At 40.2% G+C, this 288,358-nt stretch overlaps 5 protein-coding genes and 2 long non-coding RNA genes across 24 annotated transcripts in view; 5 read left to right on the top strand and 2 right to left on the bottom strand.

The window, feature by feature from the left end:
• Positions 1–7,556, top strand: part of LRRC14B (leucine rich repeat containing 14B) — a 12,877-nt gene extending 5,321 nt beyond the window's left edge. The window contains exon 2 of the mRNA XM_049823738.1: positions 1–7,556. This exon is cut by the window's left edge and continues 2,861 nt beyond it. The gene's annotated coding sequence lies outside the window, so the exon portion shown is untranslated.
• Positions 7,557–12,765: 5,209 nt separating this feature from the next.
• SLC12A7 (solute carrier family 12 member 7) lies at positions 12,766–82,322 on the bottom strand. Of its 6 annotated transcripts, none has more exons than XM_049823724.1 (26): positions 82,176–82,322; positions 64,129–64,223; positions 61,759–61,881; positions 59,093–59,239; positions 58,289–58,343; positions 56,079–56,209; positions 52,280–52,521; positions 49,614–49,825; positions 45,974–46,141; positions 44,764–44,862; positions 44,031–44,088; positions 41,339–41,513; positions 37,938–38,056; positions 36,676–36,774; positions 34,323–34,442; positions 32,105–32,209; positions 29,658–29,826; positions 26,606–26,801; positions 26,101–26,270; positions 25,821–25,952; positions 24,019–24,126; positions 20,941–21,057; positions 18,435–18,616; positions 17,205–17,219; positions 14,240–14,373; positions 12,766–13,757 (listed from the first exon to the last, which is right to left on the bottom strand). In XM_049823724.1, the coding sequence occupies exons 1-26, from the start codon at positions 82,306–82,308 to the stop codon at positions 13,666–13,668; spliced, it is 3,396 nt and encodes a 1,131-aa protein (XP_049679681.1). In that variant the 5' UTR covers positions 82,309–82,322; the 3' UTR covers positions 12,766–13,665. The 6 variants fall into 6 exon arrangements, 5 of the variants coding, with proteins under 5 accessions (XP_049679681.1, XP_049679683.1, XP_049679684.1 ...); XM_049823726.1 differs by lacking the exon at positions 82,176–82,322 and adding an exon at positions 71,206–71,395; XM_049823727.1 differs by lacking the exon at positions 20,941–21,057.
• A 252-nt stretch (positions 82,323–82,574) lies between these two features.
• On the top strand, positions 82,575–105,210 carry LOC126048567 (uncharacterized). Its single transcript, XR_007508911.1, has 3 exons — positions 82,575–82,643; positions 95,675–100,627; positions 101,851–105,210. It is a non-coding gene; the product is annotated as an uncharacterized LOC126048567 (long non-coding RNA).
• A 2,125-nt stretch (positions 105,211–107,335) lies between these two features.
• Positions 107,336–176,868, bottom strand: NFX1 (nuclear transcription factor, X-box binding 1). 3 transcript variants are annotated; one of them, XM_049823722.1, is made up of 25 exons: positions 176,794–176,868; positions 167,620–168,669; positions 164,944–165,105; positions 158,639–158,716; positions 156,431–156,536; positions 151,416–151,487; positions 149,679–149,818; positions 148,493–148,592; positions 148,140–148,357; positions 146,923–147,020; positions 145,424–145,454; positions 144,194–144,276; positions 143,558–143,666; positions 138,007–138,126; positions 137,261–137,340; positions 136,702–136,932; positions 136,340–136,413; positions 133,587–133,688; positions 130,419–130,460; positions 129,983–130,081; positions 122,710–122,776; positions 117,748–117,893; positions 110,507–110,608; positions 108,915–109,027; positions 107,336–107,682 (listed from the first exon to the last, which is right to left on the bottom strand). In XM_049823722.1, exons 1-24 carry the CDS (start codon positions 176,816–176,818, stop codon positions 108,952–108,954), a joined length of 3,411 nt encoding a protein of 1,136 aa, XP_049679679.1. In that variant the 5' UTR covers positions 176,819–176,868; the 3' UTR covers positions 107,336–107,682; positions 108,915–108,951. The 3 variants fall into 3 exon arrangements, with proteins under 3 accessions (XP_049679679.1, XP_049679678.1, XP_049679680.1); XM_049823721.1 differs by having other exon boundaries at positions 107,336–109,027; XM_049823723.1 differs by lacking the exons at positions 107,336–107,682; positions 108,915–109,027 and having other exon boundaries at positions 110,525–110,608; positions 117,744–117,893.
• Positions 176,869–203,735: 26,867 nt separating this feature from the next.
• On the top strand, positions 203,736–247,729 carry ICE1 (interactor of little elongation complex ELL subunit 1). 9 transcript variants are annotated; one of them, XR_007508899.1, is made up of 22 exons: positions 203,736–203,838; positions 204,670–204,728; positions 206,301–206,335; positions 206,783–206,801; positions 207,600–207,711; positions 209,303–209,379; positions 214,408–214,445; positions 216,338–216,420; positions 216,695–216,734; positions 216,824–216,880; positions 218,580–218,669; positions 218,752–218,805; positions 222,105–222,457; positions 223,058–227,800; positions 229,501–229,669; positions 232,911–233,071; positions 235,402–235,592; positions 237,018–237,124; positions 237,870–237,968; positions 241,885–242,018; positions 244,020–244,098; positions 247,650–247,729. XR_007508899.1 is itself a non-coding variant. In XM_049823708.1 (21 exons), exons 1-21 carry the CDS (start codon positions 203,749–203,751, stop codon positions 244,044–244,046), a joined length of 6,738 nt encoding a protein of 2,245 aa, XP_049679665.1. In that variant the 5' UTR covers positions 203,736–203,748; the 3' UTR covers positions 244,047–245,242. The 9 variants fall into 9 exon arrangements, 7 of the variants coding, with proteins under 7 accessions (XP_049679665.1, XP_049679666.1, XP_049679664.1 ...); XM_049823708.1 differs by lacking the exon at positions 247,650–247,729 and having other exon boundaries at positions 244,020–245,242; XM_049823709.1 differs by lacking the exons at positions 244,020–244,098; positions 247,650–247,729 and adding an exon at positions 243,540–243,839.
• An 11,513-nt stretch (positions 247,730–259,242) lies between these two features.
• Positions 259,243–267,626, top strand: HUS1 (HUS1 checkpoint clamp component). 3 transcript variants are annotated; one of them, XR_007508904.1, is made up of 9 exons: positions 259,243–259,340; positions 259,646–259,773; positions 260,336–260,512; positions 261,190–261,297; positions 262,223–262,297; positions 264,334–264,433; positions 264,791–264,922; positions 265,736–266,850; positions 267,106–267,626. XR_007508904.1 is itself a non-coding variant. In XM_049823740.1 (8 exons), exons 1-8 carry the CDS (start codon positions 259,289–259,291, stop codon positions 265,816–265,818), a joined length of 855 nt encoding a protein of 284 aa, XP_049679697.1. In that variant the 5' UTR covers positions 259,243–259,288; the 3' UTR covers positions 265,819–267,626. The 3 variants fall into 3 exon arrangements, 1 of the variants encoding a protein (XP_049679697.1); XR_007508905.1 differs by having other exon boundaries at positions 265,736–266,293; XM_049823740.1 differs by having other exon boundaries at positions 265,736–267,626.
• Positions 267,627–283,598: 15,972 nt separating this feature from the next.
• LOC126048568 (uncharacterized) lies at positions 283,599–286,834 on the top strand. Its single transcript, XR_007508912.1, has 3 exons — positions 283,599–283,752; positions 285,768–286,002; positions 286,187–286,834. It is a non-coding gene; the product is annotated as an uncharacterized LOC126048568 (long non-coding RNA).
• Positions 286,835–288,358: the final 1,524 nt, after the last annotated feature.

The following is a 288,358-nucleotide window of genomic DNA, read 5'->3' on the forward strand; positions in this document are numbered from 1 at the left end:
TTTCTCCTCGCCTAAAGCCAGTCGTGGTCCACCCCTTTATTTTATTTCCTCCTTCTTTTGCTGCCCACAAACTCCTGTCTGTCTTCCATTTTCAGTCTTACATCCATATGATGTCTATTTTAGTTTTAGCGCCCAGTGAGGACCAGCACTATGTCTATGTCAAATATTCCCTTTGAGCCTGGAGTATGGCGTGCATTGCATTGTAGAAGTGGTGCGCACACACCCCTTCATGTGGAATAGCTGACAAACAGTTGGAGCACATGGATCCATGTGCAGAAAGGATTTGGATCCTGTTCCTGAGAAGCCAACTGTTCTGCAGAAGCACGCAGACATTTTCAAAGTTTTGTGATCTTCTAAAATGCATTTTGATAGAATTGAAGCAAAAAGTTTATTGTTTACAGTTGCATGTTAAAGTTTTATTGCATGAAATATAGTATTAACTAAAATGCATGACAGGTATATCAGTACTTTGAATAGTATCGAATCTAAAAGGCTGAACTGCGATAAAACACTGCTAGTATAGGACAACAGTTTTTTACTGACACAAAACTATACCTCAGAAATTCTTAGGAGAAAATGTCATATTTTGGGTGTGGAGAGATTTGTACCCTTTTGGAATGGAATCAGGTATTTTTTCTCTTTTAAGTCACCCAATTTCCAGCTTTAGAGCCAACTTGTTCCAAGTTCTATAGAACTTCAGACCAGCTGCATGCAATTACCTTTGCTGTGGTGTGAGGTGCTCCTTTGTGGAAATCCTGTCCTTAGCTCTCAGATATCCCACCTTTGTCTCTTGAGTTTCTGTCTTAATTTTGGTTGTTATTGTTGCTTTTAAATACGGGCCAAGCTGTAGCATTTTGGCGTTGCCCTGGCTTACTGCAAGAAGGGCATGTGCCATCTCTCAGGATTCCTGCATCTCTTCTGCCCCGGCAGTGCTGATGATGGGTTGGGCCTGCTCGCTCTTCCTTTTTCCATGTGTGTGGGATGTGCCATTCTGCTATTAGAGAAGAAGGACTAATGCTACATCTACATAAGCATATAAAGTTACCTTCTACTTTGCAAGCGCAGCCAGATACTGATTTAACCCTGCCTGGTGTTCCCTATCTTTCTAATTTGTATCAGGCTGGAGCTATGCAGTTGATAGTGCCAGCTATGGCTATTTAAAAGCACGGACCAGAATCAAAATGCTCTAAGATTTTGAAGTAAATTTAACTCCATTTTCATCTTTTATTTCCATTCTGTTACTTGCAGTTTTATGTTGTAAGAAATCCTAATTTTTGAGGATTATCATTAAACACAAAGTTCAGTAAGGAAAGAGGATCCTTTTGTTACTTTTGTGGAAGCTAAAATTCTCACGTATTTTCAAAAGCTGAGCTATCTTAGGCAACAAAATAATACAATGCAGAACAAAAAGCGGACCAGCTGACAATACAGCCTCGCTAACAATTCCACTAGTATTTATGCTCAATGATCCCTTTTCTAAGATTTCTCAAGTGGCAGCTACCCAGCAGTTTCAAAAGCTTGTAAACAAATACCAATAAACACTAAGAAAGGAGAGGGAAAAAAATTACACATCTGCCCTCTGACCAGCTTCCACAGTGCAATGGAAACTATGAAGGGCTTCTAAGGTCAGCATGGTCTTCTAGTAGACAGAGGACCTCGCGGGGCTGGGACAGTTGGAAGGGTGACAGCGTGCTGCCTTTCAGAGAAACAGACTTCTTCAGTCTCACGTGGTCCGCAAGGCAGCGTATTGTAGTCAGATTGAGGACACTTTGCAGCGTGGTGTCCTCTAAGGCTTTCTTCTGCCATGTGCTGGCTCTTCAGAGCGTTGATCTTGCTGTCTCTGTGTCCTAGAAGCCTCTGTGTCCTGCAGCTCCTTCTCTGGCCCTGGCATAGTTAAACTTACTGCTCCCCCTGGTTTTAGCATTTCTGCAAACCAGACATCAAATTTGAGATGAGAAAAAAGGTCTTAGCAGTCAGAGGTTTGTCCCTTTAAACAACATTTGAGTTCTATACCCCTCTACCATCATCCTATCATCCTTCCCACTGGGGACTAGCTCATTTGAAAATCCTGTGCAGTTAGGAGTTTCACCCAGCAAGTAAATAATTATTGTCACCAGGACTGCCAAGAGCAGACAACTTACTTCCATGCACAATTTCTACTTTCAGCTCCAGCCAACACGGTCGGTTCTCCTTCCTTCAGGCTGTGTGGCATTCATATTCTTTCTCCTGATTCCTCCTCCCGGCACCTTTCACACCCCTCATTTTTTAATGGAAGTGCAACGGTCGGCCTTTTGCTTTTCTCTTTAAGCCACTGCTGGGTTTTTTTTTCTGAAGTCTCTGTGCTGCCTCCTTTGCCTTCTCGTCCTCCCCTTGCCCAGCCAGGAACCTACTTATAAAAGACTACGGGGAATGTAACCTCCTGCGTGTCAGCCAGGCTGCTGCTGCTGCCCCTCCAAATGTCTGGAGGGGGAATCAGGACATCATGCTCCCCTACTCCCCCCATTCCTTCTCGTTCAGTAAAAAGATCTGCATCCCAGAGCTTGGTTGCACCTGCTTTATTCTCCTTTTTGCTTGCTGACTTAGGATTCTATGGCTCTGAAGCTTCTGGCTCATTCTCTCTAAAGGGGTAGGAAAGTGTTTGCAGTCCTAGTCAGAAGTAGTGCTGCTATGCTCTCTTGGGTTTGTGCAAGGGTTTATCTACTCAGCCCTGAAAGGGTGCTATCAGGGAGCGATGATGCTATAAATGGTCCAACGAGGCGGAGGAAGGATGCTGAGGCTGAACGTGCTGGCTGCAAGGAGTGGCTGGGGACTTGCAAGGGGCAGGCTTTCTGCAAAGACCCCGCAGAACGGAGGCTTGGGCTGGGGAATAACGAACGCGGGAAGGTCAGACGTGAGGGCCAAGCCTAGACCCTTGTTTCTAACAGATGTCATTAGATGGGTTGATCAGCCAGGCAGGAAAAAGAGGGTCTGAAAAATACAGGTTTTCTATTTGTATAATGCTTTTGTCTTCTGTGCTTGTGAAGCAATTGAGAAGACTGAAGTTGTGGTGTCTGATCAGGTTTTGTGTTGCTTCTTCCTTTATGCCTCCCTAGAAATGAGACTAACTTGGCTACCTTGGCTTCCCTGGAAGAGGTCCTTTCCCTGCAAGTTGGAGACTTAAATAGGCAAGGCTGCTCAACCTACTTTTTGTTTGCTTGGAAGCACAATTTGTAACATTTAGGTTACCAACGTACAGCCATATTGAACTATCTGCCAAAGAAAAAGTATTCAAATTGTGTGTATGGCATGCGTACGTGACAAGTATTTATGATATGGCATGTAGAGAGGCAGGAAAAACTGCTTTGTAATTTGTCAGACTCGGTGTCATGAGGATTACCTGGCCTGCAGGGGCATAGAGATTGCAACCCTACGTTCACAGGTTTCCTTAATACACAAGGACATGGAGGCTTCATCCTCTAAATTTCTTTATCACAGATTACCACAAATAACAGAGAAAGCACCACTAGCAAATGTACTACCACAAAGATTACCACTTGCAAGTATGCGTATGATTAATAAAGTGAATATATATTATGTCAAGCTGTTACAAATTAGTATCAGCAATCAATAGTACAGCAAAAAATCGATGTTATAGCAACAACCAAGTAAGAATATACTATTACAGGTTACTACAAACTTATCATTAATGAAGCAAACTTATCAACAATACAACAGCAGCTATGCTTATGATAAATTACTTGTATGGATAAATAATACTGGTATCAAGTGAATTAGACTCCAGAAGGGGCCAAACAACCCCAGAGGGGGACCCAACCATCCCAAAGGTGGGAGGACAAACCAACCCAGCCCCAGAAGTGGGTGCGGAGGGACATCAGTGAAGTGACAGACACAAAGATTATCCATGTCACAGAGTCTGGAGCCAGCCAGGTATCCCCATATCTCATGGAAAGTTCGTGCAGAGAGTTCAACCTGCCTAGGAAAGGGAAAAGTATGCGCAGCATGGAAAGTTCCCAGAGAGAGATGCTCCATTTTGGTTAAAAATTAAGTCATTTTTATATCGCAGAGACAGAAGAGGGCATAGCACTCCGTCACCCTGAGCAGCCAATAGGTGCTGCAGATTCCTATTTTTCACCTGGAATAGCCAATAGGTGACAATGTTTTCTGTTCTTTCAGACCAGCATTCGTTTTTCCAGACTGTTTTCCTGTTCTTGCAGTTAGAACAGCAGTTTTTCTGATTCTTACTTTCTCAGGATATTTTCCCCTTTCTCCAGACTATTTTTCACCTTTTCAGATAATAAGTTGCCAAGGCAGTTCATTGTTTGTTGCGCTTATCGATCTCAGGCTGTCTCCAGTTTCGAGGTACATGACTGTGCTTCAAAGATCCCAGCTACGCTTTTCAAGGATGCTTCTGGTTCACATACCTAGTTCCTAGGCTGGCAGGCAATTTCTTCTCTTCAGTAATTTCCCCTTTCTAATGAGGTCTCTTTTGTGGCTGCTCGTATCACTTGGCCGCTTCCTCTGTGAGACATTTGATGGTGAATGGAAGAGCGTGTTAAAAGGTTGATGAAGTCCACGTCAACAGCTACGTAAGCGAATAGCAGCGTGCTGCTGTTCCTTTGATTTTCATGACCATGCACAGAACAGCATTACATTGCGTACCAGCTGTTTGTACTGTGTGTTGAAAAGATAGAGGAGAGGAGCTAGATAGGCTAGTTAGGTGTCTCTACAATTGCAGATTTAGATGTGGACCTGAAAACATTAGTCTTGCAAAATTCCTTCCTCCTCCCCAAAACAAAACAGAACAAAACAAGAGAAGTGTCACAGCCCTGGGTAACTACTTTGGTAATGTAGTTTTGTGTTTAGCCGGGAATGGTGCTTCTGAAGTACAGAATGCTCAGTTCTCACATCAGCACAGGAATTCAGTATTAACTTTAAATGCTCGTGTTGTCAACCACTACTCAAACAGGAAAAGGAACATTTTTCATAAAGTTATAACCTATTCTGGATATAAACATTCACTTTTGGTTAGCTTTAAGCAGTGCAAGTGTAGAATGGAGAAGTGCAATCGAAAAGCTTGGGATTAGTAAATATTAGAAAGATTTCATAAAGAATGAACAGAAGCTTTTGAGAAAAACCAAGATTTAGCCCAGTCTTGAACAATTTAGTGCCAGCATCACTGGGCACTCAAAGTGCTTGAAAAAGTAGTAATTCTGCAAGAACTAATCTCGGATAACAAGGTGCTAAAAATATCTGTGCTACGTGATGCTAAAGCAGCACATGACCATTAACAAATATACTGTTTAAAGAAGATCACAAGACCAGTGTGTTTGGAGAACTGCTTTGTTCTTAGGGCTAAATTGGACTATGAAGCATTTTGGGTTTTTTTTTCTGAGGGCTATGGGAGTTTATTTTTGGCAGTTCCCTGTCAACTTATGTAAAAGTTAATCAACCTACTTCGGTTGTCTCACATTCACCTACTTGAGGGGTACTGTCCTCGCCAAATAAATTGTCAATAGTTTTGACCTTCTCCAGCCTGTATCTTCTAATGGAGAAGTGCAGGGAAGTAGCAAAAATCCTGTTAAGCTGCATGAGATAAAGCTTCAAAAAATTCTTTAGATCATACTATATATCGTACATTATATTGTGAGGTAGTCGTACTTTTTGTTATATTTCAAACTGTAAAGCTGAGGGTCATAATGAAATTTAACTTTATGAAAATTGGATTCCACCAAAGATAACAGTGATATGAAACTTTAATTTGGCACAATAATGAATAACCTAAAAAAGAGTTTGAAAGTTTTCTGGTAAGTTAATGTTCTTATAAAGATGCAAAGTACTGGACTGCTTGGTAAAAATATTACAAACTAGCCCATGCATCCCTGCTGCAAGAGGAGGATAGATTCCCTCAGTGTTCCTCAACCACCTGACTTTTGGATGGGGAGTCTGCTTTAGCTTATTGCATCTCAGGATGAAGTCACTAAATAAGGCCATTTTTATAATAAAGATGTCATTTGTGTATCATAGGTATAGCACGGGCTTGTGGGATTTTAAAAAATACATATTTAACTTCCTCTTCAAGGAACTTTGAAACTAGATTCTGAAAGCTTGGCATCTCTCTGCCCATAGTCTGGAGTAAGTGTTTGTTATTGGAAACCATGTTTTTGTGAGTTGGAAGAAGAGATAAGATATGAAATTCAAGACATCCCTTCCCTTCTGGATTTTCACCATTAATTCAAGAAACATCACCCGTCTGTCAAAGTGCTTCAGCTTCTATTCCTAAAGCAATATTTTCCCAGAGTCTAGGGTCAGTATCAAAGGAACAAAACCCAAATACCACCAAAACCTTACATTTAATTGAAAATTCATGGACAATACACCCATTTCTCTAAAAACAACTATCCAGTTCATACCTACAATGCTATACTCTCCAGACAGGCCATTAGACCTCAAGAGACTTGCTTTGTGAAAAGATTTCTAACATCCATCTCAGTGAGCTAAGGAAAGCTATTGTGCACCAGATGTTTTCAACCAACTGAACTGCAGTTTTAAAACATCCACCAGAATACAATTACTTCAGGATGAAGATGAAACAAACCCCCCTCACTGCACATATCAGAACCCTACTTGTACAGGAGAGAACCTCATGGGACCATTTCTGTAGGATGTTGCTAGGAATTGTAGCCTATGCTGGATTATTTGCAGTCCTCAAACTCCAAACATTATCTAACCACAAGAAACAGATTCTGCCTAGCGAGTCAAAAATACCACTTTTTGGCTGAGGTTAGAGGTCCCTTCCAATCTCAACCATTCCATGATTCTAAGACACTGAGGATGAATCTAGACTATAAGGAAACGTGAACCTTGCCAAAGGCCATCCTCAAATCCACCTCCTCCTCCCTCTTAGCAGTAACTTATCCATCAATACGGATATCCTTGGATCCTGCACCTGGGATTTTACTTTATGTACTTACATCAGTGCATCACATTTGTAGCTGAAACACAACCACCATTCAACAGAATTTATTGGTATAATCAATGGATAAAAACACCCGCCTATTAAAGTTGTCAGAAAACAAGTGCGCTATCTCTTCTGTCTCCTAATTCTCCAGAAAGGTCTGGAAAACCTCTTTCAAAGATAAACGTGGGAGCTAAAAATCGTTGCTGTACTGGGTATCAGAAATTATAGACATCAGTAGAAATATTGGTGGCATGACACAGCATGCTCCCTTTCCTCATTAACGTTTCCTTTTTGCACAAGCTGTAAATTACTTCTTGTGTCTAATCCTTGCCCCAAGAATCCCCCTCCTCTCAACTTGCACATTCAGTATGTGGGTACCAACTACTTTCACTTTTATCTATTTTAAGAATGATACTTTCCTAAACCCTGAGTGATTTTTTTTTCAAGTTTTGTTGACGTTGAAGGCTGTCGTTCCACTTTCAAAACTAAAGAACCTGCTGTACCTTCTATAACAAAAAAAAGCAAACCAACCCCCTCCCCAAATTGTCTTCCCCACATTTCACTGACTTGCAGATTTTACTGTAGAAGAGAATAAAGTATTGACATTGTGAATTTTGCTATGTGACACATCCTTGCTTGAATGCTATAGCAACCCCAATGAGGAAAAAAAAGTATTTAGGCTATGACTTTTGTCCTCAGGTTTGAAAGTTTCCCTTTTTCTCTTTTGCAAACTGGCATAGGAGCTTAATATATGAACTGGGGATTGTCATGCAATCATTGTAAACTTTAAGGATTCAGAGGTTCATGGTATGTTTTCACTTGCTTTCTCTTCTTTAGGGAATGCAACAAAGGTAGAACAGATTTTCTGCCTATGCTGCACAAGATAACAAGTCCCTATGTTATTTATGCAGTTAAGAGCCTTATTGTAAAGCTAAATTAGTGTACAGATGCACTGCACAGGTAAGATATTTGTCGTGCAAATGCATACTTTTTTGTCTCAGCCATACAATAAAACAGAATAATTCAGCTGGAAAGGACCTACAATGATTATCTAGTCCAACTGTCTTGACTGCTTCAGGGACCAGAAGTCCAAGTGCCTCTGAAACACTGACAGGCTTGGGGCATCGACCACCTCTCGAGGAAGCCTGTTCCAGGGTTTGGGCACCCTTTTGGTACAGAAATGTTTCCTCATGTCAAGTCTGAACCTCTCCTGAGGGATGCAGCTTGGAGCCATTCCCACACGTCCTGGCCCTGGGGACCAGAGAGAAGGGCTCAGCACCTCCCTCTCCCTTCCTCCGTCCTCAGGACGCTGTAGGCAGCAGCAATGAGGTCGCCCCTCAGCCTCCTTCTCTCCAAACTAGACAAACCCCGTGTCCTCAGCCGTCCTCACAGGACATGCCTTCCAGCCCCTTCCCCAGCTTTGGTGCCCTCCTCCGGACGCATTCAAGGACCTTCACATCCTTCCTAAAACGTGGGGCCCAGAACCACACACAATACTCAAGGTGAGGCCGCACCAATGCGGAATGCAGCAGGATAACCACCCCTTTTCACCAGCTAGTTATCCTGTGTCTGATGCACCCCAGGATGGGGTTTGCCCTCTTGGCTGCCAGGTCACACTGCTGACTCCTCTATTGAGCTGCTGTCGACCAGCACCCCCAGATCCCTTTCTGCAGGGCAGCTCTCCAGTCCCTCCTCTCCCAATTTAGACTTGTGTCCAGTATTACTCCATACCAGGTGCAGAATCCAGAATTAGGACTTGTCAAATTTCATGCCATTGATGATTGCCCAATGCTCCAGTCTATTCAGATCCCTCTGTAAGGCCCCTTGTCCCTCAAGACAGTCAACAGCACCTCCCAGTTTGGTACCATCAGCAAACTGGCTAATGGTGCATTCAACTCCTGCATCCAGATCGTTGATAAATATATTGAACAGAACTGGCCCTAGGATTGAGCCCTGAGGAACACCGCTGGTGACTGGTTGCCAGCCAGGTGTAGCCCCCCCATTCCCTACAACCCTTTGAGCCCTAATAACAGTTGTTATCAGTTGCTACAATTTCATTAGTTCATTAACTTGGCATTGGCTTTTTAAGGTAATGAGAACTCAAAACTCTGCAGGAAATGAGAAGGCAAAGACCTGGTTGTTATGTCAAGTGTGTAAACTAGAAAATCTATAATATAGTTAATTTAGTCTTTTGCCTAAATGATTTCAAGCATGTGGAAGTAAAACACTAACATCTGCCACTACATTATAAGGTATTATCCTTAAAGCAGCACTTTTGAGACAATAATGGATTCTAGTTGAACCCTTCTTCTCCATGACATCTCCAAGGATGTAAAAAGCAGTTGTACCTGTAACTGCTGAAATAGCATTTCAAAACTTCATTTTAAATTCTGAACTACACTGTTAAGTATTTTTTTAAGCTACCAACTCAACATATTTGTCTTATGGGGTATACTTTGTAGGCTTTACATCCTGATCATTTGATAAAAACATCTGAACTCTGTATCCTGGCAGTCCTTTTGTTATTTATGCTCCATCAGTACAAGTCTTTGAGTAGTGCTTTATATTTATTTCATGAATAAGGAGAGTATTGTTAAACACAAAATGCTACAAGAACAAATTCTTCACTGAAAATTACTGAAATAAAACTAAATATCAATTTATATTAACACTGCAGTGTTAATAGACTCATTGTAGTTCTCCAGTTTTTGAACTTTCTCCTAGCTTCAGAAGAAAGAAGTCACTATGCTGCTGAATAAAGAACGCTGACTACTGTCAGGAATTAAGCAGAAGCATTAAAAAGGCACAGGGCTGAACAAAGTTTGGTACTATCACATAGCAGCTAACCGTAGCTGTTGGGGGGTGGGGGGCTGGGTGTTGGAATTCCACAAGATTAATGTAACTGTTATTTTGGGTTTAGGCTTTCAAGTACAAGTTTACTCAAAACAGAGCCAGTTCAGAGCCTCCCCCCACCCCCGCTTTATTCCCTTCACCTGAAAGGGGCAATTGAAAATGTCTCAATGGTGTTTTGAAGATGTAAATAGTCTTGTAACAGACATCAAAAATCATTTCATAAGAGCTTGACTGACGCCGCTGCACCTGTCCTTCAACACACCGTGTGTAGTAATGACATGATGTAACTGTTATCCTTCCCATTGCATTCTTGTCCGTCTGTCCCAGGTATTCTACCATGCTCTGCATCATCCTGAAAAAACTCTGTACTACTCTCAAATGGTTCTTTCTGTAGCAAGTTACTTGAGCTATTTATTGCACGAGAATGCCATTAATGATGCCATGACACTACCTAAATATTAATTTTTTCAAGATTAACTGCTAGGTTTAACAATCTTAGCCTAAGATTTTTTTGTGCTATAGAGCTGAGTACAAATCCTACTTAAACACGTATTTGGGAAGGTATTTAAGAAAAAGGTAGATATACTAATTCAGAGATATAATGTGGGAACCGTGAATAGGACGAGAAATAGACAATGATGGCAATGCTTTCAAAATAAAGACCCGCTCTGGATGTGATGACTTGCAGCTTTGTTATTCTAGTGGACAAAGCATGAACACCAAAACCAAAAAAGTTACCTGAAAACAATGTCTATATAATGATAGTGAATCTCAGGTATTGCTATTACTTTCTAAGGATCTGTACAGGATCCTTAGCTGCATCTTATTTTTCCTTCCTTTTCCTGGGCAGACTTCAGATTGTGGCAAATATTGAATTTGGGGACATTTGTCTTAATATGTCTTTTTGCTTTATCTTTTTATGCTTGCAATAACTTACTGAACTATATCTTCCAATTCCCAGCTACTGCTGCTTTTGTATCCTTTGCAAATTCCTCCCCAAGGGATGACGGCTTACTCTGGTGGTGTTTGCAACGGGGCGGCGTAGTCTAACCCTAACAACAGCACAAACCCTAACCCTATACCTCAGCCCAACCCTAACCAAGTAACACCAACCCAAACCATAAATCCTAACAATAACCCTACTCCTAATCTAACCTTAACTTGAACTCTTGGTGTCCCTTGGGGGTTATCTGGGAGCTCTCTGAAGCACGCCAGATGTGGGGCAGGGGCTTTCTGTGGTCACAGGTGCTCTGAGAGTGCTTTCTGACGCACACCAGGGTTTTTGAGTGACTTTTTGTGCACCCCAGGCTCAGAAAAGTGCATTTTGGTATGCTCATGGGACCTTCCATCTGTCTGGACTTGCAAGCAAGGGCCCTTGGAAAGCCTTTGGTGGGCCTCAGGCACCTCTTCGTTCTTATCCCTAATCCTACACAGAAAAATGCCGAGGCCTGCATGGAGGAACAAGTCTCTCCTGGCCAAAGTCAAACACAAACCAGATGTGCATAGAGGGCGCAAGCGAGGATGGGTAAGCTGGGAGGAATCCAGAAACATTGTCCGAGTAGCCTGGGAAGAAGCTAGGAAAGCTGCAGCCCAAATGGAATTGAACCTGGCCAGGCATGCTCTAAGTTCACAGGTGCCAAACAGAAGACTGGGAAAAAGTGCTGATCAAGGCAGGGGACCTGATTACACAGGACATGGAAAAGGCTGGGGCGTGCGCGTGTGCCTATGAGCTTTGAGGGTCTCCTAGGATTGTTGACAACGTGGTTTCCAAGAGTACAGGTGCCTCACTGGTAACCGGCTCTCAGAACACTGCCATGAACAAGAGGCCTCGAGTCCCAGAAGCTTTTGGCAGCCCTCGCCCTCCTTTGGCAGCCCCACCAACGCTGGGGCTCTCCACTTGCTCTACCACCTAATGCTCACCCATGCCCAGACAGTAACTTGGCCGGAGCCAAGGTACAAAGGAGAATCCAACCGCTATGTGCCCTACCAAAAAGTCATCAGGATCAAAATACTTCGGGCAACCTCTTCATGCCCCCCAGGAACACGACGAGTCTGCGCTTGCTCTACCACCTAACACCCCCACCTGCACCCTCACCCTGCCAGAGCACAGCTCCAAGACGCACACCCAAAACCTAGGGCTCCAACGCAGAAAGACTGGGACTGAAAGTGGATGGCGGCTCCCACTTTCCCTTAGCAGCTTCTTCACAGTCCCACCAACGCAGAGGCTCTACACTTGCGCTACCACCAAAAGCTATCCCTCACCTCCTCCCTCACCCTAGCTAGAGCCCTGGCCCAAAAGAGAAGAACGTCCAGCAAGGACTCCGGCACAGAAGTGACCAAGACTGGAAGCTGTTGGTGACCCTAAATGTCCCTGGGAAGCCCTTTGACAGACCTACCAACCCTGCGGCTCTGTGCTTGCTCCACCACCTAAGCCTTACCCGTGGCTAAACACTCACCCTCGACAGAGCCCAGATCCAAAGAGAACCACCACCACATACGAATCCCTCAAAGGAGCGTCCGGGACTTAAAAGTTACTGGTTTTAGCTCTCAGTTTTCCTTGGCACCCCCTTCACAACCCCACTGACACAGGAGCTCTGTGCTCGCTCTACCACTTAACCCTCTGTCACAGTCTTTTCACATCTCTCAAATCGACAGGAGAACTTACTCTACGATTTAAACTTTACTTCATGAGCTCATTAAGAAATGCAACAAAGCAGGCCCACAAAACAGGGGCACAATCCCCTTTTGCCCAGGCCAGTGTAGCACATGAATTAACTTACTCACAGGTCAAGTCGTAGGGTTTCATAGCTTATATCCCATAAGGCTTAATATGGTGCACCTAAGAGAAAAAAAAAAAAAAAAAAAGGCAGAATTCTGACAGAAGCTAAAAGTTTCTATTGAGCACCTAAACTAAATTGTTCAACAATTTCAAATGAAAAACACTTAAGAGATCATTCAGTTCAGAAAAGCAGATTTTTATTTTAGACGGCAGCACATACATACAACATTTTCAAAATATACATATTTGAAAACAAAAGACTGCACTTCATCAACAAACTTGCTGTGGTTTATCAGTTGTTACAGTTATATTTGCAACTAGGTTGAGTTACTGCATCATAGCCTTCCTATGAGTTGGATGCTCTTAGGTTTCACTGGTATAATTGTGCAATATACTGTAACTGCTAGTAGCTCATGAAAAAAGCCCAAACAGAACTTGTCAATTTACTATTGCTGTCACCTGGAGGCTTCAGCTACCTCACTAAGTATTTAAATAGAGAAATGTTTTATTTAAAACAAGTGTGGCAAATCATGAACTTCAGGGAAAAACTTTATGCACATAATATACAAATTTGAGTGGTTGTATATATTTCTGAAGTTTCCTGAACCAGGACTAATCCCAACAGAAGCAACATAGCAGCATTTTGGTAAGAGAGGAAGCCAACTTTTCCTGCAAACTTTCCCTTTTATTTAGATGCAGAACAAATATTAAAATCATCAAAAGTTGCTTACATTTCTATTTGTTTAAACATACCATTGCATTACCATTTCTTTTCTTGTTTCACCACAGTTTAACAAGTGTCGGAATATGCTACACATAAATATCCTAACCCATCCACCATTTATTAATTCACTACAGAAATATTTTCTACATAAATCTATCCTCTTAAAATATAATTTAAATATAACTTTTTAATAGAAAAACCAGAACACATCATCAGAAGATTCAGCCTGCAGGTAATTTTCAACGCACTAGAACTCTTATTGAAGCTGCTCAAATTATGGCAAATAACTTTGTTTTCTTGTTGTAGGGGAGGTGTGTGTGTGGGGAGAAGGTTGAACAATGTGCAAACAGGTTAAGAATAAATGGTGATCACTTCACGTCCACTGCCTCGGACCAGGAGAACTCTATCCAGACCTTCTGTCAGAACTTCCAAAAACTCCATGTCTGAAATATCATTAAGTCAAGGAATTTATCTAGAAAAGAAACAGAATAGCCACTAATCTCTCAAAAAGTCTGACATATAATGCCAAAAATCAAGTTCAACAATTTCATCAAGGAGTTTTCCTGTGTCACCCTTTACTGTCTCATTATTTAAGTCACCTGCTTGCTCAAGTGGAAGCGAGGCCTAATTTGGGGGGAAACTTCTAGTTCTGCCCTACTGAACTACAGAAAAGAAAAAATAGAGATTATTATTTTAAAATAAGTTCAACATTGAGGCATGCTTTACATCAATTCAATAAAAAACCAAACCCACCACTATCAACTTTTCTTAAAACTCTGTTTGTGCAATCAAAAGTCGATTTCTTAAAGGCAAATTTATGCTTACCATGGTTACTAATGGTTATCATGACAAGTAGATGATGGCACAATCCCAAAAATCAAACTCCCAATTTCAAGAAATATGGAAGCAATATAGTAAAGGATACAGTTTTCATCCCCTTTTCTGTTTTTAGGAGGTCCAGGCATATTCAGGAGAACTAGCTGAGCATGCTGTGATTTATTAAGCACTACTCCATTGAGCTTCACAGCGGTGTGCATTCTTCTCACATTTGACTGATTCCTAGCATGCAAACAAACGTTGTTAAGTATTGTCACAATACTTATGTATTTGAGTTATATGCTATGTATTTGAATTTATAAATTTCATCTATATGCACACAGAATAAGCTATTTTAATGGACACCAGTATTTGTACACATGCAAAATAAATGTGAGAAAATGCAATACCTAGGTTTAAAAGATGTTTTCTTCCTTTGAATAGAACATTTAACTTGGAAATTAGATTGCCAAAATGCACAAGTCTTCCAGTTGTCAGTTATCTTTTACAGAGATGAAGCAAAAACTTAATTTCACTAGGAATTAAGTTTAGTCAAAAACACTAAGAATCCAGTTTATTTAAGTATATAAAAAAGTAACTGGATTTGTATAAGAAATAACAAATTTCCAAACAAATAACAGGAATGCAATGGAAAGATTACATTATTTATGTTGTACAGTACAAGATCTCCATCATGCTCCTTTGGAAACATTACAGTATTACTATAAGCCCAGTGAAGGAAATTTAGAAACAGCACAGAATTTATGAAAAAAATTACTAGTTTCTCATGTCATAAGAGTAAGGCAGTAAGCAATGAACTGAAACTGAGCCCCTCCCCTCCCATTATCAATATTAACTAATGCTTTGCTTGTTGCATCCACAAATATAATCGTGGTAAATTTGTGCCCAAGAGGAAGAAATTGCTAGGACTTCAGAGTTTTCCTTCTTTTAGGATCTACCTTGGATGATTTAGTTGCTCTTCAGAACAAAACAAAAGAACAGTTTCCTTATAGTCCCTGAGAAACTGCCATCTGTGTAGAACAAGCCAAGACTGGAAATGAGTCACACGCTCCAGCACAAAAGAAATATCCAGACTCTACCCAAGCCCGTTTATCCAAAAGATCTGCTGCCCAAAAGTAGACTCTTCACGAGTGAAGTGAGTCACTTCAAAGGGAACCTCAGAATCACAGCCTGATGGCATATCTCAGGAACAGAGATACTGATACGCTGACACTTATATCGCTCTATCCTGCTCAATTTTCTTAGCACCATAACTAGTGGTCTCGCAGGAAAAGCACAACTGTACCCTGCTCAGCTGGGCTCACGTTCCGTCCTACGGCAGAGAGAAGACCGGCAGGTCAGTAGCAGCAGGACACAAGACATCCTCTGAAGTGCCGGATCAAGTCTGGCATCTTTTGAATTCCACTAGCAGCAATCAAAATTACAGCACAAACCCCAGCACTGTTTCAGCTCCAGTAAACAATAGAAATTAATGAGATCTCTTTTGCCAAAAGAAAAAGATTTAGGAGGCCAAAATTTACAGAAGGAAACGCACAACTTCGTTCTATTACCAGAGGTCATTTCAGGGGACGACACCAATGCTTAACCCTAGAATCTTCTAGCAACATGAGGCCACCCTCAGATCATATAAACAAGTGTGGGGTTGAGAACAGCACCCAGATACAGGTTCATTCAAACACAGGGGACCAAGAAAGACGGAAAATGCTGGGACCATATGTACTTGTGTTCTACTGAGTCCTGGTTTTTTTTTTTTTTTACTAGGAAGGGAAAAGCTGTTAACAGAATACTATTAGAAGTAGCCTGTTTCATGTTGTATTTTCATCCTTGATTTTGCAGGGGCAATTAGGGGAAGAAAAAAAAAAAAAAAAAAAAAGAGGCAGCATTTGGCCTGAAGTTTAGTAGCCAGTAGAGAACAGCCCCATCAATTTGAATTAATTCTCTTTCCCTCCCCCCCCTTGCCCCCCGCGTTTTTCCCCCAAGACAATAACATTTCCAAAACGGAGTTTATTGGTCCCTCCTGGGGGATTTTCTGTCACAGCAACCATCTGTCCTAAGAACCAACTGTACAAAAACCATATATGGAACAAAAGAATACTTGAAGCTCAGTTTTTCAGAAGCAGAACAGCAGCTTGAGAAGTTCAAAGAACAACTATGAAGAGAGAAGCAAGCGTGTGTAACTGAAGAGGTGCATAAATATTGAAGTAGAAACATTGGTAAACTAAAAAAAAAAATGCAGGGGAAATACGGAGGGTGTAAATTTGTGATGGAGTGGGCAAGACTTCAGCACCGAAACAAAGGCTCAAATTGACTGAAGGTACATTGTGTACAACGTGAACTGAGGCTGACTAACTTCATTTCACCTTCGAGCACTGGTAGAACCAAAATCACACATGATACACAAAGTAAGCTTTCTAAATTTTCATAAGAAGTTCAATTTGTTAAACAGACAAAATGAAGACAACACTGGGCTCTGAAAAAAAAGCAGAGCAGTCACAAGTCAGTTCTACAGAAGAACCAAGAGAAAGTTAGTGTCCCATTTTTGTACGCTGTCATACCCAATGTATATCTGAACTTATGTTATTTCTACACGTGCATATGGGTTGGTAGAAGGGAAGCAAGAACTGGCATTTGATGAAACGTGAAAGTTCCCTTTGTGAACAAATTCACCCTTATCGTCCAAGTAGTTTTATTACAACGGAGGCTATTTTTTCAGAACAAAAATATATTCTCTTTCTAATGTAGTTAATTAGAAAACTAAATACTACACTGGTGCAGAGGAGTACTGTCAAGTTCTACATTCTTACAGAAACTATAATACATGTTCTGTGACTTACCTTGAATGAAAGGTTGATAATATTTAGAAGAAAACACTAACAAGTCACGATGAAGAATATTTTTCAGTGGTAAATGCTAATTCACATTATATAAAACAAGGTACAAAAGAATACATGCACCACAAATCATGATTTAGGAAACACGCATACAATGTACAAGACCACAAGAACCAGGAAACACAGCCTATGTTGCTTAAGTGAAATGAAATATAGACTTACAAGTTTCCCCATTCTCTACAAGAAGGGAAGCAAATGCACAGAAAAAAAAATATTTATGCTATCAGGTACATTTTTAATTCAACAACATTAATAAATTGTACAGGCATACCAAGTTTTAACTGTAATTTCCACCCCCAAACACATATAGTAGTTTTAAAACAATAATATCTGAAGTCTGCATCTTGCATAATTCTAAAGAAATAATAGGAAATATTTCTAAGATATTACCGCCCCACCCCAAGAATTGGAGTATAATGCAGCCCAGAACAAAACCAGTGTTTTGGAGCATGAGCAAGATGATGTTTGGAATTTGCAGAAGGCAAACTGTTTCTAAAGAGCTCGGACCAAATCCACAAAACAACTTAGGACTTTAAGTGTACCTTCTAACTCTACCGCCTACAAGTCCTAGATTTAAGACCTGTTTCCTTTAGATATTAACATTTCCCTTGACATCTACAGTTTTGCTTTAGGCATGTGCAGAAATTAGTCTAGGCCACGCTTATAACTGCATTCTTCCAGAACTCAGAAAAGATACATGTGTGTGCTTGAATCACAATGTGAGGAAGCAAACAAACTGGTATCTTTCTATCATTGGCTTTGTGTCTACTATATCAGCTTGACACAGGCAGTAGCTCTTATCTATTGATAAGTGACTTCTATTTAAAAGATATTAAGGAGTATTTCAATGGGAAGTACTTAATATAACAAGACATACATATAAGCACAAATTTTATATTGCTTTAATTTACAGGATGAGGGCCAAATGTCCCTATCACTGCCCAACCCCCCCCCCCCCCACCACCACAACTAAAAACTCTACCCAAAAAGTTCATCTGCTTCTTTGGTACTCCCTCCACCCCAGCAAAACACAATAAATGAGAAGGGGAAATGATATACAGTAATTTGTTACCCACAGGAAGAAAGAAATACAAAAGTTATCATTAAGCATTTTAACATATAAGCTTTCTGCTACAACACAGAAGTTGACTTTACAGCTTGAATTCTGTCATATTTAAGCTTAAACAGTCATCATTGTTCCACCCAAGTCCACGCTAGTGCCATAAGGATGGCATCTGAGTGAAGTGCATGGAAAGATCATGTTTGTACACGACTTTAAATAAACCAAGAACTCTTAAAAAACCCAAAACCCAGAACAACAACAACCAACCAAACACACACTGAAACACATGCAATCAAAAACAAAACTCCAAACATCACATGCATACTTACGGCTTCATGTTGAAAATATCTTTAAAGCCAGACACATTTGAATCTTTGTTTTTATGCTTTTCAGCTACAAACTTTTCTTTAGTCCAGGTCATTTGCACTTTTTCCGGCACCGCAGCAGCCACACTTGCTTTGACCGCTGGTGCTGAGTGTGAGGCAGTGTTTCTGTCGTGGATCAGCTGAGCCTGGCCACAAAACACACAATCACCCCAAGATTCAGCCAAAAAGAGCACTGGTAGATTACATGTTATTAAAAATTTTGAAAAGGAATTTCACAGCAATGGAACAAAAGAAGATACAGAAAAACGCACTATAGTTAAAATGCACTAGCAGTTATATTTTGTGAACAAATACCAGCCTGTTTCAACTTCAGCATGAAGTGAAACTGCTTGTAAAGACGTAGTTACTTGTTTAGGTTTGCAGGATTACAGCTGGGCTGGGACATTATTTTTGTAATGACCTAAAGTGAGGCTGAATCCAGCCTGAGGGTACTTTATTATCACCAGGGATTTTTTCCAGTGAAAAACTTGAAAGCCAGTGCTCTCATTCTTCATCAGCTACATTGTTATTTTCTCAGGTATTATCATAAACACTGTCCATTTCACATGGCTTTAGCTGAACTACCAGCACAACTCATGATCCCAGTAACGTACCATTGGACTGGCTGAACTGAAGGTTAGCTACGTTCCATTAGATTATTTATGCATGCAAATGCACATTACATAACAAAAGCAAATCAATCTAACCATGAAGGGACCTTCTCTTCCCTTATAATAGCAGAAACTCAAATCACAATTTTAAGTGCACAATATTCTTGTTCCCACATGCGTATGCACTTCTGTGTTCTCCATTTCCCATTCCCCTCGCTCCTCTTGAGGAAAGAAAAAAAGAAATTTTTAACACATTTACTTTGTCCATAGGCTTCTGTAGTTCCATCAAAAGCAACACAAATGCAGTACCTTAGACTCTTATAATGGTAAGTGAATTGGTATGGAGGGAGGATTGGTTTTGTATTTTGGGTTGTTCTGTTTGCAGGGGGAGGCTTGGGGATTTTTTTGGGGGTGTGTTTTGTTTGGTTGGGGGAGGTTGGGTTGGTTTGTTTGTGGGGGTTTTGGGTTTTTTTGCAGGGGGGGTGTTTTTTGTGGTTTTAAGATATTCAGCAGTTATAGAGGTTCTTCAGAGACTTGTTACATCACAAGTTGAAGCTCCTGTTCTATTTGGGAACCTCTATTATTCACGTTAGTGATGGTCATGTCCCTCTGTATACGTGGTGATTCAGAAGAGTCTATTTCATTCAGGTCACAAAAGCAGGAATAAAATAAAAGCAGAGGAGAAAACTTCTATCTCTGAACAGCGATACTCTAGTGGTTTGCAAAGTGTCATCACAGCTAGTTTTAAATGCCCATGAGCTTCTGTGTTCTTCCTAGATTATTTCCGTAGTCCCTATCCTTGAGGATTCCCAAATCCTAGAGTTCAGTTCTGAGGTTCACATAAATATGTATTTGTTTGATGGTATTCATATCTCCCCAGAAGATTAAATTACAAGTCAAGACTATGAATCAGAAGTTAATGCGAATACAGTTCTAGCACGAGAATGGAAAAAAGCTAACAAATACATGCAGATACTATACGTGCTACAGCAGTATCAAAAGAACTAAAATTTTAAACAAACAACTGGAAGATGAGTTCAGTACAACTCTGCTTCAATGGAAGAAAGTTCGCCATTTTTAGAAAGACAGTGAGGCCAAGAGAAATTCTGGACCTATAGCACACAGTTATAAAAACGCAAAGACAACGGGAGCACATTTTTGTTAGTGCTATTGTGATACTAAATTAATTACAAGGAATACAACATGTTCTTCTCATGCTTCATGAAGAAAGGGAAACACAAAGGTATACAGCATTTCTACAAACTAGACTATATGTCTTTAGATACAAGCAACACTTCAAGTGCACACTAAAACCATTGATTACATCAGTCCATTTCCTTTAAAGCTCACCATGCAGAAAATAGTAATGACCTTTATGGGTTAATAATGGCTTATCAATAAGCATAGAAATCTCCTTAAAAAGTCCTAGCATATCTATACGGTCTCTGAGAAGCCTCAGTACTTCGATATAGGAACTATAAAGGAAGGCAATGCTTTGTGAAAGCATGAAATGTACTTATTAATGAAACTCCCACTATTAAGACCTTTTAAGAGATAGAAGACAGAGAAATATCTTTGCTTCTGGCTCTTAAGAAAAACAGGCACTCTCAGAAACACAAGTGTTTCTTCAATGGAAAATGTGAGAAAAATCAGTTGTAGTTCATGTCACAGAAGCATCACCTATAGAAAAATATATAGTGTAAGATAATGAATTTAGAAAAATAGTGAAATTAAAGTTTATGAAGAACTGTTCCATAACAATAAATGATCAAGTTGTTCATTTGTAGTTCAGTCTGCAATAGTGGCACTTCAAGTGTTGCAATGGGAAAGGATATCTAGCCAGTACTATGTCCAACTACCTCCTCCTCTCGATAATCATTAGTCAGCAGTGCCTGTGCATCTTGGCCAAGGGACTGTGGACTGGAGAAGCTTTTTCTTCTGATTGAGCCTCGAGACTCATCAGTGATGCTCTGAATCTGGGATAAAAAGGTTACCAATGACAAAAAAAAAAGTCTACAGAAGAAAGCAGATGATCATATTCAAAATAAAAATTGTTTTCATTTAAATAGCTGAGATTTGGTATCGTAGCTTGTTATAAACTTGGTTTGTTTTCACAAACACGCCATTTGTTTATATATACTACAAGGCTCTTTTTGAAATGTTTAGCAGTTAGTTATGAAGCGCCTTAACAGACGTTTGTGAAAACATCAAGTGAATTGAATCCTTTAGTCTATATAGGAACCTCAAATATTCACTTGTTTGTGAGGGTCACATCCCTTCATATATGTGAGGATTCAGATGAATTGATTTTATCCAGTTACAATCAAAAGTACAAAAGAATTAAGCAGATGAGAAAGCTGCTTTCTGGCTCTAAACATGGATTTATTTCCCAGCGATTCACAAACTATAACTGTGCTCCTCACCTACACGCAGGCACATTTCTGCCAATCTTACCTACCAGCAGCAATCTGCACAACAGAAGTTGCGCTGCACAACCCAACCCAAAGCCATGGTGGGAGGGATGACTGCCTTCTCACGGCTCCGGCAACATGTCTGCCTGGCCCAACAGTCACGAGTCAGGACCAACCGGAGAAGGAAGCCAACAGCTACCAGAAAGGGCAGCAAGGAAGAGAACGAGCCTCTGTATTTTCTTTCATCTTTGCAGCGCTATTGTCAAAGTCAAATAAATTTATGTTTGGCAGTTGCACCTAAATCTTGTGTTTTGCAGGCATGTGTTATATTTACACTTGAATAGAAGCAAATCAACGAAGTTTCTCAAAAAAGGAAACAAAAATCCATTGAGTCTCCATGCCCCAGTTCCACAAGAAAACCCGGGGGCAAGATCAAATAAAGTTCCATTTTAAAAAGTGATAAAAGAGGGGAGGGTAAGGGTGATTCCTCCTCGGGGGTAAGAGCATGCCAACGAGGGAAACAGCAAAAAGACGCTGTACACAACCAAATTATCCTCTTTGCGAATGTTTGAGCCTTGTTTGAAGGGGTACAAGCACAGAAGTGAGGTTAGAATATTCATCTTGGTGGTAACAGGAAACAAAACTGCAAGCACCGTTCAAAGCTGGAATATCAGGGTTATTTTTGAATGCCTACAGAAAGATGGTGAAAACAAAAGCAATGCTAATTTGAACTAGTGATACTAATGAGAGAAATGTTTTGGAAGTCATCATAAAACTGAAGGGGAGGGCTCAGCTCATTTAAGAGAAGATGATCAGATTAATAAAGGGCCTGGCACACAGGGTGCTTGTATTCAACTTGTAGCTCCAGAGGAAGTGAAGGCATAACTAAACACTTTCTGATGAAAAATACCAAAGAACAAGGTATATTAGGATATCCTAATCAGAAAGAACAGATGGATATGGCTTTTATTCTTGGACAAGGAAATAAGTACTAGATGTTCTTGGAATTATCAAGCACTTTACTTCAGACCATGAAATAAATTCATCAGTATTTTGAACATCTCAGATTTTACCCTGTCTGATATGAAATAACAAACTGAAGCTATAATGGCGATGGTTACATTCAGATAAAACTGAGTTAAAAAAAAAAAGTTACATGGGGCAGGGAGAAAAGAAAGGAATTAAAACTTCCAAGCAAACAAACACTCTGAAATAGTGCAGATTCCAACCAGCTCACAGAGCTGAAAAGAAATTCTTTTGTCTCCACTACAATTTATATGCTATAGACTACAGGGTCTTGGGTCCTTGGGCTACTTGTAAAGCATCCGTGAGGAAGTTAAATCCTTAAACGCCTACTGTAGATTGATTAATCACCCAAACTCCACTGGAAAAATACTAGCGTTCAATAAAGAAATGAGAAAAGTTTTAAAACACTGAGTAAGGAGTACAGGAGAGTGTGTTTTTTACTGAAAAGATGTTAGGCAGGCTCAGATCAAAAGAAAACTACCATGACGCAGATGAGAAGGAAGAGAATTTACAGCAGTTCATTGTTGTAGCAATACAAGGCATCTTTAGGAACCTTAAAAATTCCTGCAAAATGGAAAAAAGAATAGATAAGGAGAGATTAAAAAAAAAAAAAAAAGGAACTGCACAGACTTGTAGGATTAACAACAAAAAGGCTTAGGCATAAAATGAGTTACAATTATTACAAAAAAAAAAAGCCACAAGAAAAGATCCTAGTTATTTTATGAATGAGCAGTTAAACACAGTAGAGATCTCTTATTTGGCATGGGAGGGCAATCAGTATAAATGCTTTGGCTTTGCTATCACTTAATACCTTTTACATCACCAAAAAGTGTTGATAATTATGGGATAGTTAACAGAATAAGTGAGGGGGTAGAAGCACAAGTCAAAAGGAAAAAAAAAGAAAGATTTAAAAGTTAAAAAATATTCATGAAAATACAGCTGCATGAAGCTTGTCACTACAACGTGCAAAATACCACCAGGACTAGTATGGGTAGGGGAGCAGCAAACGTAGCATTCCCACCTGGATATCATAGCACTATAGGTTAGTCAGCCTAATTTTCACTCAGAAACAACAATTAGTTGATACATAAAACATTGAAAACAATGCAGAAACTAAAAAATAGGCAGTGTGAATTGAACAAGACCAAGTCACAAACAAAGCTATTCAGCTGAGTTAAATAATTATGAACCTTAGTTACTGATATATGTCAAGTTTGGAAATGCTCTGGATATATTCCACACTGACGCTCAAATGTTTTACTAGTAAATACTTGCACTAATCTTAACAAGAACAGGAAAACTCTAAACATCTGTTCAAATAAAAAAAGGGGTTTTTTTTCCACATTATTTTAACCTTGCAAGTGTAACCTGCTGTAGAGAAACTAACATAGAATGCAGTTATAAAAGCTTTTGACTAATTAGAAACTGATTAGAATCCACAGCCAAGAAATACTACTTTCAGATTTTTCACAAAACATCATGCCAAGCCAAAGTCCCTACCTCTCTTTCCCTTTCGTTCTTTGATAGCTGCATCTGTTTCAGCATCTGAGATCGCTGTTCCATCATAAGTGTCTTCTCATAAGTGAATGCAGAAATATCATTCTCAAACTGCAAAAGAGATGGGCATTAGAAACATCAGAAGAAAAGTACCACTCAGAAGAACCACGCTTAGACAGTGTACCACATTCATTCCGGCGTTCATTCAGTCCTGGATGTATTTATGGCATTAGAGTAATGCCAAGCAAGTAATTGATCAACCATTTCTGTCCTTGTTCTTAAAACTTCATCTTCAAATGGCAATCTCGTACAGTGGGCTACCCTACTGTACCAGTATCAATGTTGAGATTTTTATCTAAATTTGAGGTACTTGGGACAGACTTTTTCCATTGTTCTGTTCCAATGAGGCTGCAGAAATGATAAAGGGTTGAAAGTGCTTGTTTAAACTGGGTCTGCATTCCTGCCTCCTGAGCACATGTGCACAATTGTTTCCTTAAAAACTGTCTTGACCCACAAAACAATACATTGGCCTTCCACCAGTGAGAAATGTTCACAAATAGAAGCATTTATGAATAACCTCTGGCATATGTTCTCACATCAGCTCAAAGCTAAAATACAATGTAAAAAATCTATAGCAGTCATCTGTTTCGTCACTGACTCGTATCTCTTATCTTTTGGACCCACATAAGAATAGAATAAATTGTGCTTCCTATACTATCTTCTGCTCAAAATCTAACCAAGGCTGAGCCTTTTTTATGGCACTCTGTCTTCTTTCACCTGCACATACCACAGCATTTTAGTCTTTTATATTCAGTACTCTAAACACAACAAAACAAGAATAAATAAATACATAAGTAAAAGGATTTATCTCAGTTCCTAGTTCAAAATACTACCCAAATTTTTCATAAGTCTTTTTTTCCCCCCCCATAATTTAAATGATACTTAAAATTTGTTTTATGGCTAATTAGCATAATGAATCTTTTTTATAGGTTTTATTCATTCCAGGAACTGGTGGTGGTAGAAGTTTTGAACCAGTTGACTCATCTTCTTCATCCCACTTCGGAATAAGTTTAAATTTTTTTGGGGTTGGGATTTTATTTTGTTTTTTTTCTCCTTGTCTTACTTTGGATGTTATGCTAGTCACCTTTGAGTGCTGGAAATGAAGTTTTTCCTTAGTTGCCAAAAAAAGCTGGTCCAGACTACAGCTTTAGTCCTTTCTCTTGAGCAGTTTATGACCAGCATTTAAAAAGGGAAAAAGTTACAAAATTCCTTTTGTCACTATTTGACTTATGATTCTGTAGCTATATCGTCTCGCTGTCCAGTGCCAAAGAGGCTGGCAATGCCAGAAACAACTGACATACTCTCACGGGGGCCTATGGGTTCCTTATTCCAGAGATACTCATACAGCAGCTGGAGACACAGACATGTTCATCCTCTCTCATGCTGGATACCATGGATTATTAGATTAAGCATGTTCAGCCTTCCATTTCATTGCCTGCTAGAAATTCAAGCTTTTCCTTCCAGAATGAACAATCTCTATGGACTAGTCCTCATAAATAAAGTAGGCATTAAAACATCAAAATGGCTTAATGCTACTTGACAAAACCATTAAACCCAGTACCACATACACTAGCGTTATAACATGTTAAAAGATAAAGTTGCTTTAAAACACTTCTTGTTCTTGGTGGGACTGCAATCTTTCCCTTTTTATATTTGGGTTAACATCTCTTAGTTTTAAAAATGCTAACCCCATTTTCCCCAAGTTTATTCTCAATTGCTATTAAAAACCCCATGCAGTAACATACCATTTCAACAACTTCCACTTCAGCATTCAGTCTAAGATGATATAAGAACATCTGAAGATCCTTCTTCATTTGAATACTATTATCATCCATCTGAGCGACAGTGAAGATACGCATTTTACATTTTCTCCAAACCTATCAAAAAGATACATTGTAACAATTTGTAACACAGTAATTACAATCACCATGCATAACTATCAAGATGAAAGAGTGTTTCACTAGAAACCTCTAGAACTATTCATTGCTAAAAAATGAAATCCCAGCCATTTTCTGTTGTCCTTGCCTTGTGCTGTCGAAGAAGAAAAGGCAGTAACATCAGCATACCACCATCATGAACAATCCACCACACATCTATGTTTCCCTCTGTAAAACGTTCTTGATTTGTTGGAAATAAGTCAATGTTTTTAGCCACCAACAGTGCTTGCTGAGCTGCTGTTGTTTCTCGTACAGTATCTGCAAGGGAAAACAAGACATTTGGACCAAGAACTTCCAATTTTCATTCACGGCTTTTATTTTTGTTTTAAATTCAAAAGCTTACATCCTCCCAGATTCTGCTGAGGCAAAAGAGGAAGATCCTGGGTTTAGTGACTAACCTGCTTAGGAAAAGAACAAGACAAGCCATGGCTGACGAGACTGACGGATAAGAAAACCCACTCCATGTGAAATCAGATGTGGGGAAATATTCCACTGTCTACTGGATGTTCAGCATCACATTTCCTCCACATAGCAAATACATTAGTTACACAATTGTATTACAAATGCATAGGAAAAAGTCAGTAAACACATACCAACAAAGTTTTTCCATGAGAAACGATTTTCTGTCTGCTTCCATGACTGTGGCCATGCCATCAGGACTGTGTTGTGCTTCATCCCTCCTAGACCAGCTGACTGAATCAAATAGGATATTCCATCTCTAAAATGAGGAGACACCACAATCTGGCAAAATCCTTTAGTCTTTTCCACTCCCATTAAGGCCTTAATGTTCTGCAAAAAGAAGATTACACATGTGGAAATACAGTCATTAACACTGGTAATAAAGACCATAAGGAATAACAGCAGTAAATAAGAGCAAAACATTATCTACAACGTACAACCGACACCAAGAAACTGCTAATTCCAAAAGAGTGAACATGATTCTGTGACAACTAAAACCCAAAATATCTACCTCCCCAAAAGACACCACACAGGTTTTTCATTACTTTAATTATTCAGCCTTTTATTTCCAAAGAATGAACAAGATATGAGTAAAACCACATTGACAAAGATAAATAAAGTAACACTGCTTCAGGTAAAGTAAAAAATGCTGATGGACAAAGCACTGTATGTTTGGAATGACAAGTCCTTTCTTTTGGAATTGGAAGGGTTTGGAAAAACATGATGCCAAGGGCTCTAGAAGAAGAGGCTACCAAAACTCCTTAAACAACTTTGACATTAAAGAAGCCGATTCTTTATTTATCGGCTCCCAACATGGAAAAATAGATGTGCAGGAGACAGTTGGAATCACTGGCTGAATAGTGACAAGGTAAACTGAGGAGATTAAGTCTTCCACATCCCTTTAATTTCAGCATGGCTCCCCTTCATTTAAATACTGACAAACATACAGACACATAACCAAGTAATTTAAAAGTAGCATTCAAAGTGGTATCAAGGTTGACTAGGGAACATCAGCTTTGGCATTTACGATGTTTTGATGGCACGACTTCAAAAATCCCATCATTATCAATGACTTGTGTAGGAGATCAGCATGGTTTCAGAAAGAAGAACCAGCACATCAAAATCTGGAATTTAGGAAGGGCCAAAATACCTATCAAAAACCATCAGGAACAGATTTGATCACAGAATGCCTGGCATTGACTCAGTGTGGCTTCACATCAGAAATTCTGTTTAGTCGAGGAAAAAAACCACTTCAGAGAATTTGGTAGCAAAGCTAAAAAGTCAGTCTATGCAAGACATATCAGTTTAAATAGATGCTTGGAAAAATCTTGATTTCCTACAAATCTTCTAGAAACATTTTTTAGTTGAAGTTTTCCAAAACCAATGAGGCCTCCAGACGCTCAAACTTTTACAATTCATCTTCATTTCCATTTTAAAAGCAATAGTTTCCTCGATCTTAACACCAGGTCTGACTTTCTAGAGAACCTGGGGATTAGGTCTCCCTTAAATTCATTTCTGTTCCATCTCAAAAATGTAGCTGACTTCCAAGTTAAGCAACTATAGGTAACATTGCAAATCCTCATGGGTAAACAGTTTCTGTTTAACGGTTTGCTTTGTTTTATTTCAGAGGCCTGATTGTATTCTTAGTCTTGTTTTCTACTCACACATTGATAATAACAGCTTAATAACAATTACTTTTACAATTTACCATTGCTAGACTCTTTCCACCGTGTTTTGAAGCTAACTGCTCTCTTGGAGCCTTTCTATGCGATATCAGCTAGGCCATCTGGCTTCCTACTTTGTTATTTTAAACACCACTAGGGACAAGTCTGAATACCAACAGGAAGAGAAAAAGCAAGCTGGGAGAAAAAGGGCAGTTAGCTTTAAGTCTGTTTCAACATCTCAACTGCTCATCTATTTTAGAGATTCCAGGTTTGAATAAATCTCAGGCATTTTTACACAGCTTTGAAGATGACTTGGATCAAAATAGTAGACATTTCACCTGATACTCTTTTCAACTAAACTGAAGATATTAACCATTTTTGGAAGATACAATTGCAATCAAAGCCTACTTTTGGAGTACGCTTTATAGTAGTGTTCTAAAGGCAATAGATTTTTCAATAGCATTCAGTAAAATACATGAAACATGGTATTTTCTAAAAATGTTGTTTCCCCACTCTATAAAGTTAGGAGTAGGAGGGTTTGCATAGGTAAGCAAATACAATTATCTATACCAAGTTACCCCAATACTGGATCAAACAAAGAAGTACACAAGCTGTTTAAGACCAAACAGAAAGGGAAACTTGCTTTGCATTGAAAGTCCAAGCTCTACAAACAATGGATCTTCAGAAACTCAGTCAATTAACTTCCCTTTTTCCTTCAGGGGACAATTTAAAATTAAGTTCAGGTATTTTCAAGGGCTTCCCACAATAACATCTATGTATTTCCAATTGGGTAGCACAGTCAAATACTGACAAGTTGTCGGGGATGGGTGGGGAGAGGAAGGGGAGCAGGAAGAGAGAAACATTCAAATTAAAGTCACTTGTGTTTGCAAGCACAGTTAGATGTCATCTTAAATTACATGACAACTTACTGTTTTTTCCTACCTCATCCTACCTTCTCTGGAGATATGGAATAAATAGGAAAGAAAACAAAAAAGAAAAAAGTAAAGGAGCTCAAGGATGCTGTTTACAGTTAAGCAACAGAGTAGGGTTCTGGTGAAGACTGCTCCTAATCCTAGCTGTGCTATGTATTTCAAGGACAATGTAGAAAATAATATCATGTATATATCCAGAGGATGAAATCATGCCAAACACATCCGCACTTGTTAGATAAATGTTCAATTTTTTGTTAAATAGATCTGTTTTCTTTATAAGGTAATTTGTTAAAAATCTATCACTTGGCTTTTTCAATAATGTAATTTGATTGTGAGCCCAGGGCTGTCAATATTAAAGAAAATAAAAAGCATCAGCATTGTCTCCTCCTATTGGGAAATTTTATAAAACATTTTGCTACACACACCAACCTATTCTTTATATATAATCATTGACTGCACTGATAGTAAAAAATGGATTTTTTATTCAGTACTTTACGACAGTCTGTTCTAATTCAAGATACGAGTTATCTGGATTCAACATGTAAATACTAATGGAAGTTACACGTGTGTGTAAGTTGTCTTTTACATACCTCTTCAGCTTTCTGTGCTTCTGTACATTTATCCAAGTAGATTCCCTGAAGCACAGAGCCCACAATAGTCAGTCCTTTACCAGCCTTCAACTGAGAGGTGAAAGAAAGCAATCTAGGATGTTTCACCAACTGCTCACTATCCAAGTTTAACAAGACCAAAAGTTGAGGTCTGCCAAAAAAAAAAAACCCACCAAAACCCAAAAAACCAAAACATTAAATACACATATGTATAGAAAAGCAAGAAAAAATTGGAAAATTAAAATTAACAATTGATAAAATGCAGATTAAGTGCTTCATTCAATGGAAAATAGTCAACTGTCAAGCAAGGAAGTCATAATTTGCAATAGCAACAACACTTCAGGTAGAGAATACCTACATGAACCAGCTGAAAAGCTACCTTAAAGAACAGTTTTACCAAGAAAGTTATTGAATCAAAATTATCACCCTTCCAAGGTCATCCAGAGCAACCTGCTGCTTGAAGTGGTTAAACATTGAAGGCACACCAGATTTACAGCTCCATTCAGCTGGATTTTGAAAAGCTCCAAAGACAGAGATATTATGACCTCTGGGTGATCTCTTCAATGCTTAATTACCATCTTCTCAAGTTTTCTTTTTTTTTTTCTTTCTGCATTTTGTCATGTTCTCTCATTCTCTTACCTTATGCTGCTCTAAGATTTTGACTCCATCTTCTCAGTAACCTTCTTTTAGGCACTGGATGTTTAGTAGTTAGTTATATCAGCTTTTTAGGCTCCCCTTAAGCCTCCTCCAAGCTCAATAAGCATAGCTCCCACAGGATATTAGCTCCTGTGCCCCAACCATCATCTTGGTGGCCCTCTGCTGAACTAACTCCAGCTTATTAACGTCTTTCCTATATTAGGGTGCCTAAAACTGGATTAAATATTCTATATGTATTCTAATGTGTTCTGAGCAAAGAGGAGTTTTATTTCCCAATATAATTACTTCTCAATATACTAGCTATGTTCCCGTTGATGCAGTCCAGCATGTCACTGCCAAGGCACACTGCTGGCTTACTATCTACTGGGAACCACAGGTCCTTTTCACCAGAGCAGGTTCCCAGCCTTGTACCACTGCAGAAGCCTGTCCTAGGTATTAGACTTTGCACTTGTCCTTCTTGATTTTCATGATGTTATTGTCAACCTAGTCCTCTATCTGCACAGGTCCTTCCAAAAGGGCAGTCATACCCTTAACCATACTGATAGCACCCCAAGTTCAGCTTCAACTGCATACTTGATGAGGATGCATTCTGTTTCCTTTAATCAATATCCAATCTGCTTCCTCTTCCCAAATTGTTTTATAATTTTCCTGTCATTACTACAAATTCAGAAGAACGACAAAGAGTTGGAGCATACTTCCCACCTCAAAACCAGCTCTGTTCAAGATGTAACATGAAGGTCCAGTTCTAGCAATTACATTGACACAAAGGAAGGATAACTCATCCCGAACTTAAGCAACATCAGACATTTAACAGGAATGCTCTTAGTCAAAACTACATTACATTGGTGCCTCTGAGATGCCAAGTTCAGACACAGATAAAGGCAGTGGCTCATGTATTTCATAGCAACTGCCTATGTGCATCAGTCCCATGACAAATGATAAAATAATGCCATTACACTGAAGGGCAATGGACCATTGCATGTGCATGCACCCAAGGATACTATCACAGAGCAGTGGCTATAATTAAAGTATCGCATTTAGTGACAATTGCTTTTTTGTGTTCCACCGATCAGAGTTCTTCTGATTTGCATTACGTTCATCAGAAGAGACAATGTGCAAATGACCTTTTGTTTTTAAATGCTAAGTATTTTTTTGTGTCAGCTTTAAGAAAATTGATAGTTTAACAATTAACAAGAATATATTGCAAAAATAGTAGTGGACATCTAACCCCATTACATACAAATGGCCAGCAAATGTGAGATTTTGTTTTAACCATATCTAACCAATTTAGAAAGTGTTATTATTAAATGAAGCTATATAAAAAAGATGGCCACAAAAACTTAAAGAAATAATGGATCCTCTGTATATTTATACAATGTATTTCAGACGGAACATATATAGAAGGAAAAAAACCTTATAGAATTGCAACGTTTCTTCTATAAAGACAGTGGGACTCAATGATAACTGTTCCTTTGAAACTGAAAATCTATAAATAATCAAACATTCTTCTGCACTTTGGAAAACTATGTCAACACCACATGATTTAAGTTTGAGTTAGCTTGCCCATATTCCCAACAAAGTTGATTATGTGCTGACTGTAAGTCACATTCTGCTGTGGTAAAATACTATTTCAATGACATCATTGCCATGCCCAAGTTAAAACATTACTTTAAATAGTGAATTTCACTTTGACCATTCGCTTCACCAGCAGTATTCCCAACAGATTTTACATATTTCAAGAGCCAAGTGACCTTGGAAGGCATAGGACTTACCTCCAGTTCTTGGTGTGAGGAGGACCGTCTTCAACACGAAGCAAAGCATAGCGAGCTGCATTCAGAGACAGTCCTCGGATTCCATCACCCCATTCTTTTTCCGCTCTTCAGGGAGCAGAAGAGATTCAATTAACAGGGTCCCATTTATTTATACAAATTAAGTACATTTTTCTCACATGAGGGATAATGGGCATAAAAAAATGAATATTCTTTTGCATGAAAAAACTCATCTTGCAGATTTAATTCAAGAATGAAGACTAACCAAGGTGAAGCAGTCTCAGGTCCCTTCAAGAGAATTATTTGTAAGTATTTATTATGGTTTATTTTATTCATACTTCAAAAGTTTTTTTGTAATCATGAGAGCTACTTAAGTTGCTTTTAAGCACTAGAATGAGTAAGTGAGGGCTACTTAAAAGGAATTATTTTAAAGCAGCAGAATGAGTAAGTTAAATTTGACTTTGAATGGATTAGTGTATTAGAATCTTTCAATATTGGGTATCTTTCCTTAGAAAGGGAAAGCACACACATTACCTTCTCCCTCCTCACCATGACAGCTTTCTCCACTTCCTTTCCTTCCCAGCTTTTCTCCCAGATGAGCCTAAAGCTTTATCTGCCCTCCTGACCACTTTCAATCTCCTTATATTTTTCACTCCTCCCAATACAAAGCTACGCTATACACCAGGTGGCCAACCAAATAAGAAAGAACTGTTAGGCTAACACATTATTTTCTTTGGTGGGGATTCTACTACAGCAAAGGGTCCATCTCCCTTATTCTCCCTCCCTTTTATTTCCATTGATGAATTCTCACTAAACTGTTATCTGTAACCCTCCTTCAAATTTTAGATTAAATAAGCCGAACTGAATTCAAAAGCTATTAAAGAACAACATGGCATTTAAAACATACCTGACAGACAGCACAATCATGTAAGTGTCTTTTACTTAGTTTATCCACAAATTAAAATAAAAACTGCAGTTTTCTCCAGACAGCAGTTTTTAGAACATTTCGGGGTGAGTTTCTCCCCACCGCCCTGTTTCTGCAAAAAAGAATCTCTTGCTACAGGGTAGATGTGCTGGCTATGTACCAACATTTGTAAAGTCTGTATATGAATTTGGATGTACATATAATTTTATGTATGTGCATACCTGCATACACACACACACAAGCAGAACTGTTATCATCTGATCTGACTTCCTGGCTAAAATAGGCAAATTAATTTCCTTATAATTAACCAAGTAGTTACAATCCAGGAAGCATCTAACCTGGAAATGGAGATATTAAAAGATGCAGAACCCACAAGGTGGAGGCGTTTATACCAGCCGATCCACTTAAGACCTGTGCTTAATCACTCATCAAAACTGGCCTCGCTTCAGCTTCCTGCTCCAAGCTTTTACTATTCTTCTTGACTAGAATCTTTCAGCACTGGGTATCCTTCCTTAGAAAGGGAAAGCACACATATTACTGATCACAATCACCTCTAGTGTTTCAGTATGTTGTTTAGTTGGGGTATTTTGGTTGGGTTTTGGGGGGTTGGGGAGTTTTTTGGGTTTTTTTTTGGGGGGGGGTATGTGTGTGTTTAGTTTGGGTTTTGTATGTTGGGGGTTTTTGGGGGGATGGGGTGGGTTGTTTTTTGGGTTTGATTTTTTTTAAATGAACTCGGCATGTTCCTTAAGTCTCCTACTTGTACCGCCTTTCTTACAGGTATGGTTCTATATAAGTTCCTTGCCAAATGCATTCAATGCAAAGTATGTTGCAATTTAAAGATTATCTAAGCCTTCAGAAAAATAGGTACTTTTCAGTAAGTGCTCTGGATTGTTCAGTATGATTCATTCTAAAAAGTGCTAGACTGCACACAAAAGAGTAGGTTTTGGGCTTTAGCACAAGTTAATAATAAGGTAACAGTTTTGTAATAGTTGCTGCTTGATATTAAAAGGTCATGTTCCTGAAGCACCAAAACTTTACACTATAACCTCTGATTAAATGAAAACTTCCCAGCCTTATTGGTTCTTATTTTGATTAGTCCTGGCTGTCGAGATGTTTGGAACAGAGCTTCCAGGGAAATTAGAACCTGAAAACTTACAGCCCTTAACAGAGACAGGATCTTACCTTGTTTCAAGGAATACTCTTAATTCTATTACTTCAGTTCTATTTTATACAAAAGTGCTTTTTGCTGAATATTAAAGATATTAAATATAGAATAAATAAGATATATGGTCTTACCCTCTATATTCTATGTATTTGTATATACATCCTGCGATTAGCATGGCAATCAAAGCATAGTACCAAGAGCAAATGAACATCAAGGCAAGACATAAACTCATCCCCAGGAATGAGAGAGTCCTAAAAGAAACCATTTTTTTCCATTTTTTTAAATAGGCATGCAAATGTTCTACAAAGTCAATTTCTTATTCAAGTTAACTCCCAGAAAGGCCTTTCTTCTTCAAAGGCCATTTCATAGCTACTATATAAATAAAAATACATTGTCCCAATTTTATTTTATAAAGAGATTACATCCTGAACCTTTGTGCGACAAATACAATTGAACGAGATAATAACAATAGATTTACTACGTTTGTCAGTTCTGAAACTCTATCAGTACCTCCAAGTAAGGTCAGTTTTAAAAACACATTGCTATCACTTATTGTTGATTTGAATTTAAGTTAAAAAAAAAATTGTCAAACAATACTAAACAACATTATGTTACTTCCAGCAAAAACAGTTGATTAGTTTAAATTAAATTTGCCTCATCAATTATATTCTCCACTTCTGTTGTGGCCTGTCTCTTCGGCAAGAACACAGCACAGTAGAAGAGATTACAGAAAACAATCTTTCAAAGGCTATCAAGAGAAAATGTTTGCGAGCTGAAAAAGTTACAGAAGCATTTCCAGATTGAAGCTTATATGCCTGGTCTGCCCACACTATTAATCAAGAAACATGTAAGTCAGCTCAGACCTGGGCAGTTTCGTGAATAGTCACATACAGCACCCCAGATTTCTTTTCACCTGATTTCCAAATTAGAGCTAGCTTTCACTGTATTGACAAAGAGCAGCAGCAGACCCAACTTTGTTTGGTCCCTTTAGTTTGCCTCTTTAGTACCACGCAAGTACTGAGTCCAAATGCATACAGTTTTAAACCAAAGAAATGCTTTCTACCTGTTCTGAGGACATCAATCTAAATCTAGTTTGTCTGATAGAACAAGGGCTGCTCTTTCATGCTTGACTTAGCCAACCTAAGACTCTACTTTTACTCAAAAAATAAAGTTCCATCCCAAGTCTAGCCAAGCATTCCGACACCTGCTTTGGCTAGAAATGATTATGTTGCCACACAGTAAGTCAGTCGGCTCACTGATCTCTCCGAGAACAACGTAAAAAAGAATTGTTGCCAAATGGTTACAAGCTCTGCTGCTGCCGCCATGTCACAACCCTTTGCTTTTAATTCCTCACCATGGTCCATCCTGTACCTCTTGCTACCCTCCATCTTATCCACCTACCTTAGCTTTTAAGCTACTTTGCACCTTCTACTGTACTTCTTCCACAGTCAGGTTATTCAAGGGAGGTGGAACAAAAACCAAAAAGAAAACAAAACAGAAACAAACAAAAAAAAGACAGCAATCCCCCATTTTCCTTCTTGATGTTGCAAATACTACTCGGTGTTTGCCGTGATAGACTGGAAGACAGGCACTGATGTATTTGGCGGTTTAGATGCCAAACTAGTAAGTGTCTACTGAGCATATTCAAAAAGATTTTTCAGGGCTAAACCTGTGACATTTCATTTTCACTCAATTCTTTAAAAGAAAAAATAATAAGCAACTCTTACATCCTAGAATCAGGCCAGCTTATCTCCTAAAGGCTCTAGTCCTCGAGGCATTTCAGCACTAAAATGTCTCAATAGAATTACTGTTAAACAAACATGTATTCTTAACATTCAGTAAAAAAAAAAAATTAATTAAAAAAGTTTCCCACTCTTAGTTTGAAATGTTTGAACTCTTAAGCCATTTAAAAAAACCCCTAAACAAAAAACCCCCACCCACACTTTTTGTATAACTAACCATGACTTTGTCAAGTATCTACTTGTTTACTTCAGTTATCAAATGCAATGTCCAAAGCATGACATATTTTTAAAACAGTGATCATATTGTTAGAGCCAACTGATGTATATTAAATTAGTTTTCCTGTTTTAGTTTTGTGTATTTTTTTCATAACTAAAATGAAAATTGTATCAGCCTTCCTGAACATTTTTACCAGTTCTCCTTACCTATATATAAAATACAGCTTGTTTTTTTCATCGTCATTCTCACATCTTCAGATCTTAGCTTATAAGCAATATCAAAATGCCATCCTGTAGCCCCTTCGCAAATCCTCTACATTAGCCACATGTTTTTGTGATCACAGCTATTACTAGCCTTATTCCAAACATACGAAAACAAATGTTACCCTTCTAAGATTATTCATGCACTGAATACTCTACCTCATTTAAATCAGAAAGGAGATTTTGTTTCATTATTGCAAGAAAATCAACAGTTTAGGGCTGTGTAATTAGCTTTAAGTCTTCTGAATGAAGGAATATTCCCTACCAATGGTAATACTTGAAACGAGGTCTCCAGTTGGGAGTCCGTAAAAGAGTCTGAACTGCACAAGCCAGATTTACAAACATATAGCACATAAGGAAAAACCTGTTAAGAAAAAAAAAAGAGCATTTTCCAATAGGGAATTAACTAGACAGATTTGCATTAAAACACAATCCAGAAAAGGGTAGGAACTTGTACACTGTGCTCACAGTAGCCAGTAGAACACAAGACGTAGATTAAATTAATATTTGTAGAATATTAGGCCTCAAAACACGGTATTAGCATAATATGGAGCCTCAAACAAAGATTTCAGAGAAAACATAGCAAACAACTGACAATCATGGTGTACTGGTTTTGGCTGGCACAGAGTTAATTTTCTTCATAGTAGCTCCTATGGTGCTACATTCTGGATTTGTAACCAATGCAGTGTTGATAACGCAGGGATGTTTTAGCTGTTGCTGAGCAGTGCTCACACAGCATCAAAGCCTTCTCTGGTTTTTTTGCTGTCCCACCAGCAAATAGTCTTGGGGAGGCAACACAGCTGACCACAATGGACCAAAGAGATCTTGACTAATGTATGACATCATGCTCAACAGTAAGAGTTCAGGGAAAGGAAGAAGGGGGGACATTTGGACTTCGTGGTGCTTGTTTTCCCAAGTAACTTGCTTTCCTGGAAATGGTTAAACCCCTGCCTACCAACAGTGAATGAATTCCTTATTCTGCTTTGCTTGTGCACAGAGCTTTTGCTTTACCTATTAACCTGTCTTTACCTCAACCCATGAGTTTTCTCACTTTTACCTTTCCGATTCTCTCCTTTATCACACTGCGGGGAGAGTGAACGAGCGGTTGGGTGAGGCCGAGCTGCCTACTGGGTTCAACCCATAACACATGGGATAAACTTCCAACACAAAGTCAGTAAAACAAAGTTCAGTTCATACCCTAAAACATTAAATTGTTTTCTCTGTCTCTATTAGATGCACTTGAGCTAAAATAGCAGGAATTTTTATTTTAAAATCCAGATTTTTAGAAATTGAACATTTTTACCAGCATTCAACAACTCTGTCATGGAAAAAGTTTTTTGTGCCTAGAAATTAGTTCCAGCCAAAACATTTTGTTGTTTCCTATTATCTCCAGGATCAAAAGGAATTTAACTTGTTAGAAAACAAAGGCCAGCATGTATTGTTTCAAAAAGAAAAATGATTACCTAGTTAATTTAAAAATAAAATACTATTTAACTTAAGAACACAAAACACCACATTCATACTTACATTGAAAGAATTGGTGCTACACTGTCCAATGAGGCTATCAAAATTCCAATTTCACAAATACCAGCAGTGAGGAGCAGAGCCCAAGTTGGTTCTCCATTTGCTTTTCCATGACCAAATACCTAGTTCAATTCAAGTAAACAGTAAGATTAGGGAAAGCTGTTCATTATACAGTTATGAAATATGGTGCAGATCACAAACTAGCTTTAACTGGAATGACAAACAGTCATTAAAAGAAAATGAAGCAATCTATACTACAAAAAGCCACAAAATTGCAAACCCACACATTTCCAATATGAAAAATGTTTACTAAAATAAGCAATGACTACATAATGTTAAAGTACTATTGCAGTTGCTGTTGAAATAGTCTTAAGTAACTTCAAAGCCACATGCATCAGAGATTTATGCTTAGTCTATAAAAAGCTAATATAGTTGAGGGCAGTATTTTTTGTAATGTACAAAAAGGGCATCATCTCAGTACTTATAAATATTTAATGTTTGTCTTTAAAGAGGACTAAGGTAAGCCTATTATCCTGCACAGAGCCCTGCCAAAAATAATTTTGCATGTGGTAATTTCCTTTGGGGATAATTCTATCCAGCTATTCTGGTGATAGATGGCAAAATGCCTCACCTGAAGTTCCAGCCGTATTTATTCTCCTCCACACACTTACAAAGACTAAACCCTCAATCCCATTTTCTGTAACAGCTTCCTTTCCTTCACCTCACTCATTCTCCATACTGTCTCCTTCCCTTAGCTTTCTGTCATCCATCAATCTTCCCTCCCTTATATTAAAATGCCATTTTTTCTGCTTATGCTGTTTTTTTCTTAAATGTCACATTCTTGCCCCTATATTAATCTACTTCCATTAATTTCCTTGATTGTCCATGCAGCAGCTATATCACTCTGAAACTGTAAGCACTTTTCAAGTCTCAAATCCCTCTTCAAACATCCTGCTTCTCCTGCGTTCCCTTTCCCCCACTTCCCAAACCATGTAAATTTTTTCTTTCTGATTCTTCACTCCTTTGAAACCTAGCCCTGATAAGATGGAACCATACTGTCACCCTCTCAGGAAGTACCAAATTTTTACTTCAGATAAAAGTGAAATTTTTTGTTTGTCTCTCTCAATACAATCCAGCGTTTGTAATTTATTGCATTACAACCCCTTCCCACTCAAGTCAAACTCCATCATGATTCTGCTCCCCCAACCCAGGATACTGCGTGTATTTACTTCCAGTTACAGATATAGGTCTTGAAAGTCAGGGAACATGCCGCTGCTCTCAACTGTGAAATAAACCAGCAGCATGTTTGGTATTCTTGTGCACCCTCATCATCTTTCTCCGCCCCAGTAGAAAAGATGCTCCTAACCCAAGGGAATGGCGATACATCTTTCTCAGGGAACAAGCTGCCAACACCGTAGGTGCAGAGCCACCCACGCCAGCAGAACGGGAGACGCGGCAGTTGTGTTTCCTGCTAGCAGCAGCATTGCTGCGAGTGCTGCGGCAGCAGAGGGGCTGCAGAAGCAGCAAACGCTGTCTTTTTAACTTGTTTACTTCTTGATTCATTAACCCTTCTGGCTCCTGCTCCTAGCAGCAATCCATTTCCAGTGACCGTTCACCCCTCCAGCCCAAGAGAAGGAAGGACCCAAGAGAAAATATCAAGGGTACAGCCCTACTGAGACTAGGCACTAGCAGACAGCCCATGGAAGCAGCGGCAGCGCAATGGAACCAAGCGATTAAAGACTGAGAAAATTGTTGGCAACAGCAGTATGATCTGCCTTTAAAAAAAAAAAACCAAAACTAACAAAAACCCCCACAACACACAAAAGACAATCCACCCCCACAAAGCCACTAGCATTACCTCTTCCATTTTGCTTTGCTTCTCAGCTATTCCAACCACCTCCTCCAACCCATTCATTCCCTGTGCACTCCTTCCCCCTCTTCACACAAGTCCTTTCCTCTCATTTTCCCATTCCCACATATTCTGCACATCTCCCTCCTCCTCAGATGTTCCCCCCTCCAACCCCACACAAATTCTCCAGCTAACCCATCATTCATAATAGTCCTAGGCACAGCCTAGCTCAGGAATTTTCTCAAGTCACGTATCAACGTGTTGACTGATTGTAGGCTTCCCTCGAACTCAGGAACCAAACCGAGCTGCTGCCATCCTATACCTAGCACTCACTGAAGATATGGATATCTCTGAATAGGCTCATAAGTTATTCACCAAGAGTAATAATAGCCCATTTTTAACATCACGTACTACACCAACCTCAGATGTGAGACAGTGACCTAGAGCACACATCTGACCGAGACTCCAGAGATAAGTGTAGGTACAGTAAGGAAGACTCAAACATAAGTTTGGTTATATAACTTGGGTAACAAAATAATTATATAAGCCTCTCAAAGAGATATATAAACAAAAACGAGTGCTCCAAATCACCCTCAGGACTCTCTCCATACAGAACAGCCTAGTCTCCTAAACTCAGCCCTAGCTACCTTCAGCGTCAGAGCTATCTGCAGTTTCTTTCTGTGTGCTAACTTTGATGACTGTGCCGTAACTCTGTTCCCAAAATATTCATAGTTACTCAGACATAATCCTGGTTTTTACACTTGAATCTGTTCTTAGTAGGTTAGCCAACAGATGCACAGCACAATGTTATTCTTGGCAATTGGCAATTTTCAAACTCCAAACTTCACCACAGAAATCACAGCTTTGCTCTCTAGACATTATCATCTTTTTGAATTTTATTTATTTATTTTTAACTCAAGTCTAGTTGTCTAGTTTTTGCAGATACACAATAATTATATTAAAGATCTTCCAGCAACAGCTCTTTTTTCTTCTGTTTGCCAGCTCACTCACTTCCTTTGAGAAAAATCTGATTGATTTATTTTTAAAAACATGCACAGGGATGTCGGAACAATCTTAATGTTCCAAGTCATGGGATATAATTCTATTGTTACATCTCTGTTGACTTCATTTAGCTTGCAAAAATGAATAAAAATTAGAATTGTATCTCTATGATACAAGAAGTATCACGCAGTTCCATATTGAGATTAAATCAACTCTGTTCACAAATACAAGTCGTAAGCACAGCCTTGGAATCAAGAAAGTTCAGTTGTTAGTTGCTTCTTAGTTCATTTATTTCCACTTATAGAAGACTTATAGTCTCAGTTTTGAACCACTAACTTTTATGTGTAAGAACAAAAATAATTAAATTGTATTGCACAGAAGTATCCACATTCAAACTTTGTCCTACAATAGCTTGATCTGTTATTGTGCACAATTACAACTGAGCCCCAAATCTTTTCCTCACAGTTCTACAGGAATAGCAGAATTAATGCCTGATTTTTTTGTCAAAATATAAGCCATATTTGAAGTACTGTAAAGAAAAAAAAAATCTCACTTGAAGAAATGGTACAATGCCATCTCTTGCAATGGCCTGCAACAAACGGGGTGCACCAGTGAGACTCTGAAGACCAGCACCGCACGTTGAAAAGAATGAACCGATCACAATAACCCACGGAGAAGGCCAGGCCAGTGTACCGACCACTAGATTTCCATCAACTGCTTCTCCAAACCTTAGGGAATGGGGGCGGGGGGAGGAAAAAAAAAAAAAAAAAAAAAATCAGTAAGCATTAAAGTAACTTTTACTATAGCTTCAACACCCACATTTCAATCTTTTTGGACAACAGCACTTTTCAACAACAAACACCATGTCAGTATGCACTATAGGATTTCCCAACCAATTTCTTTTTATTCTGCTGTTTTAAAGAAAACATATTATAGTTGATTCATTGTAAGTGCTGCCTCTAAGCAGACATGCAGCAATTACCAGGTATCTTGGCAAACTTTACAGAATTAATAGCAATAGAAAAAATATTTACATATGCATCCTTTAGATCCTTGTGACTGCTAGGAACTAGGTTACAGAAGTCTGTTCTACAAGTAATACAGGTATACCCTGGGGCATATGCAGGAGATTCGCAAACCAAAGTATTAGCCTTTCCTTTTAATAGTGTGACACTGACAGGGGCATAAGCAGGAGATTTGCAAAACAAAGTATTAGCCTTTCCTTTTGATAGTGTGACACTGACATGGACAAGTAACTAGAGAAACTACTAGACACAACCATCTCAAGTTATCCACATGCCTTCTGACTATCGTGCCGCCTGATGCATTTTTTAAGTGACTAGGCAAACAAGCGGGTAGAAGTCAGGAAGAGGTTTCATTACAGTCTCAAGTGTCCTATCCAATGCCACTTTTTTTTTTTTAAGATAATTAACTTTATGTTCATTTATGGACATCTTGGGTAAACTACAAAAAGGTTCTTTCTGCCCCATCCCCACCCTCAACCTGATATTTTTGTTTCAAAACTTCTTGTAGTTCATCTTAGTTTTGTTAGTAAGCAGCCAAAATCAACTTTAAGACTATCTACAATGTGATAGTGTAATTTCTTCTCCCCCCCCCCCCAGTGTTTTCTGGTTTTTCAAAACGAACACCAGAAAAAAGGCTACAGACTAAGACAAATTAAATGCTTTATCTTTTTTCAGACCTGGTCTTAAACAGGGTCAAAAAACATAGTAGTCAGGTTAATGTAATAAGACAGTGTTCAAACTCTTGCATATGCCCAAGCTTGGATGCATGGCTACACACTATTTTTGACTGATGGAAAAAGGGGAAACTACACCCTTTAAAAATATAGGAGGAAAAAAACCATATTATGTTTCTATGATGACATTTATAGAGCTGCACATTCATTCTCAATTCAAATTCTAATGCCTAACACAGGGTAGGAACAACTTGAAAAGATGAAAGACAAACACTGAAAGATGTACAACCTACTTTTTCCTCATGGCAGATATGACAATCCATAATGAAAAAAACCCCACGACCCAAAACAGTCTTTAAACCAGACCAAAATCCATACATTTTACTGTTATGCTGACAGCATTGTAAATGAAAGAACATGGATTCAATGCTCTTGCTAAAATGCATCCTACTCTAGTGACAGATCACCTGCACTCACAGCTTGCAAAATTCTACCACCCTGCCCCAGTAAATTTCAAATATGTAACTTTCAAAAATGTGAGTTTATAGATATTGGCTCTGCATTAATTTATAATTCAAAATTCATTTACTGTTTCTTACACGTCTGCTTGATTTAGTTTGTATATTTACTTTGAAGAAAAAGAAAATTGAGAATTTCACTGATGCAGCAATACCATTTTAAAGTAAAAACAATGCCCTGCTACTTCTTGTATTAGTGTTGATTAGAATCCATCTTTTAACTTATGGTTTTCTGTCTAGACTAAAAGCCTGTGTTTTGAAATAAGTTGTCTCAACACTATCTCTATCGCCTTCCTAACAATATCCTAATGCTACCACTTCATCACCAAAAGCAAACTTGGACCTTAGTAGAAAAGAGAACCAGACACCAGCAAGGAAACGAAGGTGAAACCTGCCAACAGATTCATCTTAGTCAACTTCTCCTAAGGGAGAAATTTATCAAAACCTGGAGATTCCATTCATGCTTATCTCCATTACGTTTATTCCCTTCTTGCTTCAGAATGTCCCTCAAATACCCTCAGGTAATAACATGGGTGAAAACTGACACGAGTCCTGATCTACAACTGATCTCTTAAATCGAAAAATAAGTCATACATCCAGTGGAAATTATAGGCCTGATTGTGCATTGCAGTCTCTCTCATTAACTCTCCTTGTCACGTAACTGTCAAAAAATCTTTTTGTCTTTGTTCCTCAGGAGCATATTACTTCTCCCAAAGTAATACCACTCCCCTTACCCCCACAAACACTACCTATGATTTTCTTTCTCAGAAACATCTTACTAGGGACAGTTCTACTTCAAACATTTATTTTAGATTCTGCTTCTACTTCTTGAAGGGATACAGCCAATAACCTGACCATTTTTTGCAGCTATCTCAGGTTAACAGATAGTCTTTCCCTCCAGTTTTAAACTAAGCAAAAGAAAAAATACATGACATAGATATTTCCCAGAAGAGCCATTAATAAGTTCTACTAACATAACGCATAAGCATACATACTTCCTGTAAAATTAGAAGTTGAATACGACTTACTTATCTCTTAATATCACACCTTCTATACAGGCACCGAACAATACTATACAGGAGAGATCTATTGCTAAGACTGAAGGAAGATTACACTATAAATAATCATATACATAGAAAGAGAAAACACACCATTTTTCACCCAGGTATGAAATCAAAGTGCCCACGATAACAAAGTGTGTGTGTGTGTGGCGGGCGTTTTGTTTGTTCTGGTTGTTTTGTAGTTGTTTATTTTTAATTCTTCCCTGCTACAACTTTTTAGTTTACGGTCTCTACAACTGCTTTTGATGCATAGTTGATTTGTGAAGTATTGGAATTAGCCAGGTCATACATCATGCAACAGAACAGATATTTTCTCATACAAATAAGCATCTGTGTCTTCTAGGTATTGAAGGATTGACCATTTCTATTACTCGTAGTTTGCTTTAAGATTTTCACTGGTTATACTGAGTATAACAACAAAGCAATCTGCCAGCTGAAGCATGATGCTAAAACCCTCTACATCACTTTTTGGAACTTGAAGCACTAGTAGAATATGGAATATATATATATATAAATGTATATATACAAATAAAGTTTGAGGTATTTTAATAATAGTTATAAATTATATTGTGAACAATTATAAAATATTTTCAGTTTAGACTTTGTTCATCTTATACTCAGGCAACTTTTCAATGAAAAACCTATACTGTTATACCTACAGAACTCACACTAGAAAAAAAAGTTACAGCATAAAGGATACAAATAAAAGACGTGGTTGAAATAGCCAAAATTGTTCCAGTAGGAATAGATTTCTGAGCATCCTTAAGATCTCCAGATCTGTTTGAACCTGCCATAATACCTTAAAAAGAGACCAAATTTATATGTCAAAAACAATTAATACTAATTCCATGTAAATAACTAATAGAATAGGAACATTTAACTTTAAGCCTGATCTAACACATTATTACCAATGGAGCAGGCTACAGAAATGTATTATAATACTGCACAAATCCTCAATTTATACCATCATTTTATTCAGAAATTTGTGTTACCACACATTGTTGGCTGAACAAATTTCAGAAAGCTCAAGAGACAGATATAAAGATGAAAAAATTATTTTTCAAATATCACTTCAGAATAATTTTTTAAATGGGGAAATATAAGGAGCAGCAAAACGTTGGGATGGATGTTATAAACTAATGAGATCTGGCAATTTTAGCCAGTGTGACCAAATGCACTAACTTTCTACTAAACAGACCATACATAGTAAGATATGCAAGCAAATCAATAAACTAAATAAAAATATAGAAACAAAAAAGAAAGGAGTGGGTAGGAAGTACAAGAAGAATGGCTAGGAAACCACATGTACACATCCTTGTCTGAATCTAACAAGAGAACAAAAATATTTTTCTGGCACATGCTGTGACAGGAGGGAAAAATTACTTCATATTACAATTGCTTGAGCTGTGACTTTTCTTCTAAAGTATCTTTGGTTATTTCAGTCAAATGTGACCTGATGGAAATTATATACAACTAATCTACCTTTAAGCTTGACAAAAAAAGCCTCTACTAGTTGCAGTTGCAAAAAAATAATTGGCTATATAAACAAATCACAGGCGGCTCATGGCTTGGATACTTGAAACAATTTTAATACTTAACTGTTCTCTCACGCATTTGAAGATTATAATATTATAAAGGTATGCATCTTATTTGAATAAGCATTAAGTGACACACGGAACTTTTGTTTTCTTTCCAGACACAGAAAATACCACTTAAAATGATTCCTTGTTTAAGTCCTATAACCCCCTAAAATAACCAGCCGCCAGCTAGGTCTCTCTCGTACTAGGAAGTTTTAGGTACGTAAAACTTGGACACACAGACTAGCAATCTCACGTGTCATCAATAAACATTTACACACAGTTTTCAGCTATAAGTACACATCCTCACTCAAGAAAAATAGTTGTACCTACCTGTCACAGATGGGAAATAAATCCCTACAAGCATTGTGAAGTAGGTCATGATATCTGTAAAAACATAAGGGAGTCCACCCATTTTTGTGTCTTCTGATCCAGCAACTGATGGCTGATCTTTTTTCTCAACTATTGATCCTTTTTCTGAATAGGCACTCCACAAATTATCTACAAGGCGGAGGGGGGGGGGGGGGGGGGGGGGGGGGGGACAAGAGCCAGAGTCATCTCTCTTTTTCAGGATATCAAGTAGTGAGAATGCAATAGTTTTATGAATCAGATGGCTTTTCTTACAAAAAAATCATGACATTTCCCAACGTTTCCTTATAAAGCCAAGAATGCAGCATCAATATGATCAATACCAATTGTAACTTGTGGACATTCCCACTGTATGCCAGTGGAAATGCAGCAGTGTATAGGATGTGTCATACAAGATTTTCTTTTCCATTAAAGAAAGATTTAGTTAAAGAATTAAATTCTAACGTATTTCTAGAATGTCCACTTACATCCATATGTCTGTGCTATGTATTATCAGGATGTATTGTGAAAAAAAATAAGGAAACTATTATCTCCAGGTTCAAGCAATCTTAGCATATATTCATATTTCTTGTTCTTATTTTTTGAGGAGCAGGTCAAAAAAAGAAATGCTACTTAGCAGTAACTTGAGTTCTTTGAAACCTGGTGTACAGGATAACCCTGGACAACAGTTCAGGACTCAGCCTTTCATGGCAAAGGTATTCCACATGGTGACAAAAGCAGAGTAACCAGACTCCAGAAGAGAATTGATAAGCAAAAAAAACCCAAAGCAAGCAAAAACCAGCAGAATGTGGCTCAAATTCCCCCCAAAAGTAAGAATGCTTGTTTGATGAAGATTGGCCAAAGAACCAGTAGCTTTTGAGAGCTTACATTTAGGGAAACACCATTGTGGCCCTTGACAAGATAGTGAGAACATCCAACACTGATTCTTATTTTAAAACGAGAAAAGTTGTCTTATCTTGCATGAGGAAACAAAGTAGATACTCTCCCTCTCTGTCAAAGAGCCAAAGGATTTTACACCACAGAAATAAACAATTCCCATGGACCACCACGATGATGGATCTGATAGCCAATTTTCAGCCACCCAGTACAATTCAGTGAATTAGGTGCAGTATTCTAATCCTTCACAATAGCAAAAGGTTACCTTGAGCACAACAGGAGATTGACTCTGAATCTCCATAAGTGGCCAAAGATAGGGTACTCCTACCCAAATTTATAACAGAAATCTTACAATTGGTAAGCATGTATGGAAGCATGCATGAGAAACATAAGAGACAGAAGAACAAAGATTAAAAGGAAAGTAAGTATTAATTGCTACAGAGTGCTATGTGTCTTAGTTCATTCAAATGAAGAGGAATAACAAACTGATCCAGAGATAAGACTGAAGCCATAAAAAAGACTACTTAAAAAAAAACACGAGAATTTTTAAGTTTCAGGAATTTTAACAAATATTTGATAAGTGACATATAGACAAGATCTCCAAATTAGCATCCACTCCTTACGGAGCATAAAAAGAAAGTCCAAAAATCAGTTTGTCACTGCCAATCAAAAGCACTAAATACTGAATGAGGACTCAACAGCCTATATCCTTTATTCAGTATGACACAGAAGTGACAATGGCCCAAGCACTCCCATGCATACAACTTTTATTGTGGAAGTGTTTATGCCAGCATGAGCGGGTAGAATCAGCTTAGAGATTTTGTAAAACAGAACTCACTTTCTCCTTTCATAAGATGTCACACAGAGCTTTGTTACACTAATTCTCTGTGCTCATTTTTCCCAAAAGTAAGAATCCAAGTGGACTTGAAAGTTAGAGTGAGGAAAGAAAGTCACTTTTCAGAAGCATCCGGACATTTGTGGGGAGGCAGGTTTCCTTTCTAGGACCATTCATGGGCTGCAGAGGCTCCTCTAGGAACATTTGGGGACACATAAGCAAGGTGTGGTACAGTGTATCTAACCCAACAACAGGCTACCATGAAGCAGAACAATGTTGATTAAAGCTATTTCCAGAATTACTTCGCTACTGTGATGTCCACATTCATGGGTGTGTTCGGTTAGAATGATTTATTATTGTTAGGACAGTATTCATGGAAGGTGTGTAAGAAATGCATACGTACTGTATGCAAGCGCCCAGTAAGTGGCGTGAGGACTTAGCACACGTTTCCTGAAACATCCAGGCGTGATAACTGAGCATCCCAGCCACAGCTCGAAAGACTTAAATGTGCAAAGTCTGCAGCTGCAAAGTCTTCACACAAAGCAGAACATACACCACCAGCAGAAGAAAATCCTCCTTGAGAAATCTTTGCCAGTCAAGTTCAAGTTTACATCAGGTATCAGAACCTGAGCTCATGCTCAGCAAGCAGGACAGGCAATCCACTTAATTTGGTCTTAGTATTACATGACACTAGGATAGTGAAAAGCACTTCTATATAGTAGTGCTAGTTCAAAGAAATGTTAATCAGTGAACACAACCAAAGCACATTTTTCCAAAAGAAAAATCGGTATTCAGCCTGAAACCTCCAAAAGCAAACCAGCAGTTTAAAGCTTACTCTGTAGCAAAAAAATGAGAACACAGTTGTCTTCTGAGCTGGGGCAGGAAATGTAAAAATATTCAGGAAAAGTTGTAGATATGCGTGTGGTAAATTATAAAATGCATTGTACAAACCCTAGGTCTCATTTCTTGTAGCAAACATTTCAATTGAAAATAATTTCATTTTTCATTGAGGAAATTGAGTGATTTTTTTTTAAAGATACAAATTTAGATTCAGAGAAGCCTATGCTTCATTTAATATCTTTTTATGTATTTGTACACTTTATATTAGGTATTTTAAACTAAATTACTACAGCAGTAGTGATTGCCTAGTGTCCCTATGTAGAGATGCATATCTATATAAATCAAACTTTATTTTAAGGGGAAGCAGGAGAGAGGTATCAGAACATGCATTTCATCCCTGGAAACATTCTTTGCTTGTATACAATACAATCCATTACATGTCCAAAATGAATCTTATGAGCCAGTGCAATTGGAATCCCAAGCTGCCATAACCACACAGGAATGTAAACAGAAGAAAATCTATACACTTTGTAGAACATCTCCTGTCCAAATACTAGACTGAGAGCTAGAAAGACTGCTTTTCTCCAAACCTATCACTAACTTGATGTATTGCACTGGACAAGCTACAGAACTTCATTCCTCAATGTACCACCTGTAAATTGGAAACAAGATTTCCCTCAGGAGAGCTTGAGAACGTAGTCATGAACAGCTTACTCAAATAAGTGGATTTAGCATACAAAAGAGCCAAACCCTTTAAAAAAGAAAAGTGAGCTGTGATAAACACTTTCCTACTTTTTTTTTTTTGATAGAACAATGGCTTTTGAAAGAGTGCCTATAAAAATCCAATAACCCCCAAATTAAAGCATTTGATACTAAGCTTTTAAAACCAGATGGAAACTTTATCAGAGGAAGCATGCTCCAGAGAGCAATCTTTCACGCAAACAGACTAAAGCTACAGAAGTAGTGACAGGCTAGACCACTACATTACTGAACAGCTACAGGTCAAATTAATAATGTCCAAAAATTTTTAAATCACTGCGTTTTTCAACTTACCAGCTAGAACTCCACTCATTATTCCTGGAATCCCTTGAATTTCTGTTACGTTATTGAGACTAAAGTAGTCATCACATGTAGCATTAAGAAAAGAACTATCACAGAAGAGGCGCCACAAAGCTGTAGTCTTTGTTTCATTATTGCTTTCAGTAAATTTGGCACAGACATCAAAGCTGCGTTTTGACAATGTACGGTTTCCAAGGAGACAGATACTATAAACAAAAAAAATAAAAACAGTGATCCTTCAATATAGTGTTGTGCATTAAACCATTTCTTTGTCCATTAGACTTCTTCAGAAACTTGTTATTTGTAGTACCTATCTTATAGCCTGTACTACATCTACTAAAACAGTACATAGTCTCTGCATATAAAACTATAATCAGTAATCTTTAAACCACCGTTCAAACATTTCTACTTTAAGGTATTAATAGCTATTTTGCCTTGTGATTTATTCTTTGGAAAATACAATCAACTCAAGCAGCTTGGCCACTAAATAACAAAGATCATGACTCATTCAGTCCTACAAGAAAGAAGTGAAATTAACTAATACTTAATGTAACGATGAGCCTGACCAAAAAGATACAGAAGCAAGACTAAGCAAGTATGTCATGCCCTTTTCTAGCAAATAAATATTGTAGATGGCCCTCAAAAATATTAAAATCCAAAATGTAGGTAATAAGCCAGAAGGGTTAAACAGCAAAATTTAAAAACATTGATGGGAGTACAAATTAAAGAATCACATAGCAGGAAGCAATTAAAACACTCAGAAATGAAAGAAAATTAGAAAACTCAGAACAGTTTGCAAAAAGCAAATTCCTAACAGCAAAGAATATTAAGGGTCTAGGAACACTTCTTTGCTAAGCTACACAAAACATGTTCAGGAGATATCTATTCCAGGCTTGCTTAATAATGAACTTGCGTATAGTATCTATGAAGACAAAAGAAGGAACATCAAATAAAACATTCATGTTAAGCAGATATGTCAAAGAACACATAGTACACATCTAATACTTCTAAAGGAGCTCAGTTAAGCAGCTGATAACAAAACAGTAAAACCATATCACTCAGCATTAGAACAAGTATAGTAAGCCAAGCAAAATATTGACCTAGTACAATGTCCTGTTTTCTGACAGCAGTTAAGAGTAGATACCTCGAGAAGAGTACAGGACACCAGAACAGCTTCAGGGTATGGCATCACATGGAAATTGAGCAGATTTAACAGAAAGCTGCTGCTAAAGAGATATTCTTGCCACTTGCCTTGCTCATTTTTCTTTTTAATTGCTATTGATTTGGTGACTCTATAGCAGCAGGGTGAGTCGATTCAACCCATGGAAACTTCTTCCAGTTTGATTCAACTGGGAGATCACGAGGTAAACTATTTTACCATCTATACAATGGCCAAACCTAATGGAGGTTAGTGATGCCAACCTAACTAACCAGCTGAGTGGAAGTTGGTCGTCTTGGTGACCAGCTCACCACCAGATCAGCTTTATTGTAATATAAAACCACACTTGAGTTTCTCATTTTGAGGCAGACTGGCCAAAACGTGAACAATTATATTTATTGGAAGATAACCTATCTTTATTACATTTTTTCCCCCAAACAATAATATATCACAGTAGCAGCCATAGATAGTTTCCAGGAAATTGGTAATAAGACTTACCTAAGTTACATATTCAGATAAATACTCTTTTACCTACACAGGTGACTAAAACAGTTAAGTACTTCCCTACTAGAAGCTACAGTTTCTTAGAAATTCAAGTTTTCTTCAGAAAAAATGTCAGTTTTGAACACGCTTTTATTTTTCTGATAGAAGACATGGTATCATTTTACAGTACAGTCCACAAACACTGCTTTAATACTCGGTTCGTAACACAACCATCAACATTTCAAAGTACTATGGAATCTGTAACGATCATGCAGCAAAGGATAACTTCAGTCCTGCATAACAGATGGCACTTCATAACAAAAGTTACCAGGCTATTCTGCTAATGTGTTGAGCAGTATCATTTTGTCTTCTCTCCAAACAAAACAAGATGCACAAAAATGCATCTAGTAACTGGACAGAAGAAGTAATTCTTAGTGAGCTAAGAGAGGTACAAGCTAATGGTGTTGAGAAGCAATATGCCATGTCTGACAACAATAAGATTTTATTTTATTAACAAGAAAATAGAAAGCCTTCACAAACATAAATGAATTTAACACTGCAATGTCTCCCCTTTTAAGTAGGGAGAAATGGAAGTTTCAAAAGTTTCCTCACGACAAAGCAAATTTGAAAGTATGTTTCTTTCATAACTATCACTCATAGCTACAACATTATCTTGAAGTTTTTACTTTATTCTATATTTTTAGATTAATTCTTTAGCTAAAAACCACCTTCCTGTTCTTTAGGTGCAGATAAAATAATGGCCAGTAACTTTAAGCACGAAAGAACATTTTTCCAGAGTATCATGTCTTACAAAAAATGAGAGAAAGATTCAGATAGGTAACTCAGAATAACAAATGAACACATAGTTGCCTAAAACACGTAAAACCTACCACTGAAGCCAATGTGCTTGTATTTTGAAGGTTAGCTTAAAAAGTGAAATGGTTACAGTAGGTACTCCCTCTCCCCACTTTTTTTTTTGTTTTAAATGTCCCACACTACTTTAAAATATTATACTTACGGAAAGTCAGGTGGGTCAAAAGCAGTCTTAATAACTCCAGCATATATGGCAATAATGGAGAGAATCACACAGGCAAGGAAGACTAGTGCAAGCTTGTTGACATACTTTACTCCCACAAACACTACTATGGCCATCAGAATGATGATACATGTTCCATAAACTCTCATGTTGTTCAGCATAGCCTCTGTTTCTTCACCAACCTCTTCTGCTTTAAATATAGCAGCGCTTGGAGAAATGTAGGTCTGCAAGAGATATGGCAAACTATCATTCATGTAATAAGAAACATTTTATTAAGAAATCATTTACTTCAAAATCTAAACTTCTATTACAGTATCGTTTTTATTCTTTCACAAACCAGTTCAACCAGATGACATGGGCATTTAGAAAGTGTAGAGGTAAAAGGAAGGAGGAGGTGGGGATGAAGAAAAACAAGTTTTGAGAATGAGTTACTGGTTTTGATCCAGCTTCTTCTCTCCCCTTCAAGAGTTTCCACTCCTCAAATTCACATCTCTGCCAGACATGAAAAACTATGAAGGACCCAGGGTGGCAGGGGCAGGGGCGAGGTTACTGACAAAAATTAAAAGGAAAAAAACCAACCCCCGAAACTAGCTCAAACCACATATATCTGAAGCATTTGCCGATTAATAATTCCACTGATTGAAACAAAATATGAAGAGTCAAACAAAACCATAATAAAAAACTAAAGTGTTTTCAGTACTATAGTCCCTGCACTATATTTCATAAAATTCAGAGATACCTTAAGCATTGTACCTTGAACATTTTTTATGGTGAGTTTACATGAATTTTTAATCTGAACTTGCAATAGCACAATTTAAAATTAGTGTCACAAAGTTTAGTCCTGTGCTAAAACAGACAAGTTAAACTACTGTAATTTCAAACAGAATTCTCTTACAGATATCAATTTCATGTAATTTTGTTCTGGGTTCTACCTGAAAAGAAGTTGGAAACACAGCTTATAGGACTTATACTGATAAATGCAAACGAAAAGACAAACTCTGACCTATAGTTCTGAGACATTTGTGTACTACACGATAAAGATGTCTTTATCTTCTCCTAACACCTTTACAAAAAAAAAAATCTCTGCTCAGCTATTAGGGGAGTATTGGGGCTTGAGGCACCTCCACTCCTTTAGAACAACTGCTAAACTGACTATACTTAAATAATCTAACTTCTAAAGGCAGGAAGAAACTTTGAGCAGGAGGCTATCTTGATATGTTCCAAACCAGAATCCCAAAACAGACATAGGCAATTCTTTACTAATTTTTTTAAAAAAATGTAATTAATTTAAATTAAATTAATTAATCTTAAAATAAATTTTAATCTAGTAAATTAATATATACTAGAATGCTAGAAGAGATGAAAATTGTCACATCACCATGGAAGAAAACAAAAAAGTAAAAACTGATTACAGATAAAGTATTTACATATTGTTAGGCAATCCTACATTGTGATGTTGCAGAAATATCAAGCTCTGTATGGAGGTACTCCAGAAGGTTTTCTTGTGCACTTTGTTGCCCTGCTGTTCACCGCCTTTGCTGGGGAAAGCCAAAGGCAGATGTCTGATTTCTGCCCCTCCAAATAATCCATGTCCCAGCGGAGGAAAAAAAATAAAAATCAATACTTGTGCCTTGTGGCTATGATAGGAGTCTGTTCTGAGGTCTTCTGCCAGATATGACATCCTTGGAGTTTTTTAACTTTGAATTCCAGAGCCGAACCCCATACATGTTTACTAGCAATACATAAAACCAGTACAACTCTTGAGTAGGCAGAACAGTGTACCAAATCCAATCCACGTGACACGTGCTAGTGTTGCTAATATAGATCAGATCTCACAACCTAGCAGTAGTGAGTGAGGACTACCTCCAATTTCAAATCCAGGCTTTTTTGAATTTATGACATGGGTCATAGTAAGTAACAAAGAAGAATTCTTGAAGCACCTCCTCTCCATATCTGCACAGCCCCCCGTATGATGACCAGTAAGTGTCTGGTCCCTCCTGGATGAGGCCAAGCCACAGTAGTTGGGCCATTGCCATACAGGCAGTCTTTCACAGCATCTGTACAGGAATATGAAATTTCAAAGCCAGTAGGCTGAAAAGGAGGAAGCGGGGCAGATTCTCAAGTCCTGCCTCATAGGAGATAGGCCCTTCACGTTCTCCATAACCCTTCATTGGGCAGCAGCTTTCCCCAGCGCACATGGCAGTGCCAAGCATTGTAGAAGCTGAAAAGTTTCTGTGAGTTATCCTGGGAATGCTTGTCTGACACCAAGCCCACAGACTTCCATTTGGAAGAAGAAGAGGAGTCCTCCTAGAGCTTAAGAAAACATGGCTTAAAAGGACTTATGCCATACTTACCTAGAGTAAGCAGCTCTTCCTACAGAAATGTAGAGCCACCTAGTTGTGTTGACTGCTTACTATAAAGTAGTTGCCAGATTTAAAAATCTATAGTCATGATCTCAAAACTAGAACAGTAAAATGGAAAATTAATTCTGGTAGATACAGAGTAAGTGGAAGCTCCCCTGAAGAGCTCACTAAAGGATTCAGGGTTCGAAGGCATACAGCCTGGGAAAAATAAAAGAAGATCTATATTGAGAAGTTACAGCAAGACCACCAAAAAAAAAGTTGAAAAGACAAAGGATGGGTAATACCATGAAATCCACATCCTTGTTAAAACTTGTCAAAGTTACAAGGAAAGGAACCAACTTCTTGTGTTAGATGAAAGAAAAAAAAAATGAGTAAGACTTCCATCAGAGTTGAAGAAAAGGGAGACTCCAAAGCAAAAAAAAAAAGATAAACTGACTCTCAAGATGGAATCTTTAGTTTTTCAATTCCTAGTCTAAGGTGAGCTAAAGAAAGTGCTACATGCATCTACGCATTTTTGTTTGGAAAGAGAGGAGGACATACAACACAAAAGCAGCATAATATAGGGATCAAACCTTTTTGTAAGTTTGCTGTGGTGCACCATGAACGTACGCAGACTAACATTTAAAGAAGAAATCAATTCCTTCATATTTGTAAATAAACTATTTTTTAAAACTAAAGTAACTGACTTAGCATCGCTAAATCCCAATGACATTTCAGAAGCCCTGAAAATAGGCATCGTCAACTATGATTTAATCCGCAATCTAACGTGACATTACACTAAGGACTGTGCTATTTCTTATGGCATTTTTTTGTCATTTTTGATACAAAGGCTGCAGTTTTAAGCTGGTACAAGAATCACTGAATTAAATCTTAACATGTCTCCAAAGTCTACCTGTTGATCTGATGTTCTTTTCTGCAAGATCTACTGAAATATTTCCTATTTATTTTTAATATTCAGTATCTATATCTCCGGTTTGGTCCTATGCCTTTAGTTTTGCAGTTTTAGGTATGTCTTACTAAAATTAATATAGTTTTCCTTGCAACTCTGTAGGTGTACAGTAGCACAGGCATAATTTATGGGACATTTGGTATTCAGAACATGTTATAAAAAGGTGACAACAGATATATTTTATCTGGTACAAATTAGTAAATATCAGTTACCAAATTCTGTTTGGTTCCTACTTCAAGTATAACAAACTTACATCAAACAGCCTTTAATTTATTTTTACATTGATGATCAGAATTTTTTTAACTTTTTCAAATAGTCGTAAGTAGAATAAGAGTAAATATTGACACACTGGAAATATAGTATCAAAACATTAAAAATCAAACTAGAATGCATTTTAGGCCAAGTGCCTTCCTCAGCAATTTCCCAAAACAACCCAAGTACATTTAATCTTAAGAGAAACTGTACTTACCAATAAAATTTCAATGGTACCAAGAATGTACATTGCTCCTGCAAAGGTTGTACCCAAGTAGAAACAAAGTCCCACTGCTCCACCAAACTCTGGCCCTAAAGATCTTGAAATCATGTAGTAAGAGCCTCCAGCTGTGAATTTAACAAAAAAAAAAAAAAAAAGACTCCGGCCCTTCAGATTAAGGACAGCAGTAGAGAACAAAAATCTGAATCATGCAATCAACATAATAATGCCTCTCCATTGAAATGTTCATACCAAAACTGTATTCAATGTCTATACCAACGAGGCAGTTAGAAAGTACGTTTCAAAGGGACTATCCCCATGTGCATTTTCTGGGGAACAGAGAGTAAACACAAAGGAAAAAGAGGAAAAAAATCCAGAAGCTAAACAATCTAAAATTGAGAAAAGGGTATAGAGGTATAAAAAGATGTGAATCAACCTTTAGTTTGCAACCTCAAGCTGTTTACAATCAAACAATAAATTTCCAGAATAATTTCTTTAGGAGATAGGGACAAAGTAGAATTTGTCTCACTAATATGCATTGTTTTTCTTTACTGTATGTGAAACCATTACCACTTTCACTACAGGCATTTTTTCAGTACCACTTAAAAGTGTTAGGTAGGGATTGCTTTTTCTTCTCTACTCGCTTGTACTATTCACTTTGCCCCTGAATTTTTCAATTCTTCTCACTCATGTTTCCCATATACATGCATCATCTTTCTGTAAGTCATAAGCTACCCTCTCTCCCCCATTTCCACCATACAGTTTCCCTTTCAGTAAGTCTCTTAAGTTTCAGGCTCTTTATCTAGGCTTCCCCCCAACCCCCTCAAGGCATGCTCCTCTCTGGCTCCCTCTCCCATCTTCTCTTAAATTCATGTTTGTCCCACTCATGACAACTGAGGAAGAAAGAAGAGACAGAGAAAGGAAGCACTTTATTTAAAATAAATATACACCAGCCTTGTATAAAATTAGTCTGCAAACAAGTCTGAAACTGCTTTTCAATACGAACAAATGAGAAACTAACAAAATTTATGATGCATCACCAATCCTTTTACTAAATATAATGCTGTTGCATGTAATGGCAAGAGACAAGATCCTGCTGCTCAGAAGGTCTCTTTCAATCCTAGGTTCCTATCTGTGCTTTCTGCCTCCTCCATATATTCCAGCAGAAGAAGCATTTCTCTAAGAAACTGACATGAACACACACACACACAAAAAAAGGTGAAAATGAAGACCTGTCTAGTGTAAGAACTGCCACCTTCAAAGATTTCTGTGACACTCAGATGTCAAGTAAATCCTTTACAATGAACTTTAAAAATATGAGAAGGAAAAGAGCAGAACATTTTAGTTACCTGGACACAGATTAGAATAACTACATTCCATTATAAAATATAAGTATTTGGAACAAAATTTTCTATTGTATTTGTATTTCATACATGATACTGTATCCATGAAATGAGATTATTTTATACCCTGCAGAAGCTGTAGCATTTACTTTTGCCCAACAACTTATGCATCAGTTCTGGAACCCAGTACTCAGCTGGAGAAGCTCTACAAGTGAGGAATTTTTCTAGCTTCACTAGGTAAACTGTTCAGAGTTCATACCTGTGTCTGAACACCAGTATTATCAATTAATTAGTTGAGAAACTGAAAAGGATAAGAGCTTCAAAGACTAACTGATTTTGCATCTAAAAAAATTGGCTTCATAATTGAAGAGGAACAAGTTCATCTATTTATCCTGAAATTTTAAGGAGATGAGCATAACCTACAGCACTTATACAGAAAAAGATTTCTGCCAGCGGACTGGCTGTTGTTCCTGCAGAAAACAACATAACTAGCTCCAGTGTTTAGAAATGGAGTCTAGGCAAATTCAGGAAGAAAAAAAAAAGCAGCCTTATTTTTAAGTTTGTAAAGAAACCTGCTTTGCATGAAGACAAGTCTACATTAGTTCAAATTATAACATCTTATCTTTCATTCAGAGAGAATCAAATGATTGATGACAAAAATGTGCTACAGTTTGTAACTCCCAGAAGGTCCAGTTAAAAGATTGCATCTCACCTTAAAAAGTAATTTATAAATCAGTTAAAAGGAAATATGCACTTGACACAAGAGAGTTACTTCTGATATCTCAGACCACAGTTAATTTCTTATCACAGCTTTAAACTTCTATCATTTGACCATTCATGGTTTAAGATAAAATTCTTCATTACCTGGAACTACACCATTTGTTGCTATTGCACTCATTGAAATTGCAGTTAGCATAGTCTGTGGAAAGATGAAATAGAGGAAGTTTAAAATACTGAAAGTGTCTTGCCCCATCTTTCAAAAAAAGTGATCAAATAAATAAATTAAAAAAAATCTTTAGTTTCATTTTTTTAATAAAGCAACCATTTTTTTACAAGCAACCATAAATGATTCCTTGGTCAGGGATATCAATGTAAATTAAGTACTAAATTTTTCAATAGAAGATTCAGTTAATTTAGATGTTTGAAATGGTCTTTAAAAAGAACTGGAAGAATACAGACCACTGAATATACTTAAAAGGAGATGTTCATTATTCCAATTAAATAGTGACAAACTGATCAAGTGTCATTGTTATAACAATATCATCTACTAGTTATCTCACATTCCAAAATATTAATTTATGGACCTAATGCTGTGCATTGATTTGTAGTTCATACTTCAGTTTGTTCTGAAGTTGTGTAAAGCAGAACAGTTCAGATGTCAATGTAAACCACGAAATAATTGCTAAAAGTTTATTTAATAAAATCCGTATAATACTTCAAACAAAAGCTTACTGTGATCAACACAAGAGAAGCTCCATACAGGCTAGAATGACATGTGACACTGCACATATATATATATATATACACACACCACCCCCCCCATGTTTCTCAATTGCACTGATATTTTATCACCCTGGAGAAATCTTTCTCTACTGCTCGTATATTAGAAGTCAGCAGTACTCTTGTGACAGAAGATTTGGCCAAAAGTAAAGAAAAGTGTTAACCTACACAAGCACAACACATGAACACAATGATGAAAGACTCAAGAACTCCAGCTGTTCCCACAATCCATGTTAAACGTAGGAAAAGGATGACTCCCAAGATGTTTTGCAAACAGGGCAGGTACACACCAATAAAAGTGCCCATACGTGGAACCTGGAAACGAAGTCAAAACATTAATTCCTTTGCACTAAACAATTTAATTCCATAAGCATTGTCTTCTGCAAAGACTCATCACAAATGCTCCATGAACAAATGCTGAGTGAAACTGAATGATAGCTTCAGAGCATCCAGCTTCGCAAATATTCATAGGCTATTTATACAGAAAGATTCCTGAAAAGACGGAAAACTATTTGCGATAGCAAAACCTCTTGTTCCATAGGAATTAGGATGAAACCTTGATAGGGGTAGGATGCCCCTGCATCTGTTTATTACAAAGCTTTACGAACTTTTTTCTGAAATACCAGTGAACAGACTACTGTTGAAGAGAAGTTACTGCCATAACCAAAATACCAAATATATTCTGAAAAAAGTTGATCACCAATTGCCCTGCAGCCAGTCCATAAAATGATATTCAACAATAAGTGTTTTCAATTTTTTAAAAAAAGACAGACAAGGTATTATGACAAGGCCAGAAAAAATGCAGAGCTCACTACAATTTGTTTTTGTAAAAGTTGTAAAACCTGCCACAACGTAATATATTTCTTTGTACTTTTTATTTTCTGGTGATCATCATGGATCAATAAAGCATTCAGGCTTCATCATTAACGTTCCAACCTTCTACACTTATGAAGAAATCAGGCCTTGAAATACTCAAATTAGAAGCAATAGTTCTACACAGTAGGCTTCCAGATACAGAAGCTCTTCTTAAATCACAACTCAGGCTGTGAAAAAAGGCAATCGATTTAAATAAATAAGCAAATATCGGTGCTTTGTAAGTTAACAAAGTTATTAAGAAAACACTAGAGTTTCCAAGTACTTACAAAGAACCATGCAATGCCATTTAGACTACAACCTTTATTCTTAGCATCTTGGGCAATATCCACGTGCAACATCAATGCTACTGTCTCAGTTATGCCATTAAAAATGCCACCCTGCCAGGCTATTACTTAACCATCGCTTAATTTCAGACATGGAACTGATGACAGACACATGCACAGAAATCATGTTTCCAGGCCACCAGATGGTGCTCACATGAGACAAAGTGCAAGCGAGGACACAGTGTTCATTTGGCTAGGAAGTTCCAGAGGGACTAACGCTGCGCTGTGTTAACAAAAACCTCTGCACAGCAGCTGGACAGAGGACAGGGATCACACTAAGGCAAGTGACAGTCACTCGGTGTTGGTTCTCTCATATCTCAAGCTGCATCTTCACATGAGTAGAAACAAATACAGAACAATCACAATGAGACAAAAAGAAACCCCCCACACAAAGAAATGCAGGATAAGGAAAAAGCTAGAACAGCTGGACTTCATTCCTCGCCCTTGGCCATCGTCCTGGTACCAACCTCCTATAGTAGCCAAGTCCTAATGCAAACATCTACTGCTAATATTTAGCTAACATACCATAAATCTCTCTTCCAGTCAAATGAGCACCAGTTCTAACCTTACTTTCAAGCACCTTTTCCTATCTGTCTCTTCTGCTAGGTGCTCATTTCCTTTTATTCATTCTTATGTGCTTCTCCTCCTTCCTCCATAACTCAGCATACAAACTCAGTAGCAGCACCCCTTCTTCTACACAAGGACAAGTGACTCCCAATACTCTCCTTTTCCCAGTATCTTCCTTAAATTTCTTAAGTTTCAGTCACCATGCTCAACCAGTTCCAGCTCATAAGCCCTCCTTGCCTGAGAGTTTTTGTACTCTGTCAGGTCACATGTTTTTGATCCACTCTTTCTTCCTCTGAAGCAGCTCCCTGCTCACAGAAAGATCAATCCAACTTCTCACTGCAGACTCCAACTGTTCCATATGTTCCATTTCTACAGAGGCCTAGATAGGCACTTTAGGTATCTAGCAGACAGCCCTCGAAGAACTCAGTTGCTGTCTTCTAGCAAGTGTGTTTAGTGATGTGCCACACAGAGCCTTTGCCTTTCCCTCCCACCTCCCCCTGATAAATACCGTATTTTTGAGGCATGCAACAAAATGTTTTCCTGGAATGTGCCCACTGAGTTTTAAAAATACTTACTCTGACACAGAGACACAAGAGAGCTACTCACTGCTACCATGTTAACAGGAGCAAATACGTTTATGGATTTAAAAGAGTGACCTTTTTTCATCTCAATTTTGCCTCAAATTTTAACTTTAGGTAAAAACCCAGCCAATTAAAATGTATTAATAAACCAGCCATACTGTAATCGCACTAGAGGTAGACAAAAGATATTGATGCTCATACAAGGGCAGAAGGAAGAAAAAAAGAAAGGAAGAGGAAACTGGGTGCACTGCATATTTCAGGTCCCAGCTTCGCACATTTTATCTAGGGCTTTTACAGCAAGGTCTTGCTAAAACATGCTAATAAGGACACTGAATTAACACAAGTCCTACTGCAAACACTTCAGTTTTAAATACAGTATTACAAATCTCACTCCTGTTTTTAGGCATCCACATATTTTCTTTTTAGGCTGAAAAACGCTCCTCTTGTGGCTAGCGTTGTCTCAATAACGCGTTAGAAGTTTAAATACCTTGACCTCCTTTCGTTTGCTGTCTTCATCTGCTTCATGTTCCACCACACCTTGAGTTAGGTTAGTGTAGTTTGCTAGTTTATTAAGAAGAGATGACACCATGGGATTACTATCCATTTCTTCCTGTTGGGATTTTAAGAATAATGCATTTATTAAATAGGTTTTTTTAAAAGTCATGATTCTGTGATACTACATCAAACACATTCTCAACCGGTCAGCCCTTATTCACTCAAATCCAAAAATGAGTGTGACAAAATACCAGTCAGCTTTCAACCAACAAGAGATCTAAATCTTTCTGAAAGTTTAACACTACATGGCTACCTTGCAGTATTTCTTTCACTTTCTTACATTATCTTACAATACACAGCTTGTATAGCTGGAACATAAGGGAAATCTAGAGAAGGGCCATTGTTAACTATAAAAATCTATTCCTATCACAATACAGCTTTTAGGGGATTGTACTGGCAGGGTCAAGCCATTAGGCTATTTTTCCAGCATCTTGCTTGTCTAGAGAGTGGCCTTAAAGGACTCCCTCAAGCACCAAGATACTTAAGGATCACTCTCAAGCCTACTGTTGCAGGCTTACATATTTTATCTTAAACCACACATGCTACTTCCAAAGTATTCATTTGCTGAAAATACAGATACATATGCATATCACATGTAATTGCACATATCTAATATTACTTGACACAGAAGTCAACCCATCTTTCTTTAGCCAAATATCTGCTACAAAACAAAAACATGCTAAAACAAATAATAAAATCCAGGAGAAGCATATACAATAAAAGGATTCCAGGAGAAGCAGAACCAGAGAATTCAATCAAGTATGTAAACTCAAATATTGGACAGAAGACAAGAGATCAAGATTGCACATAAAGACAAGAACTAAGGCATCAGGTCATGCTAATCAAGGCTATAATAGCCTTCTTTCTAACAGTTTATACAAAAATTTAAACACAAGTCAGCTGAAAACATGAGAAGAATAAGATTGTGGGAAACATACTATGAAACATACATACTACCAAAAAAGATTCAGCACAACAGCAATGGTGATGAATTTACTAGAAGGCTTTCAAGGCCTTCTAACAGCATGGTCTATAATCCGAGATATGTAAAAGATAGTCATCATTATGCCATCAGTGGAGAATTTAACGTCAGCCACTACTCAAAAGAGCTGATGCAAGCTTATAGTCAAATGAGATTAGGGACAAAAAAGCAGCTATGGCCAATTTATTGACACTGAGGAATACAACGGCTAATCTGAACAACAGGGAGTTTTGAACATTGCTTTATGGAATAGAAGTTGAAGGAGAGAAATTCAGTAACAAAACTCCACTACTATGGTTTCTGTCAAAAAATAGTAACAGATTCCATACATGACAAAGGCAGACAATTAATGACCAACATTACCTTGATCCTTAGCACAATCTGCTCTAAGACTTAGTGACAAATAGTAAGAATACATTATTTGGGTCATGCAGAAAGAGGGAACTGAAAGATCATGTCCTCTGTGCAAAGATATTTGAAAGGAAGAAGTGAGGAGCATAAGAAGATGACAAGAAAACAGTGGGTAGAATGCAACAGCAGGATAGTTAAGCAACAATGTTGGAAGGACCTTGTTTATTGTTAATAGCAAGCAACAAAGCAAGACCAGCTGATGCTGCTAGAGCAGAACAACTTAGGTTAAACTTTACTAAAAGTACCATTTCACTGTAAAAGTAACACTTAAATGTACCATAACAATATACTTTTTTTCTGTAAATGATTGCAATCATTCAGTGAATTAAACAGGTATTAAAACTTGCATTATAAAGTAGATGTTTATACTAGAAAGTAGAAATAGCAATGGTATGCTTTACACTGTAATTGGACACTATAAGTCAGTCATGGCCTATCACAGTTCATTTTATAGATTTGCTGCTTTAAGAGAAGCCTGTATTTTCCCTGTTCAAGATAATATATTTGCTAATCCTTTTAAAACTGGATACTGCTTTGTTAAAACCACTAGATTTAACTTTCAGCAACTTTCTCTAACAACAATTTCTAGGTCCTAGCCCCAAAATTTTAAACGCAAGAAGGCTTATTTCATATCTTCACATCAATGCATACCAAAATTTACTGTTCTTACCTGTACAGATAAACTAAAATATAGAAGGAAAAAAATCGTAGAACTTTTTTTATTACATCATTCAAATCCACTGAAATGGAATGTTAGCAGGAAACAAAGTACTGAAAAGTTATTAAAATTGATTTTTTCCCCCACTAAGTTTCAGAAGAGAAAGAAAACAGGGGTTTGCTTGTTTTCATCTTAGTACCAGAGCCTCAATCAAAGGTGAATGAAATATGGTTTGGGGGTATTTAACTTACCTCAAAGAGAGCCATATTCTTTCCTTCATATATGTTTCCTCTGTCCATCTCTGCACTGTTAATAAATGGACTACTTTCCCTGGCAACCCCATCCCCTGGTAAAAAAGTGCAACAATTAGAAACAAAAGGAAAAAAAAGGCAAGGTATACCATAAACAGAATAGTCAGAAGATGCTGGTTTAAGAACTGGTTTCAGATAACACTGGAGGTGGCTACCAAACACTGTGTCTTTATCCCAGACACATGGACTCAAAGTCCTCATTTAAGGAAATTAAGTTTAACAGTCTGATCTTTGTATAGTGTTCTGCCTCTTAACTATTAGTTATTATTCTTTAATACACTGGTCTCCCCCATTTCCCTTGCCCCATCTTTCTAGTTTACTTAAAAGCACTTGATAATAGAACTTCACATAAACCTTCTGGGCAACAACAATTAAAAAAAGACCCCAACCTACCTTTTCATTACTTTACTGACCCCCTCAAAGGAACTCCAGTAGTTGAGGCAGGAATTTATGAAAAAGCAACGTAAACTGAATTATTTTGCGAAGGTTGTGGGTCATGTTCCATGACATGCTATATTTATTCTATTTGTTATTGAAACATCCACGTCATTAAGCTGTAGCTCCCTGACCTGCTCTGGCACACCTCTCAAAAAACAGAGCATCGCTTTCACTGCCTTCCAGTCCACGCGATACAGTAGTGCTGCTACTGTCACGACATTGGTGTTCCCAAACAGTCTCAAGCTCTTGCCTATGCCAGTTGCCTGTCTGCGCTTTTGCTCTTATATTCACAAGTTAGGGCAATAGCACCTACACAGCCTCTTCACTACAGAATCATGGAACAGCTGGAAAACAGGTTGTTGTCTTTTCCCTGTGTCCTCTACTCCGCCCCCTCCAGGACACTTCTCCTCATATGAAGTCCAAGAACAAAGCTCTTGCAAACACAGACACCAGTCCAGCACAAAGTATTATCTTGGTTGTAATAAAGACAGAAATAGATCTCAGTCCCTCAAGCAGATGAGTTGACAACATTCCTGACAGATTTTCTACCGCTCTCCATAGCTCCCTTGTCCAACAGACTTTCCATAGTATCACTATACTTACTGGTATCATGGCACGGAAGCCACATACTACCATAAGAGACTCAAAAGATGGCTATTGTCCATTAGGGGTCTAGAACTAATCCATGATCCAGAGAACTGTTAATGAATTCATCCACAGCTACTATTCTTATCCAATGTATCTCCTTCTATCCATATCCTCCAGCTTTCATCCTTCTGTTTCTCTACAGTTTATAATTGTTCCCCCACTGCCTCAAGTCCTACAGCCTGGCTAGGTTCCCCTCCTCCAACAACACAACGCAAGGCCAGCAGAAAGAGCACTGTGAACACAAAAGAATCTTCCTCGTGGACCAGCACCCTGAGATGTTTCACAGTGCATGGAACGTGCTGGTTTGGCACAAGATTGTCTGAGAAATTGCCATTTATCCTTCAATTGGCTCCATCGTACTTAGAGAAAGGTTCAGTTAGCTTTTCCACAGACAATGAAAAGCATCTCTGTCCCCAAGCAAATACATGCTGATTCCTCTCATCATCGTGCTAAAGCATACAAGCACTAGAACTTCTTAGTTAAGACATTGCACTTTCTTGCCAGGATTTTTGGAACACTGTTTTTCTTTTAGCTCCATTCCTTGAAATGACTGTTATTTTTGCTAAAGTTTTTACAAAGCGTTCATTAAAAGGCACATTCCCAAGTTAAAATACAACTAAGGCTGCTTGATATTTGCCTTGCTAAGACCACAGTTCTATTGACTTTCTCACCTATTGACAGCTGGTAGCTGTACTTATTAGCTAAATGTCAGTATTCTCTTCAGGGTACTTCAAATCCCTTCAGAAAGGATTACTCTTCAAAAAGTGAGCTGGGGAATTCCAAGTATTGTTTTGCATTCATACAGTGTGCAATATCACTGATGTTACTGCTTCAGTGCGTACCAGTAGACTAATCAATACATCAAAAGGGTAACCAAACAAATAATGTGAATCAGTATTCACAATTCTGAGGTTAAAGAATACAGTTTTGTCTTACCAGTTCTGGAGGTAAAAATCAGCACCTCAGCACTGTACATCGAGTATTTTAAATTGTAGGAAGAGAATAATAAAGTCTTTCTTTATATGCTTGTATATCTGAACAAAGTTATTTGGCTTTGCTCCAATAGGAAAAAGCTCAGAGCACAGTATCTCTAACAAGTCTTGTCAAATGTACCTCACAGACTTCAAATGGAAAAAACATAGAGCTTCAGTTTTCTGTTCTTCAAATCCCTTTTCAGTGTTTCCAACAAATAATCTACCTATTTTAAAGGTTTCTAATGCTAGTCTTCAAAACAGCCTGTCACTACCAGACTCTACAGAAGTCTCCCATTTCTTTAATACAGTTGTCTCATTTTGTGAATGTTTGGTACAACTTTTTTTATAGTATTTGACATGATCAACATTATCTATTTTAGCTCTATTTGAAAGAGGATCAATGCTAGAAAAATGACCACAAAAACATACTGACAAGTACTGTCTCATCTGCAGTTTGTTGACTAATCCAACAATTATGAACACCTTTGAACAAGCTCCTTTGAGTTTTCAGCATTGCTGTCAACAAAATCATATTGACTGTAAATTAAAAACCAACACCTTTGGGAGTATGCTTATTTAATATGCTTAGAAATACTGTGAGCCTCACAAACATGGAACTCAATTTGAGATGTATTACACCATTTCCAGCAGAAAGAACAGTTTTAGGACCTCAACACACAGCCAGCAACTACGGTGAGGTTAATGAAATAAGCTACTATCCCAATCCTTAGCTCATCCCTTCTTGGAAAGAAGGGATTCACTGGAAAACCAGAACTAAGAAAAGACAGGGTTTACACCTTTCACAAATGCTGTAAATATCACCTCCGGTGCAAACAGAAAAAAATATTTCAGTTGCTTCCACTGAGGTAACATGGAATATAGAAATAGGTACTTTGTTCCACTAGTAAGTCTCAAGTCATTTACAGCTTTGTGTTTTAACCCTATTCTCTTGAATTCTGGAAGAAAGCTTAAAGACAATCAGATCATAGAATCCTTTAGGTTGAAAAAGATCCTTAAGATCAGAATCCAACCATTAACCTAACACTACTAAGTCCATCACTAAACTATGTCCCTAAGCACCACACCTACACCTCTTTTAAATACCTCCAGGGACGATGACTCAACCACTTCCCTGGGCAGCCCGTTCCAGCCCTTGACAAGCAAATCACCTTTCCCTCAGGCTTCTTTGAATTTGCAACAATTCAAACTCTTCTCAGTTGTGGAGGGAGTTAAACATACAATAAAAATTATAACTTCCAATGTAGTTCTAGACATTCCTCTAAGCTGCACAGGTCTTCTGGAATCCAATTAAAACTCCTCAACCAAAGCACTCTGAAAATCTATGCTTCCTGTTGCTTGATTTCTGAAAGTAATTCAAGTTATGAGGGTTTACAGGCAAAAATTCTGAAAGTAATTCAAGTTATGAAGGTTTACAGGCAAAAATCTTAAATCTGGACTAGATTAGTAGTCCATCTGAGCCAGTATTTCATCTTGGACCACCACTTGTATTAAAAGATCCATAAGAAAGGCAAAATAAAACAACAACAAAAAAATCTTTTGTGGGCTTGATTATGGTCTAATGTTTCCTCTGTCTTGCAACACACACAAAAAACCCCCACCTGTTAATGTGACACTCCATTCCAGCCAACATAAGGTGATCAAAGCCTAAGCTCTAGAAATAAATGTTTTCCCCTCTCAAAAGATACTTTTAAAATTATTGTTATTATTACTATTTTAACCTGCTATGGAATGTTCACAACTTTGTGCTTACCAGTGGACAAACTAAAGCCATCACTAGCGTACCTTTCCTAGAAGCGTGTCTGGCATTTTCTGTGTTGACAGATCATGCAACAATTCCTAATCTTCATTTCTACAGATACTCAAACACCCGTGATGGGTGTAGCTATATTTACACAGAAATTAGCTGCAACAAATTACATCATCTTTTCTACATGAGATCTACAGCTGCAAGCAGAGAAGGTTGGAGACATCTCCCAAGTTTGGGAGGCAATATTCAGAGCGTTCACGCAGAGGATCACAACGTGCACTCCCACACGCCCTAGCCCTGCAACTGCCAATGCAGTGTAACCCACGCAAGTTATCACAAACCATCCCAGAGTTATGCTAGCTTCGAGTTTAGAGCCGCCGATGTCATCTGATGATTTCTCATTAACATTTCCACACACCAAACAAAACTTACATCAGAAATATGTCTGCATATCACAATTCAAAGTGTTGGTCATAGAGAAGAGACAGCACTTTGTTCAAATTCATATTCCTCAGAAGTTTCCGAGCAGTGGTCCTCACAAATTCTGACAGGTGCAATACTTTAAGGTATGTTACCAGTTAAAAATTTCTAAGCTGATCCAGATTGGTCCATTTTACACCAAGTAAGACAGAACCCAACAGTATAGCTTAAACAGGCAGAGGCCACTTTTGCCACCAAAGAGGTGGCCCTCTCATTCCCCTCTCACACTTAACTACTCACCCATTTGTGTGTCTGTATCATCGCACTGTTCCTCACACAAACAGAACTATTATAAATGCAACAGTAGTGTGCACTTAATGCCGAGTTGGGAGGGGGTTGTTTTGCTTTTGGTTTTATTCTTCCTGCTACCTTTAATCCAGATGAGTTTGCGTGTTCACTACACAAATGCTTGTGCTGTCACTGGAGACACCATCGGTGTAGGAATGAGCAATCAGCATAAGCAACACCACTTCCATAGCACTGATGCCAGCATTACTACAACATAGAACTATAGTGGTTGGTTTTCGCCCTTTCCTGCCCCGCCACCCCAAATCAAATGAGGTAGAGTATGAAAAAAAAACACCGTGTTACAGGTGTCTTGTCTTTGGGAAAGTGGCAGAGCAGGGCTTGGAGTAGAAGGAAATGATCATTTAAGTGATCCTAAATTTGCACTAGGATGCCTGTTCAAGAGATTAAGGACAAAAATATTAGACCATCTAATCTGATTTCCTGTCTTTCCACTGGCTACAGAATTTCATTTCTGCATTAGGCTCCATGACTTTGAAAATGCATACTGAAATTTGACCAGTGTATCTCTTGATGTTTTTTGAATGGAAATAAGAAAAAAGCCTATCAATGTATCTTTATAAAGATTAAATTTTTTTAATTACTGTAAAAATCTCAAATTGTTCCTTATTCCTAGTTAAATTTGGCTTTTTTCAAACTTCTACCTATAACATTCTAGTACACCTTCAAAATTTAACCACTTCCACTTAGTATTTTCTATCTCTGAAGGTAACTATACTTATCAAATCATCTCAAGCTTCCTTTTGAAAAACTGAAACAGTTAAGTTCATAAAACGTTTTCCTAACGTTAATAATTTTTGTGACAACATTCTCTCCAGTTTAAGTTATGCAAAAAAATTTTTTCCAAACTTTAAAAATCAAATACAGCCTTCTAACACCAGTCTCAAGCATGCTATTTACAGAAGTATAATCATCACCTCTCTACTCCAAGGATCAGGCTAGCCCTCTTTACCACAGCATTAAACCAAGCTCATGCTATTCTATTCCAGTCTGACCCCTAAATCCTCTCCAGATTCACTGCTTCCTTGCTGTCCTACACTACGTCTGTCAATATTGTTCACATTCAGGAAATGTTCCTATTTGCTTTTCTCATCAAGCACATTCTGTCTAAAAAAGCAAGCATCTATGTCTCCTGTCACGCTGTAAGAGTTTAACATCTAACTGAAAAATAAATGGCAAAATATATGGCAAAAGAATACAAGTGGTATCCAAAGACATAAGAATGACCTAAAACTTCTGAACCACATGGCCTCAAATAAGATAGCTTGGCTATGATAAGGTATAGCTGTTCTCTAAACAAGTACATGTGTAAAACTAGAAAGTTTTGCTTCCCACTATAAATTTCTAACTTTATATGCTGCTGTCTAAAGCAAAATGCAGTTGAAGAACAATACTTCACAGAAAACTCCTAACCTTTCATAGTTTCCAAAGGGCAACTCTTAATCACAGCCCATGTACCTTGAAGTAGGTTCCAGTTAGCCAGATACAGGTGAAAAATAGGTTTTTAATAAAAAACTATGGTAACATTTTCATTAAGTTATTATTCAGTCACATTAAGAACAAACCATTACAAACTGAGAATATGAAGATAAGATCCTTATCTTTGCCCAAGGGTAAACAAGCATTTACTGTTAATGTAAATAAACTTTTTAAGGTAAAAATACATAAAGTTTAGAAGTCACTAAGACTGACGTACGCAAGTTTCACATCCTAGAAAACTGCTTGTGGCAAAATCTGTAATTCTGTCTTCTCTATCGTGCATATTTATCGTGCATATCGTATGTCCAAATTTTTGATTGACAGGCAACTAAAGAGAACCCAATCTTAAAAATTTAGTTTCTTACCACTCCTAACCCAAAAATATACAGAAGTATTCTTTAAAATTCTAAGAAACTCAAGTTTTCAAAAGACACTACCTTGCTTTAATTCAAATTATGAAAAGGCATCAATAACCTTGCCTGAAGGCGTCTTGCCTCTGAATTTTTACATCAGATTGGTTTAAGAATTCAGTGCAATCTACTTCAAACTTGCAGGTTATTGGTCTTTTTGGTAAAGAAATGTCTAAATATATGTACTACATCACGAATTTCTTGCATTATTTTTATCAATGACTAGAACAATTTAAGTACATTATGTTGAAAAGCAGAACAAGGTGTACTTAAGCTCCTTGTAAACCCCTTTACATAATGAAGGACTCTAGTACTACATCCATCACTTACGTTATCAACATCACTAAATTTTAGTTTTCCCTTGCTTAGGCTACTATTATAATCAAGCACAGTCTACTCCTAATGAAAACACACTGCAAAAGCTCTTTATAATATACCTGGAAGCACAGAACCTGCTATTCCAATAAAAAAGTCATTAGAACAATGAATGGTATTGTCTTTTGAAGAGACTCACTTGGATTTGGCCCGCTTTCTTCATAGTCTTGTTCACTCATGATTAAGTAAAAAAATCAAGTCATTCCCCTCTACTGATTCTTCACGTATCACGAACTGAAACAGGAAACTGACAGTTGCTTCCTCTCAGCTTTGTGTAAGACCTCAAATCCTGTTTCTTACTACTATTGGATTAATCCTGAAACAAGTCATTAAGGCTTCATGCAGTGTGAAGCATGCACATGACACAGCCAAACTACATGACAGTCACAGAACTCTCTAAAGAGAATTAAGCCGAAGGATTTCCGTCAGCAATAAACACCATGCTTAGTGAAATGGGCAGGGTCAAGTCACTAAAACATCCCAGGTCTTGGCCTAATAATAAGTACATTTAAAGTTTTCTTTCCATCAAATAAATTCACTTTAAAATACTCCCACTAAGCAGATCAGTACACATTAGCAACAGGTAGCATTAACCTATTCCAAAGATCAATCTGCTATTAAAAAAGCCAATTTTATGCATCAAGTACGCATTAGCAGATCTTAAGCAAGTTAACCATAAGTATAGTTGCTATTGATTTTTATGTAGAAAAAGCTTGCGTTAATTGTACCTAAGATGTAACAAATAAAAAACACCTTAAAACATAATTCTACTAACTTTGCAAGCACTCTTTTTAAAAAGAAGTATTTTGAAATTATAAAGGGGTCCTCTTTAAGACTGGCTGCATAATTTTTTTACTTCTCTTTCAAATTAGATACATCACTGTTTTCTAGTTTATGCATTAATCTATTTCACACATTCTATACCAGCCTTAAACAACTTCATACAAACTGTTTCAATTCTATTAAAATTGATGTTACTGCTTAGAACAGACTAGGTCCTGACGTCAAATCTTTGAATCACATCCAAAACCTACTTTTCTCTGTGATCCTAATACCTATGCCACAACCATGGTCAACTGTGGAAAGGCTGAAAGGATTGAAGGCTCCTTCCAAGTGCATTTCCCAAAGTTCCTCCTTCCTAGAACCGGCTCTGGTGCTTATCAGAGCCCAAAAGAGCTGCTTTAACCCACTGATGCTGCAAAAAGCCTGCCTCCTGTACCTCCCCATTTTATTTTTTTTTCTCTCTTTCCCCACGCCCCCCCCCCCCCCCAGGTACTGCTTCTTGTTCCTCATTAGCAAAATAAAGCTGTTTGTGCAAGTCCTCAGCAGATATTCCACAAAGCAAGAAAGGCCAGTAGAGGGATAGAAATAGGACTGGTCACTAATCAATGGCAGCAAGCTATTAGGTTGTTTATGCCCTGCTATTTTTCTATCAGGACAGTTCTACAAGTAACAAAGTGAAGTTCCAACATATTTTCAAGGATGTTCTAAACTTCCCTTTCTGAAGCTAGATGAAAAATACACAAGCTTCCCATTCTTCAAGACTGGAATTAATCTGCTAAAAGGTTCTATCCTCTTCAAAAAGTAAACTTGTAGGAAGATGCTTTTAATTGTAAAAAGAGTTTCAAACTTGTGTGCCCCTTGTCAGAAGGCAACAAACCGAAAAAGCTTTTCATTTCTTCTTCCAAAAAGAGAGAGGATTTTTTTTTTCCCAGAAGACACACATGAGTTTAAGAAAAAAAAATTTATTTTTGCAAAGCAGTTATCAGTCAACATCTCGCCTCCCAAAGGCTCCCAGAATTTCCTAAACAGGTTGAATGCTGCTTATTTTTGGTTGCTATGAGTTAGCTAAAGGATACAGCTAATTAAGGTGCCTAATTAAGAGTGCTAGCCATTGAAGTCAAGAAGCAGATACTAAATACTGTCCAATTAACACAGACTTTTATTAAGCCATGCTTTCTTATAGCTGTGATTCAAGAGCAAAGTTATTCAGGGACCATCTTTTAAGTTTGTATCCTACTAACTGCTCACGGATCCATTTCTGAAGATTACTGTCAGACCTTTAAAAATAAGTAGGTAACACTTTTGATGCCCTAAAACTCAAGGACTGCAATTTTGAGGGTTGAAAAGCTGCCAAAGAAACAGCTATACCTCTTGTAAAGCGGGGTCAGGGCAGCATAGCAAGAACCTAGTGTTGCACAACCTAGTGCATCAAAACTTTGTCCAATTTTGCAACTACTTGAAAACTTGCATATGAAATCAGACACTATGGTTTTCATAGACTTCATATGGTAGGTTGACCTTGGCTAGCCACCAGGTGTCCACCAAGCTGCTCTATCACTCCCCCTCCTCAACAGGACAGGGGGAGAAAAGAAGATTAAAAAGCTTGCAGGTCAAGAAAAGGACAGGAAGATCACTCGGCAATTACCATCATGGGCAAAACAGACTCAACTTGGGAAAATTAATTTAATTTATTGCCAATTAATAAAAGAGTAGGATAATGAGAAATAAGAACAAATCTAGAAACACCTTCCCCCCACCCCTCCCTTCTTCCCAGGTTCAACTCCACTCCCAGTTTTCTCTCCCTCCTCTGCCCAGCAGCGCAGGGGAACAGGGAATGGGGGTTACCATCAGTTCCTCACACATTGTCTCTGCTGCTCCTTCCTCCTCAAGGGGAGGACGACTCCTCACTCTTCCCCTGCTGCAGCGTGGGGTCCTTCCCATGGGAGACAGTCCTTCGTGACCTTCTCCAATATAGGGTCCTTCCTACGGGCTGCAGTTCTTCCAAGTATTGCTACAGCATGGGTCCTGTCCGTGAGATGCAGTCCTTTAGGATCAGACTGCTCCAGCACCGATCTCCTCATGGGGTCACAGGTCCTGCCAGAAAACCTGCTCCGGTATCGACTCCTCTCCACAGGCAACAGGTCCTGCCAGGAGCCTGCTCCAGTGTGGGCTCTCCACAGGTCACAGCCTCCTTCAGGGCATGTCCACCTCCTCTGGCACGGGGTCCTTCATGAGCTGCAGGGTGGATATCTGCTCCATGGGCTGCAGGAGGACAACTTGCACCCCATGGTCTTCCCCACGGGCTGTAGGGGAATCTCTGCTCCGGCACCTGGAGCACCTCCTGCCCCTCCTTCTGCACTGACCTGGGGGTCTGCAGGGTTGTCTCTCTCAATCCTCTCTTTTAGCTGCTGCTGCACAGCCTTTTTTTTTTTCTTCTTTTTTTTTTTTTTTTACCTTCTTACCAACATCACCGATGGGCTCAGCTTTGTCCAGTAGCCCGTCTGTCTTGGAGCTGGCTAGAACTGGTTCTGTCTGCCATGGAGGCATCTTCTGGCATCTTCTCACAGCAGCCACCCCTGCAGCCCTATCGTTACCAAAACCTTGCCACATACACCCAATGCACTTCACCATGTATTTTTCTTTCAGCAGGGAAGGAAAAAACGTTCACAACCACTGCCGAGAGTGATGACACCTTTGCCACTGAATTTGTCTCTGCTGTCTGTGCTGGGTTTGGCTGGGATAGAGTTAATTTTCTTCACAGTAGCTGGTATGGTGCTACATTTTAAATTTGTGCTGAAAACCGTGTTGATAACACAGGGATGTTTTTGTTACTGCTGAGCAGTGCTCACCCAGAGCCAAGGGCTTTTCTGCCTCTCCCCCCACCCCACCAGCGAGGAGGCTGGGGGGGCACAAGGAGTCGGGAGGGGACACAGCCGGGACAGCTGACCCCGATGGACCCTAGGGATGTTCCAGACCGTAGGACGTCATGCTCGGCATGTAAAGCTGGGGGGAGAAAGAAGGGGGGATGTTCGGAGTGATGGTGTTTGCCTTCCCAAGTCACTGTTAGGCGTGCTGGAGCCCTGCTGTCCTGGAGATGGCTGAACACCTGCCTGCCCGTGGGGAGTGGGGAATGGATTCCTTGTTTTGCTTTGCTTGCACGTGCAGCTTTTGCTTTACCTATTAAACTGTCTTTATCTCAATCCACAAGTTTTCTCACTTCTATCCTTCCGATTCTTTCCCCCATCCCACTGTGGGGGAAGTGAGCGAGCGGCTGCATGGGGCTGAGCTGCGAGCTGGGGTTAAATCATGACACTGTCACCACTGCACTAAAGGTGCAAAGAGCCAAGGAAAACATACTCCAAACCTGAAGTACTCTTATTACCTTGGGGTAGGGGAAGGTAAATAGAAACCTGACAGGAAAAGCTACACTATTAGCAGAATTAAAATTCTGCTAGCTACTGTCTGGACATTTTACGAAGCCAGGGCATACAAATAATTGCAGTTATACAAATTATAGCGTATACCAGAAATGCTCCTTGTTCAACTGGTACACTGAATCAAGTAGGAAAAGAAATACTATCTGATTATGCAAAAACCACCACATAAGCCACAAAAAGATTGTGTAGAAAAAAAATAAAATTCGTAGGAGAACTCATTTAAACCAAGCAACACATTTTGTTAAGGGGGGAACCCTCAATATTTCTACTCAGATTCAGAAAATAAGTTCCCTGTGATAACATTTTATAGTTCATTAATCTAAAGAGCAATCTAAAGTGCCAATTGTTTCGCTCCCCATGCTTTAGTATCTATTTTTATGTAAAGCAACAACATAGTTCAAAGATGCAGAAAAAAATTAATCGGGTCAGTGCTGCCAAAAGGGGTGGTTTTCCGTGTTGGGGTGGGGGTGGAACACCACCGTTGTTCTGCAATGAGCTGATTCAAGGAAATAAAGCCTCTTAAACCAACTTTTTAAAAACAACTGTTTTTCTGCCATAGCTAGTTTCCTGCCGATTTGGCTTCCTAAAACAGTTCACAAGCAGTAGCACTGGAGAGAATAGAAATACTTTTCTTCCCCAGCAGCAGCTAATAAGATACAAACTACATCCCTTACCAAAAGTAGTCTTTACAGTGTTTACCTGTGAGCTTTTAACACAGTAACAGTCATCTTAAGTTTGTAAGAAAACATTACAAGCAAAGTTCTGTTATGAAAACCAGTAAAAACCAGTTATAACAGAAGACCTTTATTCACCATATTCTGATGGCTGCAAAAGTATTATCACCAACAGAAAAATCAGCAATCAAGATCAAAAAATCTCAGTAACAGTATTTTCATTACAGGATCAGAGAAGTTAAAATTATGAGGGTTGATATCACTATATTTGATGGTACTTTCTCCAGGAATATTCTACTTTAAAGTTGTTTTATGACTAGTGTTATTTACATTTAGCTCTTAGGCAGTAAGTACAGTAAGAGAATGTTAGCATTTCATTCACATGAAATTAACACAAAGGAGTATAAATGATAATTTGCTGCCCATTTGGAGCATGAAGGTTCTCTCCTTACCAAAAAAGGTCAAAACTGCAACAGTCTAAAAGGAATGTTTAAACAGTTAGAAAATTCTAAGTGACCACTTACTCCACAGTTATTTAGTTTATTATCCTTAACTCTGTCTCTTTTATTTGCCCCCATTTCCCTTAGAGCTATCAATAGCTAACAGAAACACTTATATTCACAATGATACATGTAGCTATATTAAACAGTGAAAGGATCAATTAGAGCACCCTGTCAGAGCCGGACATGCATCAGGACAGCCAATACCTCTCAGAGCAAAGAAAAATCCCTGTGTCTAATTCCCGTGCCTGTGATCAAACATCAGATATGCATTTATCTGCAACAGGAATAATATTTTCCAGTCGAACGTTGTATTATACAATATGACATCGGGGTGGTGGAGGAGGAAAACAAATGTGGCTTCTGTAAAGGGATATTCTGTCCCACATGCCTGAAAGAGTTCTTTGAAAGGATCAGCAAGCACATGGATAACAGAAACCTAATTCATACAGTCCGCCAAGATCTCCAAAAGACTTCTGATGAAGTCCTCTGAACATACTTAAGGAAAAAAAGCAGCCATAGAATAAAAGAGAATAGATAAGCCATAGGTAAATAACTGAATAAGAAAACAAATATGGTCTATTCTCAGAGATGGAGGTGGTCATTGAAATTCTACTGGGACACATGCTGTTCTGCACAGTAGTAAAAAACAGCAACAAAAATAAAAAACATGAAGTGACCAGAGATGTGACAGTTTGAAACTATTTCAAGTTATTTAGGACAGTCAAGGCACAGGCCAACAGTGGAGAGCTGCAGGTCTCCAAGACTAAATGAGTGTTAAACCTGCAGGCAAAATTCGATGTAGAAATTTAAGAGTAGATGTGTACATACATGAAGGAAAACAATCCTACATCAGCTGGGCTCCAACTGCTCATTACCTCTCATGAAGGAGGTACTTTGGTTATGATTTGTTTCATAAAATCACCAGCTCAATAATCACTTTTCACACCACAGCCTGAACATCAGGAACAAAAAGGGAAAGAAGTCCATGTTAGACAAGGGGGTGGGGGCAGAAATCACTGTTTGTTCACAACTTGATTATCATGTGCAATTGTAGAATTTCCCCCATTTTAAAATGAACAGAAGTGGAAAAAGTTCAGAGAAAGACAGAAAGTAGAACAATAAGTAACAAATAGCTTCCTTGTAAAGAATGACTAAAGAGTTTTCAGTTTGGAAAAAAGGTGATGGGGTTAAGATGGGACAAGGTTTATAAAAATCTTGAGTAATGTGGAAAGGGACCTGACAAGTATTAGCATGATTTGATGCCTTTAATCTGATGACTGGATCTGAAAACAAACAAACAAGAGGTAATTTGCCTTTGAGCAGCAGATCTTGCTGCCACAGTTTCTGAGGTGCCAAAAACATAATGGAAGAGAAGTTCGCTGAGTGTATTTAGAATACAAACAAATTTAGAACTTAATCTAAAAATCTAAACTCACCAAAAAATAAGAAATAAATCCAGTTTCATAGAAGGCTCATCTTTTTCTGACCCACAAGTTATTGGAGCCTGGAAGAGCATGTGGAAAACAGTATCGTATTTGCCAACCCATGTTCCCATACATATCTCTAGACCTGAGCCTTTAGCCCGTACTGGAAACGCTGTGCACACTACTGGCTAAGCACATGAATAGGGCAGAGAGGGATAACTAACCTGTGGAGATTAAAAAAAAAACAACACAAAAACCGAAGACATCAGTTTGCATTCTGTCGGGGTACAGAAAACTGGACAAATTGCAACAGGATGAAGGGGAACATGTAATACTGTATTTATCTGTACAGTAAATTCTGAACTATAGACTGGTTCTGTGTTTGAGCAGAAGCTGACTGACAATACACCAGACATCTCAGACTAGCCTGTCTTCCCTTCACTGCATATATAGATACTTGCCTCAACTGTTTCCTGGTTTTCCAGGAATTAACATTTTACAGAAATTCACAGTATTTGTGCTTCATTAGTTACGTGATGACTTCTTGGTAGATGACCAGGTTTGCCATTGATATTCCTTGTATTTGAGGGTCGTCAATTTAAAAAGATTTTGTAGGAGTTAGTCCTCATATTGGTTTCTAAATAAGACACTGCTGTGGCTAGGTAAATAATACTATGGGATGCTAAAAATACTAGTTATGCTTTGAAACACCTGACATGGAGAGCTGTAATGAAATAGAGATTTGATCAACTTCACAAAGTTTTGACAGGTCTACCTAATAGACAGTCACTACTAACACATGTGAAGAAAACAAAAAAGCCAATACAAATCAAAGCCAGAATTACTCATAAAACTTCATCCATTACTGCCTACAACAGACTCCCGTTTCCTTCTCTTCTGCAACCAGTTACTATTTCCTGACTACCCTTCCTTTGTACTGTATTATAAACACATTAAAAAAAGACACAGGCACACATGCTTTCTGCCACTTTGTGCATATTTGAGTCAGCAGGCTCCAACCCTCAACTATATTGTTCAATCCAAGCATTCATTTCCACTCTGCCTCCCTACTCTTCCCAAGTTCTACTTTGGCCAGTGCTATAATCCAGCCAAACAGCCACCCACCCAGGTCTTTCCTTCCTTCACACATGTGAGGGTGTCACATCACCAGAAAATACAAGGCTACAGAATTTCAGATGATTATGAAGGAGTGAAGAGCACAGAGTAAGAACAACCCAGCTTACTCCATTATCACATAGATGAGTGTCAGATGAGAATAATATCAACTATTCTTTGCATTTATCCCCTTGGACAAGCGCCTTGCTACTGACATACCAGAACTACTTCACTGGCAATCCAATAGCTTAACAGCATACAGTCTCCTTTCCTCCAAAAAACAATGTTGTGGGTTTGAGGGTGGCGGTGGGGGATGCTTCGTGCTCTTTCAGTTTGTCAGTTGCTTTTTTTTGTTTGGGGTGTGGTGGTTTGTTTTGTTGTTTGTTTGGGTTGTTGTTTTTTTTAAACGAGGTACTAGTGCAGTCAAGGAAGTTTCAGAACAACTACTTGGTTTTTAAGCTGGACAATTCAATCAAAATTGACAAAATTGTAGATTCCTTAAAAATTGGAACAAAATTATATGCTGAGCTATACAGGCTAAGGGTGAGCCAAAGGGGAAGTTCCCCTTCTCCCTCTTTTTTTACTTGTATCTCCACCCTCAGCTTTACCCCCCTCCCGCCTTGATACAACTCTAGCCATTCTCAGACTTTTTGCAGCATGCACTCACCTCAACTCCAAAACAGGGGAAGCATGTTTTTCCCTCTGGAGGAGTTGTGTTTTCTGCCAGTTTAGCACGTTGAACCAGCCCAGTGAAGCCTCTGATGAGCACCAAGGTCAAGCGCAGGAAAAAGGAAGGGAACCCAGGGATGTGGAGGAGGGCTGGGAAGGAAATGTTTCACTCCCTAGTCTTTTTCTCAAGGCTAGAGCAGGGAGAAAGGCAAGCTTCTCTGAGCAGCAGGCTTTTAGATGGGCTTATCTAGAACGGTTTTTAGCTGTACTAGTATTTCAGAATTCTTTAAAGTTTTCAGAAGAATGAGTCAAAGAGAATTATTTGATTACACAGCATTAACTTAATTTTAAGCATTACAGTTTTACATACCACAAACATCCATATAATACCTGAGGCAACATTAAGTATGTCGTTCATTTCCCAAACCTCTGTACCCAAGTATAGCGTTTAATCTCTTAATGAAATCGGAGCTCTCTGACTATATCTTGTTTACAAGTCAATGCCTTCCCTTTTTAGTGTTTTTCTCTCTACTCCTTATTTTACAGGCACATTAACAGGAAAAGTCATACATAAATTCATCCACTCAAGTGACACAGATCCAGAACAGTAGATAAGATTAGATATACAGTAAACATATTTTGCAAATGTAACTGCTAGTCCACACAAATTCTACTTAATTGCGTGAAGAATTATTTTTTTTCTTCATCACAACCCTAAAGGTTAGAAATAAGCCACTACGAGAGTGCCAGTTCCACTCTTCCCCTCACCCGCCCAAGATTTCCAAGTGTTCCAAGCCTTCCAGATGCTTCATATATACACGTGGTCTAACAATTCTTGTCTAACTACGCCTGTATATATATGTTCAGTATTTTGAGATGCCATCTGACCAAACACCACACTCCCTGCCTTTCTGACTAGCTCTTCTACCATAAGGAAGACTGCCCAGACAGATTAATGCTGTACTGCTGTCATCCACCAGTACAGGAAAACAACAACTGTTGCCACAGCTTATACTATTTTGGTTTTTCTATTCCATTTAGTTTGAAAAAAAAAAAAAAAAGTTGGCAGTTATTAGAGCACTTGCTCATCGCTTGACTGTACCAAAGAACACGAAACTATGTGTTGTACGTATTTTTCACGGGTAGGTAGGGGCTTGAGGGGAGAAAGCTCTGGGAGGAAACCACCCAGCTTTGTCAGCTTGGCGTTTTACTGGATCAGCTTCCTAAAGAACCTTTATGCAAAGAGAAATTAATGTAGCTACATTAAGCTTGTCAAATATCTGTTGTCATCTCTTCACATTCACATCCCACGGCATTACCCTCATTTACCCGTGACCGAAACCACAAAAAGGAGAAGCCGCCATTACGAGGAATCGCCTTCTACAAAACCCCATCTTTTCACCTATGACCATCTACATCTAAAAAAAAAAAAGAAAAACAAACTCACCCACCCCAAAACAACATTAAGAACGAGTACCGACTGTAGCACGGCCTCCAAAACAACGTGCAAGACCCAACTAGCTCGGGTAGCGCTAGCAGCGTGCCGCTGCGACGCGCTTCGCAAAGAGGAAGGAAGCCTTGAGGGGTTCTGAGCCGAAGGCAGAAGGAGTTACGAAGGAGTTACTAAGGAATTACGAAGGAGTTACCGCTTCCCCAGCGCTGCCTCACCGTCCCGCCGACAAAGCCGCTCCTTTCCCCGCCACCCCGTGCCCACAGACGCCCACCCCGCCGCGGAGGGGGCTGCCCGGACCAGGCAGACCCGAGCCCCGGCTGCCCGAGCTCCACCTCGGGCTTCATCCTGCTCCCCCCCCGGGGGTGGGGGGGTCCGGGGACGAGGCCTAGCGGGGGGGGGGGGCAAGGCTCCGACACCTCGCCCTCCGGTAGCAAACACCCACTGGACCCAAGGCTCAAGCGCACGGCCGGAGCGAGCCAGGCTCCGCTCCTCTCCGCGGACCTTCCCTCCGCTCTCTCCCACCGCTCTCCCTCGGGAGCTCCCGCAGGACTCGGCTTCGACACCCAGCCTAACGGTCGGGCTCGGTGACCCCAAAGGGCTTTCCCAACCGGAGCTACGGTTCTGTGACTCTCACGCCCGCCCGCGGGGCTGCCGGCGGCACCGGCGACTCCCGCTCCTCCTCCTCCTCCTCCTCACAAGCGGCAGCCGGACACACGGCGCCGCACCCGCCCCCGCCCCGCTCCGCTCCCCCAGCCGCAGCCTCCGCCGGCGGCGCTTCCTCCTCCCGGCCGGCGGCGACGGCTTCGGGAACGAGAGAGAAACCGGCTCTCGGCCACCCCAGGCGCCGGACTTTCGCCCTCTCCCCGAGGCGCGCCGCTCCACCTGGCCAGGTAGCCCCCGGCACCGCCCGCTGCCCACAGGCGAGGCGGCCCCGCCGCAGACCACCGGGGGGGGGGGGGGGGCGGCCCCACACGGCGGCCCCCGCTCCTCCGCGCACAAAGCGCCGGCGCTTCCCCCCCCTCCCCAACCTCCCGCCGCCTCAGCTCTCACCGGAGCCCCGGTCCCTCTCATCGTCTTCCTCCTCTCCCTCCTCCTCCTCCTCCTGCCGCTGCCCATCGCGCTCCGCCGGCTGCCGCTCCTCGCCCTGCGCTTCCACCGGTACCACCGTGAAGCTGGTCGGCATGGCGCCGAACGAGCCCCGGGACCCGCTGGCGCCTCCTCCTCCCCGGGCAGCGGGCAGGGTAAAGCCGGGCGCTGCCGCCTCCCTCACGTGAGAGCCATTTCCTCACACAGCGAGGGGGGCGGCGGCGGCGGCTCGGTGCCGGTTCCCGCCCCCTCAGCCGCCTGACTGGAAGGCGGCCGCGGCCCTGAGAGGAAGGGGCCCGGGGGGGCGAGGAGGAAGAAAGAAAAGGAGAAAGAAAGAAAGAAAGGAAGGAAGGAGGAGGAGGAAGGGGGTGGCACGACATGGCTGGCTCTGGTCTACACACGCGTAACTCCCCGGCTCGGAACGGAGGCAAGGTTGGTGGGAGGTTTTTTTGCCTTCCCGCCCGGGGTCGGGGGAGATGAGGAGCGGCGGGGCGTTGGCGGGGAGAAGCGTCCGCCGTTGAAGTCGAGGTGGTGCAGCGGGGGAAGCAGCTCCCGTGTGCGAGTGTCCGAGCGTGTGTGTGTGTGAGAGAGAGAGCGAGCTGCCCCGGGTTCTTCTGCTGGGTTTCAACTATGGCTGTTAGGCACAAAAAAACCACCCAAACAACCCAAAACCAAATAAACCCGCTTCCTCTCGTTCTCGGGCCCTGCCTTGCAGCAGCAGGACCACCAGGCCGCTGCTGCTCAGGTCGCGGCTGACAGAAACTGGCTTCTGAAGGAAACCAGAGGTGGACAGGGTAGGGTCCTAAGCCCCCAGGTCTCTAAAGGGATGGCAGCATCCAGAAAGGGCCAAACAGGAGTTTTGCAGGTCACCTTTTGGACGAGCGGAGGAGAAGATCCACTGTGTGCTTTGGGACTACTGGGAGATGAGGACGGTTCCCAGAAATGCTGCTCTCCTGCGCAGAGGCCCTGGGGTCGCAGGGGACAGCCGAAGGCCCGGTGATTCAGGCTGGAGTCAGCATGTAAGCTGATTCCATGAGTCAGTGGATGGGCAGTGTATCAGATGGAATATTGATGATGGAGCGCTAGTGCTTACCTTAAACTTCCTTCCCAGAGGAGGCTGCAGCATCTCCACTCCAAAAGTAAAGAAAACAGGCTTGAAAGCCACGAGCCTTTTTCTTGTCTCCTGCTATTGTACCTTCCCAGCAAAGTGCTGGAATAGGGCAGAAAGACTCTGTCCACGTCAGTCTGTATTGATGCCTTTTGGAAGGGGACTCTGGTGGGTTTGTGGGGTCCCATACCTCGGTGGGATGGAAGATGTCTATCTAACACTGCAGTCTGTCTCACAGTGTAGAGGCCTTCAAAGAAGGGGGTGGAGGAAGTGATTCTGGCCATCAAAGGTGGCAGCGGAGTGGCAGATGTGGAGGTGGTAGGGCAGCAAGGGGGAGGGAGAGAAGCGTGGTGGCATTTTGATATCTGGTATGGGCTTCCACTGCCACCCCCATTCAAACCAGGGTGTAACTACAGTAACGAGAATGGTGGCTGCATGAAAAAGCAGTTTCTGTGTTGGGGATGTGTCTCATCATCTTTCCCCTGCCTTTTTCCAAGCTTAAGAAAGCAACTAGAGTGGTGTCTTGGCTAGCAATAGCAGATTTCCAATATGGTAATGATGTTACCTGCAGAGGCAAGGGTATTTTGGGGCACTTTTAATGTTAAAGCTCATTTTGTCATGGTACAGACTATTATCAAAAGTAGTGCCCCTAAGGAACTAGATAAAATGATAAATTAGAAGAGTAAATGTAGTTTTAAAACACGCAAAAAATAACAGTTGCCTCTTCAAAACAAGGACTGAACAGCATGCAATGTGTAAGGCATGGGATCACATATGAGCATGAGAAGAAAATTTTAAATAGCTTATCATTCTTTAAGTATCATCCATCTGGTGCCTGGAGAAGTCTATTGAAAGAAACTCGTGTATGATAAAGATGAAAACTGTATCATACAGTATCATACTACATGCGCAAAAGGTTGAGTGGGGAGAAATTAGGACTGTAGCCTTCAGTTTTACTTCAACCTGGTGCAAATTTTTTTGTCTAAAATAGCTAAGAGCCAGAGATTGGACCAAACAACCTTGCAATGAACAGAGGCAGCACTTCCTCTGCCAACTCCTTTTTCCTCTGTCGTAGCCACAGAGAGCCATCTGATGGCAAATAGGTGCAGTTCTGTGGAGCAAGGATGGTAAATTCATACGGGGCTGTGTGTTGTCCCCAATTACAGGGACACCCTGTAATCTGAGAGCTGTGATTTGTGAGCCTCTTGAAAGTTTTTGCACAATGAGGACCTGGGACTGGGAAAAAGTAACTTAATTCTTATGTTGATTTATTGTCATTTCCCTTCAAATAGCATAAGATAAGTAGTGTTGTGATACTCGCCAGGTTTAACAACAGACTACAAAACAAAAAAAGAGCAAAAGTAGAGTAAGATTAAGACATTATATAGATCTGTGTCTAAAAAGCACAATGCTGGAATCATAACATTACACGAGTGTTTTTCAAAAAAAAAAAAAGAAAAAGCTTTCAGTTTGTGAAGTTCACTGAAAACACAGAGCTCTGGACCATCACCGTCTTTCTGTTTGCCAAAATAGGAATGCAGCAGGTCCATCACCAATTCAACCAGATATATCCAGATCGACCGCTAGAAGGCATTCCTTTTGTTAACAAAAGTGGATTTGGGGGGTGAATATTCTACTGAGTGCTGAACACCCCCTTGCCCCTAAAAAAAACCCCACCAGAACACATGAAGAGATGTGAAAGTATAATGAAGCTAGTTTACATACCGAGAATAGAAAAAGGATTAAATTAATGCTGACGATGAAATATGTTATGATGTAAAACAAGACAGCTGCCTAAGGAAATTAATGATGTCACTAAGACACCAATACCTTAAGAACTTATATTGTCTTTGATGTTATTGAGATATTAGAAATAAAAAAAAAAATACAGTTACTGTCACAGGAAAAAAAGTAAAATCAGAAATAGCAAAGAAGGAAAGAAAAATGCTTAATACATCCAGATCATAGTCTATGTGACTGACAATAAAAATCTTACTAAAATTACACGTTTTCAAGTCATCAGGACTACTGCAGTTTATGTACGTGAAACTGAAAATAAGCTAGCCAGTGAATTCTTGGACTCAGGAATATTAAATTTTTAGAAATCTTGAAAAGCTGGGAAAATTCCAAAAGAGTGAATCATTGTCCTTACCAATATTGAGTCATCAGTAAAAATAGGAAAAAGAGTGACTCAGGAAAGCTGAGCTAACTGGCTCAATGGTAATTTTGTTTTGAGGAAAGATGATCGTGATGTATAAATCTGGGGGGCCAAGATAACATGTCTGAACAGTTAAGTTGTTCTAGTGTTACAGCCCACATGAAAATAGCCAAGGCATTTGATTTGGTACCAGCTGAAATTTGGTTGGAAATTTCTATGGAATTAACTCCATATACCTTCCATATATTTCAAAACTGCTTCCTGACAGAACTCAAGGTGTTAGCAGAGGCAGAAAGATAACAAAACATAAGACAGGGAGCAAGGAAGATGAGGATTTGCTCTAATGCTTTTTTCATCAGCCATTTAGATTTTCTGGTAAAGTCTGTGGGTGACAATGATTGCAATAATAAGTAATGGGAGGAAATGTTTGTAATCTGAATCGAACAGATAAAGACATTATAATGCAGCCATAAATACATCTGAGGATCAGGACTGCAGAAAGTGAACATTTATCTTGGGAAGCGATAATTCCAAAAAGGATGCAGCGTAACCCAAGTTGAGTGTGACACCTTCCTGGTCTGACCTTTGCCAGACCTTCCTGACTCTTCAAATATTTCTGTCTCATACTGCGACCAAAATGCAAGCCAGCTACACTGTGCTTTCTATTTCCTGAGTACAAACAAGCGTTTCCCAGAGTCCCACAGACCATGCCAAGTGGTACTGTTCTGTTCTAAGACTTAGTTTGTTTACTACTTGTCCTCGACAAGAGGAGAAGGGAATCACAACCTGCCATCACCTGATTCCTTACAGCCTGTTATCACCATCATCTAGAACACAGTTCAGGTTAGCACATCGCAATGGACTCCAACTTCTTGAGCGCCAGAGAGTTTCCATTGCCCAAGCGCTCATGCCTAGGGCATTTCTGCAGAGGCGCTGCAGTAGTTTTTCATATCTATGGTGATCATTAAGACATACCTGAAGCAAAGTATCAGATTGTCCGTCTGTCTTGTATTCAAAGCAGATAGAAATGGAAGCCTATAAAAAGCCGATGAGTCATTGCCAACATAGTCAATGCAAGTAGTGAACTGGCACTCTTTGGGCAGGCTGAACAAGACCACAATGGCGTAGTCACACTGTTTTGTGGATATGGAATACCTAGCAGCAGCTCCAGAAATCCTTTATGACCTCTCCGTTATGAAAGAAGTTGGCTACAGTGTTCCAGGATCGGAGCATGCTGATAGAAGAGCATATACTGGTATGAAGGTGGAATGCTACTGAAATATGGCATCTGGCAGCACAGTTGATTCCTCGTTCTTTCTAAATAACAAAACCATTGATAGAGAGCATTCTGGAGGATCCTTTCCTGGAATGACTTAGGAAGCTGTATCCACCACAGTATGAAGCATGTTAGGATACCATCACAAAAAACTGGTGGGCATGTATAATTATTGAACCATATTTGCAAAACCAGTGGCAAGTATTTTTACTTATAAAAGGCTCAGAACACGACTGGATTCAACAACTATTCCTCCATTCAGAAAGTATATGAATCTTAGCTGACCCAAGGCTGGGGAAATTAGGGGTGTCACATATGGTTACAATGCCAGCATGCTTACTGAGTAATGATATGCCAGAGCACATGCTGGTATCACAACACAGGTTTCTAACAAGACTGAGATTTGCTTTGTAATCCTTTAATGAGTCTCTTTGCATTAAATGCACATACATATCTTGATTCTAGTTGCGTTGTTAGCAGAGCAATGCTGTTGGCTCATGGGCAGGCTTTGCATGACATCATAATTTTATCTTTCGGTAAACTCCTGTGACTTCTATGGTAAGAGAAAAACTCAAGAGTTTTATTAGTTTGATAAAGCTTTCCATAGCTGAGCTTTGTAGAAATCCTCAGACTCAGTTGGCCACTCTATCCTGTTGTTAATTTACATGGTGATAGTTTATGGTGCTTTTTAGTCCGTGAGGCTGTGTAGACTCCTAAGGTGCTATGACAGACGGCAGCGTTTCTTGAATTTATGGCTTCAGTTTACTGTGTGAAAACCTGCATATTGTCTATTTTGTTGAAAAGATCAGATGGATAAGCAGCAAAGCAAAAAGGTGTGTGTTTACCTGGCTTAGCCAATGCAGTCTCTTTCACATGGACCTCTCTGACATTGGAGTCTGGAATAGGGATTTTGCCTTTCTAGACAGTAACTGAGACTGGTCGACAGAGACAGTTTCCAAAGTGCAAGACGTAGCAGGCAGGCAAGAAGAAGCCATTAGATGAGAAAGTCCTCAAAAGATAATGGGATCTGATTATCTGAAGGACCAGTACCAATAGTCAATGATTAGAATTTATGGAAGGAATAGATGCAAAGAAACTACATGATGTGTTTTACTCCAGCAATGCCATATAAAGTTGCTGAACTGTCCAGCAGGATTGTTGTAAAGGCCACACTAGGCAAATTTCTTTTGAGACTTTAGACTAATTTGCTCAACCAGCAGAGCTGAAATTCCTCTCTTTGGAGAGTGATCTTATTCTAGCTTAGTATCCTCATTTTTGAAGAAACCTAGCAAAGGCGGCTATCGCTTCCATCCTTCTCCATCCTTAAGTGATATCTAAAGGACCTTGCTGTCAGGACCCTGAGTGCAGGAATAGGCCTTAATTGCACTGACCAGCCTCACCTGAGACACTTCCACCTGCACACCCTCTGCCCCTGGGCCAAGGGGCTCCATGTAAGTTCAGGCCTGGACCTTCTGTCTCCATCAGATCTATGCCATAGGTGTACTTGCCTCCAGTTCCATCACAGCTGTGCTTCACCACGGGCTTTGTTGGTTCAGAGCCTGGCCTGCTTGCTTCATATTGGTACTGTGGAACCAGTCCCTGGCTGGTGAAGCTCCTCCTGCCCTGCTAGCCTTGTTACTGTACTTGGCTTCTCTCCCAAAGGGAGCAGCCAGTCCTGACTGTTCCTTGATGCTTGTCTGGATGAGGCCCTGAGTAACTTGATCTACCCTTGAAGTTTGCCCTTAAGAGGATGCACCAAATGACCTCCAGACGTCTTTCGCAAACTGCTTCTTTCTGATTCTGTACAAATGCAACCGCTAGCTCACGTCAACTAGGCACAACAGAATTTGCTATTTAACAAAATAGAAAAATGGAAGGGAACTAGAAAGCTTGGTATATTATCTGTTGCCTTCAGCCTCTACATCTGCTCTCTCCCTTCTACATTTGCTTCTCCTTATCAGTATTGTGTGGTGTGGGGACATCATGAGACCTAGCTCCTGCGGTTTGCCATGCCACATAGGAAACACTAAAGGAATATTAATTGCAATAGGTCCCATCTTTTCTGGTGATAAAACAGAATGAGAGCCATCTCCTCCTATGAGAAAGGCCAAGCCTGGGTTCTGGTGCACAGAACAGCCCTGCCGTCTTAGAGCTCTACGAGCTCGAGTTTCTGTGCATCCTTGTTGCATTGTTCAATTACTTGCAGAATTAACTTTCCTGTCCTTTTCCTCTCAGTGCTTTCTTTAACAATATGTTACAGAGCAAACACGGTGTCTCCTCAGCCTGTCTCATTGTACTCTTCATACCATTGTCTGTACTTCTATTCTCTAGGTAGCTTGTCTTCTTAAGAGAAGATAAATCATGCAGTGCATCTTGAAATTTTTAATCTCTTTGCTTACAACTGTGACGTTCTTAACAGTTGCTGACTTATGCTCAGCTTGCATGGCTCAGTGGGCTGGGACATTGATGCCTCCTTGGATAGTTAAGCTCCTACAACCATTAATGTGCAAAGGTATAGCTTGTTGGTTTTGTTTGTTTAATTTCAGAAATGAAAGGCACAAAGCTACGGTTTTGCATCTTTTAGCTTGTTTGGCATGCCACTTTGATGTGTTTGCCAGATAGATAGAGTGTTTTCAAGACAATGCCAAAATTCCTAATGGAAAGTTGCTTTTCTTTGGCCTAGGCATTAAATATTAATCCATCCACATAGAGCTTGTTCTTTCAAAAGACAGCAGTTCAATTCATTATAGCACTAGGAGGATTTTGTTCCTTGTCTGCTTGATGTAGTGTTTCACGTATACCTTGAGCTAAGAGATTGTGGTGTGGAAAAGATGCCAAAACTGTGGAGATGCACCCTTATAATATGCATAGTAGATTTTTCTGACTGCACAGTATGTGCCAGCTGGAGCTAGTTTTGTTTGTTACAGAAGTCATGAAATAAACTCCTCTTACTAACTAAAAAAACCTGCAGTGCAAATCTCCCTGCAGGATGAAGGTAGGAACACCAACATGTTTGCTTAGTACACTAGCATACCTTTCCACATGTACCTGTTTCTCTTTGTCATTGCTAAACCACTGCACTGGGGGAGGGAAAACTTCACTCATCATGGAAGTATTTAAAGCAACTGTGCCTCATGAACTCATCCTCTGCCAAAACGAATAGCCTCTCCACCCTCTCAGTGGCATCTGCTAGCAGACACAGTGATACTGACTTGCAACATTAGCATTGCAGGTTAATTATTGCCAAGGTTTAAATGAATTGTGAAACAAGTTTCATAACACCCAATCAGTGAGGAGCACATTAGAAAAATGTAAGGAGTTCTTTAGAAAACAATACCTTGTCACATGAATGGCAGGTAAAAACATTAAGATAATACAATAGAAGTTAATATTTCCTTTGCTTTAATACTACTTTACTTTAACTGCTTGATTATTCTGCTGACATAGAGTATTTGGCAGAAAAAACCCCTGCATAATCCAATTGCATTGCTTTTCTTCTGAAGGGAAACTATGCTTAACTCGACGCTGGGAATCCCCCTTCTGCTCAGCAAGAATCTCCGAGTAACAGCGCTGTCTGGTTCCCTGATACGCACTCCCTTGGAAGAGCGAGTTCTCAGCTTGATGGTACTATGGTTTCAGTAGAAAGGGTAGGGAGTAGCTTCTTGCATACTCATTAAGGATATTATTTTGGGATACGGGAATAGCACAGTTGAATTCCCTCAGGCAAGAAATGTTTAGAATCCACCTGGAGGAGTACTCTAAATAACAGGTTATTATGCTAGAAGTAGGCACTTCTTCTGTTTTTTATTAACTAACTTTTGACTGTTATATGCCATATTCTTCAATATTCCTGCTGGATGAGGTTCCTCATCCTCCTGCCCAGAAGACATGGGCAAAATCAGGTGTTCCTCTGCTTTGTCTGAATTGCAGTGAATATATGCAAACAGGCTGATTCTTCACATGTGAAGGTGGTCAAATACCAGCATTAAGGAAATTTTGCAAATTGAGTATCAGGTACTGATTGAATGAAGCAAGGCACTTGAGTGTTAGCAGAGAAGTATGTCTTCTCTGTTGCCATCTTAGACCCAGGCCACTGAATTCCTCCCATATATTGTATTAAATGCCAAGGAACATGGCCTTAATGTAGTTCATTATTGCTTATAAGTGGCTCTGTAAAAGACTGGAGCATTTGTTAGAATCAGCTGGTGGCAATTTTCTTTCTCCCTCCATAAATTATGCAATTTACTTTTTTTAAAAAAAATAATATCAGGGATTTATCTGGGTTGAACATTACTTTATCTTGTAATTTGTCTGTCGCTATCAACTAAGAATATTTCACCTCTATAAAGACTTCTCAGGCATAGTTAGGAGCGACAAATCTATCCATTTTACATCTTCTGTAGGTGATAATGACTAGAGGATTAAAAAAACCATATAAATTGCTTCCAAAATGCTGAAATTAAACCCCCCCAGATGTTAGTTATAGTTTACCTTTCTTCCTTTTAATTTTCCTATGCTTCTCTGCTACCACCTGTGATAAAGTCAAGTTAAAAACACACACAAACATAACTGTAAATATATCTCTTTGCTTATAAGGAGATTCTGCTAGGTTCACCTTTTGTGTTCTAACTAGAGGCAGAGTTTCCTAGCGTTTCTCCTCAGGTGCTATCTTTGAAGGGTTGTAAAACAAAGATGGAAAAAAGTTCTATGAACTGTAGTAATAAACTGCCCAATTATTTCTCAGTAAAGAGAGCAAATATCTTCTATGTATCAGGAAAGCTAGCCAACTTAATGAGCTTGCAAACTGATGGAAAACTGCCGATTGAAATGAGGCCCTTCTATAACCTATTGCAATGGCTACAATTACAGCGTCAAAATTGATTATTGGCTAAAATTATAATACGTCTTGTCATGCTGAATTACTAATTAACATAATTTTATTCCCTTTGTATAATTGTGTTCAAATAAATGTAGAAACTCATATCTGTATTAGATGTACTAGTTTTTAAAAATCATAATTTTCACAATAGTTAAGAACACGGAGTCTCTGAGGATCATTTCTTTTTGTTTATCATGACTCACTGTCCCCATATTGTTCTATACTATCATCCAGCGGAGTACAGTTGGACAGTGGCTATCAGAATAGCCTGAGGAAGTAAAACATGATTAAACAGAACCTTTCCAACCAAGAAGCAAATAATAGAATTTTCCACTCAAGTTTGAAGCAGGGAGGCATCTGGTGCTGAAATGGCATTTTTTGGTGACCAAAGAGGATGGAAACAAGAGACGGGTTTTAAAAGAGTTTTTCAAACTTAACTGTAATTCAGTAACAAACACAGCCAAGGTGGATTCCAGGAAAACAGGCTATGTTGTGCCTGCTATATGGACTTTGATCACACTTATCTAGAGACTGTGTGCTGCAAGCCAAGAGATGCTAGTTGCTTTGAGAAAAGCTGTCTACATCTCCACAACAACCTGTTCTCACAGCTTTTCTTTAGAGATAAGCTTTCAACATCAGCCAATTTTGCCTTACAGGAATAAATGCCTATGCTGTAATGCAAAGGCAAGTCCTGATTTGAGTTGCACCATCATTTAGGATATCACACCTTGGACTGTTTTCTAAATGCAAGTTCAGGAAACTGTATGAAAGGGCTGGGGGCTGAGCAAAGCCTTGTAACTCTTCATGAAATATCACCTGGTTTGCAGCCAAGAAGATGGCCTCAGCCAAGGAAATGATGCTTAATTTTGAACTTTCAAGTTTTTCACCTTTTTTAACTTTCGAACTTTTACAGCATAAACAGAAAGGCATTGTTTTCCCTAGCTGGGCAGCTCACGTGGCAGTGGTTTTCTGAAGTCAGACTGAGTAAGCCATGGATATGGAGAGTCTGGTCCCTCAGCCCACATAGCCAGCAGAGTTCCGGGTCATTAGTTTTCAACTGGGAACTACAGTGCTCATGTTTTTATCTTATTTTTTCTTTTTTTTTAATGTAGCAAAGTAGAAGGCAACTATTATTCTGGCTGGTAATCTTCCTCTACACAGGGGTTAGGCTGGCTCTCCACCTTCTCCACTATTCCTAAGAGTGTGCTACAATGAAACTAATAAATGAAATTATTTTACATCTTTACTTGGTGGCAATATCTTAGAAATAATTGGCCTTGAAAGGAGAAATATATAGTTTTCTGTAGCTTATTGGTTTTAGTCTGAAAGTCATAGCAAATGTGGATTCTCAGAAGAGCTTTTCAGAACTGACACTGATAGAAAAGATGGATGATACTGCCATATTGATACATCTGAGCTGCCAAGGTACATTATAATTGATTTCAGCAATGACACAATTGGGGTGCCTTATTAAATGTTTCAACAGAATAAATCAATGAATGTTAATAGAAGGAGTAGGACTATAGAGAAAGGGTAAGAAAAGAAAGAATAAATTTTACGCTTTTTGTTTAAAATATCACTTAAGAGTTGTAAGGAATATGGAACTGGAAATAAATCAGCCAAAGTTGATATAACTGAAATTGGCTGTAATTTAATGAACAAAATTACAAGAAAGTCATATAGGCTGCCCACCAACTTGCTCCTAGAAATGGGATGCAATTAAGGCCAGCGTGCAAAATGGACAATGCTAGGAGAGGACTTAAGTAGTAACAAGAAAATAGTCTGCTAGCAGCAAAAGGAAACCCAACCAGTGGTCAGTACAGAAAATTAAGTATTCAATACTTATGTACTTCATCTTTCATTTGAAATGAAAGGGTCTGCTAATGCCTCACAAAGTTTAACACCTATGGCACCTTTGGCCAGAGTTAGGAGAGAACATGCTTCAGAATACTTGTATCAACTGGATGTTTTTGAATCTATGGCACCTAATGAAATTATCCTTATTGTATTAAATAACTGTAAGCTATTAGTGGACACCCATATTTTTTGTATCTGTTAAGACCGGGACCATTCAATCACCACCCGGACTGCCTTGCTTTGTCTCTCCCATTCCTGAGTATCTTTCTTCATCCAGTCCAACATTTTTCTTTCCAGTAAAGGCAGGTGTTATGATCAAGCTGCTGTCTCTTATGTAACTCTACTGTCCTTATATTTTGAGAAAACCAATGAAAACTGTCATTCTGTCACCAAGGCAAAGGGGTTTCTCTTGGAATTCCTTTACCACTGCCCACAGGGAGGCAGGTGTGTTCAGCCATCTCAGGACAGCAGGGCTCCATCACGCCTGGAGGTGACTCGGGAAGACAAACACCATCACTCTGAACGTCCCCCCTTCCTTCTTCTTTCCCTAGCTTTATATATTGAGCACGACGTCCTATGGTCTGGAACATCCCTTGGGTCCATCGGGTCAGCTGTCCCGGCTGTGTCCCCTCAAGACTCCTTGTGCCCACCCCACCACCCCCCCCAGCCTCCTCGCTGGTGGGGTGGGGGGAGAAGCACAAAAGCCCTTGGCTCTGGGTAAGCACTGCTCAGCAGTAACAAAAACATCCCTGTGTTATCAACACTTGTTCTCATCAGAAAATGTGATCTGCTTCCTGTCGCACAGTAAAGCAAACATTTGTTTGCCAGGATTTTAAAAAAAAGTCAGTCATTAAAAAGTAAAGGCATTCCCATGGGTACAATGAGTAACGAGTGAAATTTCTCAAGAGCATGCAGTAATTTAGAGGAATTGTTACATGAAGTTGTGGTGGGGCTTAAAAATAAGTTTTGGATGTGGCAGTAACGGTGTATGACAGAAGACAAAGCAGTACTGGAATCGAAATTCAAAATGCAGGAATTGATGCCTGCATATTTACATAAGTGCAGAAAAGATTCACAGAAGTGTTTGTTCTGGGAAATGAAGAAAACGGCTCAGAGTAAGACAGCCTATTTTCTATTAACAAGAGCATACAGTGACTAGATTACAGTATGAGACTAGTTTTGCAGGTAGATAATACAAGGTACTAAAGAGCAATTAACCTAGTAAAAAATCACTGATTTGATGCCAGAACCAGATAACGAGCTATTGGCTCAATCCTGGGGGAAATTAAAGGTTTCTGAAGTACATCAGTCTGGGCAAAATCCAGTAACTTCTCCTGTAAGCTTAAACTTCATGCATTTAAAAATCTGTACAACCATCCTTATTCCTACTACTTTTCCTTGTCTTTGAAGTGTGCAGCCATTTTTGCACCTAACAAGCAGCTGTCATCTTGATTTATGCTTCCATTTACCTAGTGATCATTTTTTTGGATTTCGGGGGAATAGTTTCTTTACCCATTATTTTAAAATGTCTGGAACCAGATTAGTTTTATGTAATCTGGAGGAATGCTGGGGGAGCATAGCAAAAGTGACTTCAGATTTTATTTTTTCTAATCTAATACATATGTCCAGAGAGCTATCTTAGACAGGTCTTCCTGGGGGAGATACAGCCTCTACTGGCAAAAGAATACTTTGGCTGGCAATTGCTTAAGACAGCATCCTAAATAGAACAAGTCATACTTGCAGAATATACTTTCTTTTAGCTGGTTATACCTTTATGTAGGAAAGTGGTGGGGGGAATTGCATCTCTGGCAAACAGTATCAAAATTTCAGTTAAAGTTAAAACTTCAGCGTTAAAATCTTAGAATTCTGTAGAGATGTACAGTGTTGTTGTAAAGAGCACTTCCCACTATTTCAGCTCATCACACTGCTACACACAAAACATTTATCTGGAGACAATAAATATCTTCAGTCACTCCCACTCTAGAGATTCTGCTGCTTCTAAGAATACATTTCTCCTTTTAATATTAAGGGCTTAAATATATAAAATGACTGTTACTGTAGCATTTATTACCTGGTATACGTACATAGATTATAAAGTGTGTGTACACTGTATAAAGTGTGTATATAGACATATATGTGTATATATATACACGCTGATATATGATTCTCATTATAATTCCTATAGGATTAGAACAAGGAGACCGAATACCTCCTCAGCGAGAGTTGTTCATCCTGTCAAAGCCAAGGAAATAGGCAGCAGCAAGTCATATCAGAGAAAGGAGTCAGAAATTGCACAATTAGCTCAGAAACTGCTGCAAGATCCCTCATTAAACACAGACTTCGTGAAGAAGACCTGTCTCACACTTGGACAAGAGAAAAATGGAACATAGGTGGAAGAAACCGCCCACGAGAAAGATTACATAGGAAGAGACTGGGAGGAACCAATTGTCGTAATTGCGTGCAATGTGTTTGGGCTTGGATGGACAGAAACTGATGACTTTCTGTCTCGTTGAGAGAACGGGAAACCTGGAAAAGCCAGGGAATAGACACAGCCTGGATCTGAGGGAGGGCAGGGAAGAGAGGGAGAAGAGTTGCAGCTGTGACGATCACATGGTCCCTCTGGAGTTCAGTGCAGGGTTACACCTACGCCCTTCCTCTGGTATTCCTGAAACATGTAGATTCCACAACTTTTTTTGCAAGGCTAAAAGCTCTTTTTCAGCTCTCCTCAGTGTCGTTTGACCCTTAGTCACTGCTCAAGCTCTGGAATTTGTTTCTTTATAGGACTTCTTCACAGGGCTGATTTTGATCAAGCCCAGACAGTAGAGGCAGTCCATCAAGTATGGCTGCAACCAGAGGGGTTCACTGCCCACATCCACCTGTGTGACCTGCCACTTCTTCTTTCTCCTAGCATATTCTCTATTCCCATCTGTGTCTGTGTGAGTCCACTCTGTGCCACTGTTCCGTAACAACTCAACACAGACATACCCCTCTCTCTTTGTATGTAGTTTGCCAGGCCAGCCTTGTACCATCTTTGCTGTTTCTATTTAACTTTCCCACAGCCAAACCCCCCCTCCTTTACCGGGTGATACCATATTAATTCTGTTGGAACATGCCACCTTCACCTTGGCTGTAACTGAAAAATCATATCTCCATCCATGTTGGTTTGGTTTGTATTGTCTCCTCTGGCTGGGCTTTATCGAAGCGTCTGCCCTCATTCTAGCTGCTGGAGCAAGTCAGTACACTGCCATCCTCTTCCTTCCTCAACCACCGAGCTGTGTACCCCTTTCCTGTTCTTCCTTACTGATTGCCATGTGACACTACTGCAAGACCACTGTATTAGACTGCCCACAGATTTTACACTGTTCAGTTGATGTAATATTGCAGTAGTAATAGCAATCTAATAGGGTGGTCCCCCTAACCTTAAAAGCATAGGGGAACATGAGCAAGTTAAAACATGCATGAGGACTATGCCCCAGTTGTGGAAGGCCACCAAGAAATCTCCAAGCAAGCCCTGTCCCACACAGGGAGGCTAATCCTGCACATCTGACCAAGAGACCCGTGCGCCCTGACCCAAGCTGCCACGATGACCATGGCACGTCCTTGGACAACACTGGGGCTTTGCACTGTGCTGCAAGATAGAGGCAATATTGCACACTAAAATGGAAAAAATGAAACAAAAATGCCAACTTTGGGAGAATGCGTAGGTGGGGACCATAACTGTGGGCAATTTGGTGCCAAGAAGTCCACAAGCTTCTTAGCAGACTAGCAGCTGGGAGGGAAAAATGTCGTTTGGGACATGTATCTGTTTTCTGCATACACTTTATGTCATCAGAAACATAGCCCTTCCCTGCCTCTAGATTTTTGAACACGGTCATGAAGCACAGGTGCTTGTTTAGATTACAGATCTATCCATAGCACGTTCCACTCTTCCAGCCTTTACATCTGTGATGCTTTCCACGTAGGCTTTACATTTCTCACAAAAAACCCGTAGCCAAATAAACAATTTGGGTTTTAATAGCCAGGGCCTTGAGCTTGTGCAAACATTCCCAGACCTGCACATCAGTCTGCAGCTATGCCACCTTACTCCTGCATCCGTGCTAACTCCAGAGTCGTGTGACAAGCAGGGCTGGCAACAGGTACAGTTAAGGACGTGATTACAGCACTTGTGACAAACACAGCACCAGAGTCCCTACCCTAAAAAACTTTCTGACATCCTTAACACTGTGATAAGTCTGATCATGTGAAAGGAGGAAGGAGGTCTTGGGATATCTGTGGTGATCGTTTGGCTTAAAAATACCCCCCAGTTTTTTTCCCCCTCAGACAGGAAGATGATGGGTATATAACATGCAGCAGGTCTTCAGGCAAGGTGATCTCACTCAGTATGACCTTCCTGCGCACAGACAACCCCAGTCTGAGGCAGCTCTTTTGCACCAACTAACAATTGTACATCTGTCAGATCCCTCACCGCTCCAAGTCCTGTGAGACTCCCAGCAAAAGAGGTTATTGTTACCATTATTTAGATCAATTAAATAGTACCACTTTTTGTCTGTGATTTTAGAATGGCAGACAGACTGTAGGGTTCTGTGTCCTATGGTCCCAACTGCTTTTATAGTAATGATAGCCAAGAGGAAAGTCTGATCAAAACCACAGCTCTCATCTACTCTGTAGGCAAGTGCTGATGCAGTCTAAAATTCTCTCTGCTTTCATATTGCTTAAATTCACAGTGAGAGAATAGAGGGGGTTGTGCATGCTGACAGCTTCAAGATGGAGCGGAGCATCATCACCAGGTTCAAACAGTTGGCATGAGTGGTTAAAACAAACATTTCATACAGTTCTTGTAGTGATACCTGGCCCAAATTCACAGATCTGTATTCTTCTACATATTGCCTAGCTCCAAGCCCCTAGATGTGCCATTACCATTGCTGCACATCTTCCCTGGATGCCTCTCGCTCTACCTCCTCTGCTACATTTGGGTGTAGAGGTAACACTGCGCTTTCAAATGCCCTCCCCAAACTCGGGTGTGCTGCCAGTGGCCCCTCCTGGTAGACATCCTCATTGTGAACTTGTTGGCAATGGGCACAGCCCCTTGTTGCATCGGGTGAGCGCAGGGCAGTATCAAGAATGTCCCTTCCAGGGGATCCTCTTCTGCCCCAGCAGGACACATGTCCACTGCCCAGCAGACTTAGAAAAGCAGTTTGCACTTGCAGGACTTGTGGTTGCCATAAACGCTCTCTAGCAAGATGCACGTATTAATGTAGAAATTGTTTAGCTCTACTAACGAGCAGTCTTTGTTATAACAGTGTTTTCTATTCTGCCGAGCCAAGAATTACCTGCAACACCAGCAATTCTATGCCCTCCACCTTGCCTGCTACTCCTCTGTACCCAGTAATATCCATGGTCTTCAGCTCCGCAAAACTCCCACTGGTTTGGGGGTTTTTTTTTTGCTACCATTGGTCTTTCAGCCATAGCTGTGTTTCTAAGACCACATACCTGTAGGCTGCATCCCAAAGCCTGGGTCTTGCTGCTTCCACAGTAATCATGGTATAACAGTACTGTCTGTATTTCATTCTTAGTCTTCTGCTTTTCATTTGCAACATCAGCCTAAGGATAAAGAAACACAAGCTTCCAACCCAAGTATTATTAGTCTTACAGGTTGCTGTGAGCTCCCCCACAGCAGTGGGTAAGGGAGGCTTCCCCACAACCCACGTTCTCCGAGTGAAACTTACCTTGAAATTCAGTTCACAGCCCTGGCTCATGTGGTCTTTTACAAGACGCTCTTCAGGCTCTGACTGCCCACCAGCTTCTCCTAAGGACTTCTGTACAACACCGTCTTCCCCTTCTGTGACAATCTGGCTTTTTGAGCCCCGAGAAGCCCTACACCACTGTAGTAGCACATACTCTCCACCCTTGGCCGCAAAACTAAAGCATTTCATGGGATTGGTAGTTGAGTGCCACTGTCTCTTCTCTCATTCCAGTACTAAGAGTGAGGAATTTGTCCTGGGGCTCCCTGTGTATTCAAACAATACAGCTGCCTTCTTTTCCGCTAGCAGGGAAATGTAAATGTCAGAAGTCCAGCCACAATACTACTATGCTGTGCTACAAACTGAAAATCATGATGACAATGTGTGACACGAGCAGTCTTTTGAATTTGTTCATTCTAACATTGGGCTCATCTGCTTTGAAGGCTTCCCAGGCTGTTGAGTAACCACCATGCCTGGCTTTAGAACTTGACTCTCAATAGATTAAAATCACATGGGGCTTACCAGTAGTAGTCAAAATGTTAATATTTTGTAAGCCACATTCTACAACCACAGGAACGTATCACTGAAGATGCCGAGCCAAAGAACAGTATCTCACAGAGCCTAACAGCCCAGTTTCCAGTGTTGCTCATCTACAGCAGCAGATGGATGCTGCCTTCCTTGCTACTTTCATGCCCTCAAGCAAGAAATCCTCCCCGTACCCTTCCAGCATTCTCCATCTGTTTGGCACCCTTATGACAAAAGACTGCCAGCTACAACACAATCTTCCAGGAACTCTGGAATGAAAATCCTCAGTCATTACCCGAGTCCATGCCTTTTTCTCTCTCCTGCCCGATCTACTTTTCCTAAAACTCCTCCCGTCACAGGTTCATATGGGCCCACGCTCCCACTCTGCAGCTAGAATGGCCAAACCTTCCATCCAGTAAGAACTTGGGGGTTGTCTCGAGACAACCTTGAGAGAGGAAAGATCATTACTGACCTGGCTGCAGGACCGAATTTGAACTGAACAACCAAAAAGGAATCGGTAACTGATGGGAGCCAGCAGGCTGCGGAGCAAATCCCAAACTGCACTCTTCAGCTGTGACCTTGGTGGGAAAAGGGGGAAGTTTTAGCTGTACATATGCATAATTCTAAAGTAGTTTTTATTGATACTAATTTCTTTCACATTAATATTTTCAATTTGTAGACCTGGACAGTGTTTTACAGGGTAACTGGTTTTAGTTTATATTTACTTGAAGAGTAACACATCTGCCACTACTCAGCTGATTCTTTCAGGTATTTTTTTGCAAATCCTTTTGCTTCTGAAGCAAACCTTTTCTGTAACTTCTTGATATAGCTGGTGAGATGTCCATTCCATGGAATCAACTGACTCTGCTTTGGTAAGTTTTTGTTGATAGAAGCTGTTTGGCCATTAAAAGTATTTTCATCATTAAGGAATTAAATATCAGCTAATACTTAAAGAACTCTATGTTAATTTCAGAATAACAAAAGCTCTCTCTTCAAGGGTGGCAAGAAAAAGCCAATGCCTTTCTAAATTATTTTAATTTTAGACACTCTTTGATGCAAAAGAAACCTGTTATGAATCACTGAAATAAATGTTTTTTTGATTCACTTAAAATAAATCTGTTAAAAATCTGCTGCTCTTAACATTATCCCCAAAATTAATATTTGGATTTAACTATAACCATCTTTGAATCTGCAAACACTGTAGTAACTAAAGGATTAAAATCTTATCATAGATGAGTTACAAATTTGTGTATACAGCTTGTGGGGTCCTAGAAAACCATGAACATTTTATTTCCTGTCATTCAATCCATTCTGTTCTATCCGAAGATATTCTACCCATAAATGTGTAAAAACTACTGAATGGTAGACATTAGAAAAGTACAAAAGCTGTATCAGAATAAACAACAACAACAAAAGATTAACAACTATCAGATTTCAAACAAAACAACCATCAGAAGCCATAAGCATTGAACACTTCAATGTGACTGCAGAATTGCTGCTTTTCTCAATTAACAAATCATGGTCTTTTTGAAAAAGACAAAATATAGCACAGGTGTTTACATATTAATAGAATTGCTAGTAACTTCTGCAGAATGTATGCAACATTCAGAAAGATGAACAAAATGGACCAAGATGTTAATGAGAATCAACAGCCTGTTCAAAAGGAAACTCAGGGAGGTCAAGACAGCCAAGACCTCTTTGCCCAGCAAAGACATGGAGAGAATTTGATTAGCTGGTCTCTGTAAACACTTTTGACAGCTAACATTGGTATGTAGAAAAATAACTGTTAAAGCTCAAGGACAAAACTGAGTCAAGAACATAGCTTAAGTTGACCACGAATGTAGGATCATATTGGTTGGAAGGGACCTGAGGGAGGTGATCTAGTCCGATTACCTGCTCCAGGCATGTCCAGTTAGAGAAGGTTGCTCAGGACCTCATCTAGTTTAGTTTTTAATGTCTTCAGGGAAGAAGATTCAGTAACCCTTCTGAGCAAACTCATCCTGTATTTTACCACCCTTATGGTAAAAGTTATTTTGCACATATCAAGTCATAATTCCTCATGTTTCAACTTCTATTTCTTCTCATCTTTCTACAGTGCACTCCGGCTTGATCTTCTCCATACCCTCCCACTAGGCAGCTAGGGACAGCAGCAAGATCTCTTCTTAAGTCTTCTCTCCGAGGCCGAACAAATCCAGTGCCTTCAACCTCTCCCCAAATGTCACGTACTCCTGCCTCCTGACCTACCTGGTGCTCCTCTGTTTGACTCACTCCAGTCAGGTCCGTCTCGTACCAGGGAGCCCACAGCGGGACCCAGTACTACAAAATTCATCTCACACATGCTGAACAGAGGGGAGCGATCACTTCCCTCGACCCGCTCTCTTTGTGCTTACTAATACACAGCACAGTACGCGGCTGGCTGCCTTCCCGCAGGCCGCACTGCTCACTCACGTTCAGCTTGCTGCCCACCAGCACCCCCTGCTCCCCCCGGGGCTTTTACGCAAAGCTGCTGTCTAGACTGTGGGCTGCAGGCTGTAGAGTTGCATGGGGTTATTCCATTCCAGGTGCATGGCTTTGTGTAAATTTAGGCTGAAGACTAAAATAATTTCTCAGTCAGGAGTGGAAAAAATGGGAGAAGCGTGGGATAAATATTTCACTGATTTCATATGGGGCTTTATCAGCTACTTCTTAGTAAATACATTACTTACATACTTAGTAAGTACTTAAGACGCCAGCTAACAGGTAACATGTAGCACTCCTTAAATGCCTAATAAAGTTACAAGAAATACACCTTAAATAATAATTCATTAATGAGTTATTTCATTGATATTTCAGTGGCATCAATCTGATACCTGTTTAATCACTGCCTGCTTCAATAGAATATAGTTAGAATTGCATAAACCTTTGACTGATGCTGCTGAACTGTCCTTCCTAAGCAGTCACACAGACACACACTTAATTAGAAACTTTGACACCTATTTATTTGATGCCAACATACCGAATTTGAACACCAACGTAAATGAGTACTTACCCCAGGAGGTACCGCACCAACTGAAGATTTTAATTAACGCTTCCTGTAACAGCAGTTGTTAATACCTACAAAGAGGTATCTAACTTACTGGGTAAGCAGTAAATGCTGAAATCCCTTAAATTGCTTGTTAAAAAAACAGATAAGCTCTCTAGGTGCCTTGAATGGACAGAATGTACCTTCCTGACTGTATTGTTTGGTAGGCAGCTATCCAACACAGCCCACGAGTCCGTTTTCACCGCAGCTTTTATTTCCTAGAACTTAGATTTATAAAAAATGCTTCCTAGTAAAACAGATAAGCTTACCCTATATACCGAATTTTAAGAGAGACAGCCCTTTGGTTCCTACCTACTATGTAAAAAGTGTTCTATTAAGATGAGATTTTGTTTACAGTGATCATGATTTTTAGTTTAGTTTATTACAGCTCCTTACAAACTAAGCCCTCTAGTCCTCCAACCAGAATAAGTTTCCTGCACATTAATGGAATAAATGTGGATGTAGCAACTGGAGTAAGCACGCATTAGATCCAGTAGAAAGCTGAATCATTTACTAGGTGGCAGTTCCCGGGCACGATGTCACAGAAAGTAAAGTTGTGAGGGGCGAGCAAAGCACATCTCCACACAACAGCCACATTTTGCCCCTCCTTCCTCTCACTGGAAGGAGCTCCAGAGCAGGCAGCAGTAGGTCATACAATGACGGAGCCAAAACCAATTTACAGAGGAGCGCCTGGAACGTGAGAAAGGTGCTACGCCTTGGTGGGTGCTCTGAAGATTATTTCAGTGGCAAAAAACATCTTCTATTGTGAAAGATACCTGCATTTTCCACAGAAGTGTAAAATTGGACACCCTGAATTAAAAAAAAAAAAAAAAAAACACAGACGGTGCTGCAAACAGTAGCTCATGGGGTGGCAGAGCAAGACGTAAGCCCAGGCTGTAGAAAGGCACCACCGCCCTACTCCAGAATGAAACAAAGCACATTCAGCAGCAGACTTCACCCACTGAACGTAACGGCACACTCACCCATCCTTTGGTTGGAATCAAAAAGGATCCACGTGTTGCTACCTGCAACAGGGTCCCGTTATCACCAAAGGATTCCCAGGATCCTTCTGGGACCTGGGTCCCAGGATAGCAGCAACCTGGTCTCCTTCCCTCTGCCCCAGAAGCTGCACTACTTCCACCAAAAATCCTGGGATGACAAAGACTAACAAACCTGTTGAGAGCTGAGGAGCATCCAAAATACTGCCTTTCTAGAGATACCCTTTCTAATGTCTCTGGCATTCGGGTTCATGGTTAAATGACAAGTGTATAGACAAAAATTTGCACACCAACCATCTTAGGAATTCAGCATCTTAGTAAAGGACGAAAGCAGCATTTGTTGAGTAGCAAGGCTTCTGCTGGGAATTCAGCATCTACGAAATCTAAAATACTCAAAAACCAACACTATTTGAACAGTAGTAGCTATCTAAGCACTATTTTTTTTTTTAACCTACTAGGGGACTGTTGTGACCGTATCACGACTGGAATGACTATTTCCAAACATGAACAAGATCAGTGAACAGAAAGCAAAACTGATTTGTCTCTTCTGCTGCCATATGCGCCCACTGATAACAATGACATGTTTGGTCATCTTCTAGTCAATGACAGTCCTCAACTAAAGTGCAAGTATTTTTTTCAGGCAGAGGTTTCCAACTAAGATCTGTTTTGCAGTGCTTATATACCTGCAACATGCCATCTTCATCCTCCAAAATATCCTGAAAAGAAAGTCCAAACTTACTAGCAGTTGAAGTAGTAAGACAAAAGGTTTTCAGCTGCCCTTAAAGAACTCTTCAATCTCAGATCACTTCTTGAACGTCTTTGAGCCATCTTACACTCCTTCTGAAATATCAGGTCAGGCTGCTGCAATTTTTTGCTGCTATTTTTCATTTCTGTGGCTTTTGCCACTGGAGATACGCTACTTACTGTTACAAAAGTTTCAGGAGGAAGCACTTCAAATAATTTCAAACTTCTGATTTTGGGACTGTTTGCTTTTTGAGTCGCCCTGCCATCTACTGAGCTGTGTTGGCAAAGTTTTCACCCCCCACCCCAACATCCATCATCCTGTATTTCTCAAATCCACTGCCCATGGGGACTTTTAAGTGCCATGAGTCCTCACTCCCTCCTGCCCCCCCCCACCCCCCGCCCCCGCCCCATACCACTCTTCTTTACGGTCACCATTACAACGGAATGGTGGGCAAACAACAATGAAGGGACAATGAGCTAAAATCATACATTTTATTGCCAAGTAGCATTTAGGCTGACATAGTGTAGGGTTTTTCAGATACAAAAATGTACACTTCTATTCAGATCATCATTTCTCCTGTACTTCTGAATCCCAGAAAGGTAGCAGATAATCCTTATCCTCCGTTTCCTGGGGAGTCCCTCTGTGCTTGCTTCACCCTCCTTACAGCATTCATTTAAAATCACTTCAAATCCAGGAAATCTCACCTCATATTTCAAAATTTGAGGAAAAGGACTCCCCAAACTTCCATGTAAATCTATATTGTTTCTCTGCAATATGTCAGTCTTCCAACTTTGGAATACCAAGACAAAGCTTGCAAACAATTCCAAAGCACTGAACTTTCAACTTAGATTTATTTCAGGTTTATATAGAAAGTAATTTTATACCTGTAACTTGAAAAAAATCAAGTAAAATATAAAACTTTCAACAAATAACTTATTCTTAAGTGTTTTAGAACAATTTTACTTTGCTCATTTCATTGTGCGGCAGATACTGTACAAAACTGCCACAAAAACAGTGGTATTGAAGTCTACTTATGCATCTTACACAATTTTAGGTTAAACCCAAGCACTGAATATTCAGAGCACTTTAAACATATTGAACAATATAGATAGGCAATAGCACAGCCCAAATGCCAAAGTATCTGCCTAGTTCATACACAATTTTAAAAGCACTTCATGAAGTTGCATGAATTCCAACTGACATCACATAATTTATTTCTGAAGATGCTTATTGCAGAGTACTTTTTTCAAATAAATTTACAAGAAACAATATTATTCTTAGGGCTGTCATGTCAAAGCTTAAGTCTTGGTTCCAGTGATGTCAAAAGGATTTTTGCCACCGACTTCACTGATGCAAAGATTTTTTTTATCCACTCATTTTTCTATTGGATAAAAGGTGTAAAGGCCAGCTCAGATTTACAAAATAGCTATTTGAAAAATATTTCCATGAGGCACACGTGCAATATGAAGATGAGTTATCACAGATATCAAAACTACAGCCTTTAGTACTATTCCATATGAAAGTCACAGATACATTGCAGCAAAAGCAAACCAGAACAGAGAGGAGAGCACCGCTGTTAAACTTTGCTGAGTTCCTTCTTAAGGCTATGTAACTGTGTTCTGGGAAGAAAGACATCAATACTTTCTTTTTGGTATTACTTTCCCAGGTAAATGTATGGGATCATGTTTTTTACCAAGTTATTAAAACGTATTTCAATATAAATGTTTCTGTACGTGTGACTTGCTTCGTAACTACAGATATGCTCCAAGAGCCATGATTTAGAGATGTGTAAGGTACAGATCTATAAAAATGTTTTAATATTCATGTAGTTAAGTGGTTTAGTTGTAAGAATTATGACTTCTCAGTATGGACAGCTTCAGTATTAATTATTAGTCTCATCTTGAGAAGCTGAAGAGTACCTGGGCTTTCGTATTAAAACCAGTGGCAGAATACTTGACTGCTGAAGTGCATCTCACCAAGGTTCACATTTTGATGTTAAAGCCATAATCTGATAAAATTTCCAAAGAGCAAAGCTAAATATAATGCTATTAACCTTTTACGTTTTAAATTTCAAATCAGAGGTGCAAGTGTGAAGTTTTAGCTATATTCATGTGAAACTGTGTGAAAAATTAGTAGGCTTCAGCTTCATTCTATTTATTATCTGTAACATTAGGCCTGCCTACAGTATAACAACTGCACGTGCTCCAGTGTATGTGCATCTAACTTTACACTCTCAGCTCACCGACGTGTGTGCCAGCTCCTATCCGGAGCCCACCTTTGCAGTGTAACTATGTATGTTCTCCCTGACGGGCGTTACAAACTGCCAAACAGTGCTATCTGCACGTAGCTCTGAGTTTCAAAACCAGAATTAGCCTTTGGCCACACTGAGCTGCCCCTTGTCTGCCAGCACTAGATGCACTCCTCTCAACAAAGGGATTGAAGAAATACATTCCTGGAAGGATGCCGAGCAACTTATTTCTTAGCTGAACTTAGCAAAGCAGTACACCTTGAGGAATCAAACACTGATTTGCTTAAGAAATTAAGGGCAATATAAGCTATGTATGTTTATTTTTCAATTCTGTTCACAAAATATTAGACAGAAAAGGTAAAACCAATTTAAACCACTACCTGCAAATTAAAAGCCTGAACGCTCCTGAGGGTTGAGAATCCTTCTGGTAACTGTTTTACCGGAAGCATATGCAATTCAAATGTTTAGAAACATTTAAGACTGCCTTTTTTTTTTTTTCATATGTGAAATAATAAGCTCCTACAAAAATAGGTAGTAACAGCATGCATTTTAATTTTCAAAACATTTTTGGGGACAGACATGGTCTGTGAGTTTGCCACTTATTCTTTCAGGTTTCACAAGCTGTTCAAGATGAAACGTAGCCACAGAATGCTTCACAGGTAAGGCTCGGGGTCATGTGATAACTGTAAGTGAATCTAAGCGTGGATAACTGCTTTCCATTTTCTTGGCAACAAATCTCACACTCCGCCATAGCACGCTGGCTAAAAAATAAATCAACAACAGATGGCAAGTCTTCTGCTAGATCTCCTTCTTCATTATACTCAGCCCCGTTCAGCAGCAGCCTCTGATGCTGTGCAGGGGACACATCTCTAGCGCTACGTGTAGCCAGCCACAAGGAACAAGAAACGGTGCGTCAGTGTCAGAGTTACTACAGCTAATTCAAAAAACCTTCTCCCCAAGCGAACAAATATTACTCAAATTCAGAGCCGTGCCACTTCTTCTGATCAGACTTCCAATCTCCTCTCCCAGAGAGCTACTCACCTACCTTAACTCATCATCTGGAAAAAATTCACCGTCTGAGACCAATTTGGTGCCTTTCACTGTTTAAACCATCATCCCATTTTGTTTATGGCATTTCCCATAAAACAGAGATCTTCCATTGCCAAACAGTTTAGACAGATGATCTTATAAGTTTTACAAATATTGTTCCAAATTCATAACATACATAAACCAAACTTCACACATTCACCTTAAGCTTGCACAGTACAGAAAAGATTATAAACCCCCAATAAAACCATGCAAAAAAAACCCCAGAAGACCATCAAGCTAGCATATCTAAATACAAATTAAACCAAATAGAACACCAAAATAATATATAAAGTCTGATGTTGTTCAAGGTCTTGAATAACAAAGTATTAATAATTTTGTGTTGTTTTTTGGGGGGTGGGATTTGTGTGTGGGGGGGGGGGTTTGTGGGTTTTTGTTTTTTTTTTTTTTTTGTAAACACATCAAATTTGAGATAAAGCAAAATAAGTCTTAATTCCCCACCTTCCCCAAATCCTGGTTCTTCAGATACCAAAGGAAGTCTGTGCTCTTAATGGGCATTTAGTGTATATATTCATACTTGGACTAAATTTTGTATTTCATTCCATGTAGAAGAGTAACTCAAACTCCCAAATTTACCATGTTAACACAAAAGTGAATTAATAAAATATGAAAACACTAAAAATATTCCCATCAGCATTTTTAACACAGATTATTTCTGGTCCATTTTAAGTTGAGATATGTCAAAATAAATCTTTGAGATTTATCGTTGTTCTTACTACCCCAAAAAATATATTTCATTACCATTTCTCTCACTTTAAAGGCATCAATGGAAAATCTACATCATTCTGACAGCACATTAGATAAAAAATTGCACCAAACCCAGGTTTAAAAAGCTATACTACTGTTAGGTATTATGCAGTTACGTAAACTGTAAAAATGCATAACTTTTTAAAGTATCATAATCAATCTAACTTTAGATGTTAAATCATGAATATGCTGAACAACTGATCATTTGACAGATACCCAAAAAGTGCCTCACACAATAACTTAGTATCTTCACCTCTAAGCTTCTATATCGTAATTCTACATCAATCACTTCAGTCCTGGACATCAAAGTAGTCAATTACTGGCTCTTCTTTTAATGGTTTGGATAAACCACTGTTTCCACTACTCCTGAAATTATAAGAATATTAGATGTTACTCACCCGCATGAAAAACAAGACACAAAGTAAACTGAAATCACAAGCTCTCCTGATGTCTCAATGTGTACTTACACACTGCATCGGTAAATGACATGCATTTCTAAATTATGTTTTAATGGAAGTATCTTAATGCTCCAGAAAGCCTTTGTTAACTCATTTTTGGAAAAAACACATACTGTATTAAATTAATGTATGTCAGTGTGTGGCTGAATTTGTTTGAGGTTTTACTACAAAATACCATTTACTGGTAATATTTGTTACAAAAATGATACTGTACTGAAGACTACATGTTCAACATGCCTTTTTAAAAGAAAGAGCAAAAGAAATACTCTTGAAGTGCCAACAGTGAAATCTGCTTGGTTTTAAGAGCAAAGAGTAACAAAAAATATATGGTAATACCAAATCCAAACACTGTAAAGACTTTTTCCATAAGACAGTATGAGATCTTCCAGAAGATTTTGTAGAATTAAGCACTTCTGAAGAGATTTCACTTCTAGCAATTAAAAATAAATTGCTAAAGCCCTTTTTAAATTCAATTTTGCCACATAGCCCTCTTTCATTAGGGTCACTGAAGACAGGAATCCCACTGAAATAAGTGGAAATAAAGAATAACAACCGTTTTAAAATTCATCTCAAGTTACACCGCAAGCAGTCATTTTAAACGTTTTGCTCTAGATGCTTAGCTCAGAAACAATTTAAATTCTCTTCATATCCCAGCAGCAACTTAAACACCCAATAGCTACTGCCATAGTTACTGCAAAATTAAGCTGTCCCTTTCTGCAAACAGTACTTTACAGAACATGATTTCGAATGCTAATTTGGAAATAACTTGGGGGAAAAAAGTTCTGAAAGGTAAACCTGAACAAAGAATAAGCCGTCCATTAAAAAATTCATGACTATGAGATGACTACAGGTAAGTGAAGCTGGCAGGTCATACGAAGTAAAGATTGTTCTATTAGACTATTCACCAAGAAGCCTTGTATATCCCATCTTCAATGGTTTTCACTGAGAAAAATGGTAGTTCACCTTTAGCCAACTGTGTAGTCATTTATCTACACAAGAAAATTAAGTTTACTATCCTTCCAAATAAATCATTTTATGCCAGTAAGACATTACTGTTTCACACAAAACAGTTAAAGGTAAAAAACATCCCAAACCCTCCAAACCAGCCATTTCTTCCCAACTATCTAATCTTTATTAAAATTTTTTTTAAAAAGTCCACAATATTTGTTATAGTACTACTCTTATACCACATAGTCAATCCTACATTTTCTTAGCACTTAGGTTTACTTCTGTGGAAGGAAAATCTTAGTGCAGGCTGCAAGCTCTGAAGCTGTGTGTGGGTTGGGAAAACAAAAAACCAGGGAGTATAAAGTTGAAGCTCTGAACACTCTCCTTGGGTAACTAAGCACAAAATTGAAGAATACTGTTTTAAAAACAAATTCCTTACTTATCTGTTTGTTTGTAATGAGGAATAGGAGGTGGAGGCCTGCTCTGCATTTCCTTATCTAGCACAGAAGTTAAGGTATTGCTTGGACAAATGGATTTCCCTCTAGAGAAATAAAAGAAAGGTTATTTAATTCAATAGGAAATTACATTCGTTAAGAAGTTAAGGCAAAAGAGTTACATTTGTAAGCAGCAGTTCTGGTGTCAGAGTTCATACTTGTATACTTAAATCATCTATTCAAATATTTAATTTTCCAACCATGGAGACCAATAGCGTGCAAAGTCCATTTTCATTACCAAGAACAAGATATCCAGCATTCTAAATGTCTCTTGATCACTGCCTATAAAAGATGCAGAAGCAGCTTACTAGATTTGACTGTTGGTCCCCAGACCCTTTCCTTTCTGCATGTGAAGTGCCCAACCCCTTTCTACGATGAGGTACACAACACGATTAACTGCTAGAATACCAAAAACACAATACTTGCATTCTAGGGCAACATACATCTTTCACAGAACAGATATAAGATCAAAAGCAACAACTTAACAGCTTAACTCGGCATCATGTGAACACCGTTCACTGCATCTTCGTAGCATGTTATCTACTGTTTTGGAAATATGTTCTTAAACTCTGACAGTAAGTCACGTTAAACTTGTTTATCACTCTGCACCCACAGTAGCCCTGCTAAGCAGTACTCTCCCAGGAACAATGCAGCAACACTGCCTCTTCCTTGTCAGCTAGCCTAGGTGAACAAGATCAGAAAAATAACATTATGCATTGGGGAGTGGGAAGGGGGAAATAAAATAACATTGAAAAAAATCAGCTCTTCCTGCCCTCCACACTAGTTATAATCTATTATGTGATCATGACCACACGATGAAGCACCCACTTGTGCTTGTCCCATCTGCAATGCAAGGGACACCCTGTTGCTGTGGCACAGGGCAGTATTTTCTCCCATACAGGAGGACAGTGTACTTAAGCACATATATTTATATGCTTTAAGCATATATTGGCTGGGAATCACACTCAACTTCAGTATGGCAGTCCATGCCCAAAGGCTGGACTGGCTGGAGAAAGAGGAATGATATAAAAAAGAAAACAAAGCCAAAACCAAACAAAAAAAAGAAAAAAAAAACCTGGAAGGATTGTTCCCAAAAGGCACCTAATAAAAAAAAAACCTCCAGATAATTGCCAAACACGCTATACCTCTAATAGGCTATGGAGATGTCTTAAAATTTCTTCTAAATTCATGAGCCACTTTCAAGAGTGGACTTGCTTTATTTTAATTTCCAGTCACTGTTATGATTTAACTGCAAGACTGACAAAACCTTCCACTATCAACACCTTCTCCATCAACAGTTTCCTCCTCCTTCTTTTCTGAGGGTGAATAAGCTGAATAAGTTAAAATTCCTAAACCCTATCAAGGTCAAGATCTTACCCGTCTTTGCACTTTTCTCTAAACCCATGCTACTGACATTTTAAGACAGAACTACTTCTGGTACACTAAACTGCATTGCTTTCGTATTTCTATCTGAATGGTTTATACTGGATATTAGGAACAATTTCTTCACCAAAAGGGTTGTCAGGCACAGGAACAGGCTGCCCAGGGAAGCAGTTGAGTCACCATCCCTGGAGGTATTTAAAAGACCTGTAGATGTGGTCTTGGGGACATGGTTTAGTGGTGGACTTGGCAGTGTTAGTTTTACAGTTGGACTCGATCTTAAGGGCCTTTTCCAACCTAAATGATTCTATGTCAATCACTAAATACAGTTTCCTCATTTATTTTATTCATGAATTTTTAAATAAACTCCTGCCAGAGTAGAGTCCTCTAGAGCATAAGATTCTCCACGTTTACTAATCACGTTAAATTCCTACTTTCAAGTTCATCATCTTCCTTTCAAAATTACATTTTGAATAGCAAAAAATGCTGCAAAATGATGGCTTGTATATTGTTATGATTCCAGAAATTTGCATGTGTTGAGGTCCATGCTTTCTCACATACTTGGTAATTCATATTTTTTCCCCACCTCCCTCAGAGCTCTCTAAGCAGTTGAAATCTCACATCACTACACAGATGAACACTAGTTCTCTTTCAGAGCTTAAAAAAAATTAAGCATTCATCTTATTTCCATCATATTTGTCTTATTTCCATGATGTCTTGTTTCCATCAGCTCTGAGAATATAATGGCCAATACCCATGATATTGTGGCAACGCAGATGAAGAACTCCACAACATTCTCAAGGTAAGTCCACTAAAATACAAAATGATGATCCCTGACCCCATTTCAGTATTGTTTCGAAGCGAGTACTGACCATCTGTTCAAATGAACTGCAAAAGCTTGCAAACATAGGTCACCAATTCAAAAAGTGTCCCCATCTCCCCAACACAGAAAGTGTTCATTATTTGAAAAAAAAAAAAAAAAAAGTTACTTGCCGCTGACCCTTTTTTCAAGATTTATTATGTCTACATGTACATTCTAATAGCAAGTAGATGACTATCCTATCAGTTAAGAACAGCTAGTTTTCCCCTCTTGTATAGAACAGGTAAAAACTCCTCCTCTCCTTTAGCTCCAAGCCTGGCATATGAAGCCAAATGCTCCCATTATCATTTCAGTTAAGTCTCAACTGTAGAGCTCTACCTGAAAAGACTAAAACAGGACAAAGGTAGATGGGAGAATATTTGGTTGTCTTCTTTCATTGTTATAAACTGTGGCATGCAAAAACATGGAAACCCAATTGACTGGAGGTAAATAGGTGAAAAATAGAAAGGCTAGAAAGGCCTTCACCAAGTAAAGTAAGGTGTCTGGCTTCAGAAGGTCAGGCTAAATCTTGCTTGTGTAGTTTAAAAAAAAAGAAAATAAATGAGTGTTCTGGAATGTAGGAAAACAGAACACTTGGAAGAGTACATATGCACATATTTCTACAATTCACTAAAAAAAAAAAAAAAAAAAAAAGAAGAAGAAGAAGAGAGAGAGAGAGACAGAATGTTTCTGCATTCCAAGAAAGTAAACATAGCAGCTCTGCTCTAAAGTGTTCTCAGGATGTAGAGTGTTATAATATCAAACCTTTAAAAATGAGGAGGAACCAAAGCCTTGAGGACAGTTGAAGGAGATCCTGGAACCAAATTTGCTTTGGTCACATCAAGGCCTAGCCCTGGTTTTGCTATGACAAGATTTAGTGTCCCTCAAAAAATAAAAACCCAGAAGAGATATACAGCAGACCATGCAGCCAGGAAACCACAGAGGCTTTAGAGACAAAAATCTATCAACTCATACTCAAGCAAAATATACAGCACTTCCTGTATACCTTGGTGACACACAGGACAATACTAGACTGACTTCAATCTCCCCAAAATTCTGTGAATATTTCTATTCACTGGTTAGAAAAAAAGAAAAAAACAAATACACAAACAAACCAAAACAGCCAGTCATATTCAGCTCATCTGGAAGAAAACCAAAAAACTGAATTGAACTAAATAGGTGTACAATGGAAAAAAACCCTTGACTAACTAATTGCCAGAAAGAAGAAAACAAGCAAACCCTCCCTTCCTGCTAATGTAAATCACAGTTATCTATCATCAGTTGTAACAGAACTGTGGAGATGGAACCAAAATGCTCTGCAAGTACTTTGGACATTTTGATATGAAAGTTGCCATTCTTCATTCTATTATCTTATTCTCAAAGTAAGGAAAAAAGACAACTGCCTGTCCCAAGTAACAAAGATGAGATGACAAAATTTTAGCACCGCTCCAGGGAAAAACAAGGAGAACATAAAAAAACTACCTGCTGACTATAAGGCACTGGTAGTGCCGACAGGACGGCCTGTTGTACACAACTGAACTGTGGAAACCAGGACTCAAACTTTATCTTCTCCTTAAAGACTGGAAGTTCAATTTTCATAACTCCAGGATGGATCAGCATTGAACTGTTTTGGTACGAACTAGTACAAAATTCTTTGCCTGTTGATCTGTCCAGAACTGACTCCATGTAGCCTTGCAATAATGATTCATCAGCTTTCAGACAGAGCAGGTTTTTGTAAGAAGTGTCTCCGAAAGCTGATACAGTTTGGGTGGAATAATGAAGCAAGTGGGTCTCAAACAACGTCCTGATTGTCTAGACTTTGTATATCCTATGTCAAGAGGCAACACATCCTATTCTCAGGGCAAACAATGTCAAGATTGAAGGAAAAATAGTAAGAAAGAGATGCAGCTCTTTTCTGGAGCAGGACTGCTGTTAAAACCACCACACCTGCTGACTGTAGCATTATTTGTGCTTAAATTGCTCAAAAAACCTTAAGAGGTCAGAGGTGTTGAGATGCAGTCACTGGAAAAGGCCTTTGTGATTGCAAAGGGGGTGGGGAGAAAGTTAGCATTTTCCTCATGGCAGAGGAGAAAATTCCTAGAGAGTGAAAAGTAAACTAAAAGTCCTTAAAGTAATTAAGTACCTTCAGGAAGTCATTGGATCTTCTGTCAAATTGGAAGTGAAGGTATTCCAGATACCAGAAAGGCTGGAGAGACAGTTAACTTAAGTAAAATGAACTTGCACCTGGAGATCAAGTACCAAGATGTGCCCAGAAAAACTTAAAGAAGCCAAAGAATAATTCTGTTTCCTCAGAACACATCATTTCCTTTCAACTCTGCTACTGGGATGTACAGTATCACAGGATGCTCCTGTGATCCAGCTGCCATGATCTGATAAGGGCATTCCATGGAGTTACAGGGGGGTTAATTTCTTTAGGTCTTTGTTCCTGCTGGTCCCGCGTAGCCTGCAGCTAGGTAACCACTCCTGAACTGTATTCCGACTGACTTCATTGAAAGGAAAAAAAAATCCTGGGTGAAGAAGAATAATGGAGAACATGTCAATGAGACTGTGGCAGGATGTGGTTTTCTCAGCAAGAACAATGGGCAGGGACCCTGTCACCTTCCTGAAAAGTCCCTTTTTTTCTGAGGAGAGACTGACCCTATTGTTCTTCCTGGAAGGAACAGGAAAAGGCTGGGTCTTACAGGGATGACTGTTCTCAAACACACTTCCAGGGTGTCTAAAGTCCACAGAAGTTGCTTAAACACTGCTCACTCCATAACAAGCAGCAGACACCCCTTCAGGCTCTGGCATCCAGAGTTATTCCTAAGAAGAGGAAATTTGTACGAGTAAAAGATTTCAGGAAACCACCGACAGGTACAGTGAAGCACATGTGTCAACTTGGAGAGGAAAGCCTTCCCCTTTTCACCATACCAGTCTCAACACTATCTTTGAACCTGGTTCAGAAGAAATCCAGTATTGCAACTGCTCAAAAGATGGTGACTGCAAAGATGACCAACAGGGAAGCACAGAACGGCACTTGCAAGGACTCACTCAGGGTCTTATACTTGAAATAACACCAGAACTGTCGTTCAGGTCAACCTTGACAGTCAATACTGGGAATGCTCTCTGTGTGGTTAGACATTGGCAGTGCCCTACATCAGTGATTCTAATGCAGCCAGTATGACCAGCTCTTACTTATGTGGTGGAATGATGATGGGGCAGGGGCTGAGGGCAAAGCAGATGTGTGGTGTTTCCTCCTAGATATCCGGAAGAGGAAGAAGTCCAGTTGGAGGAAGCTTTCTTAGCACTAAGGAGACTTTCTCACTTCTCTGACCAACCTGTATGGCAATGTTACCATTTCAGTGACACAATGGGGGAGCGTGAAGAGGAAGAATGAATGATCTCTTTGCCTAGCATCATTTTGAATTATCTCTACTCAGAGGAGCCCATAATAGAAATCCAAGGGGAACGCTGAGAACAGGATGAAACAAAGTGAATCTAACCATTTGGACTTGCTGGTGACTACTAGCACCTGGACTCGAAGAAGCCGTCGTGAAATACTCAAAAATATCATCCTGAAACTTGAGCTATCACTTGTCTGCGGCTTCAGTAGTTTTTTTATGTCTTTAAGAAGTGGCAGATAAAAACAATGAAAAGAAGCTTTGGATAAATCCACTGAAATAGGAAACATCGCTACACGGCTGAAGAACATTCCTAGTAGACCACTCCATGTCTGTGGCAGGGGTGAAAGAGCAGCATTGCGTTCTGCACTGTATGCTGTTCCCTGAACACCACAAGGGAAGGAACAGGTGTGCAATCTCTCCTAAAATCACAGAGGAAGGCCTCCCATTGTCAAGTTGCAGGATACATCTTTGTTTCTAAAGCATGGTCATTTGTCCTGCTTCTTTCTCTGACACTTTATCCTCTTCACTAATTCCTCATCCCCCCCATCTATTTCTTTTTCTTAAATAAGCTTTTTCAAATACGATCTCTTTTCTCACCTTCTTTTAATAGAAAAAAAGACAGTATCTTAAATTATTTCACAGAAAGAGAAAGGGGTATCAAAGTGGTGTTCCATCTCCCTTAGAAGAAATCAAGATTGCAGCTAAGCTACCAACCCATGAACAGGCTCAAGAACAGCTCATCGCACTTTAGTAGCACAGAAGGTAACAGGGTTTTTTATAAATACAGTCAATATCTACAGTTAAAAACAACTGGTTGTCAGAGAACCACAATTTGACATTGCTAAACTAAATATGCTGCTCAATGAGCAGCAGTATCAAGGAAGCCCTGATACCTGATTTGGGAAGCCTTCCCATACTTTGTCTCCAGTAAAATCACCTTGCTTTTCCCCCAGCTATATTGCCTTCTTTTCCTTCTCTAATATGAACTGCCTTCTGTGGGTCTTCTGCAAATATTTCCAGTTTTGCTTAGAAATCTCTTCAATTTGCAGTAATTCCAGCTCCCTCTTTGTCCATTAAATAAAGAGGGAGTACGCTCTGTGGCAGGTTCAGATAGATTGAGAACAAGTAAGTTCCAAAAACCAGATTTTTTTCAAAGGCGCTAATTTAGGTATGACTTTTCAATCCGGCAATTAGTTTTCATAAAATTTTATGACATTTATTATCTTTGATACCTCTATCAAATTTAGTTGATGGCAAAAAGAGAAAAAAAGTTACTGCTAAGATGAACAGAAAACAGCCTTGCAAAACCTTTACTCAGCTTTTTTGTTTCTAATTGGGTTTTCTTCTCTGAAGATTTACTTGACTAGTGGAAATAGAAGCCTATGAAATTATCAAATTAAAAACAGCTTTAAAAAAAATTTCTGCCGAAACTTACTGCATGTTGTGAATTGGACTGTAAATAAACCCATTTGAATAAGTGATAAAAACATCCAATTATTTAAACTATAGTTAATAGATTTGAAAACAATAATGACTTACTTACTTCACTGCAGTGATAACAACATTACGCTTTGGTTCGTTGTCATAGCTCACACTTTCAATGCCATACACCTGAGCTAATTCATGGATGATTCTGCGATGATCTCTGTTCATTGGTGGGTAACAATGGCTCTTCTTTGTATGCTTGCCCTGAATTCAAGAGAAAAGGTTAAAAAAAAAAAAAGTAAAGTTCTCTTTCGGGGCGGGGGGCGGGCAGGGGAAGGAAAAAAAAAAACCAAAACAGACAGACAGTGCTTCTACCTCTAAAATTTTGGTCCTATGACAAAGTTAGTACCACAAATAGCTAATACCTTAGTATTGACAGAAAACTCACCTAAAAATGCCCATTTATTTCCCCAAAATTAAATTATGTGTTCTCTATTGTTTCCATCACCTCAAAGTATACACACACATATCTTTTAAGTTTGAAATACAAATCCTGATCGTATCTATTCTACTTACACCCCAAAGAAGCATTTTAATATTTTCACCATTTTAATATGCCAATTTTGAATCAGATCTAATTTTATTTTTCAGACTGGCTTTGCAATGCACATATTGCAGACAGCTACGAAGGTGTCAGAATTATGTATCACTTCCCTCTACCAAGGAAGCTATTTATCTGCAAAATCTGTCATGGAATGGCATCAATAGACTTTTTATTAAATGAAAACAAAATTGTAGTTTTAATTTTAGTTAACAAAGACTGATAATGCTTGATTCGACACCGATTGCTATATAAACAGTAAAAGAACAAATGAAAATAAGGCCCTATGAGCCGGGTCCTAATAGGATGGGTGACTTTGTAACAGCAAAGGCAGATAAGCATGAGACACTCAGTGCCTCAGTCTGCTCCAGGGACTCAAGACACTGCTTCAGCTTTTCCCTTAGTTGTCACCAACAAAGTCTTCTAGGTCTTTGGGTCTACAGACAGGGTTCAGGGGAAAGACAAACTACCAGTAATAGAGTAAGTTTGAGTCAGGGATTTCTAGGGAAATCCCAACCTATACAAGTTCCTAGGACTGCAGGCAGTGCATTTAAGGACACTGAGAGACCAGGATGATGTCCCAACTCTCCATCATCTCTGAAAAATTGTAGAGAATGGGGTAGGAACCCAATGACTAGAGAAAGGTAATTGCTGCAACTATGTTAAAAAAAAAAAACAAACACAAAATCCAAACAAAAAAAACAACCCAAGAACAACAGGTTGATCAGCTACACTTCAAAGTATGGGAAAGAAATCATAAAGCAAGTCCTTTTGGAAGCCATTTTTAGGTACGTAAAGGAGAAGTGCCTTGGGAGTAGTTAACGTGGATTTACAAATGGTCAGGCACCTAAATTAAAGACCACAACATCTAATAGAGAAGACACATTGTAGCTATCTTGCAAATAGAGGGTTAATATTTGTTTCGTCTTAGATTGTAAAATAGCTAAGTTGCAAATAGTAACTGGACCAAAATCTGTGGTCAAGCATTTCCATAAGTCTTCAGAGTAATCACATGCTGTCAGGATACAATATTTACTTAGCAATAAACAGTAATAAACCTCCCACCTATTAGACCTCTTCCAGCATATAGACAAGCATGTGAATGAAGAAAACTCTACAGATCCTGTACCTATTTATGATAACTAGTAATGCTTGCTTTAAAAAAAAGTGGTGATGGTTCCATGCTCAGAAAAACATCAGAATTCCTGTCCATATGCAGACAGAGCTGGATGCTATAAATGTTTCCTGTCTTGTCTGCTTACATATATCAATGATGACAACACTGCTATGCTGGATGAGTACATACTGATGAGTCTAGGGGAACAGATGTTCATGAAGCAAGCAAAGTCATATAATGATAGATAACAGCTGAACCATATTAATGCTAAAACTTTTAAGTATCAAAATCCTTCTTATTACTCATTTATTCAGTTAAGCTGAAGCTGGTATCTCCAAAGGCACAGTGCAAAAAAAAAAGTCAAAGGGAAACGTGTAGGGATAAGTAACAGTAATCAGTATGAAAGACATAGTACTGATGCAGGCAAAGATACCTGAACGCTTGATAGACTAGCATGCAAAATACTTTTAACACAAGTAAAGCTCTACATCTAGAAACAAAGAAAATATGCCACATCTTTAGTCAGAAAGGATTTAGGATTCACGATAAACAACTGAACACAGACTCAAGCATAAGGAGGACTTCGGTATCATGGCAGAACAATTAAAAACAGTCTCCTTGCATAATGCCATATCAAACATATTAATCCAATCTTTGGCTACATAAAAAGGGGAAGTTGACTTGGTCAGGTTGGACACAGGCCTGAAAGAGCAACACTGATAACACCTACCAGGTATGGAGACATGCCCAAGACAACGTAAATACCTGTGGGTTGCAAGATGAAACATGACTCTTACAAGGGAGAAAATAAAGCCTTTGAGACTTCCAGAAATAAAAAGAAAAGGTATGCAAGAAGAACCAAGTAGAAGAGCAGGTTAACTTTACAGCGCAAGGGACATGTTCCCTTTTACACCATACACGCCACCATTTTGAAGGAAAAGAAAATCAGAGCATGGCCTCCACGCGTGCTGTCACCCCTATCTTCAAGGGTGAGCAAGGAGGACACGTGCAGCTACAGGCTGATCAGCCTCACCTCAGTCCCTGGGAAGGTGATGGAGCAGCTCATCCTGGAACCCATTTCCAGGCACACGAAGGACAAGAATCTCCTCAGGAGCAGTCAGCATGGCTTCACCAAGGGGAGGTCATGCTTGACCCACCTGGTTAACTTACATGATTAAATGGCAGGCCTGGTAGATGAGGGGAGAGCAGTGGCTGGTGTCTACCCAGCCTTCAGTAAGGCCTCTGGCACTGTCTCCCGCAAGAGCCTCGTGGCCCCTCAAGCTGTTGCCGTCGGGGCTGGGGGAGCAGACGGTGAGGTGGACTGAAAACTGCCTGAACGGCCGGGCCCCGAGGGTAGTGATCATAGTGCAAAGTCTGGTTGGAGGCTGGTAACCAGGGGTGTACCCCAGAGGTCAGTACCGGGTCCTGTCCTGCTCAACATCGTCACTAACGATCTGCACGGTGGGGCGGAGCGTACCCTCAGCGAGTTTGCCGATGACACAAAGTTGGGAGGAGTGGCTGATGGGCCAGAGGGACATGCTGCCACCCAGCGCGAGCTTGACGAGGTGGAGAAATGGGAGACAGAAACCTCGGGAAGTTCGGCAAGGAGAAGTGCGAAGTCCCGCACCTGGTGAGGAACAAGCCCGCACGCCAGTATATGCTGGGGGCCACCCAGCTGGAAACCAGCTTGGCAGAAAAGGACGTGGGGGTCCTGCTGGACACCAAGTTGGACAGAAGCCAGCGATGTGCGCTTGTGGCAGAGAAGGCGACCGGTATCCTGGGCTGCCTTAGGCCAAGTAGTGCCAGCAGGAGGTGATCCTTCCCCTCTGCTCAGCACTGGTAGGGCCACCCCTGGAGTACTGTGTCCAGCTCCGGGCTCCCCAGTACAAGAGAGACATGGACATACTGGAGTTAGTCCAGTGAAGGGCCACAAAGATGATGAAGGGACTGGAGCATGTCTCCATTGAGGAAAGGCTGAGAGAGCTGGGACTGATCAGCCTGGAGAAGAGAAGGCTCAGGGGTGATGTTATCAATGTCTGTAAATACCTGCAGGGAGGGTGCAAAGAGGACGGAGCCAGGCTCTTTCCAGTGGTGCCCAGTGACAGGACCAGAGGCAATGGGCACAAACTGAACCACAAGAGGTTCCCTCTGAACATCAGGAAACACTTTTTTTACTGCGAGGGTGGCTGAGCACTGGGACAGGTTGTCCTGGGATATTGTGGCCTCTCCATCCTTGGAGATATTCAGAAGCCATCTGGACATGGTCCTGGGCAACTGGCTCTAGATGGCCCTGCTTGAGCAGGGGGCTTGTACATGATGACCTCCAGAGATCCCTTCCAATCTCAAACATTCTGCAATTCTGTGAAAAAACTACAACCTCACACAGCAGGGCACAAGTCAATCTACTGTTACCAAATGGACTCACGTGCAGAAGCACAGGAAGTTTGCAAGCGATGTGAATAATGCAGATCTAGAACGGGTGTCTAAACAGAAAACTGGTGATCAGGAATCTAAGCGTTTCAGGAAGGAATCTGACAGCCTTATGAAAGTTAAGATGTAACTAAATAGAAAATTTTTAGGGACAGAACATTGAGGTTGTCATGGAACTCCTCAGGTAACTGTTAGGTTTGCCTCCTGAAGACTTCATGAAAGAAGAATGCTTTCTTATCTGCATTTGCATTATAATTCACAAATACCAAGCTTCAAGGCTTGTATCACTTGCCTTTGGTGTTCAGAAAGAAATCTCTTCCCCTCTGAAATATAATTTGACTTCTGGGTACTTCTTGTACCTTACGGAATAGCAATTCCCAACAGCCTGAGGGGCAGGATAGTGCAGAACTGATCCCTGAGATACTGAATTGTCATGTTGGCCTAACTGATTCATCCTGATCGTGATAAAAGCTTAAGTAACCACTGGGTAATTCTCCCTTTTGGTCAGACAGGGAAAAGATTGTCACATCTGGTTTGTTTTCATTTTTTTGTTCTCTTCTGCAATGTAGATTCTCTTTAACAGACACCACTTGTCTGCTTTGTAGGATCATTATTTAGCAAATAGTTGGTTATCGCTGAGAAGTAAAGCAATGGAGATGCTCTTGAGCTCTCTGGTTCTTTTGTTCTGTCATATTTGATGTCACCGACTCGTTGTATATTGCAAATTCAAGACCTGTGGTTGCCCCTTGCTGTCACCAACTACCATGTCTCCTAAAAATTTTGTTCTATTTATAATTAAATTGTGCACTCTGTTGGAACCCAAATGCATCTGGTGTCAGCTCACAACTATTAGTATTAATAAAGTTTAGTAACAAACTCCCCCCAAACTAAATAAAATTGTTTTTTATAGTAAGTCATACAGAAATACTGACCTTATTCACAGCTTCCACGAGCATTCTCATTTCCTTCTCAATGTCACTGACAAATTTTAGATCCTTCCTGCAAGAACAGCATTCTAGGTAAATGAGGCAAGAGAGTGTACAAAGATACAATATCTTCGTCTTTCGTAACATTATTTTAAACAAGAACAAAATTAAAGTACTCGACTGAAGCAAAAGCAGGAGTGAGAGCACATTTTGATTTATATATGACACTATTTACATTTAAAAAAATGTTAGTATGTCATAAATATTACAATCATGAATCATTTTCCCTTCAACCCTTGGAATCCAGAATAAAATTCTATGATACAAATCTACTGTCTGACAATACAATTCTACATTTCTAAATGGATAACGTAGATTTTAAAGTTGCCATTGCAGTGTTTTGAAATTACTTGTCATCAAGGCAATTAACTTAATTAGAATACATGATTAGAAACAAAAATGGGGACTGGGTAAAGAGTGGCGTCCTTTGCAAGACAGAGAAAAAGTGCACTGACTTTGGTCTTCAACTCGTCTAGTGTAACAAATTAATACGAACAAAAGAAGCAGCATAAGGCTACTTGCAAGCAAACAAACTGTTCTTGATATGAGATATTAAGGGGCTTTTTTTGTTTGGTTTGTTTTTTTGTTGTTTTTGCTTTGTTTTGTTTTTTTACTTTGATTAATCACAGTAGGTCAAGTCTTTTACATAAGGGTGAGCTTTGCACTCTGTTCTTAAATAAACAGGTAAACTAGCTCCAAAATTAAGGTTGTTATTTGTTAAAGCACCATCTGCATGAGGAATAAAGCTACCTGAATATTTCATATCTGAAAGCTGCTTAGTAGAAAATAACCTTATTTCTTCAAAAATAGGCACCATTCCATACCAACACACCACCACTTTATAAATGATGTCAAAATTTCATCAGTCAAGAAGCACCTACCAAAGCAGGCACTACCATCTTTGGTAGATGCCGTACCAAAGTTCTGGATGCTGAAGTGAATGCATCATCAAAAGACCAAGTGGTCTCAAGCAAACACGCAAAATGGCAACATTGAGTAGCTTGGCTACCAACATCACTTGATCACTGGTACAATGGAAAACCTTCAAGATTTTGTAACAGCAGAAGGACATTGCATGTAGTTATTAGAAGTCCTGGATCTTCAGTGGAGAAAAGTATTACGTTGAGAGTATTGCAAAAAGGACCTGGACTTGCAGAGTTAAAAAGAAAAGGGCCTCCAGACACCTGGGCTACGAAATACAGAGTCAGCCCATGCAGCATGAGGCTTTGGAAAGAATATTACAGCAATAATCTCAGGTTCAAAAAAAGCCACAACACATCACCACCCCCCCCCCCCCAAAAAAAACCTCAACAACAAAAAGCCCCCAAAAACCTCAACAACGAAAAACCTAAACAAAACCACTGATCCCTTCAGAATGAGCTTAACTCCAGAGTCAGAGAACAAATACTACATGGAATGCCAGCCATAAACACCCAAATTTCAAGGTGAAGTGATCACAGGAAGTAAGAAAAAAAAAAAATGGAACCAACAATCCAATGAGAGGGTCCACAAGCGCTTGATGTGTAATATTTTAAAAACTACTGAGGAACCAGCTCACAGGCTAGGCAATATGTTCAAAAAACGAACCCTTCAGCAGCCTATAAAAACAGTTACCAACTGGAAGTCACCAGTGAAATCAACCAGGTGGGAGTTCTTTCAGAAATACTTGGAATGTCTCTCAGCTTCAAGAAATCCCAAGATAGTCAAGACTGAAGTACTCAAATAGGAAGACAAAACAGAAGGCATACTACGTTGGGGTCAGGGCTGGGAGTGTGGTGGTGGCAGCAGGAATCAACTAATTAAAAGAATTTCCCCGTAGGAAAAGGTGAGATGGATTGGAGTAGGTGAACAACACAGAAACTAACTTCATGGGCAACACCTAACATTTCTAGTTCCAATAACTCTCTCACAAGTAGAGGCAGGACCTTACTACCTTTCGCTTGTTACATACTACACAGTGCAGAGTTGTGACTAACCATACGTGTGTTCAAAGGTGAGGCAAGTATTTTACACGCACTTTGTATCTCCAGAACATCTTCATGGAAGAACAACCCTGAGCCACCTGATGATCTCAGTGAACCTCAACCTACAGACTGTTCAGACAGGAACAACAAAGGGCAGGACAACGCAGATGGTGGGAGCGAGAGAACAATTGCTTTTTCTTTGAAATCATCAAGAAGATTCTAAGGCAGCATAATTTGGGTTGAGGAATCTTGAAGGAAATGGTGGATTTCGGTATTCCTTAAAGTTTCCTTTGAAAGAGCTACTCTCAACAAACATCTGGATTGCCCTAGAGAATTCTGGATGCATCAGTGAACAGCTACGGCAATCCAACTGGAAGATGCATCTTCTGTATCTAGATGTTCAGAGTGAAGAATAGTACTTCAGGCTGTTTACTCCTCTGCCAATAAGGCTCACAAAGCACAAGTAAGATTTTCTTTACAGTATCAAACTTCCCTTTGAGATCACCAGATGAAACGGTAAAGAAAAAATAAAAGTCTCTTTTCAACAGCAAGCAGTCTTGCCTTTCCAAGTTTGGGAACAAATCTCATTAGACTGCCATGACATGAGATGCGGAGTGTCAGGTCAACATGCAAGGAAGTACACTCTGTATTCCTAGCTATAAGAAGCATGAACCCACACTAAAGGGCCAAAAGACGCCTGCAGTTACCAAGAAAACATTGGCAAACTCAACTGTTAGCGAAGGTCTTGAAAGGCCAAGGGTAACGGAAACTATCCAGTAACATGAGGAAGAAACTGAAATCTGATGTAAATAATTTCACAAGAAGATGAAAAAACAAATCCTGTGGGTTCAGCAGTCTTCTCTGTATGATCCTGGTCTGATACCTGGGTGAGTAGAGACAGTGAGAACTGGCTGCTGCTTATTTTTCACCTGTACTTGTCTCTGGTTCCCATCTTGCAGCTTTAGGTTGCTTGTTTTGGTGCCTCATCAGCTTGCTCATGTCCTGTTTGGGGAATTTCATTTGTGGTCATCCTGAGCTGGAATTCATTTGTGTATTTACAAATTAACCAATGTACAATTCATACTGCCTTATCAAAAGCAAATGGAGTGTCTCCATTTCCCAGGATACTGTTGAGTACCTATTACCCGACTGAGGTATTTTCTAAAATATTTTTAATTCTTTGGGGTTATTCATCTGAGCTCTTACAATAAAAGTTTTCCAAGTTTTGCCAAGTGTGTTGGTTTGGTTTTATTTTAAAAGGAATGTTGTTATTACTTACTAGCACAGAAATAATGATTTGCACATTACTCTTTCAATTATTTATGACTAGTTATGGCCAAACAACCAGCTAACTGCTGTTGTGAGCTCCTATGTTCTAACCTGCAATAGACACTTAATGAAAAATAATGTAAAGTGAGGAAATTAAGTGGTTCTTAGAATAAACGCATGTGAACTGACAGTGGTTATACTGAGATTCTGCAGTGTGGGACTTAAAAGTCTATTTTTCTGTGCAGTGTCTATAAATGGTATACATTAGGCTTCTCCTCACCTCCTCACACTGCATGAAAGAAGGCGCAGGCCTACTGCCATTTCAGTTCCTCTCAGCCACACTACTTCGTAAGAATGTTCCTCAATGCTTGGTTTTTCACTGTAATTCTTGCTGTATTTTTTGGCTTTCTGCAGATTTTGCTGCCTTTGCCAAAAATCTCCTTATTCTTGCAACACTTGCCAGTGTAAGATTTTGCCTCTGAGCGACTGACATTCCAGGCTTGCAGTTTGCCAGTCACGTGCTTGAGAAGCCTCACTGCCCCTTCCTTCAGGCTTCAGTTCTTGTTAAGAAGGCTACAAAGGTCTCCTACCCCTAAACCTTACACTGCTCCTGCTTCCAAATCACACACCTTCATTGTCTACAGCAGCATGTGGAGGGTTAACTCTTGGGAAGACTGGCTAAGACGATGCCTATGAAGGACCCATCTCACTTTGTGCCTCTCTAGACTTAACCATTTGATCCAAGATTTCCCTGGTCCGTACAACTGCTGTGGGGTCCCGCACAGGCAGTGACAAAGTAAGAGAATTCTCTTCTGTGTAGCTCCATATGGCCAGATATTCCAGATGTCCTCCTCTCCTTCTCGAGTAGTCTTCATTCATCAAATAGCAGCCTTAGCACTGTCCTTGTCAAACTGGGCATTGATAGTTGTGCCAGTCTACCCTCCAACTTCATGTCAGCAGGCCAACCTGAGCATTTGCTTGCTCTCTGTGTCTATTTCTAGAGCCTCTTATGAAGGTCAATGCTGAAGCGTCCACCCAGTGGATCTGTACCCCCGGTCTGTGCTCAGTTGTGCTGGTACAGTCATCTCCATGCTAGATGATGGATTCCCCTTGGCAACAGGGCATCTCCTCATGCAAAGCTGTATGGGGTAAAGACTTTTCTTCTCATTCCTTGTCAGATTCTGACAAACACATCAGCAAGATCAGCATGCAGCAGCATTACCATGCTATTCCTGGTGCTCACTCCCGCCTCCTGTCATTCTCCTACAAAGGAGACATATTATCTTGGCATGCTTCCACTTACTCATCTTCTTCCTGTTACCAGGAGTTGTATTGCATCTTGGAGCTTTAGAGTTCTGTAATTAAAGCTTACAGCTCAAAATCAGGAGTCTTCTCACAGCTTTCTCAAGTTTTCTCATTTGTAGATGTGCATTTTTTTCAGCACTTGACAATGTATCAGCTTCATAGATCAATGGAGTATCACAGCATTCTACTCATGGTTTTGGCAGCTGCCGCCTTCTTGAGGCAGTGACCCTGAATGCATAGGACGGTGGCTTTTGTATTTCTCATCATTTTGAGATCCCATACATGGATGTGTAACTTATGCTCCGCAGAAAACCACAAGCCCTGAACTCTTGTATTACTGAAGTGACCTGCTCAAGCAAGAATAAATGCATCTGTCAAAACTTAAAAAGAATGCTGAGCTACCTGAAAAAAATGCTGTAACAGATACACTTTCTAGATCCTGCCATTATGAGGGAAACCCAGATCTTTTGCAAGACTGCTGAGATAAAAGATCATCAAGAACAGTCAAGGAAGTTAGTTCATAAAGCCATAGCTTTACAAATTGCAGATTGCTGCTCATGTAAAGAGAGATATATTAATACAGGGAGAAACTAATTTATCTTGAAGACTAGATAAATAAAATCTAGTAATTCAATGTGCAAAGTCATTGACTTGAGGACCAACAAAAACTTTTGCTTTAAGTTGTTAATCCGTAAGAATAGCCTGGGTGTATTAGTTTATTGTGAGTTAACAATATAAAGTGGCTACAAAGGAAGTGTAAGTAAAATCGCAGAATGACTGAGAAGAGATATTTTCATAGAGAACTGTGGAAGCATTAAGGCTACTTTTCAAGGTATCTGTTAGACCATCTGGAATACAGTGCATGATTCTGGTCAGTTCTGTTCATGAAAGATAAACGCTGCATTATGGGTAGAGAATGGCTGACAAGAAGGTGAGATTGGATTGTACTTTAAAACAAAGAAAGGGGATTACACACACAACAAGATATTCAACACAGTAAGAAGGTGAAAACATCCGCTTTGTTTTCTGAAAGAGGCAGAGCAAAACATATTCTATATACACTTAGAAAACAGCTCTTATAAAATACCACTTTTAAGTAGAAATACTAATAAAACAGTACCTACACAATGAAAAGATTCAGCTCTTGCCTTGCAGTAGGCTAATCCATTGGAAATAAAGCAAGAGGTGATTTACTTTTAAATTCTGTGTGGCTATTTAAGCAAAATTTTCACTTGTCTCAACGCACCAGCAAATTAAATAAAGGATTGCTGTGGTTTACCCCCAGCCAGCAACTAAGCACCATGCAGCCACTTGCTCTTTCCCCCCTCCTCCCAGTGGGATGGGGAGGAGAATTGAAAAAACAAAGTAAAACTTGCAGGCTGAGATAAGAACAGTTTAATAACTAAAGCAAAAATAGTAATGAAAAGGAATATAATAAAATAAAGAGAGAGGGAGAGAGGAAATAAAACCCAAGAAAAGACAAGTGATGCACAATGCAATTGCTCACCACCCCCTGACCGATGCCCAAACAGCGATCGGCCCCTCCCAGCCAACTCCCCCCAGTTTATATACTGAGCATGACATTCTATGGCACAGAATATCCCTTTGGCTAGTTCGGGTCAGCTGTCCCGGCCATGCTCCCTCTCAGCTTTTTGTGCACCTGCTTGCTGGCAGAGCATGGGAAACTGAACCATCCTTAACTTCAGATAAGTGCTACTTAGCAATAACTAAAACAACAGTATGATATCAACACTGTTCTCACACTAAATCCAAAACACATTACCAGCTACTGAGAAGAAAATTGACTCTATCCCAGCCGAAATAAGGACAAGGATTTTCAAGTAGAAAACATCCTCACACAAATATGAAATTTATGTATCACAGGACAGTGAAGCAAGAAAAAAAACAAATTCAGCTGTTCTAAAAACTTAAGAGCTGGTCAAAACTACTGTCATGCCTACAAACACATACACCCAAGAGTAAAAAATTCTTAGATGACGCTTATCATTCAAGCACCTTTTTAAAAAAGTGTCTGATCCCTCCCTGTCATTACAGATTGCATAGTATTTATCAGTGTGATGCTTTTGATATTACCTTGATTTTCTATTGCCTCATTTCCAGATGTTTCTGTCTAGCAGCCCTCTTTGCAGTCAGCACTGGTATAGGCTTAGCTCTACGTCAACCAAGTGCTTTGTTAACTCCATGTCTTTATTTTTAAAATAAAGACAGTAAAGCAAAAGAATAAATGAGACTGGTAGAGGGAAATAATGCCAGGCTATGAGAGCATATTTCATTACTTAGCCATCACTTTTGTCTTTGTCTTGAAAAGTTTACAAGGAGCACTGAGGTGGGGGTTGGTTGTGTATGAAAGCAGTGGAGATGTTAGAAGTACAGGTACTGATTCGTAGTGAGAAGAATGGTGGAGAATGATGATCCCATTCTAAATCTGGTCCTGTTACCGAACAAAGCAACCTATTGGGCACTTTTATTTTTCAGGTTTTTGTTTTGGAGATCTTGAGAAGTCAACATCACCTCCTTTGCCTCAATTATCACCTATTGCCAAGGCTGGAGAGAAGAGTCAACACGGGCATTTTTACAAGAGTAAATGTAACTATTCTGCATTTCCCATCTTGCTCTCAACACCGTTTGCCTATGACGCCTGTTGTCATTAGAACACATACCTCGCATCTTCTTTTAAAAGGTCACTGTACTTTGGTCCAGAAGAACGGATGTTAAAAGGATCCGAATTATCATCTATTTCAAGAGCTTCAGCAAGACGCCTAAATTTGAGGGTAGGAGGGAAGAAACAAAACATAACAAAAATACAACCAACCAAAAACAAACACACAAATCCCCCCAGCCTCCCAAACATGTGGTCATTGAAGAGTAAAGACACAGGTTACTAATACAGATGAACAGCTTGCAAAAGATACAGTCTGTACATTTGAAACTACTCATTTAGGACTTGTCACTAGAATATTCTAGTAAGATCTCAGATCACTCAATACAGATCTCCACATTCATCAGTTCTCTGGGTCACACAGGACAGGATTTTCTTCCACACAGCATTAACTTTCTGAACCTGGACTTCTGAAAAAAAGCAAGTTCATTGCTCACCTGTTCCTCTGAAGAGCTAAGCATTCTTCATCACATTGCAACCTGAATTATGAAAGCAAAATACAATTAGAATCACTGCTGCTACTCATACTTTTCAAACGGTAGGTTTGTTGGTATCATATCATTATCACAGCCTAAAGAAATAAGAAGAGTGTGTGAGAATAGTTTATTGTATTAGATCAGATAATATAGCTAAAACCAAACAGTAGTCAAAGATCTTTGAGCACACAAGCCCTTCTCCAGGTCTTGAACAGAAGCAGCAATTACCAAAGCCATACAGAAGCTGAGGAAAAACAGCTTCTGAATTAGGTTTTATTGTATTGGTAAATTAGATAATTTGAGGCGAAAAAAATGCAGTTGATATCAGCATTGAGGCGATGCTAGGAAGAATGGGAAATTAGCAGAGGAATATGTGACAAGGTCACTTACTCATATGCATCAGAAAAAATTATCAGTCAGGAAAAACAGGGAAGTTAGCTATGCATATGGAGGATTATGATACACTACAAAAATCAGTATTTCAACTGAGCCCATAACTTCTAGTGTCAGTAGAGTTACAAGTTTCAGCTTTCTGTCTCATCTTTGAAAGGTATTTTGTAATTTATTTTAAGGGATTAAAATGTCAGAGAAGGATCAAAAGTTCTCCAGAATTTCAGTGGCAGTTACAAACATCTGCCCCTTAGACTGCATAAGTGAATTGATTCTGTTGATAATACTTCCTTGATTTCAAACAAATACTACAGGGGAAACTGGTTCATTCAGTGACGTGTATTATGTTTGGAGACACACAGCTATAGGATATACAACTTCTGGTGGATTTCTTGAAGGAGGTGGAAGAAAGCTTACATACTTCCACTCTAAGACCAACATGGTACTGTTTAGTTATTTGCTTGAAGAACCATTTTCTCCTCCTCTAAAAAAGGAATGTAGCCGATTTAGAGAAGCTACTCTAGGATGGACCAAATTTGTCACCAGAAACCCCCAAACACTAGTAAGGAAACCAAACTAGAGTATAAAATGTCTAGAGACCGGACCACAGAGAGAAACAAAGAAAGGAAATCTCTGCACAGTTTGCAGAAAATATTCTGCTATTGTAAATGAATGAAGCAGATTTGTAAGTTACTCTGAAAATACTGGAGTTTGACAATAAACTAGAAACTTAAGAATAAATACTTTATGTGCCACTATCTCTTTTCCTCCCCTGCCCCGGTATTTGGTAGATGAAAAGAGTGGGGAAGGGAGAATACTTCCTCTGACTGTCCTTGAATAAAAGCTACCTGCCACAGTTCAGATATCATATTAGGAAAGATCTGCACAAAGAAAAGTCATCTGTGGGAATTTCCGCTATTCAAGGAAAGGGCAGTATAACTGCCTACACGGAAAGATGCGCGGCAGTGACTATGACACAATTTATATTACACGTTGCAAAGGCTCGGAAAGATGCGCAGCAGTGACTATGACACAATTTATATTACACGTTGCAAAGGCTCGGAAAGATGCGCGGCAGTGACTATGACACAATTTATATTACACGTTGCAAAGGCTGGGACACCAACAGAGACAATGGTGTCTTATTTGCTCTCCTGGCAAGTATACAGCTGTTATGACAGACTTGCAGCTTCAGTAGCTGAAAAAAGTCATCCCCCCTTCTTCTACCACCCCACATCCTCCCCCTTGAGTTCTAGCACTGCCAAATGGTTGCTTTCTTTAAACAGTGACTCTTTTTTTGGAGAAGCTGAAGGTGGCTTCATGTTGAGTATATTTGTATCTGGTTGGCATTGTGATACAAATAGGAACAAAGTAGTTGAGGCTCAATCTGGGTAAAGCAGAGATTATTCTAAAGTAATTCTAGAGACAAAAATTAATGCTCATATTATACATTGAGTATTCAATTAATTTAAACAAACAGGGTAGCTAAAAAGAGAATCAACTACTGCTTCCTATTTGTGTCTTTCTTATACCATGCTTATACATTACTAATACCTTGCTCTTTAACATTGTGTGCAGGAATCAGTACAGGTCTCCCTCTTTCACCTTGTTCCCCCCCACCTCCCTTTCTTCTGAAGTATGACACTGGCCCAACTAGAATGAAGCTGGAGACTGGGAAGAGCAGGTGCTCCCATGCATCGTTTCTGGTGTTAGTTCATCTTGCCCATACACTCAGAGTTAAAATTATTTCAGTGTAGAAAATTATCCAAAAGGACCTGGTAATAATGTGCTCCAATTTCATAGACATTAAACAAATAAACAGACAGAATGACTAGCAAAAGTTCTTGAAGTATGCTGGTATTAGCTTTTGATACAGGAAGTCATGAAGCAACCGTATAGGAAATTTCACTATTTTGACTTTACACACATAACAGACTGACCCGGAAATAATAAAATTCACAATTAAGAGAGATTCACAATTAAATTCACAATTCACAAAATTCACAATTAAGGAGAGGTGGTAACAAAAATAAACTAAAAACAGAAATTAGGGACTTCAAGGGCAAAGACTTCAGGCAGTCAAGTTTCTGACAGAAGGATGTTGGAGAAACTTGGCAGTTCCTTAGAGGAAGGATACTAAAAGACAAGCTATTCCAATCCTGAGGAACATCAGGAGGAACAGCAAGTCACCAAACTTAAGTCACAAGGTTTTCTGCGACTTAAAAGCAGATTTGCAGTGCCAGCCAGTGTGAGAACACAGAAGTGCCAATCAGATACAAATGTAAGAAATCTAAAAAGGGTAATAGAAAAATATTAAAAATAGTAAGATGATGACTAAGGGAAAATATGCCCCATTAATTATCCAGGAAGGAATTCTGGATGCTGAAACAGAAGATAATAGCAAAAAGTTATACTGTGGAGAAATCTGAAAAAATCCAGAGGAACTGTAAGGAGTTTTCTGGATAGAAAGAAACTCTGAAACCACAATTATATTGTTCCATACATAATTATAACAACAAACCAGCCAATGATAGAGAACTCATTCTACATGAAAGCAGAAACGTGAACTGCTAAGGAATTGCAAAATACTTTTAGCAGTATTGTTACAGTAGAGGCTGGCTACTTAAATTCTTCCTGGTTTAGCTGGGATTTTGCTCACAATAGTATGTATTTTCCACATCACCTATGTTTCAGGTACCTACAAGGGTTTCAAATATATTTCTACATATATCTCCTTACCTGGCCTGCTTCATTTCCTTTTTCGTAATAAGCCTACTGATTTCCACTGAATCTCCAAGCTGTAGATCTGTTAACTTAGTGGCTATAGATATAGCAGCTATTCTGAAAAAGAAGAGTGTTAGATTTCATTTCAGGCAACACATAAACCTTTGAAAAGGTGTATAAAGCTGCAGATTTAAACCTCCAGGTGGAAAGAGTAAGACAGACTGACCATTTCCTCATCACATTACAGAATGGGACTCTAGTTCCACATCACCTAGTTTTAGGAGTCTAATCTAGCTATGTAAATTAAGAGGTTACTCTCTCTCATCTCGCTTAAGCAAGTAGGAGCAAGACTAACAAACGGACATGCTTCTTCAGGGAATTTTTCAGAGCATCGATTCTAAGCAATGCAAATACTCTTTCTTCTCACCTACTTAATATTCAAACTACAGCTGACCGTGTAGCTTTAATTGCCTTTTTAGTTTTATGTGATTCTTCCTTAACTGTGTGCAACTAAGACCACTAAAATTAATTTATAAAGTACTTAGAAATTTTCTTAGAAAATATGCATGATACAAGCCATAATGAAAGAACAAAATGCCTACTGAGACTGTTACAATTTTCTTTATAAAGATTCTTCATCATTCCCTTCAATAGCAAGCCTTCACAGTCTGATTTTCTTGCTAAAATTTCTGTAACTAAAATATACAGCAAGTTTTTAGTGAAACATCCCACACCATTCTCAAACAAAATCCTGAAAATGGAACATTCTATCCTCTGAACCATCCTTTCTGTTAAATTCAGATAAAAGGATATGCTTGTCTGTATATGTTTTGTATCACATTCAGAGAACTCATCATCTATCTGGAAGGAGGATAATCATACTACATAAAAACAACAAGCACTGAGAGGCACCACCAGCTTCATATTTATCAGGTGGTGACAAAGTCTAGTTAATGGGCCATTAGATGATACGACATCTTCATTTGTATCATGTGTACAGACATAGCAGCACACTCACTTTCCTGTTCCCTTGGGCATTCTTCCACTGACATTCACTGACAAAGCTCAAAGCTGTTTCATCACTCCTGTAAAGTTGAGAAAACTTGGATACGCCATTAACTTGCTGACCTTTCCACAGTAGTACTACAAGAGTTACTTTGGTGTGTTTGGGGTTGGTTTTTATTTCTTTCCTCCCCAAGTGTGTAGATGGTGGGAAAAAAAGCCAAACCTAACTCCCACAAAATCAGAATATTTTAATCTTTCAGCAACCTCAACAGTTGGAATTAAAACTTAGCTGGCATTAAATGCTGCTTTTGTTAACATCACATGGGCCAAGAGTAATTTCTAAACATATATGAACACATTTGAAGGAACAGATACAAACACTTGCTTTAAACGGATTGTTTCTTTCCCTTCCTCTTGACTTGGGCTCTGATTAGATAAATACATATGTGTTCAGCTTATGCACGCAAGGACTCTCACTGACTTCAAAGAACCAGTTTCCTTGTGTGAATACTTTTGCAGTGTCTGAGCTACAGAAACAGTAGAGAAATGAGAGCCTTCAAAAATTTGGACTTGTAGTTACATAACCTTCCCAGCTTATCATTAATGACAAGCACATGTCAATTTACGGGTATTTCTAAGTTGAGTCAGTCTTCTGATTTGTATTCATAGTGAAATAGATCCTAAAAACACACCTTTTTTTCTAAAAAAGAAAAAATTATATCACCACTCCTCTAAGTCTATCTTGCATATAACGTAGTATTGACTACAGTTGCTCTTAACTGTTTCTGATTAGCACATTTTCCTCCTCATTTTTATTAGGTAGTATTAAGCACCTATTGTGTAGCTGCTAAGCTACCTTCTGTCAGAATTTGAAGATGGGCAGTGTTCAGCAGGAACAAAGCAGCATATCCTAAGCTGGGCTAATAACAAGCCCTCAAATAGCAGTTCCAAATAAAACAATCATTGGGAAGCTTTTTTTGAAAGACAGGAAGAATCTGTGACTGTGCTCTCCTATCAACTGGGATGCAGAACAGAACTCCGGTTGCATATTAACTCTCTAGATTAATTTTTGACTCCCTCTCCATCACAGCCTCAGAGTAAGATTTTAATATTATTATTACTGTTATTATTACTGTTTTGCTATTTGTATTTCAAAAGTTCCAAAGCCTTACTTTTCTTCTTTTCCTTGTCCCTTTCTTGCCCTCTCTTATAAGAAAGAGAAAGAAGTTTAGAAATAGGATCTGGAAATAAACCTATTGCAATAAATGGACTTGAGTAGGACTTAGTTTGCATAGTTAAGAACCAAGATTTAGATGCCAAAGCTCTCCCACCTAAATTTAGCCATTTCAGAATGACTTTAAATCACTCATTATCTGTATTGACTAGGCTACATCACACATTAAGGGAAACAAACAGCAACTCACACATGGACTGCTATATGTAATCACAACATTCAGGAGCCTGAATCTGGACTTGCCCAATTAGTCTGTATCTAATTGCTCTATGTGGGTAGAACAGAGAAGATTCAAGCTTTGACACACCACCACAGTTAGATTCACAACAGTGAAAAGAGGAATGTGTTCTAGTACAGCATAGCTGGTATGAAAGCTCAGAGGAATACAAAAAAAGAAACCATATGTGAAAGTACAAAAGAAAGTCTGAAAAAGCTTGTGAATTAAATATACTTAGTAAAACCTGAAATTTAATCAAAGTGCAAAGAAGTAAGTCCAGTAAGGAATTAGAAGAATTGTTACGGTACAAACCTCTGATATGTATTAGATGCTTCTGAGCAAATCATACTCTCCTTTCTTCTTCCACATTCACATTGAAGATCAACCTGTTGAATCACACAAGAGAGAAGCTTTTTAAATTTTTTGTCTTTTTACGGCCATGGAGGGGTGTGAGGGAGGTAAATTTATTCCTCTAAAAAGTCCTATTTTAGTGGAATAATGGCTAATTAAAAGTGATGAATAGTTGTTAAAAAAATTTCAGTATTGTAAGTTTACAGAAAAATGTCATGCTATCAATATATAAACGTCATTTTTTGTCACAGCTCTTATTGGCTGATAATTAAACCATATAATTTGCCTGTGAATTCACAGTGAATTTTCTTTGGATATCTAACCTTTGCACAGCAGGATGTTGTTGGGCAGGGTGAAGAAGGATGACATGGAGCCATACAGGGATGATTACAATATAGCCTTGGAATAGTACATGGCTGTTTACACTCTTCATCTATAAGACATTCTCCTTTATGACAGATCCTTTTACATTTGTGCATTCCACATTTTAACATTTGATTGCAGCGAAGTCCGCAGGAAATGTCAGTGAGATGACAAGGAATATTACTTCGCAGCTGGAAGAAGGGAGGAAAAAGATGACAAATAAAAATGAAAAATTATAAATGCAAATCTCAAAGTACTTTTACTGTTCACACCTTCATTTGCACTGTCCACATAAGAATAGCAATACTAAAATATCTTAGGACAAAGACTAAGTTTTTCTTTATATCATAGTCCAGCAGTTGGTCTGAATGTGTACGGCATAAAAGAGACACTTGTCTAATTTAATTACACTAAACTCAAAGTCCAGTAACATATACCATTCCAAAGAGGCCACAAGAATCTAAGCCTACGTCCTAGAACATTATTTATTATTCAAAAACATTAAGCATCCAGACTTACTTCGTGCTTGCCCATACACCATTTCTGAGTGAGATAGGTACAGGGTGGACATTTCTCCTCACTATGACATGAATGGTACACTGCAGTCACAGAAATAAAAGCCAGCACAATTTTTTTAGCATACTTCAGTCAAATGCATTAAAGGAGACAACAGAGACTATTAAACATGAGTTTGCATTTCAGAACTACACAATTTATGGGAAGCATGCTGCTTCATGCAAGGATCATCTGTTCTTTAATGTACTCTTTAAAAATTATGATGGCAGGTTTTCAGGTGAAGATTCTTCCATATTTTCTAAATTAAATAACAGACATTTTTCTAACTTCTGGGCAGGGTTATACTATCAGACAGAATTTGTCAGAAAGCACATCTGTTTGACCTGCGCTGTATTTTTTGCAATCGGCCAATGTAATTCCAAGGAACATATAAACTAACTGTTCACTAGGTTACCCTACCGTTTCAACCTTTGGAATATAGCATTTAATGTGTCGTGACTATTAACAATGATTAGAAAAAAATTCAATACTTTTACCAGTCAGAAGTACCACTACTAGTATTCATGGCAAGTTTTTGTTTGTTGGCTTTTAAGTGTAGACTTTAGGAAATATTCACAACTACTGAAAAAGCATGTAATAAAAAAGCAAATATATTTTCAAACAGACCTATGTACCCTTTTCTACATTTTGATCAAAAAAACCCCAAAACAAAACAAAAAACCTAAGCAAAACTGAATGGCTTGACTTACCTGGATGATCACAGTCATGTGGCCTGGTGCATGTTTTCTTACACTCTGGTGGTTGAGTGCCACAGGGGACAGGGGGGTAAATCACGGATTCACCACAATAACAAGTTAACTCGTCAAAACCTGAAAAAAAAAAAGTCAAATATATCCCCCAATGGCTACATGTATTTGCATTTCTCCACTATGAGAAACCTTTAAATAACATGCAAATGTTTTACTCCAGCTTCGGTTTTTATTAAGCACCAGGGTAGCAAATTTATTAGCTTTTGTGGCTCCTACAAGAAAATTGGACTATGATCACTTCATTAGGAATTATGCTTGCTTTTAGAGAGTGGTTCTTTCACAGCAACATTTTGAACTGGAGTAAGAGAAATGCTCATGTCAAGTTGAAAGCTGCTGCTGTTCTATCCTTGACTTAAAAGTGGGGAGATCTCTTGAATTCCCTTCTAGAAAGCACATCATCCAAACCTTGTGCTCCAAACTTCCCTCTGCCATCATTTTTTCAGACCAATGGTTAGATTTTGTCCTTTTACCAAGTCTTGCACATGGTACTGGGAAGATTCCAGAGAAAATTACCAAAAGGCATCTATGTAGACTTCTTCCTGTAATTTCTTCTGTATGCTTCTTTATGTCATTTCATATTACATGGATCCTCATAAGCAGCTTATGAACCTGTCCAAATACTTCAAAGCCAACTTTGTATATTTTGGAAGTTCTCTGTCTCAGGCAGTATACGTTTTCTTCTCCCCCCCCTTTTTTCCCTCCTTCCACATTTGGGAAACAGATTTTAAACTCATCACAAGATTCGAAATCTCAGTGATAAATCAAGCAAAGGAATAGAAAAACTTACACACACCATCCCAACTAAAACTTAACACTGCACAAAAATCATTAGAGTTGACTGCTGTTTTTCAGACTATAAATAAACTGGGAGGGAGACTGATTGGAATGCAAACTACAGTTCAAACAGATAAATTCTTAGAAAAACAGGACACTAAGAGAAAATATGTAACATCAGAAGTTGTATAGAAGGAGATCTGAGAATAAAAAAAGAGAATATGATTGGTCTACAAACAGAGAGAGCAGATCAGGGACAAGAAGAAAGAATAATGGAGGAGGTAAAAGAACAATGGGGGACTAAAAATACAAAACAACAATTCCAACTTGAAGAGAAGACAAGTGTGTTAAGGGAGCTGCTGAGTTCAGCAAGTTCTCTGACTCTGGGAATCACGGGATTCCTCCTTCCTAGTCTTCCAAAGCAAAATCTGTTGAACTCTAAACCCCTTACTGTTTCCCTTCCATATGGATATGATGACTGCTGGATCAATACGCAGGTCCAGCCAGTAGCAAGACTTAACACATATTCCAGAGACACAAGACACACAATACATACATGACAACAACATGACCGGACACACAGAGCCAACTGAACACAAAAAAGATTCATGTGAACAGGAATACCAATAGCCAAGTCTTCTTCCTCCTCTCCAGCTCATCAGGACTGAAGTTCACTGGTGAAGAAACACACATACACGCATACACTCTATATTCACATGCATGCCACATTCATGGATCTCAAATATTAGCATAGGCTCTAATATCCATACCTGGACAGACCCCTTACCCAGTCACTGGCTAAAACCTTGGGTATTTCCAGAGGCAGATCTCCTCTCACTAGACAGTCAGCCCAGCTCTGAAGCGAGTTCATCAGCAAATTACCCAGACATACGCAGGCACAGACAGGACTGGAATTAACAAGGGATGGCAGACCCCCCTGGTCTCTCCAGGTGCTGGCACTCAGACTGAGTGGCCCCTATAACTTGTGATCCCATTCTCCAGCTGCTGGCATACAGTATAGTAAGTCTGTCTGGTCTTTCCAGTTGCTAGCATAGAGACTATGTGCCCGCACGATTTGCAGCCAAGTCTCCAGTTGCTGGCACTTAGACCTCTCACATACAGAATAGAGCCTGAAATTACAGTGAAAGATATTAAATCTTATTCTTAATTAGGGCAGGATAGACAGTTGTCATCAGGTACACAGGGCTGTGTCAGAGCAGTGCACTGGCCAGCAGCTTCCTTTGTGCAAACGGTGTCTTTTATCTCCCCTTCTCTCCATTTTCCCATGCATCCACCCTGATTCCTCCCAAATACTCTACCACAATAAATTTATCCCTATTGGTTCCAGTATAGCTACAAATGTACCCAAATCTGCTATTTCTGGTATCATTACCTAGGTCATCCCAGCCTCACACAACTACCTAAGTTCTGTTGGCCTTGCAATATTCCACTCCCCAAAAGGTTCCCAATACCTCCCTTCTCCACTTATCTGTGAAGCTCAGTCATCTCTCACCCTTAACATCTGTGAAATCCAAGTTTTGTCAGCTTTTCACTGTTTTTTGTTATGTTCAGAAATTTCTGATGTCTGGTTGTTTTTTATGGTCTGTTCAGCGAGTTAAATCTCAGGCCAGGTCCTAGGCATTTGCCTGTGTATCTTAGAGTGCAGCAGTTAGTAGAAAGGATCATAATTTTTCTCTAATGAGACTCAATCACAATAAATTCCAGCAAGTAAGAATGCTAGAGAGAACAAAATATTAAGGGTTAGAAGGAAGAGGTAGAAAGAAGTAGAATAAGCTGAAAAGTTTCAGAACATCCATGGATTTTCTGTTGAAAGCAAGCATAGGAAAGAGTAGGGCTTTTGCTGTCCCTCACTACAGATCTTGAAACAACCTATAACCTTCCAGGCTTCAAAGCCACAAATCTTCCTTGGTCCAGGAAGATGAAAGACCAGAGACCAAAGTCCCTGGAAGACCTGAGTGTTAAACAGCTACACTGGCTGCTTGCTACTGATGAGAAGTGATAGGTGAAGAATCTTAACTGTAATGAAGGTTCCTTAACTAGCACTAATGAGGACAATGGGGAGGAAGTTCAGAGAGGTCTGTTCCAAAGAGTAGAAATACAACATCTGAAAACTTCAAAAAAAAAAGCTGTCTAATGCTGACATAAATTATCTTCCCCAAGAGACATATTGCTCTCTTGAAGCAGACTGGGTGTGTATAAAGAGACCCTGGCATAGAAAGGGACCTCACCTTTCAGCACTGAGGAAATGACACTGGAAAGGTAAAGTACCTGGGAAGCACACAGAACCACAGAGGTGTAAATGCACTATAGTACTGCATCTTGATGCCAGCCCTCACCATTTCCAGCAAAACCAGTAGCGGAGATGGAGGCAGGGGCAAGATAACTAATCTAATGAGTGGCAAGTGGCTTACAGCTGACCATGCCATGGCACATGATACCACAGCTGATGCAGTCCAATTGCAAACTGGTGGCTAGACAGGTGGATCAGAGCCAAGGATGGACTTCTTGGTGCTGAGAAGCACTCCCTAGCAGCTACAAGGTCAGAACCACACAATGTATGCCTCTGAAATCTCAACTAGCAGCATCCAGGAAAAGCAGGTAAAAAAAATCTTTGAAGATACTGCTTAGCTGATTTACCTCTGGACAGATTCAGAATGGGAGACTTCAGGGACACAAAGATTTGAGACAAATGACAGTAAGTATCTGGTTCCTTGAGTAAGTAGCTGCTTCTCCTGTGCTCAGAAAAGGACCCCACTGCAAAATTTCAGCAGTGAAGCTTGACCTCTCAATTGCATCGCATCCAATAGTGGAACATTTTACAGGGGAGGCAATCCTTAGGTCTCTCCAGGCTAAGACAGGCGTCTGAACCTTAGGTCTGAGAGTGAAATACAATTCTCAAAAGTACTGCAGCAACAGGGAGAAGTTCAATGATCTTGAAGATCAAACCCATGAAATCCAGTGAAGAAAAACAACCCCTCAGAAAAATCTGTGCATTCTGACTCAACTAGACCAGAAGTTACTAACAGGACCTTTGAGGCATTCAGATTACTATTTTGCTATGTCAGGAGAAATGTTTGGACACACAAACATTTTTTTTTTAAAGAGAGGTACAGTCAGCATGCATGTAGGCTATTAAGACAGACTACAGTGCTATTTCAACCACAATGAGCTATAGAGGCTCTATTATCCTGGAAAAGAGAAGGTGTTTCCATGAAAAGTTGGTCTCCATAAAAATTGAGTTGACTATGTCCATATGCATACAGTATAGGACAGATGCATGTACTACTGCAGCTAAGACACTTCGAGCTGTAAACAGTATCCTTACAATGTACAACACCTGCCTCTCTCCTTTTCACTGTCATGAGATCTGGTTCACACTTTCCACATTTCACTGTCCCCTTTCCCCCATTCCAATGAGCAGTTCCAAAGCAGTACCCAGCTTCTGAGAGAGAAGACTCACTTTTCTCCAGGAGTGACTACAGAACTACTAGATAAAAGACAGTATTTGATGAAAGCCGAAGGGGAACTACAGGTTAGTATTTATATTCCATTCTAGAAACACTCTCCCCTCACAGTTTTATTGTAGATTACAGAAGATGCAAAAATAAGCATAGAATTCACAGCTGTAAGACTTAACGATGATGGATTTAAAGAAAACTTTCAAACTTAAGCGAATGCTGAGTGGAAGGATGGATACAAGCTGAAGAATCCACTAAGGGCTTTTTTTCTGCCCAACTTTCAGAAACTGCATTTAATAAATAGCTTATAATTTCTGTGATAAGCTACATCTATATAAAGAAAGGGGAAATCTCTATTAAAATAGGAGACTGAGAAAAAAAATTAAACTGTTATCACATATGAAGATGTTCCAGATCAATTGAAGATTCTGCTAGCAGAAGGAAATGTAGAAGCATTCTTCTGTCTGCTTCAGGACAAAATTAGAAAATTTAGTATTATCTACCTATTATAATGGTGCAAAATAATCAACATATGGTAGCCCACATAAAGTGGTAAAAAGCAGTTGTAGAAAACTAGCATATTAAAGTGGCACAGCTTTTAACAGAGTACCTATCTGTCTAAAGCTATTGCACCAGCTTAAATCTTTAAATAGTTCAGCAATCGTAACAAAATTAGTACCTGCTAGCTGTCAATCTATTTCTAGCAATTCCATACTAATTTCCACCATCCAGAACATGACCAGAAAGCCTAAGACACACAAAACTGACATATCTTGTTTGTTCAGATGGTCCTGTCTAAAGAAAAATCACTAGTGTACCAAGTTGGGAAAGTCTGAATTCTAAGTAGCTAAACAAATTCTGCTACATACTTCAATATCTTGAACAGTTATTACATTGTTAAACAAGAGTTCCCTTAACTTAGAACTTATCTTTCTAAACAGCTTTTTTTTCTTGCGCGATTCCTCTATTTTTGTTTTTTAAGCGATTGCTGGATCAACATACATAACTGAATATATGTCACTGTAATTCAATTTTAAGTATTAAAATCCAACACTTAGTAAACGCATCTAAAATGAAATAACTTTCTCTTTCATGAAAAAAAACCAACCAGTCAAAATCAACTGCTTATTCTTCAGGTTCTGGTCAATTTGGATCACATTGTCTGTTCAATTCTGTCCAGTTAAGTGAATAAATTTCTATAATATATAAGAAATAAAATACTCTTGCACGTAACTTACTTGTTTGCCAGCATGTTTGACAACTGCCCCGATGACAGGGTTCTTCACATCTATGAAGCCCACAATTGAGTTTACGACCACAAACCAAAGAACACTTATGTTCTGTGTCCTAGGGGAAGGCAAAAAAGAAAAGCAGAATTAAACTATAAACCCCATTGGTTTATTTTTCTCTGTGAGGTCATAATCTACTAATTGACAAAACTGTATAGTGCAAAAAATAGCTTATGCCTGATGTATAGAATTTTTCCATCACTGTATGGATACACAATTTTTAAAGCGGATTCTGTTAAGACCTCTGTTGCAGACATAGCTACATCATAGCTTGTGCTTCTTGTATTAAGCAATATCCTTCCCCTCCCCATTCTCCCTGGAATCACTGCATTGACAAAAAGCACTTTTAAACCGATTTAATTGCATTTAGGCTGGAAAATGGTTTTACATTTGTAATGATACCCATAAAACAAATACTGCAAATAAATGCATCCACACAAACTTTTTGAGCACGACCAATACTGCAAATAGAGTGAAGATGCACAAAAATGGAAAGATACGAAGGCAAAAAAGTCTTTTAACGTCACAACCAAAACCAGACACACATCACAACGAACAATTTTAGAAAACCACACATAGACTTACCACACAGCAAACTTCATTACACTTGTGTCGTCCACATGATCTTTTCTTGTTGCATCGCTTGTCACACATGAATGTAATAGCAGCTATTAAAAACAAAACAACAAAAAAAAAACCCAAACCCAAACAGTCATTACTTTTATGTATTTGCTTACGCTGAGAACAAAAGCTGTGATCACAATATTAAGCCAAGGCTGTTGCAGAGCATGGTCTAGAAGAGACTAACACAAAGTAAGTCAGCAAGCAAACTTTTAAATTACTTGCTCTACCACATTAATTCCTATGTGAACACTTGGCTTCCTTTAAACAAACTCTTGTTCAAAAGGATTTTGGAGAGCAGAATACATGAAACTAGTTTATTTCACATTAGTCTTTACACCATAAACTCTGCACAATAGAGCACAGAAAACAGGATATCCTGACACGCTGCAGTAACACAAACATCCAACTGAAGACTGCTCAAATTGGTAAGGCAGTAAAAGCCAGGTAAATACAACTACTGCTGATATGCTCATGAAAGTAGGTCTAACAAAGACCATCCTTATCACTATCCACCGGCAACAAAAGCAATCGCTTCTGGATTCTGAAGAGCAAAGTCTTCACAGACAGAAGCTCAGATTAGGAAATATACATATTAATTCCTTATGTATCTTGTAAATAAGTACTTCAGTATGACAGGGGTCCATCAAGTAAACATTTGACTGAGGTGAATTTTGAGATGCTACATCCAGAATACCAAGAAGTGTCAAATGGGAATTCTCTGCCAAGCTCAGATGCAAAGACCAGCAGCCTACAACTGTGAAGCAAAGTCAAAGCTTGTATTTCCCCAGGAACTTCGACAAGAGCAGAGCAAAAGCATTACTTTGCATCGGAGCTATGCAAGTTGACTCAAAGATATGCAGGATGCTGGGTGGGGGGCAACCTCTTGAATATGGCAGGTAGCATGATAAATGTTCAAGTTGAAATAGACAGCGTGTCTGGAACATTTAAGATCAAATACTGAAGAAGTTTTTCCTTACATAAAAAATGGATAGAAGTGAAAGAAGTTTATTCCAAACCTGTTCCCAAAAGTAGCAGCATCTCAAGAAATGACCAACTTGGCATAGAAGTATGGATAAAAGAAGCAGTACTCATCAGATGTTTTCCAACTTCGTCAATTAAACCCCAAACTAGAATGAGTTGTGAATCATTTTTAAAACAATTTCACGTTATATATGTAACATAACATTGTACCTTTATTTCTGAGGAGAGCACATGGGACTTCCTAGGAAACAAACAGGGAGCCATTAGGTTAAAACACATGAAACAACTGAAACTTACTTATCTAGATAACTCCTAGTCACATCAGACAGAAAAAAGCACTCAGTTTTCATGTGTATAACACATCTGTATACAAAATTGAAACAAAAGCTGGAAAAAAAAATCCTCAGATCTTTCAACATAATACTTTTTCCTTAGAGATCCAACACCAACTCAAAAAATTTGTAGTTTTGTATACCCCACTTCATTCAGCAGATAATGCTGTGAAGTGACAGAAAGTTTGTCCTAAGAAACCAGAAACTTGCAAGGAGCAAACCAAAAGAGCTCTCCCAGAGAATACTGACAGAGCGCGTAAATTTGTGCTTTGACCAACTGTCCTAAAAAATGCAAGTCTGACTTGAGTTAGAAAAAAAACCAAAACAACCCAAACCACAGACAAAGAGAGACTGAAGTCAAATCTCATGATCAAAGAAGTTTTACCTAGATTAAAGACCTCAACATGAAAACAAAAGGCGATGGATGAAAAAAAAAAAATATTATTGATCACCTACATTTGAACCTTCAGTCATCACAACTTTACATTGAGTTGTCATTTCTAAGCATCACATTTTTCATGACTGATTTAAATTATCACTGTAGTTCACGCATACTTTTTCAAGTAGCATCTTTCTCATCCAAGAAGCTGCATAAACTAAAACCCATACCTCACTACTTTGTTTCAGGCCTCAAAATGAAAGATAATCTGAAGCCTTCTACCCCATAACTACCTTCAGCAAGCTTGCAGGAAAAAACTGTTCCAACCTCAAGCAAAGTCTCAGTCATTTCCATGTACTTATGGACTTATATATTCAGAAGCCACGTCTACTTATAGATGATGTGTAACAGGTCAGAACAGTCATCAAGGCTCCTGTGATAGTAGCCAAAGATTTCAAAGCTATGATTACAGAAAGTAGCATAATTTAAAAATACACTAATTGTTATATAACAATTGCTGGGTTACTATATAGATATATAAATGGGGACCAGTAAAAACTTCATATTCTCTCCAAAAAATTCTATAACAAATCTACAAGCTATTACTATAAATTTTTAGTGAGCTTTTTATGTTAGGCTACCTTTCTTCTCTCAGTTTACATTACTCTCAGTAAAACTACTGTTCTTTGTGCTATATAAACATTACAGGATAATATAGGACTTTGCAACCAGCTTAAACAGAATTCTGTGTAAACTCTGCAAAAATACTTTAAAAAATTGCCTTCACAGTAAGTAGCCTATGTTAGCACTTCACAGTATAATGTAGTCAGCATCTATCAGTTAGTATACAATGGAGGTTCCTGTAACTAAGGAGCACAGCACCTCTTATACCTCTAAACTTTCTTTTCCTCAACTACTTCAGCTCAGCTCCTTTTTCTCCACAGCTTTAAAAAACAACAAAGATTACTCATTTCCACGGTCAAGCTTCATACACTCACCTTTTTTTTGAAGCCACACCTACAATAAATATTCGATGTGTGAGAACATGGTTTACACTCTCCTTCATGGCAAAGGCTTTCACATGTATGAACAAACTCTAGCAAAATGAAAATACAAATATTAACAATTAATAAAAAAATAAAATCCATGACCTGGAACTTCATACTTATTAGGAGCATCACTGGTCAAAGATACTAAGCTTATGTGCAGCTGCATTTCCAAACAAATTAACCATTTTGAGTTAAATGTGCATAAAATTTGTCATTATTTTCAACTTTTTAATCCTGAATCTATAGACAAGAATTTCAGGTCTAAAATTAACATTGAAAATGCATACATTTTAAATATTTTTTACATTAACATAGAAACAAACAAAAAAAGATTTTTGTGTGATACTATCTTCCCTAAGATCCAGGAATTTTAAGTAATTTTGTCTTCCCTTTCAGTCCAAAAGAATGACTTACTATGCATACCTTCATATTTCACTTACTAGGGTAACTGAAAATCAATTAAAAGCTAAATTACTCATTCCCTTTCTTCCTGTTGTCCTTAGCCTGACGAAATGGATCAGTCATTACTAAGCAACCCTCATCTTGACAGCATTGCTCTCTCCTCTCTAAGGTCTAGCAAATCATGATTAAATATGTAGGCTGTAAAACTTGAGCTTCACACAATCTCACAGTTAAATACACTTGAGTTACCTAAGGCACTCACTAAAGTGTCAGATTCCTTCTGCACATAACTTTCTCCAACTTTCCAATGCTACTTTTTACTTCATGACCCTCTTACAGCAGCAGAAAATGAGTATTTACTGAAGACATCTGAAAAAAGTCATTTATGTCTACCAGTCTCCACAGGAAAGTCAAAGATGTTGGTGGGCTTTTAAAAGACATTAGTACATACTACTCTCTGGAAACTCCTACAGCTCTATTCCTCTACCAATATAGGAAAGGTGCATGTAAACAAAATTTAAAAGGCTAGCTAGTGTTAGTGCTTTCTAGACAAATATATTACCTGATTTTAAGGTATAACTATGAACGAACAATCAGACTGCAGGTTTTACATTACATTCAGTGGCTTTTACACTCAGTTCGGTTAAAACCCCCAAATCACTAAGCAAATACTTATTTCTTGAAATGATACAGTTAAGGACCGCTTTTTTTTTTTTAAAACAACAAAATAATTTGAATACTGTGATGCAGAAAGTTCTAATTACCATAGCTACCACAAGAGAGAGGTTTGCCACATGTTTTTCCACACGACGGGATAGGGTCTGTGCATATTTTACGTTCAACACATCCTAGTTCCAGTAACTTGCTGAGAGGAGTCTGACCACAGGGACAGCGATACACTACTTGAGGAAGTCGTGGACAGAGCTGGCAAGGCTGAGGATGGCATACTTGTGTGCAGTTGTGCCTCCCACAATTTAATTTTCTGGAAAAAAACAAAACCAAAGAAACAAAAAACAAAACAAAACAAAAAAGCAGAATTATCTAAGAGTATCATGATCACTGAATGCAAATAAAATTATCTTTTTCTTTTCAAAAGCCTAAATTACAGTGACCTTACTTGCCACATATATTCTGACATGAGAAATTCCCAAATCCATCAGAAAATTCTTCCTTTGTCCCACACAACACTTCTTTAAAGTTGCTTCCACAGTAACACACTGAAAGAAAGCAATATTCCACAGAAAACAAGAGAATATCAGTGACAAAACACTTCCAGCAGTACAGCAAATATAAAAAGATAAAATATGAAAAAATGTTACAGTCAGCTTTTAGAAGGATAATGAAGTTGCTCCACTTTAGATTTATTTCAGCAATAGAGGTTTCTCAGTCCTACAGAAGCTGGAATTCATGTTTTATTTGTTTTGATAAGGAGATAAAAACGAAAGGGGAAGTACTGTCTGCCCAAAAAGCTTACTTCTTAAAGGAGTATACATAACAAGTTAAATATTACCTTAAAAGTTGAGAAAATTAACTTGCAATTTTCTGTATAAACTGTTCAACAAAAATGTATTTGTATATTGGCACATATATCTGGACAATTTAATTTCCATTCAAGACTAAGTTTAGAAAATTTTAACAGAAACTGTGAGTAGCTTGTTGAAATATGCTTTCCTATACCTCTTTCTATTCTTCTTCCATGCACTGTTAAATCAAGTCTCAGAATTATAGTAAAAGATTAAGTAGGATCATAGGACAATTCAGGTCAGAAAGGACCTCGGGGGGGATCAGCTAGTCCAAGCCCTTAGTTAAAGCAGAGTCAGCAATGAGATCAGACCACATTACTCAAGTGTTTTATTCAGTTGGGACTTGAAAACCTGCAGGTTTCCAAGAAAAGAGTTTTACCTTATAGTTAGTTGTAACATTTCAACTTAGGCTCATTATCTCTCATCCACCCCTCCATGCACAGCCTGTCTCTGTCTACTTGATTACCTCCTATTAGCTACTGAAAGGCTATTTCTCAACCTTCTCAAGCTAACAAAGTCCAGTACCACCAGCCTGCCCTAAGAGGGCACATGCTCCAACAGCCTAATCATCTTGGCAGGATTCTTTCTAGTCACGTTTATATTCTTATTTAAATATATAGTGATGCTGACGCATTTTCCATTTTTTAAATATTCTAGCAATAGATTTTGGTTTTGTTAAGTAAAAACAAAGCACTTGCCTCTTGGTACTGGTTTGTGTTTTTTTTACCCTCTTGTTTTCATAGTATAGAGTAGAGATACATAAAGCATTCCAACACTTACCTTGCTGAACTGTTAACTGGCAAGGTGAACATTTTCCTGCATGGCACACTTGAGTACAGCTGTGCTTACCACAGTTTAAAGTATTTCCACATACATTAGAACAATGAATTTTTGTTGATTGGCCACAGCGAACTGAATGACTGTAGAGAAATGACACCATAGTCTGTCAGCTACCTTAGTATCTATAGAGCATTTATTAAAAAGGAAAATACTTTTTCAGTGAAATGCCAAAACCTTTGAAAGAAAGCATAACTTATTAATGAAAGAGTTTTTAGGAAATAACCCCCCTATTTTTCCTCCTGCTTCCCCTTTCCCACACCCTCTAAAGTAGGACACTTAGGACCAGCAGTACGTCTACAGAATTTTCTCTCAACAAAATGGAAAAAAAAAAAAAAAGGTGACACTGTAACTTGAGAACCTAACATATGGTTATGCATCATGCCAGAAGAGTGGCTATTTCTATTACAGACATCTTTCTGAGACTTAAACAATCTTAAGTCCACTGAGCGCAATGAAGATAGGGATGTGGGAGTTAGTTTTTTTTAATTAAATTGTTAAAAAAGTAGGGTAAAACAATAAATTCTCCTCTTTTTTCTATTCTGGCTGGTGTTATACAATGGCTGTAAAACGTATATTTGAAATAGTAACTTAAAAATATCTTACACAGGTGCCATACCACATACATCTTGTGTACTAATACAGTACCTATGAAAAAATGGTGTTTAGAAGCAAGTTTTTAGTATTAAATGCAGTATTACAAAAATCAGCAATCTGGTGAAAGTACCTGGCACATGGGAAAAAAAATAATAAATCAAAGTTGGTTGAACCTATTAAACATTTAAATGCAAGAATATCTAGAATTTAAAAAAAAAGGTGATCTTACTATGTAAAAGAAAATTCAGCAATCTACAACCAATCCATTTTTCTACTGAAGGCAAAGTGCTTTCAACTACAAATACTGCCACAGAAATAGCTGTACCTTCTTTTGAAAAATTAACATCACTTAATATTACATTCAAACTTTCAGAAATAATTGTTAAGTCTGAAAACTTCTTTTCTAAAGCAAGAATGCTAGCACTGAAATCAGGTTTTGTTTGCTTTGGTTCTGGAAACAAGCAGAGGAAGATATTTTATTACACATAATCAGTTCTAAGTAGCTAGAACAGGGACTGTAAAGGCTCAGAACAACTGAATGTGACAGATCACAGATAGTATAGGCAGTACAGTCTTGCTGGTGGCAATGATTCTATATACATCAAACATGCAAGGAAAAGATAGCCTTCAGGTCTGGAATATACTACATCTCTCTTGCTAGTGGTACAGATTCCCAGAAACGTACATGTTGTTTTTGAAATTATTATTTCTGGAATGGAGTAACTCAACACTACACTCCATTCACACAGAAAGGGTGTGAACCTTTTTCTGCTTCTTTCCCTGTGTCTTCTACAAAATGAAATAAATAAATACTAGAATAGGATTTCAAAATCAACCCAACTCAGATTGCTTGGACAATTCAGCTACATGTACCATAAATTGATTTTAACACAGACAATTCTTTTTTATTATTTTTATTTTTTCTTAAAAGATTAAAAGTAATTGCATTTTTTAAAGTATAAAATTCTCCACATTTATTTGTATGCTAAAATAAAGTCACAGCTCAGAATAAACTTTGCTCTGTAAACTTTCAATAAACTATTCTTATATAAACTTTTTTTTGTATAATAGAAGCATTCTCACCTTGTTTGTCCACATTCACATGTTTTTGTCACAAAGGCTGGGCATGAAGGGCAAGGTCCTGGATGGCACAGGCTTAAAAATAAGTTAAAAAAGCAAACAAAATTGTAAAGTTAACTTTAGCTTTAATACACTCCCAGAAAAACAAACCACCATGACCCAAACTGCAGTGCATTAGCAGAATATTATACAAGCCATCTACAGTCCTGCAGGGTATGAAAGCATTATTAACACAAGAAAAGAGTATTGGATAACTACAGTTGCATCAGTCTCAAGTGTCACTGATGCTGAAGGAAAACTTCAGTATTCCTGATGCTGTCAAATCAACAGTAACAGTGCTACTAACACATTTCATATTTTGCATTTCACCAGCAGACATGCAGCATCAACTGTGTTCATCACTGCTAACACTCAAAACAAACATCACATGTCCAAACCATTAATACAGACCATTAATACAGTTCTTTCTTCAGTGATCTTAAATAGATTAGAGACAAAAACTTCTCTACGAATGTCTTCTTTTGAGTTGGTGGCTTTATCTTTGAACTCAGCATTTCTAACTCCACCAGCAAGAGCTGTTGCTCCTTTGCCTGTAAGGTAAGATGTGGGAGACGCAGCGAGTCTGCCTCAGTTTTCTTCCTTGCTATCAAGTGCATTGATGACACGCATGGGAACTTGCCAGTCCTTTACTTATCAGATCTCACCTCCTACTTCAAGAAACTAGATGGTCCCTATCTGCATATAAGACCTCTGTTGGGCACAGACAATTGCAAGTTTGTGAAATTGTACTTAACTAACTTGACTGCACTCTTCCTTAGCCAGCTCCCAGTTGCTTTTCTTTGCAAATACAGCAACTTTCACATGGAAAAATTATCAGCCAGGACTGACCAGCCCAGATGTCCTAGCCAAAAGAAAAAGGAAAAAAAAAAAAAAAAAATCCCCAAAACCCATAAACACAGACTACCCTATTAATAAATTCCCCAAGTACAGTCACTATGCAAGCACTAATTAGCACACCAGTTACTATAGTCATATGCAATATAATTGAGTCATGTCAGCAGTTTGTTAACAGTGGTCTGGCTCCCTTCTTCCTCTTCCACTCCTCCCAGTTGACAACAAGGCCTAACCTGTCATCCAGCTTATACCAGCTCTAACAGTAAAGCCAAGCCGTTACATGACAAACCAATTTGACACAAAAAACCACCACCAAGAACAAAATGAAAAAACAAACCACCAAACCACAACCCTCCCTCTTCAATAGGTCAGGTTTATGGCATAATGAAGAGTTAATTAAGCACCAGAACAGGCACAAGGACCACAAGAAAAAAGCAAAACTGGATGGAGCAGAGAAAACACGATACAGAGAGAAATGGAAAGAAAGCAAATCCATTAAATTAATTAAAACTGTATTGTGGAACTTCAAACAATGAGAACTAACTTAAGCATTCTGCAACAGAAAACCTCTTGTAAGAGGACAGCGCTATATATTTCACTGTCTTGACTTCAATTCTCACAGACTCATGAAGGATTCTAATGGCTGGATGCCACTTTATAAACTTAAGAATCAGATTAAAAGTAGATATAAACTCAAAATACTATGATGTAGGTCATAAATTGGAAAAGAGAGAAGACACATCATCTTCAGAAATATTGTCATGTTAAGTTTTCTACCTGGTATATTATTTTCCTCAACGCTGTCATATTCGAGCAATGTTAACATTGCTTCCGTGAGCCCAGTCTTGGCACACTATCTGATGATACTATACCACACAACAGCAATTTATAATGATCACGGATATTTTTAAGTCATAAATACCTGTAATAGTAGATTGCAGTCTTATAGCAAGATTCCTTTTGTTAGAAGGGTATCATGCAATTAACTTCCAGACATCTCCAATTTTTGATAATGTTTGTTTCTGAGACAGTTTTAAGTAAGCATGTGTCATTTTGTTAATATGAACAGAAAAATTCTAGTAATGCAAAAACTAACCCTTTGAAATGAAACTTCCGACTTCAAAAATAAGCATTCTTTACACATTCCTCCAGATACATGCACTTGCATGCTACTTATTTAGCAAAAGTCTCTGGTGCAATTTGGTTTACACAGAAGCTATAGTATGTCTACGGTTCCAAGATTTACTTGATCAATACAATAACAGTTAAGATAGAAATTCAAATTTCATTCAGCACGCAGACACACACAGAAAGTGCAGGAAATTCTCCTTAGATGATAAAGATGGGTCATGCCTTAGAGTTTTAGTCTGTTTTAAGGGACTAAACAAAATGTTAAGTTAAACGTCTTAATGGTGTTACAAACTAAACTCAGAAAGACAGGTTAAAGACTTCAGTATTAACTTCTGTTCAGTGAACGAAGTCTTATTTTTACTGAAACGCCATTATCTATCATTAGCATAGAGCAGTTAATTCACAATTTACTACTGTTTTCTAGAGAACTGGCAAACAACAGAAGTTGTAATGATAGATACATCTAGACATACAAAAAATTAAACGTCCATCTGCCTGACGGTAAAAATACTAGAAACTGTAAGACAGCCCAAAAAGGCTTCCAGTAGCTGCTGTGGAAAAGATTAAAGCACCAAAGATCTATGAAGGAAGACCAGACACTAAAATTCAAACTAGCAAAGAGAAAATTTCATTTACTGCTTTTGTAAGACCTTTTTCAAATGCTCTCAAGGCCTTGCATGCTTCCAGTTGGCAGGGAGAACTTCAGAGTCTTAAAAGTTTAAGTTCGTCATGAAGTTTATTATCAGGAACATTTTCTTGAAGGTTAAGCTAGATGTTTCTTTGATGTAGAACCTAGCACAGCAAAATGAATTTCAGCGTATTTGAACTAAAAATGTGAAGAGAACTCACTTTGTGAAGTGCTACGCATACCGCAACTCACACTAGTAAAAGGCTTGCAAAGCAATCCCCTTTCAAACAGCTGCTTGCCTGTTCCTCAGCTCTGCCAAGAAGCTGTTTATATAAATGGTTACTAACCCAGTTCAGTAAATCTGAGCAAATATTAAAGATTTATTATTAAAACAGTGTAAGTTACCCTCACTCATTTTCACCAAAATGGGCTAGCTAGCGCCACAGTTAACACAAGCATCCAACTAAACTCTATATCATGGAAAGGAGATTAAAACAATGACATATATGTTTTTTAAAAAAGAGAAAAAAAGATTGAGGAAATACAGTTAGGAATTGGCCAACCATTTAAACAATTCCATACACAAGGTTGGGGGCAGTGGGGGGGAGGGAAGCAAACCCCCAAATCATAAATGAATAACCAAAATACCACTTCAGTAGAAAACCATTTGTTCTATTGGTATAAAGGGGATCAACACATAGATGTAAGCTGGCTACAGGCAACAGTAGGCTGAAGAATTATTACATCTCTGTAAGCTCATTTTTTAAATTTGAACATCAATTTCAGACATTCCTGACAAGTATAAAGGAGATGCCAAATAATTTGAAAGCCATAACCACCAGGGTCACAAAACCTGAAAATATGTAGGATGCATATGTCTCATTACATCATTTTAGACAGTGCTTATAGACAAGGGCCTCAGAAATGATGCTCTAACACTGCAAAGTAGAAAATTATGACCAATTAGACCTTCCCCACATACAATACACTTCTTGCCTGAACCTGGCTGTCACCCTAATCTCTAACTAGAGTATGAGCTTTAATATCCTTTCCAAAAGCATCTACATGATGCTGAGAGCTCTAGACATTCTTACTAGCCGTATGAGGATCTGTTCTCTTTTGAATCTTATTAATTATTTGCATCTCTTTCTAGCACGGAGATGACCTGCCTAGCACAATGTATTTGATGCATTCCAAATTTGCCACCTTCTGATTTAATTGAAGGTCTCATTTCCTACTCAGGGAACATAGCAGGGGGAAAATCCCCATATTTTCAATGTTTTCTTGATAAAACTAATAACTTTACAAAGTATTAAAGTAAAAGGATCAAAATCTTCTCCCATGACTTTTAATCCAATTATTTCTCCTCAACCACAAGAGTCTGATGCTTACTCAGTTTTAAAGGGAAAACAGATTCTCAAGTAACTTAATCCACTTTGATCCATTTCAACTTGCTACTTCAATAATGTAACCACCTAAGCAGCACTTGGAATAGCACAACTGGCACCACCAAAAGATTACATGACCAGTCACATCACTCTCAGAGCTGCTCATTCCACAGGGGACAATCATTCGCACAAGCCTAGTGTATAGCGTAACACAATGCACACAAAGGGCAGACAGCCGGAGGGAGGCTGCAGTTTAGACCACCAACAACTATTACAATGGCTTACTTTCAAAACCTCCTGTACTCTGCACATTTCATCTACACGGCAGAGGAAGCAAGTACAAGCATCCTAATGCAAAGCAATGAGAACAATGTTCCTCTGATGTCATATATCGGGAGAAAAGGGGATGATGTTTGCTTGTTTCTGGCAGTGTCACATCAGATAGCTGCAGTGTAGATACATGGTGTGTGGTTTCTGAAAACTCAAGACATCACTGCAATTCAGATTCTGTTGCTAGGCACTGCATAAATAATTCAGATATAAAGAGCAGTGGATAGCTATAAGCATCTAAATCTCCCATACTCTGAATGTTGATGGAAGAGCCACAAAGAATCCCACATACTTCAACTGCAAAGGGTTTCCTAGAATAGATGAGATTAAATACTGGAGAAAGGGCAATATCAAGAATAACTTTTCTACTTCAGTCAAAGTTCTTGAAACCAAGTCAGGGAGCTGGTTCAGTTCCTAAAATAACGATGGAAATGTTGCTACACCTGTTGTGGACTGCCTGCTTATTCTCTCTTATGAAATCACTTTAGAAATAAAAATAAAAATAGCCTCCATTTCTTCCATGTTTCAGCTGAGCTATAAACCAAATACACCTCTAAGCATATCCTACAGTCAAAAAATGTCCAAATATGGTCTCCAGAAATTTTCTCTGGATCATTTCAATATTCATACAATAAACATTTACTTACATGTTACAAAGATGTGGACAGTCCAAACACTGCCTCTTCTTTCCACAAAGCTCCCCACAGCTATGTGGGATTTCATTTCTATTCCATTCAGGATTGTGCACCTTACCTAAACCATGTCAAAGACAAAAACATATTTATTGCCTTGAATACGATACTGAATTTGGGAGAAATACCAGGCCAAAATGAAAAAGCTGTATTTTCAATATTGGCAGTATTTTTCTTTGAAAAACAAAGTGGCACAAGATGTTTTGTGGTCTTCTCCACTTTCAGTGCGGATATATACTCAACTTCTTTAGAAGTGCATGCCACTGGAATATCAAGCTCCAGAAGATTCTTTCCTTCTATGCTCTCAGCAGGCACTTAGGTAGCTGGTATTTTACATTAAACTGATAAAATACAAGAAAATTAAAAGCCCCGCTTAGTTGGTCAGGCTGCATAGTAGGTAAGAAAATTAAAGGGTGAAACTCCCTTGCTGCCTCAATGCAGAAGGGGGGAAAAAAAAAAAGTCCATTCCCAGAAAATAAAATATATCTGGTAACGTGACGGGGAATAGGGGCAGAATGAAATGACTGGGCAAATTATAAAAGTTACTTCTCTAAAAGAAGCAGACTCTACATAAATCTAAACATTAAAGCTTGAATAACAAGTGATAAATCCAGTATGTTAGCTTCAAGTATTCTGTATTTCAGACAAGCACTGAAACCATATTTTAATTAACCTGACATACTGTTAGCAAATTTCATAGCTCTAAGTGCATGACATGATCATCAGGGTTAAAGTTAATTACCATGGTTAACACACACACGCCTAATTTGGCGCTCTGCAAGAGGGGAACTAAATTAGCAATGAAGCAACTGAGCCAGTGTTACAAATTTGAGTTGCAACAATGAAAAACACCAAGAAAATGTATTTTTGGTGACATATTTTAACTCTTTTAGTATACCTTCATATATTCTACAAGTAGCAAGCTGGAAAAATATGAATAAAGACCACAGATGGCATTTATTCACCTAAGTTTCAATTAAACTAGCTGAATACCCAGGAAAATGCTGGTGATGTCCAAATGCTATAGATAATTTTACATTAATGATATAGAAGATTAAAGTCTTATGTTCCAACATGGTGCTCTGCTAATATTAAGCCTATGGACAACTTGAGGTTCCTATTGTAGATCTCCCAAAACTATGAAACAGTCTTTAAAACTAGGCAGATTTTCTTTCCTATTTAACAATAGACAACCTGTCTTAAAGTGTAATTTTCAACTGGAATCAAAACATTCATTCTAACTGAATTATTATCTCTATACTTGTAAGATTTTACATATTATCACACCAAAACTCTCTCTCACCTGCACTGCACTGTTCTTAACTCACTCACTAACACATTTAAATAAAAGGAACTTTAGATAAAATTGTTACCTATTACAGCATATATCTAGTTTCTTTAGGGCAAGTGCACTAACTCCCACTTCCTGTCTCAATTCCAGGATATTCTGTTTTGTGGAAAGTGAGGTGAAACTTCCCAGTGACTCTGACTTAAGGAAGGGAAAGCTATGTGAAATCAACACAAATTCCAAAAGTGTAACAAAATTTATTTGCAATTAAGTAACATAATATATGCAATTAAGTAACATAATTTCTCCCTTTTTGTCATATACTTACGGCTTAGTGAATGTTGTACTCACTTCATTTACCTCTTATTAAAGATGTATCTACATAAAGGTCTGAAAAGTCTGAATATTATTTCCTATTTAACCTTTATGTGTCCCCAATCAACATAAATGACAAAACTGCTAAGTCAATTTAAAGGTTTAGACAGTTGTATGCTTTAATTGTGTGTTATTGTGGTATGTCTTGCCACAAAGAGACATAACACATCCAAGTTATTTCAGTCCTTCTACAGAAGGAAAGCGTGTAGGGTAGCAGCCCAATTCTACCATTAGTCTATAAAAATCACTATTTTTACATAGTGATAGGAAAATATTTATCACTTATGATTTAATATTTCTTTTGTTAAATGTTTGAAGCAACATATGTGTGATTCTCTGCGCAGCCACCTTCCAGTGTCAATAAAGTGTTAAACAGGGTTAAATTTCAGGGATGTAGCAAACAAGCAGCAACATCAGAATTCAAATTTAATTAAAAAAAAAATTAAAAAAATCAAAAGGACAAAATTGTTTTTCTTTGCAAAAGCAAGCAAGAAACTCACCACAGAAACAAGTGTAAGTTTTAGGAACTTGTGTAGAAGCATTCTGACAAGCTGGACATCTCCAACCACTATTACCATCTGTAGATAAAAAAATTAAAGATAAAAATTACTTGAAGCAAATAAAAGAGCTAATTTGCAAACCTTGAATAAGTGCTCTTGCCTTGGTTTTTTACCACCGCTGCAACCAAACTAAATTTTTCCATTTAGTCAGAAGTGGTGAGAAAACAGGTTAATAAAAATGCATTTTATACAGTATCAAGATAAACACAGTAGTGGTCCTTCATTCGACCAAGCTCCAACTTTACATAGAAGCAAGAACAAATTTTAAAACTGCACTTCTTCTACTATCATGTACCCTGTTATAAGACATTCTACCAGAATATAAACAGTCTTCACCATCGAAAGATGTGAGAAAAAAGGTGTTAAAGTGTGGGAAATTGGTGAGAAAAATACAATTACCTAAAGTCTTAAGCACCACCTGTATTCTCCTTTTTGTTATCCTCTCATGTTATGCATTTACACATCTTGTAGAAGACCAATTTAGTATTGCTTCATGTCCAGAATAGATTAGTGCTATATAAGCCAGAATAATCTACTTTTTAAATTATTTAAAGTTGACAATACCTAGCTATTGACTAGGATATTATTTTTCAAGTTGGTATTTTATTAAATTTTGGTTTTCTTCTGCATTTCAGGAGGATGTTGGTTAGCAGTAAAGAACGTCAGCATAAGGAAAGTGACATTCATGAAGATGTTTCCCAAATGTAGTATATATCTGGCTATGAATGATACCAGTGTGAGAGCACTATTGAACACAAAGGGGGGCAGGGAGGAGATTTTTTTTTAATCTATAGAGAGAGATATAAAAATGTATAAAAACTCATTAGCTCTTGCTGTCTCTCTTAACCAACCAATTCAGTGTCGGTAAATTAACAAAGCTGTGATTTTAGAACTGTTCTTCGCGATGAAGAAATCTGACCAAGATTTATATTTTTCATGTTATGAATGCAGGAGGGATTGCAAACAGGAAACCCTATGCGTGACAAGACAACTGCACTGCAATGACAGGCACACCTAGGTTCGCTACGCTATCAATTGGATTGGAGACTTCTTATGTTAACCATCATAATGCACAACGGTAATGATCTTCACACACCAGAAATGATCCAGATTATAGACTGCCTTGACACTCTTCAGTACATGGTTTAGTGGGCATGGTGGTTTGGGGTTGATGGTTGGACTCTATGATCTTAAAGGTCTTTTCCAACCTAAATGATTCTATGATTCTAAATGCAAATCTAAAGCACATCTATTCTTTTCAAAATTTTGTGCATATTTGTACCCCTCATTATCCCAGCTCAGATCATTGTGCCACCAAGACTGCTGCAGAGCTGTACAGTTATGGGCTGAGGAGCTGTAGGACAGTAGCACAAGGAGTATACTCTCATATTCGTGCTCAAGACCAAGCTGTATTTCCTGACCAAGATTTTTTTTTTTTTTTTTTAATTTGACTGCTACAAACTGAAACATCTCAGAAGTGTTAAAGCTACAGGTAAAAACTGGCAGCAGGGGACTGAAAGGGGTATCTGCTGACGAAGCTGTCAGCACCTTATGTGGCTCCTCCCAAAGCTAGCATACTAAACCCTAAGGGATTCCTTCATACAGTATGCTTAACTATTACAGCAGCAACAATTTTTGTCATTGCTATTCCACATTACATTTTTCAAAAGCTGGGAAGGTAAGCCCATCATCAAAGCTTGAGAAGGCCTCTCCTATCAACATCTCTCCCAGAGCAGGATGCCTAGTCCCCTACAAGCAACAGTATCTCTAGAGTATAGTGAAGGTCCTTGTAAAACAGCTACCTTTCACAATGCAAAACAGCCTTTCAAGATATATTTTGTTCTTCTTAATCATTGATTATCCTTTGCTCCTCTAAGACATAACTACATGCCACCCACAAGGAACATGCAAGGTTGCTTTCCTCCAAAGATACAAGAAATAAAAGTTTTCTTCCTGGATTCAGATGCAATTACAGTAGGATAGAATGACAGTAGGATGACTCCTGACATCCACATTTGTAAGGAGTGGTCCTGTAACCACTCCTTACAAATCCTGATTACTGAAGAAAGTGAGAATGAGGATGATCCTACAGAATGAACATTCCATTCTCATCAATCTCATGAATAGGAGCGAAGTAGGCAGAATTCCAACCAAAAACACCAAAAGGACAGTTGTCTAAGCAAAATCAACACACCTCACTCCTGTTTACTAGAGATTGTTTTAGTATTTGCTATCCTCTCCTTCTGGGATAAAAGATTCCTTACTTGTAATTATTTACCAAAATTTGTTCCATATGCTTTCATATTGCAAGCGTCCCTACGTGTAGCAATTTCAGCCACAAAAATCTTTACCTGTAGTAGCATGCCCCAAACCCTGCCCTTCTTATTGCATACCTGTTGTCATAAAGGCACAGTAAACACTCTCCTCAGTTTCCAGCATCCTAAAGGATTAAGGGGCTCAAAAGAAACTTCAGCAGGAAGAGCTGGGAATTATATATACAGACTAGGGATCTTTACATGCAGTTTCAAACAAGCAACTTTCCTCTTTACATGCTTGCCTAGATGAGTCACAGGTGATTACATAAGAAAGGATCCAAACACATCTGCTGGAATAAAGAGTGAATGCTAAAAGGCCACATTTCCAAAGGCAGCAGTACAGCAGGAATTTTCAACATATATACATTGCTAGGTACCTCAAAATAACTCTGAACAGAAGATTTCAGTCACTTTAGCACAATATACCACAATCAACACTGGCAGTTTCATGTTACCATTTCTAAAAGGTCTTATGCAGTTCTCTAATGAGATAATCTGTATCAGAATAAATTACTGCTTTGACTTCTCAGCCAGACACAATCAAAAACTTTTGTCCCACTGACAACATTTATGTAATATCCAAGGCACACAGAATGGCTTCAGCCCTTGAACAGCAGGGCTTAAGAAATTAAAAAAAAAAGAAGGAAAAAAAGAAGAAAAAAAGGCAAGTAGATTCATATTCTGACCACTGAAACTCAGAAGCCATCTTAGAGGCCAATATCGGATTGGTACAGACCACTAGCTCATCTGGAAGTGGAGGGCAGGGGTAGCACAGGGAACAGAATACAGTTGTAATAACTCAAATATCTCCAATCCTTCCAACCAAAACGAAAATATCAGTAAAACTACCTTCCCTGCAAAGAGGGGAGCGAATGCCTTAAACATTTGTTCCATCGATGTAAGGGCATAAGTCAAACACCATTGAAGCATCAGTTTTTAAAAGAAGCAGAAAAAGGAAGGGGGCAAGAGACAACAATTTCCCCTTTATAAAAGATCTTGTGCATAATGCAGGTATTTTTGTCAGATTGACCTTAGCTGTGCAATTTCTAAAGGCCACATTCCTCCAAGACATAATTCAAACTGTTAGTAAAAATGCTTCCTCAGGAGGAAGTTATGTTCTTCCTTATAGAAAAGGATCTTTCCACGTAATGGCTAAGCGATGCCTAGCAGAGCATCTCCTCCTTACTAGGACATCTCCAATACACAATGAAAATCCATTCTCCAGTTCTGAGTGCTGCTGACAGTCTACATTGTAGAAATACTAAATGTTGGACATCAACCACAAGTCTAACATAAGCAGAGCAAGAACAGAGCAATGCCCTATGACTCCCCACAGAAAATGAGGAGATTCTTTCACCTGGCTTGGCCAAACTAAAAGTAATTTTTCAGATGACCACCAAGACAATAGAAGGCAAAGAAGCCTCTGAGGGAAGACACCTTCAGTAAAACACATTGGAAAGAGTCCCTGAAAAGAGAGATACCATAGCTTGTGATAAGACTTTGTTATAGTAACCTAGGAATGTTCTTTGGTTCTTCCCACCCAAGTATGTAGAGTCCCAATCACATCTTATCTCACTGACATGGTAACCCAGGATAGTTCACTTCCCCCTCCGCATCTGCACCCACCTTTACATGAGTGCTAACCTGACAGCCAGCTGCAGATGTCAGAATTTGGAGAACAGCACCTGCATTACATCATCAAGTTTACTAATGAGCAAAACAGAACATTGCATACGTACAACATGTTAATTGGCACAAGTTTTATTATCCATCCCTGCGGTGCATTCCTTTAAGCTTCACTCCTGAGCAGGGTTCCAATGCGTTGGGTCACCATTTGGTTAGCATTGGTGCCCTGGGGCTCCCCCCGTGATAATGCTACCCTTTCATTAAAGCTACAGCTTTCACTTGGTGAGTGTTGTGCCTCATCCCTGAGGGATCTGCACCTGCTTTTCCCTCATAACAGATACCCATTACTATTGATCTGGAAGATGGAACAATGTGAGAAGATACCCCACCAAGGACATTATCTACTTCATCCAAGTATTCAGGATTTCTCCGATACAATGCTATGATCACAAAAAACTGTGAGAAATTATGTACACATACATACTTTCAGCCTCCTGCTATGTGTGATAGAAATAAGAGCTGCTCTAAGGCCCCAAATGGAGGGACATTCTCACCAAAACATTCAGTTGCTTCAAAAACATAAAAGAATGAACGCTCAAACTTGATATTCTGAACAAAATATTCTCAATAGACTGGAAGTGAAATATAGCAGTGAAAAGTTTGGGTGCCGAGACTGGATAAGATTTCTTGGAATTCATTATAACATTTGCAGAATCAAGCAAACTTAAAGTAAATCATGTCCAGAAAAAAAACAGGTTTTCTTCCTCTTCCAGAAAAACAGCCAATTACTGAGTTAATTACAGCATCCTATTTCTCTTCTCTGTTGTCTATAGACAGTAATTACTGCTAGCGTTCTAGTGAATTCTTCAACATTATACAAAGCCTAAGAAGTAGAATCTACATTGAAACAACCTAACGTAAAACAATTACACTCTGAAGTACAAGTTCTAATTAAGATAGGGTAGCAGGGCCTTGCAGGTCAAGAAACATGCATCAGTGTCCTTACTGGAACTGTGGAATCAGTTCTACTGAGGCAACCACCTTTAATTTCAATTAATGATTAGCTCAAGTTCTCTCATACATGGGATACAGTAACATATTTAGTGCACAAATTCTTACAAGAAAAGCAAATGGCCAAAAGATACGGGTATCTGAAATGCTGTCAGGATTCAAGTATCTAAGGTCACTGTCTTGACAGATAAGCAAAACCTCCCTTACACAAGGAGATACTCTTTTGATCGAGCAATAAGCTGTTTCAGGGAGATAAATCAGCTCCAAAGAAGGTGACAGAAAAGCAGCTAGGAGATAAAGGTTCTCAGCAGTCATTCTCAATTTGGCTTAGGATTTCAGTCTTTCCCAAAAATCTGTTCCCTTCTCAAACATTCCAATGCCTTTATGTTTCAAATCTTGTGCTGATACTCGTAACTTCCTTTCTACAGAAGTCTGTCTATGCATCTTCAGAAATCCAAGAACCTTGCAACCAACACTTTCTGCAAGAGATTCACAGTCTGTAAGTACTTGTCTCAAACATTTGGAAGTAGCTGACAGACTACATTTTCTCAGTCTGCCCAGAGAGAGACAGAAAGACATGAAGAATGGTAAATGCTAAACAAGCAGGGTACAGGAGAAATTAACCTACTTCAAGGTTAACATTACAGTCTTCAGAGTGTATCTACATCACACAACTGAACACAGCAGAGAAGCTGCAATTCAGCCTTAACTTACCCCAAGGCATTCAAAAAGCAGAATGTAGTGGTATAAGAGTTTCAGAAAGTGGTATAACACAAAGAATCTGAAACAGTTTAAGCTAATGACAAAGGCAGAAGCCTTCTGTCTTCTCTGAATTTCATTTCACTGCATGGCATCTGTGACATTTCAGGAGTACTTTATCTAAGAAAAGAACTATGAAGTGGTTGAGTAAAAGCAGACAACTAATGCTTGGAGTGCTTCTTATGTTTGACTGCTCAGCCAAGCACAGATGAGAGAAGACGAGACATTTCTTGGTGTGTAAAAACACAGCCATGGAGCTTTGCATCTTGATGCACTGATTTCATTGAGTGATCTTACACTTATCTATCCAAACCTGGAAATTACTTTTAGCTAGAATACCAGAAAGAATCAAAACAATTAAGAGAATTATACAAAGCATCCAAAGAACACTGAAAAAGTTTTTTTTATTTAAAACTTGCTGTGTTCACAGCTTACTGATTACCTTAGACAATATTTATAAGTAGTTTTCCAACATAAGAACTTTGCTATTATATATATTTGAGAGAGAAAGTATGTGCAAGAGAGAATACCAACCTTCAGCTTGTGAAGCTGGTGATCGTGCCCACTTCTTAATGCAATTCAGGTGGAATACATGGTAACAATTCTGACAGCTCCACACCGGAGCTACTATTCGGACTACCTCACAACATACCATGCACTCATACTTCTCTGTGGTCAGCTGTTCAATCAACGACCCTGCAAATAAAATATATTATTTGTGCATGAAACATCAGCTAGCTGAGAATCAAAATTCAGGTGAAATGCCAAGATTTCATTTAAATTTTAACAGAACTTATTTTTCCTGTGTGGCTATAAGCAAGGTATTAGTTTAATCCCAGAAGATTCCAGTTTGATATTCAGTATGCATTTCTCTAGTTTCAGAGCAGGAAAAGGAGTATGAGATTCCCATAAAAGTGGCAACAATAATTCCTGTTGATGAGTAGCAATCATTCTGATCTTACAAATTAGTTAATAGTTTTAAACTTCGCAGAAGTTTGAGACTTTACTCATCACTTTATACAGAAAATTTACCTTTGCATAAAGTTTAAACCAAAAATCTTAAAGCGCTTAACTACAGAAGTTTCAGCCAAAACTAAATTTAATTCCCATCCTTCAGTATTCCTGGAAGTCCACACAACAAATATTAACAGTGAAGTACCTCGATTACAGAAATAAAGCCCTCAAACTGACTGCTTTAGGAGTGGAATTACTGGGAAACAATAGTCAAAGTACAGGGCCTTTTGAGCCATATGAAAGAACATGAAAAAGTACTTTGAAAATAAAGCAAGAACTCCACTTGAAGGACAAAACAGCCTGAAAACATAGTTAGATGTGCAACCATAACAAAGGCACCACATAACTTCAGTTCTGCCAGATTAACTCCCTCATCGCAGTAAGGCTACCAAATACACCTTAGAAATGCTATTTGATTTATGCCCACAGAATTTTAAAATATCTTAATTACAAGTGTAAAGTATAAAAATGTACCATTTTTAGATCGTGCCAATACAAGGGAAGTTAGAACTCATAACGAAGGACAAAAAAAATGAAAACAACAAAGGAAAAATTACTATCAATTCAAAATGTGCTTGGACCACACATGACTGAAAGCAAGCCCACGGCTGCCTGGAAACCTGGAAGTGTTAACACCATTTCCCCTCCTTAATAGGATATAAGCACTTCCAAGCTTCTTTTCCAACCCTGCTGCATCAAGCACCACAAGTTTTAGAACGAACAGTCATTTCTGTTTTCAGTACTGCATGAATATTACCTGCTGCAAAGAAAGCATCCCCACTTAAAACATACTACTTTTCCCCAGAAGACTAAAGCTATACCATACTCAGAAAGGATAGCTGTCCCATAAACAGCTAAAAAGCACAGACTAAGTCCCCTGAAAATAGCGGCAAATAGTGTTTCCAAAATAGCTCCCAACTAAAGCATGCAAAGAAAGACTGCCATTTTGGAGGGGAAAGTTCCTTAAGTTCCCTGTAAAAGATTACTACTTCTCTTCCTGCTTATTGCGTATGATGTTTTTCATTTAATAATAATGCTGGGAGAAAGACTGAGGTATCCTTAATTTTATGATTCAAGTAGAACCCAGGAGCATCAAAGTGCATGTGTTTAAGTTAGAAAGGATCAAGGAAGATCTTGACCCTTGAGCTTCTCCTAAGGGAACAAATCTTCTGACTGGAGCTATCTTATGCTTCCCGATTATGCTGCTGCTTTCTCAGCTCTGAAAGAGAAGAGACACCAAGATGCGAAAATCTTCAAAAGATTCAATACCACAGTTAAGGTAATAAGAACTAGTCTACCCCTCTCTATCATTCTTGGCAGTAGGAGATCAGGTTGACATGTTTTGTAAAAAAAACTTAAATATAATTCTTATTGTTTGTTCAACTGGAAGGGGACCAAAAATAAAATCTCTCCTTATTGCCTCTGAAAGAAAACAGGACTTCTGCTGGGTGCTATGAATAACATGAGACTATTTTCTCAGTGCACAGTTAAGCTTATCTAAAGTAGTAAGAAAAAGCTATCTAGGTTGTCTAGAAACAGAAACTAGCACCATGGCACTGAAGAGATTCAGCTGATTTCCATTTAATGTTTTAAGTCCCTAACGGTATGAGTTGGCACAAAATTCACTCCCAACAGTCAAAACCTGTGGGTCTGCTTTACACTGTCAATGGCACTTGTTTCTATTCTCAACTTCCCGAAATAGTATCCAGAGACTTTCTCTATTTCTAATTACCTTTTAATACTACCATTACAAAAAAAAGAGCAAAAATTCCAGTTAGGAGCAGAATAGAGTTCCTCTATCTGGCATTTTCCTACTGCTACATAACACATGAGAAAACTTACTCTGCAAAACTCAGTTTTAAGATTGTCCCTCCAAGTCCCATTGTTCAGAATGCTCAAAATTTTACTCCCCACTCGTGCAACATACATGTTTTAACATGGTGCCTAACAAGGCCATCATTTGCAGTTTGGTAGTAAAACAAAACCAACTTTATAAACAAAATCTGTTCTTTCCTAGTAAACTTACGGAACACCTCCCCGCTCAGAAACCACATATTTGCATATAATTCTACGCTCTGAAACTGATACTGACCTGTGAAATAATAAGGTCCTTCACCTAGTCAAATATGGAGGCAGTTTAAACTACTCAAGATTGTATCTTTAATACAGGAGTACAGGACAGTCTAGGAAGCTTACCTGTGTGAGTTTCTTTGTTTTTTGGTACATCACTTTGCTTTTTCCAGTACTGGGTCCAGCTGAAATGAAGTGCAGGTGCCTGATCCCCCTTCAGAAGAAACTTCCTTCCATTACATCTGACGGAATCGGACAACTGATGCCTGATTTCAGTGGTCAAGTTCTCATCATTTTTGTGAACAGAGAGCTCTTTCTTCCTCTCATTTTTATCTTTTGGCGTATATGCAAGAGAAGACTTCTTACCTACTTTTGTGTTTTTACTACGGTGAGAATCATGTCTTTTCTGACACTCCTTTTCTGCTGGGGGTTTATTCCACACAGGCTTCCGGGGATATCTTTTGTTTACGTAATTGTAGCCTTTCTGCTCATCCCCACTACCTACAGGTGCATCACAGAATGCCTTTCCAACAGATGATTCTGAAGAGTCAGACTGAGTCATATCCAAAGACGGAACATTTTCAAACAGCTCTACTTTCTGTTTAGAGCTCACTCTCTTTTCCCGGTCATGTGCTTGCTTTCCCTTCTCCCTGAAACCCCTTCCAAATGCATGCATCAGATGTGTTTTCTTTGGCTTTGCTCCTCTGCTATCTGCTGTAGGTACCTCCCTGTCACTCTCTGAGGAGAGAAAGTCATTGTATCCCCTAGGAGGTGCTCTTCTCCCAGGTATTACGGCAGCATCGGAAATTCCTGGACCAGCAGCAGCATCCACAGTACTTTGCCTTATCTTACTTCTAGTACATGTGCTATCATTTCTTGATCTGTGCCATCTCTGGCTTTGCAAGTTGCGATTCTTCAAACTTTTACCGGGACCAAAATATTGGTGGAAGTCTTCAGAATTCCCATACTGACTTTCTGGGTTAGAAAAGCCATGATGCTTTGTGGAAGAGCTTTCATAATCTGTACCTCTTTCCGAAGACAGACTAGGAAATGGTAAATTACTTCTATTCTGATTACTGTTAGAGTCTTTCCTATCTTTATTTACCCAGTTTATATCTGTAGGTTGTCTTTCTCCTGGAATGGAATCAGCAGCATCGGGATGGAAATTCAATGCACCTAAAAAGTGAAAAAATAAAAACATACATGTAAGACTATTAAACAGTAAACATTTCTTTTCAGCAAAATTACCATGCATGCAAAGGCCTAGAAATTCAATCAATCCCACACTTGACCAAACAACTGCAAACAAGTTTCCAGAAACCACAGTTGAATCATACAGTGCTTTGTAGAAGTTACCTTCCCTTGTCATCTTCAGATAAAGACTGTGATGACCCAGAGTTAAGATAAGAATATAAACACGTAAGGTGAAAAAAAAACATTTGAAGCAGCACCATACGTATACAAGACATGCAAGTGTGATAATCAGCATTTAACACGTGCTGCAGTTTTTCCTAGCATGTTTACATACACAAACCTGAAGAAAAAGGGGTCCTTTAAATACAATGTCTACATCTGAGATTTTAATATTACACAGAACTTTGAATATAAATTAAAATCCATCAGCCAAAGAGTAGCAATACTAAATGCTTGCATGAACTCCAATTACACTGTTCTACATATAGACATATTAAACGGAAGAGGGACTACCCAGGGCAGCTTAACAAAATTATTTTTGTGTTATGAGGCCATCAACATGAACTACGCTTCTATTTGGGAGGTCTCCTATCATTTCTATGTCTCTAGATGAAAGAAAGAGGTGCATGTTAGAAATCCTATGTTGCTCAATTTCATATCACATCATGCCAGCAGAGCCTGCCTGCAACAGGAATTATCAGGTGAATATCAGCGACAGTTTAATGGGCTGTGGCAGATTGGTTAAGTCTTACACAGTAGTGTAAAAAAAGAGAAGAGGCTTCTAAAATCTCATGGGGGTAGTGCCCATTTTACAGATTAGGTAGGTTACCTCTGACAGTAGGGCAGGTGAAATTTATTCCTGGTTCAGAACAATTCGAAGAAAGAATCAAGCACTCGGGCTATGAACCTAAGAGACTCTCCAAAAGGCTGATGCTGTCTGGTCTCTCAACTACCTGTTGTTTTAACTTTTCAATAAAGACTGTGGAAATTAACATTTTGAAGGGAAGAACAAACCAGAACACTTCCAAGTATTAAGTTTGGGTTTTTTTCAGTGAATTTCATTTACCTTCAAATGAACGAGTATTTTTTAAGCCTCTAGGAATGGTCATAACTAGTATGAGGTGTTTGGTGGCCAAATAAAAAATATAACATACAACTTTGTGGAAGTGAAGCTTTAAGATTACTAAAAGTTAGGAATTTAAAATTACATTTAAGGACGTTCTTAAACACATAACCTAATTCATACTTGTTTTTAAAGAGAGACTCAGCTGAAATCACTTTGTTTTGTCTTTGCAAAGACAATATATATAACTATATATTGTTGTATATTATATATTAAGAGGTATTAGTATTATAGTATATGTTAATATTATAATAAAGTATACATTGTTAATATAGCATAGCATATTATATTATTATATGCTATGCTATAGAATACATATTATTATTACACTAGATACAAACAGTAAATACTAAGTGTTTGTAGTTTGTTGGGCAGGGTTTTTTTGGGTTTGTGTTTTTTAAACCTGTAATACTAACCCGATTTTGAGGCAACAGAATCAGAACACCAGAGAGGTCTTTCAAAACAGCTGGGGATTGAGTTAAGAATCAATCTTAACTCAAGGGGAGGAGGAGGAGAGAGGGAGGTGCTGAGCTCTTCTCCCTGGTCCCCAGGGCCAGGATGTGTGGGAATGGCTCAAAGCTGCGTCCCTCAGGAGAGGTTCAGACTTGACATGAGGAAACATTTCTGTACCAAAAGGGTGCCCAAACCCTGGAACAGGCTTCCTAGAGAGGTGGTCGATGCCCCAAGCCTGTCAGTGTTTCAGAGGCACTTGGACAATGCCCTTAATGACATGCTTTAGCTTTTGGTCAGCCCTGAAGCGGTCAGGCAGTGGGACTCAATGGTCACCGTAGGTCCCTTCCAACTGAAATATCCTATTCTATCATTAGGACTGCAGAACCTAGTAGGACCAAAATATTAGGCTTATATATCTGAAAGAATCTGGACTGCAAGCAGCTTCCCTGGAAACATTCTATCTTTCTCATTTTAGCACACCTATCCTTGTAAAGAACTCAAAATATAAAGTTGTCCTTTTTACTTTCTACAACTACACTTTCAGTTTTTCCAGTGTTTTGCCAGTTTCTTTTCTATCACTAATAAAGAGGATTACAAACATAAATTGTAGTCCTTTTACATTATAACATAAACAGCATTCATTCAGTATAGATTATTTAAAATAGAATTTCACATATGATGATTTGAAGACAGGATGCGATCCTATCATTACATACAAACCTTATTTGAAACAACCCATTTTATTAGTTGGTTTAAGATTTCTTTTGGATACCCTAAAATTTAAAAGTCTGATGGATAGATGTAAGAAGGTAAACCAAATAGCTTCTTAATGTTTAATAAAAACATGTTTTTCAAGAAAATCACACAGCTTGCCTCTAAAAAGTATATTCTATTATTAAAGACCATTGTTTCTTCCGTTATGAGATGTGGTATGTAAAATGTATGCATGAATTATAAACAAATTGCTGCAGAGGGCTTTCAAATGAACGCAGTAAATAAGCTTGCCAAGTATATTTTGTAGATCATTAAAACATACTATCTTATACTGACATAAAAACATGCTGGACATGGCTTTAAAATGCTGGTTTTCTAAAATACAGTCAAGTTGACTTTTGAGCATGGCCTCCAAGAAGCATAACCAGGACTGGAAATGTAGCTGTGGAAGCGATATTTTTGAAAGTACTTTCCAAATAATCTATTAAGTTTGAAGAAACAGATGGGAAACCAGGATTCAGATATTTAAAAGCACCTCCAAAATATGAATAATTCATTAGGACTTTTTATATCACTCAGGAACAGGATTCCTATTCTTACTGTCAGCTTTTACATTATAAAAAATTTCCAAAGAAGTGGTAAGTTCTACTAAAACTGATTTCTGTCAGCCAAGACAAGAAACAGCAAAATACATATACAAGTATAGTAATCAGTAGGTAACACTAGCTTAAATTTCCTCTGATGTGTTTGTAAGTACATACACAAAAGTCCCAAGAAAAAGGGAACCTCCAAAGCTAGATTCTAGCCTGTATTTCTACAAAATAAACAAAGAAAATCACAGTACCTTTAGAAACAACCTCTACATTGCAGATTTTAATATCCCTAAGAGCTTGAATGTGAATTAAAACCAAACATATGAAAAACTTATATGTTTTTATGCCTGTTTGGCCATTCACCCTTTCAGCATTGACTGTCGACAGAGCCAGAATGCCCTGGCAAAGTCAGGAAGTCTGTGTGAACTATCCTTCAGAAAAATAATTTCCTAAGGACACTTTTAAAAATATTAAGCAAATTAGTAAGTACATGTCTCATTTTAATAAGTACAAGCTCTGCTTCAAAAACAGAGCTTATTTTGGGGAACAGTACAGCCAAACTTAATAACTTGGGTACTTTTTTTTTATGAAGACGTCAATAATGACATTTGAAGATGCCACTTAAAGGCATGATGCCTAAGTGACATTTCTTAGCATGGTCTCAGCAAGCTAAATTCAATTAGATTTTGAAAAGCCATTAAACAACATACTTCAATTAGGCAAAGACTGTATAAAGTTGTTAATTAAAGAATAAATATAAGAAAGAAAAAAAATATATTGAAGAAGTCCAGCCAGAAAAAAATATAATGGGTACAAGAATCCACACACAGGGTAGCCCCTTAGGTGTCAAGAGGTAGTACTTCTTTATTCTTAAATGAATTCAGCTTTATCTACTAGATAGGAAGAATCCTGATTTTCTTTCTGAAGCTTCAGATCAATACAAAACTGGAACTAAATAAACAACACTGATTAGTACCAGTCTTTCTGACTGGACAAGCACTTATTTTTTAATTGACCACTTCTTATTGAGATACCCATAAATTCAACCAAAAATAATGTCACCTTGAGTACTGTGTGCAGTTTTGGACTCCACAATACAAGAAGGATATAAAAATATTAGAATGTGTCCAAAGGAGGGCAACAAAGATGGTGAAAGGACTACAGGACATGACTTAGGAGAAACAGCTGAGAATATTAGCTTTGTTCAGCTTGGAGAAGAGGAGGCTAAGGGGCAACCTCATTGCTCTCTCCAGCCTCCTCATCAGGGCAGGTAGAGAGGGAGGTGCTGATCTCTTCTCCCTGGGATGCAGTGATAGGACATGAGGGAATGGCTTAAAGCTGTGTCAAGGGAAATTCAGACTGGGTAGTTTTTAGGAAAAAGCTCTTCAGTGAAAGGGTGGTCAAGCACTGAAAAAAGCTTCTCAGGGAAGGGGTCACAGTCCCAAGCCTTTCAGTGTTCAAGAAGTGTTTGGATAATGCTTAGATATCTGGTTTAACTTTTAGGTTGTCCTGTGTGGAGTCAGGAGTTGGACTCAATGACCCTTGTGAGTCCCCTTCAGGGACTGTCTTGCATGATTACAAGTTCTGTTTATATACTGGCTCTCAGTAAAAGACAAAGGTAATTTCAAGACAGATGTCTTCAGTTTTAAAGCAATTCAAATAACCTATTCTTTCACCTAAAGACAGTCAACAGTACAGAGTCCATACACAACAATCTGTTTCTGTCAGCACTGCGTATATCCAGACAAGAAATGGTCCAGTCAGCTGAACACAAAGCACAAGTTATAGGGAAGACACTCCCTGCAGGTCTTACAGTACCTGTATTACACTGTACCACAAAAAAACCCAAGAATGCTACATTATGGAAATCTGAGGCTTTCCCCATAGCACTGAAAGCTTTAAACCTCTTCCTGACAGAACACTAAGCTTGAGCTTTTCTGTCTTCTCTGATCATTTTATATATTCACCTACAGCATCCTATCATTTCAGGAGACATCACAGATTTACAGAAGGTTGCATTTCTTCCTAAACAGGAGTTACACTGTTTCAGGCTTAAAGACTCAAGCAGAACAACCCATTTTTATGCAAAACAATCTGCCTACCCAAAACTTGTTGTTTATTCCAACTCTAATAGCTCACCTAATAAAAGATATACTCCCTTCCCGCAACTCTTGCCAGAAATCATTAGAGAAAGATTAACATGCAAAATCATCACTAACATAGAATCAGAGAATGGCTGAGGTTGGAAGAGACCTCTTGTCCAAATACCCTGCTCAAACAGGGTCAGCTAGAGCAAGTTGCCCATGACTGTGTCCAGCTGGCTTTTTAATATCTCCAGGGATGGAGAGACCACGACCTCTCCGAGCAACCTGTTCCAGTGCATGACCATCTTCACAGTAAAAAACCTTTTTCTTGTGTTCTGATGGAATTTCATGTGTTTTAATTTGCACCTGTTACCTCTTGTCTTTTCACTTATTACCACTCAGAAGAATCTGGCTCCATATTCTTTACTCCCTCCCATCAGGTATTTGTACACAGCACTAAGATCACTCCGAGACTTCTCCAGACCAAACAGCCCCAGCTCTCTCAGCCTCTCCTCATATGAGGGATGCTCCAATCCCTTAATCATCTTCATGGCCCTTTGCTGGCCTCACTCCAGTATGTTCACATCTTCCTTGTACGGGGGAGCCCAGAACTGGACACAGCGCTCCAGGGGTGGCCTCACCAGTGCTGGGCAGAGGGGAAGGTAGACCTCCCTGAGAAACTGGCAACACTCTTCCTAATGTAGTCTAGGATACTGTTGACCTTCCTCGCAGAGAGGGTGCATTGCTGACTCATGGTCTGCTTATAGTCCACCAAGGACCCCAAGGTCCCTGTCTGCAGAGCTGCTCTCCAGCTATTTAGCCCCCTGTGTATACTGGTGCACAGTGCTATGTTTTTGTCTTTTTATGCTACTGTCCAAATTCTGTGCATCCACATTTTGAACAGAACATGAAGTTTTAGCTAGCCCATTTTAAGAGGACATAGGAGAAATATAAAAGTAGGGCAATACAACTTTGCCATGAGTAGCTTCATCATCCTAAGAGAAGTATCTACTACAGAATGGGATTTTGCATAAGGAGAATAAATGTATTATAAGTTTTCACTTTCCTGTTCACTCTTACAGTGGGCTACTCAATGCTTTATGGCAACTCCCTGATATCTTCAGTTTAATGATGCACTGTACCATATATAATGACGCAGCTGTCATCGTGAAGGCAAAAAAGCTAAAAATACATTCAACAGCAATTATGGCAACTGATGGGGAAAAAAAAATTTGATTAATGGCTATTAAATACAAATACCACCTATCCCTTCTAGGTGCACAGGGCTGGAAACTAGGAAGGTATATCAATGTGAATAATCATTCTGCAGTTGCCTTGTTTCTTATATTCTTCCCCTTTGTCTCATACTCTTTCCCTGCATCGTTCACTATTGGCAAAATATCCTGGATAGGCTGCACATCTGCCCTGCCCCAAAACTGTCATTCTTCGACCTCAACTGCTTTCCCTGATCTACCCTAACAGCAGAAATATTTTTCATATTTAAGCTCTCATAATCATACACTCCCTCTGTCCAAGAAGTTGCAGAGCAAAAGCCAGTTCCCATCCTAATATTGCACAAGCACAATTCGAAAGTTACCGATGAGATCGTTCTTGATAACATAGTATGCACTACCATAACAAGGAATGAACTCCAAAATTGAATGCCATGTGACAATATCTGTGTTAGCTTAAGTATTATAAAGCAAACGTAGAAATGGTGTACCATCCAGACTAATCTACTGCTTTTCAGTAAAGCTATTTTTAGCTCAATATACCTATTTAAGACCCTTTATTCCAATACATATACACTGTACAAAAGGTTTCAGGACCAGCACTGACTCACAGCCTGACAGCGTGGAAGATAAACAGCCCAGCGGACATGTGCGTGCACCAGCTTCTCTATAGAAACTATCAGTCTCCGCCCTCTGAACCATGACCCAGGCCATTCCACTTCCCACAAGGCAGCTGTGGACCCATTTTCATCCCATCAAAAAATGAACTCAAAAACTTTTCCATCATGACAGCCAGGCTGCCAAGAACAGAGAAGAGACAGGGGATGCTATTTAGGATATAGCCTAATGATAACAATAATCTGAATTAACATCCGCATGCTGCGAAAGCAGAGGTTTGTATTTTCTTCTTCACTCCAGCCACAGAAGTCCAGGATTCTTCCTGGCAGAAATCTAACTACAAACAACAAGATGAGTTAGCTCATCAAGTGACCCCAAAGTGACATTGATTACCCGAGAAGTCTACCCAGACTGCAAGAAAATCAAGAGACGTGACGAAAACACTAAATATCATGAATGGTTCTGGGCAACAGTGTTATTTCTAGTTACACGCTCAAGACACAATTATGTAAAGGTTCTTCTATCGTTAAGTGCCCGCAATACACCATAAATCATTAAACGTGAGGCTGGGATGTGGATCTTGAAAGGCTATTCCCCCTCCTCCTCGGCAGCCACACCCAGTAAAACCAAAGTTAAGCTGCACCTCCACCATAAAAGCCAGCAGGGAAAAAGCAAACAAGGGAAAAGAATCTTTTTCTTGCACTTGCGGCGTTCAACCCCACCCCAGGCCGGGTCCCCAGGCCGCCCTCCACCCGTCGGCCCTCGCCCAGCCCACCCCACTCGAAGCAGCCCCAGGCCTCTGCTCCCAGACCCCCGCTCCACAGCGGCCCGGGGGTGGGCTGGGAGAGGTCAGGCTGCCCTGCGCAAGCAGCACGCCCCCCTCCGCGGGTTTTCACGGCACGGGTGGGCAGACCGCGGCAACTTTTTCCACAAAACCCACCGGCTCTTCGCATTTTCTCTGCCGTTCCCCTTCGTTTGTCACACACGAGGAGCTCGCGCCTTCCTCCTCCTCCTCCTCCTCCACCTCAGGCAAAGTGTCCCGAGCTCGCCCTGCGGCAGAGGCCAGCCCGGCCATTTTGAGCCCCACAGGCGCCGCGAAGTTGCGGCGGGGCGGGACGGCAGCAACAGGTGGTACCGCAACCCCGCTCCCCGCCACAGCCAGCGCTTCGGCCGCGACCCCTCCGCCCGGCAGCACCGCGACGGCTCCTTCTCCTTCTCCTCGCCTCACCGGCCCCCTCCCCGAATTCCGCCCTCCCCCCCTCCACCCCGACCACAACGGCCGCACTCACCTGCGCCGGGCCGCGCCTCCGCCATGCCAACGCAACGCACGCACCCCCCCCGCTGCGCTCCGCGGTCCGGCTTCCCGGCCGCCGCGCATGCGCACAGCTCGCGTGCCCACCCCCACACACCACACCCCCTTCCCCTCCCCTCCACCGGCCGAGCGCGGCTATCAGCGCGCAGCCGCCCTGGCGCCTGGAGCGCGAGCGGGAGAGCCGGGGGTGGGGCCGGGGGGCGGGGCGCTGCCTCAGGCGGCGGCGGCGGCGGCGGCGGGAGGGAGTGAGGGACCCTCGTCTGATGCTGCGGGGGAGGGAGGCCGAGCTAACGGCGGCGAGGAAATGCCAGTCCGGGCGATAAATTGCCCGTTTCCCTAGCCATCGGCTCGCCTGCTGCCGCCCGGCCCTGGAATGGGCTCGCTGTACCGGCTGCCTTTGGGAGCTCGGCCCCGCCGGGCCGAGAGCCGGGGGGGGGGCAGGACGGCCCGTCGGTCTGTGGTGAAAGAGGTGCTTTGTCGGGCTCAGGGCCGAAAGTCAGGGGTGTCATCGGGCCGTCTGTGGCATCCCGCATGCGGTGCTCTAGGGAGGGGGCAGAGGCACATGCTCGTCGTCCCAAACGGGTGCTGGAACTTCAGTTTCTTGTCAGAAAGCCCACACGAGGGTTCCAGGGCCGCGGCTGGTGCTGCAGGCAAACCTTGTCACGCTCCAGCTACAAGCGCTCCGGAAAACTGCACGCTTTGTCATACTGCGGCTTTCAGCACCCGTCTTGAACCGTTGTATGATTCACACCTCCCTGCAGAGGTTTGCAGTGCCATGGTTACAGTACATCTACAGAACAGTTCTGTGCTTTTACGGCTGCAATGTGGCTCCAGAGTCCTCACAGAGCTGCTGATCTTCTCAGGCGATGCAGCATTAAGTTCACGGTTCCGTAGCAACTGCAGCGCTTGAAGAATGGCACCTCAGGAGCACTCCTGCACAGTCCTGCATTCTGCCCTCCACACCTGCCTGGTGAAATTCCCAGGTCAAAGTGACATTTGCTGCGTAGATCTTCCTGTCCTACTGGACGAAGTTCATGGCTCCAAAGCCCATAAACAACCAGTGGGCTTGCTGCAGAAATGCCAGCTGTTGAAAGGCACCCCAGACTCCAGCCACCGCTGCAAAGGAAGTTTGCAAACCAGTGTGGCAACAGGCGTATGAAGATGCTACGTGTTTTGCCATGGATTTTGAGCCTGCTCAAAGTGCTTTGCTGTATGTAAACATTGTGACCGTCTGAGATTGCAAAAAAGGGTATGTGGCAGTGGCATGCTTTCGGAGGTGACGTTTGGTTTTCCTGCTGCTATCAAGACACTTGCAATAGTCCTCTGGTTCTCATAGACTTCTCTGTCACTGCTGTAGGGATGTGACCATAACAATCACGTAGAACGACTACAGATTTTTAATGCTGCTTTACACGAATACCACAGCGCTACCATTTCAGTATCCGCACTCTTTTTTGCTACCACAGAAAAAAACAGTTGTGGTATGGAAAGCACTCTAGGGATTTGCACCTGTATGTGCTGCTGCACAAATGCCAATGATTAGGTCTATACAGCTTTTCCTTTGTTCCCTCCTTTCCCTTTTTATTGAAACAGTTCTGCTTTTTTTTCCTTTCTTGTCTTACATTTGCATTGTACTTTCCATATTGAGCAGTCTGTCCCTGCTGCTTCCTCACAGTCGTACTGGTCAGATGGAAAAAAGCAGCCACTGAGAAAAGAAATGAGTGATAAATGGCCCAAGGATGGGGAGTTAAATATTCAAGCATGACAAAGTAGAAACAAAAAATATGTTTTAAGGGAGGGTGTATGACACAGTGGGGAGATCCTTGCCCCTATCCCTGCACTGAAAAGGAGAAATGATGAGGAAAAGATACAAAGACTATTCTGGCCACACTTAAAGACGAGAGTAAAATCACATGCCTGTACAGAATGCTGGGCAATTAAGTTAGGCTATCGGGAGTGGATGGGGTTGGCCTGAGAGTGAACAAATTTCCACAATACCTGAGCAAGAAGAACAGAGCAGGTTCACTGATGCTTCAGGCACCAGGCCAGGTTGCCAGGCAAGCGTGTAGTGACAGGGCAGCTCAAGCCGGTGGGTAAGGATCAGAGAGGGTAGGCACAAGCATACCTGCAACAGAGTTCAGGCAGACACTAAGGCCAAGAGCAGGAATTTTAAAGCAGCGTGGGAAAGAATGAGGGGCAGGCACCCACTGAAGATTCTCAAGGCCTGACAGCTACTTACAAAAGTTGGCACTGATCCCACCCAGACAAATCCCCAGGGTGGTGGGAAGGGACATGCGGGAGATGTACTCGGGGCCCTTAGAGTCACAGATCTCTCCTATATGCAGCAGGGATGCTGGTAAACAGCCTTGCCTTCAAGGGAGAGGGGAGATAAGGTGGGGAAGCAGAAGGAAGGGAATCCCTAGCCATAACTGTCAGTGCCAGCATGCCAAGGAAGATAAATCTGCTAATAGAAATATATTCACTCCTGAGCTGGCATCATGGTATAGGCATTTTTAAAGACCAGTCAGCCCATGGTGGGGTCAGTGACTTCTCAGGAGATGCCTTCACGCAAAGAGAGCAAGGTTGCCCTGATGCTGAGATTCTGGTGAGGAAGACAAAACGGACTATAGACGATCAACTACAAGTCTACATGTTCAGCACGAGTCTCCTGCATACACACCATACCCTTTTGTGTACAGGATTTCCTGGAGTTCCTGATTTTTAAAGAAGCTGTTCCTAGGTGTTTCCAAATGCCATTGGGGTTACAATCCCTGCAGCCAGAAGCAGTAATTTAATACAGTACTGTGTACCCCTCCAGAAGGCAAGGGAATAGTTATAAGATGGTGTGGGCACAGTCCATTGCACCACACAGTGATGTTCTCTCTCTTTTGTCCTTTCCTCCCTTACATAAAGCCCTTATGGAGAAGCAAAAAAAAAAAAAAAAAAAGTCCACCAGTATGTGCTTTCATTTAAAAAAAAAAGGAAAAAAGAAGCTACCCAAAAATGAGCAAGCTTGTTAAAAACAGAGGGGCAACTAAAATAATTATGTCTTTGAGGGTTACATGGAGACTTTAAGGTTACCACACTGGAGGCTTGGGGCAAATACATGTAAGGGGAAAAAGGAACCTGCCATGGTTAAGCAGCAGGGACGAGGGAGCCTGTTGCTGGGGACAGCTTTTCAGAAGCAGCTCTTCAAAAGCTAAATTTGGGCCTAAAATTGAAAATAGAATCCAAACTTGTGACAGATGAAAAGTAAACCACACCATGAGGCAGGCCAAAAGGGTTTGAGGAACAACTTGCATAAGGCATAAAATCTAATAATAAATCCCTTTTTAAACACTTCAGGCTCTGGAAGCCTGCCAGACAGTCTGCAGCACCAGGAAAATTAAAAGAAATTTAAAGGAGCATACAGAGAAAATAAAAGAAACTCTAAATTAATTCTTTACATCTGTGTTCACTACAGCAGAGCTGGATGAGATTCCCAAGCCAGCTCTTCTTTATGGGGGGACTCACCAGGGGTTGTGTCTTGAAAGAGTCAGTATGGAACGTATAGGTTATGGAACACATAGGCAAAATTAATAGTAACAAATCACAAGGACCAGATGGTATATAACCAGCCATTCTAAAAGAATTCAAGGGTGAACTGCAAACTGTCCTGTACAACCTCTAGTATAAAACTGCTTTAGTAGCAGGTATCAGCTGTAATGTCAATTTTCTAAAAGAATGCCATAAGAAATCTAGAAAAGTACAGGCCTGATGTCTGTAGCAGGCAATTTAATGGAAACTGTAAGATAGAATTAGTGAGCATATGCATAAGGATGCTATAATAGGGATGAGTCAAAATGGCTTTTGTAAAGGGAAGAACTGCCTCACAATCCTACTGAAACGTTTATGAGTCAACAAGCTAGTGGCTAAGAGAGATAGACCCTGGAATCCTGACCGTGGATTTCTGGAAGGTATTTGGAGAGGTCACTCATCAAAAGCTCTTAAAAGTTACACTGCCAGAAAATAAATAATTGCAGGGGTAAATAACTGTTGAAAGACAGGAAATAAGACAGTAGGAGTCAATTGTGCGTTTTCACAGTAAAAGGAGGTCATTAGTAAAGTCCCACAAGGATGTGTTCTGGAACCTGATCTGTGCAATGTATTTCTCAAGGATCTGGAAATGGCAGTGCCAGAGTCTGCTGATGGTACAATGTTATTTAGGGAAATACAGGCAACTGCAGGCTGAGAAGAACTGCAAGCAGAAGTGTCTTAGGATACTGACTGTATGGGCAAAGAATGGCAGATGGAATTTAGGGTACTTCAATGTAAAGTAGCGCATATGGGAAGAAACTGTCCTATCTTCACATTTGAAATGAAGAGCCCTGAGCTGTTGCAACAGTTATAACAGGTAGTTGTATGAAAGTGTCTTCTCTGTGCCCAGTCAGTGTGAAAGAAAGCAAAGCAATTATTAAACATTGCTAAGAAAGGAGTAAAGAATAAAACAGAGAAAGCATCAAGACAGTGTATAAATTGATAAACATTATACACAAGTATGGGTCCTCCATCTCAAAAAGAGTACAAAGACACAGGGAAAGGTTCAGAAAAGGGCAAGGAAAAAAAGGGATCATAAGCATGCAATGGCTTCTGTACAAAGAATGACTGAGATAAACCTTCTGGAAAAGAGTGTGTCACGGAGGATATGATAGAGGTCTGCAAAATCTAGAGCAGCACAGAGGGAGGAAACAGACTGAGCACTGACCTTTGACAGGTGATGTCAAATTAGAGATCATTTACAGTCCTGGCCAGGCAGCACTGAAAGAAGGTAAAATGTCAAGATTAAGCTGCACTTGACCTAACAAGTATGGGTGCTCTGATGACTCAACCAAGTTAGAAGCTGAAAGAAAACATAATGGTGGGGTACTGATACTAATAACATGATACTAGTAACAGGATGGCTAGTCTGGTTTGAAAAATCTGTCTCCATCCCAAAGCACCACACAGGAAAATTAAAGCCATGGATGCATCAATAGACCTCACTTGCCCTGACCAGCCTCACCTGGGCTTCCACCCACACGCTCTGCCCATGGGCCCAGGAGCTCCATTTAAGTTCAGAACTGGGTCCCTGACCCTCGCCTGAGCTACCTCATAGGTATACCACAGGTATACTTGTGTCCACGTCTGTCTCCTGTTTCTTGTTCTGTCTCCCGGATTTCAGGGTTGACCTCAGATCCGACTTACCACCTTGGCTGTGTCTGATGATGGCTGTTGATGAAGCCTGTTGTTGTCACCAGCCTTGCTTGGGTACTGCAGGACTGCACCATGAGCGGTGAGATCACTGCCCCTGCCTTGTCTTTTGGTCAGTCCTGGCTTGTCTTCCCCTGTGGAGCAGTCCCACAAGATCAAGCCTCCTTGAACTCTGAGCTGAGCACCGTGGGGCCAGGCCCTCAGGCTGTGCAGGGGCTAGCCCCGATGGCTCCCGACAGCTCCAAGCCAAACTCCAAACCCTGGCCAGGATGCAGAGATGGGTCACAGCCCTGCAGGATCCTTTAACATCACCTGCCTCCAGCTTTGCCAAGCTCCCTTCAGTGGGGATCAGGTGAGGGTTCAGGGATTTATTAGGCACATGTGGCTAATCTTTACAGCCAAGGCAATAGACACTAGCTGCTCTGCAGTCATAATCTCCTGGCTTTCAGGGTGGACCTGGATTGAGTCACCTCTAAATGCAATGACACTTTTCCAGAACCCTGAAGCCTTATTCACTGATTCGAAGTGGTGTCTTTGGGCACCACTGATGCGTAGCCATGGTTGTGATTGCCAGCTCCCATAGGGAAGCCAGGTGGTTACTGACTAGACAATCCAATTTATGCATTGGCTGTGGAAAACTGGCTGGGAAGAATGAGTTCTTAATGCCCACTACAGATTACTGCCTACTCAAATTCATTCCTTCAGTAGAGGTGATGGGTGGTGCAAGAAGTTGGAGTAATTTGTGTAATGGTTTCTTTCTGCTGCTCCTTGCTTCTTACTCATTTTCCTTTGCTCTGGTATGGCTCACCCAAGGGTCACAGTCCCCTTTGGGATGTACCTCCACAGGTATAAAGCACCTCTTTTCAGGAGTGCATCTCTACCTGTGTCCCCAACAATGTCTCATTCTATGTGTTTCCTCCATTTCTCCTTTCATGTGTCCTCTGCTTCGTCTCAGTATCTTTTCTTCTTTTCCTCCCTAAGCGGCTGCTGCTATCTCTTAAATATATGTGAGGTAGGGTGCCATGTGGTCTTCTGAAGTTTTGGGGTGTAGTGGGTTATTTACATTGATTTCAGAGTTATCTGGTACTGGCAGTGACTGGCACAGAGCATTACATGATCTTCTCCTGCGCATGGCACCTCTGCAACCTGCCACTGAAGCCCTGCAATTTATGTCCAGCCCGCTGTGTTACAGAAGCACAAACTTCTCATTAACTGGCAATTGAGTTTCTTGTGTTTCCCTGCAAGAGAGGAGTACCCAGATCCTGAGGGCAAAAGTCTACCCTGGGATCTTCTCTGGGCTGTCTTCCCTATTTAGCACCCCACGTGGGTTGGTCTGGACTCCCATGTTTCTGGCTTTACACTGTGTGAGGCACCAGAGCACAGCCTCAGCCCAATACCCCTACATCACCACACCTCTGTCTTGCCAGATGCCAAGACTGTACTTTTATCTACCTCAGCCTCAGCTCCCCACCCCTCTATGCTCCCAGATAAATACAGTGATCCTGTGGATGTCTGTGAGAAGAAGGAGGCAGAAAACACTACTAGCCCATTACTCGTGACTGCTACATTGACCTGGCACCAGGAAAGGAGGTGGCCTTCAGGCACATCTTTGCGTATAGCATCCTGAATTAGCAGCCTGCAAAGAGGACCTCAAGGACCATCTGGCATCTAGGTTTATCCACCCCACCCATGTCCCTGGGGCTTCTATTCTTTTTTTTCCTTCTTAAAAAAAAAAGTTTCTGTAGATTGCAGTGGGCAGAATGGCACCACGGTAAAGAACTAGCACCCTCTGTTCCTCTCCCTGCAGTTCTGTGAACATGTGCAGGGAACTTGCTGGTTCGCAAAGTTAGACCTGTGAGAGGCCTGGCAGAAGAATGAATGGAAAACTGCTTTTCACACCACATACAGCCACTAAGAGTAAGTCATGATGCCATCTGCTCTCTGCAATGCTCCAGCCAGCTTCCAGTGTATTGTAAATTATGTTGTGAAGGACCTGCTTCATTACTACATAGCTGCATGTCCAGATGACATCTTTGATATTCTGCACAACTTAAGAGGCATATGTAGACCATGTCTAGGTGGTCTTGAGTTCCCCATGGCAGCACAGAATTCTATGCCAAACTGGAGAAATGATCCTTTGACCAGCAGAGGGTGGAGTTCCTGGGGCCCCAACATCTTGCATATGGACCCCAAAGAAGTTGAAGCCATCACTCTCTGGTGTGCAGGCTATGCAAAGGATCTTAGGATTTGCCAACATCTACTGACAATTCATGAAGGGGTTTTTTTCTGGTATAGTGGTTCCTACAGGAGCATTCACCTGAAGTGGGCTTGCTTTTGGTGGATGCCTGTAGCACGAGTGGCTTTTGAGAAAATGAAATGGGCATTCACCACAGGTACTAACCTACTCTACCCAGACCCCAGTTGGCCTTAAGGTGCGGAAGCAGATGTCTCAAACCAAGCCGCAGTGACCATCCTCTGCCAGGTCGGCCTTACACAGGAGTGCCACCCTTTTTTCTCTTGGCAGCTCCTCCCTGCCGAGAGGAATTAGAAGCTTATCTGGGATAAGGAGTGTCTTGTCAATCAAAGCTGCCTTTGAGGAATAGCAGCAATGCCTTGAGAGGGCAAAAAACACAACAGTGTCGCTGACTAACCATCAAAACATGGAATAGTATCAGTGGGTGAAGTGTTTCTCTCCCCATCTTGCCTGCTTTTCATGCTTCTCCTTCACTTTCACATTATGTCCAGGAAAGCAGAACAGCAAGGCAGATGCTTTGCCATGGAGGGAAGATTCAGATTTGGATGCACAACTTCTGCCTACACCCCAACCCTGTTTTCTCTAAGACATTTCATTACAGCCATGTTAGAGGATGAATTCACTGCAGAATTTTTCCAGGGTGGTTGCCTGTACCATGGCAGGTCCCTGTACATCCTACAGGGACCACTGCAGACACAAGTCTTCTGCCAATGCCTTCATGTTCCTGCACCCAGACACAGGGACTGCTGGATGATGCAGTACCTGATTTGGTGGCCCACAGAACATGGAGATGTGGCTGACTATGTCCAGGCCCACAACACCTGTGCTTGCAGATCACAGGGTCTCTAACAGCTCCTCCCTGCTGCCAGATAGCCTTGGCAATTTGTGCGGAAGGATTTAATAGCCCCATAGTGATTGTGGACCTGTTCACCAACATAGTTTACTTCATCCTCCTCAGAAAATTGCCCATAGCTCCACAGACCACCTCACCATTCCTGTAGTGTGTTTTGTGATGCCATGGCCTCCCAGACAGCATAATTAGTGACCAAGGGGCCCATTTAACAGCAAGGTTTTAAATGGAGCTTATGGGCCTTCTCCAAGTGCAAACCTACCTCTCCTTGTACCATCTCCCAGACAAGTCATCAGACTGAACATCAATCAAATCCTGGACCAATACCTCCAGTAACATTCTCCAGAGATGAGAGGGTCACCATCTTCCTTATTGGTAGCCTTTGTCCATGCTAACATCCGTATATGTACACAGCAGACCCTGTGCTTTGCTTACTTTGGTTTCCTCCTGTGAAGTCATCCAGCCACACCAGGTGCTTCATGCTTACTTGCAAGTTGGAGATCTGCTCACACAACTCCAACAGGGTTCTAATCCCCTCATAACTCAGCTGGACAAGGCCAAAAGGGCCTACAAAAGATGAGTCTTGGCAGTTCTCCTGGGACATGGTCTGCAGAGGAAGAAGTCTAGCTCAAGCCTCCTCCAGCTCTGTTGCAAGCTAAAGGCTTGGAATACTGGTGTCCACAAGAAGGAGTGATATGGGCAATGCTGTGCTGTAGTGTGTATCTTCAGACAACACCAAGAAACATGTCTCTCCCAATATTCTTTCTCCACAGGGGCATTGGAGACTGGAAACCACATGAGTTGGGATGAGGCTAGAGGTTGCCCTGATCAAGGTGGTAGGAGTGAAAATGATGACTCTTCACCCGTTTCCTGGAAGGGCTCTTACAAGGGAAGGGGCAAGATCAAGAGCAGGCATTACCTCAGGAGCAGCTGGGACACAGTGCAGACGTGCCGTGGCATTGTGCGCTCTCAGCTCTACACTAGCAGAGTTTCTCAATTCTCAGCAGCCAACTCTTCTAGCGGACGGAACAGCTCGAGCCACAGATAGACAAGTGGCTCCTTTGGAAGATCTCTGTGCCCCTTTTTGTTCAAACACCACAGAGCAGCACTACCTCCTGCAGCCTCTGTCCAGGAAGGCTCAACTCTTGGGAGCAGTCAGCCACTCGGCACCAAAGCCAGCTGTGCTCCGTATGACTTGGCAGAGGAAAGACATCAACAGTCTCAGCATGATGTGGAAGTGGACACATCCTGTGAGATGGCTCCTGTGGATATAAATTGTGGTTGCCTGGACATGCATCGGAGAGGCAGAAATGGAGAGATGAGACTGGATGTGTCTGTGGAGAACGCAGGTAGGGAAGGGAGCAGGGGGAAACTTGCAGAACTTGCCAGCATATGGATGCAGATGGAGAGAGAGAAATCAGAGCTTATTTATTTATTTTTTGGCTACAGTCTAGGTAGGCCAAAAGGCCTGGTTCATGTCTATCATGAGCTGGCCAACACCTAATACTCTCCCCACAGGCTGGTGAGAGTCAGACATAAGAAGCCTCCAGTGACTTCTTTTCTTCCCAGAGTGATGTGATCACAAAAGACAGTGGCCCAGCAGGGAGTCTCAGAGATGACTTTTCACATGTTGAAATTCTGTCCCCACTTCTGATTTCTGAGGTGCATAGCACAAGCTGATCCTATCTTCGGTCCTGGTGTCCCAGGTCCGAACATTGCTCTCCCTGATGAAAAGCTTATGGAGGACAAGTTCTGCAGTGCCCACACAGCCTATTTACACAGACAAAAAGAGGTTGCCTACAGCAACTGTTCCCTTTTACACATTGCTGAGATACTTGGACCACTGCATAGGATGAAGAGTCCTGAGAATAAATATATAGGGTTTTTTTTCAGGTGAGTGTACTACAGGACACAAAAAGCTTCTGTTTCCTATAGTCTCATGGATATTGTGTGGGCATCTGAGTGAGTCAACTCCTAGTTCAGGGTGAAAATTGTGTCATATTCTAATCTCCCTTCTCAGGCTTTCTCCTTCTTAGAGCTTGCATCTTGGTTTGGAGCCTCCAGCAAGCAGCAGCTCTGCTGTCCTAGGTGGAAGCAAGAGGCAAGTCCCCACACAGGGCTAAGCAGGAGGTGAAAGCTGTCTGGCATGAACACAAGCAGCAAATGAGGTAGGAACGTGCATCGCCCACACACAGCATGTTGCATTACCAGGAACTAAGCGCAGATCACCAGTCTGCAGGTATAGAGTAAGTTTCGTTTTAGAATGGTGTCCATAGGGAGGTAAGGAAAGGGAGATATGCATGGCATACTAGAAAGACATGCTGGCAATAAGGACCAAAGGCCTTTATGCTAAAGGACTCCTGGTGACTAACTTCTGATTTGCATGCAGCAGACACCCTGTTTTGGGAGAAGAAGAATTTAGCTGTATAAACATAAACTATATCTTCTTACAAAATTTCTCAGCATCCATACTTCTATCTGGAAAATCTCGATGAGTAGTAGTCTTATGTGCTGGTGAGATCCCCAGTATGAATACAAAGCACCTCCAATGCCCATGCAAAATCCAACATATTGGGCTTACCATGCATATATTTCTCAGTTAGCTACACTTCTAACTAGAACACAAGGCACTTGCTCCAAGTGCACCTGTCACATGTAAGGGTGACATGCAGTAGATCTGTAGTCACATCCCTGTGATTTCTAGTCAGCCTTTCCTACTTTATATAATTTCAAGGAAAAGAATACAAGGGGACTCTACCAATGTTGTGTCACCCAATTTACTACGGTAAGTTTAAGCTTTTTTTAAAGAAAGATCTTAAAATTTAAACATGGTGGATTTCAAATAGATCCTTGTAACCCATACAGTCTTCTTCCTCTACCACTTAACCATTCAAATATCAGAGGCAAACAAGTAAAAGAATTCACTGCACGCAGTAGAAGTAGACAGGGGGACCGTGCCAGATAATTTACCACCTGGTTGCTCTCCCAATACTGAGAAGAGGCACGAAGAATGATACTTCAGGAATGATACAGAAAAAAAACTTTGATGTCATGGTAACAGAACAAAGAATCAGAGCCCCTCTCAGAGTTATTTTCATAATCAGAAGAAACTGTACCTCTGAATTGATGAGCAGCCTGTGGCAACAGAGCTGCTTTCCAACATCTGACAAATCAGAGGAGAAGAAAAAAAAAGGATCTAAAAAAGAGGTATTGCAGTACTGAAGAAATATGCACAGAGCACTCAGAAAATAGGGTAAAGAAGGAGAAAGCCTGAGAAGGGAGATTAGAATATGACACATAATTTTCACCCTGAACTGGGAGTTGACTCACCCAGATGCCTACACAATATCCATGAGACTATAGGAAACAGAAGCTTTTTGTGTCCTTTAGTACACTCACCTGAAAAAATTCCTATATATTTGTTGTCACGACTCTTAATACTATGCAGTAATAACGCAGCAGATGAGTCTACAATGCCTAGTGTACTGTTCAACTGGTGCGTCTGGGTCTTACCCTAGTGGAAAAACCTGAAAAAGCAGGTGAAAATAGAGCCATTCAGAAGAGCAAAAAATAGTGTGTTCCATCTCAAATTCCTTTACTGTCAATTTATGTAACAGAAACTCACAATTCTGCAGAATATGTGTGTGTGCGTGTACATATCTGTACAGAGAGTGAGGGAGAGAGAGAAGAAAAACAGGAAAAAGAGAAGTTTGGATATACCAGGTGATAAACAAAAGGTAAAGGACTCCTCTATGACTAGGTACCAGTGATCATCTAGCTGGCAGCCTAATTAAATAGCATTTCTCAAGGGTCAATGCTGAGGCTGACACTGTTTAACATCTTCACCAATGACCTGGAAAAGGGGTTGGAAGGACCCTGACCAAGTTTGCCTATGACACAAAACTGCAGGGAGTGCATGATCTGCTCAAAGGCAGGCCTGTCATTCAGCTTGGCCTTGACGAGTTGGAGGAATGGGCCACCAAGGGCCTCATAATATGTATGGGGAGAGGCTGAGGTAACTGGCTTTGTCCAGCCAAGAGAAGAGAAGACTAAATGAGGTAGTTGGCTATCTTCAACTACCTTCGACTACCTAAGGGGATTTATAGAGAAAACTGAGCCAAGCTCTTCTCTGACATGCACAGGTAAACAAGAAGCAACAGATTCAAACTGAAACAACAGAAATTCTGACTGGAGAGGAGAACAAGATTCTTCACTCTTAGAACATTAAGCAGGTTGGCCAGAGAGATGGTAGGATCTACATCCTTGGAGATTTAAAAAAATCACCTGGACAGGCCTTGAGCAACCTGATCTAGCCTGTAGTTAAATCCACTTTGAGCAGGTTGGACTACAGACCTTCAGAGGTCCCTTGCAAGTTAGTTTTTTTCTATGGTGCTGTAATATTATTTATAATAATGAAATTATAATATCCTGGCCTGCTAATGTCTAAATAGCTGTTTTGAGTCTGTCTTAAATTAGTTGTTTCCTTACCATTATTGCATCCCGGGGTACTGGGGACTGGAAGCAAGAAAAAGTAAAGATGGCACTTCCATCCCCAAGTGTTGTCTCTTTAGTGAGAAGAGTAAGATCCTATTTGTCTGCATTTCCATTCTGGGAATGCGAAGTACTTCAAAGACCTTGTACATTAGACTGTCAATAGGGGAATACCACAAGAATCTGAAATCGGCAAGAGCAGCTGAAACTAGAGATTCCAATGAAAGACTGCATAGAAATTCTGCATAGGAAGTACCTCTGCATATCACTACAGCTGGGATAGGTGGAAGTGGCGTATCTCCATGGAGATATGAGATTATTACTCATTTGATATTTTTGTTCAATGTCAGGTAAGACATTTGGATGCCAGTAAAGCCTTTAAAAGAGTTTAATGTAGGCAAATTATTACTTATACTAGTGAAAATTCATATTGGTCCAAGAACTGCAGGTGTATAAGGCTAAAGGGGAGAAAAAACAAAACAGGGTGAGGGGGATATCAGGCCAAAGAACTTCATTTAAATAAATCCTTAATAATCAGTCTAATAATATTTCTTATTTTTATTGATGGATTTCACATCAGATTAAGTCTATGATAATAGAGTTTTCTGAGGACACTAAGCATTGTCCATGGAGAACTGCAACAGCGTACAGAACTACTTAGATATTATAGAGAATGAAGTGATAGCATCTCAGTGAAAGGTAATGGCTCAATATCCAGGGCATGCCAATAGTTACAAACCAGTCGCAATGTTCAGAAACTCCAGAAGGCAGTGGCAAGTAGGATCTTCAGTTGCAAGAGGAGATGAGCTGTCTGCAAGTTAAATAAACTGAGTTGCCATTATCCAAAGCACAAGTAAAGCTCAACTGGAATTTCCTCATCTGGAATTTAATTCGTGTACATCCCCGGTTACCTATGTTTAAGAAAATGTGATCCACAATTCAGGGAATAGAAGAGTTCTCCTAAGAGATAAAGCAAAACCAGCTCAGATTGCTTAGCCTATCAGAGGCCAAAACAAAACGGGACAGGGTCAAGACAGAGTTTGTTTTTGTTCTTTGCAAATACAGCATAGGGGTACACAGTTGGAAGTGAGCAGAACTATTTAAGGTAACAGAATAATTGGCAGAAAAAAGAAAAAGATATGAATTGGCTATGATTAAACTTAAACTGGAAATTCATAATGGGCTTTTAACAATCGGGGAGTGACATTCTGGACCAGCTCCCAATAAACAGACAGCATAAGAAATCTAAATAGCTGCTAATTGCTGTAAAGGATTACATGAGGCTGCAAGATGCTTGACTCAATGATTCAACAGATTTCTTCCAGCTCCCATGTTTCTAATTTCTATATAAATTATGAATACATGGTGGTGTCACAAACTACCACCAATATATCTCTCAGTGACATTGTCTTCATCACGTTGTCAAGAGTTTAGTAATAAAATCCAGTACTGTATGATGACCTGGAAGCAGTAATACGTCACTGAAGCATGAAGCATGAGCAGGGATGTCATCAGCCATGGCCCAAAATAAATTTTAACATTTAATGCTACTCAAGAAAATTTTCCCAGATCATCTTGTTGATCAAGTCTGATCACTGTGCTAAGCTGTAACAGTCCCACTGCTTGTTGATAGATTGCAACTGGCATGGTTATTCTGAACTAGTCATGGGAGTACAAAAAAATATGGGTCTAAGTAACTGTATTGATGATCCTTGTGTTGGCTGAGCGATGAAATTTACATAAGCATTTCATGCTGCTGATAATTTGGAGGCAGAAGGACAATACAGTTTTTACTCCTCCGTGGTAATAACTTGGAAAAGATTACATGCACACTAGTAGAGTGAGAAAGTAAGAGCTTTCAAATGCCATATGCCGAAAGCGTCAAAGCTGACAACAAGAATACTTCATTGCTGGTTGAAGTTCTGGAATGTCAAACCAAGGCATCTGCAAGAAGGGAAAACTATTCACATTTTGAATAGTTTACCTTACTCGAGGTCAGTCATGTAATATTTGTTTTTATCTGTGACTAAAATTTTCTTTGCAGATAGATTTTATAAAATGATTTTTTAAATAATTGACAGTTGTATGTATATTTGGTTAACATAAACAAATTGTACTCTCAGCTATACAAATGTTACTTTCATGGACCTCGCTGGGATTTACTGCATGATAAAAGTGTATATAATTACATTAATAAGTTTTCAAAGTCAGCTGAGACACCTAAATCAGAGAAGACTTTTGAAGAGAAGCTGCCTGCAACAAAACTATAGCTGCTCAGACTCTCTGAAGGTAAAGTAACCTGGAGATGAAAAATAAACACCAGAATTATAGGATTATCAATCAATTAACTGAAGGTGAAAATACCAAATATAGCTCTACACTGTCCAGACAAAAGTTCTGATTAAGCAGTTACAACTTCGTGTTATTTTACTTCTGTGTTTAGAGCTGCCTTCCCTTCTTCTTCTGGAACAAATGACAGACGTAGTTGACACGATTTAAAACATTGTTCCCTGTTATGGAAAAGGAACAGGGCCAGCTGGTCACCATTTGATACCCCAGACTGGACTTGGTACCAAAATGGATGAAATCTCCTTAAGACAGGTGAATCTATCACTGTCAATCACTCTCGTGTTCTCTATCACTGTCAAGCACTCTTGTGTTCTCTTCACTGTGGAATCATTTGGTGGGACTGAATGAGCTGGGTGCCAGGACATGTTTTTGATCTCATGCCTGGGCTCTCACCCCCTGCCCGCGTGATGTCACCGGAGCACTGGTCTCCAGCTCCATCACCGCCACGCCTGCGCCTGGCCATGGACTTCATTGGTCTGGACCCTGGCCTGTAGACTTGTTTTCCCAGCTTGACCTCAGACTTGCCTCGTCACCGTGATTTTTTTTTTTATTTTTTTTTTTTTTGTGGACTCTTGGCTGAAACTGGCTGCTAGCCCTGGGTCTGCCCTTCTTGCTTGGCTGGTAAAGACCTTGCCCTGCCAGGCTTGTTATCATGCTCAGCCCCTGGCTCCCATCCCCTGGGGAGCAACTGGTCCTCGCTGCGCTCTGACGCTGTTCCCAAACCCATTCACTCTTAAACTTGGAAAGACTTCCCTTCTCTGGAAGGAGGCAGAAAGGAATACTGGCTTTTTCTGTATTCTCTATATAGCATGTGAGCAGAGACAAAATCTGGCTGCACAGTCCGAATGATGTGAGCCTACACAACTTTCTGGGTGTGCTGATATTTTTTCTTTAGGGCTTGGAATATATTATCTTAGCATTAAAAATACAGTAAGAATGTAATTTTTCTTTCTTAACTACTGTCACTAATTTTAGCCAGGAAAAAGCTTTTATGTAAGAGTTACACCCCCTCATCCTACAAAAATATTTGTTTCCTTGTATTGTATGCAAGCAGCAGAGCTTTAAGTAACTACTTTTCCCTAAAGACAATCTCAATTACACTGAAAATCTCATGAGTTTTAGCAGCTTGTGACTGGAAGGCCATAGAGGAAATTTACAGAATTCCTAGCCCCTTTTACAAAAGATGCATTTCTAATAATAGTATGAACCTTGTTCTTATTCTAAAATAGAGATTTAAGAACATCCTTACATGCAAGTCTGAACATTTTGTTCTAAACTTGAGTAGAAGTAACTCATGAAGAACATTGGTAATTCACATATCAGTTTTTCATCCAGTGAAAATTTAGCTTTCTTTGCTGATTGCTATAGAAAAAAAAACTGGGAAGTTTGATGCTGTCTTCTGAGCTTCACAGGAATTGGTATGCACAAAACAAACTCACTCTTCTCTTTTCAGTGGTCAAGTCTGACTGGTATCCTTCTTACGTGAAGCTCAGGACTGAGACATCTCATTCAGATCATTTGAAGTTTAATCTACAATTGCTGGATGATACAAGATAATAAGCTGTGGATTAGTCAGCAGCTTCAGAAGAAAAGTGTCTCAATCCCCTACTACCCTCACCAAAACTAGTGTCATTTTTCTAGAACTAAGTTCAAAATGAGGGCTTTTTTACTTGTGTAGATTCAGAAATTTGCAGGAGTAAAACCAGATTCAGGACCAATACCTTTAACATGAGCAATGAAATTTTCTTTTCTGTTTTCTGTCAGTGAATTGAAATACAAAATCAGTAATTTCATGGGAATTTACTTTTCTGATAGATTCCTGCACTTAAATTTAAAGATTAAATCATCATGGCAATCCCTTTTGATTTTCTGTTTAAAGCCTTCCTCTGCCCTTGTTTAGTTGAAAATGTTTTTTAGTTTTGTGAAACTTTTATTAACAAAAGCATGCATACATTACAATTTTTACTTTTTTTCCTGACAAATGTAGTCAAAGTACGATCATCTGAACAGGCATTAATTTCTAAGTTTGTGAACCATTTGTCTTTCCTCAAAGATGGAATCTAATATAAAATTTCCTCCCATTGGGCACATTTTTTCAGTATGAAATTGTCATTCATAATAGACACAGGTGTAAAATCGATTCAAAGAGCAACTTGGTGTGACTCTGGGAGACCAAACTTTTAGCATCTGTTAGTATGCTGTGTCAAGGAATTCCACAGTTTAACTGAATATTATGTGAAGAACTATTTTTATTTGGTTGTTTTTTTTGAAATGGTTACTTAGCAACTTTATTTGATGTCCTCAGTCCTTCTATCAGAAGGCAAAGTAAACAGTCCTTCGTGCAACTCAAGTTCTGATAGGTTTTTATAAAAATACCCTGGTCGCCTCTCTTCTGTCAGAGTTCTTGCATGTATTACCTACCTTTGTTTCTCCTTTATACCCTTCTCTGAATCTTTCTGATTGTGCTGTATCCATTTGTATAAGCTAGCACAGGCAGGATGCAGGAACAACCACAAACCCACTGATGAAATGCAAAGAGTAAATTTATTTTCGTTACCTCACCAGCCGGGGGGTCCCTGAAGCAGCACCCAGGCAGAGGCACAGAAGCTGGGATGCAGGCACCGCGGAGCTCGGTCCATGCGAGAGGATTGCCGAACCGGCTCTTTATGCCTGTTTTTCAGGGATTCACACAGGCGTAATTTACCACTGTGCTTTGATCTGTCCCACAGCAGGGCAGGAATCTCAAGGATCTTTGATAGGGTGCTTCTGATAACATCACAGGCCGATGTTATCAAAACACAGATGTTCTACTTGTCCAACACACAAGGCTAAACAACAATTAGTATGATAATTGTGTTTTTTGACACCTCAGCTGCAGGTCACTTCAGCGTGTTTACAATCCTCCTCTCCAATCTTCTGTTATTTTCCCACATCATTTTTTAGACTGCTGAAGTGAGAAGAGGGAAAAAAGAACAGCTTACAACATATAAGATGCAGGCATGCAGTGGGCTTATACAGTGGCTTAGTGATAATTTCTTTTCTCTGCTTACTACCACCAAATACAATTTCAAATAATTAAATATTTTGGGGGATGAGGGAATGGATGGCGCACACAGTGTAACTGCCTATCTTTCATCCCTCCAGGAAACTAAGTTAAAATGACTTCAGAGAATCATGTTAAGGTTTCCATAGAGGATGATTTTTTTATCTATTGCAGCAATGTTTCAAACTGTGGAATACGTTGTTTTGGATGTCTGCAAACTCATGTTGGAAGATATATGAGAAAAAATTCCTTTGATGGCAGACCACCCATTCACTTATCTATTTTACAGAATGTCATTACTCTGACATCGAATGAAGCAGTAAAGTTGAATTTCCTTCAAAATGCAGGTAACTTGTTTTATCATAACTTGATTTTTATTGGTAATTGGCAAAGTTCACAAACTGTGAATCATTTAGGATTCAAAGGACAGAAGTTACTTCTGTCTGCGTAAAACAAGATGTATGTCTAGTGTCACCTTTTTGTCCCTTGAGGAACTCGGATTCCACTCTTGCTCCTCAGTATTTTGCATAATTTCCTATATTATCTAATGCAATGTAATATACTACAGCTTACTAAAAAAAACCAATTAAACAATAGCCCTACAGTTTACAAAGCTGACATTGGTCTCTTCAGCAACAGTCTACCTTTTGAACACCAACCACTATGCACTTCAGGAACGAGTGTTCATTTGGATGAAAATCAGAAAGTTGTAAGCTATCGCCAACCACTTCCATTTTAAAAATATTTCACTTCTACAAAAAATATTATTAAAAGCTAGGTAACAGACAAAATTGGCAACAATACCACTGTTCTCTTATTGGCCCCTGAATGCAAATTAATTGAAACCGTTCTTGATATAGATTTAAATTCAAGTTTGCAAAAGAAAAAGAAAGTGGAAAACAGCAAATGTTGGGTGGGGAATATGACTGAAATTCAGTTGAGGAAAGCATCTAATTTTTTTATTGGTTGAAGACACGCAATGATAACCCAACTGCAATGTAAATTCTACCTCAAGAAAATATATAAACTGACTGTTCACTATGAACTGATAGTTCAACATGAAAGAGTTGGGATTCTTGCAAAATAGATGGCTTGGTAACCATTTAGGCCACTAAATTACTGCTGTTACCTGCACAGGTGGAAAAACAGGGATTTCAAAAGGAAAAAAAAATTAGATTGAAGAACTTGTAAAAAAAGTTCTAGGGGCACTGGTATCCCTTTCCTTGAAAATACCAAATAAATGGCAGGATTTTCAACATTAATAAAAGCAAAACCATTTTACTGTGCTATCCATCAGAACAATTTTTGCCCATTTAAGAAGAAAGCCTTGCAACCCTCATGCATGATATACTCTTTCTTCCCTTATTGAGCGTGTAAGAAACAGAAAGACAAAAAGGTTTGGTTTTTTGAAGTGCAACAGCGAATCTACCTGATCTAGGCTTCACCACAGAATGCTCAATGATGAGTTTAACTCTTAGACTACAGTTTACCTTTGTATTATCACATGTATGTAGGCATTTTTTCGTATGCTTCATGCCAATGACACTTTTGAAGGCCTCCTTTTTTTACTGAACTTTTAAACTGCTCTTTGTATGACTCTCTCATGCACTGCATTGTCAAGTACAGTACTACATAAAAAGAAATGGCCCATGAAAGAAAAATGATGCTGAAAAAACATTCATTGGTACCTAGGAGGTAAAAACTATTTTTCCCGGAGAAATTCAGTATTTGAAGCATTTTCTTGGAAGACATTTTCTGGAAAACTGGCAGAGCAGCTGGTAGCACTGGAGCTATTTTGTGGCTTCCATCTGTGCAAGGTATGCACAATAACCTCCTCCAAAGAGGGAAGAAAACTGTGATTTGCTTCCAGAAAGGAGTGGGTGAAGAAGCTGTGAATGTATTAGTTATTTGTTTCCTTATTTAAACCAGAACGTTCTCATAACCATTACCAAAGAGGTAAACAATATTACATGACAAACAGACTTGCATTAAATGCCTTTTTGCTTAGCCAATGCATATAGTTCAGGTTGCTTGCTACAGGGGAAACAGAAACTTTTGGTATGTGTCAGGGAATAAAATTTCTATTTTTAGCACTCTGCCTTTTAGAGCCAAACATTCATTTGAAACTGCAAATGTTTGGTTTTCAGAAGTAGTTTCATAAGTGTGAAAGCTAATTCATCTCTGGCAAGACTAACAGAGATGACACTGCATTAGAGTGTATTGTTAATTCACAAGTTTCCCCTCATTTCCATTCCCTTTTAACGCAAGGATCAGCTTCCAAAACATTTATGTTCAGTGGTCTAAATGGATGACTGATTACTTACAAGAGCTTGAGTAAAGAGGAAAGAACTTGTAAGCACAACTTCATGCAGCCATTTCAATGTGATGGAACTGCCTCTATGGCCATTTGAAAACCCTACTAAATGTAGTTTTTCCACAAGTAAAAAAACCAAAACCAACCAAGCAACCAGACAGAAAACTCACCAAAAACCAAATGGGTAAGAGGAGAAAAAAGGGAGAAAAATGCTTATATTTTTGCAAAATCCTCCAACTTGAGAACTGTTTGGATGTGCTGTGAAGATACCTTGTGAAAATTGAGCATTGCAATAGCTTTGAAACAGGCAGAAATAAATCTAGGAAGGGGGGAGATGAAAGAGAAATACAGTTTAGTGAGAGGAATGAGATCTCAGCAAACTTTCTGTTAACTGGATACTGTGACTTCAGCTGAGGTACTACTCTTGATATTGGATTAGTATAAAACTTAATACAGATTAAAATGTTTCTTTGCATTCTGATCTTAAATACGCCAGTCATAGAGGCAGTTCACTAAAATCGATACTTATCTCCATATGAGAGAGATTCGGTTCCAGTCTCTTAAACTTATATTTGTCTCCCAGTTATTTCTTCTGTACGTTTCTAGTTAGACAGGATAAAATACAAACTCATATGGATCCTGAAATTATTGAAAAAGGACACAAGGTAGTCTTGTTCTCTTAATAACATAGGCTAAGTCATAGTCTTAATTTTTTACCAGTACAAACACTAGTGTGAGAAATTTAGCATGTACTATCTTATAGTTATTATGTCAGTATGATTTTTTTTTTTCCTTGAGATTAAATTGCTTTCAGTATTCCAATCACTAGTCTAGCTGCTACCGTGGACTGGGAAGGAATGCAGTGAAGTCATGTTTCTCCTGCCAAACCATTCAACAGAAAAAGAAAGTAAGGTTCTTTGAGTAAACAATGAGAAGAGAAATCTCTTTATTACCTAGCTTACAGGACCAGGAAGGAGAGGGGCAGAGGGAAGAATGAATAGTTCGGACACTTATCCATGAAGGGAATATTCTGGTCCGTGCTCCAGAGACTTTATATTTATGCAGTAACAGTTTCATATAAAAGACGTAAAGTGGATCCTTTGCCTAATTGCCCCTTGGAAGGGACAACTGTGATCCTACCTACCTGTGATCAATTCCCGTTATAACTTGCTAACTAGGGGAGGGAGAAAAGGCAAAGGTGAATGTTTCTTGAATGGTGAAATTTGTCATCTTGTAATTTTGCTTTATAAAAATGGCTGCAGCGCCTTGGCGTTAGCAGAAAGGCTGCAGCCAAGCAAGATGGCTTTACCTAAATGTACCTAAATTCTGCCAGCGCATTGACAGAAGTGATGCTATTCTCAATAAAGCTGGTTGCCACTCACTGATTTTAATGAGACTCCAGCAGGATGGTGGCCATGGAAGTCAGAATCCGCTAAGGAGTGTGTAACAACTCACCTGCCGAATCAACATTCTTCGCATACTGAACTCAAAACATAGCACTGTACCAGCTACTAGGAAGACAGTTAACTCTATCCCAGCTGAAACCAGGACAGGGGTTGAGAAAACGACAGGGAGATCACTCAGCAATTACCGTCACAGGCAAAACAGATTCAACTTGGGGAAATTAACTTAGCTTATTGCCAGTTAAACAGAGCAGGGTAGTGAGAAATAACGATAAACCTTAAAAAACCTTCCCCCCACCCCTCCCTTATTCCTGGGCTCATCTTCAGTCCCGACTTCTGTATCTCCTCGCACTGAGCAGCGCAGGGGGACGGGCAATGGGAGTTGTGGTCAGTTCATCACACGTTGACTCTGCTGCTCCTTCCTCCTCATACTCTTCCCCTGCTCCAGTGTGGGGTCCCTCCCATGGGAGACAGTCCTTCACAAACTTCTCCAACGTGAGTCCTTCCCACAAGCTGCAGTTCTTAACGATCTGCTGCAGCATGGGTCCCTTCCATGGGCTGCAGTCCTTCAGGAACACCCTGCTCCAGCATGGGTCCCCCACGGGGTCACAAGTCCTGCCAGAAAACCTGCTCCAGCGTGGGCTCCTCTCTCCACAGATCCACAGATCCTGCCAGGAGCCTGCTCCAGTGTGGGTCCTTCCCACGGGGTCACAGCCTCCTTCGGGCATCCCCCTGCTCCGGCGTGGGGTCCTCCCTGGGCTGCAGGGGGACAGCTTGCCTCACCGTGGTCTTCATCACCACAGGCTGCAGGGGAATCTCCACTCCGGCGCCTGGAGCATCTCCTCCCCCTCCTTCTGCACTGACCTGGGGGTCTGCAGGGTTGTGTCTCTCACATATTCTCACCCCTGTCTCCCAGCTGCTGTGCAGCATTTTTTTCCCCTTTCTTAAATATGTTATCACAGGGGCATGACCCTGGGCTCGGCCTTGGCCGGTGGCGGGTCTGTCTTGGAGCCAGCTGGCCTTGGCTCTATCCAACATGGGGGCAGCTCCTGGTCTCTTCTCTCAGAAGCCGCCCCTGCAGCCCCTCTACCACCAAAACCTTGCCAAACAAACCCGAGACACTACGATAGATATCTGCTGAATGCCAATTGTAAACAATAAGCATCATTATAACTTAGCTGTGACGGGACTGAAACAAAACCCAAGTTCTAAGTACAAAACAACTGCAATTCAAAACACTGACTGAATCAATCCACTTTTAATGTTTATTTTCTTGCTATTGCTGAAAAGATTTCTAGCACAGTCAATACACTGTCATTGGCATCAAAGCACTGGCTGTGAAAACTAAAATAAAACCAAGACTCCTACTATGAAATCAATTATCTTTCAAAACACTTACTAAATAAATAATTTTGCAGCTTATATAACACATTTTGCATATTTTTTTTCTATTTTCTTAAAAATATTTATTAAAGAATCAGAGCTTCCTTGCCTACTAATGAAAGTATTTAACCCAGGAATAATATGTAACTGAATCCTTACTGTGGGAAAATTTTCTGTTTGCCAAGAGAATTTGAACTGATTTAGTCTATAAAACCCCAGCATTTGTTGGTTGAAAATATTATAGTTATTTGAAATATTCCACTTTTTGAGCTATTCTTCGAGAAAACTACAAAGCAGAAGTGTAACATGCAAGAACCAATACCTACTGAAATAAGCAGGAGTCTTTCATTAACTTCACTTTGATGAAACTCTAAAACTAACTAGGAAGAAGGTATGGGTGACACAGTATATTGAAATAGTTTCTACTTCCTTGCACAGAACCCCAGACAGGAGCAGTTTGGAGGCCGCTGGCCTAATAATGAATAGAATCACAGAATCATTTAGGTTGGAAAAGACCTTTAAGATCATCAAGTCCAACCATTAACCTAACACTACCAAGTCCAACACTAAACCACGTCCCTAAGTGCCACATCTACACGTCTTTTAAATACCTCCAGGGATGGTGACTCAACCACTTCCCTGGGCAGCCTGTTCCAATGCTTGACAACCCTTTCAATGAAGAATTTTTTCCTAATATCCAGTCTAAACCTCCCCTGGTGCAACTTGAGGCCGTTTCCTCTCACCCTATCACTTGTTGCCTGCCCCTTCTTCCAAAGGTCATAAACTCTCTTTTTTTCCCCCGAGTTCCAGCCAAAGCTCTCTGTTCAGCCAGGCTGGTCTTCTTCCTCACCGTCTCATCTTTTGGCAGATGGGGACGGCCTGCTCCTGCGCCTTGAAGATTTCCTTCTTGAAGAGCCTTCCAGCCTTCCTGGACTCCTTTGCCCTTCAGGACTGCCTCCCTCCACAAGCGGCTGCCTCCTATCAGACAAGCACCTTTGAGTCAGAGGTGCTTGAAATCCAACATGCAGATTTTGGGAGTTTGATTTGCTCATAATATGATGTTCCAATCTCTGACTGCTATTTCTGGCTAGCAGCAGGTATTTCTGGCTGCTTCATTCTGCTAGTTCACGTCTTGATTTTATGTAAGTGGCAGTACTTCTCTACTGCTTTCTTTCATTACTTACACATTTTTTTAATGAAATAGAATTTCAGAGTTCTTAACTAATGTAAAAAAAAAAAAAAAAAAGGTATTATTCATGGCAATGATAGTCACCGATAATTTCTCCAATTAATAAGCTAATGATGAAAATCAGCCTTAAGTTTGTCCCAACTGGAGGCTGCGTTAGGATGCTTCCAACAGTAAATCCAATGACATCTCAAACATTATCCAGTCCTTTAAGTCTTTGTTTATGCAAGAGCTCTCTGGGGAGTACGTGGAAATAAAACTATAGTGCTGGATTAATAGGAGTTTCTTACAAGCTTACTGGAGTTAATAAACTTTTCTGCTATAAAGCTGAGACAGCCAGAGGGCATGGTGCTGGCACGTTGACAAGCTGCGAAGATGGCTGGGCATCTGCATCGCCTCTGCAGAGCCTCTCGAATCGCACCTATCATCAATATTGCCTGGCAGTGAGAGGACGACACTGTTGCGCTATGAACGCCCACCTGAGCTTTGTTTGTGCAGAACTTTTTGGGGAACATCAGCGTCTGATTCTTTCCGTTCTTCGTTCATGAGAATCAGGAAGGACAGTTTCTGTTGTCTCTATGAGCAACAGCAAAGAAATCATGTTTACGTGCTGCTGGCTATTTCAATTCTGCTAAATAAACACAATAACCCTGCAGGCATCATTTCCTTCTTTTTAAATGGCCCCGTTCAGCAATGAGGAGATTCACAGCTATCAACAGTGGCCAATTTTCTGTTTTACCATCAACAAAAGCGACCAAAGTCTCTGTGACTCAGACCGCATAGCACACACATCTTAGCCCTGTATCAGTCTAGTGTTGAACTCACAGGGCTTTTTAAATTCCAGATTTATAACCCTCCTCTCTTAGATCTTGTCTGCCCTTCCTAGTGCCCTCCCATCCCCATGCATCCTCTCTGAATTCTGGTGTGTTCTTTACTTGAGATATAATGAAGCAGAACTTCTGAACTCAGGGCCCTACCATCTCTCTTCTTCTTGGCCTAATCAAGCTAAGTGCAATCAAAAAAACCCAACATATAGTTTACATTATTATTTCATACTCTTTGTTTTAAATTTTAAAATATCTTTTTTTTTGAAGGAAATGCTTTTAATAACCAGTTTTGTAGGGTGTGTTAAAACAGAATTTTTAAAAATTTTCTTCTCGTCAAGGAACAAGAACTTAAAAAATAAAATGGCAGGGCTGAATTTTCATAAGTTTGCTTGCCTATTTCTGCATGTAGTCAGAGTCTGAAGCATTGAAAGTTATAAGCTTTTATAGAAGATGTATAAACAACTAGAAAATGTGGGCATCTTCAATGTTAAAACACAATTTTGAGGGTAATGTTTTCAGTTAAGCACGAACGGTCGCAAGAAACACTGAACTCTTCTGAAAACATCTTCTGTATTCACTTCTTTCTGATAGAGCGCAGTTTCTTTCTGCAGAATTCTGTTCTTAACTCTCTCCCTTTATTAATCGCCTTGTTACCCGACCGAACCGCGGCCCCAACCTCTCAGGTCTAAACCGAGTGGTGCTCAGCTCCATTCCCTGGGAAGGGCACCTCGCACGGGAGATTCACTCACCCCAGAGGGAGCGATTCATTCCGGTGACGCTGTCCCTTAAACTCTACTCCTGCTCTAATGAGTATTTTATTATGTTGTCGTAGAGCTCTCAAAGTAGAAAGATCGAGAAAGCCCGAACTATTTTTTGACCCAGAGCGCTTATGCAGGAGTTACAGGCGGCAATGTCTTCACCAGGGTCCAGTTAACCGTGCGGCTGTACGCGCTGCTGTTGGCGAGAAGGAAGATTTCATGTGGCTCCGCAGACCTGGCGATGACCAGTGACTCCCCGGAGGAATCCGTACACGCTACGAGGAAGACGAGGGTGAAAAAGCAATTTGAAGCGCCTGCATAAACCCTGAGCCAGAGCAAGTTTCAGGTGGGCTACACGTTGTGCGAGCAGCCCCAACGCTGCGAAGACCGGTCGCTAAATAAAGCCCAACAGCATCAGCGGAATAAAAAAATAATTCACCCTGCGCACAGGCCCCGCCCCGCGGACAGGCCCCGCCCTCCCGGACAGGCCCCGCCCCCTCTCGCAGGCCGCGCCCCAGCAGCGGTCCCGCCCAGGCGAGAGAAGTTGGCCCCGCCCGCGCCTGCGCCAGGGCCGCCGCGGCGCCCTACGGAAGTGCCGGTGCATTAAAAAAATTGATAATAATAATAGTAATAAAAGATAAATCTTCCTCGGAGAAGGGCGTTGGAGGTGCGGGAGCAGGCGTTCGTTTCGGCGCTGGGCCTCCGTCGAGAGCGCTTTCTGCCGCCTTTCCCCGCTGCCTCCTAGTCAGGCAGCGCCGCGGGCAGCCCCGAGGAGGCGGAGGCGAGCCGGGTCCTTGCTGAGGCGCTGGCGCGGCGGCCCAGGCGCCGCCGGGCCGGCGGTCACCATGATGCCTGGGGAGACCCCGCCGCCGCCGGCCGGGACCGCGGCGGCCGCCGCCGGCCCCGCCTGCGCCAACTGCGGTGTTCTCCAGCAGGTAGCGAGGGGCCGCGGGACCGCCCGGGGCCGGGTTTTGGCTGTAGGGAGGCGAACGCGGGACCGCGGTGGGCGGGAGGGGAGGGAAGGGAAGGGCAGGGCAGGGCTGGGCGCCGCCGCCGCCGGCGCTCCCGGTGCGGCGGGAGCTGGGGCGGGGGACGGCGGCGAACGGGCTGTGTAAGAGGAGCGGTAACGGCGAGCTTTCGCCGGGCGGGGGGGCGGGAGGGTGGCCGGCGTCTGCGCGGCGTTCCCGGCGGGGTCTGCGGGCGGCTCTCCGGGCGTGTGTCCGCCGGAGTTCGGTACTGGGCACTGGAAGGAGTGTCATCCCCCGGCTCCTTTCTTCCGAGCTCCCGAGCGGGCGTGGAGTCCCGTAGCCTGCCGCTCTGGGCGATGTTTGTTTCTCCTCTGAAGGAGGGGAAGGCCCTGCCGGGAGGGCGGAGGAGGGCTTGGAAGGAGTACGGAGAGCGGTCGGTCGGCTCAAGTGAGGTGGATGCCGGGTTTTGGTAATAGGCTGCCAAAGCTTAATTTGGTTTCGAGAGGAAGTTATGGGGGTTTTAGTATATAACCTACCGTGCAGGCAAAGTCTGAAGAGCTTTTGCAGTAAGGCCTCGTCTAAGTATGCATACTTTCCTGCGGAGCCTGCATTCTTTACGTCTATTCGCCTGAACGTATTTTTGTCGAATTAGTAACTTGTTCGCTAAGAGAACGGAAAAAAAGAAGACAGATTATTGATTGTGTAGAACATTAGCAATCCCTTCAGGCGTTATTTACGGTGTACAGTACTGGGTTTTGGGGTGAAACTTGTTTACCAACTTGAGACTCTTCCTTACAGAATATAAATGAATATGTAGCCGCATTAATTGCACTGAAGCAAAAAATGATTGATGGAGAGTAAGTACAATTGCGCAAGTGCTTTTTTTTATCTGTTTGTTTGGGTTTTTATTGCTCTGAAGTTCTTAAAGCAATGCAGCAAATACATTTTGTGGAATGTAGGTGTTCGTTAATGCACAAAACAAAATCCTCCTCGAAATGAAAGTAACTTCTTCATGAATAGGTCCTAAATTTAGACTGTAAGACTTGTTTAATTTATGCCCTAAAACATTGGGGTGTAGTTGTAGTAAAACAGGGCTATATCGTTTAGCTATAACAGCTTATATGTTATTACGAATACTAGCAGAGGCAGCTCTTTGAAGAGATTTATTTCATTTTTTTCTCTTTTGAAGAATACAGTATGAGAACTAAAAGTTGTGCACAGGTGTATACGAACCTTTTCAATGGAATTTAGTCTGAGCATTAGGGTGTGAAATGCTGTTGGCATTAAATATCAGAAGATGAAAAGTGAGGCTGAACATAGGTCAGAACAATAAAGTTCTGAAATGCTTGTCATAGTTTGCTTTGTCATCTGTGATTGCTTCCACTTCTTCTCGATAACCATCAACATATGATTGTATGGAATAACGTATTGAGATACGTTATGTATACCTCCGTGCTATGGCCTAATGGCCTTGCTATGTCTCCTAATTGTAACGGTTTATTTCTCCTGTACCGTGTCCCAGATACATGTCAGTCTGGCTTTGGTGAATTCCAGTCCTGTATTCTAGTTTCCAAAAAGTATTTGAGAGCCCTTGCTGTCTTAACTGGGACCCTTTTCTTCAAAGCTTCTTTACTCTAGGCCTATAGATTCCTTTTCCTATCTCCAAACTTTGTGTCCCTCTTCTCTCCACCAGTGCATACATTTCTTGTGGGAATTACCTCTCCTTTAACTACTTGCAGCTCAGCCCCTTTCTTTCTTGCTTGCTTTGCTTGATTACTCTTTAACTGTTACAAGAGAAAGTAATGCAGCCCCCTCTGTATTGGAGTAACTGCTACAGTAGTTCTCTTTCCTATCCCTTTTTCTCTCTATTCTTCAAAATCATAATGTTTGAGGAAAGCAGAGAATAGCTTTCCTTGGTGCTCTCCCATGGCCCACTGTACACCTTGGATCAGAGTAAATGTTACCCTCTTACGGCTGCTAGGAGAATAGTGTAAAGATTAAAGCCTTTTGGGGTCTTTTGAACAATTTTTTCTTACATTTATATGTTCTTTGCTAGGAAAATGTCTTTCTAAGTTTGGGAACTAGGATATGATTTTGTGACTATAAATATATTTTTTGATTATATGTATATTGCATAACATATCAAATAATGTTTGGGTTTTGGGTTTTTTTTAAAGTTGCAAATAGTTAATGGCTACAAATTAATGTAATTGCCAGTTGGTGCGGGTTTTTTTTCTGTTTGAAAGCAGCCTGATTTGAGGTTTGAATGGCTTAATGAAACAGAAGGGTTGTATTGACTACTATCAGAAAATGCAAACTATTGTACACTTTCTGTATTTATCTATAAAGCAAGAGGAAAGATATCCTAAGACATGACTGTGAAAATCAGGTGAGAAAATTAGTAATGTCTTTTTTTCTTTCTCTTGCAGTCGTTTGCTGACAGAATATCAACAGAAATGCACTGATATCCTTTACTTTTCTATTAGTGTGCTTACAGAATTAGTATATCAACATTTATTATAAGAGGGCTTGAGTCTTTTTATTGAAGGTTTAAGTTAAGAGATGATGCCTCTAGTAAAGAAGAGACTGGATGGGCTTTGTGAAGAAAGTAGGGCTTTGGAACTAAAACTATTCAATTAAGATCTGGCTGTGTGTAATATATGGCTTATATGGACTATTTGAAATCTGTGTTGCTGAGAATGACTCGAGTTTTTTTCATGTGACAGAAGAAGCTCTGCTTATTCGCTTCAAACATGTTGAAATGTTTCAATTAAACACTTAGTTCTGCAAGCCCTATGTTTTTTGGGTGGAAGTCTTTATTGGATGTTGCTTTGCAAGTGGTGATTGTATTGAAATATACTTTAGGATGTTTGATAAACTGTTTTTAATTTCTACCTTAACAAGAGATTACAGCTTCAATTTGCTGAACGGTAAGTTTGATTTAAACTGTTAACTAAAGATGCTGTGTTCTCTGTGTCTGGGGTGGTTTTAGGAGTCTGATGATGGATGTAACAGCAACAGCCCTGGGTCTAGGCTGAGCTTTTTAATATGGTCCTTTCTTTTACCATGCTTCCTAGTCCATAGTTAGCAAAGATACCCTTGCTGAGGAGAGAAATCAGTCCTTCTTCCACACTACCTGTGTGAAATTCTTTCCTGGCCCTGTGTTACACAGGAGTCTAAAGTGACCAAGTGGAGATGCATAGCTCATCTTTTGGTGGTGGTTAAATGTAAGTGTATTTGGGGCAGCCCTATTTGTATAAAGCATTTTGTCTTAGGGTTGTGGCTGTGTGCTCTTGCTTACTCTCTTTGATTATAGAGGAAGAGGCAGCATATAATCTTGACAGACTCCATCCTGCCTGCTGAAAAATCCTGCAGTTGGACTCTGTTCTTATTTCACAGCATTGTCTATGTGGAGACACTTATACCTGATGCTTCAGTGTAGGCAGCTGGGCAGTACTCCTGTGTGGCATATGCCATCAGCTTGCATCTAGCTTTAGACTCAGCTTAATGTTTTTAAATAAGATCTTGAATATTCTTTGAATGTAAAACGTTGGATCAAAAAGTGAGAATGCATAGACTCTTAAAAGCCTTTGGGTATCTCTCACAGTGTTTTTCCTTAGGGGAAAGCAAAATACTCAGACACTTGCCTGAAGAATCAGAACATTAAGTTTGAAAGTAGCCATGGTTTTGGCAACTTTTTTTTTTTTTAATTACACTTCCTGTTTCAGAGAGATCTCTGCTCTTCGTTGCCAAGTGGAGCAGATGCTACAGAAAATCCTGCCTCTGGAAAAGTGCCAGGAAGAGTTGGGTTCCTTGAAGGCAGAGTTGGAAGAGAAAAAGGTGTGCTTGTAAGGTTTAAATAACTTGCACTTTCTCTGTTGAAGGAAATGTATGTATTTAATGCTCATCTTAATGAAGCAGGCTTTAATGAGCCTAGTTGTTATTTCCAACTCATTGGGACAGGCAGCTCTGGTTTTAGGTGAAATTAATTGAATGGCAACTGGTTTCAGGTAGGCAAAAAGTACAGGCTTTTGTAGTTCCTATGATTTTTGATTTGGGTTTTATTTCCTTGTTTAGGAAGGAAGGAGATACATTCACATTCCTTTGGTTTTCTGTTCTGATCTTATTAGATTACTGAACTCTCTAGAACTTGTACTATTAAAAAGGTGCAAAGAGGGTCTATGCAGAATAGGATTTTGCTTCTGTTACCATTTTGAACATAAGTGTCGTGGTTTAACCCCAGCCAGCAACTAAGCACCATGCAGCCGCTCACTCACTCCCCCTCCATCCAGTGGGATGGGGGAGAAAATCAAGGGGAAAAAAAAAAGTAAAACTCCTGGGTTGAGATAAGAACGGTTTAATAGAACAGAAAAGAAGAAACTAATAATGATAATGATAACACTAATAAAATGACAACAGCAGTAATAAAAGGATTGGAATGTACAAATGATGTGCAGGGCAATTGCTCACCACCCGCTGACCGACACCCGGCTATTCCCCAAGCGGCAATTCCCCGCCCCCACTTCCCAGTTCGTATACTAGATGGGACGTCCCATGGTATGGAATACACCATTGGCCAGTTTGGGTCAGGTGCCCTGGTTGTGTCCTGTGACAACTTCTTGTGCCCCTCCAGCTTTCTCGCTGGCTGGGCATGAAAAGCTGAAAAATCCTTGACTATAGTCTAAACAATACTGAGCAACAACTGAAAACATCAGTGTTATCAATGCTCTTCGCATACTGAACACAAAACATAGCACTGTACCAGCTACTAGGAAGACAGTTAACTCTATCCCAGCTGAAACCAGGACAATAAGCTTTTAGGTTATTAGCTACTTGAGTTTATTCCTAATTTCTCTCCCATCCCTTAGCTGAGATTTAGTCTATAGAATAAAAGTTTTGGCGGTTTAAATTGCCTAAATATATGTATTTCCTAGACATTAACTATTATTTCTGCAAAAAATACCCCACCTTCTTTCTTGTAGTTTTTTTTCATGCTGGTACAAGGTAGGATATTAACATTTGTCTTGTCACTGTACCTAGTTTTTCTTCAATGTTAGAAGTGGTTTTTAAATCCTCTTCCCTCAGCCAGCATTAGTAGCTGATGTCCTGATGGCACTTTTTCAGAAAAAGCAGGATTGTGTGTAGGGTGTATAATAGTTAAGCTCTTGACTTCCCCTTTGAGTTACTATCCAGGTAGGTGTTGGAGGCACATACTCAAAAGATAGATAGATAGATACATATTTATTTGTTTGCTGTAGCTTTTGCCTTTAAAGAAGAAGAACCACCTGACACTTCAACTTGCTTGTTTTCTCACTGAATATACTTTTTTGGCTATGCAGTGTTTTCATTAGAATAGGTAAAGTGTCTGCCATCTATTTTTTTTTTTGCTCTCAGTAAGAACATACTTTAACTGTGCTTTCCTTCTCCACAGAGTTCTCTCAAGATTTATCGGGAGAGTCAACTGGAATATGTTAAAATTAAAGAAGAAATAGTAAACAGTGATGCTGTGTGAGTGATGCTTCTTTTTTTTCACACCCTTCCTTTCTCCCTCTTACCTCCTCCAGAACTTGGTCTTGTACCTTACCTAGTTATGCTTTCCATTTTGCTAAACGTTTTATGCTTATGGGTTCTTAAAACAGGGAGTTGATGGAAGAATGGTCTTAAATTTTGTAGCAAACATTCTGGAAGGTAGTATTAGTTTAATTATTATCCTGTCTTGAAGTGGCTTTTGGTGGTTATTTAGCAAAGGTTTTTAAGAACAGGATGAAGTTGGAGAAGCAGCTGTGGTTTCTCCAGTTTTAAGTGGTTCTTGGCTTTTTGTTATTGCAGTCCGTTGCAGTTGTGGTGGTAAGTCTCTGAGGCCAATATATAAATGATGTTGCCAAAGTGATCTGCACTTAAAATCAGTCCTTAAAATAATTGTTTTTAAAGAAACAGCTCAGCAGGCCCTGAACTGTCCACCATATTTGGAAGAAACGGGCAGGAGGGATTTGGCATCAAAAAATGCAGAAGCCATTTTTGCTGCCATAGTACAGAATATTGTGAAGCTGTGCCTTGGTAATTCCCAAAGTTTGTTCTTTCAGTAGCCAGTCACTCAAAGGCTTCCTTGCCTGGAGCATATATGTGTGTTGTTATGTCTTACAGCTCTTGATGGACTCTCTAATGAATTTGTCTAATTGCTTTTTAACCGTGTTATATTCCTAGCCTCTAAATCACCTGTATTGGGGAACTGTGACTTCTCAGTATTGTATGGAAAGGTACTTATGCTCTCAGAGGAGAACGAGCTAATATACAGCTTGGTGTTGTGACTTTGTAGTTGTGGTTATTCTTCTCCATGTGCATCACTTTTCATTTATCAACACCAATGATCGCTCTGTAGTCATTTGGAATTCTAGGACCCTTCTGCTCTTTTTTGTAGTCAGATTTATTTCTGATGTGTTCCAGCACACATCCCAGTGGGACTCCCACTGATGACTCTTTACTTCCTTCCTTGTAAACTGGCTATAATTTTTAACTTTGGTGTTCCTAAGCTATTTTGGGGTTTCCAATAGGTCGAGGTGATCATTCCCCTCTACTCAGCACTGGTGAGGCCACTCCTGGAGTACTGTGTCCAGTTCTGGGCTCCCCAGTACAAGAGAGGCATGGACATACTGGAGAGAGTCCAATGAAGGGCCATGGAGATAATCAACTGAAGCATCTCTCAAATGAGATAGCCTATTATCTTTGGCTTGTGAAACATACAGTACTCACAAGCACAGCAGCAAGCTGCTATTATCCAAAAGATTGTACAAGCAGACTAGCACTGTTGTCACTTGCAGTTGTCACTTCTGCCAGACTGCGCTTATTTCATATACCAGTGTCAAAGGTTGCTGAGGACCTTGTCTGGTTGAGTTTTGAATATTTACAAGCATGGCAGTTCCCCAATTCTGAGCTTGTAACAACCGTGGTAACTTTAGTCTGTGTCCACTGTGAAGAAGGTTTTAGGTATGAAATTGCTTCTACAGACAAGCTTTGAAAGAAGTAGTCAAAATGTTAGACTGTTCCAGAAGTAAGTTGCTCATTTAAATTAAAAGATCACATTCTTTCTAAGGATGAAATAAATACGACACACACAGTTGTTGTTTGTGTTTATATTTCTCAACTTTTGAGTATTACAAGTATAACCACATTATGGTTTTTGTAGCTTGGGTATATTATAACACTGATGTATTCTGCAACTTCTGTTGGCATAGCTTTCTGTCAGCCGCAGTTGTGCATGCCTCTTAAAGATCAGATAGGAGCTTGGGTTGTGTAGCGTAAGAGGAGTTCTGTCCAAATGCATCATCTACAAGCCTTGCTTTTTGTGAGTTACTGTCTATTTTTTTCCTTAATATAATTGTGTGTGTTGATGATGTTAGTCAGCATACTACTGCACCTGTGAAAGTAACAGTTTCAGCTGCAAATATCATTGCAATGGTAAATGTTGGCATTTAGTGGCTGTCTGGTTATTCAGATTCTTAGTTGTTTGTATCCTAGCATTTCTAGCTCGAGTTGAAAGGGACCTATGAGGATCATTGAGTCTAACTCCCTGCTCTTCGCAGGACTACCTAAAACTAAACCATATGAATAAGAGAGTTGTCCAGATGCTCCTTGAACTCTGACAGGCTTAGTGCTGTGACCGCTTCCTGGGGGGAGCCTGTTCCAGTGACAGACCACCCTCTCGGTGAAGAACCTTTTCCTCATGTCCAATCTGAACTTCCCCTGACACAGCTTCATTCCATTTCCTCGTGTCCTATCGCTGGTCACCAGAGAGAGGAGATCAGCACCTCCCCCTCTGATGGCCCCCTTGAGGAAGTTGTAGACTGCGATGAGGTCACTCCTCAGCCTTCTCTTTCTCAAGCTGAACAAGCCAAGTGACCTCAGCCTCTCCTCATAAGTCTTGCCTTTGAGACCTTTCACCATCTTGGTCACCCTCATCTGGACACACTCTAATGGTTTGATGTCCTTCTTATATTGAGGCGCCCAAAACTGCATGCAGCATTCGAGGTGGGGCTGCACCACTGCAGAGTGGGACAATCACCTCCATTAACTGGCTAGCTATGCTGAGCTTGATGCACCCCAGGACATGGTTGGCCATTTGGGCTGCCAGGTAACACTGTTGACTCATATTCAACTTGCCATCGACCCAGACTCCCAGACCTCTTTCTGCAGGGCTGCTCTCTGGCCTCTTGTCCCCCAATTTGTAAGTATAACCAGGATTTCCCTGTCCCAGGTGGAGAATCTGGCACTTGGTATTGTTAAATTTCATACAGTTGGTGATTGCCCAGCTCTCCACTCTGTCCAGATTGCTCTGTAAGGCGTCCTTACTCTTTAGGCAGTCTACAGCTCCTAATTTCTTATCATCAGCAAACTTATTAATGTACATTTGGCTCCTGCGTCAAGATCATTTATAAAAACATGAAAGAGCACTGGCCCTAAAATTGAGCTCTGGGGAACCCCACTGGTGACTGGCCACCAGCCTGGTGTAACCCCATTTACTGTAACTTTTTGAGCCCGACCCCTCTGCCAGTTGCTTACCCAATGTATTATGGACTTGTCTAGCTGTGTGGTGGGAGACAGTATCAAAAGCTTTGCTAAAATAAAAAAAAACCCACCACATCTACTGGCTTCCCTTGGTCAACTAGATGGGTGACCTTGTCATAAAAGGAAATTAAGATGGTCAAGCAGGACTTCCCTCTTGTGAACCCATGCTGGCTATGACCAATGACTGTGTTGTCTCTTTTTTAGAGTAACTCCCAGAATAACCTTCTCCATAACTTTACCTGGCATTGATGTGAGACTGACAGGCCTGTAATAAGGTCTTCCTTCTTACCCTTTTTGAAAACTGGGACAATGATTGCCAGCTTCCACTCAACTGGGACCAGATGCCCAAGCCTGTTGAAAAATAATGGAGAGAGGCCCTGTAATGATATTGGCCAGCTCTTTTAGTATCCTGGGGTGAATCCTATTGGGCCCCATACACTTATATGCATCCAGCTGGAGCAAGTCTTGAACAAGTTCAGAGTTGGCTGGGAGTTTATCAACCCCCCAGTCATGGTCTTCCAACACATGGCACTGGGGGGTCCCAAGGGCCATCATTGGTGTTGAAGACAGAGGTGAAGAAGGCATTAAATGCCTCTGCTTTGTCTGCATCCCTATTTGTGAGGTGACTGACCTCATCAAGTAATGGACCAGTGTTATCTCTGATCCTCCTTTTGCTGTTAACATATTTTAAAAAGCCTTTTTTGTAGTCCTTCAGAGTACTGGCCAGCTTGAACTCTAATTGAGCTTTGGCTGCACGAATCTTCTCGCTTCAATGGTGAACAGCATCTCTGTAGTTTTCCCATGTCGCCTGTTCTTGCTTCCAGTGTCCATACATTGTAGATGCAGCACTTCTGTGCATTGGTCAGAAGATAATCTACAGAGAGTTCATTACCTGCTATTCTCTAAAGGACAGCCCTCCCCCTGCCCTGCCTTTTTTTTTTTTTTCTGCAAAGATGTTTTATGAGGATTTGTTTCTGAAATTTTCACCTTCACTGTCAAAGCTATCATCTGAGTATAGAGTTAAGCATGAACCTGTTCAGGCTGAGAAAGCTGAAGAGCATTGGTCTATGACTTTATAGTATAAAAGCTTTGATACTGACCATGCCAAAGGTGGTCAATCATCCTGTTTCTGAGTGGGTTTTCAAATGTATTCCAGTTAATGTCTGAAGTGATGATTAAAGCTTGCACATCCAGAAAGGCTTAGTCTGTAAGTCCCCATCTATTATACAAGTTTTAATATGAGGAATGGATGAACTGTGTTCTTCATGAAAGTGATCAGTGAGCATTGGGAGCTTGTGTTTGTCAGGACAGAGTCCTCTACTTATCACAGGAGTTTAAAAACTGTTTCTGGGACACTGGGGTTTAACAGCAGGAAGTAATAGAAGTGTTTACTTTTTTTATTATTTTCCATTTCTGTGTGTGTTTTACATATAAGATAGAGTTGGAAATGCTGAAATTAAAGTTGTTCAGGACGCATAATTTTTTTGTTTTGGTTTGGCTTTAGTAAACACCTGGATATTCTGAACAAAAAGCTGTAGGACATAAGTGATCCTGAAGGCTAATCCTGATTATCTCATTGCTTAGGTTTTATTGATTGTAAGCAAGGCTTAATTGCTTTTAAGGAGTAAAACTAACCTGTCCGCATTACATCATAGAAATGCGAAAACCAGAAGCCAGCTTTCTTAGGTTGTGTTTGTAACTCCAAGCTGTAGCTGAAGGTATATTTATATACGTGGGTTAGTGGACTGACTCTCCTAAGAGCAAACTCTTACCTCTGTAACAGATACAGCTGTTTCTGAGAGAATGTCAGCAACATGCCACTGATTTAAGTTTTCAACTTCAGGGATACATTGGTCTCACAGGTCCTGGGTCTAGAAAGTGTTTTCTCTGAAATGGCTAGATTTATTTTTTTTCTGGCTTTTCATGCAACATAATTCTAACAAAAATGATGTATTAATGCATTCTTTTTAACAGGAGAAAGAAACTGGAAACAAAAGTGAAGAAACTTGAAGGTAACTTTCTACGTTGTGTTGTTGTGCTGTTGTCCTACTCCATTTCTTGATTCATTTTTTTATCCAAAGCAGTAACTGCAGCTTTCTAACTGAGGCCCCAAGGAGCAAGATAGGGCAGTACTATGCATGGGCCTTAGTCTCTGAATCATCCCTCCTGCAGAATGTTTTCTGTTGAGTATCTTAGGCACATGGTGTAAATGAAGTTGGAAGGGAACTTCTGGTCGTGAAAACCTCAAAGGATGGAGTCTGCCCAGCTTGTCCAGACAACCTCATTCACTGCATGACTGTCTTCATGGTGAAAAAGCTTTTCCTTATAGCCAGTTGGAAACTGTCTTGTTTCAACTTATGCCTGATGTCTCTCATCCTCCCATTATGTACCACTGAACAGTCTCGTTCCATCTTCTTGATACCTCCTTGTAGGTACAGGAAAGCTGCTCTTGGATCCCTTCTAAGGTTTTTGTTGGTGGTGGTTTTTTTCCTCTCAAGCTAATTAAGTCTAGCTGAACGAGTCTGTTTTCATAGGGCATGTGCTACAGTGTTCTTATAATCTTAGCAGGATTCTTCTAGTCATGGTTATGATCATATTTAAATATGTAGTGATCCTGACACATGTTTTCTGTTTTTTAAATATTCTGGCAATTGGCTTTTAGATTGTTTGTTTTGTTTTTAAGTAAAGATAAAGCACTGGCCTCGTGGCACAGTGTTTTTCTTGTTTTGCTAGTAGAGGGTGGACATGCTTAAAGCATTCTGATACTTAACTCTCTGTACTGTTAGTTGGCAAGGCAATTATTTCCATTTGTGGCACACTTACAGCTGTGCTTACCACAGTTTAAAGTACAATGAACTGAGTGACTTGTATCTTGGTGTTAGATACAAATCCTACTGTAAAGTACAGGTACAGGGTGTTTATTTTTATGAGCATTTTGGAGCTTCATTATGTGGCAGCAAGGTTTTTATACCCTCTTGCCCCTCAAAACTCAAATTCTGGCAGGGTTAGAACAAAATACTGTGAGATAGTTTACAGTAAGTCCAATTTGAGTGACTAGTTTATCTGTTTTGTGCTTTTCTGTGTTCATTAAATATCCCAGACCCCGTATTTTAACCTGGTATCTTTTGTCAATCTGAAATTTTCCTGTGATTGTTTCTTGTCGACTACCACCTGAGCTGCCTTTTTAATGCTCTTTCTTTTGATATGCCCTCTTCTGTGACATGATCTGTCAGCAGGCAAGTTCCATCTGTCTTTTCTCTGCTGTCCATGTATAAGTCACTAACCTGATCTCTCAGGAGCTCTCTCAAGTATCTCTCTCGCTTGAGAATTTCCCTAGGAGCCTCACGTTCAGCCCTCACTGCCCTGCCCTGTACTCTTTATTCCCGTCCATCTGCACTCTTACCAGGTGTGTTAGACATTAAGAGATATGGTACTCTTCTCTGATTTTTAGTCTTTGAGTGCTATCTACATCTTTCTAATGCAGTTGGCTGTAGTGTTTTTCATCTTTGAACCAGAGCCCTCCTTTAAATAAGAGAATAAAACACATGAAAAAAATATTGCACCTCTTTCTTAATTTTATTCCCTTTTTTCACTTGTATATTGTTCTACAGTACAGTATCATTACAATATGATCCACTGTTCATTCTTGCATGTAAGTGAGAAAACTAATAAATGTATTCCAGTAGTTCAGAACAGTAATTATGCAGTGGAAGATGACATACTTGTATGCATGAGTTTTTGTCCAAATGAGCCAAAATATAACGTCGGTAGATTTGTGTTTCACACTATCTATATTATTTTTTCTGGTAATTTGATTTGCAAACTGGTGACTAATATTACTTAAATTTAGTTGTCCCTTGTATGTTGTAGTTTCTAACTTGCATTTTCAATCTCCTTCTTGAAGAGGCTGCAACAAAGCATACACAGGACTTCAGACAACTGAAAACTGAAAAGAAAAGGCTTGAGAAGGAGCTAAAGAAGGCACAAGTAAGACTTTCCTGGTCTTTTGGATGAAGCTTCTTTTAGTATTTCTTGCGGGGGTGGGGGGAAAGAAGCTACTAGTAATAGAGATACTGAAATAGTAAAATTACATTTGTTGGGGATATTGAGTAACTAAACATGGCAATTCACCTTAAGAGAGAGAAATTTTCCAACTGAAGCATGACCTTTGAAATGCTGATTTAGATTTCATGCTAATTAAGAGTAGATGCTCTACAAACTATGTATGGCATGAAAAATTAGTGTTATTTAATTTTAACAGGGAAAACTTGATGGTGTACTTAAAGAGAAGTGCAGAAAAGGTAAGTGTTCACCTTTGATTGCCTTCAGATTTATGTGTAGTATTGTTCCATTTGAACATTTCACTTCCCCCCTCTCCTCTTTTTAATAGTTAAGCATGCGGAGACCCAGAGTTCAAGTGAAGATCTTACAACAGATATAGACAAAGGTAAGATTTTTTGCAAGACCCTTCTCTGTGCAGAACCAACCATTATGAATTTATTGCTACTCTTCTAGAGTTGTGTTTTTGGAAACAGAGGATACTGACAGAAATGCTGTAAGAGCAGATGTGGTTGATACAGATATGTTATATTGATGAAGGACTGATGTAATAGATTACTATTTTTAGTTTTGCAATAAGGAAAATACTTGAGTCATTAAAATGACTAGTCTACACCATGAGTGTGTGAAGTCAGTTGAAGTGTAAATATTAAACAGAATGCAAGTACTGAGAAAAATACAAACAATCCCATTGTCTGTGAAGCTCATTGAAATCATGAAGCATGCAAAGCAAAAGACACAAGATAGGAGTGTAATCTGCTACAATTTCTATGTGAGGCTCTGTAAATCAAGTGGAAGTAGTTGTTTCTTAACCCGTTGACTTTATCTGAATCTGTGTAATGTAGCAAATTCCTTCTAAACTTCTTCTAAAGTACTGAGGCCAAACTTTAAGCAAATTAATTTTTGCAGTTTTGCAGTCTTTTAAAATACTGGTATTGCTTTTGAATTCTTTAGAAATTCTGGAGGCAGTTTTCAGGCAAAAGAAGAACTTCCCTGTTCTATTTCTTGCTTTGCAATATTTGTATATAAAGTTTGTTGCCAAAATTAAACTTTTCTGAAAAAGGTAGACCTTGTCAGTTCTTGTGTCTTGGTATATTTTGACTGCCTTTTGGATTGTACTAAATTGGTACCCAATTTAGTCCTTTAATTTTTAATTAATGGCAAAATGGGAAAATGAAGATCTGAACTCTAATTTGAACTTCAAATAGCAGCAAGGCTTTATTACTGATGAGAAATTGTTACTGTTGTTAACAGCTGTCATGGAAAATTTGGCAGGTTTTCTGCTTATGTGCTGAGGGTGCTCTCTATATAAAATAGTAGCAGTTTGCATTGGTCTTTGAATTATGGAATTGGCACAAAACCAATAGTCTCAGTTCCTGATTGTTGGATCTGATGATAGTTTTGGCACAAGTAGGTGAGGTGGTTGTGTATTTAGTTGAGTTTTTGGTCTGTTTCTCCCTCTCTACCTGCCCTTCTTGTTCCAGAACTAGGTAATTTGGCATCACCAAGCAATGGTGATGTTAGGAGTCCAGACAATGTTTACTGAAGTTGTGGCCTGATAATTAATTCAGCTATATTTAATGTGCTGTTACTCAGATATGTTACATTGTTACTCCATGATAAGACTAAGATGAGTTACTACTGAGTTCGCATAAATGTGATATAAATACTTCTTTCCTAAAAGATTTCCTCCCCCATTTATGTTCATGTCACCTGAGTTGTTTTAGAAAGCTGTTTAATTTCACTTATGCTACATTCAAATCTGCTTTTACGTTTTACTCTGGGTGCTGCTACAACTTTTTGCAACCCTCACTGTAGAATGGAAAAGCTAAAGCGTTCTGCAATGGTTCCTTCAGTCTGCTGTGTGGCTGTGGCCAATACAGGATCCATTCTCTCAGTGGCATCTAGCATTTCTCTTTCTCTGAAGCTAAAATGCCCCTATGTCCCTTGTCTTAATTTTTGTTGTGTGTATTTTGTATTTAGTTGTAGGCATGTATGTGTTCTGAGTAAAAATAAAGAAACATAAATTCTTAGCTCTCTGAGCACTCAAAGTTTTCCTCAATTTATAAAAATATTTATTTTAACAGAAAAAATAAAGCTCTTATTAGAAGAACTCTGGATGTGCATTGACAGTGCAACAGGAAAAAGAGAGAATCAGGAAAATGATCCTGTCTTGGGTGAGATGGCATGCAAAGTCTTGAATTTTCTTGAGGTGGTCTCTTTTTCTGACCAAAAATAAATATTGGTACATTTTTTCAGCTTCTATTCAGGATAAGGCATGGCCTGAAAAAAGAAGACTGACTGTTACAGAAGGTAGGTTCCAGTAAATGTGAATTTATTAATATGCAAGTGCCTTAATTTAGTCTTAGTGGGATATCATCAGGTTGGGTACCGTTTGCATGACTTTTTTTGACAGACTTAAATACTTTCCTTAATGATTGCCTGGGCAAGTACATGTGTGATTAGAATATTTGAAAATAATTGCAAATATTAATTTGAACAGCCAAATAAACTGGAAAGGTCTCCTGAAGGAAAGCTGTTGTAATCTGCTGTTGCAATTGAGAAATCAAATTCTTTAACTATCAGCTGCTTTGACTATTTCTAAGTAGTCAAAACTCACCTCTCATGTTTATACCTTAATTATTATATCATTATAAACTGCAGTATATAATGTGAATTATGGGCTGCAAGCACTCTTTTTAGTCTGAAACAAACACATGGTAACATAGTTGGATTGTAAAATTTAAGAAGCTGTTACCACCATTTTCTTCATTCATTCCTGCCTGAATAATAATAGATAATGGTGCATTAATTTTCATATTAAAGACAGTCATACAGAGAAACAAAACGTACAATTTGGTGATAGCTTTAATTTTGTAACATGATATTCAGTATAATAACAAAAAATAATCTGAGTAGTTATCCCCATGCAGGTTCACAGCAAACTTTAACTGCTTTAACTTCACATAACAGATGTCATTTTCCTTCTGCCCTCAAGAGTAATAGGTGCCTTGAAACTGCATTAGTTGTCTCTCCAGAGTGTGCTTATTAATCTCTCATTTTTCTTTTATTTTTCTCTACTACTTCAGTTTTCTGTAACTCAGGCTGCAGAGATACTGTCTGGGATAAGTACCCTGCCTTATTAAGAGCTTTGAAGGTGAACTGTTATCCTGTCTCCCCACCCTGTTAAGTCTGAAAATTTGCTACCAGTGTAGATCCCAATGAATCTAGTTTCAGATTGTGTTCTAGTGGAATCCATTTCAGAGGTGCCAAAATATAAGGATCAGCTCATAAGCCAGTTTATCAGCCTCACTCCCACTAGTTTAATCCAGCAGATCTGTGGCTTCAGCTCCAAAACTGAGCTAGACAGTTGTCCCCTGAGATTCTGAATTTTATTTCTTGATCAAGGGTCAATGAAATGACAGGAACAAGCACAATAAACTGAAGAGTTTGAAATGTGGGTGATTTCAGGGGTATCAGGTTCTAGTGTCATCCCCTTCCCATCCACCACAAGGGGAGCTTTAGGTTCCGGGCATCCTGTCCCATCTTTTACTATTCACATCTTCTCAAGGAAACTACAATATTTTTACAAAAAGAAGCAATTGTCCATAACAGTCTCTTCTAGTCAGTCCCTCTTTTGCTTTTGTTGGAGTGGCTAGATATCATAGAAATTTATCTTGCTTTCTGTTGCTTTGGGTTTGGTTTGGTTTTTTCCCCATTTTCAGTCTAGGACAGCCATCTTGTTGTTCTGCCTCTCATGAAAGTGGCCATTACCTTGGATTCATAATAGCAAAATGCTTATGTTTACAGATGCAATCTTCTAGCAAAAAAAAAAAAAAAAGGGTCTTAATGAGTTTGCCCTAATTTCTTGTCCCATATTACAATGGTTTCATCTTAGAGATCAAATCATCTTGATGGTAGTATTGCTGAAGCATCTTTTCCAGAGAATGTCAGTTCATCTGTCAGCCTGGATCTTAAAACTTGTAAGATGCTACTTTGACCAAAGGAGATATCAGAGCTTACTTACCTTGGGGGAAAATGAGGTGATAGAGATGGATGGATCTTGGAAATAGGGGGTTTGATCACTTTTCCTACTAACTCCTTTAGTGGAGCCAACACATCAGAATGTGCTTAAAGGTTATTGGGAGACAGATCTCTGGGAGGTCATTTTCACCTATCAAATTAAATTAGTATTTCAAATCTGATGCTACCATTGATGCTGCTTCAGGAGTATCTCTGCAAGTTATAGTAGTGGATAAGCACCGACAGCAATAATGAAGCACACTATTCTTTTTTATTTTTCCAACAGAATGCAAGTTGTGCCAATTAAATCAATACACGCTCTGTTCAAAACCATTTTGTGCATGTGCTGTTCTTTATACTGTGGGATGGTACTTGGATGTACACAGAAAGGCTTGATCTCTTGCTTGAATACTGCTGATATTGCATCCAGTAGTGTTTGTGAGCACTATAAACAAGGTCACACGTACAAATGTCGTATAAGAATTGCAAATGCTACAGAGTAGGTTCTAGTTCCATGTGGCGCACTGGGGTTTTGGGATTGTTGATTTCTACTGTTTTATTGGAGGTAATATTTTCTTTTTATAAAATCAAAGAATTTCAATTTCAGAAAACTAGGCCACCTTTTCACTGTTAAAAGTATCTAGCACAATTACAACTGATACTTAAATTCTTTGTCTCTACTGTTTAGACTTTCCTGGGCCAATGTGTTTTGTCTGCATGCATTAAGAAATGGTTTACTGTGTAATAATAAAAAGTGTGATTTGAGAAGGAACAAATCAAAAGTACAATGCAAAGAATCACGCAGAGCATTTGGACATGCTTTCTTTCTACTAGAGTAACTGTATAAAACTGGTATAGTTGATATTATCTTGAAAGGGTTGTCAGCTGCTCAGTATCTTTCATTGTCTTAGTGGTTCAAACTCCTTTGTGCATAGGTATGTTGCAGGGAAAACCTCACTTTTAAGAAAGTTGGGGTTTTTTTAAGGGTTCAGCTTTAAGCCACACCATTAAAGACAAAATCTTGTATGATTAGACTCAATATTGGAATTTAAAGAACACTTTAAAAGCATATGTGTATTAAATCATAAAACTAGGAATATAGCTAAGAACTCTGGTACCGTGTTTATGGCAGGGTATAATTGTGACTGGTCTGCAAGTACAGCTGCTGGCTCAAAGCTGCAGGTTGCTTTAAGCTGAGAATTACAGCCTGAGTGGGGAATGTCATTGCATGCTTGTCCTGCTTTTCCTGAACATCAGTTACTGGGCTAAAACTGAAGTAAATCATTGAGCCCTTCCTGATAAGAAAAATTGGTAAGAATAGTCTTAATGATCCAAGTCAGAAAGTGGTTTGGGGGGAGCTGTTTGCACAGACATATACCTTTTTCATGAAAAAAGAATTGTTTGTGAACGATAACATTTGATCTCTGTAAGGAAAATATTTCTGAAAGTGACATTAAGTGCTTCTTATTACTAGTCTATGGGAACATTACTTGAAAAGATAGTAATGCATTCTTTTTACTAATGATGTATTATCTCTATAAAGAAAAATGGGAGGGGAAAAAATTCTTAACAATATTTTTACGTCTTAGAAACTGTACAAATCCACCAAAAGATCAGGAAGTGTGATGGCAAAACGCTACCTTGGTATTCTTCGCTGGAAAGTGCTGGAAAGCAAAATTCTCTAACAGCCATGCAACTTCAAGCAAGTACTGAGCCTTTTGGAGGTGACTGTGTTGAGAACAGGCCTGCTGAAGAATGTCTGCGCAGTGGTGAGGATAAAACTGCAGGTGTGATAATACAGACAGATGGTGCACACAGCAGTTCAGACTTCTCTGATCAGGAGCAAAAGGGCCCAGGTGGAAATGTGATGGATATATTGAATTGGGTCAGGCCTCTCCCTGCTCTGCTTTCTCCAGTACAGCTTTCACCACCAACTACACAGGTGAGTTTCAGGATGTGTCTGACTTGGCCCTAACTTTGTCATATAATTACTGCAAAAATAATGATTTGACATTCCTGGGCTTTTTTTTTTTTTTGAGTATCAGTATTAGTTACTCATGCCCTGAAAGGGTCTCTGTGTGAGCGTTTAGATCCATAGATACTTTTTTACCTTCTAGCATACTGCCTGTGGAAGGAAGCGAAACATAATTTTCAGATGTATATTTAAAACAGTCACCTGTGTCTCAACTGCTGTCATAATTTCTTTTCCCAGCGTTGCAGGCTTACAGTCCCAACTCCTGTTGGGTATAAGCACAGCTTTCATAGCAAAATTCCATAGCTTGAAAGTCAAGGGGAGCCTGCTAGATGTTGTTTCCCAGTAATCTTAGAATGATAGTAGGTAGGTAAAGAAGTCTCTGACTTTTCACAGAGGTACTTTCCATTTGCTATGAAGAACACCGAGGGGGAAAGATGTAATTCTGTTGGTCAGCCTTAATCTCTGAAAACCACTGCATGTCAGGGCCACCAGTGTGTTTGTTTAGAGAAGTAGACCTTAAAACTGATACTGGGCTTTGGAATATTAATTTTGTATTTTTCATTAAAGGATATGTTGTTTGGAGAAGTCACAGGTTCCAGTGATGAAGAAGTTGATTGCATTGCTTCTGCAGTGGAGGATATTTTACAAGAAGACCAAGTTCAGCCTCAGAGTTGTAATGTATTCAGCCACAGTGAGGAGTTTAACAGACAGAGCAAATCATGCCAGCAAGGTCTTGATGCAGAAATCTCATGTAACCTGAGTTGGAATGAAAATAATGTTTGTATTGGTCCAAAGATGTCAAGCACAGAGGAGAGAGATGCTGAAACAAAGCAAGCTGAAGCTGCTGCTTCAATTACAAACATGGAAACTAACAAAGATTGTTTGGAGGAGAATACTGAGAATATGGAAACTGAGAAGAGAGAACTAACTGAAGCAACAGCAGATGAATTGGAAGCCATTGAAGAACAGAAAGGAGATAGTGAGGACATCCACAGTGTAGAGGGATGTTCTTCAGCTGATTTTATGTTACACAGTTTCAAGCCTCAAAATCAGTTGGAAAGATGTAGTGAGGTGGCGCAAACAGAGGAGAATGTAATCTTAATCAGAGCTGTTGATTATGAGGGTACACATGAAAAGCGTGGTGAATTCATGAAAGCAGAAAGCAGTGGGTTATCAGGAGAGGGAGAAACTCCCAGGGCAGTATCTGTTCCCCAAAATGTTACTCATTTGCCACCTGAGCAATGCATTGTGCTTCAAAGTGAAGGTTCTGAGGAGAAATCTGATGTGTTGATACAGAATGAAGTGGTTGAAAATGAATCAAAAAATGTAACTGAAGTAACTAATACGGCAAGTGATGCAGGGGAAAACATAAAAGAAGTGATAATTGGGGAGAAAATAACAGCTGCAATACAGATTAAAGGACTCTGTGCAGAGGCAAATAATGAGAGCGAGCTCTCTGAAAATGTATTGTCTGATTTCAGTAGTTTAAAATCCTTCTGTGAAGTGGAGTGTTCTAAAGACCTAGTGATACAGCATCATGGGGAGGGAATAACTATGGAGACTGAGGCAGACACTGGAGCTATTGAGATGTCTGCACACTCTGAGTGCTCTGAAATAAAACATGACAGTGAAGAGATACTGGAGAAACAATGTGTGCAAACAATAAAAGATGAAGCGGACAGAAAATGCGAACCAGAGACTGTTAAAGTCTCTAGACATTACTTACCTGTATCTGCTACTGAAGGAATCGGAAATTTATTGTCTGTGGATGACACAGACAAAAATGTAGGTATGGAGAGGCCTGCTTTGTCAGCCTTTCCAAAAGATGATGCACAGCTCAAAACTGAAGACATGAATATAACCAGACCTGAGACTATTGAACTAGCCATGAAATTTAACAGAGAAAGTATTCTAGAAATAGCTGAATCATCAGAGATACTCCATAGTGCAGAAAATGGAAGATTAGTAGATATAAAGGAAGGGGGGTACTTAAAAGGGAAACCACACCAGGAAGAAAATGGTAGTAATTCATCGCAAGGGAAGTCAGACTTGGAAAGTACACTTGCGCTACCAAAGACAGCATGCGTTACTGATGTAGAAAGCAGTGTAGCTAAGTGTGAATCCTCTGTGTTAGATTTTACAGAAATAGAAGGTGAAATAGAACAACCTGAAAACCTGTGTAGTACATTAGAATGCGGATTGTCCAAAACTCAAAACTTCAGAGTGTTTGAATCTCAAGAGACTGAATTCAAAGTTAATCCAGAAGATTTTGAAGAGGAAAGCAATGAGCTGTTAGAAAGAGTGGATACCATTGAATCTGTCTTAGTAGAAAGTAATCTTACTTCTGAGGCACAGTTTGCAAAACCTCTGAATCAGTTCTTGGTAACCGAAAACGTTAAATGTGATGAAATAAAGGGGGAATTAAATAAACAAAGCAAGGAATTGGTGACTGAGACTTGTTCCACTTCGTTTAACTGGGAAGAGAATGTTGTGAAGAAAAATCATGTTTCGGAGATCATCTGCCATTCAGAAATGGATTTTAATAGTGGCTTGGCTTTTTCTGCTCAAGGGGACTTGGAGATGGGCCGTATAAATACTGAAGAAACAGATTCTCCTGTGCAAGTGGGAACTGGCTTGGAATCCACCATGCCTCCTGATCTAAATTTCCATCTTCAGAAAGTTGTCAGTTTTGCTGAAACTGATTTCACAGAAAAGGCTGCCTTTTCCCATACATGGGAAAACAAAGGAGATAAAAATTGTGTTACAGGTAGTGCATTTAACTGTTCTTCAGAAAGCTTGGTAGAGGGTGCCGAGATCCTATCTGCTGAAAAAGACAACATGTGCAAAGAACCGGACTGCGCTGAGAGGGAATACATACACAAGAACAAAGTGAAAATTCCATCTGAGAAGGAGCAGCCAGTAGATAAAGAACCTCAGGCACCTGTTAAATCACAGATCCTGGATCCAAACTCTTATAATAAGAATACTTTTCTTCAAAAGTCTGAATGTCAAGAATCAGGATGCAGGACTTCTATGTGGAAAGTTGGAACAGAACCTTCTGCAACTGGTTCACTAACAGCTGGTGGAGAAAGCAAAGAATTGAATAGTTCTGAGCCATCTGGGAAAAATGCCATAAAAAGGTCTAAAAATGATTTTGATATGCCAGAGCAGAGCAATGAATCTGAAGAGAAAGACTGTTCTATACAAGAAGTTCCCATGTTCGGAAAGGAACTGAGAGCTTCCAGAACTGCCGTGGGTGCTCTGGAAACTGGTGCAGTTGTTGATGCTGATTACCAAGGATGTGAACTTCATTCAACAATGCACCCAGGAAATACTTTGACAGTTAGTCATACAAAAGCAGACACTGTGGTGGATATGTATACAGGCTGTGAAACAAACAGCTCTCCAGATATTGCAAATGAGTTGTCACACGTGGTTGGGGAGGGTTATCCTAAAGACTTAGCCTCTTGGAAAAGAAAGTATGTATTAGTAACCTCCGAAAATAGTGAGGGTGCTAATGAATGCATGGTAGATTCTAACAGAGCTGGATGCATCAATGAAAGTGAGGAGAGTCTGTTAAAAACTGGGACATCAAAAGAAAGCCCTGTGATGCCAAATGCTTCAAAAAATAGATTACCACTATGCCAGACGTTAACCAGATTCCCAGAAACTTGCAGACTGGCTGTAAAAGACAGTAAATTAAATTCAAGAATGTTAGCACTTGGCAATTTCTTAGAAGAAAATGATTCTGAAAAACTTCAGTCAAATGTGGGGCAAGGTCTGCTAAACAGTGTTGATATGGGGGTCTCAGTGTTTGAAGAATATAATCATCATCAAACTCACACTGTTTCCAACATAGGAGAAAACAACACTGATGTTATCCTCGATGGTAACAGTAGAAAAAAAAATTGTGTCAATTGTCTTCCAAGTCCAGCCCTATCTGATGTAGAGTGCAATTGTCAGACAGTTAGGCAGCCTCCTGAGCCACAAAAAACAGCGTTTGAGAAGCTCTGTATGTTGGAGTCAGAGTCTTGTGTGGATGTCGCTCTCAAAAAGAGCAATAAATTGAAGTGCAAAGAGCAAGAACCATCTGAAATCTTGACTTTTTCAACCAAGACAACTGCACAAGTAATGCATGCCAAGCTATCAAAGAGGCTGTTTCAAGGTAAAAGAAAAACAAAGACACTCAAAGTTAGACAAACTCAGCCAGTTCTTGCAAACGCTGATACTTCTGTGCCAACAAAATGCTCATCCGAGACTATAAATAAAATTAGGCAAGAGATGGGTCCTCCTCTGCCCCCCTTGCTACTGCCTTTGATTGCTACTCCTCCAAAAGCTGCATGTACCATGTCCCCCGTAATGTCTTCTACTGGTCGATCCTCTTTGCTTTCCCCTCTTGATGACCTCATATCCCCACTACGTGAAACCCCTGTTCCTCCTCTCATGTCTCCATTAAGAGATACTCCAACAGTAAAATCTGCTCTTTTATTTTCTCCTCCCTCACCCTCAGAAATGGCAGTAGGTAGAAGGATTTGCTCCTCACCTCTGAAGTTTTGTACTTCCATTCCAAAGCACGCGCTTCCCGTCCCAGGAAGATTTCCTCTGTTTGCGACCGACAGTGCTGCTCCAGGTGCTCCTCAGGAGAACTCTGTGAAAATATTGGACACTATGTATCCAGAGCTGTCTGCAAGGGCAAGGACACTAAACATTCTGAAAGGCAATATTCAGCTTAATCGATGTGCTTTTTCAGACAGCCAAAGTTTGCCGGGTCCTGTGGCTCAAATAGGTGGCTTCAAGGCAATTGCATCTACATCAACTGCTTTTGTTAAAACTGGGAGCAATTTGAAATCTGATAGTAGCAAAGATCAAGATAAAGATGTACAAAATCAGCAATTGTTTTCAAGCTCATCAAATCATCTTGAAAAACGGACACCGTTGCCCATATCTATGCCAAGAAGTGCAAAGAGACTGAGGTTGGACAGTGAACCACCAAAGCTGGAGCCCAATGATACTGCTGCTATCGAAAATCCTAAAAATACACTCTCAGATACACAGGAGGCTTTCCATGACAAAAGCTGTGAAATCAGTGATTCATCACACAGTTCCAGTTTAGAAGCATCACTACCGGTAAAGAAGGTTATTGATCCTGACTGCCAGAAAGTTTCTTCGGCATTGAAGAAAATTGCCGAATCCTGTTTTGACTTGTTACCAGTTATTAAAGGTCATGTGCATGTTGGCAATATCTCAAAGATTCCAATAATGAGAGATGAAGAAAAAGAAGTTGTCTATGAATTTGGTATAAAAAACAAGGTAATTAGCCTAATTTTTATATTTGTGTTTTAATAATGACTTCTGTGCAGATGAAAAGAGTATAAGTATGTAGTTTTTGAATTCTCAATTGTTCAAGCAATCTGCAGTGCCAAAGTGTAGTCTTGAAATGTTATCAGACATCTCAACTTGTACAACTTCAGAAAATACAGAACTTCACAAGAAATTACTGTTCAATGGTATCCAAGATGCAAAACTGCATTTGTAAGTACGTTTGCTTTCCTGATGTATGCATAAACCACTTGATTTTTGCAGGATTTTTTGCAGTGGATAGCATTAACAATTATAGGAGTTCCTCTAAAAGTGTAAGGTTCAATTTCCTTTTTTTATTTTTTCAATTAAATAAGAACTGCATTGCATATACAATAGTGACATACCCTTTCATTCTGTGTTTACCTGTATTATTCTACATCAGGTTGTTAAAATGAATTTTATTGGAAAAATCTTTCATTAGTTTGTTTCTCAGAACGTGCTTAGCATCAGTGTTGAAAAAATGTACTTTAATTGCCATCTTTCTCATAGACAAATTGTGACCTGCAGCAGAGCAATTCATCAACTGATGCATGGCAGCATTTTGCCCTATTTCAGTTCTTGAACGTAATTGAGTTCTCTACAGAAGTTGCTACCAGGTTCTGGGATCATCTTTGTTAGGAGTTGCCAAATCTGGTAACTTCATAGAACCTAATAGGCACACGTGCACACAGTATGCACCTAGTCTTGTTCCCTTCTGTGGCTGGTCATGGTGAAAGCCTGGTACCAGAAAATACATGCATATGTATACGGAGAGTATGGATCCCTCCAGTAGCTAACGTTGGACACTCAGTATATCCCGTGGGTGACTTGTGTTCTGCCCACTTGTCTCGCGCGCTGACAGACTTAACAGACACAGAAGCGCACGTGTATCCCTGCAGTAGCTGGTCCAGACCTATGGCCTGACCTGCCTCTGACTCTCAGACCCCCGGTCTTTCAGGTACTTGGCTCGGACCTTCTGGTTCTTCATGAAGCCAACACTCAGACTCCCTGGTGTCTGCAGGCACCCAGTCTAAACCCGTGGCCTCTCCAGCACCTGGCTCCTAAGCCTCTCATTCTGCTCCCCACTTTTAGCCCTCCCTCTAAACATCCTAGAGTAAGTCTTGCACAATCCCAGTATTCTCCTTCTTTGCACCTCGTGTTGAGTCCCATGTTACTGCAGAGAGTAACACCCCTTCCCCACTCCTGCAGTGTGTAGGGGGATCTGGGGAGAGACTCTGCTGTCTCATCATCTAGTAAGTCCCACACCTGGACAAGGGGCTGTTTTTCTTCCTGTGGTAGCTCTGGGATTAGCCGAGTCAGGGTGCTCCATTTGCTCTGATTAGGTTATTGGGGTTCCTCTACCTGTCATTATTCCTCCCCTCACTTTTTGTTTAAGGAAGATAGTTTTTAATCCCATAACTAAACAATTTATATTTCAAGAATAGTAGTCCTATTCTGCATCTTTTTAAGGCGTGTTTATTCCAGGAAGTTACTCCTCACTCTTTTCTCTTTCACTGGTTGCCTCTGATTTACTTTTCTGCATTTTTATATGTATGCAAACAGTATTCCTGCAAATAAGATAGTAGTTCTTTTTACTTGTCATACTACTATAATGCTATCAAATATAGTCAAGTATATAATAGTCTAACAATATTTTTTGTGCCTTATAGCATTTAGCAGAGTCCTTCCTGCATGTTATTCTCAATAAACTCAAGGCTCAGAAGAATGCCACAAATTACAATTTCAATCAGGCTCTATGTCGAGTCTATACAGGAATTTGTCGACAGTTGGGAGATTTGGAAAGAGCCCGCGTTTTCTGCTATAGCCTACTTAAAGAAGGTATAGTATGGCTTAGTGGTCTTGTATCTTAAATATGGCATGTGTCTTTGCTGTAGTGTTCCAGAACAATTATGATTGTAAAAACAAACAAAAGTCCTGTGAAAGGGACATTTTCCTTAGAACTTTTTTTGTATAGTGCAGAAGTACAGACTGTTCTAGAAGAAATTGCCCTTCTCACAGTTCCTCCACATCTGTGTCTCAGTTTAGTGATGACCTGGGCTCTTAGTAGTCTCATTTTTCCAAAGAAATATTTTATTTAGGATCCTCTGTGCTTTCATTTTTGCCCCACCATCTCCAAAATGATGACCTGGGCTCTTAGTAGTCTCATTTTTCCAAAGAAATATTTTATTTAGGATCCTCTGTGCTTTCATTTTTGCTCCACCATCTCCAAAAAGATAATGGGGAATTTCATAGTTTTTGCTCATCAGTATTTTCTTATTTTAACTGAGTAAGGACTGATTGATAAAGCAAGTGTGATTTAAAAACATTTATTGGCTTAAAATTGTGTCAGGAGTTGAACAATACCTTGATCAAGAACCAGTGCATTTGTACAAAATGTCCTTCTTAAAGTTTTATTACTTCCCATTAGCCAAAGTCTTGCTTGGTTGAGAGGTTTTAAAATTTTTGGTTCCCTTCCCCTCGCTCCCCTTCCTTTTGTTCCTGGTAACAAAGGTAATACATATATACTATCGCTGTACTAAATTAAGAGTCTGTCTTAGTTCTGGAAGGACTTCACTTAGTTTGAAAATACTGAACTATGCAGGGCTCAAAACAGTATACTGGTATCTGTATTTCAAATTAAAATAAAATTTGAGAGCACTGGGGAGCAAAATGCTGCAATTTTTCATTGCTTCAGTTAGTGGTTATCTTCCATATAACATCTCTGTCTTTTTCTCTTTTTTTCATCTTAGTAAGGATTTTGATATTATTTCGTTCTTAATTATCTTTTTTTTGTTGTGTTGGGAAATTTTTGATTGGGGTTTTTTGCCTGGGTTCTTTTTGGAATTCCTGTTTTCTCCCCTGTTTTTCTGTCCTTCATGCAGTCCATCATAACTCTCCTTTCACTTTTTTCATGTTAATAGTTTTAATACTGCACCATGTCAGAAACTATTACTTGTCAGATATCTTTTCTTAGTCTAAACTAACAATTAAGCCTTTTGTTTTGCAGTACGTTGGTACTTGGTCTTTTGGGGGGCTCTTGCAAATATTAAGCATTCCCATTTTTTCCTTTCTCTTTCTGTGTAAGATCCAAACTTAAGTAGCTAAATGCAGGTTTTTGTTGAATGATTTTCTGTTCTATACTTTCAGTTGCATGAATTCCTGTTGTGGTTGTTCTGTGGTTTTATTGTTATTTTTTAAGTGTGAACAGGTATAAACACATATTAAGCATTACAAACAATGCTTAATATTTTTTTAAATTTTGTTTATTTTTATTTGTTTACAATGCATTAATTTTAGGGTTTTCTCTATCATGTAGTTTCTCGTATTAATTCCCACCAGAATTATGGCAACACGAGTGTGAGCTACGTGCCAGCCACACAATTGCCAAATTGACTATAAACAGTTAGTACTACTTCATTAGACTGGCATAATCTGTTTTCTTGACTTCTTGTCCATCCTTTCTTGTTCTGTTCTCCTTTCAGGTATTCTGCCTTAAATGACTATAAGTTCAATGTTACCTTTCTTTGGTTATTTTTCCTTTTACCCCTCCTCTGTTCCCCTCCTTTATTAATTTTTTCTTTTCTCCTGTTGATGCCCCTTTAACTCTTAATCATCACTGAGTGAGTCTTTTAAATGTTCCAAATTCATGGGCAGCAGTTCAAGTTGCAGCATGTAGATAATTCTAGTTTAGCAACAGTCCTTGTTCTGACAAAAAGTTCATTCTTCGTTCATGTGATGAGGGGCTTCAGAGTAGAGAAGGTCCATCCAAGACACTGGGTGCAACTCTATAAATTCTTTATGCTCAGTGAATCCGTTAAAGCTTCTTGATTTGATGTATTTTCATATGCTCTCTAGTTCTTAAGATGTTTCTAAAAATGTAGAAGTCATGCTGAAGTGAAAAGGGAAGACACATTTAGCTTTTCAGTTTTCATTGGTTTTTTTATAGCTTTTTATAGTGACAATAGTGTTTCAGGCATATGTATTGCAGTATTGCATTTCATGCATGATCGTAATAGCTGCTTCTTGCTTATTCCAATGTGCTTTTTATTGCTTGCAGTCTACACGCTCATGTTTTATCTTAATATTTTGCCTTGACGATCTCTGCTTTGGTGTTCAGAAGGGTCTATTAACTTCCCTTTGATGGCCTGGAACTCTATCCTCTCTTACTTGTATAGTTCTGGATATATAGTTGTCAGACGCTTGCTTTGAATTAATTTAATGAATGAGGTTTCTTCAACTATATCAGTAGCACACTTTTTGTGTTTATGGAAGTATAAATTTTGACATGCATCATTCATATACGCTCACTTATAACTTGTATAATGTATAATTTCCCTGACAGAGTCTGGGAAAACTGCTGAGCAATATCAGATTTCATATTTGAATTGCATGAAAGCTCTTTGCAGAGGTTTTGGTGTTGTTTTTTTCATGTGGATTCCATAAGTGTATGTGTGCAAGGTGTTAGCAAGTACTGTGGATTTGTACTGAAGACCCTATTTTCACCTTATTATGCATCTCAGGATTATTTTTATTTCTTTTGGACTAGCTCTAGTTTGATCCAGTGATCACAGTGCTCATTTGTGACTGGAGTGTATTAGGTAGGCTTCTGGAGTGCATCTTCCAGTTTAATTTCATCCTAAAAGAATCCAGTTTCAATGCTCCAAGACCATTCTCCTTAGTGAACTAAAGTGTGGTAAGAAGAATGAAGGCAGACTAACCCCAAAATGTTAAAGGAACGGTCCTTTTGCACTGTTGTTACACAGCGAAGTCCAGGGAAGCATCTTCCTCCCCTGCTGCCCCCCCTTTAAAAAAAAAGTGAAATTACAATGGGGGAGGTGGCTTGGGGCGGGGGGGGGGGGGGGGATGTGTTTTTTTTTTTTTCTGGGTCTTTTTTTCTTTTTTAATCTGGGGACTGAGATGTGCTCATATGACTCCCCTTCCCTGGGCTGCAGTTGTTACGTGACTTCTTTGCCTTCTTTCCTATTTATCTTGCTTTTATTACTAGCTTTTAATGCCTAAGTATTTATTTTTCTGGTTTTAAATGTAAAAAACTTACTTTGTTCTCTCTTTTCTTCCTTAGACTTTCCAGACTCAGAAAAATTGATTTTATTTATCATAAATGTGTGGTCTGACATACTTGTCTTCCAAGGTGCAATTAAAAAAGCTATGCAATTAGTTGTCAGGCAGAGTGCAAGCAAGGAGATGCTGGCCTGTTTTAGTGCTTATCTCAACTGGGAACAGGTATGGTCTGCTTTCATTGTCAGGATCAGCTTTTGTCTGCATTGGTCGCTTTGCTGTCTCAATCAAATCAAGCAGCTTACTTCTGATGAAGGGTGTGAAGACACCCTGTGAATCTGCCCTGAAGTCTGTGCAATTGCACAAGTAATGCTGCTTCTGGCCGCCTTCCTGTGGTTGTCTAGACCGTACTAGAATACAACACGTTTCTTGTTTTCCCTATTAAATACTAATCCCTCTGTGAAACATTAAAAGTGAATATTGTTTTCAAACTCTGGCTGGAGTGTGCTTGAACTAGAGAGTTCTGTCCCTCTGTGGAACTGTGACTGATGTTCTTTGAGGTGGTGGTTTTGTTTTGTTTTGTTGGGTTTTTTTAATGTGTACTGGGCTTGTCTGTCTTTCATAGTTCTCTGTGTAATAGGTAATTATCACAGTTGATTTCAAGATGAGCCTGTCTCTTTTTACTCGCGATCTTTCTGTGAGGTAGGCTGTAAATATCCATTTATCACCAAAAAAATATCAGCCAATTAGTTTCATAAGCAGTTGGCATGATCAGTACAAAACGGCAGTGATGGCAGAAGGATGACCAATGTTAAGGACCTAAGGACTTTTGAGATTTGACTTCAAGTCTTTGAGCCCTTGGGCAAGTCATTTAATTTCTGTCAGTTGTCAGCAGGCACATATTACCATCCTGAAAGGGATGTTGCAAAGAGGAAGAATTGGGACGTGCTTGATATCAGTTGGAGCAAATTTATGTCACACAGATGGAAAGCTGGAGGTACTTTCCTTCTGGAGAAGGAGTTTGTGTAACGGGCTGGTGTGTTTGCTTGAAGGCTAGAGCCCCGGTAGTTTTGAAAACCCCATATTGATGCCAGGCTTGCTTGGTGGAAGTGCTCTAGTTTTCCAAATAGCAAGTGAACAAAATAATCTTGATTCATAGCTCACCTATTCCCTATCCTACCATGCTACTCCACAACTGTCTTGGGGACTGTAGCTAGGCTTACTGCTGCCAGCATAGCCTTTAGGTGTTGTACCCACTGGAAAAAGCATGATTTTATTTTTTAAGGTCTGAAACCAGCTCTGAATTTAATATGGTACCACCGGAATTACAGCCCCTATAAACCTCCTGATTTAGTGCAGGTTAACAGTGGAGTGAGTTAAGAGGGCATGGATTTGTATGTTTCTTTTTTGATACAATCATGGTTCTGATGTAGCATTAAGCTCTGGTATTCAGGGTTATGCTGTACTGTAATCCCTGTTTAGCAAAGAATGTGTATTCTCCATTCTATTAGGTCACAGGTTTCAATCTTACGGCAAGAGTACATAAGTAGGCCTCAGTAAATGTTCCTGGAAGTATTAATTCTGTGCACTCGCACTACCTACTTTCTTTATGGATCTTTATGAAATAAGAGAGCTGCTGCAGCTGGGGAGAAGGACCTCAGGAATTTCTGCATTGATGATAGGAGATGACATCATCCTATCTGTAAGATGTTTTTTACTTAGGTGGAAATACCGGGCAAAATTTCAAGTGGATTGTGGTTGACAGTCTGTTATACGTGTAATTTTATGAGAATATTATTCTACTTATGAAAGTAAAGCTCATGTAGAATGGGTATTTAATTCTTGGTCAAAGTATGCCATTTTAGTGACTTGCACCATTGGAGAAATTGCCAATGATATGAGCTTTTGTACCGAGAAGATATGCTGAGCACCCACCATGTTTATGTGATGAGCCTAGACTTTTTTCTTAATATTTCAGATATTCAAAGGATGTTTGTTTTTAAATTTCCTTGCTTGCCCTAGCTATTTAATTAGCAGAATTGTTTCACGTGACATGTTTTCAGTTATTGCTACCTCAACTATTGAAAGTACTTGCTTGGAAATTAGCCCCTAATGAACAATAAAGAGTAACAAATTTCAGCATCAGAAAATCATTTAAAAAGAAACCAAACAAAAAAAACCCAAAACTTACAAAGTGAGCAGGACTAGTCTAATCTTGCATTGGAAAACACTCTTCTGATCTTAAAGCTTCATTGAGAGAAACAAAAATCCCCAAATTGTAGGAGAGAAGAGAGTGGATGTAGGGTTTGTAGGTTTTGTTGTGGTTTGTGGGGTTTTTTTCCAAACTCTCCTTTTAGTAAAAGCATTTAAAAAAAACAATACTGAGTACTTGAAGATTTTAGTTTATATACTCCTTTTGTTTGTGTGAAGTCAAAGCCAAAGTTGAATTTATGGTGCAAGATGCTGTGGACAGTCAGAATCAAATATATGTAAAGAGTTTGGTTCTGGGTTGATAACTTTTCATGCATTAAGATAATCACCTTCTAAAATTCCAGAGTTCCTCTTTAGATGCTGGTATTATGGTCTCAAACCTGCTTTTAGAAATGCAGTCATGTCCAAAAGTAGAATTTCAACTGAGTGAGCATTATGGAGAAGATCTGAGTGAAGATGCTTGGCAATACATATTTGCTGTTGATCTACTCTGCTCTCGCCTGAAGTGGGACTGGACACACGACAATGTTATAAGGTATTGTGGCAAACAGTTCTTTCAAATGTTTTCCTGTGGGGTTTTTTTTGTGGTTTGTTTTGGTGTTGGGTTTTTTTTTCCAAATTTTTGACTTTATGATTTGCTTTTAACATAATAAAACATTGCATAGATACTTAGAAATGAGGGCGGTTTAACCTGATGAGAGCTAGACTGCTGTGTTTGTGTGCCTTATTGATTACTCATTCTATCTTAAAATGAGGAAGTGTAGGATTTTATGGTGCTGGTCCAAGAAATTAACCCTGTTTGAACCATTCTAATAAAGAATTGCTTTTAAAATAGCTATATGTGGACAGCTGTGAAGATTTTGAGATGGATCGTTTGTCAACGAAGCAAAATGATTGATTGTCTTTCTCTGAACTTAACTGTTGAATTCCCCTCCCCCCCATCACTAGAACATGAGGGTGGAACTTTTGATGTGTAAATAGCACTCCTTCAGTGCTGAAAGTGAAATGTAACCTTACTCATTAGCACAGTACCCTGATTTCAGTCTGATTTTAATTCTAAAATCATTGTAATACTTAGATTCGGTGTCTTAAATTTTCTTTGAACCCTATAATCCAGTGCATGGAGTGCTACCATACTTGGTTTGGAAGACCTCATTTTGATACCTACACTGATCTGACAGCCTCTGTTTTCTGTGTAGAGGTTACATAACCTAGTAGAATCTCAAAAAATATGACATTTGTTTAACTATGACATAATGTAATCATTGAGTATAAAGTAAATGCAAATAACTTAAAACCATCATCAACTCTTCTATAAAAGTTACATGTTTTCAAATAGTAAAGTTATTTTTAGTGAAATACTTCTACAATTAATGGAAATTAGCTTCAGTGAAAGGTATGTCATTTTAAGTAAAGCCATACAGAGTTGAGCGTGTGGAGTTGTGCTGATAACAGGTAGCTAAGTCTATTAGCATCATTTTAAGGATGAAAAAAGTCTTATGTCCTTTCAGGTTTAAAAACATGCATCAAATCCTACTTGTAACGTGCAAACTGAATTTTCAGTCATATAAAGAGCTTGCATAACATCTCAGCATGACATTTGCAAGTAACGCAATTTCACATACATCTGTGAAGTCAGTGAAGTGAGTCCTTGACTTTAGGTAGAGATGCCGAATGTTGCAGGGAAATGAATGGAAGATGAACAGGAATATTATTCTGTTCAGGAATGATTCCTCCAGAAAGTTAGCTTTGATAGTTTGGGTTTAAAACCTTCTTTACATTACTCGGAGTTGTGGATGCTTGGAATATTATGAGTTTCCCTAGAAGGTGAATTAAAGATGGAAGTAGAGCTATGGAAATACATGGTAAACAGAAGAACCATTTGTATTCAGTATTTTATAAATATTGTACCACCCTTTCATGCAGTATCAGTGTTTCAAATTCGTTTTGTCTTTCACAGCAAAGTGCTTTGGCCTTCTATGGATAAATGGGTAAAGAAGAGAAAGGGGCATGAAACTGCTCAGTCCATTCCGGATACTGTTATAGCATTGACACTTAGGCTAATAGGTAAGTAATCTAAATTCTTGGCTGAACTTCTGCTTTGTCTAAGTATGTCCTTTGAAAGTGTCAGCCTGCCTGGAAAGTGAATTGAAGTATTTTTGCAGGTTTGTTTGTGGGGTTTTTTCTCCCCACTTTCTTCAAAAATTTTCACCTTAAAAGCCAAACTTTTACAATCCTATGCAGATATTTTCTGTTTGTCAGCCTGTGGAAAGCATGTACATAAGTTTTGAGAGATGTTACTCTGATTTCACAATAACAAATATCAACATGTTTTATGTATTTAAAATGAAATCATCTGTAGCTACGTAGGCTTTATAGTAAAGTGTATAAAATAACGTTTTATATGCAACATAATACCTCTTTCTGCAATTTTAGGTTAGATTCATTTATTTGGGATCTAGATGGCCTCCAAGTTAAATAGATAAACTTTGGGTTTCAATTGATATTTTCAATGTGTAGGCTATATAATATTGTTTGTTAAACAGAAATTGCATTCCTTGAGTTTTACACTTACAGATCGTAAACCTGTGGGAGGTTGGATCAATCTGATGAAAAATTCCTTGGGGTCTTTAGTCACAAAAGGAATAGGACAGCTGTTGTTCCCAAGACAACATGGTAACAAGAATGGCTCGTTCTTGTAATTGAAATTTGCATTTTCTGTTGGTACTTCAACAGACAATCAGTGTAAGTCTGAAAATTAGGAAGTTGACTGTCTGAATGTCAGATACAGAATAATCTTTTTTTCTTTCAGGTCGATTGGGCCAAATAGGTTTGAAGGAAGGATATCTTGCTGCAGTGAAGAATATTAGTTCTGTAATAGGACTGTTTGTACAGCATGCAAAAGAGGAAGGTAAGGTAATGCCTATTTAGAGGAACTTTAGTATAACATCTGCAATGTGAAGTTTTGCCAATGTAAATAGAACACGCACGAATTGAGACACACATGCCAAAACACAAGCCTGTTAGTGCATAACGGGACAAGTTTTCGCTTTCAGTCCCTTTCTCTTCTGAAGTTAATGAGGCATGTGTATTACTTTTTGTTTGAGACAGAGAACAATTCTGAGATAGTTTCAGCCACCTTGGAATTACACTGCTTCATGTAACAGCATACCAGCTGCCTCAGAGAACTTAAAAGGGTGATGTTAACTTGAGCAGTAATAGCTAATTTGTTACCTGCGCAGCAAGATTGCTGTATTGGGAGGGGGCTGCAAGACGGTCCAAATTACTGACTGAGACAAAGCTGGGCAATTAGGGAGCAGAGATCTGTATTGCTAAGTTATTCTGGATGTCAAGTACCTTTTGCAGTGAGACTGCAAAGTGCATTGGTTGATGTTAGGGAGCTGTTTAGAACCACTTGTATAGCTTCTTTTCCTTGCAATCTCAAGTTCTTCCAAGTAAGTGGTGTATGTCTGTGTCTGTTTCAGACTCTGTCTAAACCTGACTGTTTTCATAAAAGTCTGATCACCCTTAACTAGAGTAAAATCACTCGATGCTCAAATTTTTCATGCCCTTTGAATACTGAAAACCTGCTGAATTCAATAAAGTGCAAAGTGCTAGTATAAAATGAGATGTTACAGAATTTGCGTGCAGGTTGTCATCTTGCTACTTTCTGGCTTTAGGCATCCCAATTGTTGATGTGTTTTAATTCCAATTCTTGAACTAATAGTTTCTTTAGATTCAGGTTTCCCCAAAAACATTATTGCATATCAAAGTTTCTATAAGGTGATTTGTGTTAACTTTTTGCAGGTGTTCCCTGGGGCGTGCAGCTGGCAGCCATATATTCACTCTGTGACTTGGGTTCAAGCAATCCGGAAGGTATTGTTGAGGCCCTCCATGCTTGGAGAGCAACAGTTCTTAACAACATCCCTTTTGCTGTCACAAGTGGCATAGCTGAAATCACTTCTCTGTGTAAAATGGAGCTAAACTAAAGTCTAAGGAAGTGGACTGATCTGAAGGAAGAAGTGCCTTATTTTACTAAGCAGTAGTTGGTTCCAGTTAAAAACAATACAAAGTGGTGTGTCCTCTTTTTATTTATTTTTTTTTTAACAGAATGCCTGATCACACAAAGCAAGCTCAAGTATTTTATTTGGCTTTTCGGTTTGACGGAAGAGTTTTTAAAAAATAAATAAAAAGCCTTGCTTTTCCTAATAACTGGTCAGTGATCTGAAAACCAGTGCATCTGACTCTGAGATATTTCTGGTTTGGTGTCAATAAAAATCAGTAATAGTTTCCATTATTTTACTTCCATGAATGTGCAGCATGGGCTGACTGACACAACAGAAGATTGAGCCTGGCTGAAAACCTGGCTCTATTATTTTGTACTATATTTATAAAGTAACTGTTCAGATAGCAGAACTTTGCCCAGATTCTGCTTTATTTTGCTTGAGTAGTCTCATAAGCTTAATTTAAAATACTTGTGTAAGACAGGTAGGAACTGACTTTTTGTGTAACAATCATGTATAGAGTAACAGAGATATTAAATCTCTGAACTTGTATATATGGTATATTCTGATAATGTGTCTCACATTTGATATTGTTCCACTTGGGGAATTTTGTGTATGTAAATAGAAAATTGGTTCAACAAAAGTTCACATTTTTAATGATAGCTTCACTACACTCTGTGTTTTTGTATCTTTCATAATAAAAGAAGCAAACACCATTGTGTTCTTTATGGTCTTTTTAAATAACGCAGAATGAACTGTTGTTTCTAGCTTATATAAATACTACTTTGGGGGGCAGGAGGAAATTACCTATGAGGTTATTTCACTAAATGAACTGCCCATAACACTGTAGTTCTGGCCACTGGAACGAGGGTGTATTGCATCTCTCCGGAATTTTCTGGTATGCACTGGGGGCTGGGGAGGTAGTTTTAAAAATCCATTGAAAACTTCTATTTTTACCACCCCCCACCCTCCCCACCCCAATTATAACCACATGAAGGGGTGAGCTTTGCTAATGCACATTCTCATTGTAGTGGGACCTAGACTCTGCCAGAGCTTTGATGTGGTGTCAGTCTTTTTTCCTTTTTCTTTTGATCATGAAAAGGTCAAAAGGCTTTTAGTCTGCTGAAGGCAGCTGTGAACTTGGATAATGAAATTGTTAACTGGGAGTGAATTGAACAACATACAGTTTACACCTAATTCTTTCTCCTGCGTGTTGGGTCCTTGCAGGCACATCTACACTTTTGGGCTTGTCTTCAGTCAGTTCAGCATCTTTCAGCTGCAGCAAGCACTTTACAATTTCTTCTAGTTCTTGTAAACTTTTTTGGCACCTGAAGACCAAGTTGTGTTTCTTGGTCCTCTCATCAGTTTCTGAGTTGCTGTGGGAGCTGTGGGCTCTCAGCTCTTGTTGATGGATCTTATGTTTCCTGGAGGTTCTGCTCTGCAGTGTGCTGAGTTGTTCATTAAAGAAAGAAAAGTCATCCCCTTCCTGCAGTCCTGCTTGATTAGGTGCTGCTGTCTTCAACAGACAGGCTGCATGCTGCCTTTGCTATTGCCTGTTGTATCCATCCTGTAGCATCATACTTTCAATTTCATTTAGACACAAGCTTTAGCTTACTCTGCCTTGCCAGTTTGTTCTCATATCTGCTTCAGATTAATGTCTGAAAACCTACTGGCTGGTTTTGGTGTGAATGGAATTTTATAAGAACCTCCCTTAGATCTTATGCGTCCTATTCTAGACTCCCTGATAAAGACACCTAAGAAGTAAAATCAATTCACTAACGTTTTTTAAATATTCACTGGAAATGTAAAATTCTGGGTTGGAATAGCTGGTACTGACAGTTCAAAATTTGTAGCAAAAGCACGCATTTTATAAAATATAAATTGTGTATTTTGTGTAGTTACACAATTTATACAAAATATTGTATAAATACTTTGTTTCTGATCAAATTGCCTTACTCTATTGCTTATCTATAGAAGGAAGTTCTTAGTTCACCCATCCACTGTCTTTGCAGTATCTGTTGCTGGCATGTTCTTTATGCTCTGTGCATGACACAAGGGGTAACACGTACGCTGAACCTTCAGTTCTTCTCATTTCCTCACTGAATTGCAATACTTGGTGTCTGACTCCTTTTGATTGTATTTTGATTTCAAAAGCATATTTCTGTGCCACTTGTGGTAGTCATGTTGCATCATAAGACTTTCACTCCAGACATATTTGTATTGTCACAGCTTAAAACAACGTGCCTGAGAAATTCCACTGGTCGTCTATATCACAGATGAAGCACAGTAGCTTCCAAGTTGTGGGGTTCATGCCAGAAGGATTAAGTCTTCAGATCCGGGAGGCTGGCTTGTTGTATCTGTGCTGGATCATTCTGCCTTGTCCTTGGTATCTTTGAAAGCTGCTAGCTTAAGAAAGACCAAACGAGAAGTGCCTTACAAGCCATCTAGCCTTCTTACCTGCTTTTTCTGGATTCCAGCACACTGCATCTCTGGAGGCCTTGGTGATGGCTGCAGACTAATGCCGAGTTATTCAGGCCGTCCTTCAGCACCAAGACAATCACTGCTGACAGCTGTTCCTTCCAGCCACACCTGAGGCAAAACCTTATGAGACTGTTTTCCGCGAGCACCAGTGATGCGATGGCTTTGGTTGCATTTAGTGTTGATTTTTCTTTGGTGCTGCCTTGGCCTTTAGCCCTTTTGCAACTTTGTGCTCGTTCTGTAGCCTGGGGCGTTCAACTCTGTCTTCATTTCTGCCGCTGGCAGGGTCAGCTCTGGTGCAAAGAGCTGGCGTTGATACGCATTGTGATTTTTGTGCCTTTTCAGAGTCCGACTACCACTGCCGTCTCCTAGCCCTCCCAGAGGTTCTCTCCTCTGAAGTGAAACCATGCAGAGCAAAGTGTCCGTTGATTCCAGTTGCAGACGCAGCTGCTGGCATTCCGGACATCACATTGACCAAAGTGAGTCTAACACAGCCAGCTAGGTCAATGAAAAATGCCTGGTAGTATTGGTAATACCTGTGCGCAGCAGGCGCTGTGACAGATGTCTGTCGTGAAGGCTTCTGTTAAGGCTCTGTAGAAATTAATTTGCCGCAGGTTGAAGCTGTGTGCTGTCTGGGACACTGGGCATTTGGGTGATTGTGAGGGCTATGGGGATTTTATGGATAGACTCTACTTATTTTACTTGCATTAAAATGAGCACAGAATATCTGGGGTGGAAGAAGGACAAAAGTAAGCAAAGTTTGACAGTAGAAGAATTGATAATAAATCTGGTAAGAAAATGAATGGGAAATAGATTAAATAAAAGAAAACAAAAAAAGCTACACTGTGAGAAAAGGATCCCAGCTGTTTCAATGCAAAAACATTCCAACCCAAAAATCTTCACAGCAAACAGAAAATCCCGTTGCATTTAGAATTTTTCTAGAACGCTGACCTTTAAAGTATATGAAATTCACAGGGGAAATACTAGAGCTTTCCAAGACCAAAAATCTACAGCTATGCTGATTTTGAAACAAAATAAAAAAAAAAAAAAAAAAAGAAAGAAAAACTCACTAAGCCATTTACATGGAAAATCTTCTGTTCTGCTAATGTGACTTAAAGAATAATTTTTTCTTGTGCCAGAATGTGAGCCTGATTTTAATTCTGTTGTTACTCTCTACTGTCCAATCAAACTGCATTTGAATAAGCAAAATCAGAATCATTAATAGCTGAAGGTGTTTGCTTCTGTTAAATACTCATCACTTGTATAAAAATAATACTTGTACCTCCCCCACACAGTGTCAGTTTTACAGCATTTGAAGAGCTGTAAAATGTCAATGTCCATAAATAAGTGAAGAAAGTATAGTGATTTTCACCATATGGAAAGCTTTATCTGTATAATTCTCAGTAATCAGAAATTGCATAAGTAGATTTCTCATCCAGACACGTTCCAAACACTAAAATCCTATTTTGTGTGAAATACTTTGTCTATTAAAACTGGGATTTTCAGGTTTCTGTCATCATTTGCAGATTTTTGCTTTCTTGTGTTCGCACATGAACATCGACCGTGTGGCCCATCCCAAACTGTGTATTAGAGAACGTTCAAGTGTTCTCCTCCTCCACACCTTCTCCGATTCCTAAACTAAGACATGAAAAGCTGCCTCAACTGCTAAGAAATTAATGCCAGCAATCTCGGGCCCTTTGAGACAAACCACTAGCCATCAAAATTGATCTCAGGTTAGAATACTCAGCTCTAGCACTTCTCCCCGCCCCAATATAGGAGACAGCGAACGTGCAATTGTTTCTTTATTAGGACAGGCTTCTGACTTCATAGCTACATTATCAGGTATTTGAAAAATCCCTGACAAACATATATTTACTCCAGGAAAAGACACCTGTCATCAGTATTGAGGAACAGTTTAACTGTGTCTGTCTGCCTGTAGATGAACAGGATGCTGGAATAAGTTATTCTAGGAAAAACTATTTCTTTTTTTTCTTGTATAGCTTCCTTTATACTAAAAGTTCTTTTCTGAGTGTATCCTAGCATGCTGTGTTGGCAGAAGTATTCCACTGTACGCTCAGTCATACAGCCATCCCTTGCTGGAATACTGTTTGGACGTACGTACCTTTTTTAAACTATGTTTCTACAAAAAGCAGCATCTTGGAGCTATGCTCCCATTTTTTGTTGGCCTGTTACACCATCAGGGTATTTTCCAGGGTGATTCTACCTGCCTAGATAGAGTAGCAAACCTTTTGTGGTGTGAATTGGTTTGTCTTCATAAAAGAGAAAGATCTGGACTTGATTGTTTAAAATTAAGCTCTAGTTATTTTATCAAACCCTGATGGATTGTCTGTCCTGGCTTCTGCTTTCACCTGCCTGTTTTGAACAAAAAGGATTGCTGAAACAGCCACTTTAAAAAGGCCAAAGCAGTTACAAGTTTTCCAGTTTGAAATGATTAACAAAATGACATGCTCTGCCCTCAGTTTTTACTGATGAAATTGCACGTATGAATGGAAACCAATCAGAGAACCCGAAGATCTGTTTTCCAGGAGCTGAAATTAGGTGGGTAGGTCAGTTTGGAATATCACCACGTGGCTTCACGTTCTTCCCATCCTGCCCAACTTCTCTCTCCAGGAAAAGTCAGAGGCTACTATCAATAGACTCAAATTAGAGAGAGAGGGTTTCTTGAGAGACAGGCTTTGTAATGACACTGTTAGTGTACCGAGTAGGCTGAGTTCTCCATCTGCAAAACTCTCAACCTTGTTTAATTGTTCACAGTTTTATAGATCCATGAAATGTTAATGCTTTGGGGTGTTCTGAGCCCATCTATTGCACTCAATGCAACTCCCTTTATGGAATTACTTTTTGCACTTTTTAAACTTAATTTTTTTAAAAATCATTCTCTGGAGCTTAATGAAGCAAAGAGGTACTTCATGGGAGTTAGAAAGAAAATAAGGGAGATATTTACGCAAATGGACTGGTTTTCGACTATTTTGAATTTTAGTCTTAGATGGCTCAAATTCCTTGAGCTGCCACGTCACCCTGGAGACGTCTAAATGTTTGCTGCTGGAAATGGCCTGGGCTTTCTAAATAAAACCTGCTTTTTGTTGGCATGCTTTGGCTGGGACAGAATGAACTCTGACATGGATTAAGCATCAAGGAGACAGCTCAGTACTTGGTGCAACCCATCTCCTTGGGCTTCACACACAGGCGTGAGCCTGGCTCCAGAGAGCTGTTGATGATGGTGGATTCTCTGTTGATTGCACAGGCGTTAACCTGTCTGGTTTTTTAAATCTCAGCATGCTAGGGACCAACGTATAGCGTTCATTTGGGGCTCTTCTGAGATTTTGTAATTGCTCACTGCTTCAACAGTAGTGTGGTGTTAATAGGCAGCTTCATAACACTGCTGGAGTATTGGCCCAACAGCAAATCCCTGCCTGAAGACGAGATCCCTACGTATGTTAATAAAGTTCCGAGTCTCTCTTTGGACCTCCATATACCCCTTCTTTATAACAAACACCAGCACAAATATGGAGACAGATGCCTCTCAGGCTATCAGCCTGTCTGTAGATTTGGCATATTATTTTCTGATTTGGTAGGTTTTCTCTGCAAGCTGGTAGGATTTCCCACCAGAGGTTTTATGTGATTCACTCGATATTAAAACCCAAAAGTAAAACAGCATGTGGGCAGCATATAGACGGGGTCCACAAATTGAAAATGAATGGGAATGATTTAGCCATGAATGTACAAAAAGGAGCAAGCATTGCCTCCCTGAGGATTCTGAAGGTAATGTTATTTTAATAAAATAGACACAACTTGTTTTAGGTGAAATTATGTCATTTACCTCAAAACAGTTTCTTGTGATTGTCCATATATTCAAAACTACTTCAATTTCAGTTTTGTGTAGAAGATGATAGGAAATAAAGCTTGAAGTTCTCTTACATCATCAGTAAGAAACTGCAGGTTGTGTTTTATTCTTCTTTTTCACTTTTTATGTTCTTCCCTATTTAAATTACTATCCATTTTTTTAATTTGTGATGCATCACAATGGATCCATTAACCATATGATAAAAAAAATGTACTAAAGACTGTATTTGGAATCTGAGCATTGGTTTGCGGCCTGTGTAGGCCTATGTTGTACTTAATTTCTTGCTTAAAGCACCACTTAACACAGGGCTTTTAGCTAGTAACTTTGAAACAGAGCGCGTGAGAAAGGTGCGTGTCATTCAGTGCCCAATTTCAAATTAGAAACTCTGATTAACCTTACCATCTAGATAAAAGCAGTGTTCAGTTTCAACTCATTTATGTAAAAAATACTGGAGTTTTTCATAACAGCCAAAAAAAGCTTGAAGTTATCCTACCACCTCCTCAGTCCAGTGATGCAGATATGTTCAGAGCAGAGCTTCAGCAGACTGGGATCAGATCTGACAGACTTTTCAAGCCAAACGATTGCCTGTTGATGGGAGCTGCAGGGGGAATGCCTGGTAAATTAAAGCTCTCTGTTCTCCTTTCTGTTACACTCCAACTCTTGGTGGGACGAAGAGGGTGTATATCCAACTACCTGTATGGGCACGTGTATGGAACTAAGAACGTGCTGTCAGCTTAGTCTAGTTAGTATTTGAGGTGGGTTGACCCTGGCTGGGCATCAGGTGCCCACCAGAGCCGCTCTATCACTGCCCTCCTCAGCTGGACAGGGCAGAGAAAATACAACAAAAGGCTCGTGGGTCACAATAAGGACAGGGAGAGATCACACATCAATTATTGTCATAGGCAAAACAGACTCAACTTGGGGAAATTAATTTATTACCAATCAAATCAAAACAAGGATAATGGGAAGTAAACGCAAACCTTAAAACGCCTTCCCCCACCCCTCCCTCCTTCCCAGCTCAACTCCACTCCCAAATACTCTCCCTCCTTCCCCCAGTGGCACAGGGGGACGGGCAATGGGAGTTGTGGGCAGTCCGTCACCCCTTGTCTCTGCCGCTCCTTTCTCCTCAGGGGCAGGACTCCTCACACTCTTCCCCTGCCCCAGCGTGGGGTCCCTCCCACAGGAGACAGCCCTTCACGATCTGCTCCAGCGTGGGTCCCTTCCACGGGCTGCAGTCCTTCAGGCACACCCTGCTCCAGCGTGGGTCCCCCGTGGGGTCACAAGTCCTGCCAGAAAACCTGCTCCAGCGTGGGCTCCTCTCTCCACAGATCCTGCCAGGAGCCTGCTCCAGTGTGGGTCCTTCCCACGGGGTCACAGCCTCCTTCGGGCATCCCCCTGCTCCGGCGTGGGGTCCTCCCTGGGCTGCAGGTGGAGATCTGCTCCCCTGTGGACCTCCCTGGGCTGCAGGGGGACAGCCTGCCTCACCGTGGTCTTCATCACCACGGGCTGCAGGGGAATCTCGGCTCCGGCGCCTGGAGCATCTCCTCCCCCTCCTTCTGCACTGACCTGGGGGTCTGCAGGGTTGTGTCTCTCACATATTCTCACTCCTCTGTCCAGCTGCCATTTCTGTGTGCCCCGCAACTTTTTTCCTTCTTAAATATGCTCTCCCAGAGGTGCTGCCACTATCGCTGATTAGCCAGCGGCGGGTCCGTCTTGGAGTCGGCTGGTATTGACTCTGTCAGACACAGGGGAAGCTTCCAGCAGCTTCTCACAGAAGGCACCCCTGCAACCCCCTGCTACCAAAACCTTGCCACACAAACCCAATACAGTGTATTAGATCGATTACAAAAATACCCATTCGTAGTTCAAATTAATGTGGAAAGGCCTCAGTAGTCCAGTTAAAATTGTTACACAGAGAAAGAGCCCTTCCTGCTGTCTATCCCTTTTCTGTGGTGTTATGCTCATACTCCCAGTGACCCTCTGGTTCTCAGGGTTGACATTCTCAGATTTTTCTTTCACTTTCTCTGTCTCTCCATCAAGCAACCTAAGGCAGATTCCCAGTTATGCAGTGTGAATGCCTTCTTTCCTGAATGAGTATAGTTAAAGTTATTTAGATGGGCAGAAAAACATAGAACTCGTGATTTCATGTGCACGTATAGTTCATTTATGATGTAACAGAAAAAATTGGAAAAAAAACTTTTAACCAGGCAAACACTGCGAGTGAAATTGTTTTTGATCACAACAGGTGACTATGCAGCAGCAGGACTCACTCGGTCTAAAAGTTGGCCAAGGACACAGCAGTGTCACAAGCAGAGCAGGATGGGCTGAGGAGATGCACGGACAGCGCTGCAGGTTCCAAGTTATGCGGAGCAGAGGGTACATCTGCTGTGACAAGGCTTCCTGCTGCACAGACGCTGCTCTGCCGTATCAGGCTCCTTCACTTTTATTTTAAGCCAGTATGGATGGGGAGCTGAGCGCCTGTTGCTCTGCCTTCTCTCTTACAGCTATAGCAATAAACTGCTCCTGCCTGGCCTGAACCCCCGAAGCAGAGCGTGTGTTTATTCCGCAACACCTGTTAGTCAGTTCTGATGAGAGCAGAGAGCAATAAAAGCCATTTTTTTGCAGGCTTTTAGGTGTATATATAGCATATAATAATTTATTTCTGATAACCTGAGTTGGTTATTAATTGTCTGTTATTTATTATTTAGGGCAAATGACTGAAATTGTCTGAAAATGTAAAGTTTATCCTCGCATTGTGGCTTAACCTTCAGAGGTAGTAAAGCATTGTTAACAAACAGACTATGTCTAGAAAACAAGCTAGAGAACAAATTTATGTTCACTTTCTCAGGAGACCATATGACAAACACTCAAAGGCAGAAAAGGCAAGCAGTGTGGATCTGTTAAGCCATTTGTGATCCACACCTATCAGGATGTGACAACTTTAAAGGGATTAGATCAGCCTTCCTTCCACAAATCCCACATAACCTTCATATAGCAAGCATTTCACTAAATGCATTCTGCAACTACGTGTGTGAAAGACAGAAAGTATGAAAGATGCAGTGAATCTACCTAGATGTGTGGGATTTCAGACCATCAGGGCTATATCTTCTGCAGTCACATTTGTTTTACAAAACAAAAGGTTAATAAAGCAGTATTTAATGAAAAAAATAGAGGTCTGTCTTTCAAAGAACCACACATACAGGCTTTATTCTATTCATGTTCAGCATTTTTGTCACATCTAACATATTTGGAAAAAAACCTCCAGTCATTTTGTGATATAGATACAAATATGGCATTGACAGACTAGGTGCCATCTCTGCGTAAGTCAGAGTTGTACTACTAGAGCTGCAGGAGAAAATGTAAATTTCTAAGAGTATTATCAAATATTTGTAATCACACTGACAAGTATTGTGGTTTAACCCCAGCCAGCAACCGAGGCCCAGGCAGCTGCTCACTCACCTCCCTCACAGTGGGATGGGGGAAAGAATCAGACGGGTAGAAGTGAGAAAACTCATGGGTTGAGATAAAGACACTTTAATAGGTAAAGCAAAAGCTGTGCATGCAAGCAAAGCAAAGCAAGGAATTCATTCCCTGCTTCCCACGGGCAGGCAGGTGTTCAGCCATCTCCAGGACAGCAGGGCTCCAGCACGCCTAACGGGGACTTGGGAAGACAAACACCATCACTCCCAATGTCCCCCCCTTCCTCCTTCTCCCCCAGCTTTACATGCTGAGCATGACGTCCTACGGTCTGGAACATCCCTTGGGTCTGTTGGGGTCAGCCGTCCCGGCTGTGTCCCCTCCCGACTCCTTGTGCCCCCCCCAGCCTCCTCGCTGGTGGGGTGGGGGGAGAGGCAGAAAAGCCCTTGGCTCTGGGTAAGAGAGTCAACCCTTATTCCATGCCATTTACATCATGCTTAGGTCCCACACTGTCCAATACAACCTTATTAACCACCCCACCTTCCTATCCTTTAATACAATACACAGATATCATTCCCTTAGTCTATGGACCACCCCTGTGAAATGACCATAAAATGTCCATAAATGTCCACTGAGTTCATTTAGCCTGTGACTTTGGGCTCCATCTCTTATGGTGGTCACTCAGGACAGGAGAGATGGTGTGTTGTGTGGAGTTACTGGGCACCAAAGCCAGCTCAGGTCAGGTCACTGCTGCACTTGCACTGCTTCTTGTACGGCTAGTCCTCTATTGGTTCAGGTGGTTCCTGCTACAGTAATTTCCATAACATGCAACTCAGATCCTGGGTTACAACAATTTAAAGGTACTTCCATTAAAATCTCCATCCCTGGTCCCTTTGGACCAGACCATTGGGTTTAAAACTGCAATGAACTCCTCCCATTGCCCTTGCTCTGGCTTGGACTTATCCAAAGACTGCAGTCCCTTAGGGTCGTACCTGCTCCAAGCGGAGCCTTACCTATGAGCCACAGCCTCTCCAGAGGTATACCTGCTGTGGCGGAGACTTATCCACAGCCACAGTTGCTCAGAGGTGTACCTGTTCCAGCGTGGCCTTCTCCATGGGCGACAACGCCTTCAGAGCTAGACCCGCTCCAGTGTGGCCTTACCCACAGCCACAGCCCCTTCAGAAATAAACCTGCTCCAACATGGCCGTACCCACGGCTGCAGTCCCTCCAGGGTAGTACCTGCTCTGTCGTGGGCTTATCCATGGCCACACGCCTTGAGGTGCTCCAGCATGACCTCGTGCAGAGCCACGGATGCTTCAAGGTGTACCTGCTGCAGCATGGACTTATCCACAGCCACAGCTGCTTCGAGGTGTACCTTCTTGTGACAGTGTGCTCCGCCACCCCACCCCAACCTGACCTGTATTTCCCATAACCCAGCCATAATTCCAAACCAGACAGCCCAGGGCCCCTTGAGCTCTCCTGCACGGCAGCAGGCTGCACACCAGGATCTCCCCTTGGGTAGGGACAGCTCTCAAGGTCACTCCTCGAGGTTGAGAGAGTCCTTATCGCGTCAGGTACTCGGTAAGTGGATTGGGAATAAGTGCAATGAAACTTTGAAATCTTAGCTAAATGATAGCAAGGATTGATTGCACACATATAGTCCTTTAGACATAAGCTACTGACCAAGTCTGGGACTAAGTCTGGATCCAGCTGCACCTAAACTCCCCTCTGAGAGGGGGTTCAGATCGCAAGGGGGTCCTTTCTGAACCTCGTGACTCAACGGGAGGGTCTCCCTGGCAGTTTTGTCTGACCCTGTCCTCTATGCAGTAAATACTCAAGTGTACCTTGCCATCGAGTCTTGTTAAACCATCGTCGCATTTACCACTGAACTTTGTTAACTCACTGTCTTATATCAATAAAGTATAATGTTGCTTCTCACTTACAAGTGAAGTGCATTACTCCATCCACAGCAAATTGGTGTAGTCGGCAGGATGGCAAGTAATATCACTGATTATTTACAGAGGCATGGAGTGAATCTGAGTCCCAACTTCTCAGAAGAATGGGCTCATGACAACTGGCATCATTGGGAAGCCATTGAAGAGCACCTAAAAGTAACTAGGGGCCACACAAAGGATGGAAAAGAGAAAGGAATTATCCGCAAGATACTAGGTGATAATGCTCAAAATGCCTACAAGCAACTCCCTCCATGGGCAGAATCACCGCATTGCACTGTTGCTCTAGAGTCATGAAATAGGCTGGGATGGTGCACCAGCTGAAAAACAAAACCTGAAGCCCCGGGGAGGAGATCACAAAGTAAGACCCATGAAATGGAACAGAAACTAGATCAAGGGAAAACAAAATTAAAAACTCTTAAACAGGCTCTCAAGATGGAGAAATGAATGATGGAGGAATGCATTAGCCCGAGGCATTCCCAGAGCTGTGATTCAAGGTCAGCCTACTGGTGTAATCTTGAGTCTGACTGAAGCATTCCAGAAACAAGATAACACTGAAAGGAAGGAGCATATTTCAACTCCTCTGGCGCCAGTCCTCAGAAAGGGAGACAACCCCTTCCTCCCCCTGAGGGAGGAAGTGCAGGGCATGAAGCAAAAAACCAAGTAATGTCTGGAAGGCAATTGGGTCTGCCTGTCTGGAAAGCGGACGCTTATCAGTGACTAAGTGATGGTGGCCTACACATTTTAATTCCAGTTGGTCCTCAAGGACAATTGGTGAAGTTTCAATAGATACAGGAGCACAAATTTCAATATTAACACAGTAAGATGCCGAGAAGCTGGGCATGTGATCCGGATGCAAAGAGTTAAGATTACCAGTGTGAATGGAGCAAGTGTTGTCTGCCGAGGTCAATTTACAGCTCCCAGGCGAGAAGCGAATGGCGACTACTCACTTTGCAATTAGAGGTCATCATGAAAATATTTTAGGTTTTGATGTTTTAAAGGGATGAAGCTGGTGCCTGCCAACACTTGCCTTTACACTGAACAAAATGTTTGACGTTTTCAAATACACCCTGATGAAACCCCTGAAACTGTACTTCTATGTATTGGAAAAGGCTGTGTTTGTATGAGAACACTTTGTGATTTTAACATTACTCTAGATACAAGCAACTTCTGTAGATACTTTAACATTACTGTAGGTACAACTCCCAACTTCTTGTGCACCCCCAGCCTACTCGCTGGTGGGGTGGTGTGAGAAGCAGAAAAGGCCTTGGCTGTGCTCAGCAGTAGCGAAAACATCTGTGTGTTATCAACGCTGTTTTCAGCACAAACCCAAAACGCAGCCCCACACTAACTCCTATGAAGAAATTTAACTCTCTCCCAGCCAAAACCAGCACACCAAGTTTTATCAGTACATTTTCCAGACAAGTCATCTCATGTTCATCCTACCTACTCTTGGCCTCTATGCCCATTTCGTTCATTATAAAGCCAATCACAACAAGGCTGTTGACTTGTTGACTTGTCTGTGTTGGGCTCAATAACTTGAGTGGTAGGTTTTTATTATTTTCTTTATATGTAGAAAGAAAGTCTGATTCACCAATTCTCTTCAAACTCTCAATAAATTTTGCAGATAAATTGTAAGTATTTTATTATTCACCAGAATATTCTGAGGTTCATGACCTTAAGTTTTTCTTATGTCGTTTTAAACTCTGTAGCAGAAGAGTGTGCTCCTCTGACATGGCCCTTTGGCACAGTCCTCCAGCACTGTTCTGATGCCTCACATCAGGCTTCCTCAGTCAGAGAACTTGGTGCCACTCTTAGAAGAACTCTAACCTTCCTGGACAGGCACAGAGCAACCAGCTACATCACAAGTGGCTCTCCAGCCACTTAGGGTTGGGGTAATGAGATTTCAGAGGGAATCAGCCATCTGAACAGGTTTGCAGAAAAGGTGGGAGGCCTGGCAGTACAGCTCCTTGCAGAGAGCCCTAGTGATGGTCCTCTACAGACAGAAGTTCTGCACCCTCTGCCAATCATCCCCTCCTTTTTCCATCAGTAGGAAGCGGTCTTCCAAATCTCCTCCATGGCGAGGGGTGTGGGAAGGCCAAGGACCAAGATCTCAGCCCTACCTACTTCCATCAGCCTGGATTGAGAACTCCAGGCCTTGATGATCATTTCCTCTCTGCCTTAAGCTGCTGAGTCCTGCATCGGGTACCTGACCCGTTCGCTGGGGGGCTTTCAGGGAGCTCTGCTTGCCCCCGAGGAAGAAAGCAGCCACCACTTAGGCCTCGGGTAGCTTCAAAGGCTGCTCGGGCATGATCCAAACCAGCAAAAGGAGGAGCAGCAAGGTAAGCTTCTTGTTAGGCACCAGCAGCATACGCAGAGTCCTGTGACACCAAGTTCTCAGAAGAGGCTGCCCGTCTGAGAGTACAGGGCAGTCAAGGGAGGAGCAGAGTGCCTACATTGTGCTAGTGAGGTATTGTAGTCCCTTAGGTGCAAAGGTGTTACACATCCGAAAGAGTAAATGACAACTTATTGTGGATCAGGACATTTGGTCTTAATTTAAGAAAGAAAAAACAAGATCAGTGCTCTTACCCTCCTTGACTGCTTCACACACTCTCTTGTGTCCCTCTCCCCTTTCCCCCCAAGTTATATTCACTAAGTTCTGACTTCCCTTTGTAGCAGGGAGACTGCTGCTGGTCTGGGTAAGTCAGCCAGAAAGCTATGCTGGTTTCATGCTGTGCAACTGCTTGCAGTCGCTGGCATTACCAGCCAAGGACTCTGGGCATCCTCCAGCATTTGCCTACATGAATCTCCCCCATTTCCAGGATCTTCCTCTCTCTTCCAGGATCCTTCCTCCAGCCAGGATCTTCACCTTCTTCTTTGCAAGCCCCCAGCCCCAGGTTTCCCAATCTAAATCTATGTGCAGAAACACAATGCATGATGAGTTTCCTAATAGGTGGTTCTGCCTCTTGTTTCTTTATTAATCAGATAATTCAGAACTTGCCACTTCCGTTTAGCTCAGGGTCTCATCAGAATTTACAACCAGCCTGTACTGGCTGTAGCTAGCAAATAGTGGGCTTGTGCCCAGTGCAGACATTCAATTTCAGAAATTCACACACAAACACACATATACCCAATTATCTGCTACCTATCAGCATCCACATTTTTAACTATTTTTCACATACCACAAAAAAAGCAATAGGATATTTTTTTGCAAGGGTCTATTTCTTTCTGCTTCGGGGACAGTAAATTTACCAGAGATGCTGTAATCCCAGCCTGTGTAGCCTAGTAAATACGATTTTTGCCATGACTAATTAAAGGCCACAAATTTTGTATTGACCTGACAGTGCATGGTCTCAGGACTGTCCTGGCCTGTGCTGGTTTTAGCTTGTCAATTTGCCAAGCGATTACCATCTCATCTGTTTCAGCTTTAGCTCTGGGAATATCCTGTTTGGTAAAAGTCTGACACAGCAAGATAGGCAGTGCATAACAAACAGCCCTTTGTGTTAAATAGGTTGGGAGAGGTCAAATTGCAACTTTCAAACTCTAGCTGGAAATGAATGAGAAGGGAGCAGGTTGAGGTGAGAAAACATACAAATATAGTCTGTTTCAGGTGGCCTAGAAATATGTGAGGGGCTTTTCTCAGCTTTTAAGCACAAGACCCAGCCAAGAATGAAAGTAGTGTGTTAAACTGACTGTGTCAAGGATAATTTCTTAATCCAGGTGATAGACGGCCTGACCAGAGGAGAAGTGTTACTGGACCTGTTGCTCACCAACACAGAAGAACTAGAGGTGTCAGAATTGGTGGCAGCCTGGGTTGCAGTGATCATGCCCTGGTGGAATTCACAATCTTGAGGGATATGGGCCAGGTGAAGAGTAGAGTCACAACCCTGAATTGCAGGAGAGCAAACTTTCAGTTGTTTAAGGAATTAGTGGATGGGATCCCCTGGGAAACTGCCTTTGGGGACAAAGGAGTTGAACAGAGCTGGCACCTTTTAAGGACATTTTTCTTAAAGCACAAGAGCTCTCCTCTCCCACATGTAAGAAATCAGGCAAGGAGGGCAGGACACCAGCATGACTGAATAAGGACCTCCTGGTCAAATGGAAGTGTAAGAAGGAAACGCAGAGGCGGTAGAACCAGGGACAGGTATCCTGGGGAGAATACAGGGACGGTGCCTGGATGTGTAGGGATGGGATCCGGAAAGCTAAGGCACAGTTGGAGCTGAATTTGGCAAGGGATGCGAAGAATAATAAGATGGGCTTTTACAAGTATGCTGGCCAGAAAAGGAAGATTAAAGAAAATGTACCCACCCTGGTAAATAAGACAGGAGAGCTGGTGACAACCAACATGGAGAAGACTGAGGTACTCAACAATTTTTTTGCCTCAGTTTTCAGTGGTAATCCCTCTTCCTACATCTCTCAAGCCCCTGAACTTCAAGGCAGAGAGTGGGAGAATGAAGCCCTCACCAAGCTGAGTGGTGCGATTGATTCGCTAGAGGGAAGGGATGCCATTCAGAGGGACCTTGATAGGCTTGAGGAGCGGGCCCAGGTGAACCTTTTGAAGTTCAGCAAGGCCAAGAGCAAGGTCCTGCACCTGGGTGTGGGCAATTCCTAATATCAATACAGACTGGAGGATGAATGGATTAAGAGCAGCCCTGTGGAGAAGGACTTGGGGCTGGATACTGGTGGATGAAAAATTGGACATGAGTCAGCAATGTGCTGTTGCAGGCCAGAAAGCCAATCACATCCTGGGCTGCATCAAAAACAGCGTGGCCAGCAGGTCGAGGGAGGGGATTCTGCCCCCCTGTTCCACTCTCGTGAGACCCCACCTGCAGTACTGTGTCCGGATCGGGGGTCTCCAGTAGAAGAAAGACATGGACCTGTTGGAGCGGGTCCAGAGGAGGGCCATGAAAATGATCAGAGGGCTGGAACACCTCTCCTATAAGGACAGGCTGAGAGAGTTGGGGTTGTTCAGCTGTAGAGAAAAGTCTCTGGGGAGACCTTATTGTGGCCTTTCAGTACTTAAAGGGGGGCTTGTAAGAAAGATGAAGAGAGACTTTTTGCTAGGACCTGTAGTGACAGGTCAAGGGGCACTGGTTTTAAACTAAATGAGTGTAGATTTAGATTGGATACAAGGAAGACATTCTTTAAGATAAGAGTGATGAGACACTGCAAGAGGTTGCCCAGAGAAGTTCCAGATGCCCCATCACTGGAAATTTTCAAGGTCAGCTTGGATGAGGCTTTGAGCAACCTGACCTAGTGAAAGGTCTATCCATGGCAGGGGGATTGGACTAGATGATCTTAAGGGTCCCTTCCAACTCAAATCATTCTATGATACTACGATTCTACGATTCTCTTCTATGGTGTGAGTTTGGGTTAAGGGTTAGGGTTTGGCTGAGCAACAGGGGTTAGGGTTAGGGCTAGTGTTAAGGTTTGGGAAAACATATAAAACCATTGCTTTTAAAACACAGAAACACAGGTTGTGGTTATCTGACCTCATTGAGAATTGCCCTGTTCCCAAGGGAAAAAAAAAAAAAAAAAGAAAAAGGAAAAAGTTTAATTCAGAGAGGAAATGACTGATCAGTTTGTGGTATCAGTCTAGAAAGGAGCTATATAAGTAACAGCAAATATATAGAACAATCAGTAATGAGAGGTCTGAAAAGAGCAACTAACCTAGAATATTCAAATGGAAATGAAGCATTTGAAAATTCACTAGAAATGCCACATCACTGAGTTACTTTCAATTTATTTTCTTATCTGGTTTTAATGTTATAGTAAGTTCATAATGTGTAGCTTGACTTATTTCTTATTTTGTAATTGTCTGCATGTAAGTGACTCACTGGAATATGATGCATGAACAGACTGTAGATATTACCTGAACATACGTGTTCTTTTGCCTGCTTCCAATATGTTGTCTAAGTAAATTTTTTAAAGTTCATTTATACAAATTGTTATATTGTGTCTCTTCCCTGATTACCTAGTCCTTTTTAATTATGTATGTATAGTATGTATGCTCTACCACAGTATTTAAGCACCAAATAGCTGTTTCTAAATGGGTGACAAATACAGATAACAGATTCAGCAGATTAATTTCTTAGAACCTAAAGAACTTTCATTGTCAAATACAACGAAGATCTACAGCATCACTGACTAGGCAAATCTAAAAAAAGTTTTGCAGTGCTAACTTCTATCCCTCTGACTGGGAACAGAGTTGGAAACACATCTCACTTTATTCTTTTTGTGAAGCCATCAGTACTTTAGGCTTGGCTGCTTTAAAAATATTTCTAAGCTTGATGGCTAAGGACTAAGATGGTAGAGTTAGGCAAACAGCCTACACCTTCTTCCTGCCCTAAGTACCAGAAAGGAAATGCTCACCACCCCTACAGACGTGCTCTGTTGACATCCATCTGGTACAACACAGAGGTAGATGGGATTTACAGGCTGGCAGGCCTAAAACATGACTGTTTTGCGGATATTTGTGACGCATTTCTGTTAAAAATGAATTCATCTAAAAAGGTGGGGGGAAAACACATTTACTTACAATAGTGAAGAAAAGTCTAGGCCATTTAATTCCATCTCAGTGTGCCCCACTGAGAAGTCGCCCTGATCTCAAGCAACAGCTTTGAGCACTGGAGTGCCATGATTGGGTTCTGAAAACAGAAAGTAGAAGGTTTTGTAAAGTGTTTATAAAAAAGGGGAGAACTAGTATCTGCAGAGAACTTGGAAACTATTTAGTTCCCAAAGTTATGTGTGCTCTTGTAAGAGCTGACATAACAAAGAAACATCAGCAAAGGTCATGGAGTTGCTTTCGCTGGCTGTCAGTTGGTGAGGACTGCTGTGTAACATGTTGGGATACACCACTAGCAGAAATTATAGTGGAGCATAGAGTAGAAATAATTGTCAGGCAAGGAAAGGAGAGAAAGGAACAGTTAGCTTTGAAGATCTCAACTTGGCTTAAATTGGAACTTAAGACCCTGAAAGAAATCAAGATGTTAAATGTGAATGAAGGTTAATGCAGGGCGGGGTTAACATAGTAGGTGACCTACCAGTTACCTCTCAAGACAAAGACTATAAAATTGTTGCTGTTATAGTTATTCCTAGGTATTTGTGCAATCTGGGCAAGTAAAACTCCAGCAGGCTGACTGTCTAGTTCCTCCTTATTCACCCCTGACTTACCAAGAATTTCCAAATCACCCCTCTAGGGATAATTTTTTTCCACCTTTGCAGTTGCTACTTTTCCACCTTACGTCCCCTTTTCCGGCTACACCTATCAGTGATCCCCCATTCTCCAGTGTAGCCATACCCTCACCCAGGGGTCTACCAATTAAAGTAGAGCCTGGGGTGATACAGAACCATTTCTGTGGTCCCGGGGACCAAGGGGCCCCATGACGCCTCTCAGACCAATTCGATAACAGCAGCCAACAGCAACGGGAACTGACAGAAGATGAGGGTGTGATACATTCACTGACATTGTTTAAGAGATCTGACGGTGAACTATCTTGTTCGGATGACTTTTATCAGGGAAATACTACTCTGAAAAATACAGTGCATGTCAAACCACAGTGCTGAGTTTATTGGTTGAAGATTTGACTCGGGATTGATTCTGCCGAACCCTGCTGCACTGGAGTGGTTTCTCCAGGAAAATGTTCAGCTGATTTCTGCAAAGTGCCCAGGGCCTGGGAGCAACACAGCCAGAGAATAACCTCTCCAGAAACTACTGCTCTTTCTGTCGGTTCGTAGACCTGAAGTTGTCTCTTTTGTTCTTTAATTTTCTTCATAATGACTGTCTCGAAAGACAGCATCAAGGCCCTGTGAGCAGCATCCCAAGAGTATTTCAGAATCAAATGGAAGAAAGGGAATTTAGCTGACCTGGGGAACTTGCGGTGTGGCAAAAGCACGCCCAACAATCCTGAGGAACCCAAGAGGACAGCCCTAGAAAACCGTCTCTGCAAACCCGGCAGTTTTCGAGGGCTGCCAGGGACCGACACCACCACAGAGGCAAAGGTCCTGTAGGAGAGAGGCACGCCGCACACGGCCAAGCGCAGGCAGAGCGAGGTTTTCCCTCGCTTTGTACCTCTGAACTACTCCATTCTCCCTAAAAACCCCTACGCCATACTTTGCAAAAACCCCCGCACGCTGTGCTCTAGGCTGAGACAGCCCCGTGCAGAGGCAGCCTGTCAGCATGAGGCGCCCGGGCTGACAAGACGGCTCCTTCCCGGGAACACTTCGGGTCGCCGGCCCTTTCTGGGCGGCCTGGGGAGTGATGGCGAAGAGAGCCGGAGAGCTCCGTTCTCCTCCACCTTCCTATAAGAGCCTCGCTTTCCTCCCTCGGCCATAGCGCTCCCCTCGGCGACAAAGCGCCTGCGCCGGGCTGCCGCCCGCCCGCGGCCCTTCAAGCCGGAGCCCGCTCTTTCCCTGACTGACTCCCGCCCGGGCCCGCCCTCGGCCTCACCGCTCCCGGCGGGCGGGGCTGCGGCGGCCGGGCGGGCGGTGCTGAGGCGGCGGGCCGGGCGCCGCCATGCGATTCCGGGCTAAGATCGTGGATCTGGCTTGCCTCAACCACTTCAGCCGTGAGTAGGACAGGGCGGGAGGAGGAGAAGGAGGAGGAGGAGGGCTGAGCCCGGGCCGCCTTCGCCGGGGAACGGGAAGAGGCAGGGCCGTGGGTGCCCCGAGGCCCGGGCCGGCGGCGCGGAGGCCCGTCGCGGGGGGTAAGGCAGCGTGAGGCGCCTTCCTTCCTTCGCCCTGAGGCCTTGGGGGGGTTCCCGCAGCAGCACGATCTGCGTTTTTGGGGACCGAACGTTTGCTCCCCTGCCCCCGTGTGAAGCGATTACCGCGGTAACACCACCCCCCCCCCCCTTCCCCCCGCCCCCGCCAGGTGTAATTAACACCATCGCCAAATTAGCCAAGACCTGCGCCCTGCGCCTCACCGTCAGCAAGCTGTATTTCATCCTCTCCGATAAAGTAGCGAATGGAGGCGTCAGTATGTGGTGCGAGCTGTGCCAGGTAAGCCCGGGGAGGTTCGATAACCACGCGCCGTTGACAGCCAGAGCGGGCGGTTGGGTCTGGCGCACGAGGCGGCGTTAATTGCGTGCGAGGCGGCATTAATTGCACACCTGGCAGCATTAATTGCGCGCGTGGCCCTTGCCCGAGGTGCGCTGGGTCTCTCGACGCACTTGAAGGCACTCTTGTTTTGCAGGGCTGCCTTTTAGTTGCGCGGGCCTCATGTTTCTGGCCAGACATCGTCTTTTACCTTGGTCGTGGCTTCAGCATCAAGCTTCGGTGTGTGCTGGCCCGCAGGGGCCTGCCCAAAACTGGAAACGGGAGAGCATAACTCACCCATCGTACCCCTTGGTTTGGGGACTGATAAGGGAGGATCTGAAATTAGTAGGTTTGGCCTGAAGCAATAGGCTTCTTGGTTCATGCGGGTGTTGCCAGGTGCGGGAAAGCTTCCTGTTGTTCACATGTAGTTCTAAGTTTAAGGCCTGATAGGTAAAACTTGCCCCTTTGTCTTTTTTTTTTTTTTTTCATTTGCTTTATTTTATTTCCCAACTCTCAAAAATTGTAGGGGAATTTCTTCGATGAATTTCAGATGGAAGGAGTTGCTGCAGAGCACAATGAAATCTATTTAGAGTTGGTGCCTGAGAACCTGTCGAGAGCATTAAAAACTGCCCAGAATGCTAAGGCAGTGAAGATCAAGTTGACTAACAAACACTGTCCCTGTCTCAGAGTTGCTGTGGAGCTAGTAAGTGCAGCCATGCTTTTAACTTCATTACTAAGAAAAAGCTCTTAAAAATTAAGTGCTTTCCTAAGATCAGATAGAAGCATTGATAGTCTTTGGTATAATTCTAGAAAACTAAATAAAGGAAAATCATGCCATTTTCCATTTCATTAGCCTTCCCTGCCGTCCTGGTTGGTAGCACACAGAACCAGCTTTGTATTTTCCAAAAGGCAAGGAAGAGGTGAAAGAAGAATGAAAGCTATGTGATTGAAGCTCCTTTTTCTAATGTCTACTTTTCTCTGTTCCTTCATTCTCTAAATCTTCTGTGGATTATTGCCTTCTCATTGAAGCCATTGGGTTTCAGTGTAGTGTTTGGCTTTTTGTTTTGCTTTTGATTGTCCTGCCTTCCATTTCAAACTTCTGTCTTGCAAATTTTTTTTGTTGTTGTTAATATTGTCTTCACTGATTCACCCCTTCAGCTCCCAGGATAGCTTATAGATACTAATGACTGACACCTCACAACCTCTTCCTTATTAAAAAGGGAAGTCTGCTTAATAGCAGACTGATAGGAACCTATGGAAAACTGGAACTGAGTGTCTGGGGCACTCAGTTACAGTATTTCCTGGAGAGGGTCTGAAAAATTTGAATTCAGAATTCACATCCTGTTTTTAACTGCAAGAACATCCTCTCTCTCCCTCAAGCCATCCTTATCAAGCAGCAGTAGGATGGTGACACATGACATTCCTGTGGGGGTTATTCCCAGAAGATTATGGAATGACTTCAGAGAGCCCAGTGTGCCAGACTTTGATGTAAGCCTCTGTTTTTATACTCTGTATGGAAAGGGGAGGTTGCAAGTGGAATACTATAGCTGCTGAGTATACTACCGGTGGGTTTTGGAGAGGAGGTTAAAGGAAAGAGGGGAAGGCTGGAGGCTAGAGAGGGATGGGACATGGCTTACATCTTGACAAGAGGGTCCAGAACCTGTAAAACTGGAGCAGGTGGTTGCCAGTTGTTGCTGTGATCTTCCTCAGAGTGGAGGAAGGGAGGAGCAAAGGACTTGAATGGCTTTAGGACGGAGCACCTAGGTACCAAGTGGCCCAAATAATCTGTTCTTTCTGAAATTCAGGGCCTACCTGGCAGAGCTGGATACATATGTGTTTCCTCCTGATTTTTATAAATTCTCTGTATATCCTTTTTGACTTCTAGCAGAGTTGCAGGGAAAGGTCTTTGTGCAAATATGCTCCTATATGAGGTTACGGATGTCTGTTACCTTTATAGCTAAGAGTATTTAGATTCTGAAGACATATGACTCGGTAGAAACTTGATGTATTTTGTTCTGTTATTTCAGATGTATACTGCTGCAGTTACAGAAACGATTACAGTACCATGGGAATCATATTCTTTCCTTTTTGGCTATAGTAACTATTAACTGCTCAGTAACACAAATGCGGAGTCATGTGAGCATCTGATCTGAAAAAACCTGTCTCTGCTTTATTTCGAGCACAGACTTGGGATAGTATGTGTGAGGCAATCGCTAGACCGATGGCCTATTGGTATAACGGGAAAGACGACTCTGTTCCTGAGTCATTTGCTGATTTCAGTTAAATATTGTGCTCCCTGCACTCAATAGATAACCGAGTCCAAAATAAGATAGAATTGAAGGGAGAAATAAACACATCACAACCCAGTCACACATGAAATATTCATGTAAATGCAGTTCTTATGTCTTTCTAGGTCAGTATTTACCTACCAGTGCTGAAAACAATGAAGAGTGTTGTGGAGAGAATGAAGAATCTCAGCAATTCCATTGTAAGTTAAGGCACTTCAGGCGTGTGTCCTACAGACCTTATTTTATCTTGGACGTAGCATGTTTCCCTGTTGCCCAGACTGGTGTTATATCTTATTTTGGGATGGGTCAGACATTGAACTAAAGGCACCTGAAGACTGTGTAAGCGCTGAAGAGAGTGATGGGATTTATTTTAGGATTCACACTGAAGAGCTTGTCCTGGGCTTCCCAGAAAGTGGTGCTCTTTGTACTGAATCCTTGAAAGAACATGGCATTGTGTTGCTCCAAGCCACTCTTTATAGCTGGTAGGAAATTGTGGTCCTTCAGGAAGCTAGCTGGAGACTTTTCAGGTGATTTCATTGAAGAAATGCCTATTAAGTGAGTCTTGTGTTAGGTATCTGTATGGATGAACTTTAGGTAAACTTAAGGTAGAATTTAAAGGAAATCCTACTAGCAGCTCCTGGATGTCAGCCTGTGCTTTAGACTCTGACATGGTGGGTTTCCAGTCCACCCTGGGTTCCTGGAGTGCTGGTGGGCCTTCCATTGAAAGAAGCCCTCTGCAGTTGGCCAGAAAAGGGGTTTGTTTGGGTTTTCTTCAGTTGTTCTTGCTCACAGTCACCGGAATTGACTGACATGAAAGATAGTAAGTAAGCATAGAGCTTTGGAATAGTTTGGTCTTGGAGCTGTTCATACCAATTTTGATAAATGGGAAATTTTCTGTAAACTAAGAATCCTGAAAGTGGGACAGTCTCAGTCTTCCAAGGCTTGGAAGAGTTGAGAGATTACCGTGGGTTTCTGGCAGCTTTGCAAATGGCAGTCATCCTGCAAATACAAGAATAAGCACTTCAAACTCTTCTCCTTTGTCAGTCTTTTGGGGGTTTTATTTTTTCTTTCTCCTTCCTTTCCCCATGTCTTTAGTGGAAGTGCTTACACATGACTAAGCACAATGTATAACTGCTTTGTTTCCAGAGTTGAGGATCTTTTCTCACACGGGATAGCTGTATGATGGGATTGAACTTTGGTGTTCAAGCAACACTCAGAAGTGGTAGCATATCAACACTGGGCATACCCACCTTCCTAAGTTCCTTACCTCCTGCTCCAAAGCACTAAAATAAATAAATTCCTGTGAAATAGCATTGATAGTTCTAAGGGAGGAGGCAGACTACATGCATCCTCTACATGCTTTCCTGTTATTAAGAGCAAAACCATCAAGTGTTACAATTAAATATTTGTGCTAGATTCTTCCTGGTAGTAAAACTGGTCAAGATCAGTGCTGCAAAAAGGGCTTAGAAGCTCTTTCAAATAGTACTTGGCCATTGTTTGGGAGCATTCATCTGTGGGCATCTCCCATTTGATAGGAGATTCTGGTTGTGATATGACCCTCTCTTAAAATTGTTGAGAATTCTTCTTATCACAGAAATGAAGTGCTTAGATGTGCTTTAGGAATCCTCTGATCTGCTTGGGATTTGTGTGAGATCATATATAGTCTCCTTCTGGTTGGACGCTTTGTCAGGATAGAATTTGAAAGCTTTCAGCACTTTTCCAGGATTTCTAGCAGTTCAAAGTCCTGCTTGGGCTTACTGCTCTGGTGCAGCTGTTGTCTCTTTTTAAGTCTTGGAAAGCGACGCTGCAACTGCAGGTCAGCTCTTGGTGCATCCCGTTTTCTGTGTGTCATATGGACTGTGTAGGTGCCTTTCTGTTTGTTAAAAAGTTGGATGGAGATGCAGGAACACTTGCATTTCTCCAGCTTCAGTCTCTTGTTTAAAGCCTTTTCCTCAGCACATGAACTTCCCAAAGCCAGTACTTGTTCTAAAAGCACTGGAGAGCAATTGAATTTCTTTTCATAATTTCAGGGAGGGTCGGTGTAGGATAATTCACACAGGAATGATGAGAAATGCATTTTGTAGCTGAACATTCAAATGTTCAAAAAGTACAGTTGAGCTGTGAAGGCACTGAAGTACTTCTGGAAGCTCATATTTGAATAGAGCTGCACTTTATTCTTCTGTAATTCTGCAGTGCGGAAGGGGCTTGCCTAAAATTGAGATTGATTGTATTGCAGGTGATTGAAGCAAACTTGAGTGGAGAAATGAACTTGAAAATAGAAACTGACTTAGTATCTGTAACAACACATTTTAAAGACTTGGGAAATCCTCCCTGGGGTAAGTTTCCCTGTTAGTCTCCTCTTGTGTCTGTCTGATCTCATTTCTTAAGTGTGATGCTGATAACAGTACTTACCTTCTGTTAGTCCTTACAAAATAGCATCAAGTATTTTGAAGTCATCAAATGAAACCTTAAGAAGAAAAGTGGCCAATGGCTGTTTCATGTTTGTGGGAGAAATCTCTTCTAGTATCCTTGACAACTTTGTAGGAAAACTGGGCTTTCTCTTCCTTGCACTGCCGTTTCTGAAAAACAACCCAGTTGAGTGCCAGCTGTTCAGTGATTATCAGATGTGTCCTTAGTGGTGTTGAAACTCCTTCTGATGTTTTGACTAAAGTGTTGTGCTCTTATGCTTTTAGCATCAGAGGATGGATGTCAAAGTTCTGCTCAAAGCAGAGATCTGGAAAGCATGACGGAGGCACGTATAGACATCAGGAAGCTGCTGCAGCTGCTTGCTGGACAGCAGGTCAATCCCACAAAAGCATTGTGCAGTAAGTTCAACAGCTCTGCTTGCAAGCTCCAGTTAAGGAGGGATGTTTGCCATACTTGTAGTCTTGGCAGAACAGCGTGTCTTCTGTTTTGTCTGTTTGAAACTTGACTATTTTTCTGTTTTAGGCAGTAAGCTTCAGGCCTTAGGCATTTGGGGAAGAAAAAAAAATTAAAAAAAAAAAAAAAAAGCCAGGCCCTTTTATAAGTATCAAGGTGAATATTCAGTGTGACTAATCATGGGTGTCTTCTTGTCTTTGTTTTGAAGTTACTATTTTTTATTATTATTTTGAGGTATTATTTTTTGAATGTCTTAAAAGAAAGCCCCTAGTTTCTGACAGAGAAACTGGGATTTGTTGGCATGTTTGTTTTGGTTTTTTTTCTCAGATGCTTTCTTACATTCAGCACCAAATTGATTCTAACACCAAAATGCTTTTTATGCAGCTAGTGTTTCTAACCATAGAAATTATATGTTCTTTCCAGCAGAAGCGTGTGCAGAGTTTTATATCCTATTTTGATAACTCTGTATGCTTTTCCTGAGAACATCTGTCTGTTATGGTTTAGTGCAGGGGTATAGCATCATAGGCCTATACATTACATATTTCCTTTTTTGTTTCAGCTTTCATAGACTCTTTAGTAATGCTTCATAGACCCTCGAGGACTTAAATATTACAGGATGATATGTCTAGTCATCCTTGTGTCAGAAGTGGTAGAAGCATTGTATTCTTATGCTGACATTCTGCAGAAGATGTAATTTTAAAGTATTTTTCCTGCTTTAAACTGGATTTGCGTTTCGGGGTTTTTTTTTCTCTTTACAGATATTGTAAGCAAAAGAATTGTCCACTTCATCTTGCTCCATGAGGATGTTTCGCTTCAGTATTTTATTCCAGCACTTGCCTGAATGTTTTGGAATCCCGGTTATTTTCCAGCCTGAGGCCTTTTCTGTGAAGCCTGAAAACTTTCATGAGCTGCTGGAGTACTCCTACATGATATGCTGTTAGACGCAGCCATCAGATGGACGTTATTTCCATATTTATGAAATTATTAAAAATACCTCCTCATCCAGAAGGCCATTTTTGTGAAGTTATGTGCTATGAAGGACACAACACAGGAGCTGGCACATCTGAGCATTACGGGGAGCAAACCTGAAATCTGTATGTGTTTTTGGGATGCTTTGAGCTGTGGGGAAGGCAATGTAGTATCTTTTTTTCTCGTCAACAAACATAAAGGTAGAATTAACCTCTGGAGCTGCTGCAGGGTGTATTCGGTATTGGACAATGCAGCTCCAAGTTAAGAGATCTCCAAGCAATCTGTCATACCTCCATGGAGCAGGAGAGGCCTCTGCAGGGTTGACAGACTGGTATTTGCCTGGGCAGGTAAGCACAGCTCTCCTGAAGTGGTACTGGATTGACTTCTGTTCCAGCTGTGGTGTGTATGGACTTGGTGCTGCTGCATGTTGTGCAGCAGAAACGCGTCTGAGGCAGAGGAGCTTCCTGTGGTTGCCAGCATGTAACGGGAGGTAACAGATGCTGAGGAGCACCAACGGCTCAGCAGCATCTGTTTCTACCTGGTTGTATCTTTTGGTCTGATCTGTTAGTGTTTGAACTGATGTGTTTAGCTCTTGGCCTGAGAGGATGAGATAAACAGTCTGAATTATCTTGTTAATGTGGGTGGTGAAGGACTCTGTATATGTACAGAATGAGTTTCGTATGGTGACGTGTGAACACAACAATTGGTGTGAAATAAAGGGCAGGTTATCTGTGGACCACGTTTTTTCCCCTTTCCAGATGGAAAGCATTGTACAACCTGTGTCGTCATGGCATCAGTCATGGTGAGATTGCATCTACGCTCTGATGCCAAGCAGCCAAGAGCATGACTAAGTCTCACTGACAGGACTACTGCCGCTGCTTCTACTTCCTGGTTATCTTCTGAGGTCTTTTCCTCCTTATTCCATGTGTGCTTGTATTTGTTATCCAGCCATGTTCCATATAGCCTTTGGTGTTCCACAGGGTTTTGAATATCTTGTGAAACTTCTTGGTTTAGAAATAGTGTTTGCTGCCAGATGGGACTGGGGGTTTCTGCTAGATGGTAACTCTTGTGGTGGGCAGAAGCATTGGGGTTTTTTAGTTTGTTTTATTTCCAAGGGACATTGAGGTTAAGGGAGCAATTAATCTTTCTGTTCTTGCAGATGCAAGTGGTCAGGAGAATGCTGGAGGGGAGGCAGTGGCCTGGGAATGTTATGCTTGTTTGCCTTCTTCCACCATTTCTATCAGACTAACCAGAAAGCATCTTCCAAATCCTGTTAGTTTTCATGGGTGACTGCAATTACCAAAAAAATCTGTGTAAGATGAAAAAAGCTGTACACCAAGTTACAGCAAGTGCATGGTAAGAGGTATGTGGTAAATATTCCTGGAGTTTCTCCTGAGAGGGGAAATACTGTTGAAGTATGATACAGAGTATGCACTATGAAAATAGGCTTTGAAATCTTTGGATTTTCTTTGAAAAATGCGTTCTGTATAACCTGATGGAAATAGCTTTTTCTGGTAGAGCATTAGAACTAGTAATAATGGCCTCTCAGCTATGCAGGCTCTGTGGTTGCTATTTTTAAAAAGAAATCAGAAGTTATAATTGCAAGAAAATATGTTGGTTTTGTGGGTTTTTTTTTTATAAAAAATAAAGTGGGAGTGATGCTGGTACAGGTCACAAGTATACAGTGAGATGTCTGTTTCATATTCTGGAGGGGAGGAGGCTAAGATGGACCAACAGTGAAGTCTCTCTGGGCCTGGTCCTTTCTTGCTCTTCCCATCTAAATGCAGCACAAGGATACAGCTCAACTCTGCCATCCAGTTGATGCATAGGTGCTGATCACAGGGAAAATAACACTTATTCAGGTTTAAACCTGCTGTCATCTGTGAATCCAGTTGTCAGAGCCCTGAGGGCAGTATTGGGCCTTAATGGCCCTAAGCAGCCTCACCAGGGACCCCTACCCACCCCACCCTGACCATGGGCCCACAGGCCCTATTTCAGCTCAGGCTGTGGCATCCTGTACTCCCCTAAGGTATGTTGTAGATGGGCCTGGGCCCAGCCCTATTCCTGAATTGATGTTTGGATTTCGTGGATTGGCTTTGGATGGGAGCTGCTGCTCTCACCTCTTGGTTCTGCTTGCCTGGTTTAGGTTCTGTGGGCCTGTGCCCCAGCTGTAGGGGTGCTGTCTAACCTGCATTGTGGCCACCCTCTGCTCCTGGCTCCTCCTCACTCCTGGAGCAGCCTCACTTTTGCTGCTCCCTGACACCAATAATGAGCAGAAACATTTCTCATTAACAGCCCTGGCTGGTTCCACGTGATGAACCAATTGTTTTATGCCAGAAAATTTTTGTTGTGGCTTAAGCCACCAAGACAAAATGGAGTTACGAGCCACTGGTGGGACTACAAAATAACTGTGAGACCATGCAGCTTCTTTCCAATGCTTTGTTCTCCTAACGCACATGTCTGTTACAGGATGTTAGGGGGTGGCCACCACCTCCAGCAGCTCTGGCCCAGGATGACTACTGCACAGCTACTGGAGCCCAGCCTCAGGTACCTGGGTACCAGGGATGTGTATGCCCTGGGCTGAGGGATGTAGCTGCTGCTTCCCCACTTGCAGGTTCAACCAGCAGTGAAGCTGAGCTTGTGTCCCAGAGACACATACAGACACACGCAGAACACTGATGTGGCTGGTCACGGACTGCCACAAACAAGCCATGCCTTCTACTGCATCTACCTGCAGGACCCATGTAAAATAAGCACAGGCAGCTGCATCCCTTTCCTCTTCATCTGGCAGAGACAGAAGGTCACCAGTGCAGGCACACACACCATGGTCTCTAGGTTCATGAGCACATACGCATTTGTAGATCCCTCGAGTACTGGCACTGTCCACCTAGTACCCCTGCCCAGATCCTGGCCCTCTTACCTGCCTTGTTGGTCCCCTGTTTGCTGGCTCATCCAGGTCTGCACCCAGGAGCAAACATGCAGCACTCACACCCTCGTCCCACAGGCATCCCATACTCATGGGTTCCTCTGGATATAAGCACAGACCCTTCGCCTGATCAATACCCCAGCCCTGACCCAGGCCCTCGTACTCACTGGCTTCACACACGGTTTGGGGAACACGGACAGCCCCCATCAACTTGCACCAGGTACCTGTGGTCCTGCTCCAGCCTCTGGCACTAAGCCCTGCACCTGCCTCACTCATGCCAGTCCTCCCCAGTAGTTGATTTTTTTGGGACACACGCCATTCCCACCCCAGTGGCTGGTGGCTAGGACCCCCACACTCCCTCCAGTAGCTGACACCACAACCCTGGGGCACTTACAGCCCTGGTCTGACTCCAGTAGCTGACACCGATCCCACTTACGATGTTCCCCTCTGTAACTGGCACCTAGTCCTTGCAGGATGTAGACACACAGGATAGAGAGGGAGGTTACGCAGAGATAGTGAAGAAAGGACTTGGTAAGAAGGTAGGACAGACTGCAGCGATGAGCGTATTGACTGACCCCTCTTATATGACTGTCTGCCTACTCCCCCTTTGTTCCTCCCTGCTCCCCCTTGCCCTGCACATTGCCTCATCAGTTGGTGTATTTCCACCCACCCTGTCCAGCACACTGGTCCTTGAGATTTGCATCTTTATCAGTTGCGAAGTCGCATTTTGCCTGTGTTGTGGGTTGACCCCGGTAGGCAGCTCAGGCCCACACAGCTGCTCGCTGGTGGGATGCGGGAGGCAATCAGAAGGTAAAAGTGAGAAAACTTGTGGGTTGAGATAAAGACAGTTTAATAGGTAAAGCAAAAGCTGTACATGCAAGCAAAGCAAAACAAGGAATTCATGCACTATTTCCTATCAGCACGCAGGTGTTCAGCCATCTCCAGGAAGGCAGGGCTCCATCACGCGAAGTATCGGTGACTTGGTAAGGCAAACACCATCACTCCAAACGTGCCCCCCCCTTCCTTCTTCTTTTCCTCCAGCTGAGCACGGCATCATATGGTCTGGAATATCCCTTGGATCCGTAAGGGTCAGCTGTCCCGGCTGTGTCCCCTCCCAACTCCTTGTGCCCCACACCAGCCTCCTCGCTGGTGGGGTGGGGGAGAAGCAGAAAAGGCCTTGGCTCTGGGTAAGCACTGCTCAGCAGTAACCAAAACCTCCCTGTGTTATCAACACTGGTTTGGTCACAACTCTAGAATGTAGCACCATATGAAATACTATGAAGAAAATTAACTCTATCCCAGCCAAAAGCAATATAGCCTGGAGTTTCTTGACAGCCCAACAATTAGTGTGAATGACCAGGGTTTGGGTTTTTTTCTGGTTATTGTCTTTGCTAATGCTAATTGGTCAGGTTTTACATCTGTGTGTTTGTCCCCTTCCTTTTCCTTATCATCGCAATATAGGATGTGCTCAGTCAGATAACCTGCTGCAATAAACATTCTTACACTCCCACATATACCGCCTCTCTTATCATTTGTCCATCAGTTTTGTGTCCCTTTATGTTCTTGTTTATGGTTTCTTCTTCTTAGCCCTTTTTTGCACTGAAAAGGTCCTTGACCAGATACCCTTAAAGGGGCACTCTTCTACCCCATACCCTTGCAGTTTTCCATCCTTTTGTCCTTCTTATTCTGAAGACTAACAAAGGACTGTATCGAAACAGAATTTGGTGATGGTTTATCATAAAATATATACTTAAATGATCCTAATTTTTAAGTGCAATATTCTGAAAGTGGGTATTAATGCTTGCAAGTGACTGTATACTGTTGCTTTCTTATAGCTGTCTCTGAAATTCCCAGTGAAGGTTCTTTGAGGCTGCAGGTAGGTGGGAGCAGCTGGCTAGTTCTGGTTCTTGCTTCATGAGGTCTCTGGCACCAGCTCTGTTCTCCTGCCTCATCATGTTTACTCCTGCTGTGTCCACACAGGCGTATACATGCTTGGCAACAAACTTACTTTATTTCACTCTGACAGCAGATAATTTGTGCTTAATTACCATCTACTGTCTACAGAGTACACTGGGTGAAAGATTTGTATGGTTAAACAAGGGGCTAAGGATAAATTCTGTAATGTGTTTGGCCTAATTCTACTTAAAATTTTGTCTGGAGCAATCAACTTCTTCCTTGGTGAGTCAATGGGATACCAGCTCCCAAAACTGCAGGCATAGATCTACGTTTTAGGTGTTATTTTGTGAACACGTTATTTTGCATGAATAACATACATATTGAAACCCCTACTAAAGGCTACTGAAGAGTATATGAAGTCACTGACTTCCTCTGGTCACTTGCTAGACCCAAAAATCAAAACCAGGGAGGAGAGGGGATTTTTCGCCTCCATTTTTAAGGGAGCTCCTTCTTTTGTGTAAGACTGTGCTGCACATCCACTGTGGTAATGGATACTGAGGGTGGTGAGTGGTAGGTATTGTTGAATTTCATTTCAGGATCACATTTGTTGGATCTAAGTATACCTGTTAGTGTGGGTCCCAAACAATTCTATGCTTCATATGAGTGATCCCAGTTGATTACTTAGTGCCTTCCTCAAAATATTTGTTGATTTTGGAGAATGTCTCTTGGAAACACCTCTCTACAAATTCACCATCTGTATTATAGATTGAAAATTTGACAACTTGATGTTGGTAGGCAGGATAAAGAGTTCAGTGCAAATACAATTTATATTGATGTTGACCATATACTTTTCAAGCTGTAGTCCCATTTCTGCCTTGTTATTAAATGAGACCAAAAAAAAAGAGATTTTATTTGGGTTTCTGAGCCATATTGGTTTACTTTGTAAAGGTATAAACAGTTATTGCCAGAATGGAAGTGAGATAATGATGTTTAGGAGAGAAGTATGCTCTAGACTTACTGCTGGAATATGTGGAAGGACATTGGTGTCTGGGTTGGAAGGCCAAGCACAGGGACTGAGCATCACACCTAAATGTATCAGGCAAATAACAACCTCAAATTCTCTCTTGATATTAACATCTGGGTCTAGCAGCGTTCCCTCCAACAAGTGACTTGCACATCCTCTGGCATTCCATAACCTATCAGCAAATGTTAGAAGTAATTTAATTTTACTTGGTTGAGGCATCAACAGCATTGGGAGGGGGGGATAGACAATTCTGCAGGTGTTACTGGTTTGGTTTATATATAAATTTCTGATTTTTTTGTTATAGACTATTTGGCTCTGTAAGTCTTGCCGTATCCCTCTGTAAGATGGCATGGGCGAAAAGGATCACTGTCTTAATTTCATAAATTTTAAGATCTAATCAAACATTTCAGGCAAATATATGCTTTATACTGTTGTTTTCAACCAGTTGACACTTGGGCTGTTGAGTCACTACGTCTGCAGAAATTTGAGGTGTAAGTGTTCATCTCCCTAATGGTGCTGCTTGTACATAACTCTGCCTCCAGAAAGGGCAAAAGTGGTTTTTCTTTTCTTCGTTAGGAATATTTATTTGAATATGTGGGATGTTCAGGCTCTGGATTTTCAGGTTGAGTGGTTTAGCTTTGTCAGAAAAGAAAATGAGTTGAGGTGTGACATGACCATATGTTACAGTCCGGAAGGCATTTGCTGCTTGTTTTGACTTGAGTTCAAGCAGCACTGAGCATCAGGCAGCGTTCAGTGGGCTTGGGTGCCTCAATATGATGTTCATGGGAAGCAATTGGACAAGATTTCTGCCTCCAATGGCAGAAAATCTTGGAATTCGAAAACTTAACATGTATTTTCTAGTTGTCCTGATATTTGTATTTGAGATGAACTATTGCTGAGTTATGCTTCTGGAGAGATTTCTAGCTTCCTGACCTTGTATTTCAGTTAAAATAGTAGTAGCGCTGTAGAAGGTAGGCATTTAACAGATCAGTAATCTGGAATGGAAGCTTTTTGGGCTGGTGAGGGAGATGGGATCCTAATGTGGGACTGTTCTTGCATTTGCCATGCAGCTGTAAAGAGAAGTTTAGGAGCAGTCTGGCCAAGAGAAGTTGCTTTAAAACATTATTTTGTTGTTGTGTACTAGAAAAATCTGTAGAACAGGCATGAGGTTCCTGTGTATTGTTTTATTATCTGCAGAAAGACCCAAGGTTTAAGATAAGAATGTGGAGAAGGATTAACATATGCTACTAAATCACTGAGTCTAGGTCTCTAGTTTAGGAGAGCTGTGCAATTGGAATAGTTTGCCAAATAGTACAAGTGATTTGCATTCTGCAAAGTTGGCCTGAAGAGGCTGCTCACCCACCTCCACCAACACGTGGTGCTCTCTACTTTCCCAGTTCCTCCCCTGAGTACACATGCTGATGAACTTTTCTTTCTCTGGAGCTGGGGAGCTGATTCTGGGTGCTGCTGTCCCTGCCTTGTAAAATCTAGCAGATCCCTTAATTCCTACTGAGGAGCCAGATCCATGCGTTCTTAGTTAATGCCTGGTGAGAGGATGGAGAAGGCACTGAGGGATAGGAGGGAAGCTGCTGTACCTCTGTGCTAACTTCTGTTACTCTGAAAAGCTGCATCACAAGCTCCTCGGATTCCCTCTGAACTTTGGTCACCTCTGAGGGCCTTTTCCATCCTCTTCTTAGGCACTTCCTCTAATTTGTGGCATAAACCTGTGTACCAAGGCCTTATATGTGTATTTTCTTCTGCTGACAATTTCCCTTTCACTGAGATAGGTTTTATTTTTTTCCTTCTTCTTAGTAAGAAAAGCTCTCCTCTATACCACAAGGTGTTTAGTGAAGCCTCCTGTATGCCTGTGCTACCTTAATTTTGCTAAGCAGAATACAACAGAAGATTTTTTTACTCTGTTGCTGAAGGTGATGTTGTTGACATCTTTCTGTGCTGGTACATACTTGGAGTAGTTGCTCTTGAACGTGAGTATGTAGTACACAAGGTTATGTGTGTACTTTTTGTATGTTTACTGGAAGTTTGTGCCTTAATTTTGATCCAACATCTGTTATGTTAACACCTCTGCAGCTGAGAGCTTGTGCTTTTTTTGTCGTTTTAAACTGACAAGTTCCTACATTACATTGGTATATTTTGGTTCTGCTTCCTGAGGGAACGGTGCTGCATTTTGCTGGGTTTGTGATCAAATTTCATCCATGTATGTAATTCCAGTCCTTCTGATCACTCAGTTTTCTCTTTATAGCATTCTAGCTCTCCTGTCCTCTTCATCTGTTTCACACCAAAAGGTGCTGGTTTGTTATGATCCCAGTAAAAAAGGCACTCAGCCACTGTAAAGTATCACTTAAAATACCATTTATTAAAGGTAACACTATAAAGAAAGAGAGGCTAGTATGGATAATCTTACATTCCTTCAGATACTGGGAACACTGGGTTGTGCAGCTTCAGACAAGCCTCTGACCAGTGCGCAGCACTCTGTGCAGATCCCATCCATGGAAGGGTCGTCCCATTTTGGGCTTCTTACTACATTGTAATGTTTTTGCCTGCTTTCAGAGTGGGTCTCCTGCCTCTGTGTGTGTGGAGAGTGAGACACTTTAGACCTTGGCTCAATGAATCTTGGGACGTGCTGGACCTGGCATGAGGAAAACGTGTTGGAAGTGTGCTCGGGTGCAAGGGAGAGTTGATGTTTAATAATAAAATAATAAAAAAATAATTAAACCCCACAATGTTTGTTTACAAGGTGTCCTGGTTTCAGCTGGGATAGAGTTAATTGTCTTCCTAGTAGCTGGTATGGTGCTATGTTTGAGTTCACTATGTGAAGAATGTTGATAACACTGATGTTTTCAGTTATTGCTAAGTAGTGTTTAGACTAAAGTCAAGGATTTTTCAGCTTCTCATGCCCAGCCAGCAAGAAGGCTGGAGGGGCATGAGAAGTTGGGAGGGGACACAGCCAGGGCAGCTGACCCAAACTGGCCAACAGGGTATTCCAGACCATGTTGACATCATGCCCAGTATATAAAATGGGGGGAGTGGGGGCAGGGGAATCGCCACTCGGGGACTAAATGGGTGTCGATCGGCGCGTGGTGAGCAATTGTACTGTGCATCATTTGTATATTCCAATCCTTTTATCATTACTGCTGTCACTTTATTAGTGTTATCATTATCATTATTAGTTTCTTCTTTTCATATTCTATTAAACCGTTCTTATCTCAACCCATGAGTTTTACTGCTTTTCCCAATTTTCTCCCCCATCCCACTGGGCGGGAGGGGGGGGGAAGTGAGTGAGCGGCTGCGTGGTGCTTAGTTGATGGCTGGGGCTAAACCACGACACAAGGGATAAATTAAAAAGAGCTATTACTTCTTTCCCCATTCCCTTTTATTTGGGTGAAATGGGTGGGATGGCAGCTGTGATTCTCACAAAATGAAAGCTCCAAAATAGTGGAGGATGTGTCCCAGCACAACAAAGTATAGTTAAATACTAATGATCTTTTTTTCTTCTAAAGAGTCTCTACTCATTTATTGCAGTCAAAGAGCTTGAAAACCTAGCGCAGATGTAGTTCACATTCAAAACAGAGGAGGCAAATAGGAAAAATGCTGAAATGCGTTTTGCTTCTTTTTTGCAGTAGACTGGCTGTGTTGGCTGTAGTTCTTTGGATTCATTTCGGAGTAGTGTGATTGCCATTGATCTGTATTTAAATCACAGTATTATCCAGAAACATTAATCAAAACAATTGTTCTGGGTGTGGTGCAAATTGGAAGTTATTTATGAAGCACAGAAACAGGTTTTTACAGAAGCTTGTAATATTGATCTATCTGTTGATCTTTTGAAAACTAGTGGAAATCTGTCACTATTGCCATTAGATACTGCCTAAGATATCCCCACCCATTTTGTATCAGACGCTGTATTAATTTCCTATTGCAAGGCCTTGGTTTTCAGGAAATCTTTACATGTAAATGTTAAACTGTCCATTTGGATATACTACCAACATCTGCTACCTTGTGTTATTTTCATCCCTTTTTTCAAAGTATGTCTCAGAGGAGCATTGAAGAGGGTGAGAGCATAGAACTCTCTGAACCAACCACCAGCTGCTGTGATTGTTATGAAAATTAACTTTATGTACCAGTTATTTCATTCTGGCACTGCGGGATTAACACGGAAAATTATTTGCTCTTCTATTTCATATACTATCTCACTCCTGGCTAAATAGAGTTCGGACACTGCAGTATCTGCTCTGGTCTGACATTTAGCAGTACTCCCATTTAATCAAATTTCCTCTGATTTGGAACACCCAAGATTCTGTCAGGGTTACGTAACAAGAGAAGACAAAATGTCAAAAGGGTAAATTCTAAATGTAAGACGGGGGATTTAGACAAGATGTTGGCCTTGTCCCGCCATCTGTCCCAGAGACCAGAAGATGCTCTCCATCCCTCACATCCGATCCCATCTGTCTTGGTCTGGCATGAGCCAGTTCTGTGGAGCAGCCTTATACAAACAAGTCCCTGGCAAGTCTTCTGCCCTGTTGAGAAAGCCCAGGAAGAAGATAGATGTTACATTGCTTTTGACTTGCTCCCGATTTTTCAAATGTACTTGCTTTTAAACTGACTTCCACAGTGAACTCTGTCTGGCCCCAAACAATTTTAATACCTTTTCATTGAGTCACAATAGCTGTTAAAGAGCTTGGACCCTTCATGACTCCTGGATTTGATTTTTGACTCTATATCTTCCATGAAACTTGATATCAAGGTCTAAATTTTTTGATCTATCCAAATTTACATGTGCCACTTTAATATTTGGTTCTATTCCTCAGTTAGAAGGTAATAAGAGTTAATTCAGAGAATGATGGCAAGTTTGTGAGTTCGACTGAAACAAGCATTTTAAGTGGCAGCCCTGAAAATTGTTCTTGAGCAGCTTTAGAGATTTAAGGAATTGCTAGAAGATCCTCGGATCAATTGTACTTCTACACATGCAAACAGACTTTGTCCAATTAAAGTTAAATCTTGCTTTGAGTGTGTGGTTTGTGTGTTGGGGTTTTTGGTTGCCCCCCGCTTGAAATTTGTAGCAAGTAATACTGATGTGTAGCCATGCAAAGGCTGAATAACTGTCTGACAAACTGAATCCATTTGGCACTTTTTGTAACCATCCAGAACAGACTTGTATCTTACAGGTTCGGCATCTGAGAACACTTAACGACTCTTTAGACCTATTTCACGTTGTTTATGGTTGTCCTAGTATAATGTTAAGTATTTTGGTTTCCAGTTTGCATTTATAAGGTTAAATTCTGCAGCCACTACTCAGGTCTTATTAGACAAAACTTCTGCAGTCATAGGCTCTACTCTTTGCTGAAGTGTGTAGCAAAAATCTCTCTGCCTTTAAGAAAGCATTTTTGTGTGAGTCAGTGAATTGGTATAGAAACTTACCTATAACCTTCTCTTGTTTTCACTGTGTTCTAGTTACACACTACTATATTACTGATCCTTATTTTTATCCTGCTTTAGAAAAAGTCTTTTCTTTTTCTTTTTTTTTTTTTTTTGATGCCACAGCAATTCAAAAAGAGTGAAATTTTGATTAGAAAAAGAAAACAATAGAGGGTGCTAAAGAGCTGTGGAAAAAGGTATTACTCTGCTCTCTTAAGAAAAACAAAGCTAGGAAAAAGCAGCAGAGCTCAGTTAACAGTTGTGAGAGGGTGTGATTTTTTTATAGTCTTTCATAAATGACATTTCTCGAACAGGCAGGTTGCCAGTGACTAAAGGTAAGACTGGAATTGTTTAAACTTTGTAAGCTATGGAAGAAATACTGTTTCTAGAGCAAGCATCATGAATGACCCAGGTCAAATCATTTAGGCACAGACCCTGAGAGATGCTGAACTCAGATGAGATCAGGTGGCTAAACAGCTTACAGGATCTGGACTTAAGCCTCTCTGTACTTTGGTGCTTCATCTGTAAAACAAGAACCCTTGTACTGTACAGCTGCGTGCAATATGTAGTGAATAAATGCCTAAAGGATTTCCAGTGCATTTGGCTTCTCTGATAGAGGCCTGTCTAATTTCTAGCCTTCACTTCATAGGTGTTTACTCAGGGGTTTCTTTATTCATGCACGTGTCTCAGTGAATAATCAGGGAAACAAACTGAGTGAATGTGTGTGGGCTGGTGCCATAAATGTTTGGCTCTCCTTTCCTTAGGTGGGAGGACACATGTTCAACTCATAGTTAATTCATAATTAATTAATTTCTCACTTTGTGATGTACTATTGATGACAATCTGAAGCACAATTTATTGCAGTTCATTACAGGAATGTTGGACTTCCCTACTTTTTGTACCAAGTCATCGGTTAATTAGTTGATTTTTCTTATACTTAACAGATTTAAAGACTGCATTCTGTGAGTTTGTATGGTTTACTGCCATGTCATGTAACTATGGAAGATGCCAAGCTGGAGTTCCAAGTAATTTATTCTGGTATTCAGGAATCAGATAGCCCTCCAGCAATGGAAACTGTGGGATACTAAATGTAATCACTCAAATGGCAAGAGTCTTTTCCAAAAATGAAAACAGACAGGAAAGAATTGTCTTATGTTATACAAGCAGAAGCTAAATCACACTCAGATCTTAAAGCATTTTAAGTGATATCCAGTCATGTGCTGGCACCTGTATAATTTGCAGGAGAAATTGGGAACAACTTTAGCTTTGTTTCACTCAAAATAACTGGCAACGTTAGTAATTGCTAGAAAAGTTTCACTTACCCCGTCATTTTCGTGAATTTATCACTCCTCAAAGAACCTAGAAGCAAACTAGCAACTCAAGAAATTATCTCTAATTTTGTGAAATAGTATGGAATAATTTGTACACAGGTCTTAGACTTCTGAGCAGCTCATAAATACCTGTTAATTTATAGTGGCCAGCTCTCAGCTGGCATAAATCAGCTTAGTTCATTTGAAATCAGTAGTTATGCCAGTTTATGCCAGCTGAAAGATACAACTTTGTGAAGCTTTCAGTAATTCAGATCATGGAGGCGGTCATGGGAACCGTTTCATAGATCTCGCTTGTGACATTTCTTCTGGAAGCTGAAAATAAATCCCAAATTCCAGTCATTACATTTGAATTTCCAGAAGGTGCTGGCATTTCTGATGAAAACGCAAACATCGACATGCCATTGGCATGGGGTTTTGTTTTGATTTGGCTTGGCTTCTACCCTGCCAATGGTAGCTCTTTGATTTGTGGTGTCTGTGAGCCTGTGTGGCTTCAGCACAAGACTGAATATTAACAGAATGGAGGGCACTTAGTTCCTCTAGAGCAAAACTCATCCTCGCAGCAGTTTTTGTAGACAAAAAACTCACAGAGCACCTGCCTTGGGCCCTGGCTAGTGTGCCAAACAAGATGAAGGCAGCTCATGATGGCCAAAGGTTTTTCCACTGCTTCCTCTCAGGGGCTGGGACTTGGTGAAGCGCTCATTTTGCAGGAGGTGGGGCTGCTGCCTGAAAAACTTGTCTCCCCAGAGGTCGTTCAGTTGATGGAGTTGGAGATTCAAGAGGGCATTTTGGACAGGAGGGACGCATTCGGTAACGTAGGAGTAGGAGACATGGAGCACGTGCGACACGTTCTTTGCTTCATTCTGGTCTGAAGGTGGTTCTTTTTTGGGAGACAACACATATTTGGGAAGTTCAAATGTTTACCTTTAAAAAAGTAGAGATAAGGAAGGCCATTGTGGTTCATTAAATCTCTGCCATGGAGCCATGCTGACTCCAAGTTTTTCTGGAAATAATTCTCAGAATTGTGTCTTTTTGGCCTGCTTCATGTAATGTAGGCATCTGAGATCCAGCCCTCCAGGCAGGGGTGGTAGCATCGTCCAAAAATTTGGCTACCACTTCAGTGCTCAGGTCAGCCAGAGGACAGGAAAGCAAAGTGTCCTGTGTCTGTAACCAATGCTGTTAAAGGTGATTTATGTATTGTTTTTGGATTCTTGGAGAACGAGAGTCATTACAGTGACCCTTTCCCATCTGCCTTATAGTCTTTCTGTCTCTGGGAGATAGGCAAGGGGTTTTGAATTTACTCTGTATGTATCGTATCAGAGTGCCTTCAGGACAGTTTCCGTGAGTGAGCTTCCTTTCCAAGTCTTTGAACGTTTCCCCTTGTTAGCAAGTCCACGATCTGACTCTTTAAGGCTAAGGTCTCAATGGGTGAAAATCTGTTCGTTTCCATGAGCGAAATTACAGTTTGCATCAGATGGGCCCTTAAATACTACAAGAGCGCAGAGGTAGTGAAGGCACGTAGAAGATAGGCCCCTTAGAGGGGGAATGAGAGATTAAGTCCCTCAAGTATGGTGTATGTTGCTACAGTTGCCCATATTTTAATAAGAGATGACCGCAAAAACTTAGCTCCCTCCATCTGTGATAGCCTGTGAGTTGCAGAGGATGAACGTATTTACAGAGAGGAGAGGAGGCTGCAGACACCCTATTCATTTGGATTTTTCTTTTACACAAACCCACTTTCTCACAACTAGACCAGTTGAGGAATGAGCTTCTATTTGGCTGCTTCGCCCTGGTGGCATGGAAATCTCATCACACACGGCCGGGGTGCTCCGTCTGACCCCCACCACTGTAGGCTTGAAGCAGAGCGAGGTGCTCCCTCCCTGTGGATGGGCTGTGTACTCAAACTCAAACCACCTGTACAAGATGTAAGTGGGCGATTTGGGTCTGTAGGGTGTTGCTTTTTCAAAGGACTTCAACACATTCTGTTTTCTAGCCCAGTTCAAGCATAAGCTTAGGAAGTCCGTTGATTTTAACGAGAGTTAAGGAGCACTTCAAGTTAGGAATGAATTTATTGCCAGGCTGAATGTTTTGCCAAATAAGGTCCTGAAATACTTCAGCATGGAAGTTCAACATCATCTTTGACATATTTTCCCTCATTTTCGAAGTGTAAACCACACATTCAGACTTGATTGAAGGAATACTACCAGATGGTGATGTCACTTTTGTAAAGAGCTTTCACAAGAATAAGAAAATATTGGAAAGAGTTTTATTTCATTTACTAAGGTATAGGAGGATTGTTGCTATAACGCGAAAGGAGAAAATTTCATGGATGTGGAAAGAAATCTGTTCTGCTGGTGTAATTTCATGGATGTGGAAAGAAATCTGTTCTGCTGGTGTCCTTCTCAAGCTTTATGCCAACATGTCCATACTTCAAGATCCAACAACACCACCCCCCCGCCCCGCCAAAAAAACCCTGCAGCTTCTGTACATCGGGAAAGTTTTGTGTACTTGGCTTGTGCTATACTATAGCAATCCTGTCAGCGAAATGGTGGAGATGATTATTCACAATTTTTTCATTGTTAAATTAAGTCAGAGAACTCTGTCATGCAATGAGTTAGAATGAGGGGGTTGAATTTAATCTTCCTACTGCTGGTGGTTGTTACATGTATTATACAAAAATGACAAAAATCCTTTCATGGAAGGTTTGTAGGGACTGGACTTTGACAGTGTCACTGAATTTTTTAATTCAGTAAATCTTTTCGTAGTCGAGGGAAGGAAGTAGCTGTCAGAACCTGGGATGAAACTTATTTTCTGATATAATAACTGATGTATGCTAGCAAGAGCAAGCCAGCAAATGAACTGTTTAAAACTTAATCATTTATACCATCTAAGTTATAAAAAACAGGAGGTAATTTACGCTCTGGTGGTGTAATTTGGTGCTGCTCTATTGCATTCATTGCAGGTCAGTTGATTACACCCACGGACGGGTTTGGTTTCTTTACCCTGAGAGGAACTTTGGGATTTTCTTTATCAGATTTCCCTTTTTTTTTTTTTTTTTTTTTTTTTTTTTGCACTGTATGCAGTAGCAGCATAGATAATAAGAAGAAAAATAACAGATTTCCCTCACTTTCACATTCTGGTATCTCCTTTTGTTAAGCACCTCATCTCTCCTACTTCTACCTGATTTCTGAAAGCTAAAATGTCTGTCAGAGAATGTTCTCTGTCATAATTTATAATGTCAGTATTTACCATATCAATTCTTTACACAGTTAATTGTCATGGTTTCAGAGACAAGATTTATTTCTACTTGTGGTCTTAATTAGATTTTTCTGCCATCTCTATTCTCGTAAAAGTTTTAATGACAGCAGTGACAGCTTTTGTTTGTTGTCTTTTCATTTATAAAGCCTAATCTGCTTCTGATGTCTTAATTTGATCGAAGTGATGCCCTTCATGTAGGAAGTAAGTGTTCAGCAGTCTTGGTGTTGGGCTGGGGACAGGCTTACCGAAGCTAACTAGCTTGGAAAAGTGTCCTGTGTACTAAACACTGTAATGTCTGCAAGCATTGTTCGTACAGCATTCTCTGACACTAAACAGTGGTTAAAAAATGGGATATCTTAAGTACACTGGGCAAACCCTGAGGAAATTCATCGTACCCATCTCAAATTCCTTAAAATGGTGAGCTTTGGTTCATACTTGGGTTTGGTAGTTTATGGATTCTCTCCTGGTGGTTAACATCTCCCAGGAAGCAACTGGTAATTCACAGAATCAAGCACCTAATAATAGACAAAGGGGTTTGTTTTGTCTTGAAATATAGTGATTATAACAAGTTAAATTTTGGATTCATGATTGGGGATTTTTTTTTACAGTTCTCCTGGATTTGACCTGCTTCTTCCTGTTGTGTATTTTATATTTATAATGTTGATGTGCTGTAAGTATTATTAATTAGCATATTGTCAATGCCTATTTCATCAAGGTAAAAAACATGCAGCAGGTAAAACACATGGTGATTAGTATGTTAGTAATTATGTAGCTTATCCCACTGTACTTTTCTCATCCCTGGCTTTTTTCTTCTGATTAATTTAAGCTTTTAAATTAATCAGATTGTTCTTGGGGGGTGTGTGTGTGTGTTCAGAAAAACACTCAAGTAATACCTGTGTGCATGGTTTTGTGTTAGAACTCTGTTCACCACAAGTGTACTGGAGAAAAAGCTGTATAAACTGTAAGAGAGAATTGCTGGAGAACCTAAAATTAAAAGCTATGCTTGCATGTCTTTTAATCATAAGAAAAGCTCTAATTCTAGTTGTAGCTGGAAGAATCTCTCTTTTAAAACCTATGGAGAAAAAAGGAGAGTGAGGGAGGTGTGGGATGGGTGGGGAGCAAATCTTTTCCCTAGTTTTGTGTGTCAGTGGTAGATAACATTACCAACTGAGGTATTTAGTCCAGAAGTATAGAAACCTGAATGTTTAAATTATTGCCTAAAATAGTGCTTAGCAGTTAAAAATAGCCATCTAAAAATTTCCAGCATAAAATACTTTTGGATGAAAAAATAGATTTTCAATTATGATTTTTAAAATTATAAATAAGAATATCTGAAATGCTAGCTATTTTGTTCCTGAAAATTGTAAAATATGTGTACTTTTGTTGCCTCTGATCTTTTTCTCCCTTATAGGTCAGGTTCCTCGCGCAGACTTTCTTTCCTAGTGCAAAACTACTTACCAGAAAGGGAAGCTGCAACATATGTGTGTGTATATCTGTATAATGGAAGTTTTAATTCATCGATGAGCCTGAAGTGAGTGGGAAGGGGACAGGGCAAGCACAGAGTCTGCACTACCCTCCTGTAATGTACTGCAGCTGTTGCTGGTCTCTATAGAATATCAGATTTGTAATATTTCCCCTTTGAATTCTTTATGCGAAGTTTAACATTTTTGTCAGGGAAAGAAATGCATTGTCTGACCTGTTCTGCTCAAAACTGTTTTTCCAGAACTTTTAATCTGCTCATTATGAACATACAGAAACTGTTTGGTCCCGTTCATGCGAAGTGCAACAAACTAAAACAAAATTCTGCCTTCTCCCATCTCAGAGGCCCGCACAGGGTGACTGTATTTCTCCCGTTAGTCTACTTCATAGCAAACCCAGAAGGAATGTGTCTGGCTTGGACTTGGATCACCCCGGGACCTGTACCACGTACAGCAGAACCCGCTGGTGAGTATCTTGCCTGCAGCAGGTCCTGTGGCATCCTGAGTCTTCCTCCAAACTGCTGCTCAGGCGGTACCGGCTTCCCCGCTCTGAAGAGGGGTTCTCAGGCTTTAGTGGAAGTAGGGAACACCAGGAGCGATTTCTGCTCCTGAGCCTGGACCTGTTCGATTTTAATCAAGAGTCAATTGCCTTATATAAATAAGTTTATGTAATGCCTTATTTAAAGACTGGCTGGAACTGTAGTGTATCTAGAACCCCTGCGATTTCCCTGCGATATTCCCCAACACTCGGTAGGTTTCTTCAGTTATCTGCCATATCTTCGCAGAAGAGGGAAGCGTTCATCTTGGAGATATGTAAAATAGCTGAATTGTTAAACAAATCTCACTGATTATTCAGCACTTGTAGTATCGAACACCTCTGAGATTCCTTTGTGTTTTACAAAGTCCATTTCTCACTCCAGCCAAACTTGTTCAAAACAGTAGATGATTTTGAACCCTTCTCACTGGCACTTCACATCTGTCTTTAATTTTCATTCTGAAAAACAGTCAGTCAGTCCATTTTGGTTTTGTTAACGAGAAACTCTTCTCTCTGCTTACTGGGGCCTTTAGTTGTTTATTTGAAAGTTGATGGTCCCATACAATTTTGTGACTACATAGCACAATGTCTTCCGACAGTGCTGTGGTTTTTCCCAGGAAGTAATGTATCCTGACAGATTTCTTTGCAGTTTGTTAGTGTATAACTGATACGTTTTGGTGTGGAATGTGCTATCACATTCTAAAGCTAAATTTTGTGAAAAACACTAGGTAAAAACATAGGCTTAAGTCTTTCTCTGGTGTTCAGTCCGGTTGTACTTGTTATATATGTAATTATTTATGGTGCCGCTTAACATTATTTAAAAAAAACCAACCACACCTGTTACAGGTAGAATTTGAAACTGCAGATCTGCTAAGAGCGGAGTTGACAGTTTCTGTTTGTTGATTGTTGACTACCAAAGTGTAAGCCAAGGGCAACTCTTAACTTAAATCTCTCTCTTAAGTGCTTAAATGTATCACCCAGAATGTTTGCAATAATCAGGGAAGTCAGGATCTGTATGTGCTTGGTTTAAGATGTTTTCTCACTAATTATTATGAGGAAGAAGTCAACTGAGAGAGACTTAGCGCTCATTAGTATAAATAATTCTTGATGGCAGAAATTCCTCATTCTAAAAGTCATTGTTATTTGTAAAGGAAGCTGCCAAATCATCTGCTAAGCGTAAACTAAAGGAGTTAAAGCAGTAGAGAGGCTGTCTTAAACTACTTATCCCTTAGTATCTAAAATATTCCTACTTAGCATTCTTCTTTCTCTTGAAGTTATGCAGCAGTAATGCAAGCGGCATTTCAAGTAGGAATGTCCTATTATGGGCATCACAGAAGTGAAGAAATTCAGTGTAATGGGATCATTCTGGACCTATTAGGAAAAATGCTTTGATTATTTTTCACCTTTCTTGCTTGTGCCACACAGTAGAAAGAAGTGCAATAGAGAATGTGGAAATGTGACTAAGATAATTAACGTTCTTGGCTACCATTTTCACCACAGACTGCTAAGTATGAATGTCTTTCGTAAAGTAACTACTTTAATTTTGTTCTTGTTTCCTATCTGAAAATCTGGTAGATTGGCTCCTGATCTGGCATAGTGATTTGTAGGTAGCTTTCTTTTTCCCTTTCTACACCTCCCCACACCCCCATGTATGGAAGGAAAATGAGGAAGAAGGTCTTTGAACATCTCTCTTGATTTGCCCTAGGTACCAGTAGCTAAGATTGGCCAGAGGTCTAATTTTGGATTGCCCTGTTGACAGATTGAGATTAGCTATTTAACATACTGGTGAATTTTCCTCAAGGAATGTACTCTGCATCAAGAAACCCCTAACCTGCATGGCCCAGCTGCCACGCGAATGTGCTTAGGTCTGCCAAAAGATGCTGTTAATAATAGTTAACACAGTTGTTGAAAGTGTAATCACACCAAAGTGCGAAATTTTATTTCAGAAGCAGCTTATTTTCAGGAAGGAAGATGGGTTGGACCTTCAGCTGTTGCAAGGTGGCACAGTCCCTCGGACATGAGTAAGATGACATTGATTTACATCCACTGAGGATGTAAAGGCCTCGAGCCTTCGAGGGAGGATGGCAGAAAGTACAGCTGTAGTGGCTGCAAAGGCTAAATCCCGTGCCAATGGGGCGAAGGGGACTGTGCCGCATGGACTGCAGACCTCAGAGAGAGAAAGTAATTGAAAAACAATTGAAATTGTGTTTTGCTAGTCCCTGGGTGGAAGGAATGGTCTGATCCCTTGAAGAGATTTAGAGGTTTTGGAATTTCTCAGATTTGTACCTGGTTAGCTGTGCTTTTGTAAACATTTCAGCAGCTGCCAAAATGCAATAACCCACTGACCGTTTCTCTTTTTCCTGAGATATGCCCTTTCTGCCTAGAGCTGCAAAGAGGGTAGTGTCACAGTTACTGCCTTGAAAGCATGCTCCATCACTGCGGTCTGCTCTCTTTGCTGAGAATTATCTGCAGGATGCAAGTCGGACTTCTGCTTCCTGTCTCGGAGAAGGTTAAATGTGAGATGCAGTGACTGATGACCTCTAACATGAAATCACATAACCGGCATCTTTAGGTTTTACATACTGCTTTACAATACAGTCTGCAACGCTTAGAGTAATGCATTTCCTAAGTCATAGCTGATGTTTTTAATTAGTAACTTTTTCTTTGCATCCACATTTTAAAGACTCTCACGGAACACAGCAATTTACATGCAACAGTTCTAGACATTGCAACCTGTGACTTCATAGTTTTCAAGACTGTCAAGCTTTTCCATGAACCATAAGCTGCATAGGCTGAGGATTTACCATAGGGCAGAAGCTTTCCATGGCCAATGCTGCGGACCTTGATGCCTTCTCATTTCCCCTAATTCGGAGAGTATGAGAGTTCACCACAGACTCCTGCCTGTCTGCTTCGGCGTTGTGAAAAGGACACGAGGGAATGGTTGCATCCTGACTTGCAGATCTCCTGCTCCCCCCTACGCCTGCAGTGTGGATTCAACCAGAGATATCAACTTGTCAAGGTAAAAATCTCACAGCAAAGATAATTTTGACCTTTTTCCAGGAAGAGGTATATATTTTAGCCGTGCAGTTAGCGTGTTCCCCCAGTTTCACAAGGATGTACTTATTTACCTTTTTTGGTGGATCCAGGCTTTATTGTCCTTCAGCAACATCCCACTGACTTCAGAGGTCCGTTTTCATGTTATATAGTCATTTATAAAAAAGAAAGAGTGCTCAAGTTGGTAGTTTAAGCACTTGTTTTCCACACAAAATTTAAAGATACAGGCTGATTTTTCTTTAGAAATAGAAGGCATCTGCTTGTGATGTGAACAGTTTCCTTACCTATTTTGCACAATAAAATGGTGTTTCTACCACATAATTGGCCTTGCATTTCCCTAGTGGTAAAAGCCACATGTATCTTTCTTATTTCCATCATATATTCAAGCTGCTTGACAGTGTTGATTTACCTTTGACAATGCTGCCTTTTATGATATTTTTTTATGGATAAAACTTCTAATTTTTATCACTCCCATCTATCGCTTTTATTCCCAATAAAACTGCATTTTGGGCTATACATCCAGAATACTGTTGTAATGGAAATAGTGAGGGCTTACTATATTGCTTCTGTCTGAACTTGAATTTGATCCTGTTCCCATTTAAATCAGTAACAGAACTCCCCCTGGCATCTGTGAGAACTGTGTTGGCTGTTTGTCTGTCCTATTAGACTATACCATACCATACTTCAAGACTACTGTCATTGTTTTAAATATTTTTTCCTGATTTGTAATTATGAACAAACTTTTTGCCCCAGTGTAACTGTCTTAATCTCTGCTACCAAGAGTCATGTCACCTGTTGTTATCATGAAACCAAAAATATTTATGATCATATTGTGAACAAAGACTCCTGCTTTGGAGAGAAAAATACTTTTTTCACTGTTATTGATGAGGCATTTTTATGCTAAGAATGAAAATCATTAGGAGGATAAGAGAGCATATGGGAATCTGGTCCTGTGTAGGCTGCTGGTGATTTTCCACCAAATTACTTCTACCGATTTCAGGAGACACAGCTAACAAACACGTGACAAACAACCACTTTGGTATGAGGATCCATTTAATCCCTGTGCCATAAACTGTGTTGGTTATCACCGATGTTCTGCTGATCTTTACAACTCTGAGAGAAAAGAAAATGAACTTTGTTGTTGTGCAAGATCAACTCCTGCTCAGTGCAGAGGCTGTGTTATGCGCTTACTTCACCTGGATCTTGGGTGACTCTTTAATGTGCATTTCCACCGCCCACGGACTCTGAACATGATAAACGAAGGCAGTGTTATAAGGAGGTTTGGTGCCTGTTTGTTGTTAGTGCATCTTGTGCTTCCAGGGTGTGCCGCGGAGTTGCGGTTGTACCACTTGCTCACAACTCACAGCCCAGCTCTGTCCGCTCTGCCTTCGGCCACAGCTGTGCATACCCAGACGGTGGCAACTCAGTGATAAGAGTTGAACGGAATTTGGGAATCAAATTTTCTGCATACATGTGTGCACTT

Source organism: Accipiter gentilis, chromosome 20, assembly GCF_929443795.1.
Source record: "Accipiter gentilis chromosome 20, bAccGen1.1, whole genome shotgun sequence".
Lineage (NCBI taxonomy): Eukaryota > Metazoa > Chordata > Aves > Accipitriformes > Accipitridae > Astur > Astur gentilis.

Bases quoted from the DNA above. Each gene is read 5' to 3' on its own strand.
- SLC12A7 (XM_049823724.1), bottom strand. From the start codon at position 82,308: ATGCCGACCAGCTTCACGGTGGTACCGGTGGAAGCGCAGGGCGAGGAG. The intron at 58,344-59,092 runs GTAGGTTAACAC...ATCTTTCCACAG, and splicing joins TGTTCATGTGTTGTGCTTGT to ACTATGCTAACTGCAATTTC. The intron at 24,127-25,820 runs GTATGTTACTGC...TCTCTTTTGCAG, and splicing joins AAGTGGAAGTTGTTGAAATG to TTTGAGAATGATATTTCTGC.
- NFX1 (XM_049823722.1), bottom strand. From the start codon at position 176,818: ATGGCGGAGGCGCGGCCCGGCGCAG. The intron at 138,127-143,557 runs GTAAGTTACGTG...TTTTTTTTTCAG, and splicing joins TCAAACATGCTGGCAAACAA to GTTTTGACGAGTTAACTTGT. The intron at 136,933-137,260 runs GTAAGTCTGGAT...CCCTTCTTCCAG, and splicing joins GGTGTATGGGCAAGCACGAA to CTGCGAAGTAATATTCCTTG.
- ICE1 (XM_049823706.1), top strand. From the start codon at position 203,749: ATGATGCCTGGGGAGACCCCGCCGCCGCCGGCCGGGACCGCGGCGGCC. The intron at 229,670-232,910 runs GTATAGTATGGC...TTTCTTCCTTAG, and splicing joins CTATAGCCTACTTAAAGAAG to ACTTTCCAGACTCAGAAAAA. The intron at 233,072-235,401 runs GTATGGTCTGCT...CTAAAATTCCAG, and splicing joins CTTATCTCAACTGGGAACAG to AGTTCCTCTTTAGATGCTGG.
- HUS1 (XM_049823740.1), top strand. From the start codon at position 259,289: ATGCGATTCCGGGCTAAGATCGTGGATCTGGCTTGCCTCAACCACTTC. The intron at 260,513-261,189 runs GTAAGTGCAGCC...CTCTCCCTCAAG, and splicing joins TCAGAGTTGCTGTGGAGCTA to CCATCCTTATCAAGCAGCAG. The intron at 262,298-264,333 runs GTAAGTTAAGGC...ATTGTATTGCAG, and splicing joins AGAATCTCAGCAATTCCATT to GTGATTGAAGCAAACTTGAG.